A 232,641-nucleotide genomic window follows, 5' to 3' on the forward strand; every position below is an offset into this window, starting at 1 on the left:
TTCGTAAACTCCCATGTTTTTTATTGACTGCCAAATATATTGCTTTTGTGGATTTGCAGAACCTGAAGAATATGACCATAAAAGGAAATTCCACCTTCTAAGACATCATAGAGATCCAGTGTTGAATTAAAAAATAAAAATACAGAAGTAAACACTGAGTTATTTGTGTAGAGGAACAAAACAAAATACTTTTGCCCTTTTTTTTTGAGGGGGTAGGGTCTGCTGATCATCACAATTACACTGTAAACATGTCAGTGGAAAATAATTACAAATTAACGACTTTGACTAATAATGAGGTTTTTTTATTATTATTTGATGGCTTACTTTAAAAACTAATTCAGAAATGGCAGCTTTAGTCACAGATTAGAGTGAAATTAAAAGTTGTTATTACTGTAGGTAAGTGATAGTCGTGAGAGTATATCGCCTTGATGGAATGCTGTCTGATCTTTTACCTTTGACTAGGCCATTTAAAAAAGATTAGCATCTTTAAATTAACATTTTATGAATAGGACATATTTTTTATTAGTCAATTTGAAGTAAACATTCCGCAGCAAGAATTCTGACCCGCTCTAATAGGAGGACATATAACCCCTATTCTTAAAGCCCTTCATTGGCTGCCAGTTTCCTCTAGGATCAATTTTAAAATTCTGGTTTTAACTTTCAAAGCTTTGCATGGTCAGGCTCCACCTTACATCAGCGATCTGATCCAGCCCTACACCCCAGCTCGGGCTCTGAGGTCTGTGGATCAGAATCTGCTGATGGTTCCTTGTACTCGTTTCCGGACCAGAGGAGACCGATCCTTCCAGGCCGTTGCTCCCAGGCTTTGGAACGATCTTCCGCTCTCTCTGCGTTCCATGGAGTCTGTTGACTCCTTCAAAAGGTGACTTAAGACCTATTTATTTGTGCAGGCTTTTGCCTAATTGCCTTAGGGCTGTTATGACTGTCAATGTGTTGTCTTGGCCTTTTAAACTTAAATTTGTATGTATCTTTTAACTGTGTTTTGTTTTTATTGTAACTGTGAAGCGCTCTGTGACCATGGTCTGTGAAGGGCGCTGTACAAATAAAACATACTTACTTACTTACTTAAACCTGTGAGCCTGTACAGGATTAGAAAAGGGGTGGCTGGATATTTGAAATCAAAGGTTAAGGGGTTATTTCAAACTTAAATTTCAACTGGTATCTGGGGAAACTTAGCAGTACAATTATAAAATGTTTTTTTGTTTTATTCCAAAACCCCTCCGTAACCCCTGCCTCTCACCTGAAAATGGGCTGGGATAGGCTCCAGCAGACCCCCGTGACCCTGCAAATGATAAAGCGGGTATAGATAATGGATGGATGGATGGATGTTTTATTTAAAACAAAAATAATGCTAATACTCTCAGGTATTTAGTATGAGCAAGTATCTTCTTTTGGCTTTTCAGTTAATGGGGGGGGGGCTTGCTATGGCAGAAAAGCACCTTTATCATTGTTAATACTATTCAGTAAAATCTGGAAAATGACTGCGCCAAATTAAAGGCAATGTGTTATATACATCACAATATAATACTGAAATAGGGTGCTGTTATTTTAGGTGATTCTCTAGAATGTCATTTATGAGGAAGACATGGTCTTTTTTTTCTGTTTCTTATTTTTTTTTCTGCAATATGTTTTCATGACATTTTCAAAGCTTAAAAACCTTTCCTTGTTTTCCCAATTTCCATCTTCCAGCAAAATCCTTTGTTTAATTTCCCCACTTATTCTCGTGCTTTGCAGTGCACTTAGACAGGTGCGTGTTGTCCTCCAAATGTTTGCGCTGCAGGGGCTGCAGTTGCGTGGGCTTGCTGAGGATTTAACTGATGTTTGTCCGTAGCTCGGTCTCCAGGCTCCGGACTCAGGCATGCAGAAAGTCGGGCGAACAAGCTGAGAGGTGGGAGCTCATCAGGTTGAGCCGGCAGGGGAAGGATTACTGCTGGAACATTGTGCCGGATCAGACGGGGCTGAGGGAGCGTGAGAGAGACCTGCAGTCGGGCTGAGGGGCCCACAGATGGAGCCTCTGGATGAGGAGAGGCAAAGCGTGGTCAAGCTTTTCAGATGCACTTGTGAATGACTCAAAAGCCCTCAGCATGCCGTACGCCCACTCAGAGTCATGAAGCAGACCGTTCTTGTGCTCATGGTGCAGCTTGCGTGCCATGTTTACTGATGTACGTAAACAGCACACAGAAATCATAACTTTCTGACTGATTTCCTGAAGTTTTTTTTAAATTAGAACAATGATGTATGACTGTACTTTTATCTTTGAGTTTTGGATAGCAAAAAAAGAGAAATAATATTTGAAATCATATATTTCAGCTAAAATTTAGAAATAAATAAATAAGAATCCTAATAGTACAATACATTTCAAACCCAATGTTATTCTTTTACCAATCTGTGCACTGGCGTGTCAAAATGTGCGTCCTTTCCGACATTCAAAGAGGACAAATGGTTGGAGCCTTGGAAATAAAAACTGACGAGCTGTTGAGCATTGCAAGAGAAACTAAAATAAAAATAAAAAGAGAGAAAGCCTGCTGAGGGAAGAGTAGGGGTCGGGTCCCACCAGGAGGGGAAGCGTTGCTGCCAGGCTTCACTGTTGTTTTGCTCCATTCCGAGTGGACCTGAGATCCCACCAGGAGTGTTTCAAATGCAGCCTGTAAAACTGTATTTGTGATATTACAAGTTTGCCTGAAAGTTTCAAAATCACATGAGAATCGCACATACTCTTATTTCTTGCCATGTCTTGTCCTTGGTTAAAATGTCTTCTTAAAGCTTCTGAACTTTTTAACCGCGTGTTAAAATAATGTTACTGAAGTCGGAGCCCAGTTGTGGTGTTTTGTGTGAGTTAATTCCCGTGGCTTTTGCCGCAGCTAGTCGCCAAATGCGCCCATTGGGGTTCATTCTTGACATGTGAACAGAACAGATTTGTGTGTAAACTAGCTTGCAGAGTGAAATGTACACATGCTTTGACACTCATGGAAATATTAGTAATCCCAAACTTTTCATAGCTACGAATAAAATCTACTCCTGGCTTGGATGACACATAGTCTCTGTAAATGAGGAGCACAGATCAATATTGCTCATTAATCTCAGACTTAAAACGCACTCATCGTTATCTTATCTTAATAATAATAATACATTTTATTTATATAGCGCTTTTAAAAGGTATCAAAGATGCTTAAAGTGGAGTGAAAGTGGATAAACCAGTCCGGAAAGAAATCACAGTGTGGCCGGAGGGATCAAGGGCTGCTCTTCAGGACTGTCTTGCAACAACAGACTGGGACATGTTCAAGCAAGCAGCCACATATAACAACCACATAGACAATGAGGAGCTTACAGACACTGTTTTCTCCTACATCCGTAAATGCACAGCTGATGTGACCCACACCAAGACCATCACCACCCGGGCTAACAAAAAGCCTTGGCTGACAGGGGCTGTCCATCGGCTGCTGAGGGCCAGAGACAAAGCCTTCAAATCCGGGGACAAAACTGGCCTGAGAACAGCGAGAGCCAACCTGTCCCGTGGCATCAAAAAAGCAAAACTGGACTATACAAATAAGATCACCAGCCACTTCCAGGACAGCAGAGACACGCGCAGCCTGTGGCAGGGCATCCAGACCATTACGGACTACAAGCCTGCATCACAGACCTGCGACGACAACATCTCTCTGCTGAACGACCTCAACAGCTTCTTTGCACGGTTTGAAGCTACAAACAACACAACCCCACAGAAAACTCCACCCCCCCCCCACGACCAGGCACTATGCCTGTCTGCCGAAAGTGTGAAGAGAACACTCTCCACCATCAACCCCCGCAAAGCAACAGGCCCAGACAACATCCCAGGCCGTGTTCTCAGGGACTGCGCAGAGGAGCTTAAGGATATCTTCACGATCATCTTCAACACTTCTCTGAGTCAAGCTGCTGTCCCATCACATCTCAAAACCTCCATCATCATACCTGTGCCTAAGAAACCATCTCCATCCTGCTTTAATGACTACCGCCCTGTGGCACTGACCCCCATCATCATGAAGTGCTTTGAACGGCTAGTCATGACTCACATCAAATCCACCCTCCCCCCCACCCTGGACCCCTTTCAGTTTGCATACCGAGCCAAACGCTCCACAGAGGATGCAATCTGCTCTGCTCTCCACCCAGCCCTCACCCACCTGGAAAAAGCAGACTCATATGTGAGAATGCTTTTCATAGACTTTAGTTCTGCTTTTAATACAATAATCCCACAACAACTCATCTGCAAACTGGACCAGCTGGGGCTCAACACCTCCCTCTGCAACTGGATACTGGACTTCCTCAGCGAGAGACCACAAGCAGTCAGAGTCGGCAACAACACCTCAAGGAGCATCACACTCAGCACAGGGGCCCCACAAGGCTGCGTGCTCAGTCCCCTGCTCTTCACCCTGCTGACTCACGACTGCACACCAACTTTCAGCACCAATCACATGGTGAAGTTCGCGGACGACACAACTCTGGTGGGTCTCATCACCAAGAACGACGAGACCCACTACAGGAAGGAGGTCAACCTTTTGACCACGTGGTGCAGAGACAACAACCTCCTGCTGAATGTCAGCAAAACTAAGGAGATCGTGGTCGACTTCCGGAGAGGCCACACTGAACTCCCACCACTGACCATCGATGGTGCTGCTGTGGAGCGGGTCAGCGGAACCAAATTCCTGGGGGTGCACATCAGTGAGGACCTCTCCTGGGCCACCAACTCTGCATCACTGGCAAAGAAAGCCCAGCGGCGCCTTTACTTCCTCCGCAAACTCAAGAGAGCGAGAGCTCCCACACCCATCCTGAAAACCTTCTTCCAGGGCACCATTGAGAGCATCCTGTCCAGCTGCATCACTGTGTGGGGCGGTAGCTGTACTGAATACAGCAGGAAAGCACTGCAACGCATAGTGAACACAGCTGGGAAGATCATAGGTGCCCCACTCCCCTCCTTGAAGGACATTTACACCACCCGCCTCACCCGGAAAGCTATCGCGATTGCGAGCGACACCAGCCACCCCGCACACAGTCTGTTCAGCCTCCTACCCTCAGGTAGAAGGTACAGGAGCCTCCGTTGCCGCACCACCAGACTCAGTAACAGCTTTGCATACCAAGCTGTCAGGATGCTAAATTCTCTCCCCTCACTCCCCCCAGCCAGATCCTCCAGATCCTCCAGACTGGCAGGGAACTGAACTGAAATCCCCCCAAAAGCCCCCCCCCCCATGAACACTCAGGACTACAAAACAACTGCCTCTTTTAATATCACCACTGTGTCACTTTAAATTCACTGCTCACTGTTTTTAATATATATTTATAAAACTGTTTACATACTGCACAAAAAAAAAAAAAAAAAAAAAAAAAAGCCTTTTGCACTCAGTTCCAGTAAATGTCTGTGTTGTGTTGTATTTGTATTTGTATTTATTCATGTGAACTCTTTTCTAAATCTTTTTTAAATCTTTATCTTTATCTTTTTAAATTTTTATCTGTTGTGCCTGTGCCTGCGCACTTTATGTTTACCGAGGGAAGTGGGAAACGTCCTCTCGATTCTTTGTATGTCTGACATGTGAAGGAACGATAATAAAGCTACTTTGACTTTTGACTTTGACTTTGACTTAAATTGTGGTTATGGCTGCAAAATGGGGTCGCAGAAACAAAAAGTTCCCATGTCTTCTTACAACACATTCATCTTAATTAGTAGGCATTTGGCAACATTGAGCTTTAGTCTGTTTCTCAAGATGTCAATTGTTGAATAAACTGACTTGACATGCTGACAGATACCCATGCAATGACTCAGGCCTTCTACAAATCACACCAAGGGTGTCATGAATGTGAGGTGGTTGTGCTTGGATGCAAGTGGCTCCTTGCTCTATAAACCCAAGAAGATGTGCAAAATATTGGGTAGCTGTGTCCTGCACAACAGGGCTATAAAACAAGGTGTTTCACTGCCAGTGATCCCTAATCTGCCTGCAGAGCCAGTTCACGATGCATCTGATGAAGCTACTTGGACAAGCAGGCAATAATTGAATGACTCTTAATGAATTCATGGCATGAATTCAGAAGGAGGTGATTTGTGTGAAAATGTTGACACAAATGTACACAGTGGCATACAGTGGTTTCTGGGATGGCTGTAACCTGCTGGTGTTTCTGGTGGGACCACTATCATTGACTGAAATGGCCACGATCTACAAACACAGCCAGACAGCAGTGCTTGCGGGCTTGGGCTCAAGGGTAACCCACAATCAAAGGGGAAACTTAGATACAGAGACTTCACAACGTTAATACACACTGTGTCAAGAAATGGTGGAATATTTGTACTTGGTTATGCATCGAGAATAAATGATTCGGTTTCATCTTTGAAGACATGGGAACCTTTTGTTTCTGTGACCCCGTTTTCCAGCCGTAACCACGACTTTTCATTTCCATTGCAAGTGATCAGTTTTGCACCTTGAGAAGAACAGGAAGAAAAAGGGTAACACTCCCACTTAATTAGAAAAAAACGTATGACTGAAAACTGGAGAAAAGCTATGAAGATTCAGGATCTTAAGGACCACAAGCATTGGATCTAGATTATGGTTGCAGAGCAAGCTTTCTGTGGAAGCCTAATTGCCAAACTTTCTCCATCTGAAGACTTCACAGAGCAGCTCCACACAGGTGAATTCAGAACGTCAATCAAACTTAGAAATACAATTTTATTTTCATCCAAAAATAAAGTCAACCACTGAGTGCATTACAGGTAACTGGTAATCTTTATCTGACTCTTAAATAGTGAGTCCCACATGTCACTGAGAACAATAGCACATACTGTTGGTGGGTGTTTGTTAACTGCAAACAACAAGGAGTTATAATTGCTTGGGAGGTGAGAAAGCTTCACAGATATTGAGAAAAATCAAGGCACTGCTGTGATCTCTTTGCATCACGTTCTCAACAGACTGATCAGGAAATGAATTTGAACGGTTACGGGTTGGGGATTGTAAGCCATAGTTGGTTTAGGTTTTGTCAAATTTTTCTGTTTAAACATTTATTTAAAGGGGACCTATTATTGCATCTAATACCTATTTTAAACAGGCCTTGAATGTCTTAAAAACAAGCTTTTGATTGTTTTTGCTAAATAAATTAGAAAGGCCAATGGATGTAAATTGTTCCCATCGTTACGTAACGATGGGAGCAGAATCTGAACGGCTCGTAGAAGCCACATCATACTGGATGGCTCATCCGGGCGGCTGTACAGACACTGCAGAATTTGGTTGCTTTCCGCCTTCTCTGAGTTGGCAGGCTGAGGGGAGACCACTTTATATATGTTAAAGCAAGAGAAAACGTGTTTTTCATAATATGTCCCCTTTAATTTCTTGTTTCTATTAGGCTGTTTAGTCAGGGCTGCCAACTGCTCATCTTATACTAATATTTTGCTAGTTGCTGCAGCCCGATGTGCAAACTCTACTGTGAAACGGTGATTGGGAGCGGTTCTTTACAAAAACACAACCACACGTGAATAGTTTTCAAAATAAGATTAACATATAAGCTGTACTTTACAGTAATTAATTTTAGTGTTTATTGTCATTCTTTTTCCAATGTGAATATTCATAGCATTGCTTTATATTTTGCTTTGACACAAATGTAAACAAATATGTACTTAATTACTTATGTGTTCTTGCTTTGTTTGGAAACAAAGGGAAAAAGAAGGGAAAGTGCAGACTGCCAACATGTACAAGAAAGGATCAGATTTTTTTTAAATAAACTTGATAGAAAGTGATAAAAATGAACTTCCATGTATATAACAACTGAACAACCCAGCTCAGAAGCTCTGCTTTAAAGCATTTATCTCATTACGCTGTTCATGTATTCATTTTTGGAAATGGAAAACATGGTAATGTTGAGATGAAGACTGCCCTTCTTCATGCTTGGCACGCTGCTGCATTAAAGTACCTCCCAAATATAACATGTTTCTATGCCAGCATGTTTAGTTAAGGTCCCCAAGTGCTTCGGTTTCTCAGAACATTGTGAACCAGGCCTCCAGCTGCAGTTCAATCAGCATCCAGTGCTCTGTGCAGGTCATGCAAGCCGAGACTCTTCCTCCAGAAATAACCAAGAGACTGACACACCGACCTCACTCTGGTCATCTATTGTTTGTGTTTTCTTGTCCATTGTGGCCTGATGTCACGGGGTTCTGCCACTCAAACAGACACACGGAGACACTGAACCCTTTACAGGCATGTCATGCATATTTACAGAGAGAGAGCATTTGGCCCACAAATAGCAAAAAAGGCTAAATAATTTACAAAGCACTTGCTGAAAATACATAAATAAGTCTGTGCATTCATCACGGTGGTCAGATGTCCCGCGTGTAGGATCCATTGCATTTCTGAGCACATGGCTTTGTCTAAATTGATCTGGCATTGTTTTTTCTACACACAACTGTTAAGCGATAACACCAAACAAAATAGAAAATGTCCCTTTTAAAGGCAGCAAATATGAACAAAATCATCAGTCATTTACACAAATTGCGCTTAATTGCTAACAGAACATCAGTGATATCAATAAATAACTGGCATTGTGGATTTTTCGTTAAATCAGTTTAAATACAGCTGACTTTAATACATTATCCAGATGGCATTTTTCCTGTTTGTTTTACTCAATAATGTGTGATATTCGCTAAAATATTCCTACACAAGAAGAGAAAAATAAATGGCAGAGAGAAAACTGAATATACGTTTTTTCGTGTTTTAAAAGTGTTGCCATGCCTCTGTGGGTTCCTATTTAAATAACAGTTAAAAGTTTAGTCCAAAGTAGTTCAGTACTAAATAACTAAAGCCTCATCAGTTATGTTGATCAGCCAATAATATTGGCTAAAAGCAGCTCAGCAGATACTCCGGAGTGGACATGCACACTGGTCAATTACTGCTCGGAGCGGTGTCTGCAGCACATGCGTCAAAATCCACATGACACCTAAGTGGCAGTATTTGTCATTAAGTGAACACTTCCACATGACATGGTTGCCAGGGAAACCTGAGCTGCTCATGGTAAGAGCAAGTTTTTAAGTCCTGGCAGAAATGAGTATACATGTAAAAAGTTTGATTTGGCAGAGGAGTGATAGAATATAACCTGTAACTCTGTTTTCTTTTCGGCCACTTTTCTGGCTTTCTGCAGATTATTGACATCTTGTCCTTTGTTTACAGAAGAAATCAGCGTGGCACTGTCATCAAAATACCTGTTGGTTCTAAAACTACTCGTCAGTCAGATGTCACAGCATCTCATCAGTCATTGACACATCTGCATGTTTGGACTGTATTTACATTGGTGACCTTTTGATTGTGACATTGGCAATTAAAAGCATAGCTCCGTGTAATCTATGACTAAAGTAATTGTAAACAGACTGGATTTAAACCAATTTGTTTCTACTCCTACTGACCACTTGGTGGTTTAACACCACAAACCAAATTCCCCCATGCATTCACACTTTCACATAGCTTGTAGAGATCTTTTTTTTTTAAACACCAATGAACACATCACACAGCGTTCAGCATCTTTCTGAAATCAATATAATAACAGCAACAACATATCGTGCCACGAAATTTCGCGATACAAAAACGTCACGATATGTGTTGTGGAGGTGACCAACTGTAGCGCGATATTGGATTATTAATATTAATATATTGAGTTTACTTGTAACGCGCATCCTATTGGTGCAGCGGGATCACGTGACGACCGCGCCTCGATGAAAATCTTACTACGCTCAGAAGGAACTAGTACCGTTTTGCGGTCCCGATCACGGGACTCTTGCAGGGTTTTGAGCTCGGAACTTTTACTTATAAGGTGAGCATGAATCAATCTTTTTTATGAAAGATTTTTATGAGAGAACATGTGGCTGAAGCTCTTAGCTCTGTCATAAGCTAAATAACAGTCATGTTGTATTTTGAGTTTGGGACTTTTCATAGTTTATTTATTTACTTTTATTAATTTATTTAATTTTAGTTGTTACATTTCTGGAAAAGAAAAAAGTCAAGTACATACATAAGAGAAACTATTCAATTTGTGGCAAAATATTTGTACTTGTATGAAACTGAAGATGCATAATGCAAACCTGGCATTTACTTTTAGTTCAGTTTGTGGAAAATGGTTGGCCTGGCTTTCTCTTTAAAACTTAAACAGTTATATTACATTACAGATACAAGAAATTGTATTGCCTTGACTTTGTAACACCCATGACGCCCTCAGGTTCTTTGTTGCCTAAATAAAAAGAGTATAAAAAATAAAGCATTACAAACTGTTACAATAGGCAGCATTGTTTTGTATTTTGTGTCTTTCAAAAGACCATTTTTTCCAGTCATATGTTCCTCATTCAAGGGTTGTTAAAAAAATACTGCTATAACATTGTATCGTTATCGTGACTTCAATATCGTGTATCGTACCGTATCGTGAGATTAGTGTATCGTTACACCCCTAATGATAACCAACTCGTATTTAAACTGAATTTTGCTGAGATGATTACGTGACACCCAAAAAATGTCACCATGCCAACGCTCCAGATGGTCTGCTGCTGCAGTGTGGTGGAAGTGGTGGCTGCGGACATCCTGTCCCACAGCCACTTTTCATGCTCCAATCTAACACTGGAAAAAAAATGAGGAAATTCCCCCCATGCACCACACACGTGATGCAGCTGGTGTGAAGCTGGCCTCGGTGTATCCATGGATTTTCACCATCCATTCATTCTATAAAATGAATAGTATGATTGAAATGTTTCAAATGCCAGTTTTCATTTGAAGGCAAATGATACTGTGATTTCTTCTTAAAAGAGAATGTTGGGATATAGGAAAAAAAAAATCACTGATTTAATAGATTTTTATTTAAATGGAGACACTATGAACTCAACATATGCCATGTTATCTCCTCCCAGCTTTCTTTTGTTTTTTAACATCACTGGATATTTGGTATTGATGGTACCAAGTGAAAAGGAAATGTTTCGGCTTTTACTTTGTCTCAGTCTTCGTGCAGAGACATTTAAAAGCGTGCAATGGTACAAGGATCTTGTTGCATTAATCATTCATTGATTTTCCATACCTGCTTCAACGCTAGCCAGGGTCACGGAGGGCTGCTGGGGCCGATCCCCGCTGTCACTGGGTAAGAAAAGGCAGGGTAAACCTTGGTCAGGTCACCCGTCCATCACAAGGACACGCGGAGACAAATGAGACAAGCAACTTTGTATGTAGGGTCAAATTAAAATAAACAATCACAGTTTTGGACTATTGAGGGAAATCTTTATGATTGCTTTGTAAGAAATATTCTATATTTCTGGAATAGGTAATGTGCTCTGTTTTCCAGTGCTGTTGTTGCCTGTTATATCAACGTCATTGGTCCAGTAAACTAAATGAAGCAGTTTTCTTATATTTGCCTTTAAAAATTTTGCATGATGTCAAACTTTGCCTTAAAAATAATATTTCTCACTTTTAAGATGCCATAACCAAAGTTTGAGCCCAACACAGTCCAACATTTTGTAAAGGTATTTACGTTTAGAAAGATCTGATGTCACTTGCAGTAGGTTAGGTTTTAAAAACAGGTGCATGAGGACGTATGAAAAAGCTTTACTTTAGTTACTCGCGCAGAGATTCAAAACCGGGATGCTTCTGGAGTCTTCTCCTCTAACCTTTAGCATGCCACAGGCTATGAATGCTGAGTGCTGTTCTAAATTCCCACCTCTCTTACATCTGAAATTCTGAGAAAGATACATATTCATGGTGAAACTGAGAGTAAGGAGATAGTGTTGCAACACACTGGGGCCAGATGAAGTTCAAGTCTGCCTCTCATATGCGGGAAGAGAGAAAACAGGAATGGATTTTTCACCATAAATGCCTGTCCAAGAATGCAAATGCAGTCGCACCATTAAATGTCTTCCACATGGATTCCAGATCTTCTCTCACATGTACACATGTATGGATATGTGCGCGTATATAGATGCTGCACTTACGGATTCAGCTGACAGTACTGAATAATTGAGATGTTGCAATAAAAGGAATGGAGCGCATTAGTGTGAGGGATGGTTGTAAAAAAGCACAAAGTCCAGGGATTGCCTGCAGGTGAGAGGCAGCATGTGAACGAGTTCATGGACAGCAAACAAGCCAAATCAAATGGAACATATTTATCTTAAGAGCCTGTTCTCTGCAGCCGCAACTACTGAGTTATGAAACATGAAATTCTGAATTAGTATGTAACAAAACAGTGACTCAGGAAATGTGGTTTGTGATGGAAAGCTGGGAATATTGTGCAACCAAGATAATCTGACCATAACTTCCATGTTAGCTAAATGAAGCACGTAGTTTAACAAGTCGCTATTTCATGTTGTACTTTATAATTACTTACTTTAGACATTATCCACTGCATGTTGGAGTTACTTAACATATGTAAGTGATAACTGATTAAAGGGGGCTTTTGGGGAAAAAAACTTTATTCCATGCTCAATGCCCTGTATGAGAAAGTTATACATGTCTTGGGAAAACATTCTGCACTGGAATGACATATGATAGTGAATTCAGATTTGGGCTGTAGAAAAAGTGAAGTTTATTTTTTGATTTTCCTCAACTGCTGGTTTAGCAAGTTCTCATAACAAAATGTTAATAATTTTTTGCAGTTTCAGGAGTATGAGCTTTTAAATAAAAACAAGCGTATTTGTAGCATTTAGCAGCTGCTTGTTAGCTCTGAATTTCTAATGCATGTCAAATTCTTCTCTTTTTAATCATGTGTTAACTTACCGGCTTCGTATAGGAAATCTGTGCTGTTTAGGTGGCAATGATCTTCAAGCTTATAGTAGGTTAAATTCCTTCATTTTTTTCTCCTGCTCCCACCATTTGATGAATAAGAATGGGAAAACTGGACCTTTGCCTAATATGTTAGAGATATCTGATTCTGAAGGAAAATGTCAAGACATCTCACTGTGAATCTCAACAAAAAGCGGGTTATACCACATGTTGACACTTTGAAAGTCTAGAGAGGAAAAGAGCGAAAGTCCCTGAACTCCATGTGAGGAAACCCAACATCCGTCTCAAAGATGGCGTGTACAGAAGGAATGAGCTGAACCTTTTTGTTCTTTACTATGATGAGCTTGTGCACTTCTGATAAATGATGATCTGAACCTGTTAAACTAACAGTTAAAGTAAAAGTTCACTTAATTTTTTTCCACACACACATTTTTTTCCCCCTAAAACATATTTAGGGGTAGTTGGCTCAGTTGGTAGAGCGTTCGCCCTATGAACCTGAAGGTCAGTGGTTCGTGTCCTAGTTCCTCATGTGTCCACCAAAGTTTCCTTGAGCACGACACTGAATCCCCAGTTGCTCCCGGTTGTCAGGCCAGCGCCGTGTATGGCAGCTCCGCCGACAATCGGTGTGTGTGAATGTGAATGTGAATGTGTGCGTGTGTGGGTGAACGTCTACAGTGTAAAGTCCTTTGGGGCTGTAGGAGTACAGCTGGAAAGCACTATGTAAGTATAAGCCATTTACCATTTACCTTCTTAAAAAATCTAAAGGGTTCACAAGCATCAAAGTTCCTCTGATGCACTTGAGATACCTGCCTTATAGCAATCATCAGGATGAATGAGTATTCAACATAAGAGCCATGTGGGACTAGAAGGTGCCCCAAATTAATTTCAAGATAGATTTGTAAACTAATTATTTCCCCAAAGAGACATTTCAACTGACAGGGAAGAGCAAAGCATGCTGCCCAAGTGGCATATCTTTACATATTTCTCTTTTGAATAAACAAGTGTACTAGAATGATGTACATGCTAAAATTATTTGCTATGTTTGGCTGTGGAAGTTAAAAATAAAACTGTTGTTTGGAAAGGTTTTGGGTTTTTTTTTTTTACTCCCCATTTACAACCCCAATTCCGATTAAAGCTGCAATTTTCACCAATAAAGGTCAAGGACTCAAAACCGAGTCCGATGACACCACCCACGACTCTCTATATCAAACCATTCAAAAATTATGGCAGAAAATAGGGACTATCAAATATCGACCAATCAGAAGAAGGGGGGGCGCGCTTTTTGGCGTCTATCGTCGCCATGGTAACGCTTTTGAATGAGAAAAGTCATGCGCGTCGTCGCAGGATCGAGACGTACATTTTGATGTATAACACACCTGGGTGAACGTTACGGTTCGGGCGAAGAAGCGGCTGAAGAAATGGCATAAATTGCGCCAAAATTAATTCAAAATGGGCGACTTCCTGTTCGGTTTCGGCCATGGCGCCAAGAGACTTTTCTTTAAGTTGCGACATGATACAGGTGTGTACCGATTTTCATGCATGTACGTCAAACCGTATTGTGGGGCTTGAGGCACGAAGTTTTCTAGGGGGCGCTGTTGAGCCATTAGGCCACGCCCATTAATGCAAACCATTAAATATCACATTTTTTGCCAGGCCTGGTTTGCGTGCAGAATTTGGTGACTTTTGGGGCACGTTTAGGGGGGCAAAAAGGCCCTCATTTCATCGGAAAAAAAAATTCCTACAGATACAATTAAGTTGGGACACTGTAAAATGTAAATAAATAAAATGATATGCAAATATGTTTAAATCTCATAAACCCAGATTTTATTCCCAATAGAACATACATGATGTTGCTCTATAGTGTGTACCCTGTACCTACCTTCCCAATAAAGGCCACTAGCGCCACAAAAATGAATCATTTTGAATTTGGTGGCAATAACACATTCCTAAACAAATTTGGAAAAGGGACAACAAAAGGCTGGAAAGTTAATTGGCACAAATTAAAAAACAGGATGAGGAGCAACAGGTCAGTAGCATGACGAGTACAAGTATGAAGCAAGCATTTTAGAGAAGCAGGGCTTCTTAGATGTAAAGATCTGACAAATCTGACAAAAAACCTGCCAAACAATTGTAGCCTATACAAAAAGTCAGGAAATTGCTCATCGACATAATATTGTGAAGACATTGAAAATCTTACTGTCCAGAAAACGCCTCTGTCTTCTTTGGGGAAAAAGCTAATTTGAAACAGTTTGAGAGAAAAGGGAAAACTGGTCAGATAAATCAAATTCTGTTTGGAAATCATGGACGCCACATCCTGCAGTCTACATAGGGCACGGCCATCCAACTAGTTATGGGTGCCTTGTTCAAAAGCTTGTATATCTGATGTTATGTGGTTGCATTAGTGTGTGTAGGCGTGGCCAGCTGACACATCTGTAAAGGCAACAACAATTCTGAAAAGAATAAAAGAGGTTTAAGAGCAACATGAGCTCCCATCCAGACAACATTTCTTTCAGGGAAGGTCTTGCATATTCCAGCAAAACAATGCTAAAACAAAAATATACAGCATCGATCAGCATGGCTTCATGAAGGAACAGACCAGGTGATGAATTGGCCTCCCTGCAGTCCAGACCTTTCACCAATAGAAAATATTAATCACATCATAAAAACAAATGAATAAAATACCTGGCAAAAAAACACCCGGGACTATTGAGCAGCTGCAATCCTGCACAAGAATGGGACAACATCCCTCTCCTAACACTCCAACCAATGGTGTCCTTACTCCCAAGACGTTTACAGACAGTTGCTAAATGCTACGCAATAGTAAACATCAGCCTGTTCCAACAGTTTTGGGATGATTTGCTGCCATTAAATTCAAAATGCGCTAATATTTTCCAAAAAAAGTTTAAACATCTGATAAGTTGTGATGAGCATGTCCATCATAAAGGTGGTTAGGTAATATCCAGCCAGCTACATTTGTTAGCTTTGTTTGTGGCTTATGTTACAGGACAATAGATTCGTTTTGAGTTCAGCAATTGTTGTACATTATCACATTACATTGTATTCTCAGTGTTGCTTGCACATTTAGTTTACGCTGTCATGTCTAGATAAAAGGTCAATTTTCTTTTGTTTTCAGTTATTTTCAGTGGCAGTTGCACCTCTCCTCCTGTGGAGCAAGCCCAGGGACTGCCAAGTGGACCAAACCACCATCTGTGATGTCATGGGGGGAAATGAGCATGATTGTGTTAGTTTCAGTTCCTTTTCTGTGTTCCTCCCCCTCCTTGTGTTTGATGGGCTGATCAGCCAGTATTTAAGTTCCCCTTGGTCTCATTTTGGAGTTGTTTAACTTAGTCTCCTCTCATGTTACTAGTTATCTTAAGTATAGTTTTGTTGCTTTGACCTCTTTTAAGGGCCCATTTTGTTGGTTATTTGGAGTTTATACTTTGCTATTTTTTGTTATAAAATAAAAGCTTTTTTTAGCTCAACCTGTGCCTGCCTGTCCTTTGACTGCTCAGTGACTCACATGAGTTGTTTATTTTCTATTGGGGATATAATATAGATTTATGAGATGATCATTGTGTGCTGCTTATTACATTTTACACATCGTCCCAACTTCATTGCAAGTGGTGTTGTAAAACTGATGACTGTCGGACTTTGATAGTGTTTGTCATCATGAAGCTCCAATCACCATGGCAAAGTAAGCTGCAGTTTAATTATAACTTTGTTAGTTCTTCTAATTTGTTGCTGCCATGACAATAGAGTTCCAGGTTTGGTGTGCTGCTAATTATAAGCTCCCTCGGCCCTGAATAAGTAATACGATCAGAACAGCCATGCAGCAGAGGTCACTTTGGTGCTCATTTCATCAAGTTCTTCTAGATTCCACTGAAACTTATTTCAGGCAAGCTGAGTTAAATGTGGATTTAGGCCACAGATCTTTGAGGAAATGCCATTCGTGACACATGTTTTCGCCGTTTTTAATTAATGTCAGGACTCAGTCCACCTTGAAAAATAGGTTTTCAATAAGTCTGAGAAAATAACTTTTCCCTTTGCAAGTACATAATTCACAGTTTCTCCAAAAATACACATTTGACAAGTTTATATTAATTAAGGACAGATTGTACAAATGCTTAAAATAACAGATTTAATCACAAATGCATTAGTTTATCTCTGTCATGTGATGCCTTTCACTTAACATAACCTATCAAAATGTGGATAAAATGTGTGAAAATGATGTTCCTCAGTCTGGAACTGAATTTACCCTAATATCAATGTAACTCTGGCATACTGGATAAAACTTTACGGTAAAAATCATTCACTGTTGCCCATGAAGTTATTTATCCATTTTTTTTAATCCAACTTTATGGGCAACAGATAAATTGTTTGTTGATCAGTGAAATAGTGATACCGAACATGAGCATTTTGAGACATCATCTTTTTAAGACTCAAGCAACACTTCCTAACACAACTGCTCCCAAAACAATTTGATTAATGAGAAACATGACATCATTGTTTAACTGTAGCTGCTTGATAAGACATGTGCCATTAAAACCTGTGCAGGTCAGTCTTATGGTACAAATTCAGAACAAAGCAATTTTATCAATCCCACAAGGGTCAATTAGTTTGATGGAGGTTGTTCTGCTCCAGCAACAGTATTATACAAAAATGTTGAATAAAATTAAATTTGATGAAAAAAAGAAAAACCTTACCACACCTTGACAGAAGAGAAAATATTAGCCTGTTAGAACAGGGAAAACATTTGCTACTTTATGGACATTTTATTTGTTCGCAGAAGTCAGATCTTTATTTGTCACTCCGGATCTTAAAAGAGATACTATCAATACATGCTAGCTATTTCTGTCTTACACAGTGAGGTAGTGAAACCAGCAGAAGGATTCAAAGCAACAAAGGATCATCTTACTGATGGAAAAGAATTTCAGTTTGCTGGAAAGGTGAATTAGAAAGACGGTCAGTGGAAACAATCCAGCTATCGGCCTGTTTTCACACATTCAGTACGTCCTGCATTATACATGTTTTTGATTTCTGTTTGAACTAAAGTCAACAAGGATCTCTTTGGCTTTAAATACGAAGGTCAAACAGGGAATAAAATTAATGTTTCAAGAAAAGCCAATGTTTGTGTCTTCATCTGTGGCTGGAAGGCAAAATATTAGCACATTTAGTTGGGGATTGATTTTACTCAATTAATATTTTTGAGGTGTTCACAGACTATCCAGGAGACTCAGGTTACCTGTTTGTTTGTGAACATGCTAGGAGACAGACATCAGTGGAGAGTTGTACCATTCTGAGCAACAACAAAAAAATGTTTTTTTTTTAAGTGTGTGTGAACAGCAATATGATGCCACTGCTACTGACCTTTTGGCTTTTTGAGTTTTGCAGGTCAAATACAACCCTCTCACACATGTTGAATAACTGGATTATGTTGCTCTGTTGTTAAATGAAGGGCATCAGGAACTGCAGCAACTACTAGACACCATGTGTACTTTGAGAACACGTCCCTGTCCACAGCACACCTCTTCCAAGGAATTATGCACAATTATGCCCTTATGTCATAACTCTCTCTCTCTCTCTCTCTCTCTCTCTCTCCTCTCTCTCTCTCTCTCTCTCTCTCTCTCTCTCTCTCTCTCTCTCTCTCTCTCTCTCTCTGATACCCTTTTCTCCAGAACTCCCTGTTTCAACTTTTTTTAAATAAGGCCCCTAGCAAAAAAAAAAATGTTTTTAAAAAGATTGAAATATATAACGAAAAGAAGGCTTGCTTTCTTTGGTCTTCCAAGCTCCTCTCCGAGTTAAGCCCTCTGATCACAAATCCAGAGAGCTTTACTGTCTTACTGTTTCATCTCAAACATTTAGAATTTGATTTCCATTGCAGACAGACAGCAAAATAAGAAACTCCAGTTTTTAACTTGGCTCGTAGCTTCATGTATGCGATGTAATCCGTACAAAAGAACCCTAACACAGGAAGATGTGAACCGAAGGCGAGTATAATCAATAAGAGCACCAAGCTCCTGATATATGCAAAGTAGGGGGAGATACAAGACAATGAAAGATTAATGTGTAAATCTTGGCCCATGAATATTGGAGGGGGAGAGGTCTGTTTAATATACAATCAACCTTTCCAGAAAATGTCCCTTTCCTGAATGCTTTATACAATTTTTGTCAGAAGACAACCCTACAAGAATACCTACCTGTTAGCTTTTTTGACTGATTGACATGATTTGCGCCTCCTTATGATGCAAGAGGTGCATCATGAGTCAGAGTTGTACCAGTCTCTTTAAATGGAGGAAACTACAGGGACTTTGGAAGTGCTTATATATAGCTTATGCAGTCCCCTTTCAGAGTAGTGACGTCCTCCTCAGTATTACCCAGCTGTTTTTATCATGTCGTTCTGTCAGGCAGGCAACCCCCCAACTGCTGCATTATTCATCTTCTGCTAAGGAGACAGGGGAATCGGAAGTCCCGACCACCACTTTGATGACATGCAAAGTAGGGGGGAAAGACTGCACCACTTACATCTGCTGTCACCGGTGCTTTCCCAGCTGCTGTGATCGAGCTGAATGCTTGAATCACAAATGAGATTATACCAGTGCTCGCTGGAGCTGGTGCATAAGTTTTTGTGAGATTTGTTTATGGAAATGGTGCTTATATATGTGTGAAAGAGAATTCTGTGAACATTAAAGAGTGCATGTTCAACCCCCAAAACTAGTATGGAAAACACATTTTTATAAAAAAGAAATTCATGCAATTTCTTTGAATTTGTCGAAGCAGATTGTATGAACAGAAGAGACTTTGTGTTTTATCGTATGAACTTTTATTGAAGACTAAAACAAAAGGTGCAGTGAAACTTTTACAGCAGGGTAATGTTACAATTCCTGTCCAGAAAAGATATTCTGGATAGAGAGTACCAAACAACAAAGCATTTCCTTTTTAGTTTAGGACTAGAGGCAGGCCTCAGCCACCTTTGTAATATGCAGAATGTGGTTTTACATTGTCCTGTTGAAAAATTCATAGACATCCCTGAAAAAGATTTCATCATGAAGGCACGATACGGCTCTCTAAGAGTTCAGTATACCTTTCTGAATTAATGCTGCCAGCAGAATGTCCTTAGCCAAGGACACTCCCACTCCCATACCATCACAAACCCTGGCTTTTGAACTTGTTACTAAGACCAGACTGTCTTTTTAATCTTTGGTCCACAGCATGCAGCATCCACATAAAATATCTGTAATACTTATTCATCTGCCTACAATTTACATTTCCTCTGTGCCATTCAGATAAAATGTCAAGGCAGCCTCAAGCTAAAAGTAACATAAGGGTTCTATAGATAGATTTCCCTGGCTATCCTGAGATCCTGACAAGGTACCATTTGAGGGGGCTGGAGTTTCCATCAAATGGTGTTTTGGGAATGTGTGTAATTGAAATGAAAGTCTGCAATCAATTGAAATTGAAATGAAATGTTGTTCCGTGAGACTTTTTACAAGTGGAACTCTCCTACAATCTCATCCTGTGAGACTTCTTTTCAAAAGAGAAAGGAGAAGATGGACAGAAACTTCTTTGGACTAATTATTGTGACGCCACTACCACTGTTGCGAAAATAGTCAAGAGAAAACAGAGGCAGTGGGTGATCATTCAAATGACTGAGAACTTGACATCCAGTGATGCCAGAGATGTGCAAATGCAAAAAAAGATGTTTCCATTAAACTTTTAGACTAAACGGGAAATCGAAACCTCTGGAAAAACCACCATATGAAAGCATAAAAAGATTTTTGGAAAATTTGACGATTCTTTGGAATTTTAAAAGTTTCCATTGCAGGTTTTTCTTTGTGGTATTTGGGTTTTGTGCAATTCTAGTGGTAAAGGAAACTATAATCTGAAGTACAAAGAGGCACTAAAGGTTTTCCTGTCTGTTCCTGTTGGACACGCACAGCTGCGCTTGGCTCAGTTTCCCCACTGCTGCTGGAGTTTAGAGTGGTACTGCAGCTGCAGGAGGCCTGCATTCTTCCAGCTTCAGTGGGAGGAAGATGATGGCTGGCTTCAGCTGAGAGAGTCCTCCAGGTTGTCCAGCTGTTACTGCCCTTGCCTCACCGACTACTGATGGTATTTCTATTTTTATCCTTTTCGCCCACTGCATTTTAAGCTTTCACTTGTTTAGACATTCTGACCGCAGGCTTGAAGACTGCCGTCACCATCCCCATGTCTCTGTGATTCCATCATCTGTGAGGAGTTTGCACCAATACTTGCCATCTGTTACACTTTTCTGCAAAGCCAATTCACACAGGTCTCATTTTACCTCCTTTACATCACTGACTTGTTTACATGCACTCAATAACCCTTTTAGAACCCGAATATTGGCAATAACCCGAATTTGCACGGCCATGTAAACACCAATAACCCCTTTGAATAACCCGAATTTGCTCATATTCCGGTTTTTAAAAACCCGAATATGACCCCTGGGTTACTCCTTTTAAAACCCGAATATTCGGTCATATAAACGCCTAACGGAATATCCCCATCAAATGGAACAGGAATTTGTTTTCTGCACATGCTCTGTTCGCAAGGAATCCTGGTCTTTTGAGTCCAGGACGTACTTCTAAACACGGAGAAACGCAAGACCACGCCACACTTTTGGAGTGAGGAGGAGACTAATCACTTTATAAATGTAATGAAGGATATGAACATTTTGGCATTTGTAGACGGTAGAAAGTACGGGGATAGCGAGATTTACAAGAAGGTGAGAGAAAAGTTGCGCAAAGTAGCATTTGTTTTGAATTTGGATACAGGAAGAGGAAGCGGAAATGACGCTAATTGCGTCATGATGTTCTCCGCGCGTCGCTGGTTTGATCCAGATATCCCGAATGATTAATAACCATGTATACAGGGATAACCCTGTTTGCTCACGCATGTAAACGGAATATTCCAAATGTTTCAGTAACGGGAATATTAGCAGTAACCCGAATTTTGACTGCATGTAAACGTAGTCACTGTCATTGTCACTACCATATTTTTGCGACCATTAGGCGCATATAAACGTCTTTTTTTTTTTTTTTTTTGTGCCGCGCGCTCAATGACGCAATGCGCCTATTGTATTATTGTAAAGGCTGATTTATGGTTCCGCGTTACACCGATGCAGAGCCTACGGCGTAGGGCTCCGTCGTTTACTGTTGAAGGATTGTAGATGCGTGGGCTGACGTGTCTGCTGGGTTGGACTGTTGTTCGGGATTTTACAAAAGCCGGCATCATTTCCGAGGGGCCGCGCGGCAGGAAAATTACTCTGCTGCTCAGCGCGTTCAGAGAGCTGTGGGCTCTGCCCGTCCCAGCTGATCAGTTCTCCCGGTCTCAGTGCGATCAGGCTCGGATGAATGCAGAAACGGAGGATGAAGATTTCGATGGGTTTGATTAATGTAATAATTTAAATAAAGTACAATCAAACTAAGTTTTGCTCCGGCTTTATTTTTAATTTATTTATTTTTTGCTCTATTTGTGTGAGTTGTGCGCGCGCGTGTGTGTGTGTTGTAAGGCGGTGCTCCATGTGTGTAGACGGTGCCTTTTCGGTCGGTGCGCCGTGTGTGTGTTTTAAATCCAAAAATGACACAAAAAACTGAGGGTGCGCGTTTCCACACGACGCGCCGAATGGTAGTGAAAATACGGTACTTTCCAAGGTGTTATAGTGGCATAAGAGCTGTGCAACGAACTGTGGCACTGTTCATTCACCACAGCACAGCAGAGTAGAATAAAGGTGACACAGTGGCAGCACAAACTGCTTATGGTAATAGGGATATTGATACTGTTATACCAAATCAGGACTGTAATTATTTTTTTAACATCACCTTTTATAATAACAATATGTTTTATATTGCATTAATGGCCCTAAATGAGCTCTGTTATATTATTTTCCAATGTGTTACAGGTCCCAAATGCAAAAATCAATAACACATCAAATGAAGCTGATAACACAAAAGATTAAATATATTGGGCTCATATAGTCTACAATAAAATTAGATCTTTAAAAGTCCCATGACTCCTAGAAATCTGATGGGTTTTTTGTTGTTGATGTTTGTTTGGTCCAGATTTCCCATATCATTCAAACCATTACAGATTTTGGCTTGCATATTGGTACTAAATCCTTCTGTTCACATTTGTGCTGGAGATCACATTTGTTTAATGTTATTTTCTCCCACTTTTCCCAGCGCTATTGCATTTATGTAATATGTTCATTAAAGTCATACATCATGCTCACGGCCCTGGATTCACTTGTACAGGCAACAAAAAAACAACCTCTCTAGTTTTATAAATATAATTCATGATGAAACACCCCTCTAAGGCCCTGTCAGAGACAAGTCTAACCTGCAGCTCAGCTAAAATATGTCCATCTGCATTACTGGATAATTACATAATCGGTGACACGTGATGGAAAAATGAAAAACGAGTGTCGCTCATATTTCCATATTTCTCACCGACTGGGCATTGCTTACGTCTGAGAGAGAATTGACGCTGTAAGAAATAAGGCTAATCCAACATTTTTTCCCTTTTTTGAAAGCAACCACAGGTTTTTTTGCAATATCCTTGAAGATGTTTTGCTTCTCAACTGAAAGGCTCCTTCAGCCCTGACTGGCTGACAGCAACTTGACAATGACCCTCATAACCCACAGCAGGGCTGGGGTGGTGGCTGGCTCAGTATCGTTACTTCCACAGCTCAAAGCATAACGGGGTCCAACAACAGCTTCTCAGCCTGAAACTGAAATATTTCAGATGAGAGCTGAAACATCTTCTGGACCTATTTCACCAAAGCGGCTCCTGTTCTGGTTAAGAAATGATTACTAACCAAATTCTTTTCATTTTTTTTAATTCTTGACAACTAACCATTAAAAAAAACAGCTATTCAGCTGTCTGACTACTCTATCAACTGGTCCAAATCCACAGTTTTGTGTATCAACTGCAATTTCCAGAATGCAAACGCTACTAAATTACAATCAGGAAACATCAGATATTTAGGCATAAACATCTCCCGTAGGCTATCAGAGCTAACAAAACTAAATTATGTTCAGCTCTTTAAAAAAAGATGATCTTACCCGATGGAATTCTCTTCTCATTTCACTCATGAGCAGACATTTTGGCTGGAGGTATATGAAGATTTATCAACATGGCTCAATTGCAGAATTCTTGTGTGCCCCACACTATGCATATTAAGTCACCTGGGTGAGATGCAGATGAAACCTAACTTGGCTCACTTGGTTCTCACTGCCTTATGTATCGTAAAGAATACCATTCTAATGAACTAGAAACAGAAGTCTAATCTATGTATTAATCAATTTAGGAATCTTTTGTCAGTTCATATCAGTAACGAGATAATGTCTCGCAAAATAATTAAAAACCATGCTTATTAATCACAAAACACAGTTTAAACAATATGAGCAAATCCTCTACGACCCGGTGTGTCAGTGTTCACCGCAGACAGACTGCAGCTTCACCGGGACAGACGGCTCGCTGATGGTTGCTGTTGATCCGCGAACCGACCTTGTTAAGGAGCATCAAACTCACTCTTATCTATGTGGAAATAACGCCAAAATATAAAGAAGGCTTCCCAAAGTGTGATCCATGGTGAAATAGTAAACTGAAAATGTGGATGCTATATATATATATATGTAGACTATATGCACTTTGTTCCCCCTTAAGTTAAATGAAACTTATATGAATGTAGAAGGACTAACTCTATTTTATTTTATTTTATTCCATTATAGCTCTTACGGTGTGTTTGCAGTGTATTTACTGTACATCCAAGGAATAAAAACATTGTGAACCATCAGTTTGAGAGTCAACCATCATCAGTCGGGGATGCTACAATCAGATTTCAACTTAGATAAACTTTTTGCTCTCACTCTCAGCCACTGGTGACGAATGTCACCTGCAGATATGTCTTCGTTTTTAGCGATTTCGTTTTTTGTTTTTTATCAGGGCAAAACAATATTGTTGGCGCAAAAAGAGACCAATGATTCTGTGTTGAACATTTAAACCACTAAACCAAAATGAGAAAAAGAAAAAAATAATAAAAGTCTGATTCTGAGGAGAAGACTAAAAATAAATGTATTAAAACATATAAAAACGTTTTCCAGCATGGAAGTAATTGGATGGAGCAACATTTTAAATGTTTTAAAATTAGAATCTGGTTCAAGTTGGTTGAAAAGAGGTATTCGATAAAGCAGTGAGAGAATTCAAGTTGACCTTTACTCAAACACCTCAATACTATGACATGAGTGAGAATCTGCACCATGATACAGCAAAGCTGAAGGAATCATCGTTATAAATGGGCAAATACAATTATTGAACAAAGGTAAGGCTGATATCTGGGGGATAAATGCGCGTGTGAAATCCAAAAGTAAAAAAAAAAACAGGGTGCATGTTGTGCATGCTGATGTTTGATGATCTTCTTATGTTTGCATAAATGAGCAAGCCTGATTGACAGTGCAAGTTCCTGTGTTGACTCAGTGGGATTGAGCTGAAGATGTGAGTGCACTCTGCTGGTCGTGTTCTCCATTTCTCACCATCTTGAGCCACAAGATGATATGGCGGGTGGCCGTCGGACCGGAGAGCTCGTGTCTGCCTCGCTGTAATCCCACTCTTAGCATGTACAGGCACGTCTACGGCTCCCAAGAACACCCATCTCATGGAAACTAATCCATTGATCCCTTGCTGTGTGTCATTCACAAAAGCATTTAGATCTGAGAACTACAGAGCCACGCTATGTCAAGTGTGGCCTTCAGTGCCCAGGGATCGACAAGATTAAAGTAATATGGAATGCAAATGTACGGAAGACATCTTTGTGTATAAGAAGAAAAAGATGACGCATTATCAAAACGCATGACTGTGTAATTACTTTATCTAAGTATCTAAGTAATTACTTTATCTACTTTATCTCACTAAGAGTTGTACAACTAAGCAACAGTTTTTTCAGAGATCTTTGTCCTTTTTGACAGCAGGGATAGGCTCCAGCAGTTCCTCAATGTTGAACAGGATAAAGCAGACATAGAGGATGGATGGATGGATGGATGGATGGATGGATGGATGGATCAATTTTTGTCAATACTATCAAAAGGAAACACTACATATTATCTGTTTCCTGCTGTCTAAGGCCAGTGCTTCTTTTCATTTATTTGCAGCACACTATGATAGGAAATAAGACCTAAAAATAAAGTCATATAGGATGATTTATGAAAAGAGGTTCATTGGAGAGTAGAGCAATGAAAATGCCATCCGCCTGCAAATCTAATAAGCATCCTCTCTGAATCGACGAATAAGACACTTGCATGTACAGGAAGCCGTGCACAGGGTGATCGTGTATTAAACAGACTTCCCCTCCTCAAATATTCATGGGCAGAGATTTACTCATTAATCTTTCATTATCTTCTCTCTATTTTGCATATATCTGGAGCTTGTAGCTGTTATTGGTTACATTCACCATCAGTTCACACTTCCCAGCGTCAGGGTTCTTGGGTTTTGTGCTGATTAAATTGCCTACATGCAGATTATGAGTCAATTCAATATTTGAGTTTCTGATTTTGCTGTCACTTTTTTGTCTTTGCTTGAAATCAAACTCTAAATATGTGGGATGAAAGAGTCAAATAGATTTTTTTCAAGCGCTTAACTGAGAGTCGATCTTGGCGGGGGGGGATTAAGCAGCTTTTATTTGAAAGTTGTGATAAAGGCAGGCAGTGGTAGGTACCAGCCTGTCCTGCAATCTTGATTACTGAAACTTAACAGGATCTATACATATGTGCACATCTCTGTCTCACAGCAGACATACAAACAAAACTAAAATAAACACACAGTGATGCAAGAAATAGAGAAATGATTTACTGTTCCAACACCACACATCAGTATCCTCTGAAATCTCAGAGTGAAATACAGCAAGAGAGCATTAACCCTGATATATGGAAAAACAACGATAAGGAAGGATAATTGAGCAAATTAACTTAACAATTTTTCCCTTCTGTGTTGGTATTGCAACAGCCACACTGAAATACTTAAGTCCACAGCACGATCATAAAAGTCAATAAAAGAAAAAGGATTCATGTTGGCTTTAAAGTTCGCCTTACATGACCCACCAGCACCTTTTTGAAATTCACTTATTTTCAGGGGGACTGTGATGTGAACGATGCGCTCCAAATTAGACTTTTTGGATTCGGGAAAGCAAAAACTGTTACTGTGAGATGAAAGAAGTTGGTAGTTTGCAGAGGTCAGCAGTTCACCGAGTGCGATCCTGAGAACCGCCTCCATAATGATTAAGGATGTGCTGTGATGTGATCCCTCTGATTACCATAGATGACTCCACGCAGGCAAACCTGGGAGATGGTGTGTGGGACTTTGGGGGGGACACTGGTGGGCAGAGGTTTTATCGACCTGCTTCCCTGGATTCCTTTTAATAATGTACAGGGACTTGACACGCCCACACAAGTGCACAATGTGCAGACAGAACCACAGAGACAAAAGAACAAGCATGAACAAACGCGCACTGAATATATCGCACTCACACAATCAAAAGGAGACATCAGCACAAGCTGAAAACAACAAATTCCTGTTTCCTGCGTGTGTAGGAAAAAGCTGAAAATGATAACGACTTTTTTCACAGCTTCTCACCTTGTTGTTCTGCTGATTCGCTCACAACTCTACATGGCATAATTTACTAATAACAATGCAGTTAATCTGAAGCTTATGTTTCACACAGAACAGAATTTATACCTTCACTTGAAAGTTATGCACTGCCTTCACTTCAGATCAGAAGACATAAACATAACGTCCCAAGTAGGCTAAACGGCCAAGGATGATTCATGCTTTTAAACGAGACAAATCCTGATTTATAAAGTAAATGCTAAAGGGTTTTGCATTTATGTCAAGTGTTTTTAGTCTTGTTGACCATTCAAATTCATAGATACAGTTTATTAGTATACACTCCATTAGCATATGCTAATGTATCATATGCTGGTGTATTAGAATATGCTAATTTGTCATATGTTTGTTTATTCAACTATGAAACATTATACACTATATCTTCTGAGTTATACATGCGCTCACACACTGATGAACAAATTTGGGGTTCACTGACTTGCCCAAGGACAAACCACCAACCTTCTGGTTGCCAGGCAACCATTCCACATCCTGAGCCATAGACCCGCCCCCCCCCCCCAAAAAAAACCCAAAAAAGTCTGTCAAGCTCGGCAGCATCATCTTTCCCCTTTCCCCTGGGTCAGACTGGGGATGGAAGTGCCATTTGTCCTTTTCCCTTGACCTCAGGTCACATCCCCAAATTTATCCAAAGACTTTTAAGATTACGCGAGAATTACACAGTAATCTGTTCAATTATATACATATATCTTGTAATGTTTTGTCCATTCTGCTGTTATAAAAAGCATGGGTGCTTTCAAACTAACCTGACTAGTGTTTGAAATGTCTTCCGAGACCCTCTGAATGTTTTTACCTGCTGTCTCAATGGGTTGACGTAATGTTGATATATGAGATTGACTCCACTCATGGTGATTTATTTTGAACATTTATGGGACTCTCTACTATTCTTCTGTCTGACAGCCTGTCACCTCACTCTGATGTGTGTAAATTGACGGGATTCATTGCCAAAATAGACACGCAGCGTATTTGCAAAGGAGCAGAGCAGATGGTCACCTCTAAGGCATTTGTGTGCTGCACCGCAGCTCTTCTGGTGGCACCACTCCCTGACTAGAATGGCACAGATTCACAACAATTGGCACATTAAACTAGACCATGGTTTTTCCCTACACAGAGGGAACCGGGGGTTTGCCCAGTCTAATGAGGAAAAGCCTTTTATATTGGGTTTCACAAGAAGAGAAAAAAAAGAAGCATGTCCTAGGATCTGTACAGTTCATCATTACAGTGATTTTTGCAGGGCAGCAGGTCCTGGAGAGAGACCTAGAACACTGCTCTGAACTGCTGGTCAGAGGCTAAAGGTCTCCATTCTAGATTTGCACATGTCCTTTGTGCTGGTGTTTTGCCATGTCAATCAATCAATCTTTATTTGTTTAGCACTTTTAAAACAACCAGTCTTGACCAAAGTACTTCACAATTAAAATCAGATAAAAACATAGACTACAAAAATAATCATAGGACACATGGGGGGTGGTCGAGCGGGTCGTCCAGTCATTGAAAGATTGGCAGTTCGAACCCCTTTCAGACATGAGAAATTGTACTATAATCTGTCAATGTGTCCTTGGCTCCAGTGAGGGCATCGCTGGTGTGTGAATGTTGCATGAATGTTCCTGTGGTGGTCAGAGAGGCCACGTGTCCGTCAGGCCGCCCCAGGGCAGCTGTGGCTACACATGTAGTTCACCACCAAGTATGAAGGAGGAGTGAATGAATAATCGAACCACTGTGAGCGCTTTTAAGTGTCCAGAAAAGCGTGATGTAAAGGTAATCCATTATTAGAACAATAAAAACATTCAGGTAAAAAAGCCAATAAAAAAAATAAATTAAATTAAATTTTAAAAAAAACAGAATGTTAAAGACAGTGACACCAACATACAATGGATGCTTTTTTTCCCCTTGTATATTGGCTATACAAAGGCAATATTGGAATAGCAGTCCAAAATCCTGTAAGCGGACAAAAATAGTTTAAAAAAGTGTATTGGTGGTGATGGACCATAATCCAGCTCTAGGAAAATGTGATGCAAATATCTCCATGACTTAAAGGAGCTTGAGGCCGGATTGTGGCAAGATTTATGAAAAAAATCTGTATACATTTTAAGTTTTCTAGTAATAATGTCAGATGAAGCGTTCCAAACCCAAAAGAATGAGCCCTCTAGTGTATCTCTCCATTGCCTTGAACAGGCTGTGTGCTGCAAAATGTGCTGCAATTCGGTCCCGAATTTCCCGCGCTGGGCTGCGGATGTGACGTCACATGACGCTGCATGTGCGTTCTCCCCGTTCTCCCGTGCCGGCTTCACTGTTGGCTGCAGTACCCCCAACGGCCGTCGTGGTGAAGGGTGGCGCTACAGAGTCTCATTTCTTAAAAGGAGCCTCATGCTCCTTTAAAGACAGTGACACCAACATACAATGGATGCTTATTTTCCCCTTGTATATTGGCTATACAAAGGCAATATTGGAATAGCAGTCCAAAATCCTGTAAGCGGACAAAAATAGTTTAAAAAAGTGTATTGGTGGTGATAATCCAGCTCTAGGAAAATGTGATGCAAATATCTCCATGACTTAACCCTGTGGATGTGCTGATGAATGAAGAAGTAAACGAAAACAGACAACCAAACCACAGCGATTACAGCGATCAACCTCTTAGGAGATGTAACCAAAATGTGTGAACTACCAATAATCTGAGATGCAAATGTCTGTCAGAATTCAACCGTGATAGTTCATGTTGCAAAGAAAAAAAGAACAAAAGTAAATACTTTCCCATACAAAACTCTATTTTGGGAAGATTCTGCATTTTTGAAGAAAGACAGAACTTTACTGTCCCAACTAACAGGGGCCCAATTATTTGTTACTATTTCATAACTGGGGTGGGGGGGGGTAGAAAAAAAGTCTCAAGCTTTGCTACTATTTTTCCAGTCCACTGGTATGACTAATGTAATGTTGAATCAGTGTTGGGCAGCACCCAGTTCCCGCTGGTCATCCGGCTTTGAAGATATATACATGTCTGCCATCTGTTGTTGTTTGAGCACCTGCTGACACCACACAAAGACACAATGATTCATATTCATTGACAGGTTGTCAGGATTTTATTTGGCTCCTCCGGTGAAAAAATAAATCAGAGGAAAAAAAAACCCATCATAAGATATAAATAAAGTGGAGGATGATGACTCTCCATTCTGGCAGTCGGAAGTTAATTTTATCCAATGTCCTTGACCGATATAAGCCACTATTAAAGTCACTGTACTGTACATGCAGACGTCTGACTTTCTCAACATGGGATTTATGGCAAAGATCCAAAGAAATGGTCTGACCTTGAAGTTTAAGGTTTGTACACACATGTTAAACTGTGTATACATGATCTTGTTCAAGATAAAGAGATTAATTTAAGGAGCTGTTTACTTGAAGTGCAGAAAATATTTTTCTTTTCTGTGGAATGTGCAACTGGTTTACAGAAATATTTAAAGGGAAAAGGGGTTAAATTATGTTGGTTTGTTTTTTGATATTATGTTCAGGTACACTTTTCTTATTAAACAAAACTGCTGCTGACAGCAGGAAATTCCAAGTGCAAGAAACAAAGCTGATCAACACTGGGAAGAACAACAAACAGACTAGCAGGGGAAGAAGGAGAGGTAACAACACCATACCCACAAACACCCAAGGGCTAACAAGACCTGGGTGTTTACACAAACAAAAAAGCAATAAACCAGGGGAAATAATTCTCAAAATTATACAAGAAATCAAGTTTGACACAAAACAGGAGTCCAAAGCCAAAAAATGACCAGTTAGGAGTTGGAGACCAACACTTAATTAAACAGAAGCACAAATCATACATTGAACAAACCCAAAATCCAAATCCCAAAGCTATAAGTGAGTCATAACTGGCCCCTACTCAGATGAAGAAAATAAAATTTTGATAGCGCAAGACCTTGTTCCAACAATATTTAATTGGAGATTTTCTCATATACCCCCCCACCCCGCCCCCAATGGAGTAATTCTCCAGGAGGCGATATAGCACTAAGATTTACTTTCATTCAATTTTTTTTTTATTTTATCAATTATAAGATCATTAATGGCCCATGTGAAAATAAAAAAAACGTATAGGTTAAAATAACCCCTAGTTTACGGTAAAGAACGTATCTGTGCCTGAGGTGCAGGCAGGTCAAAGAGTGACCGGGGGGAAGGGGCCCGTCATGTGAAACACAAAGCTTAGTAATAAAACACATGCCTTTGACCTGACCTCAATTTGACTCCCTCGATTTGGTCCTCGATGCCAAAATTGCATTTGTCATCTTGAGCACAAATGACATATTATTCTAACCCATCACCTCCACCCCCTCAATTCTTTTCACGACAGCCAGGAAAATAAAGACCCTCCTCCCCAAAACAAAACAAACAAGCGAGAAAAAAAATAAGACTTTGAGTATTTCTGTGTGCAATGAAAATGTCAGATCACTTTCATACATCCCTGTGTGGTTTACACTGTAGCTTGACTTGTCTCTCAGTGCTCAGTCATCTGTGTTCTCTCCAACCTTCCAGACATGCTGCTTGGGGCCCGAAGTGCACTTCAAAGCCCACAATGACAGAGGACACTGAAAAAATCCCAGAAGTTTATTCGCCAGCTCCAGATGCATTCAGGCAATCACAACTTGGATGACGAAAAGTACGAGAAAGTCCTATGATTAATAGAGAAAGATAGGAATCCGATTCAAACAACATTAAAACACAACACAGCGTTGACAGTTGTACGCTGCCAGCTGAAACAGATGGGCAGATGAAACAGCTGTGCTAAATTAATAGAGTGTGCAGCACCGAGCTGACAGCCCATCTCAGTGGACAACGTGTTAGTCACTGATTGAGAATGTAATCCCATTACAAACACTTGAAAAAAATAAATGGTGTTGGGTTCGTGAAATCAAACACATTTTGGAATAATGTTGTGACCTGCTTAGACTGTGAACGTTTCTTCGTCAAGTTCAGAAATTACAAGGTTTGAGGGAGTAATATGCAAGTGAATAATGTGCAAGCACAGTCTACAGCAATACTGATAAAATTTGTATTGCTTTTGGCCAAAACATTAAAACAAGTTTACAATTTCACGCACACACACACAATGGAGGATCTTAGGAAGATTGTAGCATTCAGTTTTTTATGGTCTTGCGTCATGTTCTCCAACTCCTGACTAAATATGACTCTTCAGCTGCTGCGTTGTAATCAAAGAAGAAATATATTCCTAGTTACTTATTAGTCTTTGCAAAAAAAATTGTATTTCTTTACTTATTAAGCCCTGCCAAAAGCGATCTATTTATTTGCATTTTGGATTCTCTGTCCCACAGAAGGTGTCTGCTGGGACATGTGATTTTCAGAGATCTTTACTTATCAATACAGGAATTGTTATTTAGAACGTGCCTTAATTGTATAGCTGATTAGTTCATGGAAAACATCTGGCTTGGGTTGCAACAATGCTCTGATTTGACCATTACTTGGCCAGGGGTGGGGTCATGAGACTTTATAAGGAGAAAATGCTCCAGTAAGGTCAAGGCTGCTGTGGGGAGAGGTTGACTCAGTACCTATTGAGTTAAGCTATGTGGCAATTTGTTGTTAGTTGTTTTGTCTTTAGCATTCCAGGCCAGCAACACATTAAAACTTAAACTTTTCTTCTCTAAAAGTCTGCTTGCTGTTACATCTGTAACTTAAAGGTATTTTCTTTGACAAACAGCCTTTACACAATCCTCACTCGGTAACACTGGTAGCTCTGTAATTTGTGGCGGATACAGTTAATGTGACATTTTTCATTTTTATTCTCAGAACATATCTATCTGCATCCTGTGGAAACAGAGGTTTAGGTTTAAAACTATAGGCTGTTTTAGTTTTGTATAAAAGTTACAAGTAGGATTTGGAGCATATCTGTGGTGAGGTTGGGGGAAAGAACTGGTCGTCATCATGTATATTTCAGAAAGCATCTGTAATGCCTGTCGATTCTCATCATCGTCGTCACCACAGCATCTTCTTCGTGTTCAGGATCAGGAGCTCGGTCCATTTTAATTGCTTTTACAAAGTTCCAGCCACTATCATTAGCACCGGCTGTCATTTGGTTTGAAAGTCTGCTAATGGAAGTGTGTTTTTAAAAAAACATTCACTTATCTGCTGCAATGTTTCCAACACCTTTGACTTGACTTAATATCCCCAATAGGCTATTTTGAACCTTAATGAAGCAGAAACCACCTATTTGCTGTGTAAGAAGAAGTCTGTTTTTGTTATTTTAGCTCCTCTGTTTCATGTTGTAGTGACTGATGTGGCCACAGGTGCATCTTACTGCATGCAGGTTCAGTCCAGAGTGGGCAACGTTCCAGACTGTTCTCCACTACGACCTTCAGCTGGAAACCCTCCCACAAGGAGGATGATTGATGCTGATCTGGTTTTCCAGAGATCAAGGTTTAGGAGCTGCTGAAGTGATCAAAGGTAGGTTTCAGTTTCATGTCCATTTGTTCCTGCTCTCCTGTGACATGCAATGGTTTCTTAAGGGGGTATATAACAAAGTAGTTTTTTTCCTTTTTGTTTTTTCTTATGCTGAGTCGATATATACAATTTGAGGACAGAAAAACCGAGCTTCTCACAAATATAAAGTTTAAAATGGACAAAACAATTTAACAGATGTATCCTTATTAAAATGAGGTGCACAAAAGGGAAGCGTGGTCTTCTGCAACAAACAGAAAACGCTTTTAAGAACTATTACTTTGTATTTGCAGTCAGTATTAGTCTGAAAGAAATTCCCTAAAATAGTGTTGCTGCTCAGAAAGAGCAGGAGGTTAGATGGAGTCTATTTCTTTACTTAAAATGCGTTTCAACACTTTTACTACTGTGCTCATTATTTTACATGGTTATAAGAAGCACTGTTCTGAATAAGGACCTAAAGGAAATCAGCAGAACAGCTAGACATATTTTTCCGCTGAAACCATCAATCAAAATGTCAATTTTATGTAATCTAGTCCTTCGAAGTTTATATCTTTTGAAATCTATTGACTCATTTAAACGTCCACCGCACAGAAAAATAATTTATTTTCATGTAAAGTGGCTTTCATCACCACCATCACGATTATGGTATGCTAACGATGATATGCCTTATGTGAGACCATATTCATACACTAAACCTCTCTGTCAGTCGCTATAATCTCAGGCTGCTTTATACCAGTTGCCTGCAGCGGTGTGACCTTCCTGCCTCTGCATCTCGCCCGGAAAGTTTTTATTAGATTGCTTTCTAATAAGACTGGGAAGACTGTAAGACGCCCTATGAGCTTCACATAAAATCAATTCTATTTGAACATCTCCCTTTTTGAAATGTTCTCTCAGGCTCTTAAATGTTCGAGTTATAGGCAATATTCAGGGTGTGAAAGGAATATTAAGGAGAACAAGTTTTTGTCCTTTATTTACAAAGAGGCTCTTTACTGTTTTATCTGCAGGACATGCTTTATTCCAAAGTTTTGTTGTGGTATGAAGCCTTGCTTCACGCATTGCTGGTCTGTGAACAGGGAGGATGAGGACAGGATATGTCACCAGGTTGATGACGTGTTGCCACAGGGAAATGTCTCTGAGGACACAAACGTCTGAGATATACCGTATGGTTTTGATACCGTCTAATGGTTTCTGATGAGTGAGAAAACATCCCGAGCAAAACCTTTCCACATCTATTCTTAGGAAAGAAATAGCAAGACCCCAGTATCTCCAGTTCCAAATAAGGAGAGGAAAATCTTCAACAAAGATCCAGAAATGCTTTTTAATATTTGCTTTCATTGATAAAAACTGAACTCAAATCCGCTTGAGTCACTATGGTTGGTAACATAGGTGACATATTTTAAAACGTTTTTGGTTCACAGTAATCACTATGTACAATGTCTCATACCACAGTGGTGATTTTAGACTTTAGACCCTTTTTACAATCTGAGTTCCCCAAAATTAGAAGTGGTGGGCCTGCTATTATAACATTCCTATTGCTTTTTCCTAAAGGTGCTATATTATTCAATAGTGACCCCTATTCACATTGATCAAACACCCAAATAGGGTAATTTTACATAAATGCAACTCAAAAATCTCTGGGTATGGAGCCTACATCTTCTACTTTGTGTTTGTGAGCACCCTATTTGGCCTCCCCCTCCCGTGCTACCTCTGATGTAATGAGTTACCATCCTAAACCAATCAGATCCATTAATGCCAGTCAAACGTACCCCATGCATCTATCTTGGGAATAGATGCTTAAGCTGGGATGATCTGTGCTTGCAGTTTGGAGGGCATTTAATACTCGAATGTGCAGAAATCCTTTTAGAGGAGAGAAAAAAAAAAAGATCTCAGGGAACGCCTATTATGAGTGCCTCTTCAAAACGTAATCAATAGTAGACCGCTTAAAAATGACAGCAGAACAGCCTGAAAACTGGGTGCATTACAGTTTAAGATGTATTTGAACCTTTTGAAAGTAAGGAAAAGAAAAAAAATATATGGCCTTTTTAAAATAAGTATAAGGACTCTAATGTTCCATGTCTTTCAGAGACGAGCACCACACTGTGGCATTAAATTGTTTGATTAAACAGAGTTGAGTTGTGAAAGCAGGTATTTGTGATATTTTAAACACTCCTGCACAGCAGATGGTGCCATGCAGAGAGATGGTGCCATGCAGAGAGGTGGCAGTAGTGTGCTATGTCAGTAAAACCAAAGAAACAATTAACACAGCATGAAAGAATTTGTAAATTCCTGGTTATAATCTTGTATAATCTTATACAATCTTGTAATCTTGTATATTATAATCAAGCTAACTAGCTCAGACATAACTGACAGCTCATAGTTCTCTGTTCGAGTGCGCCTCAACAAGTGCCAGTTTAAAGACTTACACCAAAGCCTGTTTATAACTATATAGAGTGAGTCGAAAATATGGGGAGGCCCTGGGATTATCTGGCTTTCTGCATTACTTAGTCATAAAATGTGATCTGATCGGAATCTATTTGATGAAATGAGTTTGGAGGTGTGGTGTAGAGCTGCTTTGATTAATACGAGATAATCACTTTAAGTTTGCTGTTCAGAAGAAGCAGCTACTGATGTGAGCCATGACTTGGAAAAAGGAGATCTTTGAAGAGATATAATGAAGAGAAGTTGATTTGAATACGGTTGAAAAGGAGTACAGAGTGATTTCAAGGTCTCGAGATATCTAACAGCACAAGTGCTGTGGCCACTACTTCTACAATTAGGCACCCGGCTGAGATGACTCCAAAGGCACAACGTAGAATCCTCAGTGAGGTAAAGAAGGATACACTGAAGGTTTGATGACATCACTGGAACAGCAATTTAGATTTAACAAAGGAATTTCTTAAATTTTTAATTCATGTTGATTTCCATGATTAGATGTCAGGCTGTAATTTGGGAATTTTATTGATTTCATGAGTATTTTCCCCCGTTGAAGGATCAAATTCATAAAGAAAGCTTCTTATAAGGTGAGTTAGATGCCAGTCCTTTCAACTCTGTATGTTTCTACATGTTCATTTTCTGGAATCACTTTATCCTTTTCAGGGTCTCGGGCTGGCGGGAGCTGATCCTGGTTGTCACCATTTAGAGGTAGGGTAAACCGGGTCGCTGGCAAGTAGCCTAATCATGAACATTTTCAACTTATTGAGCCCAGTGAAACTACTTTTAAGACACAAATGGAGCAGTTACACACATACAGCCAATATAGACATTATGTAAGAGCATTTAAAAGTATATCATGCTTACTTCTCCGCATGTCTATATTAAAACTCTGAACCGTGACATTGCATTTTATGATTATTTCATTGTTGTTATTATTCATATCCTCCATTCCTCAAATTGATTCATGATTCATACGTAGAAAATATACCAAGAGAGGAGAGGGTTGAGGAATATTGTGTGATTATTTTTAGATGAAAGAGAAAATAACAGCTCTGTTGTGCTTTATTGAACAATGAGCACTGACACCAACAATCAGTGGCTGTTTTTCCTCTAGGTTTTTCTGTCTTATGTTTGGATCTATTTCTGAACCCACCAGGGAAAAGTTATATCAGCTCTGATCAGTGCCTCTAACTGAGGGAAGCGGCTGCAGTGCTGCAGCATCACAGGGGGTTTAACTGTTCCTGCACCAGCACTGGCCAAATCAACAAATCTCCTCCCTGATAAAAACTCGAGCGCTAAACAGTCAACATACAGAGTGATGTCAATGCCTCTATTATTACATACAGTCTTTTTTTGTTTGTTTGTGTTCTTTATTGTTATTGCTTTAAGATTGCAGTCCAGAATGATGTTATAGCCTATAGGATGGTCATCAATTGTATAGAAACAGTGTGGCTATAAAAAAAAGGTGCATCAGAAGGGAGGAGGATATTATAGTCCATACATGCATTCATTCTTGACTCACATTTAATCCTGTTCAAGCCTCGGAGGCGCTGGAGGGGATTTGTGTTGTCATCAGGTGAGAGGCAGGGCACACCCTGGGCAGGTCACCAGGCAGGAACAACCGTACATGCTCACAAAAGAACATTTAAAATGCCCTTTTAACATAACCTGAGTTCTGTAGGAGGAAGCTGGAGCACTGAAGTCACAAATACTTCACACAGAAGGACGCTAACAACCTTTACTTGAATACATGTCTCAACTATGGTTAAGTTCTGGTACTTCAAACTGTGATTTAGGGTTCTACACACATAACGTACGTATGGGGTCTACGTTGTAGTTGCCGTTTATTTTCACTACACAACCAAATGCTAGGTGGCAGTTCTTTTTTGCAGTGCCGTTACTTGTAGCTATTAGCTTCCTTTTTGTTTGTTTTTTTACTTAAAGCTTCCTTTTGTTTGCTTCCTTCATGCGGCTCATACATAGCAACAGAGTAAACAAAGGATATCTCATGGGAGTTGCAGCTGATAAATGTTGAGCGACAGTAATTTTTGTTGACATTGCGACAATCTATCTTTCTGTCCAGCTTAAAAATGATAAAGAAGAAACTGTAGTGAGAAATACCTAAAAGGAACCAATTACACTTGTTGGTCTAACTTAAGTTTCTGGAGAGTTGCACATCAGGCTGTTGCAGAGTTTATGATGTAGGATTCCCCATTAGAGGACGTACGCTGATGTTTCAACATAGAAGTATCTTTTTTTTTTCTCTTTTTGGATTATTTAATTTTTATTCTGCTAACATTTTGACAATGATAATCATTTCATATATTGTTCGGTGCAAGTTTACGCCATACAAATACCAGGCAAGCCTTTTCCTTTAGGAAGCTGGTCTTGTTTGGAAGTTAATATGACTAATGTCTAAAGGGTTGAACCGGATCGGAACCCGGGGCTGCAGCTAGGAAATGCATGCCAACAGAAATAATCAGATTACTCATGATCAATCAGTAAGTGTCCACATAAGCTCATGCTGAACGATAACTGTTCACCATGTTCAGGGTTTAAAGCCCAGTTCACACAACACTACCTGGGGAACTATGTCATTTAGAAATTAAGAAACCAAACTGTATTTTATGTAGCTTATTGACACAGGGTGAATGTGTTTTGACATTGGTCGCCAAGTTGGTCCCCAAGTGTAATATTTTATTGAAATATGATTGAATATTGAATTAAAACAAACTCTGTAGCTGGACTCCAATGACAACAGGTCACATATGAGAGGTGAAAACCTGAAAATGCTATAAATGATCATCCATGTGCTGAACTTAACAGTTACAGTTAACAGAACAGTAATTGTACATTGTGCACATTACATACAGTTTACATTGTTGTTAAAGGCTCTCGGTTCTCAGACTAGCACTTGCATTGAGTCTGGTAAAAAAACATAAGTTCCTTACTGCACAACGCTATGCATGTCATACATTTCAGCTTTGCTCCACTAATGGCTCGGGTCTTCTTTCTTTCATGGATCTCTATGTGAGGCTGAATGCTGATGAATATCTCAAATTCTCTTCCTCAATCATCACATCCACTGCATCCACCATAATTCCATAAATAGATGAATTAAAGGCTACCATGAATTACTAATATGTGGATGATTAAAATGTCCTGAGACGTATGTTTGGTAATTTACAGTGGGATGTTTTTCATACAGTGTTACATACTACAAGAATGGTGCTTTTAAACTGGATTAATATCACAGACATCTTCCACAAATGGTGCAAATTATGGAATGTTATTCTAGTTATACTAGTCTTATGGGAATGTAGCAGGAGAAATGGAAATAAAGACATGGTTGATGGAATGTTACAATTAGTTTTTCCAATAAGTTAACAGAAAACTGTATCTTTTCAGAGAAAAAACATTGTATTTCATTTAAGAGCCATGGTTTCTTTTTTACTTAAATTCTCAACACTATAAGGAATACTGCAGAACATGTGACACATTGTTTTTGACCAGTCAATGCCAACCCTAGTTTAGTTAGGGTCAAGTTTTCCAAATAAAATCATTAAAATGATCATAATCTATAGGACCTTCTATCTGACTGTATGGCTTTGTGTCGGCTTTGACCTTCCTACGCCTACTTTTCCTACTCCAACTTCCTACTCTTCCACTTGCAGACGTGGAATGCCGGAGGAAAGGAGTGCATCAATGACAAGCTCCTCACCGAATAGGATCAGTGACAAACTAGGTAGATTCCCTAGTTGATCAGATCTACCAGAAAAACTACTCTAAAACTTCACTGCGGTATAAAAGCTTGGGTTGAGTGGAGCTGAGCCACTGATGGTACGTTCAGGGTGAGAAATGTCTTCCAGCTCTCAAACCTCATGAGGAAACAATAGGGACACAACAATTCTTAAAGAGGTTAAGCTTAGCCTAATACTTTTAAAGATTTTAAATTGTGAGTTGCAATTGAACTTTTAATTAGTTGTTTTGTTCATGCTGTGTAGACAGACCTGAGGTCAATATAACACATAAATACAAATACTCCAAAAGCGTCTTTGCTAATGAGCTGAAATCACCTTTGGTTTAAATTTATTTGGAGAAAAATGCGTTATTCTAGCTGCTGCTGCTGTTTGTTTCTTGCCAGCGGTACCATTAGTCATTTCAATTCTCAGCGGTCCGCTCATCGCAGAACAAGAGTAAATCTAGCTCTGAGAACCAACATTTACCAGCCAAAATAAGAGGAAATACGACATCCTTCCATCTGAATAACAAAAGACTTCACCCTGCCTTTAATAAACCTCCGATTCCCACATCAATCTGAATTAAAGTATTTGATTACCAGTTTCCTAGCAACCCGAGACCATGGCCATCTGTTGCTTCATGCAGACAGACGAGTCTGCCTGCGCTATAGCCAGCAGGGAGGAATTCCACCACGTTTTCCATCTCTCAAGCTCACGCGGAGGTCTTTTTATTTACATCAAAAGAAAGACAATGGCCCACAAGGATAAAATTTGCTCTATCTACGAAGCTCCTCACAGAGAGAGATTTCCAGAGTGCATTCTCTTTAATAATTCAGCTGTGGACTGAAGGAAAATATGTAATATTCATACAGACAAATGTGCAACTCCATTCTCTTCAGATCCTTGGAGGGCGGAGACGTTCACACTCTTCCTCTAACACACTGGGCCATGGGACATGTAGAAATGCATATGTGAAACATCTACCACTGAAGCTACAATAAACACGTCTGAGCAGGTTATTGAAATTCTCTGTACTGAATATGGAACTGCTAAAGCAGTGTTTATTACCCACAAGATGAAAGTGAATTCTTCTGAAAACAATTCTGACACTGAACTAGACAGACTTAACCTAAAGTCTTGTTTCCACACGTGTTCGTATCCAAGCCCCCTTCAAATCTGTTCATTTCGGTGGACATCCCTGTAATCTACAATAAATTTGCAGCTTCTGTGTCTTCTTCTGTGTCGTTCCCCTCCACAATTTGGCCCATGTACAGTACGAAGACATATCTGACTCTTGCATCTTGGTTGTCTTGGAAAACACAAGAAAGGAAGTTAGAAAAAGAAAAAAAGACTAAACTAAAGTGCTGTATTTGATTCTTTTTCACACTTTGACAGTATTGACAGTCAAACTGTGCAAATGTCATCTGTATTGAAAATAAACACTGGAGCGGAAGAGTTTGTTAAATAGTGAAATATATAATATTTAAAATCAATTTGAATTAAAATAAATTGTATTTTTTAGGAAGTAATAATCTTCATATCATCATGATATGTCTACTACCGACAGCTTTTCTGTAGCCTCATTCACAGGCGGTTTCTTCCTCTTCTGTAGATATTGTGGTAGCGACTGGAATGACTTTATGACTTGGGGCACTACCTTTTCAGCGAACCCTGTTGCTGTGCTTAGAAACCTGGAGGAGTCGCCGTCTGCACTGGCCAACCTGACATCTTCCTCCTGCAGTTTCAGAAACCCTGCAAATGCCGGAACGATGAAAAAAACCTCTGCTGTGTGTGCCACCGAAACAAATAAGCACAGCAAGCAAATGAATAAAGCAGTGACCAGAGACGTTAGGAAAGTGTTGCTGGTCGTGGACCGTGATGTAGAGGAAAGGAACCTTCTAAAGATTGCTGAATGGCTTTTATGAAAGCACAAAGTTATGGTTCCTTCATTGGATTGTTATGTTGCATGTCCAGTCTTTTTGCCACAATCTCTGTGTGACCTCTAAATGCAGATCATAAACCACCACATGGCAGGCCAGTGCCTTCCACTTTAATATAGAATTACTGTATTTTCTGGACTATAAGCCGCTACTTTTTTCATAGGTTTTCAACCATGCAGCTTACGAAGGTGCTGCTATTCTGTGGATTTTTCTTCCACCGCTTGGGGCGCTCTAACCGGAATTAGAATCAAAACTAAGACAAAATAAATGCAAAGAAGAATACGCTTCTTCTTCTTTAGCAGATATATAATAGGTAGAAGCAGATTTCAAACAGACAAATAAATACTTATTTATTTTCTTTTCTCTTGGTTCTGTCCCGTTTTAATCAGCAAAGTTGCTGCCGTGTTAAAAGACACTGTTAGGAAAGGATCTATTTAGGTACAAACAGTTCAAAATCCTTCTGTACATGTAGTAAATATCTAATCTAACAACATAAATATCTGCGGCTTGCATATCTTTTTTTTTTCTTAAATAGAGCGGATGCGGCTTGTATATCTTTCTTTAATTATTTTTTTAAAAATAGAGCGGATGCGGCTTATATACAGGTGCGGCTTATAGTCCAGAAAATACGTTTTGTTTTCATTTTTCCTACTCCATGCACATATTTCCCAAAAACAGGGAGTATCTCCACTTGGTTTCTCTTGGTGGCTGCAGCATTTCCATCTATTCGTACTGAAATCAATTTCTCGATGTTGAACACCAGGGGCGCTTAACCCGTTTATCAATCAGAATTACAGGTAGAAGACATATAAATGTAGAAATGAGGAATAAAGGTATAATGTCTCCCCCACCTCTCACAGTGTACATTTTAGGTGTCAAAATGAAAAGTTGAACTCCGCCAGAGAGACTGCTGAGCCCCTGAGGAGGCAGCGATGTGCTCTAGTTATGATTGAGAAGGCCCGAGGAAGAGAAAACTTTTTCATTTTTAACACTTTTTCGAGAAAAGCTAGTCTATTAGAGATACTTTGTCACGGAAGCAAGGTTTTTGAGCAACATGCCACTCAGTTGCACTGATAATCAAAAGTCTCCCTGCAAACTTCTGCTTCATATCAAGACATTCTTGTCTAGCTGTCATCTGGAAAACTAGCAGATGGTCTTAGTGAAGTGATGAATCCAGGTATTTTTCATCATATCCCATATGCTTGATTTTTCTTTTCTATCTTTTATAACCCTCCCATCCTCCCACCAAATAGTTATCAATCCAGGTCTCTGTTGTCCAAATGTCTCAGTAAATGTCCACGTGTGAAAAAGTAACATTCATTTAGTTTTTTCCTGTGAGTTCAATTTTTCTGGGTTTTTTTTTTACCTCTACAAGAGGAACATTTTCCACCTTCAGACCTGAAACATCATGCAGCTGCAGAAATGGCATGAAATGGTTGATGTCGTTGTATAGAGATACACAACAAAAGTAGCATAAACTAAAAGTACAACGACATACAATGTATACTGATATTTAACATTAAAAGGACTGGGAGTTTTAAAAGGACAGTGTCATTTCATATTCATGTGTCAGTTCTATGATTTCTGGAGATATCTTAAAAAACAAGTGGTTAATATTCAAGTATGCCATCAGCTGATAGTCAGATTACCTAAAATAGTATAAACAATGAGATTTTCAGCTGGTTTTCTTTTAGATATAATGTACAGGGCTTAGATCTTATATCAAAATGTAGGCAACGTTTTCATCTTTCAGTGAGTGACACTGCTGTTGCAATGGTACCTGTATTTTTGACTAAATCCCCTCAAAGTACAGGGTGTGCCAGGCAAAGCTTCAGTTTATTCAGGTTAAGAACAGAAAATGAGGATGTTTTAACCATGACTTATATATAATACTCATGAGATGCATTTAATTCCAAGTTTGCGCAGATCTCTTGAGTTGTACCTTTTAAGCATCAGTATGCTATCCATAAACTGTCCTCAAGAGGTGGGAATCACCACCGCAGCCAGTCACTTGAAGTCATTTTGCTTTTCACATTACCTGATTGATTGCCAATGTAGACACACTACATCATCTGAAAGTGACTCGGTTACCAAAAGAGGTCTTTAAAACCACATTTTGTCTACAAAACCACGTACATACGTCAGCTGACAAATAACACATACGGAGAAGGTCGGATGATGCCTCAAAGATGGCTGGAGTTCACAGAATGAAAAAGGTATGAAACATATGTTCTAAAACATCAAATATCTGATGAAAAGAAAACTATAAATATCGTATTATAGAAGACAAAATGAACCTGATCAAATGCATATGTAGTTCAACCTGTTTGTGTAATGATTTTTTCTAAAGAAGCACAACATAACATAAAATAGAAAAACATGAATAAAGGAAATAATGAAAAACTAGATGCCTGCTTGTACTAGTTGTGCTGCAGTATTGCGTTGTTCGGTTTGCAGACTTGATCCTCTGAAATCCCTCCTCGACGGAGACCTCAGTCCATGTCTTTCTCTGTCATTGGCTGCAGCTTGAATAGGAAATCCACTGAAAGATATTTGGCTTGATGGATAACTAAATGGATATCTACTGGCTATAGGTAGAATAGCTTCACAATGTATCAGTGGATGTCTTTGGCGAGTCTTGGAGTTGTTCATGCATAATGATCAAGTGCTTACTCCCAGTTGTTGATGTGATTCGTTCTGCAACTGGCAAAACAGACCTGAAATTACAAAATCTGAATCACCCTTCCACATTGTTCTCATTATTACTTGCTCATTATTTATCCTATCGGGGTATTAAAAAGGTATTTTTGAGTAGGGGTGCCTATAAAAATAATCGCCGACAAATTTGATTGTCGACTCTTGTCGTCAAAAAAACAAATCCGAGTGAGGCATTGCTTTCCTTCTTATCTCTGATGAAGAACTCACTCTGTGTTCTCTGCTCCCGCCGTCCATGAACTCTGACGTGAATATCGTCAAACCGTTTCCAGTTTAGGTTCCTCCCAGGAAATTCAAACAAAAAATTTGTAGAAAAATGTTTTACTTAAATTATTAACAGTTTGTATAGTTTTGCTCTCAGTCAGAGTTTTGATTTAAAGTTCATTTTGCTTTGCTTGCATAATAAAGAAACAAAAATCCCTCCATAGATGCCAAATCAAGTTTATTCTTTCATTCTTCTATGTTTACCTTTACCATTTAATTTTTATTTGTTCACAAAAATGTATGAGTTTGATCATCAGTTTGGTTTTCCAGATCACTCCTGTGATCATATAAAGTGGAAGAGATGTAAATTTATAAACATTTTTTTTATTAATGTATTTATTTATGTAGCAACAACCCTCAACCGGTGGAAGCAATATAGCTGCCCTTCCTGAGTCTGGTTCACCAGAGGCTTCTTCCTGTTCAAGGGGGGTTTTTCCTTCCCGCAGTCGCGTGGTGCTTGCTCAGGACAGGGGACTGTATCAAAGACCGTATTGGTGCAATCTGTTGATTCCTGTAGCGAAGCAATAATTTGAGTTATTTTATTGGCTTTGTATCATTTGGACTAATTGGCAACAATTTGATCTTTATTGTTGAATTTCCTCGCAATGACATTTGTCATGATTTGGCTCTATAATAAAGTTTAATTGCACTTAATAACACAAAGCAGTATGATGATAGTAAACAGTCGTTAACGCCTGCTAATGTGCACAACACAGCTGTGCGTAATAATAGTTTGAGCTTCTACAAAGAACCTATTGGGTTGTCACTCATACAAATATGAATATTGTGCAGATTGATGTCCATTATGTTTTATGTTGCAGAGCTCAAATGACACACATACTTCTTTTTTTATGTTTTCAGATTTATGGTTATAATGATGAAAGAATTATACACTGAACAAGCTGATGATTTTCAGCTTTTATACCATCTCCAATAAACCTATAAACTATCTGCAGACAACTATGTAATTAATTTGAATCTGTCTTTGACTGTACACATTCAGAGTTTAATCTGTAAACTGTATCCTCCAGAATGCAGACATTCGGTGCGTGTCTTTCTAAATTGTTGTGAAAGGATCCTCGCACGCAGGTTAGGTGTCAATAAAGAAGCTTCTCATCACACAGTTCACACTCCCACTCATTTACATGAAATATGTGCAGCTGCAGGCAGCTTTTTTATATCGTATTTCATTTTTCCGATTTGCATCAGCAAGCAAATCAAGACATGTTCTTTTTATTTCATTTGTGTCCCTCAGAAAGTTGATGATATGCCTTTATTTTTGTCTCGTGGTGCGATTTGTTGCTAGAATCAAAGAAATATCTTCATCCAACTGACAAATAACAGTTGTCTCGCAGTGGGGCACCTAAGCTGTTGAAAAACCCTTCCTCATTCACTCCCTTCTTTCCCTCCTCTCCTTCCTCCCCTCCCTCTCCCAGCCTCACAGACAGAGTGATTTGACTCCGGGCTGTTTGGTGCCCACTGCACCGTCGCTGAGGACTTCAATAATCAACCACTAAAATTAGAAACTGTAGGTGCACACTAATTCCCCATCTTAATTCCTTTCTGGTTTGTGTTGGCTGCTCTCTCGTTTGAAGATGTGAGCTATCCTTCTCCACCATATGGCTGCCTGACGTATAAGTGAGCTCTGCAGTATTTTCAGTTTTGTAACAGCATATTCATTTCCCCCCCTGGTTATCTGAGAAAGGTGTTTCTTTAATAAAAATTAAACACCATGGATGTATTTTTAAACTTTACCAAACTTTAATGTGGCATTAGAGCTGCATTTAAAGTTGTGTATGTTTTTAAGTTCTGGGAACAAAAGTTCATAGTTGAGGTAGGAGAATGAGAATTTTAATTGCACTAAAATGTTATTAATAAGTCATAAATCAGTGCAAATCATTCTGTAGGCAAAATGCTCCCAAATGCAGGTTAATGCTGCAGAGTGATCATTTTAAGCCTGGATACTTTGAGCACAGATAAATATATAGATGTTGCTGATGAATATTTTTGTCACCTTCAGCATCAACATTCTGCAACATTCTTATAAACTGCCTGGTCATGGAAAAATAAAATAATTGACATTAAAATCACCACCCAGTTGCTACAACTGGCAACAATTTGAATGGAAGACAGATCATGTGCTCATGAAAAAGATGTTGCTCCATTTCAAGAAAAGGCACACATAACAACTAAGGAGCTACTGGGCTGCTACAGTTGGATTAAAAGTGCTATTAAATCCTTAAAATATAATGATGAACCAGCATCTTTCAGGAAGAAACCGGGTTGGAAAAAAATCTGATGGATTGCCACTGGTGCCCATTTAATCATTTGACAAAATCCATTTGAAAAAGATCAAGAATGAACACAAGATTTTAAAAATGTTTTTACATGAACTATGTGAAGAGGTATTGGGATTAAAGAGCGTTGTTGCCTTAAGAAAAGTTCTTTTTGGGAGGCCAATTGAAAACAAAAGGCCTCGGTTTGCTTAGGAGCATAACGATTGGAGTCTGGTGCAGCAGGAAAAGGTCATGTGACTGATGAGTTCAGGTTTATCCAGCTCCAGAGGGATGTGCCCATCAGGGTTAAAAGAGCAGCAGACTAAGTGACCTGCAGTGCACGGGATTCTTCTATCATCAGCACACGTAAATATTGTGACGTGGCGTAACCGTTGATATAACGGCAGAGGTGGAAAAAGTACTGAAAAATTGTAATTGAGTAAAAGTATCTTTACTTTGCTTAAATCCTACTCAAAGTAAAAGTAAAAGTACTCATCTAAAAATTTACTCGAGTAAAAGTACAAAAGTACTTGATTTAAAATGTAATTTGAGTAAAAGTTACTTTCAGTTATTTAATGCAAAAAAAGGATGAGTCACGAATCAAATCCAGCACAAGTTGTTTTAATTAACTTTGAGGCATATTAAAGTTAAACATCCACACTTGTTCGAGTAAATTTTTTTAGATGTTGATGTCTTACATGCTGAAAGCTCCGTTCTGCCGGGCAGGCACATTTTACACTGCCTTTTGTGCATTTGAACGCGAATAAGTCTTCCAAGTTTGGCCAAGGGTTTTTGTGGTTTTTGTGGCTGGTTTCTGCCCGCATTTAATTTTTTCACCATAAATTTTGTACTCAGTAACGTGAGGGGGTTCAAATGTAGCGAAGTGAAATACTTGGGTCAAAATGTACTCGAGTAAAAGTAAAAATTACATATTTCAAAAACTACTTAGAAAATTACAAATTACTCATAAAAAGTACTCAATTACAGTAACGTAAGTAAATGTAATTTGTTACTTTCCACCCCTGTATAACGGAACGGTAAAAGTGATCCAACAAAACAGTGATGTGTGTTAAGCGTAAGCGTAAGCTTTGGGGGTTTCTTTTGCTTTTTGTTGTTGTTGTAGAGTCAATAGATGTCCCCCCTCCCCCGAACTGTTTTACAACCTGTTTCTGTTTCGACTAGAAAATGTCTGTTTTTTTTTTTTTATTATTGTCTATAAACATAATTTCCCAGATAGAGGGCCGACATGAAAGCACTTCATAAACTCAAAGGGATCCACTTAGAAATCAGTGGAGAAAATCATTGTTTGCTTTGGCTTTTGTGTGTTTGCTCCGAACATCCTCCCTTTCCCCTCCCGCAGCCACCGCTTGCATCATCCGACCATTCAGCCTTGCTGCTGGTATTAACGGGAGAATTCTTTGGAATCCTTCAATGGGCATTATTAGTATTCTGCGGGGAAATAAAAGGACCCATCTGTGTAGGGGGTGATGAGGGGGTGACAGCAGGAGGAGGGAAGAAGGAAGGGGACATCCCCTGAGAGATCGAGGGATTAACTACTGACACATGGAGCCTGCTAATAAGATGATTTGGAGAAGCCCAACTATAGGGTCACTGCACGTGTTTAAATCACACACCGGGCACACACACACACACACACACACACACACACACACACACACACATGCAGTCGTACACTCATTAAGTTTCATATATGATACTACATCAGCAATGCATCTCACACACTCATAGCATCCTCTATCCCGCACCAAAGACACACACACACACACATATGCAGTTGCATCTCAATGCACTTATTAAATTTGTAGTAGGGCCACATCTGGTCACGGGCACCCCGAGAACAAAAGGAGAAGCGGGAGGTGGTGTGGAGGTGGGAGTTGGGGGGGGGGGGGGGGGGGGGGAGCAGTGTGAGATATGGAGATTTCACTCCACACGCAGAGTATTAATGTGCGTGTGCACGTGCCAAGCATCTGTCATGTATAATTGGAGGGTGTCAGGTGCAGACACGGGGCCCGATTCGGTCCACCCACAACATGAATCGTCTGCTCCTGTGACTGGTAGAATCTGCGTGTCAACATCTACATTTATTACGGGGCTGACCCGGAGGTTCGAGAGGGACGGATGCCTGATGGGGGGATGAATGGCTCTCGGGACGGTCATGAATCACATCAAGTCACCATCAGATGAGCGTCTCATCTGCAGTGGCCCGACCAACGCTACTGTTGATTTAATCAGAATTCATTGATTGTTGGGAGCTTTACTCCTGGGAGGGATTTTTCTTGGCTGAGTAAAAACGTTCCTCTCAATGCCTGTCTCCAGAAGGCGTGCTCGCTGTTGAGTTAATAGGATCTTTGTTAAAGCTGTGAAGCGGGACTTGTTTGTTTCCGACGTGTAGATTATCTCCTCACCGAGCCCAAACGCTCACTCAGGATACGTGTGGGTGAACATGTCACCGCTGCTCTCGTGAGTTCTAACTGTCACCGTTCACACTCTGCTATGACGCCCCAGTCCTGCTTGATTGGTGAAAGTGCTGAGCTCTGAGCTCCGGGAGGAAGGTTTTTTGATACTTTTCTAGTTGTTGTTTTTTTGTTTTTCTTCTCCAAAACATCCCACGTTTTCTCAATTCACAGTTTTCAATTTGCACTTTTTACGACGCTTGTTACGGATTTCAGCTGATATGAGGAAAAAAAGTGTGGCTCATTACTGTCAGGGTTCATTCATGCTAGCTAGGTAATGTGTCACACAGGTTGATGAATCTGCTTGGAGCAGGCGTTTACTCCAGGGACGAGATAATTAACGCAGATACAGAGCAGATACAAAATAACAAAGAGTTTTTGCCTCGCAGTCTCTCTGTGTGGGCTAAATTTAACTTTAACGGTGATATAGTTCTGAGTGCTTTGATAGAAATAGATCACTGGGACTGCAGGAAAGGCAAGATAATGTAATGTCATTCAGCGTAAATAAGGTCTGGTTGGCTTCCTGAGATATGCTACGTCCAAAAATAGAATTTAGCTGACAGGGGGAAGTTGTAGCAACCAAAGATCGATACACTTTCACGCTGCTCCTCTTTTAAACTGAAGGCATTCAGGTGTTGTGCTTTGTTTTCCTTTGTCTTCTCCGATTGTGCCCTGACGTTTTGACTCTATCAGAGTTGATTATTGACAAAAAGAAGGGCCTGCAGAGATCCTTAACTTTGGAATAATGCAGACTGAGGCACAGTCATTTATGAAAGAGAAGTTTAAAAATGTTTACAATCAAGAGTCTGCATGGACAAAATAACACTTTTTCTACCAAAACATCTTAAATGTGTACTGGTGTTACTTCAGTAAAAAGTGGGTCATTATCCTTATTAATCCAAGTCTTTCCATCACAGCCATGTGCAGTTACAAAGCATTAACCTTGGACCAACGTGTGGAACAAAGTTGGCTTTACTTAACCATGGCAGTTGTATAAGCTTTTCAGGAGATAAAATCTGTTCCTATGTGTGGGATGTTATCCTGATGATGATGATGACATATATAAAGGTCTGAGGATGGTTTCATTCATGTGCTTCGTTAAGTTTTGTTTATAAACCTAAAGGCTGCAGTGTTTTCTTTGTACATCAGACTTTACTGTTGTTTTCCAGTAAAAACATGAGCCACTCCTGCATGAGTCACAGCACCACCCTCTTCCTGTTGCAAGTGGTTCCAGTATGTTTTATACCAGAGGAAATAGTTGTGAATGCGAGGGGTACAACACCTATTTTAGAAGAGATCATTTTTGTGACGTGAATGGGATGGCTAGCCCAATAACCAACAACCTGTCTGAATAAAAACGTCTCCAGTTGCTTTTCAAACACTATCTGTCTGTTTTTTTATGAAGCATTTTTGCTGATATTATCAGAAATTATCTGCACACAGTGATAACAAATGATTAATTAAAGGAGCTTGAGGCCGGATTGAGGCAGGATTTATGAAAAAAATTTGTATGTTTTAAGTTTTCTAGTAATAATGTCAGATGAAGCGTTCCAAACCCAAAAGAATGAGCCCTCTAGTGTATCTCTCCTTTGCCTTGAACAGGCTGTGTGCTGCAAAATGTGCTGCAATTCGGGCCGGAATTTCCCGCGCTGTCCTGCGGATGTGACGTCACATGATGCTGCATGCGCGTTCTCCCCGTTCTCCCGTGCCAGCTTCGCTGTTGGCTGCAGTACCCCCGACGGCCGCCGTGGTGAAGGGTGGCGCTAGAGAGTCTCATTTCTTAAAAGGAGCCTCATGCTCCTTTAAGTGTCAAAACAAAAAAACAATAATCACTTATGTAGGCAACAGGGCTCCCATCAACCTTCTTGATTTCAAAATATTCCTCAAGTGGTAAAAACTGCCGGTGGATAAATCTGAAACAGTTGTTAAAAGACACATTGGTGAAATAAAACCTCCAAATATCTCAACATTTACTGGAGCCTCTTTTGAGGAATCATCTCACAGGTTAAGATGCTACTTTAAACCTTTGCTGTAGCATCACCTGCACCTCCCTAACCATGTCACGGCGACTCGAACAAGAGATTGCTCTACTTGGTGTAGCTTTCCTGATGAGAATGACCCTGTGGAATACAAATATAAAATTTAACACACTGTAACAGAATAAGACTTGCTCACAATGCCTATACAGCAACCAGAGTTACATCCAGACATCAATGATTGAGGCAACGTCAGAAACTTCCTCCAGCTGGAGCTGTGGGAGTCTGAGACTGCAGACGGACATCCATGGCACAATAGGTCACAATCTGACTTTTATATTGTGGATAACAGGACGTTATGAAGTCATGTGTTGCAAAAAAATAAAAAATAAATATTGACAACCTGAAACCACAAGTCCTGTTCTTGTGATACCTTTATGCATTTCATGTCGTCATTTTCAGAACTGTTCAATCTTAACTTAGTGGTTTGTTCATCTGGTTCTAGCTATTATTATTCCTTTAATCATGGCATACTGTATGATGATTAAAGAAGCTATCTACATCTGCTTCTGCAGTTAAAAATTGAAAATAACTTATCATTTCTTCCTGCAAATCATGGTTTAAAACTGTACGTTGACATCCTAAATAAAGACATACAAGGCATCTGTCTGGCAGCGAGCACATTTTCTACTGCATGACTCAAAAACTGATGGTTGTGCCTTTTGCCAACATGCAACAGTCAGTCTTTCCCCATATGGCTCTGAACATGCTCACAAGCTGCTGTCAGTCAGTGACGATACCTCCCACACCAAACAGCAGAAGTGATATAGGCCCGGCCGCGCCAGAAAACAGCAGCAGATGGAGAGAATTCTGGATCCGCGAGCCATTGTGACGGACACCTCCGAGGCTCGAGTGAGTGGCAGCTGTTTCTCAGCACGCGTCCAGTTACTGCGCAGTCAGCTGCACGACGGGGATGTGAGCCCGAAGGTAGATTGGCAGGGGGTTTGGCAGGAGAAGCTTAATCACAGATGTGATGTCATTAGCGCACGCCCTCAGGTGTATCATTAACTGCTTTCAGATTCAGCAAAAGTAAAGTCCTGTACCAGTACAGCATAATGTGTCACTTTAAAAAGAAAAACATCAACTATTGTTTAATGACATTTTAAAAAATCTATTCTTCAAAGAAGTAAAATAGTAATCAAAGCACGGCCTCTAAAAATAAGCTCATTAAGCTCTGCTTTGTTCTAATGCTTAATGAAACACTGATTTTCGTAATCATCTACATAATTAGATGCAGATAAAAGTAGCCTGACTTCAAGGTGTAGTCACGGTTGCCTTAGCACCTGATTTCAACTCATAGTTAATTTGATAGAGAGGACTTTTCTCTACAATTAATAATTTCTCCAACACGGCTCCACGATTTGCAACTCACAGGCCAAGCTGCGTTGGCAGGTTGAGGCATGCAGATGTTACCTGTCAAAATCTTGAGAGTGGGCCTTATTAATCACAACAAACGTCCACCTCCAGTTTTATAGCTACAAGTAATTTAGCCAAAGAAATTTGCTTTGTAAACAGACCATCTGTAAAGCCATGTGGTTTTCAATCCTGCTGAGAGACAATGAGAAAACCTCCTAGCTAGCACTCTGAACTCACTGTCAGGAGGCATTCTGCTTACCGTATTTATAGCAAGTATTTATAGTCCTTATACATTTTTCATCTCTTCTGAAGACATGAATCTTTTCCTTGATTATTTTTTTTCAAGTTTTGTCAGCTGTCAGTTCAACACATGCGTAGGATGCATGCCAAGTGGAAGAAAAATGTGTTAATGACTTGAATTTGTTATACACCATTTTAGCACTGAAAAATTAGTTATGACTTAAAATAGATACAGTGCTGTGTAACCTGCTGCATGGCAGGATGTAAATTCTGCTTCACCTACTTTTCAACTCGGTCCTGCATAAAGTAGATGTAGACCTGGTGTCACGGATTCATGAAGTTCTTGTAAGGAACTTTTAAGTGAAACATCCCTTCCATTAATGTTCATTATCTCTACCTCCGCTGCCTAACACCAATTACTAAAATAGGCTCATGGAACTATATCCCCAGCGTTTGTTTCTTTCATGAGACATATTTGGTGCTGTGTTGTCATTGCCATGTTGTTTCACTCCATTTCTCCGAAATAACTGCGTGCCAACAAGATGATTTCTCTGAACTAGCAGATACTGCCGGGCCTCCAAACAAGCATATGTGAGCCGTTGCAACAACACAACAAATGACACAGTGCTTCAGCGAGGTCATCATCACTTATTAAGTGTATTCTTTCATGTGGTGAGCTTATATAGGAAAATGCTACCACAACTCAAAAACTTCTATTTTAAACACTGTCGACCACTTTCCTGGATATACCTGTTCACCCGCTTGCTGACGCACTTATCCACTCAGACAAAGCTCAAGGCCTTAGATATATCTCCAGTTCGACCTGCTGAAGTTCAAATGGAGCATCAGTGACTGGTCTAAGTTGAGAAACTGCTGATCCACAGACATTTTCATACACAATGACCTCTGGCATTTACAGAGACTGGTTTAAGAGAGAAAAAAAAATCCAGTGAGTTGCAGTTTTCTGAGCCAAAGTGCCTTGTTGGTTCCAGAGGCCAAAGACAAGGGTCAGCCTGGTTTGAGGTGATGGAAAGACAGCAGTAACTCAAGTGACAACCCTTTGTAACTCAAATATGCAGAGGAGCAACTCTGAAATGCAGCAGCAGAAGACCACACCAGGTGCCGCTCCTGACCACTATAAGACCAAAGAACCTGAGGCTACAGTTCACAGAGGCTCATCAGTTGAGACTTGATCAACTGAATTTGGACCAAATGCTGCAACTTTGCAGCAGAAATAAAGACAGCCTCTTTGTTCTTCTTAGCAACATTTTATATCCATGACAACTGCATTGGTGAACTTTAATGTATCTAATCAGGTTAAATTATATAAAGCCACACATTTTTGCACATCTATGGCTGTTTGAGTGACACCTGGTTAGTTTAAGGATAGCTGTCATCACTTTAGCGACTTAATGACTAGCTCTGTCTTTACTTCTAAGGAGTCAACGACCTAACAGTGCATAGTTTAGTTTTTTTTAGTTTAGTTTATTTTGTTTTGGTCATTTACATTTTAAGATGTTTGCATATACACACTGTATATGTATACACACAGGTATAAATATATATATATATATATATATATGTATGTACACATTTCCTTTTTTTTTTTTTTTTGACCAAAAAGGTATAGGCTGAAGCCTCATGGCTTATTTTGCCTATCCTTTTCAACAAAAGGCAAAAAGATACTAATAAGAAAAAAACGAAACGAACGAACAAAACAAAGAAAATGAACAAAGAAAATGAACAAAGAAGAGAAGAAAATAAATTTGGTCACTCACGATTGAGGACAGCTGCAGGAGGAAAGTTGCATTATTTAGACAGTTTAATATGAAGATAATTTATATTAGTGTTCTATATTTATCTATTATTTTAGATTTATATTTTTTTTTTAATTTGTAAATTTAAAAAAATAGTCATTTTGATTTTATCCACAATAGATTTTGTTGTGTTGTTACTTTGTATTAACAGACTACTGCAACTGGCTGTAAATTGGCCAATGATAAAGCTCAGATAAGCAGCATGCAGCCTGGGCTTTGCTTTGTAACAACATATGGCGCTTTTGCATTAGTATCACCTCAGCTCGGTTCTACCCGTTTTGCGCTTTTGCATTAGGGCTGAGACGGGTAGAGCCGCTCCAAGTCGATACATTTTTCTGTAACCATTTCAGCGAGGTTTTATAGCGGGCTGAGCCGGGACTATTTCTGACGTCACCACCCTCCTCGTCACCGATTGGTCGGGGGGCGGGGACGTCAAACGTTTGAATCAGGAAGCGGGAGTCAGCGCGAGGCGACTTGCAGCTCGCGGCGATTTTATTATACAGCGCAAACGTCTGTTTGGTGATCCAACTCTGCTGTTTTTTTCAAACAAAGGTGTTTGGTGATCCAACTCTGCTGTTTTTTTCAAACAAAGGTGTTGCGCAATCGAGTACGTCACAGCAGATTCACCCCCCCCCCACCCCCCGACTTCTCCCCTGGCTGTGGAAAAACACACGGGTGGAGCCGAGCCGCGCCGAGCCGAGCCGGACGGAGCCGAGACTAGTGGAAAAGTGCCATTAGCCCACACCTCAGTTGGGACCCAGCTTGACCAGTTCTGACCAAGGTGACGCTGTCATGTGATCCCAAAAAGTAGGTATGTATGTATGACATCACAGAGGGTTTTCCAGTACTTTTTATGTAGTCATGGTGCCAATTCAGCATCATTTAAACACCACAGCCTGCTTGACACTTGATGGTTACCATTTGAATCTCATTCTTTTTTTTTTTTTCTTTTTTATCTCATTCTGGTCACAATGTCACTATAACAAGACGATGTGACGAAAGTCAAATAATGGTTCTTGAATTATCAGAGTGAGCTTGCTGTACTGTTATGGCTTCCACAGCAACCAGATCTCAGTTAACAGATATACAGACATCTGGCCACTGGCTGGTTCCAAAACCAAAACTAAAACATTATGAGTGCATGAGGAAATTTACCGAAATGTTGTGTGGAAAAAATAACAAAATATTGTTTTACTTTGGGAAAAACTTTACAGTACCCAACTGACCAGTCTACATCATATATTGTATCCCATAATGCAATGCACAGATACAGCTGTCATAGCAACAATGAAAAATGAAAGACACTGGAAATAGCATGTTCCTCCATTCTATTTGTACTTACACTTTCAAAAAACACCATAAACTGGCCACAAAACATCTGTATTGTAGCCGACATCCATCAACACCTGTAGTAAACGCCTGTCAGAACTGTGCAGCTACAATTTCAGAATACTCTGTCTGTCATTAGATATATTGATGAGCGCCAGGTTTAGGGCACGGGCTGACATGTTGCGCCATATCAGTCCATCACAGAACTAAACATAAAATGTTAACTTCGTGGACTGCTGGTTCAGGAGCATGGCTGTTTGAGCAGTGTGTCAATCACTGTAACAAGCAGCCAAGTTGAAGGGAAGCCCTCCAACTGCGAAGAAGAGAAAAACTTGATGGTGCGATTCGGATGCTGAACCCACGGGAGCACAGGATGCCGCTCGCAGGTGTGAATGAAGAGCCTGGTTGGTTGCATCACCTCACTGTGTTTCCCACTCTCATGTCTCTCCTTATCGGCTTTTTTTTTTTCCTTTTTCTTTTTTTATAGACCTGCCAGAGACAATTCCCAAAGAGTGGTGTGTTGCTCACTGACAGGCAGTTCTTTTTATTTTGAATGTGTGTAAAAAGGTGGGAAAAGCCTGTAGCTTCTTTGTGCGTCAGCTGAAAGCGAACACTTACTTTTACAGAGAAGGCTAGGGATAACGCTCCAGTATTTCTAGGATCTCTGCATGTGAATGCTTGCAAGTATTAGCGGTTCATAAGAATGAAGAAGGAGAATATGCACTTTCCAACGGTGATCATTAAAAGAAGAATCTGTTTTATGGGTAAAAGATCTTCAGATGTTGTCATGGTCTTAACTGGATTTTTGTCAGCTGTAGACCAGAATAAAAACAGCTCAAAGTCTGGATTTGTTCATGTTGAAGCAGCCCTACCTAATGTCTTTGTCTTTACCAATACTTTGATGACATTTTATGATGGCATTTCTCCCCGCACCCGTACATCCTCTCAGACACACGTGGTCAGGTTGCATTTGATTAAAAGGAGCGAGGAAAGATAACATCACCACAAACCATAAGTGAGTGTGCAAATTTGACTCACACAAGCAAATAGCAGTGAAGCCTGGACTTGACAAACATCTTTGTCTTTGCTTTCCAGTGTTTACCATTCATTAACACTCATCTCGCTCAGGGAAATTTCTCCCACCTTAGAGACATGATGGAACACAGTTTGGAAACGACTGAGAGTGAATATCGGTTTGGGGGGGAGGGGTTGCACACTCATCTGCTTCACGTACGATACATAATTGAGTGTTTGCACAACCTTGCCCAAAGCAAGATGGGCTCTGTGACTGAAGGACCTACGTAGTACTGAAGAAGGTACTAATGTAAAGTGTTTTTTCGCCTCACACTTAACTCCGTTCAGTCAACGTGACGCTCAGATTGCTGGTGTGTATGACAAACACACAAGCAAAAAGGAAATAGCTGAGATGACCACTCAATATGTTTACAGCCCCATAATGACTTCCTGGTACACCACATCCCGTAAAGCAGCAGGTTCTCCTCCTGCAGCACACCCTCACTGCCACTGTTCGCCACAGGAATATTGAAACGCATGAGGGAACCTACAGTTCTTTGTTTAAGACTTTTGGCAAAACCACGCTGAGAGAAGACAGCTTTAAAGAACTGTGTTTGATGTTAGGCAGCGCTGAGCCTGGAACTCCAGGGATTTTTCTTACCATTAACTAAGTGGAATGGAGGTACTGAGGGTAAGTCTGCTTTAGAAAATATGTGTGAACAAATTGCGCGCTGGTAGCCTCTTTTGATGAACTTCCACAGACGTGAAACGTGATGGAAATACCATTAAACTGAGGGTGTTATTAGTAAATCCTTATGAATTATCATGCCTGAGCTAATGCCTTCGACTTGGCTTTTAAGGTTGTTTTCTGAAATGTTTCCATGTATTTATGTACAAATGTATCTAACATGACTGTAGTTGAGGCCATCCACACCAGAAAACATGTTATTGGTACTAGGAACGGAAGCTACCACCCATCACCTGCTAAACGTGGCTGATTTTCTGTAGCAGCACTTCGCTGCATGAAATAATTAGTTAGGTAAATAATTATTTTGGCATTCCACACTGGAGATTTAGTCTGTTTGGTTCACCCTAACATTTCACATGAGGCACAATAAGAGGTGAAAGTAGGCCAGAACAGCCAGACGGCTTTCTGGTTAAGGACTCTGGTGGAAGGCATTCATGGTAAGCACAGAGAGCAGCTGCCTCTGTACAACCAATGCTCAAAACTGGCCAACACTTTCAACAATAAAACATGTGCCAGTTAATCCTTCTTAAAGGCAAGGCAAGGTATAGGATTTCTGGATAATGTCAAAATCTGTTGATATTTTGAATGAAGCATTAACAAAGTGTTACAGGATTCTCAGAGAAAACATGCCCACTGTCTGTTGCCCCCTAAAAGATGTGCAGAGCCAACAAAATCCAAGGAGACACGCTATAGGGCAGCATCATTTGAAGATTTTTTTTTCTTCATGAAAAGAGGGGAATGTCTAATATCACCAAATCCTGCGGCTTGTTGGGAGTACTTGAAGACCATGAGTCATCCAAATGCTATAACCTCAGGAAAATTGACCAGGAGAAAGTCAGAGCACAATGAAACGGCTGCTGTGAGGGGAGTTGGAACTCTGAAGAGTGTGTAGGTGGAGAACATGGCCGTCCTGTTAAGAGATGCCAACACACACAAACAGCGATGCGAGTACGTTTTCCTTTTTGTTATAATCTTATAAAACATAAAACATCTCATTGAGCTAATGGATTTCATTTGAATGTTAGAGCCGGTAGAAAAGTAGCTGGTAAAAACAAACAAAAAAGAGTTGCTGATAGATTTTGAAATGTATCCATCACTGTGGCAGGCGGGCAGTAATCCCGTTGGTTCATGAACTTTTTGACATAAAGGGAACCATAATTATGGTTATTAATTCTAAACCTACACATTCATCATCATGAAGAGTGAATGACTTGAAAAGACGTTGGGAAATATTGTGTGGTTTGGAGGTCAAACTTGAGGTCTGAGGTCTTCATTATTGCGTAAGGAGATATCAAACTTGTACACCCTAAGACTGCAAGCTCCATTTTTGTCATAAAACTCAGTAATTGTGCATTTTTAGAAACTTAAACTGTTGCATGTGCACCGGTGCCACTACACATTTTGTTGAGAGACGAGGTTGTGAAGTATAAGAATTCTTCAAATTATCTTTCAGTTTGATTTCTTCAACTAAAAAAACTAAAAGGTGCCTGAATCTGCAGCAGCTCTTGGCTCAATGTAACATTCCAATATTTTTACGCTAAGCTTTTTTGCTTTTACCTCCCACTGTGACATCAATATGACATTCATCAAGCAGTGAAAGTTACAGGTCATGTGACGTGTCCTGCAGCACGCAGCAAACACAGCAAGCAACAGTGCTAAACATCAGGGAAGATTAAAGAGCAAAAGAGTCTGATAATTACACTGGTGGAGACCTAAAGTAGGCCTAAATGGAGACCCCTTAGTGCACTTATGTGCAATAGATAAACAGAGTCATTAATCCAAGTGAATTGTATTATTAACCTGTATTTGTATCTTTATATATTGCGCTTTGCACAGATGCTTCAAATGTTACTAGTACTAGTCATTTCCTTTTAGATTCTTGACCTGCAGTAACATCTTTAATGTGACTTTTCCTTTATTCTTTTTACACCATTATAGTGTTCACAGTTGTTTTGTATATACTTATAAACCTTATTTTTTCCTTCTCTTCCTGAAAACATATCTTAAAGTGTGCAGCAGTGGAAGGTTGTGATTGCAGGCAAGCCACAGCAGCCTTCCTCAGGTATACCTTTAGCCCAGAATGTGTTTTTTTCTTGGAAAAATGCAGGAATCTCCTGGTAAAAGATGCTGTCTTGAAGGCAGCTAACATTTCTGTAAAATGTCAGTGTTCTCTTCTGCATTAAAGCTGCCATCACTGAGGTGAACATGACCTTTGTCAAACACACTGACAGCATGACAGAGAGCCTGGCTTCTGCACTTGTTGCTGACAACAGTGAAGGTGCTTCTCTTCACCTTTGGTCAGGATCAGACGAAATCCCTTTCTTGCAATAAAGATGTGGAATACTGATTAATCTGTACAACACATGATTCAGCTGCAAACCCTGAGATGTCAACACCTCCTCTGAACAGAAGTACCTTAGGCTTCTGAATCCAAGACGCCCGATAAAATAATATGATACGACCCCAAGAGTTATTTCAGGGAGGCAATCTCTGCAGTGCATGCGCCTGCTTATTCACCCCTCTGAATGTTTCATTCCAATTACTCAATTTGTTCTTTGGCCTATTTAAGGACCAAGGAGTATGCATTCTTGGATGTCTAACCTACCAAGCTCGCTGTCAATCCCGCCTGCACCCTGGGGTAGTCCTACACCCCTGTATTTATGTGTAAGCCTGATAAACAAGCTTGAATGGAGCATAAACGCCAAAGCCAAATATGTGTTATAATTAAAGTGTTGCAAACTTACAGCGTGAGTTGTCTGACTGAAATCACATTTCTTTTCACCTAATTACTTGACATAAACTCCCCCTCGGAAAGTTTTTCTGCAGTGTGTTACAAGCCAAAAAGGCAGTAAAAAAATGTCCTATAGCAAATGAAGCAACATTAACTAGATGAAACATCCGATATATTGGCATCTTACTGTCTGCAAAGAAACAAAATGCATACATTTAAGATTTACTGCTTTATTTCGTTTTATTCTATTTTTTATATTCACGTTCTGACTTTAACAAGTTTTTCTTATTTGAGGTTGCAATTTATTTAATGATTGTTTTTTTTCTCTGCCGTCTCAAAGGCTGATTAGAGTGAGCATTTAATTCCTCCAGTACTGATGCTTTTTACTAAATAACTGTTTTATTTGATTGTTTTCTTGCGGTATTTGTATAATTGTATAGTACAAGGTTGTTAAAAAAAAGACCATATTTTGCGATATGAAGTGTCAGAGACAGTTTTTCCAGAAATATTAGATACTTCGACTGGTCCACAGGCGGCTGGTACCAACGATAGAGAGGGGGGAAATTCACCTTCGGAAATAAAAGCAATGCTTGGTAAGCCTGTGTTATTTGTTTTAATTAAGCATGTTGCAGATAAGCTGTTGCTTAGTTTCCAGGTGATTTGTCAAACATGTTGTAAGTTTGTAAGACATCTTCCCAAATGTGAGTGGCTTTCTGGACCCAATAGTCTGGACCCATGTGGTAAATGTCATCTGCAACTTATAGTCTACCAGTCTACAGTTGGTGCGACCATGTTAAATAAGAGTTGTGACCCTAAAGTTTAAAGTACTTGCCTGAGAATTGCAAAAGTATTTTTAATAATGATGCATAATGAATATTATTGGGCCTCTTCCTACATTTGGGCTGTATAGGGTTTCCTATTTATATAAATTGAATAATGACCACCAAATCATCTCCAAAAGAAAAAAAAAGGAAAAACATGAATAAATAAAGAAATAAATCAGAACATTTAAACAGGGATTTGGATTTTGATTACCATACAACCATTTGGCCCTGCCTTGGTGCTCTCATTTTAATAGGATATATATATAATAGGATATATAATGGAATATCCAGCATTGCACTGTGGAATATTGCTACATCAACACCAAAGAGCAACATCTCGTAGAGATCAGATTTGGAAAAACAGCAATTTCTGACCTCCGTATCTAATAAATGCAAGTTATTTGTACCATCTTGTGTGATTTCTATTTCCTTTTACTACAAAATGACTTAACTTGTAGCTTGATTTTCCATTATCCTTCGCCTTGGGAGAGGCACATACAGTATATGCAATCCAGTCATGGAGAAATTTGTATTTATTCAGTGTCCTTCCAGGTTAAATATCCCCCTAAGTGAGTTGTGGCTGCCTATGATTCCTCAAGCAGCACAGGTGAAGTGTTTCCCCCTGAGCCAGAAGTATCTCACCATCAGTGGTCCATGTCAGTGGTCTGTCCACATCTGTTTTCTCCCTCCCCGTCTCTTCTCCTTCTCACTTTCCCTCTCTACCTTGTGCCATGTCTCAGAGGGGCTGCTGTTCACCGCAGAGTGGCTCCTGCTCAGATGTGACAGCCTCCTCCACGGGATGGGATTTGGAAGAGAGGGAAATTGGTAAATGGTAGCTCCATGGCTGCCATAATCAAGATTTTATTGCAGGAATATCCAGACTGCAACCTGTCCTAAACACCTCCCACCCATCCCCCAGAAAAATAAAAACTGACCATTGAATTATTCATCAGGGGAAATACAGGGGTGGGTGGAGTGGGAGGATGATTGCATCACTGTTGTGTTGTTGTGTCTGGGTCTCTGGTGAGTCCTGTATTCTTAACCCTGACAATCCAAGAGAGATTTGGGTGGAGAAGGAGGGAGCGGTGTTTAGTCTGTTGGTAAATAATCCCCTCGACCCCAGGCAATATATCCGTATTACTCATGCGTGCACACTTCTGGCTTTACATGCTCATCAAACACACGGTGACAAAGAGAGATGGGTGTGGCCGCGGCGCTGGAGGCGGATGTGGGAATCCTCACTGGAAAAGCCCTGAACCCAACCTCTCCCCTCCCCCCCTTTAACACTTCACACACGATTAAGACGTGTCTGGAGGCACAGGGAGGATTATTAAGAGCTGTGTATCACTCCAAGCTGCATCTAGAGTCAGCTAAAAGCTTGAATTTTACCCAACTCTTTCTTCTTCCAAGCAGAAACAACTCCTCCTTAAAGATCAAGATCAATTGTAAAACGTCTCGGAGAGGCTGATTGTGGAGATGAGAAGTGGAGTGATGCATGCCACAGAGGAGAGGTGATGCAGTGCTAAGTGGAGGGAGGAGGCATCTTTTATTGATTCAGACATTAATGTACGTTATGTACAAATTAGTTGAGGGTGGCCTCTCATGTGCAGTCCACTGCTGTGCAAACAAATTGGAGCATTTGTCTCAATATCCACTTGTGGGCATATGAGAGCTTGCATATGAATTCCAATTTGTTTATGAATACATTTCCTTGTTTTGTTTGGCTTTTCTGTACTTTCCACCTGGCTCAGTGGCTATACGCTCACATCCTTTGTGAAAGCAGAAATGTATGCAGTAGAAAGCTCAGAAATTGCTGCTTGTCAGGCTGAACAAGCCGGCTTTTCTTTATGACAGCTGAAGAGTGAGCTGGGGGGGTATAAATAAAGAATGGAGACAACCTATATTTCACACAGGTTGCTCAGACTCGGACAATCTGTCAGGCTTTTCATGGCAACAAAACAACTCCCATGAATCAGCATCCTCAGGGAAGAAAAAGAGATATATATGTCTGTGTGTGTGTGGGTGTGTGTGTGTGGCAATTTTTCATGGCTAATTCATTTAGTTGAATTTCATTAATCATATTTCTCACCTGTGCTCCTCTGTGCCAGTGACTGCTGGCGTTATTACAGTGGATGTGACAGACGTACAGCGTACACTTCCTCTACATTTCTTCTGTTCTGATGGCTGTGTGAACACACAAGTGGAAGGTGTGATGCTCGGCGCCATTCCAACGCACAGCTCGTCCAATCTCTGCATGTGTTGAGCACACAAATAGCCAAAAACACTCAAAAACACATTCACATTCAAAATCTCCCCACGTCGCTCCCTTGTCGCACATGCAAACACACTTGACGCACGTATACACAGCCATGTCCCTTTGTGGACCGTTGCCATGCAACATTTCTCTGATTGGGTTAGTTGAGCTCTGCTGCATGTGCACACACACACACACACACACACACACACACTCACATGCACACACATTCACACATACTTTCATGCTCATGCCCCTGCTGGCTGATGAGGATCAGATCACACACAATTCGTTGCCACACCCATCCTCCTCATCCCGCGGGACGCAGCTGCACTTCCAAGGCCGAGTGTGGAGCGAGGAGAAAAACACGCTGTTCCAGCAGGAGGGAGGCTCTCCACCAGCTCCCCTGCTCAGTCCCGACTCACAGCTTTTGTTGACGAGTTTCTTGAAGATGCTCGGTGGCTCTTGGGTGTGAATTCCAACTTTGATTATATATTAGTACTCAGTCCTTTCTTGCTTTTATGAATTACATCTAGAATTGCTTCAACATGACCAAAAGTGCAGTTCTGTTGTGGGGGTTGATCAGTAGAAAAGCCCCAGATCATCTTCTACTTTACTTTTTGCTTCTGATGGAATATAAATATTTCATTTATAGGTTAGAAAGGCCCCACCCAGTACACCAGTGATTGTTGGTCTCATTTATCGTTTTATTTGTGAAAGTCACTTAACACTAGAGATTACACTGTGATGTTACTGTGTTTGTGTTTGTTACACTCAGAGAAATATGTGGCCCCTTTGGTGATCATGAAAGCTAAACCTCTTGATTCTGTTATAATCTGAAAACAAATGATCTATGTGACTTAACACCACTTTCTTTGCTCTTTGTGTGCTCTTTTTTTTTAAATGATGTGTTTCAAAGATTAGACATTGATTGGAAAATGTTGTTGTTTACAAAAATTTATTCATACAAATCTTACAACACTTTCATGACATTGAGAAATGTAAGACCCCATATAAGGACTTCTGTGTGTATAACGACGCCACTTATACTAAGGTTCACTTTGAAAACACATTGTATTCAAATAGATAAGAGAGTACACATTGAAGTAAGGCGTTTGGCGCTTTCAGAACTCTCAACAACAGGCATTGTCTAATAACTCAACAACATTTCTGTTATGCTCTGAAACCCTTTTATTCTAGATAGTGATGCACAAATTTGTAAATAATATACGGGGGCTTTTTTTTATTATCAGTATTAATAAATTACTCACTAATGTCAAAATAATCAACAACACCTCATAGTCAACAATAACAAACACTGGTCATTGATCACAACTCTCACAGACACTGAACACCCCAAACTCATGCCCACACACACACACACACACACACACGCACACACACGCATCACCTGCTTCACCAACATATACATCCTATTCTTGTCTAGTGTCTACTCAACAAATCATGGGCCATGCTTTAAAAGAAAGCCTAATTCTACTACTCTTGGGGCGGACTACGCTGAGCGATTAAACAGAGTAAAAGGAACTTTCAATGTAAGCTAATGGACTGCAGCATTGTAGGGCCACTGAAATTTGCCATCTGTTACTTGTGGCGAATTTTTTATAATCTTTATTTAATTTTTTTTTTGTATTTTTTTTTTTCTCACGTCAAAGCAAGGCACCAAAGCCAAAAGCTGTTTCCACCTCCACGTTTTTACATTCAGCCGCTCACCCGCACGCACGGATACTGAACACACGAACACAGTTTGCAGACATCTACATCCACACGTTCACTAGAAGCCTGTGGGTTAAAGCCAGATTGAAGAAAGAGCGTATTGATAGTTTCTATGGGTGAACACAGGCTGCTGATTCAATTGCAGTGGTGCATAAAGCTGCATTTGCATAATATTGAATAAATACATAAGATATTTCTCTAATAAAAGTCAGAAGAAATATCCCTCTGGTGGAGGACAGAATTTAATTCCCCCCTCTGCTCCAGAGTGAGCGGGAAACCCATCCAGCTTCACACCTCCTACTGAAATCTTAGTGAGGGGGATTTCAACATCTGATATTCTTCTTATCAGACGAGGCAACATCAACGTGCTCTCGCCTCTTTTTTGCCTCCACACTGACTTGTGACACGCCTTCTCTGGCGAGTGGGCGTTGTAATCTGCCTCTTATGCAACAGCCAACTTAGCCCTCCTCTATCATGCTCAAACTCTCTCCTCTCCCTCTTTCTCACATCCCTGCTACACAGATCAGCTTTTAATTAACGGCTGAACCACAGTGCTATCAAATCAACAAACTCGCACGGCCACTTGGATGAAGAAAAAAGACTATCAGCCAACAAATGGGTCTGGCCTCCTAATATATCCACAGTTACAGCAGCAGGGGAGGTACAAATTCAACAAGTAAGTGCAGTACCAGTTTCTACCACTTCTGGCCCTCCTTGTTTACATTTCTGTCACAAAACATCTGAAGGGAAGTGGTGCTGAAATAGCCCACCTCACAAATGGCGAGAAATAAATTAAAAAAAAGGAGCACAATTGCATGCAGCTTGCAAGCAAAAATCTGAACGGTTTCAGCTTCACATGCGCTAGAAAGATAAACATTCCCAACTGTGACTATGATGCTATACTTTCTGCTTCATTTCCTGCTTTTTTTTTCTTTTTTTCTTGGTCCTCTGTGAGTATTTGCAGCACTGCCCAAATACAATCAACAGATGAAGCACATTATTCCAAATACCACGCACACATTCTCATTCACACATGGAGCATTCCTTACACAGCCCTGTTGAGGATGAAGGATGTCCTACTATAAATGACTTTGAGGCAAGTGAGCAAGCAGTGTTTACCGCATACTGTCAGCAACATTATCCTCAGTAAAGGCTGTGACTCCCCTGCAGGAGCCTGCAGAGGTCTTTTCTGTTCAAAAGACCTGTTCTACTTTCCCATCAGTTGTATGAATGACCAGTAAGCCAGGCAGGTATCCATCAAGGAAAAGGCTATCCAATAAGTGGCCACCTAACTTCCCCTTGGAAGGGCAACAAGCTAATCAAACCCACAGATCCCATTAAAGTAAACGTGGAAACAAGTGGATCGTTTTGAGAAAAGCCAGATATGCCTCACAGAGCATGCTCACTGCTTCTTTGGGCCTGTTTGGACATTAAAACAAAATAACGAAACAAAAAAAAAGAAACACTAAAAAAATAGAACGTTGGTTACAAAAATAAGTATAACATTCAATACTTTGATTGTCTTTTTAAAATCTATTTATTTTCTGCATATGTAGATGACTTTTTAAGATTTCAAGCGCGTAAGTTGCAGGTGCACATCTATCTTTTTTTTTTATGGTTTCTTCATTTTTTTCAATCATTTTGTTTTATTTTCAACATCTTAACATGAAAATAAATATTGGTCCACAAAGTATAACTGAGCAGTATCAAGTGCTTTTGTACAAAAAGAAAAAAAAACGATATTATTAGTAAAATATTCATTTTAATGGCTTTACTTGATACATAAATACATGTTGAAAGAACACAGGCGCAATCCACTGGTTGGTCAGATATATCTGAATGACTTTGATTTAACGACTGGATGTATTTACACAAGAGGGCAGTTTAACAACGCTACAAATAAGCAAGTCGACGTCCTTTGTTCCTAACTCTCTGTCTGTACCTTCTACCCAGAACCGCTGCCAGGTATTTCTGCACGGCCATCTGCTTTCTATAGCGGCTGTAGCTGTCAGTGAAGATCCCATCTGAATGTCTCTTGGATAAGGGCTCCGACTCTTCCTCCATGCTGTTGTCGTCGTCACTGGAGAACAAAATAAGAACAGTGGCGACAGCATTAATTTACACATCCGTTTCCTTTTTTATGTGACATCAGCTTGCAAAGTTTCCTGCCATCGCCAATAATGTGGGGTTCACGGGCCTTTCATCATTTTTCCTTTTTTTTTTTTTTTCGTTGAGTAAAAAGAGCACGGATACAAGAGGATAAAAGAAACCGTTTTGGGCATTTGAGGAAAGTTATAAATTATTCATTTATAGCCAACTGGATATTCTGACGCAGGATTCCTCGTTAGCGTGAATTCAAACAGTGAAATCATTAATTAATGGCTGCCTCGCAGCATATTTTAGTCACAGGAACTGAGCTTTATTGTGAACAGAGAGCACGACAAAAGCATTAAAACAATATATGCGATGACAAAATCAAGATTTTTTTTATGTAAAGGGGACTCAAATATAAACCAAAATAATAATTACGCACATAAAAGGACAGGAAGCAGCCTGAACATAAAGAAAAGTAATGATGAGTGCAGGTGAACGCTGAAGAGAAATGCCCTTACCCTGCACGAACAGTCAGCAGAGAATGCAGATAATGTCTCGCTGTTAACTGACCCAGGATCTCCCTCAAGGCTCTATCTAATTCTTCCTCAGCATGCCTTTCTGGTCTGAGATGATAAAACGCGAAAACACATAGATCATCAGTGACTAAAATTAAATCAAATAAAAACAAAAAAAAAGCGCGGACAAAATGGTCCAAAGTAGCCTATGATGTTGCATGCGCAGGTCCAAAATCTCTGCAGGTGCAATCAAATCGGAGCCTTTTTTTTATCTCTTTTCTTTTTTTTTCTTTTTCTTATTATATTCATTGAGTCAACATTTTAGGCTACTCCGTGATAAAATAACATAGAAGACAAATAGCATGAGGAACTCTGGGGAAAACAAAGCAAGCCAACATTATCGCAAAACAGCAAAGAAGTTGTTAAAAGGGACTGCAGCTCAGGGCGTCACGGCCGTGATGTGACACCGTACCTCTTCTCTGGCGGGTAGTACAGGCTGTAGGCGTCGTCGTTTAGGGACGCCGGGCTTCGTATAGCAATCTGGTCGCTGTCAAAGCCCATGTCGGACAGAGCATTGCCATCCTCATCGAAGGCGTTGTTTTCAAGTCTGGAAAAGAGGCAGAGAGGAGCATCCATCACAAATCTGAGCTGCGCGCGAGTGGGACGCAGCAGTGAAAGAATTCCCAAAATGTGTCTTTAAAATCAGTGGGAGGTTAAAATGCATTAGTATAAATGAAGAAATCGAAAATGAATTTTAAATAAATGCTGGGGCTGTTTTATAATAAAAATAGAAAACGAATTATTTCAATTTAAGAGAATAACAAAAATATTTATAACCTAAATATCTCAAATTCGCACACCTTTATTCTCCATTTCTTTAAATATATATTTCCCTCTATAAAATCGTTTTTTAATTCAAGTTCACTGCTCATGATCCGCAGCCAACAGTCTCATTAATAATTGAAAAATCGAAACAATGGGTGTGAAAACGACCATATTTAGTGTAGGCGTGGACTCAAATATATATCATAAAGGCTCTCTAAAATAGCTGTGATTTTTTTCCCATTCAATAAGAACCACGCCCAAATTCTTTTCGCAGAAGAAAAAAAAAGAAGAAGAAATCTTAACTATAGAGCTCTGCTATTCGCTTTGCCTCGCCTCTCTGTGACGCCAGTCCACCGTCATCCCAGGGCTATCCACTGCTGCATGCGCTCTCATTTTTAATAAGGGGAGTTCTGTGAACTGTCCCACCGGACATGTACCTCTGTGCAATTTCCATAGCCATTTTCAACACAAGACTTGCGCTTGTGCGTCTTGAAATCGGCACAAGACAATTTGATACTCTGCTATTTAAAATAGCGCGCCTATTTTGCGCGTAATTACGCAGGGGCTAGAAAGTCAGGTGTCTAGATAACAATATGATTAAATCAGATAGCAGCAACGTGTGATAGTAAGCTCATAACAATTTAAGCTATAGATGAATAAAGCACAAACGTACCTAATCTTAGGGTAACTTAGTCCGATAGGTGTGCAGAAGACGCTGTAGTGCATTAAGATTCCGTAGATGAGCAAGATTAAAGTCACTTTACTCGAACTGGCCATGCTGGAAAATGGAAAACACAGGCATTAAACGGGGTTAGTTAACTGAAACAACATAATCGTTCTTTCTTTGATCAAATTATCAAGCTGCTCCACTTCTTTATGACTTCAAACTAACTACCTGAATTGAACAAAATGTTCAAACGAGGATAGTGAGCAAAATGTTAATTTTTTTGTCAAAATTATGTTTTTTTAATCATTTTCAGCGTTTGGTAAAAGTTAATCTGCTGAAAAGACACTGAATCCTCCGAACGGAGCACCAAAGTAATTACAAATGCATACATTTACAGGAATAATAACAACAACAATTCCCTTTACTTTTTTTCGCTGTCCATTGCATTTTTCAGAGTGTAAAGAGATTGCATGGATGAAGCACGTACCTATAGCAGGAGAAGAGGGAGCTGTGGTGGGAGGAGATCCGGGCGCGGCTGCAGGGTCTCTGTATGTGTGAGTGTGGATGAGAGAGACACGGTATCTGTCTCCCGGCACTTCTTTCCTGGCTGAAGCGCCTCCGTCGTCTCCTTATGTTCCCCTCAGTACAGCCTTTCTCACTTTTAGTCACAATTAAGAGGGCTCAACCAGTCGCAGGGTGGGGGGAGCGGACAAAATCTCGGCGGGAAAGTGCGCCGTATGTTCTTCTACATAGCGCTCCCTCCAAACTTTTGTCCTGTGCTGTGAATGCCTTGGATTTTTATCCGTGCATCGCAAGCCTTGCCCCCCCCAGCCCTCCTCTTCCTCCTCCCCCTCCTCCTCCCTCCACTAAGTCACATTAAGAATGCGATAGACGTCATCAAGTCTTCATCCCGGAATATAATAGTACAGTTCCTTCCCCATCGATGCATCCGTCACTCACCCCCCCACCTCCCCTCCTAACGTGGAAGTTTATTTCCAAACTTTTTTTTTTTTTTTTTCCTTATGAGCAGCAACGTTTATGGAAGTATAAAATCACGAGCGTGCGATGCCACTTATCGGCTCTCCGGGTCTCACGTCACCAATTGGCCCAATTACGCAGTAATGATTATGGCTCCGGCTTCCGCCGGCCAAGTTCAAGGCCTCTCGGGAGTCGGAGCTGTCCGGTGCTGAAATCAATCCGCTCAAATTGCGGCTTCTAGACTTTCCAGTCACTGTGGGTTTTTTTTTATTTTTTATTTTTTTATTTGTTTTGTTTTGTTCTTATTCTTTTGTTATATTTTTACAACCATTTCCAGCAACCTATCCCTTTGATTGTTGAAATGAAGAGGCCCGTCATCTGATCTGCATTGGTGACGCAGGATTGCCGGTCCATACAGCTATCAGCCACTACCTGGCTTTACCAGCGATTCCTATATTTTTTTCCTGTATGTCTGTGCTCAAACGAGGGGAAAAAAGGAATACAAAAGAAATGTCTGATTACTGCAGTCCCATGAGTCAGCGAACTTAATCCGGCCGATGATATATTTTTGATCATTTGTTACATTTTACAGCTTAATGGTCGAACCTTCTGGGGAATATGTTTGCTAAATCTGCACTTAAACTTTTGTGTGTCAAACTTGGCATTAGTTATGGCATAAAAAGTGTGTCTTAGGTGAATGATACTTTTAATTTGAAGGGTGAAGGGTGTAGCCCTATAAATCTTTATTGGGCGTTATTATCTTCACCAGAGGAAAACAGCACATCTTTCCATTCAGCACCGTAAACCACTGAATCGCACCTATAGCTCACCAGCCAATTGAAGTGTTTGCCATTCAGAGGAGAGATTCACGTCAGTGTTTTGTTTAGGCTGACGCAAGATGACGAACAGAGCCAGTCACTGCCAGAGGGGGCCGATCCTCCACCTCTTCTCACAGGACGTGGTTCCTTTGAAGTGCACAACTTAAACACCATATGGGCTCGAGCAGACTACTAATATTAGTCCTTGTGCAGCAGGTGAAGATGCTGCTCGGTAGCCTGAGCAACAGCGCCATCTTCAGGATATAAATTAAACATGTCGAGTCACTCGGCCGACGTTCATTATCATTAACCACGCGCACAGTGAGGGGGGAAGAAAAAAGGATGAATGTTCGTGTCAAAGTTTTTCCACAGTGGTAATAGAAATGTCTAAACCATTTGCTCCGAAACTTCAATATAGACTGCACATATGTGACTCAGGTCATAAATGTGATGACGGCTGAACATACACTCAGAGGTGGGTAGAGCAGCCAAAAACTGTACTCAAGTAAAAGTACTGTTACTACAGAATAATATGACTCAAGTAGAAGTAAAAAGTAGCCATCCAAATAATTACTTGAGTAAAAGTAAAAAAGTACTTGGTGAAAAAACTACTCAAGTACTGAGTAACTGCATGTTGAGTAACGTCTGATTAATTTTTTTAACACAACCACTCAAACAGACAAAAGTACAAAATAATCATCTTCAGGCAAATTAAATCAATAAAAAAATTAAAATTAATAAAAAATAACTTAAATTAAATTAAAATAATCTTAAAGTAAATTCAAGTACTTTAATGAATAATAAAATAAATAAAAGAATAACAGAATAAAAAAATAAATTAAGCACAAGTAGCACAACATTTCAAGCCTTTGTACTTTTCTTTTTTAACCAGGCAGAACTAGAACAAACATGAACTTATATAAACTCTGTGTGTGTTTGAATCTGTGTAAATGTGACAAAACATGCAAAAACAAACATTTTTCCCAAAGAATCCCCCAGTGATGTCATGAGATTGACGCGTACGCGGATAAAAGGGATAAAAGAAAAGTAACAGCTCAACGTAGCCTAATGTAGCGGAGTAAGAGTAACAGTTTCTTCTTCACAAATCTACTCAAGTAAAAGTAAAAAGTATAGTGATTCAAAACTACTCCTAAAAGTACAAAATTTCCCAAAACTTACTCAAGTAAATGTAACGGAGTAAATGTAACTCGTTACTACCCACCTCTGCATACACTTGGTGTCCAAAAATTGTAAAAAGCAAACAAGTAATGAACAAACAGGCCAGTTCTTCACATAATTTGTGATAATACAGTCCTTATCTCAATACAATAAAAGGATATAAGTTCATACTGTCTTGTGAACTTTTGTCACAATGTTGATCCTGGCTGCTCAGTAACCATCATTTCATTTGAATGCTTTTTAGGGCAGAACAATGAAATTGCTTAAAGTAATGGAAATATTTTTCTCATTGTTTACTAAAAAAATGAAGCAATGACATTGCAAAACACCAACAGTTTATAAGCCACCAACCTTAACGCAAGTTTCAAGTAAAATAATGGTGACCAGAAATACAAACTGAATGCAATAATTTACAAATTATCTGTAGTTCATTGAAAATAGCACAAATTAAATGATAAAACAGAGAAATGTTTGAAAATAAATGTCAGCTTGCCCTCAATTTGACACTAGTAATTGGATACTTGTTGAGAAGGAAGTATTGTGGTTTCTTCGTTTGCTCTCTCTCTCTCTCTGTCGGTCTCTGTTCGAATAGTGTGAAGGAAGGATGGAAAAAGACTGCTCCAACACCAACTTTTAAATGTATGAAAAGGGTTTATTACAATAAAAGAAAACATAAAACAGACTGCAGAATCTGGGACCTTTCTGAGCCAATTGTGAAAAAATCAATGAACAAAGACAGTAAAATGTTTAGAGGGTGAGGCTGAAACCCTTCAGCAGCTGTTAGCCATAAAAGACCTTGCCAGGTCTACTACTAGTAAACTCAAGTTGTAATCTAAGGTGTATCTTTATTGTCTAAAAAAAATGTAAAGGAGAAAAAATGTCCTTAATTTCCCATAGAGGAAACCATTCACTCTAAGTTCTTCATTTGTTTAACAAGAGTTCAGACACCAGTATGAAGATGAATTGATCACTCTGTCAAAGGCTGTGTAGGCAAGTAAGACCCCAACTCATAAAAGAGATGAAATGCTATGTAAAATGTAAAAGTAAATACAAATTGTAATCCATTATTTTTGCAAGTCTCATGAAAGCCTTATTTTATTGATAAGATAACCTATAACATATACAAATTAAAATTAGACATATAACTATTTTAGTTAAAACTATTTTAATGAAATTAAAGGCTAATTTTGAGTTTGATGTTTCCTGTGCCATCATAAAAGCAATGCAAAGAAGAATCCACAAGTGAACATAGTCCAGAATTGCTGCTATCTTCTATGGGCCAAAGCTCATTTCAAATGGACTGAGACAAAATGGAAAGCTGTCCTGTGGTCAGACAAAATGAAATCTGAAAATGTTTCTGGAAACCACAGATGCCACAGCCATGGCTCGCTCAGTTCAAAATCCTTTATCTTTGATTCTAGGAGGGTGCATTAGTGCCTATTGGGTCACATGCACATCTGAAAGAGAAACACAGTATGTATTGATTTTAAAGCAAAATATGCTCCCCTCCAGATGTCTTTTTTAGGGAAGGCCTTACATCTTTCAGCAAGACAATTCTAGACAATTCTAGAATGAAAAACCTCCCCTCCCAAAACTCCAGCAACTATCCCCTTGGCTCCAAAATGTATATGGAACACAAAGGCGAAACCCATCCTGTGGACATGTGATACAAAATCTGATTTATTCTTTTTGGAAACCCTAACCTAGAGTGGGAGAGGGACGGTCCAGCTTGTTATCAGGACACAGCTAATAAGGTCAGAATACAGTTACTATTAATTATTGCAACATGGTGATACATTTGCCATTCTCGTTCATTTTCAAGAAAGTAATGCATTTCTGTTTCAGTCTTGAACGTTTGTATTTGACCAATTTTCAATTGTGTACAAAGTTCAATTAATTTGGAATTTCTAGTATCTTGTTTTACTCCAGCAACACTGTGTGCATCAACTGTTTTGGAAACGGTCACTGACGGGCCAAGTTCTACTGTTCAGTTCTACTGAAGAAGACTGAAACACAATCAAAAGCTCTGAAACCAGAGAGTTAAAGAGAAGAGGTGTTATGAGCCTTTGATTTAAGAAAATTAGATGCTCCTTTCCCTGTGTTTGCCTGTTTGGAATTGCATGTGCATTATTTAAGTTGGTGACATTGTTTAAGCAGTTCAATCAGTCAGCAGCGGTCAACAAGTTTCCTCAAAAACACAAACATGTCTCTGTATTAAGTCTCAACATATGAGCTGAATCTGCAGAGATTCAGCTTGTGTCTCTGTAGATCTTTTACTTGTAGACTTTTTTTTTTATATATTCAACAATTTAATTTAATATATTTTAACCAGTCTCCTGCATTTGTCAAAACTGGAAAACAAGTAATTTACTGGTAACAGGGTATCTATGCCAGTGTTGCTGTCACAAGAACTGTTGGGATTGGGTCTGAGTCCAACCTGTTTACGTGAAAGCAGCCTAGTTCACTCTTTGGGTTAGGGCTATTTTATAAATATGTTATTACGATGATAATAATGATGTCATATCTTTCTTTAAGCAATCACACGTCTTGAGGTTGTGCTATATCTTGAACCTGGTGAAAACTGGGATAAGCTCCAGTTGAGATTTGAGACAAATTCATTTTTCTTCCTTTGATAACTTTTGTGCATCTGGTGCTGCCACCACACAGCATTTATTACAGGCCATACTCCAGTCTGCTCCTGAGGTTGGATCAAGCACCAAAATCCCACAATCACATTCTACATGCTATCCGGGTTAGGGTTACAGTTAGGGTTAGATTACTGCATTCACTTGGATTTCCCAGAAAACTGGTACATTTAAACATAACATGTTTTTTCAGACGTGTCACCAGTTCAGCAATTGTGTAAAATTTTTGGCATTAATAGCCAACCTTTTACGATATGTGACATCAGTGATGAGTAACATCTATTGATGTATATAAAACGCTAGTATATAAAAGTAGTAAGGTGAACTCCTTTTTAAATGTTAAACCTCGACATGACCAACTGAAGCAACTCCAGGTCATGAATTTACACTGCAGACATAAGATATGATGGGGATAACTTCACTTATCATTCTTCCTTCTCCAACACCCGCATTACTCTGGACCATCAGTCTGTGCTCATCCAACCACATGACCTTTTAACATTTATCTAAGGTCCAATCTTCATGCTCGGTTTCCCCCAGTGTGCAATTATGTCATCTTTGGGTTAAAACTTCTTCCAAATTTGATGGAATCAGAGAGCTCCTGAGCTCTTGAGTTAAGAAACATGCAATACTATGGTTTGTGTGTTCACATGGACCTTTGACCACTAAAATCAAATCAGTTGTTCATCACTGCAGATGAGGAGAACTCGTGGATTAATCTGGGGGGGAAAAAATCTAAATCTGTGATTCAAAAAAAAAAAATCTATATATAAACATTAAGCACGCACTGAAGAATATGACATGGAAATGAGCCACAGTCCTGTCGTGAGACTTTCTTCATGTCCCTGAGTGGCAGCTTGCAGGAGCAGTAGGGTGCAGGGGTTAGGGTTTGCCCCAGAGGTCCACAGCACCCGTTCCAAGCCATCCAAAGGGCAGCAGAGATCTTTGTACAATTTAATGGCTCCATTGTGGGAATGACTGCAGGTTTCCTCACAGTGGGAGTGGTGGAGCCTGCTGGGCTTGGCTTTGAAAAAAAAGTGACTAAGGATTATATTCTGTCTAGTTGATCTGACAGTTTAAAATGCAGTATTTCTTAGGTGGCTGCTTATTAACAGATGAAGTAACCTGCTGAACTCCAGTTCTGTGTTAATGCATGCACCACAGTGGACCATAGTTGGGTAGTTTTACTTGAAAGCCTCAGCTAATCTTTTCAAAGGCTGACATTTTGTTCCAAAACCATCAATAAAAAGTCACTGTGGTAAACTGTGTCGTTGACATTCGCTTCACCAAGTATGTTTGTGGTCTGTTTGGTATCAAAGATAATTTATCTAGTCACGTGGCTCAAATAGGTGAATCTCATTTCAGGAGATTCTCCCACTAGAGGGCGACAAAGTTCATGTGTCAGGATGCATCCGGGATGCATAACACGCTGATAGGAGTCATGTCATGATCTTGGGATGGGTGGTAGGGACACCCTGGACACGTGACCTGACTCAGGGAAAACATGTTCACATAACAGGAAGAACCCAGTCTAGAACTTCGTAGAAACAATGTCCCAATCAGTCAAACATTCAGCTCCTCAACTCAAAAATCACCATTATTAATATAGATTTGATATGTTACCAAAATCAAGAAAACAATGGGTTAGCATGAACATTGCAAAGATTTAAAAAAAAAGTGATTCTTACATTTATTTTAACAGCCATTTCTTTGCAGACAGTATGATACCAAGATGTTTTATGTTTGATCATCATTCATCCATGGCTGATATAATCACAATCAAGTGACCACTGTGTGAAAACTTTGTTGAGGACTAATACAGTGTTACATTCACAAATGACACTTAAAATGTTACTTTAACTATTTTATAAACAGTTGAGAACATCAGTCTCAATGACATCAACTTGTGCATCTGACAAACTGTTTCCGACAGTTTTGTCTTTGTCAATGAAATGATTTTTCCCTGGATGCTGGAATTTGCACAACAACATGGGGCACTTGATTAAATTACATATGGATAAGGATGGAGAAGAATTTGAACTTTTTTAAAGCAGGGGTTGAAGTTCAGCAATACAGAAGTGAGTGGTCCATACATCCATTTAGAAGATCAGAAGAACAAACCAAAATATTAGAATAACCAATCCAATGTTGCCACAAACCTGCCAAGAAAAGGCAGAGCACCCAAAAGTCATGGACCGGATAAGAAAAGCACATATCATAGAGGTAGCGAATCGGTAAAAAGATAACCATGAAGGAGCTGTAGAGCTCCCTGGCAGAGACTGGAGAGAGAAAAACAAGATATATTCCAAGCACAGAGCGCAAAAATATGGAGATTCCCTACACAATCCACAACAAAGTGGGTTTTTGGCTGATCCCCCTGAGGAAGTCATCCCCACAATAAGGCAATATAAAAAATAAATATCTACCTTAACATCAGGTTGAATGATGCTAGTTGCCACCAAGACTTGGCTAAAAGGTCGAGATCCTATAGAGTCCATGGTACCTGGCTCTAGATCCACCATTACTGCACTTGACATAGTGTATATTTACCACCTTTGAAATAAAAACAGGCTGTACCAGGATGCCTAAGTTGAGGGGTAGGAAGAGTTTGAGGAGGATCTGCGTTGCATGTAAACAATCTTTTCTCTCGCTTCTTTTCAATGTTATTATTCTTGTATTTTCATATTGCATTCACGAATATATTGTTTTTTATTTCTACTTTTTTCATGAACTTTCCACACATTCTTGCCATGGGTTCTTTTTTCACTTTACATAAACAAACAACACCGTCCAAAGTGAAACTCATACATTTGAAAATTCGGTGACTGCTCAATAAAAAAAGGGCAAATTCGTGTCAAATGATAAATTGTTTAACGTAACCAAAGTTAATGCTCATATCCATTAAGCCAGTGTTTCTCAATCCTGGTCCTCGAGTACCACTGTCCTGCATGTTTTAGATGCTACTCTGCTTCAGCACACCGTGATAAAAGTACGTGTATCATCAACAGAGCTGTGCAGACCTTGGTGACAAGCTAATGAGGACCTTTAATTAGAATCAGGTGTGTTGGTGCAGGGAAACATCTAAAACATGCAGGACAGTGGTACTCGAGGACCAGGATTGAGAAGCACTGCATTAAGCCATTTATAAACTAGAGGGCGCCAAACACCTTCACATAGGCCTATTAAGAATGAAGTGCAAGGGTTAAAGAGCATGACACATTGTTTCTGTTTAGTTTGGTGCCCCGGCTGGACTCAGAAGCATCCGATAGTTACTGGGTTGCGTCCATTAAACATAAATAACTTTGATGATTTAGTTGGGATGTAGGCTTTTATGGTCCTCCATAGACTTTCACCCGGTGTGAATGAGAGGCAGAAAAGTCGGCCATATTGGCACGCGGGAAACCCTGAGACGGTGTGAGCTTCAAGTGCAGTCGGAAATTATGCCACTTCACGACGCTAACAGACACAAAAGTCAAGACAAAAGCAAACAAACTGCATGCAGTCTCCCACATCCAATTCAAATTTGTATTTATGAATTGTTCTTTAGTTATCTTGTAAATTGATGATTGGATATCAAAAAGTCATTGACGATTGGATACCCAGTAGGACTCCTATCATTCCCCATTCTACCATATTGAACTTGCCTACATTTTTAGACAAAGTAATTTTTTTTTCAACTGGTTATTTGATCATGAAAATACTACACTCTTTCGCTATTTTTTGACAAGATATCACTTCTATTCTTTTTTTTTAAATATTACTTTTTCTTTTTTAGTGTGACTATTTTCTGAGAAGGCTATGTCTAGGTTTTGAATTGAACTGTTGGTGAAACAGAACGTTTTCATTTAAGAATAAAAAGTTCAATGAAGGGACACCTCACCGACCCACCCGTTTGCCTTCACCTTTCCTGGCTTGGTGAATTGTTTCTGCCTCTTTTTTTGTGAGTGAAACGATTTTTTTAACTATTTGACGAACCTGAATTGAATTAGATGCATATTTTTGAATGCCATGAACACATGGAAAACAAATTATTATCCAGCAATTCACTTTAATACAAAATAACAAAATTAACTGAATACATTATCTTTCTTAAACAGAAACCTGCTTCACTTAAAATTGTATAAATTAATATAAAACAATAGAAAGACAGCAGAACATCCATTCTGTAATAGTGCAATAACAAAAGTGCAAACAGAAAGTCTGTAGAAAACGTGTAAACATATTTGTGCCTCAAAGGCCATGGCTGTAGGCTACAGTTGTAGTAAAAAAAAAAAAAATAAAATAAAAAAAAATATGTATGAACTCAACAGCTCAATGCCATTTTCCATTGGCATTTTATGACTATTTTTTGACTCTCACAGTAATACGGGACAAAGTGCGTCCCTTTTCAGCTCAATTTACTTTAGTTTATAAATACAATTCCGTTTTTCAAGGGACGGTTGGCAACCCTATTCACAGCATTGTATCACCTGCTGAACAATGTGTTTTTGAATGTATGTTTTGTAAAACTAAACAGCTGGATCATATTTATGAGAGGTATGAGGGGTTTTGCTAACGTCAAGAAATCAAAGATTTTCAGTGATTTTCAGAAGAGGCCAATGTTCCGAGTCCAATCTGTGTACGTGAACTCAGCATAATTCCTTCGGCCTCGTCGGCTGCGGCCGCTCCGGCTATTGTTGTGCGTCTCTCAGTCAGTCCTGGTCTAGCAGCAAACGGGGATTTTTGATGCGTTAATGTAATGATCTGCGGTTCCGCTGCCACATTAAACGGTGTTTGGGAGCGGGTCTTGCGTCCTCGCTACAAAGGAGTAGAAAGAAGCCTTATGAAAGACTTTGTGCTGCAGGAATAGTTAATCGGTATGGGACAGACGGAGCACTGAGATTACACGTTCGAGACTGCTTCTTTTTTTCGTGTATTTCCACTTATTTCCAATTCTCTACTGGGAATAAAAACGTGGTGCTGGGAATTTAAAAAAAAGCAAGCAAACAAACAACGACAACAACACAGGACGTATGTAGCCGAGGAAAAACTCTGCCGAGGTTGCTTTTAAGGTAAGAAATGCTCTCCTACAAAAGAAGTCACTTTTTCATGGAAGTGGGACAGAGCAAGGCCTTGTAGTGTTGACACTTTGTCAAAGTTGAAAAAGGACCCAAAGAGTTTCTTAGTCGGGTTACATTGCAATAAAACCGGGTTAAATTTCAATCTAAATCCAGAGTTTGAGGTTAAGGATCCTTTTCCTTTTTTTTTTTAATCTTTCTTTTCTTTTTGATTGGAGAACACAATGATGAGAGACTTCCAAACAACCCTGGAACAAGACTAAGGAGCTGCTTTCAGCCTTTACATTCCTAACATGATAGTAAACCCAAGCTGTAATGTGTCATTTCAGTTTTTCCTGCTTGAATGCTTCCCATAAAATAGGAGTTTAACCACCTACAATCCTGCCTCACCCATTTTCTCGCTCACACACAATCAGCTGCTGGAGGCCTCTGCTGTGGTGAAGCAGCCAATGCAACACAGAGGCTTCTGTACAAAAACGGGCTTTTAAGACTTTTTGTTGAAGTGTACGAAGCTATGTCTGCAACCTTGTATTGGGAGGGTTGCAACCAAAACCCCCAGATTTATGCAGTGTTGGTACTCGGTGTAAGAAAGTGTAAATTCCAGGTATTCTGCAGGGTTGCTTTATATTTATTGTTCCTGGGAGCATGTGTCTATTGGTGTGCTCGCATACCCCAGTGGCACAGTAATCCCCCTTTAAGGTAATCCCTCTGTTTGCACAGCCCCAGTTGGCCGGACAGTTGTGTCTCCACACAGACACACACACAGCTGGAGTGGAGGGGGGCTGTTGGCAGAGGAGTGAGGAGCACTAACAGGTGGCGTTGGTTGGGGTTCAGACTCTTGGATCTAACTGGAGGCGTTGAAGATCCTCGCATACTCCTCGGATGTCCTCATGGCTCGAATGGGGGTCGACATCATAACAGTTTGCTGACTAGAGGGTTCCAGGTTGCTTTTTGTTGAATGTAAAGGCCAAAATCACAACGCGAGAAGGGCCCATGTGCCAAAAAAACAAGCAAATAGTATGAATGTTTGAATTCATGAAGACAAAATTGTCAAATCTTGTATATTCACACTCGGCAATGTGGGAGCAAAACGAGAGCAGCTTTTCTCTTGTAGATTGAAGATGGCTTGCTCTTTCTCCCAGCCTCTTTCCAGCCTTTGACTGGCACAGCAGGTGGCCACAATGGTATGAATGGATTCGGAAGGAAGTCCCCCCCCCACCCCGCCGCCAGACCACTCCACTCACTGTGATTGGCAGAGATGGCAGGCTGCCCTGGAGATAAAATGAGTTGTGCTTTAGAGAGCGTGCCAGAATCATCTCTGCATTATATTTCAGCAATAGTCTCCTAAGCATGTCATTAAATGTAGCTTTCAGGCTTCTGCCCTGGTTTTTACCTCCACTGGCATTTATTGTGGTCTTTAAATATTGCTGCTTACCACCAGTCATGTTAAAACTCTTAAAGTTTCATACTGTAACTACTCAGGTGACTTGTATTGAGATGCTGCAGGTAGTTCAAACAAAAATGTCCCGTGAGTGTCTGGTATTGATTTGGGTGATGTGTGATGCGGTCATGAGTGGACAGCTGGGAGATTCAATCACTGAGACTAGAATTGGGGGTGGTCTTGGTTGCATACGGCCACATTCCTGTAGAAGTGTCCATGCAAATGTCCTGGGCCACTGTTAAACAAAAGCTCCTTGAGTGGTGAGTGCAAGTACAGAAGAATACCAAAGTATGATTTCCATATATGGGGAATCACCACCTGGCTGCTCAAACCAACCACTTCACACTGTCTCTAAACATTTTCCACAGATTTGCCTTGAAAGTGCATGCATCCTGCTAATTAAATGCAGCAGTGCTTTTGGTCTCTGCTAGCTGAAATCCTGTTTATTTGCATATGAAGCATGAGATCCAAAAGTAGTTAAAATTGTAAACCTGGATATCTTAAGTGTTGTTGTATTTTTCTGGTCATGCCCCCCTGTAACTTGTTGTGTACTGAAAGAGTGGCAAGAACAGTAAAAGGGTGCGAGCATCTTCGTTTCTGTCCACAACTCTATGACCTGTCAAACCCTGCTAATAATTATCGGAATTGTTACAAAAACATTGATAACCACTTAAAAGTAAACCCGGTGCATACAGAGATTTAACCATGTCTGGGTGTGAATTAGAGCAGCTCGATATTAGGGAAACATGTGACACGCAACATCTTATATGAAAAATGCAATGGGGATATGACTTGATATAAACAAATACTTTTAGTATTTCTGTTAATGTCAGTGTCAATCATCTGATTGGTCACATACATTGTTGACATTTAGAGTGCAAATGCATGAGATTTGGAAAATAACAAACCGTGGTTGTATATAATCTTTGTTTTTGCGATACTGATTTTGATATTGTGATAACGATACATTTTTGATATATTGTGCAGCCCTAGTATGAATTATGTCCTTCAAATTAATTTAATGCAGTGTAGCAACTGTTTAAAACTTAACATTACAGTAAATGTTGCATTGACTGCTCCACACCAGCGCTGATATCAGAGTTCTCTGCTACATTAGAACAATGTGTACACACTCGGCTCATAGCAGCGCAAGAAGCACTAGTAGAGGTCCGCAATCGTCAAGGGCCGAGGAACATCCCTACAATAAAAGTTCCCGTCTTGGGTAAGGTGCTTCAGCGCAGCCCCCAAACAATGGTTGGTGGGGCGGGGTGTTGATCTGCTGGTGTTTGTGTATGCTGTAGTCAGGAGATGCCATTTGTGGAGCCTAATCGATGTTAAAAACTTCTCTTCTGAGCCATCGACACCATCACTGCATCCCTAATCCTGCAGTGGTAGTGAATATGGTACACACCTTATAGCTTTCTGTGTCACTTTTGCAGTTTTTTTATGAATGAAAACATTATTTAAAAACTGACAACTGTCTGCTGGCTGCATGTCATCTTTGGATTAGGTTGATAAAGGTATTAAAGTTGTGTATCTCATGTCCGAGAAGGTCCTTTGATAGATTCCAGTAACAGCCCATTTTTGTTTCTTTGTCCAAACAAGTAGCATTTTTATCAGAATTACAACATGACTTAATGTACTATGGTAACAATGTATGCATGTCCCTTTTGTATAACTATAATAAAGTTTTTCCCAGCACAATAAAGTGTTAGGCAGACACTTCTGAATGACAACGCACAGTGCAGAGCTTTTTCCTCTCCTGAGTGTCGGTGCATGCCAGCTACAGAAAGCCTCCTGCCTGCAGCGCTGCAGCATTGTTGTTGGGCCCTGTGGGAAGTAACAGCCTGTGTCTCCTTAATCTGACACGGCATCACTGGCAGTCTGGCACACAGCTTCACATGTCCTTGGACGAGGCCTGGCTCCAGCATTTGTTTGAACAAATACTAGCGTCCTTTGTGCTCTTGGGAGTAAAGTTACCCATAAATATGAGCTGGATATGCAGTGGAATGTTTACACCTTTTTGAATTATGTCCTTTTGGTCTACAGTCATAAACTCAAATGTTTGCTCTTTAAAATTACTGATCTGAAGGCAGTTTCAATGGAAAAACAAATTCAACATACAAAATTGGAGAAACTTTCATCAACATGAAGAACAAATTCACTGCAGCCCAGCCATGTGTGTGTTGAAACTCGTATCAGAATCTAAGCAACCCCAGTTTTTGAACACCTGAGTATCACAGGTGCTTCATTGGGTTGAAAACAGTACTATTCTTATTCTAAGGTCATTTTCCTGCCTAATTGTACAATAGACTCCGTACGGCTGGGATCTCGGTTTGATTGGGATTCGTTTGAATGCTGCTCTTTTGTTTAAACAAACCCAAACCTTTTGAATAACATGTTCCCCTCCTCGCCTGTGGTGGCGCTGCACCAAGAAGTACTAGATGAAACATCAAGACAATCAACGAAGACCGGCAACTGTGATATATTTTTGTCCAGTTGCTTCTCTTAGAGCTTTTACATAGTCCTCACTCGACGTCTGACCACGAGACCTTTATTCCAGAAATCGCCTAGTGCATTTGTCTAGGTTGTGTTTAAAGTTAACTAAAGTGGTCTGGTGCGAATGCACCCTAAATGTCCCCATTAGGAATATAAATCCAAGTAATAGTAATAGTGATATGCTGAGGAAACGCTACTTCTTTCCCTTTCGGCTGTTCCCTTCAGGGGTCTCCACAGCGAATCATCCATCTCCATCTAAAGCCTGATTTATGGTTCTGCGTCAAATTGACGCCGTGCACAGCCGTCACCGTGACGCCGTCGTGAACCCTTCAGACTTCTCCGTCACTCCATTTCTCCGCGGTGCAGTACCCCCCGTGACCACTAATTCGCGATCTTTTCCTGAATGCTTTATCCGACTTTTTCCGGTCACAGTGAATCAAAAAGATAAGGACAACTATTGTGCAAAAAAACAAAACTAAAAAAATCACACATACACGAAGAAAAGCTGAAAGTTCACGATTGCTTCAAACCGGAAACCGGAAATGCGTTGCTGCCAAGCGAACCAATCACAGCCCTCTTGGTCTGCGTCGCCTCGACGCGTAGTTACAATTTTCGGGAGGTACACCTCAGTGACGGCGTGTGGTCTGCGTCGACGCGTAGCTTACGGCGTAGGCACGGCGTCGTTTTGACGCAGAACCATAACTCAGCCGTAACCCTAACCTTTGCATCCTCTTCTCTCACACCAACCAACTTCATGTTCTTTTTCACTACATCTATAAATCTTTTTGGTTTTCCTCTCCATCTCCCTCCTGGCAGTTCTAACCTCATCATCCTCCTAACGATATATTCCCTCCCCCTCCTCTGTAGATTTCCACACCATCTCAGTGTGGCCTCTGACTTCCTCTCCAAAACATCTAACGCGGGCTTTCCCTCTGATCCACTCGTTCCTGATCTTATCCATCATTGTCACTCCCAAAAAGAACCTCAACATTTTAATCTCTGTTACTGCTGAGAAACTACTGTTGGTGTTTTTCAAGACTTCTTGTTGTTGTTTTTTGAATATGTTATCAGTAAAACCTCAACAATGTCATTCAGATTGATTCAAATCAGATGCGTGACCCATATCCACGACGTAGGAGCTTGTGGCACAATTGGTGGTTCTCCCACAGAGCCGTCTGAAGAACGGCACATTGCTTTCAGCTAACCTCATTGTGTGTATGACAGCCTCATTTAGGAAGGCCAGTAGAGAGGATACAATAATCTGCCTGTAATCGAATTTGCTCTGAAGTTCATTTGAACATATCATGTACTTTACAAAGTATTCATGTGCGTAATGTGCTGACTAAACTGCCCTTCCACCCCGGCTGTGTTGGTAAATGCCTCCGTGTTAAGACATGTGTTTGTATTTTGAATATTTTATTAGAGCACTTTTGGGCTCCGCTGTAAAGACGGGGCATCTGCGCTCATTAGCATTTGTACAGCAGGGTCTGCATGTGTATGGGTGGTTGGGGGGACTGGGGGGGTGTAATGTCCCCGGTAGGGGAGCACCACAAGATACTTTCTCTTTGTCTACAACAAAAGCTGGATCGGGGGAGAGCAAAGAGGAAACCAAAAGTGTTCTTTCTGTGGTGCTCGACTGGGAAAGATGAACTTCCTTTCCATTTCTCCGTCCCCTGTTCCCAGGCAGTGGTTCGACAACAGGAGAGGATTACTGTATGGTTGTAGAAAGGAATTAATGAGAAGGACATAACCAGGCTTGGAGTAACGCTGTACATTTCAAGGGAGACTGGTTTGGAATATCAATAAAACACACTCTGGAGATGTTTTGGATGCTTTTCTGACATCTCCTTCTCATGGAAATGAAAGTGAAACATGGCTGTTGAACCAATTTGACACCTGACATGATGTGGACTTGTTCAGGCTTGTGAGCTGTTCAGTGCCATTCGGGAGGACTACACACTCGTGTTATATTTGTTCTTTAACTACATTGTGGACTTTGGGAGTCATATTTAACAGGAAAAAACAAGAACACGGAAATTCTGTGTCTCCTTATCAATTAAGTTTAATGCCTCCTGCAATCTTAACTCAGCATAAATCTGGTGTTAGATCAGTAATCTAGCCGTTTCTGCTTCTACAGAACTCAAGGAAAGCATAACAGTACACAGTAGGCCCATTTGTAAGAACTTCTTAAGACCGGTGATCTTCTTTTTTTTTTCCTCTATGTGGACACGATAACTGGTTTTGTTTCTACTCGTTGTTTCAGGTTGTCACACTTACACAATCAAAACCACCTTCACCTTCTTATCAAACTTTGTACTTTGTTTTACTCCAAACCAGCTAATGGAAACAACTGAAGCATGTCAGTGGCTCTGCAATATGACAGTATTATGGCCGGCCAGCCGGCCAGTTTTTTTTTTTTACTCTTTGATTGAGTTAGTTGTCTTGATTTCAGCCTAATTTCCAGCATGCAGAAGAAACTGCCTCTCGACGTCATTGCTGAGTCACACAAGCAAAGCAGGTGACATAGGCAGAGCGAAACCAAGACTAGTTTCAACAAAAGGGTGTGTGTGTTAGTGTGTTATTGTGTTAGTGTGTTAGTATGTCTATAAGTTCAGTTTAGTCAGATTTCAGTTTGGACTGACATGTCAAAACTACAATTTATGCGCTACTAATAAATCTTTTTTTCCCCGAACATTCAAATAAACTGGACTTTTTAATATTTTTTCACAATTGAGAGCCTTGAGCAAAAAGCTTTTTGTAATTATTTTTGCATTAAAAATGAAAGCTGTCCTTTGTCACATAAAGTATCAGTGTTTATTGATGAATGTTCTGAAGTGATTGATAAATACTCTCATTCTTAAAGTAGGACTTCAGATTTACTTCTATTGTGAAGTTTAGTTTAAGGATTTAAAGGTCCAGAAAAACTTATATAATATATCTGGATACGCCTCTTTTGTCTTTCTTTTTTCCCCTCATTTTATTTCCTTCAAAAAAAACCGTAGCCCCACCAACAGTTGCACTGCACCATCAGTGTCATCTCTCTTTGCTCAGTGAATCATATCCATTGTTGCTGTTTTTGTCTTTAAGCAGCATGTCGTTTTTAGACTCGGAGTTTATTGCAAACTTTCAAACTGACACAGAAAAACCCATTCAGAAAACAACAAAATTGTGTCCTTCTGGTGGCTGAGCTGTTTCACCAGCCTGTAATGTGATTTTTATACCAGACACATTTATTTTATCAGCAGCCAGAGCGAATTCTGCCTGTCAAAACTGTTTCACGTTTCACTGCGTATTAACATCTTTAACTAATTGCTGGGACGTGTAGTCCTGCCCCGCTCATGCAGCGCTCATTCTGTTGTCACTAGCTATTAGTGGTTGTCCTGTGGGTGGAAGTCTGGACCCGTCGGCTCAACAGCAGACATGATTCTCACTGATTATTGGTGTAATAGTCTTATTCTCGTCACACGGATGCACTATAGTAATCACTGTGACTGAAATTGAGGGATGTAAAATATAAATGACATTTAAATCTGTATATGAGAGTGATGAATACATGAAACTGATCAGACGCCAAACTGAAAGAGTAATTTTATAAGATTTTTCCATTCTGTTTCAGTATCCATGTGCTTCATGTGCTGCCCTCCTTGCTTTTATTTTATTCTATCTCTTTGTGTCGTTTATCATAATTGATCTTCATCTGTCTTCTTCTCCGCTGTTTTTATTGACTTGGCTTTCAGTCAATACTCTTTATTCATTGAGAGAAAGTTGATTGACTTCCAAATGGATCAATAATCTTGCTACTGATCCCCACCAGGTTTCGTTGAAATGCAGCCATTCACAAGCTGTGGTCTTTATTTGAAGAAAATAAATGCAGATACCACAAGCAGGGCTAACTGTTAACCAAAGATTTCTTTGAAAAGAAATGAAACATTGACCATTTTGTCATTTTGATATTTTTACAGTAGGAAATGGACTAAACAGTGTGGAAACCTGAACAACTGAAGTAATGTCGGGACGAAGCTCTGCCTTTTCATAGGATTTGCAAATTTAAGTGAACGAGAGAGAGGACGTGCAGCTTACAGATTTTAAATGTACCTCTTAAATATTAAAATGCAGTTAAGGAACTTTTAAAACATTTAGGTCAAAGTGTCCCCCTACATGTGTGGAGGATTCAAGAATAGATTTGAGAATAGATTTAAACAAGACATTTACTTTTGCCATTATTCTCTTTAGTCTCTTAAGGCCGTTCAGCTGAGATTCTTAAAAACAAAACAAAAAAAAACTTCTGGAGTTATCAGCTGCCCCAGCTCTGTTCCACATGTCCCCCGTTCTGTCAGCATCAGTGCTTCCTGTCAGATTTCTTAAAATTATTTATTTCTGTCAGATTTCTTAAAAAGTTGCAGTATGCATTCATGCCTGCAACTAAAAAACAAGTTAATATGACCTAACCACTTCATGGAAAGCTTTCCCTGGCAACTGGCCCCCTACATAAACACGGTTGACACATGTGCATCCTTCTTCTGCGCTCCAACCAACCCTGTAGCAAGTTCCTCATATTCAACATCCTGTCTGGAAGACCTTTTGAGTTGCCTCCGCCGTGACGTCCAAGCGATATGGAAGAGATGACAAGGACGGAGGGCCAGTCCCATTTTCCATGTTTTTTGCCTTGAGTAAGGATGGGAGACCACAAGACCTTGATGACACTTCCTAAAGGAAAGAAAAATCTAATATTCCATCAAATGAAATAGAAACTGATATTTTAACATGAAAAAAACCTCTTGTTGTTGCTTTAATGTGCATGACTTCTTCCAGAATCCAACAATATTGATGAGAGTTGATCATAAATCAACAAATTACAGCAAATGTATCGACAGTACATGGTATATTTCATACATAATTACAAGAATAGCCGTTTTGTATGAAATATACCACTACATTTAAATGGCACGTTGCAAACTGAAACATATTTTTCCAAAGGAGAAGTGACTCAGCAAAGGTCATGTACTCAGCTTTGTGAGTAGATGGTACTAGTTATACCTCACATCCTCCTCCTAGAATAACTTTTTTTATTTTTACAAGCAGCACAGCTACCATGGGTTGCTATTCTGGCACAAAAGACATTCCTTCCTGCATTCTGCTTGAGCAGCACACAAATAATCGTGGCCCGTCACTGACAGGCTCTTGAAATTATTAGGTGGCGTTTTTCAAATGCCAGGATGTGACTCATTAGAAGTGAGGCAGTCTGGAGGCTGATCTGTCGGGCCGTGGCACACGCAGGCCGCAGAGAAGTAGTTTGACAGAGAAGCTTAAGGTGACACGCCGATGAGTCAACTGTGCAGACTCTGCGCAGGGTGCTGGCAGCTGAAGACGCCACACACAAGCTCATACGTGGACCTACCTGGAACTGCAGGAACCGTTTTTCTGCATATGAAACGGGAGCAGTCTGCATGCAGATGGAGGACGGATGTTTAGCCCTGTGGGTGTTCTCAGTGGAGTCAGGGCTGTGCAGTCTGCACGGTTAGAGGTTTTATCATTTACTTTATAAATTGTAAGCAGCAATTATGTCGCACTCACGTTGACCATGTTCCACTTGCAGAGTGGGGGAAAAAAATCATTGTCTCCAGGAACGACACAATTCAGTTATTTAGTAAAACGTAGACCCTGAACCTTTACAAATAAGAGATTAGCCCTTTTTCAGCTACCGGTATGCTAATTCATACACAGCTCACACATGGTATTTAGAACAGAAAATCAGCGAAGTAACATGTACTCTGATTAAAAAGCAAGCAGATGACTTGTGAATAAAGTAAGACAGATGTGTGATCATCCATTCTGTGTGGATGGTTTTGTTCATGCGAGTACCAGGGGTACGTGTGGTTTTCCTGACTTTCAAAGTTGGAATTGAGAAACTACCGACTAGGAACTTGTGTGTGTAGTAGTAGTTGATAGCTATGAAAGGTTGATACCAACACAAACACACACCGCTTGCTGGCCTCCAGTCTTTAAAAAAAAAAAAAAAGTTTTTGTGCTGATTACTTTTGGGAACAGTGAACTTCAAATGCTTTAGACTCAACCGTGTTTCATCTAAATGTGATTCTCAACTTGTAGTTGGCACTAAAATACCACCACAGTGAACACATCATTGTTTCACAGATTATTCTGGCAACTTTTATTGGCTGCATTTCAGGCTTTGCTTGATTTAAATATATTTATTTGCTGAATTAAAAAAAGTAACATATCCATTATTAGAGGGGGGGATTTGTTTTTTAATGTGTTTGACAACATATATTTGGATGTCTGAGGGGACGACTGAATACAAAAACCTTGACATAAAATAGCCCTGTAATTTTTTTTTGTGGATGCTTATTTGAAAGGTATTGTGAGTATAATCAGATTAAAATTACTCTGCTGCCTGCTCACTCCTCAGGTTAAGGAGGAGACCTCCCGGGGTTGGTAGAGGGAGCAATGCCCAGGACTGTAGCTTATGGCCCTTTTCCACTAGTACCTACTCAGCGCGCCTCTACTCGCCACGCCCCCGTCTTGCGCTTTTCCACCACGGGCCGAGGCGGATAGAGCCGTGCCAAGCAGATACTTTTTCTATACCGAGGTTCTGAGCGTGCTGAGTCGGCCCTGGATCTGACGTCATCACCCTCCGCGCCACTGATTGGTCGGGGGGCCGTCAGACGTTTGAATCAGGAAGCGGGAGTCAGCGCGAGAGCGACTCGCAGCGATTTTATATCAGCGCAATACAGCGCAAACATCTGTTTGATGACCCAACTCTGAGTTGCAGATGTTCATAAACCTGGTGGCTGACGAGAGAATTAAAAAAGGGATGTAGACGGGTGATAAGGAACGATCAGATCCACAGGCTCTGTTTTCTTCTCAGCCGCTCGCGGCTCCAGCTGATTTCTCATCAGCGCAGACACGAACAAAAGGGTTGCACAATCGAGTACGTCACAGCAGCTTCACCCCAACCCGCCCACTTCTCCCCTGGCTGTGGAAAAACAAACGGGGACAAAGCGGGTGGAGCCGGGACGATGCGTGACGAGCCAGGGCGCGCTGAGTAGGTACTAGTGGAAAAGCGCCATTAGGTAGAGCACTGGGTGATGAAAATGGGGACAAAAATCGGGGATAAAAATATAAAAAAAAGATTACTCTGCTTCCTCATCGGATGTTGATAATGCAAAGAAGGAACAGATTAAAACCTTTTTTTTAAAGACAGACCCATCATAAGGGGTGGGTGGAGTTAAGTGTCTGGCCACACCCTGTTAAACTCTACAAATAAAGAAGGTGTACGGGGATGGTTAAAAAAGGTGTTGCTGTTGTGTGTTTTTGTGCTATTTTGACCGAAACATGTCAGACATTTCATTAACACATCAGACAATTATCAGCTTGTTAAAAATGGGCGGCATCTCTGCAATTAGAAATTCTCATTTGCAGCCTAAATATCTGTTTAATCACTTCAGTTAAACCTACAAGCTGAAACCTGTGTTTCTGACCTCTGATTCATTGATTAACGTTCATCACTTGTTTGAAAGCAAATACTCTTTTTGTGGTCAGATCAAAGCAGCACGTGTAGCCTCATACTTTGATTTGACCCTCAAAGTCTTTTTTCTTTCTTCCCTGCAGGCTTGACGATGGGTTGTGTCAGGAGCAAAGAGGACAAGGACCCGGGGCTGAAGTACCGATCCGACAACTCAAATGTCACGTCGTGCAACGCTCACCTGGGCCTCTATGGGCCCGACCCCACATTGCTGGGTCACTCGCCTGCTATGAAGACACCGAACCATAGCTTCAACAGTAATACTGCTGGCCTCACACCCTTTGGTGGAGCGTCTTCAGTCATGACCCCGTTTGGCGGAGCCTCCACCTCCTTCACCTCGGTGGCCGTGAGCAGCCCCTTCCCCAACGTGATCTCAGGTCAGTTTCTACAGGACATATGAGAATAAGCAGCCTGCATATTTTTTATTCAATTATATATAACTTTTATATAACTTTTCCAACTTTTTGAAACACTTGAAAGGGGTTATTTACCAATTTGCATGTTAACAAAGAAGCTGATACTTTTATCATGACTCAACTTTCCATGGTGTTGATTTTATATTCAAAATAACTTCCTGATACACTTATCTGAACATTTGTTATGCAGAGGCTGTTCTGAGCAGTGGATTTTATGCAAATTAGACATTTGAAGCGAGTCGGCCTAAACATCAATGGTCAACTGGAATGGGCTCTTGTTATGGGAGGCGGCGGATCAGGGATGACCACCGCTGAACCAAAAGAAGGGAAAAGATAATACTCGGATTAACTCTGTGCCTTCTCTCACTCACATTACAAGCTCTGCTGTCAGCAGAAGCTCGACTTTTTGATTTAATGATGCGTTGATAATTAAAATGACTCTTGGTGACATGAGGATAATTGTAGATTGGACGGGTAAATTATGCAGCACACTCTTGCTGCACAAAGTACACACTCATGCACACACTTGCTTTATCATTCTTGTGGGGACATAGCTTTGACAAATTGCATTCTCTTCACCCTCACCCTTTTTCTAATATTACAACACAATGCATATCCCTAACCCCTTACTATGATTGTAATTCTAAGCCTAAATCCCTCAGGCAGCTCTTTAAAGGTACTAGCAAATTGAAGGTGGGTTCCCATTAGCAGGGGCAAAAGAAAACCTAGGATACTGGGACTGAAAGAGCACCGGTGTCGTCTTCAACCCAGTCTGTTGTATACCGGTACATCAGTGGTCCCCAACCGGGCCGTGGGTCATTTTGTACCGGGCCGCACAGAAAGAAAAAATAATTTCTGTAGCATCCCGACTGATGGTTGACTCTCAAACTGATGGTTCAAAATGTTTTTATTCCTTGGATGTAAATACACTGCAAACACACCGTAAGAGCTTTACAGGAATAAAATAAAATAGAGTTAGTTTTTCTACATTCATATAAGTTTCATTTAACTTAAATACAGACCGACGCAGCTGCTCGCTCGTTCGGTAATAATAACTACAGCCTGATTTATGGTTCCGCATTACACCTACTATAAAAACACATTTATAGAAATACTCATATTAAAAGGTAATTTACAATTTCCATTATTTTATTTTTTCGAAAATTATGTTTTATTATTATTTATTATTACTATAGAGAAAAAATACACCAGTTTTTAATGCCGATCTTGTCATTTTATTTAGTTTTTATCAACTACACCTTTAAATGGGGGTAGGACTAAATAAGTTACACTTCTTCCTACTCCTTTTTTTGGCACATGTAAACTAAGATAGCAAGTTTTAAAGGATGAAATTCTTTGTTTTGTTTTTCTTTTCTTAAACTTCTCATGAAGTGTTGTTGTTTTTTTTTTTTTACATGTACAAAAATAAAATAAATCAAATCAAATCAAAAAGATTGGGCCATGAAAATATTGTCAGACATTAAACCGGTCCGCGGTACAGAAAAGGTTGGGGATCACTGGTATACATCACCAGGACGGACTTGGTAGGAAAGAAGTCAAAGTTACACTCCATAACAAGGCAGGGAGGAATTCCAGCCCCGTAGTAGTTCCTGGACACACTGGTCGCAGGGCCGCTCCTGATTATGGAGACGCACTTTGAGGCCCCTGTAAAACTACTCCGGACCTCCAACAATGGAACCCCGCCTACACGCCTCGCTCCTATTGTCCCCTTCTCTGGGAGGATAATGTGGCCTGAGGGGCCGCTGTTGATCCAGTCCTACATAAACATAGTCCAGCTGTCTGTCTATACTGGTTATTTTCCTCATAAAATCCATATAAAAGAGATTAAATGATCAGTTTGATTCACTGGTCTGTTGTGTTTACTACTACGTTTGAGAGCTGAGGAGTGAATATTTTTATCCCTTGACTTGTTCTTTAAAACATTAAGAAGGGGGGAAAAAACCTCCTTTTTGTCAGAAGACCAGGCTCTGAGGGAGAGGAAGTGAGAGGAAAGGAAATTTTAGTGTCGTTGTTAAGATTGTTTTGTGTTTGTTGTCCTAATTTTTTCCCAAAAATACAGTTTTACAAGATGAATAAACAAGATGAATCCGTTTTAAAGAGCTGACCGCCTTTTCGTGCCTTTACTCTTTGATGTTCATTCCTAATGTTGAGCTGTTGTTGCTTTTTAGGTGGAGTGACATTCTTTGTAGCTTTGTACGACTATGAAGCAAGGACGTCAGACGATCTGTCATTTAAAAAAGGGGATCGCTTTCAGATTATCAACAACACGTGAGTGTATTTTCTTTTTTGTTAGAAGTGTGCTGCATGGGAGTGTGTGTGTGTGTGTGTGTTTTTTTAATCCCTCATTGGATTCAGGTCTGATATTAAGGCTGAGCTCAGTCTGGGTTAATGGCTTCCTCTAATGGACCATCTGTTAAGTTGCCATCACTTCTCTACTATGCAGCTCTTTCCTCCGGTTTCAGGGATTGAACCTGGCCTGCAGTGTAAAATATACTTTGCACCACTTGCTGCTTTAGGTAACGGTCTGTTTAATTTTTGATTGTAAACATCCGTTGCATAAGTCCTAAACCCAGTCCACGTTATAGAATAATTTCAAAACATCTGTTTCTAGAACTACATTTCACTGAAGTTACTTATAGTTCTACGAATGACAAAGGCAACGGATCCTACCGAGAAACACGCTTTACCCTGCAGTTTATCTTTTTCCCACGGGTACCCAGCTGAGAAAATGGGCAGAGGTCCAAAAGCTGCAAAAATCCAACCTCCTCAGGGTTCACGTGCCACATCAGTACGACAACAGACGTTACTGCTGGGGTGATGAAAATGCCAGCTGCTAACAGAGGAAAAATAGAAAGAGGACATGCTTCATAGAGCTTTTTTTTTTTTTTTTTTTTTATTAAATGCTGCCATTTAAACAGCAGAAATTACAGCTACATGTTCAGTAGATTCATCGTGTTATTTCCTTCCTAAAATGCTCCAGTGGCGTTGTGATTTTAAAAGTTGGAAACTGCTATCGGAGAACATACATTGGGTACGGAAAGTATTCAGAGCCCTTTTAATTTTTCCCTCTTTGTTTCATTATAGCCATTTGCTAAAATAAGAAAAAGTTAATTTTATTTCTTATTAATGTACACTCAGAACCCCATCTTGACAGAAAAAAAGGGTAGAAATTTTTGCAAATTTATTAAAAAAGAAAAACTGAAATATTTCCTACCCCGTCGCCATCGTGAAATATTTGTGATGAGTTCTCATTCGGCTTTTCAGGAAGTTTCTTTTTCTTTACTTTAAGTTTTGTTTGTTTTTGAAGTCGATATAAAAACTCTGCAAAGTTACAAAACCCCTCTGGTTTGGTTTTATCATTTATTGGCACGCACGTTAAAAACTTTTACATAACACCTGTCCGGAGACTACTTTCCCTCATAGTGCCATCAGCTCCCTGGCATACCACAGTTTTTTTGTCCCTTTTCCCCCCAATAATAATACATTATTTGGCAGAAAACCATAGCAGGTTGGGTCTCTCAGGAGGAGGCCTTTTAGAGGAAGAGGTGCTGCAGGAAAGTTCACAATGAAGGAAAGGCATTATTCAGTGTGTTAACCAGTGTAAATGCCAAGCTGTTGAGGTACTTAGTCCCATAACACATGCTTGAACTTTGAAAACCAATGAACCCACCAAATTTGTACATTTTCTTTACTTTATGCGTTTTTTTTAAATAAATCATTGATTTAAACAAAGAAAAAGAAATATTCCCCACTGAATTCAAGTTTCATTGTTAATACTGTGTAAAGGAATAAATCAGGGATGTGGTATTTATCTGCAGATCAATTGCTTTTAATGCTTCAAGTCTTCTTGTGTGTTTCTGCTTGTAAGTGTGTCTTAGTTTGGCACCTTTTCACTTCTAATGTCTTTACAAATTGATGTTGCTAGATTTAGGTGAGAGAAGGATGTCATGGAAAAACTCCAGTCTGATGATTTACATTTCTGATGCAGCTGAATGACGCAGGAAATGACCTTGGTTCTTCTTACGTTCGTACACTTACAAACCAGACGTCCTCAAGCAAGAGTTGGCTGATTTTAGGTGCCCTTTCATGTGCGTATGACGTGCTTCTGATTTAGTAATGTGCTCTCCTCCTCAGGGAAGGTGACTGGTGGGAGGCACACTCCATCAACACCGGACAGAAAGGTTACATCCCCAGTAACTACGTGGCCCCAGCTGACTCCATACAGGCTGAAGAGTGAGAATTCAAATCATTATTTCCTCCAACATTCATTCCTTGTCCTCATTTCTCATCCTACAAGTTTTCCTTAGTCTTTTACTCTCATTGAATCATCTTTCACCTCTCTTCTCTCTAGTCTTTCTCTGATTTAGATGAAAACTGATGATGATGGGAGGACAGAAACTTTGACTGTCCTTTTTCAGCAACCGCTGTACTCTAAAACCCATTAATAGCTCTCAGATCAATGATGGTTTGTCTTTGCACCAAGTTGGATGGCACTCAGTGACAAATTCTTACGTAGATCCAGTGTATTGATCTGTGTCTCTGTGTGAGAGAGAGAAAAGGAATTCCCTGAGCTGCATGACATAACTTTATTGTTATCATATACGTTCTGGGCGTCTTACAGCCCCTTTCAGAAGGTGAAGACGCTTCTTTAGCTCTAAAGTTGTCCATCTGAATCCGTCCAAAGTGCTAAAGTGAACCCAGCTCACGACACCATAGCTCCTCTAGTATAATTAGCGGTAATCCTTTAAAATGTGTCAAGTCTGAGACAAAGCGGGATGTTTACCGCGTACTGAACAGATTAGCGGTGAGTTGCCTGTGTAAGCTGTGATAAACAGGTGCGATGTTCCTCGGGAACATCGCTGCAAAGCACGTAAAGGGCATGACTGAAATGATTATTGACTTGCCAACTAGTCAAAAAAGAAACATTAACAGCTTAGACGACTACCAGAAAATCACTGGTTGCCTCAGAGTCATAGATCAGATGGTACGATAATTTAGACAGCTGTGCGATGTATCGGTAACATTAATAGGAGACACACTGCGCCAGAGCAATTTCTTCTGCAGATTTGTGGCACGGATACGGTGATCCAAGCTAAAACTGCCAAAAAAAAAAAAAGAAAGGGAAGTTGCTGACATCACTGATCATCATTGCCTGAGTAGCGAGGGTTTCATGTGAGACGACAGCTGTCGGCGAGCTCCGCAGCTGCCGTGACCCGTGGGATGTGGGTCAGTCAGTGCGGCGGACTCCCACCTCACTCACACATACAAGTTAGAAGCAGCCGCAGTGTTGCGGTCCAGCGACTTTAAATGAGGTATTATCAAGTGTTAATGAAAGTTCAGCTATTCAGGCAGGGATGCAAGCTTTAGCCAATCAAATAGCTGCTACCCAAAGACACCGTACATGGCAGGCCAAGTCGAAGGATATTATGCATTAGTGAAATGGAAGGAAAGTGAATTGTTCCAGTGTGCACTGTGGCCCATCTTATATGACTCAAGACTTTGTGGTTAATTAGACTCAGAAACCAAACCTAGAGGGAAAGTGGCAGGATGGCCAGTGAACCTGGCATGGATTTAGTTGTCCAGTGGTTATCATCAGAGGAAAGCACCAGGTGGACTCCGTCTCACCCCCGCATGAATCAGAGGTGTGATGGCAGTGGGTTAATCAACAACGACCGGTCAGTCCAGTTTTGAGCAGTTTGTGTGCATACAACCAGGCATGAAGAGATGGGTGACTGGAGCAGCCAGCCGGCTTCGGAAGGAAGACGATAAATGTTCTGAAGTATCACTTTAAGTAGAAATGATTATGAATGCAGAATAGTTTTTATTAAATGGTAATAAAGGAATAAATTCCTTCTCACTATGTTGTAAACTGTAAAACGGGTTTTGTGTCCTCAAGAAGTATGATCGTACGTACTGCACAGTTCTGCAGATAAGCACATCCAGGGCTCTTCTTCTCACTGACGGGATTATCATTAGCACTTTTTCATGCATTCATTCTTTCATGCATGCATCCATGCATTTATTCATGCATGCATTCAGTCATTCAATCATTCATTTATTAATTTGTAAGTGAACGGATGTATGTTTTATTGCTGGCAGAACACAAGTTGCATACAAAACCTGCAGGTTCCTCTACACTGTCAAAAAATGCTGCAATTTGAAAAATCTACTTATTTTGCTCAATGCATTGAGGCTTTGCTAAGTAGCGTACAGCGAGTAAAGCACATGTCACATAAAAGGGCCTTAAGCTTTCATGCACACATCGTTGCTGAGTGCCAGCAGCATTCTTGATTACAGAGTTTTCTTGCGCTTTAAAGTGGAGCTAGAACCGCAGCCATAGCTCCTGTAATTGGACTAATGTCCTCGTCTCAGTACGCACTCAGTCGACAGGAGGATTGATTTATTAAATATGTCTGATTTATTTGCAGTAAGTGGTGATATCCCCTGTTTCTAAGTTGAACCATTAACTTATTCCAGTTGACGTCACAAAAACACTTAAGAACAGTTTGACTCCAAATACCTGTCTGCACTCGGGAGTAAATCTGCTAATAACTGGCTTTTCTTGTTGTTGCTCCAACTTGAAGAAATTCAGTTCAGTCAGAGTAACATGTTTACATGTACATGAATAAAGAATTGTTGTATGCTTTCAGCCTGGTTTGTCTTGACCATTAAAAATGTATTTATGTATTTCTTTACTAATGGTAGATGTTTATGGTAATCATTCAAAATGAAAAAAAAAAAACATTAAATCCAGAAATGTAACTTTTTTTTTTTTTTGCATCTAAAAGGTGTCCCTGTGATTGGCAATTTGCAGAAGGTCTGACTTTCTCTCTTTTGCAGGTGGTACTTCGGTAAAATGGGCCGCAAAGATGCTGAGCGTCTCTTATTGCTTCAAGGGAATAATCGGGGTACTTTTTTGGCAAGAGAAAGTGAGACAACCAAAGGTAAGAAAAATGATTTTAACAAGTAATATCTGCACAAACAATGTTAATATCCAAATGGGACATAGCCTAGAAGGGGGAAAAAATGTTTGAAGCCTTTGTTGTGTTTGTAAAGGGACTTCCAACTCAAAAATCTGGAGTAATGAGGGACCAGATTAGTCACTGAGTTGAGCAGGTGCACCACATACACCACATACACCACATACTGAGACTATCGTCCTCATGCAGGCAGTCCGGGTTCCACTCCCAGTCTTTACTGCAGGTCTTCCCTTTCCCTCTACCCCAAGTTCCCTGTTGCTCTACTTTCTAATAAAGCCCACTCGAGCCACAAAAATCTTCAAAAGAAAAAAAAAAAGTAATAGTCCAGAGTTTAAAGAACCCCAGGAACATTATTAGATGGTAAGGAGGCTTAAGTTTGTGTGTGGACCAAAACTGCATGACCTGAAGCAGCTTAGAATCAGACAGCATTTGCAGCAGAATGACCATTCATTTTGACACAGGGGGCAACAAGGTTATGTCAAAATAAATAGTTATTTTAAGCCTTGGACCGTTGGTAGTGACCCACTATCCACACTACCACTGAAGTGGAATGACATTTTGTATTGTTGTCAGAGGTTAAAAAAAAAAAAAAAAAGATATATATTAGCACTGTATACATTTTTTTTCCTTTTTTTTCTTAATGGGTTAAGTCCAAAACCACGTCATTAAATGAGTAATTCAGATTTGTGTCATATGGTGACTTTACAATCTGTACATTGGACGTCATCAGTCCAAAACTGTAACCCAGAAGAGGGAGTTTGGAGTGAAGTGCCTGAATCACCCCCGTAAAGCAGCTGCTGTTGACTCAGGTGTTTGGACCCCATTAAAAAATAAATAAATACAAAGCTGTTTTGAAAATACTGCACCTGTGATGTTATGACCAAAACATGCCACAGATACGACCACATGTCCTCAGTGCTTCACGTGTGCGTGGTTTATTCTAGACCCACCATAGCTGGGAACATTCTGCTGTGCACCTCCCCAGACATGAAACCACACAGCACATGTGATCGGCCTGCCATTCGGTGGCGTAATTACAGCGACACAAACCACAACGGGCAAGAATTAAACGCTATCGTAAGTGTGATTTATGGTTCCTCATAGCAACTGTGCACGCAGCCCAAGTGTGAAACAAGGACTACAAAGGCCCGCTTGAGTTCATTGAAGAGCTTTTTAGCTCTTATCTGAAAGCTCTCTGCTGGTCTGGTGGGAAGACCAGCTCCGTCTTCTCTTACAGCATTAAATGGTTCAAGTATTGTTGTTCTTATACTAGGGATGGCGGTAGACCTGCTTCAGTTGTCTAAACCAGTGGTTCCCAAACTGTGTGCCGAGGCACACGGGTGTGCCTTGAGGCAAGTCCAAGTGTGCCGTGGGATTTTGTGACAACCATAGCCTACTGCAATATAGTATACAACTAGACAAAAATAATTATTTTAATTTACTATATACTACTTTGAATGCACTCATTCCATAATACAGAGGCAAACTCTTTATCTAAAAACTATTTTAAAAAATCCTCAAAGAGGATCCCACATTTCGCTGTTCGCGCAGTTGCGCAGGTGGGAATTTTAGACTGTGACACATCAAAGGCAGTAGGTCAACACAACATTAAAACATAAACAAGAGGGAAAATGGAGCGCTTTCTCGTGTGGAGCAAACCACCAATCTGGTTGAAATGGGTGTGTTTGATGAACCCCAATTTGATAAAGTTTAAATATTTTTGTGAAGCATTTTTTTTAATAAATATTTCATGAGTAGAATAGTTGCCTTTGTCATATCTTATTTGGCATTAGTAAATGATAAACTTAACAGATAAACAGATGATATTAGTGATAACACGTGTTATAAGGCTATTTTGCACAATAGGTGTGCCTTGAAATTTTTATTTGTCCTTTGGTGTGCCTTGGGCACAGAAAGTTTGGGAACCACTGGTCTAAACATTACTACACGAGTAATGTTATGAGTCAAACGGGAAAGTGGGGAATAACGTTAAAGTAGGTGGAACTGGTTTAACCAGGATTTATTATATAAGAATTCAAATATGCACAAACAAGGACTAACTGAAACAGAAAATTGGGGGCCGGTGGTTCTAAGAAAGTAAACACAATCCATCAGCATCCGTGGTTCTAATGAACATAATAAAAACCAGGTAAGAAACGGAACTAACGGATGCAGATGAATCTGCCCCTGAACACTGATGGATAGCGGCCAATCAGATAAACGGAGCGTGTGATGTAGAGTGGCAACCAAATGAGTGTCATTAAAGGACAGTTGAACAGGAATGTCTGTTGTTGAATTTGCGTTCAAAAACCTGTTTATCAAAGGCGCTATTAGCGATTGCTCAACCATCTCTGTTGTTATGAGAATGACTCATGGACGCATCACATATAACCTTTCCCCATCCCTGCACTGATTGGTTTGATTTGTTCTGTACCGGTGGAAATGGCTGTGAAAGTAATGGCAGACCCGTATCACAAGAGAGGGCTTGGTATGGATTGCCAGGCTATTAGAAGTAGTGTAAAACTCTTAACTTCTGACCAAACCTAACCAGCGCCGCTAAGAGTGGCAGCGGAACAAGTTTGTTATATTACCGTGAAGGACAGAGTTCATAGTCCCAGCAGGGTGCAGCCGCACAGCCGAGTAACACAGATTACAAACCGCTCAGACGGAGGAGCCGATCATTAGACGTTGATTTATTTATTACAACATTTATTTGTGTACTATTTTGTAGGTGAAAGGTTTAGTCAGAAATGTCAGTTTGAGACTGTTGGTGCACTTTCATCTCAGCTGAGTGACAGATTACCACACTGTAACATGTTGTAAAAATAGACACAGGGTTTGCCTCCCCTCTTGCTTCTCTCATTCGCATCTTTCTCACGGTTTAGCTCCTCCCAAAAGGAGAGAAAAACACACGAGGACAGAGGAAGAGCCCAGCAAATGCCTATATTTCCGCTCTCTGGCTAATTCAGACCACGAGGAAGTCAGATTTGTTTCCCAGACCATGATCTTCAGGACACAGTTTCTAAACTAGTCAGTTCAGATTTGTCCCAATCAACCATTAATGTAACAAAAAAAAACATTTTCTTTCATTCCCATTTACCCATCATTGTTATTTGTCTGTACTGAAGTTTCAACTTGGAAAACTTGGAGAACTTTTGGTCTTACGCTTGCACTGCACTGTTGTGACTCTCAGAGCTGCTGCTGTGATGTCACGGTTTTTATCCTGGTAGTTGTCTTTTTCCCTGTTACTGAGCAACCTCTAACTTTCTTTCACTTGGTGTCACAGGTGCTTACTCTCTGTCCATACGTGACTGGGATGACTTAAAGGGAGACAACGTCAAACACTACAAGATCCGCAAGCTGGACAACGGCGGCTATTACATCACCACACGCGCCCAGTTTGAAACACTACAGAAGCTGGTGAAGCACTACACAGGTACGCAGCCCACTGTGTCTCCCTCTCATGCAGGTTGTTGAACAGTTGGACAGAAGGTCTGCGTGGAAGCAAGTGGGCTGTTTTTTGTTTGTTCGTTTTTTTTTGTCATATGTTCTGTAATCCGTGGCAGAGTCATCTGGACAGATGTTTTTGCAATTGTCACTCAGAAATGTGTTCTGATGGCCTTTTACATAAGACCCTTCAAGTGGAAGATTTAATGCCCACAGGGGAAAAAAATGCATAATTCAGCTGCAGATCTGTTGCTCACGTATGTATTTAAAATGTATGTGTATTACGGAGCCTTTTTTCTTTAAACAAAAAGCCAGGCAGGTCTGTCATTGACACAGTCACAGCTAAGAAATTATGAAAGATCCATAAACCAAAATAAATAAATAATACATGTTTGCTTTAATCCGTATGATACTAATAAAACAGATTTTAGTCAAAAACACCAACTAATCCCTCATATATCATCTAAGCGCCACACTGGCAAATCCATGCAGGACGAACCACAAGGCCTTTTGTACCACAATTTAAATTGCGGTCAGTATTTTTTGACTCTTCCCGCTTCATTTAAAGACACTTAATTCCCTGTCTTAGACACAATTGATGAAAAATAGATTTAAAGCTCTGCACACCTTCATATCCCACTAAATGTCATGTTTGCTCTCCAGGCAGATGTCAGTGAGTCAAACAGAAGATTGTGTCCATCGTTATATATAACAATTCTGCTCTTTATTACATCCTGTGTGCAACAGTTTAAACGGGACATTTCACAAGATGGTTCAGAGCACCATCATCTCCTGGCCTTTCATTGAAGGAGTTGCCCACAGTTCATCGTTCTAATGAGATTTCTCAAGAATATATTATTGTTAAATAGTTTGCAACCAGATTAAATGCTTCCTGTCTGTTTTGTCTGCATAGTACGCTGTTGATCTATGAGGTTAACTCTTCTGGTTTGTTTTTTTTCCCCCCCCTTTCTGTCTTGTCTTTGTCCAGAACACGCGGATGGTCTGTGCCACAAGCTGACCACCGTGTGTCCCACGGTGAAGCCGCAGACTCAGGGACTCGCTAAAGACGCCTGGGAAATCCCGCGGGACTCCCTCCGACTGGAAGTCAAACTGGGGCAGGGCTGCTTTGGGGAAGTCTGGATGGGTAAGAGGCCGCTCCTTCTTTGCACGTCCCCCGTTTTCAATTGAACTCTAGTGACAGAGGTCGTCAGGAAATGAATGTTGCAAAGGAACATTAGCAAAAAACTTGCTTCCCATTATAGTTTTTGCTCTTGGGCTTCTTTAAATGAGTTGGCCTCCCCGCTGCCTCAAGCTATAACTGTCAGTCAGTCAGTATTTGACTCAAAAGAGTGACGTGCTTTTAGTTTGTTGTTTTTTTGCAAGGATTAGGGTTTAATTTATGCTTATGATTGGCTGCATCTTCAGATCTTATCATCCGTGTCACCAGTGCTTGGCTCTGTGGAGTGGATAATCTGATACCTGCTTTTCCTTCCTCCCAATTAAATTAGATTGTGTCATTAGAAATATTGCTTTTTTCATGTGGGTTTGTTGCAGTATTTATTTTGTATGACAAACAGATGACTCCTCCTCCAGGGGGTAAATCCTTTTCTACAAAGGTGAGGGGTGTCTGCTGAGTCGACCGATCAGAGGAGTTGGTTCATTTACGGCAGCTGGTTTGTAGTACAGTAGGTGTTTTAGTCTGCAGGTATAACTGTCTTCATTCGCCTGGAACGGCTTGAATGAAGACATTTCCAAAACCTGTTGGTAGAACTTGCATAAACCTGTTGTTGCAGGTGTAGTAGAAGTGGGGGCTTCGTTTGGTGGTGGTTGTTCTGATTCTTCTCGCAGGATACATTACTCAATGTCTTGCAACAACCTTTTTTGGCTCTATGATCCCATGTCAGTAACACGTGTGCGTAAATGCACTTTGCAGCGCCGTTGCCTGCCGCTAACACTTCTGAATAAGTAAAGGATACGTGTAACTTTAGGGCTTACAAACTGAGACAAAACATCCTCTTTTAATTATTTATAACTGATGCATATTCATGATGATGCTGAAGCCGATTGTGGGGGGAGTTATGTTACGAGAGTCCAGCCTGGCCGCACTGAGAACAGTGCTCATCTAAGCGCCGCACTGGCCCACAAACGTGAATGCCGATTCCTGATTGCTGCTTGTTCTCTGAAGCACACGCAGCTCAGTAATCAGAGGGTCACCTCCTACGCTTCGTTTCCCTGGCCTGCATGTGATACGGGGGGGGGGGGGGGGGGGCTTTTGAGCGACCGCAATTCTCGTCTCTCATTGCACAGTCTTTCATTAAGTCTGGCCTGCAGCAAGCCTCGACCTGCATGCCTCCACAATTCAATCCCAGGAATCCCATTCCGTCTCTCCCTGCTCATGATACTTTCCCGCTCTGCAGCAACTTGCCACTGGAAATCTTATCTTATCTGCTCACGTGTTCTGACACATTTCCTCTTCAGACGTGAGATTTTGGGCTTCAGTCAGGTTTGCTGTGCAGTGCTTAGTTATTAGATAATTTTCCTTGGTGCACTTTGCCCCCTCAGCTTGTGTGCAGCGTTGTTTGCAGTGACTCATTCATGAAGGTCAGCCTTGTGACGGAAGCAGCGGATCTCCCGATCGGGCTCTTTGTATGCTAGCAGGGCGTGAGTAAGTGGCTCTCCACCAGGAAGTAGCTGATTATTTAAGCTGTCACGTTCCTTCTCGTCTCAGCTGCACTGTACCCATGGGAGCGCCGCAGTGGTCAGCAACAGGGTGCTAGAATTTAGGACTCTTCAAGACTTTGAATCGACTTTGAATGATGCTTGCAGCATTACAGAAGAAGTCAGAGTGGCTGACAACACTCTCAGCAGCTGGCTGTAGCGTAGAGCAGTGGTTCCCAACCTTTTTTCCTTGTTTCCCCCCTACTTGTGTCTAAGACCAGCCGGTCCCCCCGACCCGTACGTACTAGCAGCAAAATAGTCTTTCATTGAAAAAATGAACATTAATTGTGTTTTTTTGATACATCTATCTTTAGTTTACTCTGTATACATATGACTTTTTTTTCCTCCAAAGTCACCAATGTATAAAACACGCACAAAAGGACATAAAAGGACATTAAAATATTTCTGAAAGATGTCTCTTTTAATATGAGACCAACATTTTTTTTACATTTTTCCTTTAACGACCTGTCGGAGTAGATTAAATGTTGAGTAATGATATAATAATAAGGAATTAAATAATTTCCCGTGTTTGTCACCAGTGTATAAAAAACACAAAAAATATTCAAGACATTCATAAATTATTCCTAACAATGTCTTATGAATGACTCATTCGCAAATATAATTTTTACAACTGCATTTTCTCAAAGCAGACAAAGTTTCGCACCCACCCCTCCAGAGATTTCTGGTTGGGAGACACTGGTGTAGAGGACGGAGACGGGGCCAGGGTGTCCCTTCGACACTGAACCAGACAGGTTCCCATGTCCTCGTTTCCCAGTCCCTACTGGTGCCCAATCCCAGGCCTGGATAGATGGAGAGGGCTGTCTCTGGAAGGACATCTGTTTTTTTTTTGTTTTTGTTTATTCTAGTTTTTTTGTAAAAGCTATGCAGAACATAATTTTCCATTAAGTTGACACGTACAAAGGCAAAAGCTGAAAAAAAGTATGCAGAACATGATGTTCGACACACGAAGGGAAACGCTGACAGGAAACAAAAAGAGGGGTCATATTGGTGTCATTTTTTGACTTTGAAAGTCTGCTTCATTTCCCCATTAATATCTTTTAATCAGAAATGCATTTCAGCCCATAATGGCTTTAGGAAAATAAAAACTAAAACCAGAGCGTTTTCTGGAAATCCTACAGCTGTCCACTAAAAACTTTTATTCCTCAGCCCCTGGAGAAGATGCAAACACAAAATCTTGACTTTGACTGGAAATTGACATTAATGATGATCAATTCTTAGTAAAAAGACAGTGTATCTAAGTAATAGTGCCCACGCGTCATATCTGGTTATAACGAGTCCATGATTTCGCTTTTATTCTGCTTCTGCTCAGGCACGTGGAACGGTACTACTAAAGTGGCGATCAAGACCCTGAAGCCGGGCACCATGTCTCCAGAGGCTTTCCTGCAGGAGGCTCAGATCATGAAGAAACTACGACACGACAAACTGGTCCCTCTCTACGCTGTGGTGTCTGAAGAGCCCATCTACATCGTGACGGAGTTCATGGGAAAAGGTAATGATCACCCATCAGGAGGATCTGCACTCTGATAGATTTGTCATTGGTTTTACGTGTATATTCTAATCACCAGAGCTGCATGTTGTTCAAAGCATTATTCTTTCCTCCATTTTTGGAAACCAAATAAGCAGTTTAGCTGATAATGAAGTCATTTCAAAGCTGAAAAAGTCCTGGTTTGTAGTTGTTAGCATGTTCACAGTTTTGGTAAACACCAATCTGTAATAGATTGTTACTACGAGGATCAGGTGAGGTGAAGATTTTTAGGCTATTCATTTATTCACCTTGGTCAGGGCGCCATAAATTTAACATAAATGGGAACTTGATAATATATACAATTATATATAACCAGAATATGACAATTTTTCCCCAAAATAGTTCAAATTCTCTGAAAAACTTAAATCAATATTAACTTTGATTATTTACACATCATCTAAACATTACAGAAGGTTTACCTCTGTGTAGCATCATGTCTTCTCTAAACTACACTTTTTTTTAAAGACCAGTCGTCGGGTTTCAAAGCTAAGTTATCGGTCTTACTGCTTGTCAGGTGTAGTTGTGTTTTGAATCCTAATATCGGATTTCACCTGGTCAACAGTTCAGGGTTTCTTAAATGTTTTCACCGGGAGACAGCTGCTGCTTTATCCACAAAAACATGCAGAACCAGCTTCTATATTGCCAGAGAGAGCGGTGCACACACAAGTGGTGAACTTTGCTCTTTTTGTTTGCAGCTCCTGTTAACAGTTCGCCAGGTGGCTGCAGGTTGAGCCACAACTTTTTATGTCCTTTAAATCAGCACGTGTTTCAAAAAACCTAAAATTTCAGTTTCAGCATTAAATTTGAGAATATTTAACTCTTTCTATAAGGTTTGAGTCATTTGCAAATTAAAAATAAATCCATGAGCCTCAGAAACTAACATGAAACCTGAGAAGGGGAAAAAAGACAAAAGGTGTCACCGTGATCTTTGTTAACAGTCACATTGCCTGCCTGTGTTTTGTTTCCTTTTTAGCGTCTGTGATGTTTATATGTTGCCCTGATGCCTTACTTCTCCTTTTCTTTTGTTTGCCCTTCATGCACTGCAGACAGGCGTATTGAACCAGCTTGACGGTTGTCTTGTTAAACTTTGACAGGTAGTTTGCTGGACTTTTTGAAGGAGGGAGATGGGAGATACCTGAAGCTGCCGCAGCTGGTGGACATGGCCTCACAGGTAGGCTGAAAACACAGCGTCTAACACCCAACGCAGGTGCAGCAGCTCCCTCTCTTACCTCCCCCAGCTGCTCTCTATCCCCAGCTGAGGGGGAGGCTTTTCATCCGTCTACAGCCCAACAAGGAAAAATCCATGCGGGGCGTTTTAAGAGCCGTGTGTAAGGCAAATACTGTTTGTTCCCCATAGGGCTGGCATATAGGGCTGGGCGATATGGACCAAAAGTCATATCTCAATATTTTCTAGCTGAATGGCGATACTCGATATATATCTCGATATTTTTTCTGTGCCATAATTGGGGTTTCCCCCAAAGCATTATAGCATAGCATCTCTGTTAGCTTCATTTTTTTCTGAGGCAAACCCTTAAAAAAACAGTCAGTTTTAATACAAAGCCTTGTGCCAAATGTCACACAGGTACCTTTATTAACAGAGGTCTGCACAATATCAAAATGTATAAAACAAATGAAATAAAAATAAACTGCCTGCATATATAGAATAAAAATGCTTCTTGAATAAAATAAAACAAAACAAATATCCCTTTCCTGCATAACAATTAAATTAAAATACACTGTACAATTAATACAGTGTAGACAGTAACAGGCAGAGTTTTCAACTGAGGTTGATAGTTGTGCAAATAACAAAACATTTGTGCAAATCTCAAATAAAACATTTAAGTCAATTTGTCACAAAATAAGCTATATCAAAATTATTATTATTTTTTTTTTTTTTTTTTAACGATATAAACGATATTGTCTCGTACCATATCACGTTTGAAAATATATCGATATATATTAAAATCTCGATATATCGCCCAGCCCTACTGGCATAGTTGTTAAACATCTCCACCTTTCCTCGGTCCTGAGTGTCTCCCCTCGTTCTCCACCACTTAACGGCCCTTGAGTCAACACTTTTCACCAGAGAAGCTCGTGAGTTGGGTCACCTACTGTCATCTGCTCTTAATTCAGCTTTCCCAGCTCACTCGTCCCTCTACTCGGCAGAGGGGAAAAGTGTCTGGAAATCAGTCTGACACCGACTGAAAGCGGAGACGCCTCACAGGGAGTTGACAGACAGAGCGAGACGGAGCTTGATAGTTGTGTTTTAAGATTTGTCTAATTGTTCTGATTTCCGCAGCGTTCAGTCTGCATTTAAATCCAGCTCAGAGATGAGATCAGTTATCTTTCCATCCTGACGTCGCTATTCTTTGAAGTTGAGCTCATCCTCCCTCCTTGTCTGTCCTTAGATCGCAGACGGCATGGCCTTCATCGAGAGGATGAACTACATCCACCGAGACCTGAGAGCTGCCAACATCCTGGTGGCCGATAACCTGGTCTGCAAGATCGCCGACTTCGGCCTGGCGCGGCTCATCGAGGACAACGAGTACACCGCTCGACAAGGTCTGTGTGGCACCTGGTGCAGCCGGGGAAGTTTGTTGGTCTGAGCGTGTGAGGGTTTGCTCAGGCAGATGAGTTAACGCCCATTTCTGCTTCTGGACCCCAGCTTGACCTCCAGGGCTAACTTCGCTCCTGTTCAACGCATTTCTAGTTCCGTCTGCAGCTAAACTCAGAATTGAACTAGATTGTAGTGTTGCAGAATAGTTTAAGCTCATCTGCAGTTTTAACAACTGAAAACCGAAAGTATGTAACCCTACACGGCTTACATTAAATGCATGTATTTCCGTGCACATTTAATTTCACATCAAACAAACAATATTCTTTGTTCTCTGTAATGTATTCTCTATGAAGGACATCTACTGAATCTCGTCTACATTAAAAGGCGCTGATGATTTTATCTCAATCTTGGGAACAGATCGACAGAATCAGAATAAGTTTATCGCCATCATCAGTGAAACAGGATCACAGATTAGGACGTTGCTTTGATGTAATGGTGCAAACTTAACATAAAATAATGCTAAAAAATAAATAAATAATTAGGAGGGCATGCTAGTTATGGTAAATAAAATAAATATACTAAGTGTTAAAATATTTACTTGTGCAAAAAAGTATCAGGCTCACAGAGCGGCTGTGCTGCATCAAAGTGATTTGCTATTGTTCATGACTGGCTGAGGGGGAGAAGGTAGCGGGAGGTTCTGATGCAGATGGATCGTTGCCTCCTCCCTGAGGGCAGGGCGGTGAGCAGACTGTCCAGGGAGAGAAATATAGCTGGAGTTGTAAATTACAGCGATCACCACTCGGCAGCAGCAAGAATTTAAACACCTTTTGGAAGCACATGAATGTTGACAGAGAGCAGAGAGCTCAGTGACTAATGTCTGACCTGGAGAAGGTGATGCGGGAACGTTAGTGCTCCTGCTGAACCGCCCCAGTAGAAGAACAGGACGTTTGCAATCTACTTCCATCATGCCTTATCCAGTCAGGAATTAATAATCATTTCTGTCTGCTCGCACATGTATGTTTCCACTCTGTGGAATGATCCTGATGAGTAATGAATAAAGTATTTATTTATTTATTGTTGGTCTTAAGCCTAAATCGGGGTTTGCGTGTATCAAAGAAACAACCTATACCTTTGTTTCCTGTATCAGCATTTGAATTTAGGCAAAACCGCAGCTGCAGCCGTAAATGACTGGAATCGGATTTATGAGGTCAAGTGACTGTTTTACTTCACACGTGGGTTTAACGCGGGTTAAACTCTAAACCTCAGCGATGGAAGTTGCCGTGCTACTCGACCTGTGGCTTTTCAGGAGGAAAAAAAAAAAATTTCAGTAAATGCTGTTTACAAAAGAAAACAACATGGCATTAAAAAAAGAAATGTAAAAAACACATTTCATAGCAGCCACAGTTCCTGAGAGAAGCGCAGCATTTTACAAAACGGCATTCAGAAAACATACTAAAATGGGGTTTCTGGTTGTTGTTTTCTTTTTGAAATGTTTTTCTTATATTTTGTCACGAGTAAAAAAAGAAACAGATCTTTACTCGAGCTTGCATTGAGGAAAACGGTTTATTTAACCGTCAAATTCGTTAAAGAATGTGTTTTCACGTCCACAGACTCCCTTTGACATCTTCATGTTGTAACTATTAACTGAACAAAGCTGATCGTTAATGATGGAATCAACTGATGGCTGTAAACCCAAACTGGTTTCATAGCTTTTCTCTTTTTATAACTCTTTCTTCCCAGGTGCTAAATTCCCCATCAAGTGGACCGCCCCTGAAGCTGCGTTATACGGCCGCTTTACTATCAAATCGGACGTTTGGTCGTTCGGTATACTGCTGACAGAGCTGGTGACAAAGGGCAGAGTACCGTACCCAGGTAAGGATGACGCATCACTGAACATGTGTAAAACCAGACCATCGTAAACCATTCAGTCGCCTCGGGAGCATTCTAACATGCTATTTTCATCATCTGTCACACAAATCTTTTCATTTCTCGCGCACACGTGGATCAGGGATGGATTTAAACGGTGTAGGTCAATGCTGGTGTTCAGTAACTTGAGTGTGACACCTCATGTCTGCCCCCTGCTGGAGCAGAGAAGGACTGCAGCAGGTCTTTGACAGGTTCCACCTGCTCAAAACGCAGCCTGATGTGGTTGACTTGAACATCTGAGTAGATGTTTTTGTGGTTTCAGTGTCATTAATTCACCTCAGACGTGCAGCGTTTCAGTTCTGTAGTCATATTATAGTCATAGTAATCAATTATAAAGCCTTTAGCAGGTATACCAAGCACCTGCATGGAATCGCATTTGGTTTTTTGTTCTTTTTTTTTAATTTGGATGTACACAAATAGCTGTGTGCACTCAGGCATCAAACATGCGTTTAATTAGAGCTCAGACTTTCAAATGCAGGAATAAATCACGCAAACGTCTCAGCATCCGACATACCGCCGTGCCGCCGTGTCCCGGTCTCAGCAGCTGCTTTCTGGCCTTGCCTCTCCGAGTGTGAGATAATCTGATCCCCGCTCTCCCACAGAGATGACTCATAACCTCTTTTAGCTGCAGTTGAGCTCCCCACGGAGCTGTTTCTGTGTCGTGTCACTGGGTTCAGGATCACTGTATTCCTTTCCTGGGAAGAAACCCACGACTCTTGATTCTCCAGTAGAGTTAAAGGAGTCTCAGAAATGAAGCCGATCTGATTGGTTTTTCTATTTGAAGTCGGCGTCACTGGTGCCAAACGGGCTTATATTACCTGATCTCTTCTGTTCCAATACTTTGGTATCTCCTTTTTCACATCTAACGGTGTAATTACTCGCTATGAGTTGCAGCTTGTTGGAGAAGAAATGGCAACCCGACATCCAGCTAAGCAGTTAAGGGTTTTGTGGGATTATCTTTTCTGCAACGCAGTAGTTAACGTTGATGTTTTCTCCTACTGTCAGCCGGTGACATCAGTGTTTTCCACATTTTCAGGCAGCAGTTACTTTCTTATCAAAAAACTGATTTTCTTGACTTTAAAACCTTCTGTAGTTTCCTCTTGAAATCTGGTCCGATGAATCTGCACTGACCCGTCGAGGGCAGTGATTATTCATGTGAGCGTTATATATCAGCCAACATCTCTGTTCCAATTTCCTGTCCAAATTGTTTTTGTCAGGCTCCTCTCACTAAGTAGCCTTGTTGGTTGTTAATGCAGCTGTGTGTCATTAAACTAATGTAAAATGTAATATCAGAATGTAAAAATAATGTAAAATCAGAAGTTAACACAATTTCCAGCATGCTCCACCTTAAAACTGGCTTCTGTAATACTAATACTATTTCAGGACTGTCTCAGAAAATTAGAATATTGTGATTTTCTGTAATGCAATTAAAAAACCAAAAATGTCATACATTCTGGATTCATTACAAATCAACTGAAATATTGCAAGCCTTTTATTATTTTAATATTGCTGATCATGGCTTACAGCTTAAGAAAACTCAAAATCTCAAAAAATTTGAATATTCATGGAATCTTAATCTTAAACTGTAAGCCATAATCAGCAATATTAAAATAATAAAAGGCTTGCAATATTTCAGTTTATTTGTAATGAATCCAGAATGTATGACATTTTTGTTTTTTTTTAATTGCATTACCGAAAATAAAGAACTTTATCACAATATTCTAATTTTCTGAGACAGTCCTGTATATCAGCCAACACCTCTGTTCCAATTTCCTGTCCAAATTGTTTTTGTCAGGCTCCTCTCACTAAGTAGCCTTGCTGGTTTGTCATTAAACTAATGTAAAAATGTAATATCAGAATGTAAAAATAATGTAAAATCAGAAGTTAACACATTCCAGCATTCTCCACCTTAAAACTGGCTTCTGTAATACTAATACTATTATACTGGAGTACACCGACTCATTCCAGGATTCTTTGTCTTAATTGGATGAAATTAAGGGGCCAGTTACTGAGGAGAGCTACTGAACCCAGCCAATCGAATGGAACTTATTTATATATTTCTCTATTATTTTCTGTTTGTTTGTCCAGGTATGGTGAACCGAGAGGTGCTTGAGCAGGTGGAACGAGGTTACCGAATGCCGTGCCCCCAAGGCTGCCCCGAGTCTCTCAATGAGATGATGATGCAGTGCTGGAAGAAGGAGCCAGACGAGAGGCCGACCTTTGAATACATCCAGTCCTTCCTGGAAGACTACTTCACAGCCACAGAGCCACAGTACCAGCCTGGAGACAATCTGTAGTCCGCGCGACTGAGGTACATCGTTGGAGGTCACGCGACACAAGTTCAACAAGGCTGCAAGGAAAGGGTTTTTCTTACAAACTAGTCTGCAGTGACACTGGCAAACCTGAAAATGAAGCGTGGAAATGGGTGTCTTATGCTCTGGGAACTCTGCTGATCCGAATAATCCACGTGGGCCGGCCACAACACTGTGATCTAAACCAGGGGGATTTCAAATGAATGAGTACATTCAGATGCAGAGGGGTTTGGGGGGGGTTTTGTTTTTTTTGTTTTTTTTTTTAATATAAATAAATTCCCCCACTTTTTATTTTCATTTATACAACTCTTTTAATATTTGTGCCCGGAACTTTTGTATGTGCAAGAGATTGATGTGAACATGTAGGTTGGTAAGGATGTTTTTTTTTTAAAGTGACCAATAACTGTGGTTGAATCGTGGAGTATGTGCTGCGACTGTGAAGCTTTGACCTAAAAGCTTGGAAGAGATGTAAATGAAAAAGGTCTGCTGTAAGGATGCAAGAATGTACCGAGAGTAGTAGAGTAAATGTACTGTACATACAGTATGTATAAAAAGATGTATTTGTGGCAGGTGTGATCAGGTGGACAATAGAGAAAGACATTTCTTGTATGTTTTTTTTTTTTTAACACACTTGAATGGCTAATTTTACATCAGTTTATTTTGCTTTTACCTTTTTTGTTTTTAAAACTGGGACTTGGAATTATGAAAGCGTATTTTGATGATTTACAGCAGTTTTTTTTAATTAACATTTTTATAAATGTCTAGTAAGAAAAAAACATTTCAGCTGCGAGAAATCTTTTTTGGTCCACGGTTCAGATTATTAAAAAAGACTAAAATTTCCTTTTCTATCATTCATATTTAAGCAGTTAAAGTTACCTTGTGTAGCCATACCACTTCTGACCACATGGCGGAAGCACATTGCAGGAAAGTTCGTGTCCGTTTCTCAATTGCAGGTTTGGACTTGTGAGCTTGGTAGTTCGTATTTAGCAAGTACAACTCAATTGGAGCAACAATGTATCTGTGTACTTGAAAACATAAACCAGACTCAGAATGGACCATGGACTTGTCTGGCAAAAGTGTTTTTAACCGTTACTTTATGTGATATTTTTAATGGGTAATACGCTTTTGTACTTCTGCCGTGTTATAAAGTTCAGTGGAAGCAAAAAGAAAATGTCGGAGGAAATAAAAAATTAGGCTATCCTGATGATTTAACCACAAATATGAAGTGAGAAAAGCTATATTCCTGTACGGTAACATCTTAAAACTTCGTTCAGTTAGACTAAACCAGGGTTGTAAATTCATTTTTTTTTTCTTTTTTTTTTTTCCTTGTCATTACGTCGGGTTTTTCATGGGCAATGCAGTCGGAAGTCTACACAAATCTCCCCTGGATGCATCCTGGATCAAACGGGTGGTGGAACAGCACTGCCTGGGATTTGGACCGTACTTCTCGATGCAGATTTTGACTTGGAGCAGTACTTAAGCTGCGTCTGTTTCACGAGTACAGACAAGTACACATATTGAGAACCCGCTCATGTGTCCGCCCCTGCTGCGGTGGTGCGTTCGAATGCACGCGGAACTGTGGGAAAAAATTACCTCCGTCTAGGAAAAGTGCAATAGAGCAGCCACTCAATTGGACTGGATTTCAGCTCAAAAACTCCCATGTAGAACAATGCTAGTGAGATAACGTCACCTGAACCCGGTGGTGCACACGCTTGAGGTTTTGATTGTTCAACTGTTTCATTTTCAGTCTTCAGTCTCCATTGGTTGTAAATTGATTGTATAGACTAGTGGTTCTCAACTGGTCCGGCTTCGGGACCCAACATCACCCGTAAATGATGAGCTTTGACCCAAATCGAGGGAGATTTTCGACCTCTCAAATTTGTTTCATGTAACAATGGTGCAGTTTAATCCTCAAGTTGCATAGAATTAGCTGTGATTTTATGCACAAACTTGAAAACAACTAAAAAGTAGTTCCAAAAAGAGTCAAATATTTAGTATGTAGCCTACCTTTATTATCTGACCCACTGAAAACGGACCCAGTTGAGAATCACTGGTGTAGACCAACATTACATTGTGCCTTTATCATTTCATAATTAATTGAGGAGATATTTAGGAATAGAGACGCTGGCTCTCCAGTAGATACTGGACTTTGATATTTACTTAACTTGTGTTCTATTTTTCCTCTGTCATGGTGTTGACACATCAAATAGGTCTTCAGTACATTCTTCTGCTGTTTGAGGGCAACTCAGGCAGACATCATCTTCCTGTGGGAATGTATTTATCTTTCGAAAGCAAGTGTGTCAGAAGTTGTATTGTCGACTTTGGACTTAAACGCAGCGTAAGATGGAGTGAAGGGCACCTCTCGTGGGACAGAGTGATATTACGAGACCATCCAGACCTTCCCCACTCATTGACTCAGTATTGTTTCTTTGGCTCTGTTTTCAGCACGGCCAGGCTGTAGGCCCCCATGTGGTCAGAAGTGGTATTACCAGAGTGGCTTTATAACCCCTTGATCCATGGTACGAGACTGAGATTTACATCACATATGACGCTGTAACCTTTTTTTTCTTCTTTTTGGTAAAATGATACCAGGTTATTGCTAAACAATCCTGCAGTGTTTTTAGTTCTAGTGTGGGTCATTTTTAAACATTTCTAAATGCATTCATACAGAAATTGTCCACTGCCGAAACATCTTAAACGGTATTGGGGTTTGTGTCTCCCCTCGATGGTTTCCTGGTTATTCCCTCCCACCAGTTTCTGGTAGGGCTTTGGTGCTTTTAGAGATATTCAAAATTTTTAAGTTCAATAACAAATTCTGAGCGGTACTTCCACATCCATTACACACACTAATGTTTGTTTGTGAGAAATAATGAAACAGAATGAAAGATGTGAACTTTTTTTTTTTTTTTTGTGGGTCATTCAAATAAGCAATTGTTCCTGAAAATGAGGACTCAAACTAGTGGGATAAAAGTAATAAAATTAATGAGGATGGTAACTAATATGATTTTGTACAGAGCAAAATAAAAATATCAAGCGGAAGTTTTCTTGGTGAGTTTTCATGTTTTTGAGAAAAATGTCCCTGGAATCTCTGGAAAGTTCAGACAACACTGTCATGTTTCACTCTGGCGACAGCTTGTCCACTTTTTATTTATTTACACCATTTAACAGATGAGAAGTACTATCACTTCTTAGTAGCTTCAATCCATGGCAGTAATTATACCTGCAGTGTACTTGTATTTCATCAACATGATTTCTACTACATGATATCTACAACCTACTTCTGCTCAAAAATAAAGTGCTGAAGGTAAAGATGCCGTCGATTCACTCATCTTCAGTCCTGCAAATAAAAAACAGGATGCATTATTTCTGTTGATTAAGGAAAGTTACATGTAGTTTGCATTAAACTCTTCCCATAGCAACAAACACGTCTTTGATGAAGGAAATGGACCTTGTGGTATGAGATGTGTACCCTGCAAAGACTTGACGCAGTAATAGTCTCACCTGACCATCTCCTTGTACATTTCCAAGGCCTCCTGGGCCACGTACTGGATGAAAGCTGGGTCGTGCATCTCCAGCTCCCCGGGAACGGTGAGGATGATGGGGGCAGAGTTCAGGACATTAACCTCCACCTTGGTGTCAGTGGTGGCCATGTTCTCCTTTTCATGGCTCTCTGGTGCCACCTGGAGAGTGGAAGGATGCATATCATACACCAAACACTCCTGGCAATAAGAATTAGACCTTTTTTTATTAGGGCCCGAGCACTGACAGTGCGAAGGCCTTATTGTATCTGTAGATGTTCTAGTTTTTTTTATTTTTCGCGTTTTTATTTTTCCGACGAAATGAGGGCCTTTTTGCCCCCCTAAACGTGCCCCAAAAGTCACCAAATTTTGCACGCAAGCCAGGCCTGGCGAAGATTTGATATTTAATGGTTTGCATTAATGGGCGTGGCCTAATGGCTCAACAGCGCCCCCTAGAAAACTTTGTGCCTCAAGCCCCACAATACGGTTTGACGTACATGCATGAAAATCGGTACACACCTGTATCATGTCGCAACTTAAAGAAAAGTCTCTTGGCGCCATGGCCGAAACCGAACAGGAAGTCAGCCATTTTGAATTAATCGTGTAATTTTGGCACAATTTATGCCATTTCTCCGGCCATTAATGCGGCCCGAACTGTAACGTGCACCCATGTGTGTTATATCAAAATGTGCGTCTCCATCCTGCGACGATGGGCATTACTTTTCTCAGTCAAAAGCGTTACCGTGGCAACGATAGATGGCAAAAAGCACGCCCCCCTTCATCTGATTGGTCCATATTTGATAGATCCTACTTTCTGCAATAACTTCTGAATGGTTTGACATAAAGAGTCATGGGTGGTGTCATTGGACATGGTTTTGAGTCCTTGACCTTTATTGTTGAAAATTGTACGTGTGAGGGCCCGTTAATCGCTGCTTGCAGCTTTAATTGAATCTAGTATCTATACCCACTTTTTCCTATTGAGGGTCTGCTGGAGCCTAGATTAACTCTTTGGGTGAAAGGTGGGGTACAAGCATTTCCAAATCTGTATTTTCTCCCACTTTGCTTACTTTCCTCACAGATAGGATACATTTGGGATCTCATCAAACTGTCCTCCCCGTTCCTTGTCCGTCCTCTCCCTCCCCTCTGCCAGTCCCTGCTCACCATGGTGATGTGGAAGATGTTCAGCGGAGTGCTGCCGTTGTTCACGGCCTTCGCCACCCAGCTGAACTCTGCTGCCATGTCGCCGAGCCAGTTCACCGTTTCATCGGTGTGGCGTTGGACGATAGACAAGATCTCCTCGTATTGCTCTCTGGAGACGTCCAGCAGCTGGGAAACCTCATCCAGCTCCACGTGCAGCTCCCGGACACTGGGACACTCTGGAGACACAGACAAGGTGAGCTGCAGCGTCCCGAGGCGTGTGGGCTGAACTCAACACGAGGTGGTGGTGCGTCACCTGTGAGCAGGGCTCCTTGGCAGGCCTCACACTTGCTCTGAAGTTGCCAACACTCTGATGTCTGCTTGCGGAGGTCTTTGCACAACTTCCTGTTCTGCAAAAGACTAGGGAACCTTTCCCTCTCTGGTTAAAAGAAAAAAAGAAAGAAAGAAAAAATCTCAGTCAAAATTTGCACCAAGAATGGTAATAGTAGTATCATTTATTAACGTAAAACAGTGCTCTAAAAAGGTTAATCCTGCTGGTTCTAAAGGGGCCACATTATAAAAATACAGGGCTTTTTATAAATGTGTTGACGCTGTATATTTGGGTGTCTAACTGGAAAATAAAAATTGCCGACATAACACAACTCTCTGTCACTTAGTTTTGAGCATCCTGAACCTCAAATATGTTATTTCGGGATCCATTTCGAACCTTTTAATCCTCTTGAGGTCTTTTTTTATTTTTATTTGCAGGTTCTGTGACATCACAGACCCAGCTCAGGTTAGAATTATGCAGGCTCTGCATTTTTTCATTCATTCAATTTCACAGCATGCTGCATTCATGCTGAAGTGGGTAGTATAAGGCTGTAACACCAATTTCAAATGATGTACAACATGCAGAAGAGAGGGGTGGAGTCGAGATGAAAGGCTGATTCCACCCCCTTAAGTGAGCAGCAGTGAAGAGAGAGTAAAACCATCTTGAAAAGGGTGTCTCTGGAACTTTGACCAAAACATGTTACAGATTTTTTGGTCAAAGTTACATAAAAAAAAGATCTTAATATGCCTCGTTTAAGAGTATAACTGCATTAACCCAGTATTTCCTGAGCATGTCCTTTGATGTTAAATAGTGTATAGATTGCTCTTAGAATAAACTCACTCATCCCACACACTTCTTTCTTTTTGTCGACTCATTCATCCAAAGTGGATCGTCAGTGAGGACTGTACTACCTTTCTTTTTCTCCTCTTCCACTGCCTGCTGGAGGTCATCAAACACCTGGGTGACCACAGCTCCAAATTCCTCCACCACACTTTTGCCGAAGTCAAAGAAGGATTCCAGCACCTCCTCCAGGCCCACGCCCTGCAGGAAGCCCGAGTCTCGGCCAGGATAGAAAGGTTCGAGGACGGCGTCTTCCGTCAGGACGTCTGTGTTGTTCAGGAAGGCTCTCTGGAGAACTTTGTCCAGCCTGCTGCTAATCCTGGAGACCAGCGTCACGCTGCAGTTCACCACGGTGCCCACCTTGCTCATCACACGGTTGAAGGAATCCTCAATTTGGACAACATCTTTGTCTTCTGAGTCGTCAGGGTCTTGGTTCACCAAGATGTCCCCTTTTTCCGCGGGTCTCTTACTAGACCCAAAGCGCCTGGACACTCTCTGGAAGAAGTTTCCCACCTACAGTAAACCAAAGTTATAGAGGTTATTGTAGCTTGCTGTCATCTATTGTGATTTCACACATCAGGGCCACAGCATGATTACTACGGGTATGGATCAGTTTCTGACTATTTAACCCTGGGACCAAAAGTCAAAGTCAATGGGGCACACATGTTGTCATAGAAACACTGTAAATATAGAAAAGAGAGAGGAAAAAAGCCCAAAATTGGATGTTGAAAAGATGAAAAATAACCAAAAAAAGAGCATATTGGCTGCAAGAGATGCCAAATGATGCAAACGTGACACAAAATGACAAAAAGACCAGAATGGGTATTAAAATGGATCAGTTTCTGACTATTTAACCCTGGGACCAAAAGTTAAGGAGTCAATGGGGCACACATGTTGTCATAGAAACACTATGCTGTAATTATAGAAAAGAGAGAGGAAAAAAGCCCAAAATTGGATGTTGAAAAGATGAAAAATAACCAAAAAAAGAGCATAATGGCTGCAAGAGATGCCAAATGCTGCAAACGTGAAACAAAATGACAAAAAGACCGGAACAGGTATTAAAATGTAAAAAAAATGATGCAAAACACAAATAGATACAAAAAGTGGCCACTGTGATATTCTAAAATAGCCATGAAAATGTTCAGCTATAACAAAGCAAAACTAACATGATTAAAAAACTACATTTTCCAAACCAAAGGTCATTCATAAAATAACCTTATTTGAAGAATCAGATGGGTATGTTTATAACTTGTCTGCAACTGAAGGTCCAAACTTCTGTATAGCAATACCATCTCTTCCCACATGGGGGCAGCATATTACAAGAATGTTCTCGTTCAGCCACAGAGGGAAGATGTATAACATTGCACCTCTAATGGGACAAATTGGTAATAAAACATGTGCTGGACCATCTCTTTTGTCAACACAGAAGATCTGTTGGCCACCGTGTGGTCATATATGGAATTTCTACATTGAGTGACTTTGAATATTTCGATAGTTGCACCTTTTTTGGCAAACAATTATTCAAGCAGAAAAACTTAGAAAAAAATATAGTAGGTACTCAGTGTTTATAACTGGACAAATAGGCCTGTGAATAAAAATATGTTTATAAATGTTGGCTTTCCTAAATGTGTCATCATCATATTATTGTATATCATGCTCTGCATTATTGTGAGAGGGTTTCAACCTGACAAAAGGATATTCACATTTGTGGAAACCCTGTTATGAGAGTTTTCATACCTTGGCATGGAAAGCAGCAAAGCCCCTGCGGCACGTGGTGGTATAAAAGGTCTTGCATGCATCTTCCAGGCAGGGTCTGCACTCCTCCCACTCAGACTGCAGGGAGTCTTTGCACTGCTCCTCTGCCTCCACCAGCTTCTCCGTCACCTCCTTGGCCAGTTGGGCTGCGCCCTGGAAATGGAAACGGTGAACATATGTGAAAATATGTTTAATTCTCTTTTCCCCTAGCTCAGGGGAGTCTGGGTTTGTCTTACCTTCTTCTTGTCACTGCTGTGTTTCAAAGATTTCATGAGGTGCTCGTGCTTTTGCTCATTCCTCCACAACACCTCCCTCATCTGTTTCACCCCATACAAGGCCCTCCTAATCTCCTCATCCACCAGTTTCTCACCGCTTTCAGACAATTCTGAAAATACAAAGTGAGCAAATATGAACATTTCACAAGATTTATAACTCCTATTCCAGAAAGGTGAAGACACTGTAAAATGGAAATCCATAAATATATAATTCAATTTATTTTATCCACAATAATAAAATAAAACAAAAACAAGAATATTAGTTTATGCATTTCAGCGTTGGCCCAGAAAAAACAGCAGTGCTTCCAGACTATTTTCACATTTGGACATTTGGCTTATTTGAACTTTAAGCTGAAACGGAGGGAACTGCATCCAGATGTCAGGAAGTGTTCCTGAGCCTTTTTAATTGATTTCATTCACAGAATCATGACTGTTTTTAACACCTGAGGGCTCAAAGATCACTGGCATTTAAAACTGATTTTGTCCTTTTGTACATGTTTCTCTTAACTCTCTGAGTCCCCTAATGATATTATGATCTGTAGATGATGACATAGTCTTTTCCCCAGAGGAATGTTATTCTGAAACTGTTTCACTATTTGTTGACTAATTTCTTTCTCAAGTCGTAAACCTTTGTCCATCTTTTCTTCTAAGAGATTCCGCCTATTGATTTTTTTTTATTTCCAGGCCTGTCACTGATCTGATTAACTTAATTAGCTGCAACATGTTCCATCAGGTGATTTTGATTTGTGCCAGTTAGCTTTCCAACCGTCTGTTCCTCCCAGTTTAAGATGTGCTGCTGCTATCAAATTCAATATATGTATCTGTCTCACTTTCAACATTTGATGTCTTTTCTGTGTTCTACTATGAGATTATAAAATCATTTACATTTTCATTTTATTTATAACTTTTTTTTGAAGCTGAGGTCAGTTGGACTAAACATGAGTGACTGAAACGATCAGAATAGTCCTGCCTAATGTGGAAAAGCTGTGACGGGGGAAGATTTGGGTTTTCCAGCTCACCTTTCAACGTGTCCTCAGAGACCTCTTCGGTTTGGTCCGCCAGAGCGGAGTTGAGGACACTCAGTGTCGCCACAGACAGCACCAAACCCAGGAGGAGCTTCATTCTGCAGCCCTGTTGCAGTGTTTGATGGAAGAAATGTCTAAAAGGATATGACAGGTGTCCTCCAGGGGTTAAGTACGACAGTGACGCAGTGATGCAGAATCGTATTTGTATAGAGACAGATCCTAAATCACAATATCAACTTCACAAGTTTAATAAAAATCAAAGAATTTACATTTGAGGCATATTCTTAATTAAATGTGTGCACATTTTTTTGAACATGCATCAGAGAGAACGTGGGTGGTTATACAAAGGTCCAGCACTTGGTGGTGCTACACATGTACGCACAAAACTACAGCGATCAGTCCCACTTGGAAATCAAATAAGTGGAAGCCTAAAAGCTATTGGTTTTTGCTTTAAAGGCAAAAAAAAAAAATCAATCTCATTGAAGTCTTTAGATGTGTACGTAGAGCTTGCAGTCACACTACTACAAGCAGAGCTTTGATCAAAATCAAAGTGCTTGGGAAACTTTGAATTACACACACATTTACTTCTGACAAACAAAGTTTATGGCCTGAATTATAATTAAGTCGATGCTGCACATTTAAAAGAAGCCGTCCTTCTCATGTGTCTTCACATTTATCTAGCTGGCTTTTGTTTTTAAGTGTGACCCATCCCAGAAAGAGAGCCGCCGCAGAACGAGACCGCTTATTAAATCACGTCACGGGGTTCACCTTTGCTGGGAAACTTTCCAACTTGTGGGCTCCTGAGCCATCTGGTGTGCCAGGAGACCAGGACCAATCAGATCACAAAATCACTTTACAAGAAAAATTAAAATCCTCAAGTTTCTGAATTTAGTCTACATGAGTTGGGTTCCCCCTCGCATCTTACCTGCCTGCCCTTTACTGGAGGCCCCGCTCCGGATCAGCCATGCCAGGATTTATGCAAGTCAGCGTCCAGCAGGGATTTAAAGTAAATGGGGATCTACCCACTTGACTTATTTCCTCATGGGTTTAAGCTGCTTATAAAAGCTGTTTTAATATATCCTTGCAGCTGCATACATAGCCTTTGTTTTTTAAGTACATTTTAGTACTGAGACATAATGTTAAAAATGGTCAAACTAGTGCAAAATATATACATTCAAATAATAATAATAATAATAATAATAATAATAATAATAATAATAATAATAAATCATTGGCAACAGGGCACTAAATCAGATTGTAAAGTACCTGAGACCATGTTGACCGTGATATTTTAAAACGTAGACTCTTGCACTCTGGACTCTCGGAGCGTTCAACTGGTTCACCAATTACCTCAGCAATAGGACTCAGTGCATCAAACACTATGGCCTGTGTTCTGATTTTCTTACTGTCCACAAGGGGGTGCCACAAGGCTCTGTTTTAGGCCCACTTTTATTTATTATTTATATCAATGACTTGGTTCTAAATTTGACAGATGCTAATTTACATTTCTATGCTGATGACACAATTATTTATTGCTTTGAATCTACTCTGCTTAAGGCCATTAAGCAGAGCAAGAAGCAAGAACCGACTTGTTGCTGCTACCTTTTTACCAGTACTAGATTATGGAGATATTTTGTGAATGCTTCTGCTGAATGTCTTCATACGATTGATACTGCATATTCTGCTTCCCTGAGGTTCATTTGAAATTGTAAACCATTGACACATCACTGTGAGTTCTACTCTCGGGTTGGATGGTCTTCTCTGGCCCTGAAGGCTCAGTCATTGCTATAATTTTATATATAAGGCAATGCTTGGTCTGCTGCCTTCTTACATCTGCTCCTTGATTGTACAGGGAAGTCCTGGTTCTTACTCGTTCCGTTCACAAGACTACCTGTTACTTTCTGTTCCTTTTGCCCGTACTGAACTGGGTAAAAGAGCCTTTGTTTATTCTGCTCCTTCAGCCTGGAACACATTACAAAATGACTGGAGGCTAACAGGGTTAATTTCTTTGAGTACTCTCAATCTAAATTGAAAATACTTGAGGCCGACTCCATTACATGTACCTTTTTTTGTGATTTGCTTGCTTTTTAAAAAATGTATTTTAATTGTATTTTATCTGTTGGTGTTTTATCTGTCATTTGTAACTCTGTGTAACTATGTGTTGTAATTGCTGCTGCCTATCTTCGCCAGGTCTCCCTTGGAAAAGAGGTTTTTAATCTCAATGGGATCTTCCTGGTTAAATAAAGGTTAAATAAAAAATAAAAAAGACACAGATACAAGGCTAACAAAACATCAACTAATGTTTGACAAACTAAGAGTGATCACTAATGAAAGGAATAAAAGAAAAAGACCCAACAGATCTGAAGCAACTTACCAGCTGAGGACCGAAGATGCCTCTCCACATACAGACGTAAACAAAGTGCTCTGCCGGGATGGAAGTCGCCAGGAAACCCGACCTGATCAAGTCTATTTGTGCTCATTCCGCTTGAGCTTTATCCTATTACTGTCTTTACCTGACGGTGACATCCATTAATCCAGTGTTTGGCGTGCCGAGGGACAGGTTGGCTTTGCTTACATACTGTTGCTCTTAAGGTCAGTTAATGTTTATGTGGCCCAGCATGGGACCAATCCGGAGGCCAAATCATTTTATTAGTTAAGACAAAGCACATAAAAGGCATCAATATATGTTGAAACTAAGAGGTTCAGCTGTAGATGTGAGGAGGGAAGTTTAGTTTGTCCTATTGCGTCAACAAATCGCTTGTGCACATGCAGTGTCTTTTTTTCTTTTTCCTGCCCTAAGTGTTGCCGTTAAATATTAGAGGAATACTTGACATCATTTTCTAGAAAAAGAATAATCTGTCCATCTATTGCCTATACTTGCTTAATCAAATGCGGGGTCACGAGATCTGAGGAAAAGAAGAGTGAATTACAAATGTTCTTGAATTTGGTAACACTGGTGTTTGTTTCACTCAAATCTGGCAAACGCAATTTGACCGCTCTGACATCAGCTCTTGAATTATCCGTTCACATGCACGGAGGTCATTTCCTGACCATGAGCTCTACATCCTTGATTGAATGATGGGTGGTTTGTGTGGCGTTGATGTGGTGAACTCCACACGAGGATGCGAACAGATCCCACCATCAACTGGACCAGAGCCAGATGGATCTCAGTATTGTGTGAGTTGTAACTGCTGCAGAGCTGCAGGGGTACAAAATGTTCACACATCCTGATGACATTTTGAGGTTGTTTTTAAGCATAAAGACAGAATTAAAAACAACATGAACATCCGATCTGTTAGATCTTTACTGCAAAATTCCAATAGAAAACCACAGGGGGTAAAAAAACAACAAAAAAATATTGGAAAAATTATTTAAAAAACAAAAAACAACCACAGCTTACTTGTATAAGTATGAACACCCCTCCTAAGTAATACTTTATAGAAGCATGTTGTGCCTTTATTACAGTATGAGATCTTAGTAAACAAGACTATATTATTATCACACATCTTTGGATTTAATTTCAATCTTCTTTGCAAAAGAGAGAAATTTAAAGTTCCTTTAAATTGTGAGGAAAGCTCCCGTGTAGCTTTTTTTGTTTTGTTTTTTAAAACTGGTTTCCAATGGGATTGAGCCTGGCCAGTACTAGACTTTGGTTTTCCTTCTCTGAAGCCATGTCCTGGTTGATTTTGACATATTTGACATATTTTTAAATCTCTGATCTTAAATCTTTTAAGCACTGTTTGGATCTGTTTTAATTGATTTTATTGTTACATTATATATTAATTGTAACTTAATATTTGTTTAATTGACTGTTCTTTTGTTGTTTTGTTTTTGTTTTTTTGTTTTTTACTTTTGTATTTGCTCGACGTCATTGTAAATGAGGGCTCGCCCTCAATGATTTTCGAGTTTAAATAAAGATATATATGCTTTAGGAAGGTCCCCTTTATTTTAAGCTTATTTTGCACGTTTGTGCACCAAATTATCTAGGTATTTGGAGCCATTCATTTTGCCAGGTATCTTGACAAGCCACAGCACAGCACCGTGCCTCACTGTTGATATTGGATGATTTTCTGTAGTGGCTTTGCACCAAACATAACTTTGTAAAATTAAGGCCAAAAATTTCAGCCGTTTACTCATCAGACCATATTTTCTTACATGGTTTGAGGTGAATGAATACATTTTGGTATCATTCAGGTGGGCTGGCACACTCTTTTTTTTTCAATAACAAGCAGCGTCTGTCTAGCCACCCTGTGGGAGATAGTCTCATGTAAACAGTGATCAGTACCTTCTAGAAATTCCTGTAGTTCCACTTAATAAGCTCTTTTTTCCCCTCATCATCTCATCAACTTTGGGCGGTCCACCCTGATCTTTGCAATGTTTCTGTGACGCCACATTTCTCCTCTTATTGATGGTGATTTTGATAGTGTTCCTGGTGCATTCACTGCCTTTGGTATTCTTTTTTATCCCTCTCCAGATTGGTACTGCAAATAACCCCGTCAGGAAATAAAGGTTTTACTTGCTCTGTTTTTAAAACATCCACCAGTTATTCTTTAACTATATGTGAACCTGGTGTATTTTTAGTGAAAGGAACCATAGGAAAGTGTTTAGTATTTCAGAACTCCAGTTGTGAGAGTCTCTCTATCCCCAGCTCTTTGTTGGTGCCCCATTTCCCTCAAAAATGTGCCCTCTTTGCATTCTGTGACCCAGAAAATAGAGTCCTTACTGGGTAATAATCCAAACCAGTCAGAGCCTCAGCCCCTCTGACACCTTCAGCACCTGGTTCCCATAACGCTGCAGGGAGAAATGTTTCCCCCACGATTTCCCACAGTAGATCCAAACATAAAACAGTTGACAGTGAAGAGGGTTTATGGTTGAGTAAGTCTGCCAGTACGCCAACTTTCGCACGAGCGTCAGTACAAATCAACACAGAATGAAATTTAAAAAATGATCCCAGATTTTTGTTTCGTTTGGATTCTGTTTTTTTGATGCTTCTCTGCAAGTGCGTCCAGACTTTGGGACATCAAAAAAACTCTTCAAAGTGCTGCAGCAAGTTCTTACAATAGCCCCACCATGTGGTCCTGTGCTAAGGTTTGTGGTGTTGATTAAAGCACGGAGTCCTGGTCTGAGGAAAGTAAACACATGGGGAGTCAAACAGCTCCACAAAGAAGAGAGGTATGAAGAATGCAACAGTGAAACACAGGTCTTGTTAGAGGTAACACAACTGCTGTAAACTGTCCTTCTGTGAACCTTCAGTTGGGCAGGACACGGTCTCCACTGCAACTCCTGACTATGTTAAGGGTGTGCACTGACTGGAGGGAACTTTCTAATTTTTTTTTTTAAGCAATCGATGCCAGAAGATTAAATATGAAGAACAAGGACTTAAGTGGTGCCAATCACTGATCATCAGTTAGTGTAATAATCTCTGTAAAAACAGGTTTTGTCAGATCGCTGGTTTGGACCAAACAGGTATGTGTTAACACAGTTAATGCGAATGCCAATGCGTTAGGACATCAGCTGTTAGATAAGTAATTGTTGCTGAAAATCAATTAGCGAAGGTTTATAAGATAATTTCCAAACAATATAGAGTCTAGAGTCTAGAGACACACAACGTGTTTGGAAAAAAACTAACTCAGCTATTAGCATAAACCCTCATACCAACCATCAAGCACGGACTTGAAGGACTTCAGCTACAGGACCTGGGCTCCTTGCTGGCACTAAGTAGACTCTGAACTCCTCTTTTTACAAAAGGTTTCTACAGACACTGCAAGAAGTAGAGAGCACTTCTTAAAGACAATCAAATATTCCCTCAAATGAGTTGAAACAATGTTTTTAACATGTAAAAAAATCTTTATTGTCACTTTAAAAAGGAGACCAAAACATGCTCAGCCCTTCGTTTTCTATTTTAAACATTTATTCCAGGACAGACCCAAATTTCAATTTCATCCTTTGCTATAAATAGAAACAGCGTCATATCTCCTCATGCGGGCCCGAGCACTTACAGTGCGAAGGCCCTATTGTATCTGTAGGAAATGTTTGTGTTTTTCTCGTTTTTCTTTCGAATGAGGGCCTTTTTGCCCCCCTAAACGTGCCCCAAAAGTCACCAAGTTTTGCATGCAAGCCAGGCCTGGCGAAAAATTAGATATTTAATGGTTTGCATTAATGGGCATGGCCTAATGGCTCAACAGCACCCCCTAGAAAATTTTCATGCACGAAAATCGGTACACACCTGTATCATGTTGCAAATTAAAGAAAACTCTCTTGGCACCATGGCCGAAACCAAACAGGAAGTCGGTCATTTTGAATTAATCGTGTAATTTTGGCGTAATTTATGCCATTTTTTCGGCCGTTAATGCGGCCCGAACCGTAACGTGCACCCAGGTGTGTTATACATCAAAATGTGTGTCTCGATCCTGCGACGATGGGCATTACTTTTCTCAGTCAAAAGCGTTACCGTGGCGACGATACACGCCAAAAAGCGCGCCCCCCCCCCCTTCATCTGATTGGTCCATATTTGATAGTTCCTATTTTCTGCCATAACTTTTGAATGGTTTGACATAAAGACTCATGGGTGGTGTCATCGGACTCGGTTTTGAGTCCTTGAACATAATTGGCATGAATTAGCCCCGCCCCTTCTTCTGATTGGTCGATATGTGATAATTCCTATTTTCTGCAATAACTTTTGAATGGTTTGACATAGAGAGTCGTGGATGGTGTCATTTCTGATATGCTTTTGACGATAAGTTGAGTTTTATGTGAACAGCAAAGGCACTTTTTAAAGCTGCTTGCAGCTTTAAATCAGCATTTACAACTTTTACACCAAATTACTTGAAAATGTAGTTTGCTGCAATGAAAACGTTTTGTAACTTAGGTCCAAACAACCTGCTGCTCTACAGTGGGTGTTGTTACCTGCCCCTAGGATAACTGCAGCGGTTAGGCAGAGCAGAGCTGTGGAGGAGCGTGCAGCTGCAGACTGCTGCACACAGATGTGGGGAGCACGTGGTTTCTGGTAGCAGCCCTACGGGTGCTCCACTTCCCCTCACGTTTGGATTCCTTCACTTGTTGAGCGTCTCCTGTTGCTGCTGCTGCGGGTACCAAGGATCCACCCTCTTTCCCAGCATCTCCCCGAGACAAAACAAGGAGAAGTCGTCTGGGAGAAGTTTGCATCCACAAGTCCTCAGCAACAGTCCACTGGCAGCAGCAGCAGCAGCAGCAGCAGAATAAGAAGTTACCTGGGCCGAAGGAGGTGGACCCCAGCGTGAAAAAGTCACGGATGGAGCTCTGATTTTTATTCCACCACCTTCTCTCCTGTCAACAACCCCGGGGACACTGGGATACCTGCGGATTGGAGGTGCTGTGGAGTTCCAGTGCGATGCTGTGGATGTGACTTCAGGCAGCAGCCCATCAACGACAGACCCCCTAAATCACAATGAAAGGTATGCTCAGTTAGAGGTTAAATAATCCCCAAATTAAGTGTTTCTGCAAGACATCAACGCCACGTGTCACTGTTGACAAGGTGATGCGTTTTTGTGCTCACGCAACCCCCCGTGGGTCTCTCTTTGTCGCTCCGCTGGTTCTGGTGCGGGACCTGAGGAATGCGTGGGCTACAACTCAAGGCTGATTTATGGTTCCGCGTTACACTAACGCGGAGCCTACGGCGTAGGGTACGCGGCACACGCACCGTACGCTGCGCGTCTCCGCGTACACTACGCCGTAGTCTACGGCGTAGACTCTGCGTCGATTTAACGCGGAACCATAATTTAGGCTTCACATCTGCTTTCAATAACGGGGCTCTGTTTTGGGGATTGTTTTGCATCTGTCCTGTGATGCACATCAGAGGGTAACCGACTAAAAAAAAGAGAGAAAATATTCCACATACATACAAAAAAAAACCAAAAGCGTCATCCGGAGGCTATATGCCGCGTTCCATTTGTCCTCGGAAGTGGGAATTTCCAAGTTCCCAGTCGGATTTTTCAACTGGAACGCCCCTCGAAGTGGGATTTCCCACTGGGAAAGTGGGAGAGTCTTCACCACCCCCGAGTTCATATTCCGAGATGGCTGCCCCGGTTGTAAACAGTAGAAGAGAGCTTCGTAGCACTTCATTCTAGTTTTGGTCACACTAAATCAGTCATATACAAGTATTGTTTGGCATATATATGCTGCTATAGTGTAATTTACATTTTTCATGTGGTATATGCGACCTACAAACTTGTTCACCTACTTTGTAACTGGAACGCTGATAACTCGGCTATGACGTCATTCCCATTTCCGAGTTCCGACTTCCGAGGTAAATGGAACGCAGCTTTTATTCACTTTTTTTGTTTTGATTATCGATTATCGATCCCCTTGAATATCAGGTATTTAGTCACATGTGTGCGACTTGCTTTACTTTAAAGTTTTAAATATAACTGGGATGTATTGAAAGAAGTATTGAGCGAGACTTTCTGTTACACAGTAAAGCTTTTATATGACTTATATCCAGCCTGCTTTCCAACACCGGCTGCAAAACACAGCAGAGGAAACGGCATGGATCATGCTCGTCAGTGGCTTTATATTTATGGGTCTCTGATCTGCCTGGATCAGAGACCCATGTGGTTCTCTGAAGTTTTGCACGTTGCTAAATTAATATCTTGGTTTGTCATTCTTAACCTCAAAGGCCACACTTGTTAGACCTGTTGCGTTGATTGTCGCCCCACTGCTGCCCCCTGACGGCCAGTCTCGGGAAACAGAGGTTTAACTGAATCATACAGCAGGCTGCATCCTGGATGTTATTGGCGTGCTAGACGACTACAGGTCATGTTATTGCATTGTGAAGCAGTGGGGTTTATTTGGAAAGTACATTCTGTTTCAGTCCAACAGAACGCAGGTCTTAACTACTAATGGTTCCATTTGAATCCATGTGAAAAGACCTGAGCAGGAGCAACAATCCTCTTGTTAATCTCATTTTATGACAATAGTGTTTCATGAATCATCTTTTACACTTTATATTTTTCCTCATAGACATAGACATGGTATCAGTAATGTCATTCTTAAAGAGACAGCGAGGAAAATGTGTATAATGCTCTAAAACCCAAGGTATTGAATGCATATTTACAACAGTACAGGTATGTTATTTCTCTGAACGTATCCCTGGATTGCTTATGTCATTTGAAAGGTCTGTAGAGGATTGATGCCACAAAACACAATTGAAAGCAAAACCTAGTTGTTGAGCAGGTAAAACCTCGAAACTCTAGATTTTGACTCAGGAGTCAGTTGTTCATGGCTTGTCCAAAACTATTACCGTATATTCTTAGATTTGTGTTTGTTTTCTTCCTAGTTTGTTATTGTTTTGTGTTTTTTTTTTTTTAGACGTGAGTCCCTGGAGAAAAAAAAAACTGTTACATTTCTCAGAGACCACACATACACTGGATCTGAATGTTTGTCAGTCAAATAACCACGTATCTCAAACACTTCGTCTTGTTCTTCACTCGGGTGGTATTCTACACCAAACTGTGGACATTCTCTAATAAATAAATAAGAATGAAAAGGAAACCTTTCGGTCCAAATATTAGTATAAAATAAGGACATAAAAATACAAAAATATGTTGACAACCTGTTCAAAAGTTGGAAGTGCACGAGAGAGAGTCATAGTCGAGCTGTCAAGAGATCATCCTCGCTGCATTGGGTTGATGTGCTTGTAACCTAGCAACAACTGGATTGATGACATCACTCGCAGCAATGACAGGTAACACAGGTGAGGTGAGACAAGATGGACAAAAACTCACAGCCAGTTGTTCAGTAACATGTTCACGATTACGGCATCTGTTGCTTATCTGCATTTACTCTTAATGCTCCATCTGCAGTCTTGCAGATACACTCCGAAATCCATCTAAATATTGTAATGGAGTCTGAAATATAGGTTTGTGCAGCATTGATTCGCTGTGAACTCATTAGTGTCTAAATGCTAAATTTTATCAGTGAGATCCCATCCCTACAATGGTCAAGGATCAAAGGAAGTTATTGTTTCAACTTCCTTATTGCTGTCAGTTCTGCTCTTTCCCTAATTTCAAAAGATCTTCTTTTCAGTCTACCTGGATTTGAAGTCTTTTGTAGGGATTACTTGAATTTGGCAAGCTCATTACCTGCTTCATATGTAAACAACTTGCAGGAGAGCCCTTTTCCATACTTTCTTAATAACTGCAGGCAAGTCCATTGCATGGCGTCACATATTGACGAACAACCATCACAAGAAGATGAAAACCCCACACAGAACGACTCCGTCTGGGCCCAGGAGTTGAGCCAGGAACCTTTTTGCTGTGAGTCAACAGTGCTAACCACTTATCCTCCCAAGAATATGTAACATGTGGAAACGCAGTCCTTTGAGTGTTTTAAATAACATTGTAGAACCGATCATATAACTTTTACATCTGCTCTACGCCAACATTCAACTTTTGAATGAAAGCTAAAGCGTCTTGTGTTGTGGTCCTCACCAAACCAGCGCTCGCTTGGATCTACAGCCAATGTAACATTACCATGTCATTAGCATCATTACCCTCCCCACCACAGATCCAAACAACTATCAGTTGGCCTCACACATGTCAAGTCAGCCATATGAAAGTACATGTAGTGACTGAATCTTGAGCAGCCAAACAAACATCTGTTAACGCAACCCGGTGATTTGCAACAATCATGTGGAAACAGTTGCTATGAGATGCCAGAAAAGTCACATTCCTTCAGCAAGATGACTTTTCAGATTCCTTACGACAACTTGAATTTTCTTTGTCAGGTCTGGTTCAAAGGTCACTACTACTGCTCTGGAGACTGTAACCCAGACCACATTTCTACAGTCCTACACCTGACTTTAAAGAAGAACTTTAAAGTTGAAAGGTCCTTTTTAGACTTGAGATCTTTGGGACTTGTGTGTGTCTTTACTTAAAGGGGACCTATTATGGCATCTAATACCTATTTTAAACAGGCCTTAAATGACTTAAAAACAAGCTTTTGATTGTTTTTGCTAAATAAATTAGAAATTCAGCCTCTGAGCCATGTCTTTATCTTCCCATTCTCTAACCTCATTATCTATGAGGGATTCTGAGTGGGCGGGGCTATGATAATGAGGCACTGTGCTGATTGGCTGCCTGAATGACGCGATACACCGCTACGAAAAAATGGTGGAAGCTCCGGCCAGCGGAGTTAGTTGTGGGCGTGTTTTCACGCATCGGAGGCCAACCGGTGTAAATTGTATTTTGGTTACATAACGAAAGGGAGCAGAATCTGAACGGCTCGTAGATCCACATCACACTGGATGGCTCATCCGGGCGGCTGTACAGACACTGCAGAATTTGGTTGATTTCCTCCTTCTCTGAGTTGTCACCATGAGGGGAGACCACTTTATATATGTTAAAGCAAGAGAAAACGTGTTTTTCATAATAGGTCCCCTTTAAAGTGGCTATAAGGACAAAGATGAGATAAATATCACTATCAAAGTGCTCTGCCGCAGATGAGGGACAGACTTGAAAGAAGACAAGTGTCTTCCAGGCTGTGGGAGACAGAATAATCTCACGGTGTGAAAGAATAATGGAGCATTTATCCAAAAGAGCTGGGATATCCCAACTTAACGAGTATTTGTAATGGCTCGCTAAATTGATTCAGCGATCTGTGGGTACACATATCAGAGGTTCACATCTGATTTTGTTTATTTCTCTGTTCCTTCTCAGACGACTTTGCTGATGAGGACGACGTGCAGTCCTTCGGATATAAGAGGTTTGGTAAGTGACTTCTTGACTTCCATCTGTGTCCACCTGTAAAAGTTCCTATTCTTAATAACTCATCATTGATGTCAGAGGGAATGATTTCCCATCAGGAATACAGAATTTTGGTTGGCTCTCTCCCAGCGGCAATATTTGTTGAGGTTGAGTAGAAGCCCGCACATAATTTCCCAGAAGCAGCCTTGTTTTTGGCTGCAGTCTTCATCCTTTTTTCTTTCTCTTATAACAGCAGTGGGTGCAGTTGAAATGAAACCGCAGCCTCCTGGGTGTTGCTGACTGGTTGACGACTTGCATCGTTATCAGCATACCGTTGTGCTTTTGCTGCACTCGGCATAAAAAAAGTCTAAAACCAGAAACTTCATTAGAATTTTCTGTTTATTTTCCTTGTGTGTATCGAGGTCTCAGAGTTAAATTTTCGGGACAGGCTGTGGTTTTTTTAGTGGTCACAACAAAAACAATACGCTTAATGTGACACACAAAAAAGGGTAATTTCCCATGTCAGAAAAAGAAGAAAAAGACGCCCGTTAAATGTCCACAGTGCTGCTGAGGGGGGCAGGTAAACCGCTGGCATCACTCAGAGTTCGTTTTTCTTTCCAAACCAGATCAGCTCAGGGATACTTATAGGATATCTGGTGTGAGAAAATCTCTCTTGAGGTCGTATCGCCTGCATTTTTATGGGCTTAAGGTCTGGGCTCTGACTGGGCTGCTCCAAAAGGTGAATTATTTCTTTTTCTAAAGCGGTTCTGTGGTAAATTTGTTGTTATGCTTGCGGGGTCATTGCTCCTATCACCCAGTTTCTGAGAAGCGTCAGTTGCTGGACAACCAGCTTGATATTATCCTCTAGGATATTTTGGTAAACTCTGAATTCATTTTTACCTTCAATGTTTTTAAGTGGTCAATGACCTGAGGAAGCAAAGCAGCACCAAATCATGCCATGCCTCATTGTGATGATATTTTTTCCTTTTTCACAAATAACAGAACCTTTTCCCCTGCAGACATACAATTAAAAAGTGCATTTTAGACCAACATTAATACAGAGAGCAACATTAATTATTAAAAGACACTTCCCCTTCTTTTACAACAACCCATTTCCATCAGTATCCAAATACGATACAACATCTCCATCTTTGGTGAAAAGTGTCCATTTTCATTTGTAGCCTTGCGGTCATCTGTTCCACGATGTAAACCTGCTTCAGTCTCTGCTTCCACTGTGTTATCATCGGTGATTTAGTGCCCTTCCAATTGACAGTAATCATTTTTTTGGCAATCAGTAACAAAATCTGCAGTATGCATCTCTGTTCTGCGTTATATGTTTCCTTTGTTACAACTCCCAACAAGTACACCGCAGGGTCCAGAGGAACATTTACTTTGACAATATTTTTAATTTCTACTTTGACATTTTTCCAAAACACTTGAATTGATGGACAGTCCCAAAAGATATGTGTGTAATCCCCAAATCCCCAATTGTGATGATGTTTGGATGTTGGTGAGCTGTGCTTAGGAGTCTTCTTGACTGGGTGTCCACTTTAGGAAGAGTAGGCCCAGTACTAAACGTCTCCATGTTTCTTTTTTTTCTTTTTTCTTTTTTTATTTATTAACATACAGTGCAAACAACGACAAAAGACGACATCTGTGTGTGTGTGTGTGTGTGTGTGTGTGTGTGTGTGTGTGTGTGTGTGTGTGTGTGTGTGTGTGTGTGTGTGTGTGTGTGTGTGTGTGTGTGTAAATAAGATGATGAAAGTAGTACATAAATTGAGAATATTAATTCGAGAGTAAATAAGTTAAACAAATAAATAATTATCATATAGAGTGGTGTAGCACGATATAATATAAATATAGCCTAATAATATATTAATATCCTAATATATAACAATTTTTATAAAATATTATAACATATAACCAAATTATATCACCACGTCTCCATGTTTCTAACTGTTGAAGCTTAAAGTCTTTGAACAGTTTTTTGGATCCCTTTCCAGCCTTGGGTAGATGAACTACTCTTGATCATGTGATTTCTGGGATCTTTTGGGCGGGTGTAGTTTATATCAGCAGATGTTTCTTATGAACAGCAAAGCTAAAGTCTTTTAGCTTCAAACCACATCCCCAAACTCATTGAGCCAATTGGACTCCGGTGTGTAGCGTGATGACGCCATTGAGCTTTATTTGAAGTAAGTGGACGTTTGTGGGTGCATTCGCTCACTTTTCCCTCCACAACTGCGTTGTCTTAAGCCTATTATTGTGACTTGTATGAAGCTGAAATGACATTTTAAAGAAGATTAAATTAGAGCCGGCGCAGCAGCCTAAACTGTCCCCGTAACCCAAACCAGGATAAGTGGAAGTTAATGTTTACATGGATACAGCAGATAACCAGTTAAGTTAACAAATTAAAATTACAATGGTTGAAAACATGGCTGCGGGTTGTCTTATAATCCAATATATTTAGCGTGGTTAAAAGTGCATGCTTAAGTGTCCTGGACTGATGACAACTTCATTCTCAAAACAATGTAGCAAACATGCGTTTGGCTCCAACCACCAGTGCTACGAGCTGGGTTAGCTGTGCCAAAGGTTGTAGTTGTTGCACTCCTCCAGTAACGCTGTTCAGGTGTGTATTAGTAGTGTATTAGTGTATTAGTAGACACATTGTAAATAAGCATTCTCGTTGTTGTTTTCCATTTACTTTGGTGGGATTTTGTGAAATGGACTTGCACAGTTTAGGCTAATATATACTGTATGTTACGGTAAATGTAGAAAAACGGCTTTTTTGCAAAATAGCCGGCAGGGCGGTGAATATGTAAAATAGCCGGCCAAACGGCTATTTTGCAAAATAGCCGTTAATATGCAAAATAACCGTCAGTGCGGCTAATGTAGAAAAACGGCAGTAGCCGGTTAATGCTGTGGATGTGTCAGACCCAACACTTTTTCGGGGAGTGTAACGTTAGGCTTCTTCAACAGCCATAAACAGCCTTGTCAACAACAAGCATGTGCAGCATATGGGCTTCTTCCATTGGCTGCTACGCACCAACTGCACTGATTGGCGACTGTAAGTGACTGGTTTGAAGCGCAAATTTCATCCATTCAACTGAACTGTAGGCTATTCTGTAGTGTAGTAACTGGACTCTATCTACCAAATGAATTACGTTTGCTTAGTTTGTTTTGGTTTAATCAATTTGTGCAAATGGAGGAGGAGGAGAGGCCTCATCTCATCATGCGCTTCGGGTTTGCGCGATTCGGGTTTAGGAGCGCACCTTCCATGAGAGAGACGCAACAACTGTTCGTCTGTTTTGGAGGTGCAAAGAGAAGGTGGGAATAGATCTTTCCTCACAAAGACTGTCACACTGGGTATTTGCGAGTACATTTCCCAGACCTATAAGGCTGGTAGAGGTGAGTGCACTCCACTGCGCTTTGCCACCTCGGTGGCAACGCTCTATTCTGGGGTGCCAATGACGTGATCTGTAGTTTGCATTATTCGTTTTGGAATAGGCTCAATTTAGGAATATACTGCATGGGATTTGAACTCAGAATAATTGCTATAATTGCCACGGCATGCCACATCGAGCATCGAGACTGGAGATGATTAAAAATGTGATGTCCGCGCACCATGAGCTTAAAAATGTATGTACTTTGCAAAATAGCCGTTTTTCAACATTAGCCGCCCTGACGTTTATTTTGCACATTCACCGTTTGGCCGGCTATTTTACATATTCACCGCCCTGCCGGTTATTTTGCACATTAGCCGGTTATTTTGCAAAAGAGCCGTTTTTCTACATTAACCGTAACATATATACAACAAAAAGCTCTGTATTTTTAAACCATATTGACATGACAAAACACATATTTGGGATTTGGTGGGACAGTGTTGGACGGTGTTTCCTCACTCATTGTTATTGGCTCTACGCTGAAGGCTACGGACTGCCTGTGTTTTCCTCTCCCACTCGTATCCATGTCTCTGAAACAAAGCAAAAGCACATTCCAAAATGCTGGACAAGTCTTTTAAATCATCTTCCTCACATACTCATGTACTGACAGAAAAGTATGTCGTCCTGCTGTTTGTGTCTTTATTGAGGGGAAGAATCAGGTCCGCTCTGACATCTGCTTTCCACAAGAGGTCTGTTATCCCACTGGGATCTGCTTCCCGTGTCCATACTGGAAGTTTATTCAGTGCAAAGCTACGTACTGGGAGAGCGGGAGAGGTGGAGGATGCAGTATGGTGTTTTCACCATCCAGGTCTGCACTGTGCTGTGTCAGCAAAGTGCCAAGTAAGGAGAGGGAGGAGGGGGGTGGAAAAAAATATCTATTTCCCCCGAAAAATCAGTTTTTCTCAGCTCTACTTCTTCTTTCTCATTCTTAACATGTCTCAGTGTCTTTTGATAGTTTTTTTTCCTTTTCTTTCGGTAATCCTCTTTTATTTTTATCTGATTCAAGGGGGAGACATATGTCAGCGGTTTTATTTTGAGCTGAGGAGTCGCATTCCTTGCCCGACTTATTTTTGGGAGCAAAACAGCAAGTGGTTTTAATTTACGGGGACTTTATGACCAGAGAAGAATGCTCTCGGAACACGTCTGTTACTTACACCCCCCTCCAGGGCATGCATGCCGTTTCTGCTCTGTTATTCTAATGAAAGATTACTCGCTCGTGTTTTCAATAAGGACCAGAGGGGGTTAAGACGAGGAGAGAGGGAGAAGACATTAAGGGATTTTGGAGAAGTTGGAGAATAAAATGAACAACAGGGGATGGAAGTGGGAGCCCGTAACAGATAGAACAACACAGACCACTGCTGGAGAGGAGGGACATGTTCTCCATCTCATCTGGATTAGTAGTCTGTGACTGGTCGCGTATGGAGGGTCAGTCCCAGACGTAGGTCAGCTGCAGGTTAGCTGCATGGGTTCCTGCGCTCAACAGCCTCTCAATGAAGTCCTGGCTTCATTCGCGTAAATATGGCTGACACGCAAAAAAGCTTGCAGCTCATCTCAGCAGTCAGCAGAGCCACATGTTCGTTCAGCGCCAGCTGTCGTCAGCTGGCAAAGAAAAGTGTGTTTACAGATACCATGAGGATTATGAGTTTTGTAACTTATGTGAGTTTAGAAAAAAATCCAAATGGAAATACTAACTAGGGTGGAAAAATATCTTGCAGCTACACTTTTCTGAAATGCTCTCAGAATTAGACATAGTTTATGTGTGAAGTGTTGCTCTTATTTATGATCTCGTTGTCTTTGAACAGTACGCTTTAGCTGGAAAAAAGGTATTTTTCTGACTTATTGACATTGTTTTTTTTAAGCTGAATCCTTTATTATCCATCCATCCATCCGTCCGTCCGTCCGTCCGTCCGTCCGTCCGTCCGTCCGTCCGTCCGTCCGTCCATCCATCCATCCGTCCGTCCATCCATCCATCCATCCATCCATCCATCCATCCATCTACACAGTGGGAAAGTAGGACCCACCCATCCCTAAGTAAAAATGATAAACATTTATATAACAACTGCATTTTGATAAAGATTTTTCAGGGTTTTAAAAGAAAGTCGTAGATTGGATTTTGCCGTCATTCAGGGACCAATCAGAAGGCTGACCAAGGGTCAATTGATTACAGCAGAGATTGCGGTCTATGGGCCTGATTTACTAAAGGTTTGCGTGCGTAAAAACGTGTGCAAACTTGACAGCACCCGCAAACCAATGTGCCAGCTGATCTACTAACAGCGTGCAAAGAGGACTGCGCCTCTCAAATGCGCAAAATAGCACACGCTATTCATTTAGTACTTTTGCCCTGATGAATAATCAATATGGGGCGTACCCGCCAGAAATCGCTAAATACTGGGAGGGGAAGATGCAAATTGGTCCATTTACCACGCGCAATGAGATTTACCAAGCCTGAACGTTTTTGCGGGGATTGTGATTGCGTCTGTATTTAATACGTTCGAAAGGAAGGTGCTAATCTCCACATGCAAAAGGAGAAATATTTTATTTGAATGTTAAATCGAGTATTATTCAGCAAAAGGTTGCCACAGGAGGCACATTCATTTTTTTATTTGTGATAATAAATAAATCACGTGTTTTCATGGAGAAAAAAGTGTTTCTTATTGTGCGCCTGTTCTGCAGTTGTCATACCCCGGTGTTGTGCCGTATTCAGCACCCCTGCTGTGAAAAGCACCCCCTCGTCTGACAAAAATGATATTCTCATTCCGTGTCACGTTCTGTTTAGCGTCCAGTTTTGTGTTAATGATTCATGTTTAAATGCGCTCATGGATTCCACAATAGTCATACTTTCCCACAATCACAGTCACAGATAACAAAAATCGGGTAAATGGTTATTGATGTCATTAATTAATAGCCTGATAACTGTGTTGTCTTCCATAATATTTGTAAATATATATAATATAAACTCCTAAGTATGTGTTTGTGTGAGTGTGTATATATAAATATATTGAAGTGTCAGTGTGTTGTTTTTTTTCTTGGTCTACTTACCATTGAATATACGAGGGGGTGCTTTTCACGGCAGGGGTGCTGAATACTGCACAACAATTTGCCTCTTCCACTAATATCTCTAACCCAACTCGTCAAATTTCATTTTGCGCTTGCGACTATATCCTGCTTTCCATCCAGACTCTCCATGGCGCAAAGTTTGCGCCGCAAACCGTAAGACGCGCAACACCTCATTTAAATACTGCGGTTTGCACCTGTTATCAATTGCGCACGCAATCTTAGTTGATCACCCGCAAAACACACAACAACAGCACGTGCAAACTTTTTCAGTGTACACGCAATTTAGTACTCTTTATTTAGGATCTTAGTAAATCGGGCCCTATGTCCGCTGTGGACTAAATATGTTTCTCTGTGGTGACGGATCAGAAATGCAGCAGTTATGTGGTGGCAGAATCCCTTTTCCCCACTGGAAATTAAATAGTTTGGATAAGAAATAACTTTTTCTCCAAGTCTTGAGTCACTGCCGTTATGTTTGTTAAGTCGAGTAAATATTGTTGTGTTCGCAGAGAACACCAAAACAGTTTTCAACCAAATATGCTACCCGTGGCATGAACCTGTACGTTACATTCAAAGTAAAATACAAATGAATATATGCTAGCATCCGGGATCCAAAAACCAACAGTAGTATTGAATTAAAACCTGTCAGCGTAGCTTATCAGATGGAGCAAGCCTTTATCTGGCAGTGTATTTCTGAACAAATGGTGGCTAGAATCAGCTTGTAAACTGAGTCCATGTTTTAATTAACTTGTCCAATGTGTGGTCCTTTGTGTGAGTTAACAGTGGGAGTATGGCCTTAAGAGAAATAAAAGGTTTCCCACCTGTGGTGCACCCCCGACAGGTCACCCTTCTATCACAGGTTAGATACAATTAAGATGTAATTATAAAAACCTGCTGTATGTTGTTTGCCAGTGGAAAAACAGACTTAGTTCTTTTTTACAGACTAATAAATAATGTTGGGTTTTCTCTGCCTGAAACATATAAACAAACATGAACACATGGTAAGTCAATCAAACAGGGAGGCTACGTGTGCATTTGTCAGAAGAAGCAAAATGCCCTGCTGAACATTTCCGTATGCAAATATGAGAGGAATTTAGTGCTATGAAATGCTTTGCGTGAGAAATCAGGCATGGGCATGTACACCTGGATGCTACATGGCATTACCGTTCCTGTCTGAACTCTCACAAGGTTCAGTTTATTTTCAAGCATGCTGTAAAAATGCATCCCAGCTGCTTTGACTTCCGTCTCAACTATATTGCTGGAACTTGGAATACACTCATTACTGTTCAGAACATCGGAAGAGGAGTTCCCTCAAACTCAAAGATTGATCTCAGGCATAAAATATGACTCTTGTGGAGGAGTCAGAGTAGCTTCTGTCTTTAAGTGGTTTTAGATATATATATATATAGCTGTGGTTGTTCTGACTGAAATAGGTTCAACCGCCTCATCAAACTTCTTCACACCAGTCTCCGCTGGATCCCTCGGGATGCATTGACCAATGTTGTTGACACGCCTGCAACCGACTGTCATCTGATAGGTTCTCTTCTCTCACATAATGGATGTTTTTCAAGCTCAGCGTTCACAGCTGGTTTTGGCCCCGTTACAAAAACAACACATACGATCCTGGAAGTGTCTTAACTCCATCTTCAGCCGACAATAGGCAAGGCAAGTTTATTTATGTAGCACAATTCAACACAAGGTAATTCAAAGTGCTTTACATCAACATTAAAAGCGGCAAGACACAATTAAACAGTAAATAACAAATAAAATGAAACAAAATTATGAGAAAAGAAGGTCAAATAATAAAAAGCACAAGTTGCTGAAAACTAAGGGCAGTAGAGTAACGCAGGTACACATCTCATTCACGGTTTTCAGAAAGTATTTAATTTAAGAGTATGCTTAAAGTGCATGTGCATGTGTCTCAGCATCAGTGTAAAACTTGATGGAAACCTTTTGTTCCCGAGGCGGGGCCAAAATCAACCTCGCTGCTTCCTCTGTTTGAAAACCTGCAGAAAGTTGAAATGAAAAATATGCATTTGTCTTTGTTTTGCTGTGAGTGCGAGTGCTGCCCCACTCTCAGACCTGGCTGTGGGGCTTTTGTTCCCCCTGGCAGGGTTTCAGTTGGCCAGCAAACAGCACAGGGATGTTCTTGTTTATGCATTAGTACGTGTATTTTTTTTTGTATGTGCCTTTACTCAGTTTTCAAGGGTTTTAAAATATCTATCCAAACGTCTGTTTTCTCTATTAACATCTGCATGGCTGCAGCAAAGGTAAATATCTGAACCGCTGAGTCAGCCAGACCGTACCTACACCGATGTTTATGATTGTAGGATTGACTCCACAGTGCAGCAGCATTTCAGCGTTAGTTCACCCACATCACTGACAATCAGTTATTTTTTAAGCTTAAAAACTTCAAAAACATTTCAAAAATGCAAAACCTCCCTTTGCTCTTCAAGTTTGACCTGATCTGTCCTGTACTTCTGAAACCTGATCCCAGTGAAGTAACTGTGTGTCTTCTGTTGGGCTCAAGGGCTCAGTTTTAGCTTCTGTCTCTTTTCAAAAGGCCTCGATTCAATCTGGTCGTATGTTACTGCATTTTTGCCATTAGATCATCATAACACTGGAACTTTAAGCTGATATCTTTTAAACCCTGTTTCAATGGGTATCTTGTTGTTATTCAGTTTCCAAATTGCTCTTCAGCCAGCGGTGGTAAAAGGTGACTGGGAGTGGTTGTGAGGTTTATGCTAGCCTGGCCAACCTTTCAGGTTCATTTCCTCTACAAAGAATTGGTCTGGTTCTTCTGAATTAGACTTCAATTTCTATGGAGCAGTACTAACGATTCAGAAGAAGCTCTCCGTGGACAACAGTGGATAGACATACAACCAATCAGAGAAAAGACACATGACTAAGCATCAACCAGACTAGTATAAACAAAAAAACATCAATGACAGTGAACAGCTGTCAGTTTTGCAGTAAAAGTGTGTTGATCCAAGGTTTTAGTACTAATTATCCCTATCTTGGTTGCTTTGAGAAGTTGCTCTTAAAGGGGACATATTATGGCATTTAATGTATATTTTAAACAGGCCTTGAATGTCTTAAAAAATGTCCTAAAGCTTGTTTTTTCTACATAAATCAGAAATTCAGCCTGTGGGCCATGTCACTAGTTTTACCGCTTCTAATAAAGCCTTTTTCTGTGCTTCATTCTGAGGGGAGGCGAGGCTATGATAATGAGGCTCTGTGCTGATTGGCTGCTTGAATGACGTGTAGGAGGGGAGGAGACAAAGCGTCGTTCCGGGGAGAAGAGCAGCGGCTGCGTAGCAAAGCGTGTCCACGGTTCTGCGTTAAATAGACACTTACCCCTATGCCGTAGGCTCTGCGTTGGTGTAACGCGGAACCATAAATCAGCCTTTAGTCACCTCGTCTTCACACAGGAAGATTGAATTTAATTCTAAACAGGTACACCACAGTTATTTACTCCAATTCCTCATCATTTCACTTCTTATGTTACAAGACAAATGAATCATGTTAACTGTAAAGAAATCACAACACTGAATTTTCACAAATGGCAACTTTATTGTTAAAATATATAAATATATATATGAACAGCTCCAGGTGCATTGATTTGAAAATCTGAAACCACAGAAGAAAAATGTATTACGGTACTGAGCCGCCGGCTCCCCCGGAGCCCCCGGGTTCGGAGCTCCGGGTTCGGAGCAGCTCCGTTGCTCCGGAGCTAAGCTAAATACTTAGCCCATGCAAAGATCATACAAATATAAATAACATTAAAAAAAACGTAACTTACCGCTGACTCGTGTGCAGTTACCGGGTCCGTGCTGTTGGAACTGATCCTTTTATGAGGGTAAATGTCGATGCAAAACCTCATTTTAACTCTCCCTCGCTGTTGAAACCGGTGGAAAACAGTCACCGCTGCCAGAGCCGGATTAAATAAATGGACTACACTAGGCAGACTGTGATTTTTGGGCCCCCCTCCATCGATGTTATTTATGAAATCTTAAACTTACCAAAGTTACTAATAAAACTTAATTCACATTTTACATAGCATAGTCATAGTCAAGTTGGTTCTTTGTATTCCAAAATAAGTCATGTGTTGTATATTAAACAGTCTATCAGACTATTTTTAGATTTTTATTATTTATACGTTATTACAATGCTCTATTAAATGCTATTAAATTATCCTTATCTTATCGATTTTGAGCATTTTGCAGAAAATCTTGATTAAATGTGTTGATTAAATTGAATAGTTAAATAAGAAGTCAAATCTACAAAGACCAATACAATTTGCAGTAAGACAAAGTGGGCTGTAGTATGTATGTCTGTATGTGTATATGTATGTATGTGTATGCGTATGCAGAGCCGTTGGGGAGATTTGCGAGGCCCTGTGTGAAATAGCCAGGGGGGCCCTTGAAATTTTGGGGTTTTTCGGGTCGGATCGGGTGTCTATATGCGCAATTTTAACTCTCCAATTAGCAAAATACTGGATACCTTCCCCTGCCTCATCATCATCTGGGCTTGCCTCGACGCGGGGCCCCATGGCTGCTTGAGACCCGGGCGGATCGGTGATTTTTGTAACAAATTTATCAAACGTGCCTTTCAGAGAGGCATTAAACACTTCCATTTTCTTTTGTTTTTTTCTTTTTTCATCCCCTGATGGAAATTTCCTGAATCTGTCTCGTTCTCTCGACATTGTGTGACAGTTTGTTCCAACTCCACCGTCTGGATGAGACTAGCTTGTGTCCGCGCTTGGTCTGACGCAGTTGTATTGAACAACAGACACGCGTCATCATTGCACATATATTTATTGATATGCACAGACTAGTACACATTTAGGTCTGTAATGGAACGTGACGTGTTGATATTTATAAGGAAAAAAAAAAACGGCCCATAGCGCCAGGCCCCTTGGGGCGCCAGGCCCCTTGGGGCGCCAGGCCCCTTGGGGCGGCAGGCCCCGTGCGGTTGCACGGTTCGCACATCCCTTGCGGCGGCCCTGTGCGTATGTATGCGTATATATATATGTATGTATACTAAATATAGTAATAATGCACATATATATATGCCTTAGGTTTTTACCGGCATGTTATCAACCATTAATTTGTGTGCAGACAAAAAAAAAAAAAAATAAAATTTTTTTTTTTTTTTTTTTTTTTGTCCCTCTGTCTGGGCCCCCCCCCTGTCGGGCCCTAGGCACTTGCCTAGTCTGCCTTTGCGTTAATCCGGCTCTGACCGCTGCTGAACAATGGCGGAGCTCCAGCCGGCGGAGAGAGCTGGTTGTGGGCGTGGTTTCAGCAGCGGAGGCTGAACCTATGGAAATCTGCTCCCGTCGTGACTCACGACGGGAGCAGATTCTAAACGGCGCAAAAAAATCACGTGACACTGGGGGATTCGGTCGGGCGGGGGTCACAGACCTTGCAGAAATTCATGGGATTTCATCTCCCCTCTGCTGGCAGGGCGAGGGGAGACCACTTTATATATGTTAAAACAAGAAAAAACGTGTTTTTCATAATAGGTCCCCTTTAAGCCCCCCCCCCCCACCCCTTAGGGGTTTGGCTCGGTATGTTCTGTACCAGGTTTGATGGGTCAGACTTTTTTCAAAGTGACTAAATATGCCTAACCAGCCGTCTGTTACACACAGTAAATCTCTGGATGAGGCATCAGTCACATGGAAGCTTGTAATTTAGTTGTGTGGAGTGTGGAGAAAAACCGGAGACTTAAATGCAGGATTCAGCTCAAAAAAGCACAGGCCTCGAAGGCCTGATTTATTTCAAAAATAAATTCAAAACACACTCAGAGTGGGTCTCTGGAATGACTAAGAAAAGGTATCCGGAAAGCAGCAGCGTTGACGGAAAATGACCGTAGGATGTCCCAGCAGCCCAACCGGCTGCCAGAGAGACCTGCAGGTACTGCCTCGTAAAAATATTAATGTCCGCGCTACACTACCACGCAAAGGGCCGAAATGGACTATTCCTTGTGGTTGTTCTCTGCTTTTTCCTTGCCTTCTTCTCATAGTGAAAGTTTTCGGTGGGAAGAGTGGAACACGTCCTCACAGCCAACTGAACATAATACATGCGCAAGTCAAAAGTACTCAGACTTCCATTATTTTGGGTGTAAATATGAGAACTTTGTGTCAGACAGGGTTATATGGGTTTTAACTATAAAACACATATGTAAATGCGCTGAATAGTTCGGGGATAGCATTTATTTTTGTAGCCGCTGGTTTGCAGTAAAGCAGGCACTCAGACACCATGTTCTCTGTGGTCATCTTTTCCTCACGAGAAGCGAGAGCTGAGAGGACGTTTGGCTCGATCCACCGTGTGGTTATTATTGGCCCTGTTGTGCCGTGAAGTTTTAGAGCAGTGTGTGGCGATGGGACGGAGCACACCACAAACTGTTTGCACTTCAGGCTGGGTCCGTTGTTGCTGATTCAGTATTGCAAGTGCTTCTGCCGCGGGCCACCCAGCCAGCAAGCGTTACCACAAAAATATCCCCCAAAACCCGCTAGCACAGATGGTCCATGGAGCTAACTCCAGTGTTCAAGCCTCCGCGTCGTGGTTTTGGTCTTACATGAGAGTGCAATGAATATTTTCACCCTACGTGACAGAATATGTCTCGTTTTATTAGTGTTTATGTTGTAGTGGTGAGGTTTAGATTAGCAGGGCTCTGATTTTTAAATGTCTTCCAGGACACACAAGGCTTCACCCTGGGATCAATTAGAAATGCTATAATGTCCTTTTTCCAGACTAACTGGGTTATACCGGGCTGCACAGAGCTACGTTTGGGTTTCACTGAAAAAATATACATACTTTTACAAGGCTGAATGGATCGTGCAAGAAGGGATAGTGAAGCAAATGACTTATACAGGAAACAGAAACTGTGTGATTTAGTTTTATTAACTGTATCAACCATCTCCTGTAAAATAAACCAAGTTAAAATAACAAGTACTGGACCTATGTAAGAGAAAATTAGCTACGAAACATCTCACAATGAGCAGTTTGAGTCGGATGTTGTGTTACTATAGCAACCCGCAGAGATGCAGATTCAGAGACATTCAGGATGGAAACGGATGTGGTTACTGTGACATTTATTGCTAGTTTAAAGACTCCTGTTTTGACACTTTGAGTTCAGCGTTAATCCATCATATTCAGATGAGTGGGTGGAGCAGGAATGTGGAACAACAAAGCTTATTAGCCACATTGCACAATTCTTCTTCCTTTTCTTTTCCTCTGTGGGAGATGGTAGTAAATGTATCAGTGCAGAATAATTATAAATCCAGATTTTTACCATTTCATGAGTCACAATGAAGAAACAGTAAGCAGTGATCATGTTTTTGAACTGGACATTTTTCACTGTGAGTAAAGAATACCAAAAGACGTCAGTTTGTAGTTTGGACATTTTGTAAAGTAAAACATCCTGTTGATGAGGCTAAGAGGATATAAAGTAAAGATAGTAGATACTTAGTCAGTAGCCTCTGTTGTTTTCACTGGTTGATGCAGTTCATCATTCTTTCTTTAAAAGAAAATTGTGATTGGCAAAAAAAAAAAGGATCTGGCAAGTTAAAGCTTTGAAAACCTCAAAAATTGGATTTGGCTGGGTAAATTGTAACCATTACTTTTAATAGTTAAATGGGAAGTCTTTTAGAAGAGGGGGGCTTTTATTTACTCATTTATTGGAAATATTAAATGACTGCATATTTCCAGTGAAGTCCTGGAGTGGTGCAATCCCAATTCCTGGACTCATTGCAAAATATCTGCAGCCGTTTGGACACCGTTACACACTCCCTCCGTGAGTCTTCACATCTGCAGGCTTTCCTGAGGTTTGCTGCACAGTTCATTTCAAACTAGTAACGTAAATATGCCACCATAAAATGTAAAGAGAGCAGGCTTAGTCTGTGTAGGGAAGCCCTGAAGTTTATCTGTAAATGACAGCGTCTGGATACTCGCATTGTGGTTATTTATTGCCCTTTTGTATCACCGGCTGTAATTTCAGCTGAACACTTACCAAAGATCTACACGAGTTCTTGACTTAGTAAGTGTTAAACGAGGACGCCAACTGGGGCCTCATCACATCTTTCAAACACACACAATACACTTGGGTTGGATTGTTTTTTCTGTCCCCCCGGAGCTGCAGACCGCTCAGCTCCCTGCTGATGTCGTGTATACATTTGAGGGTTTTCTTGCATGTTAACTAGATCAATCACCGCAATGTTTTTCCAGTGGTGACTTAATGTTGATTTTTCACCGATGTCACAATGTTTTTTCCTGTCCTGTGGGGCAATGGCACTCTTGTAGCAGCTATTTAAATCACAGTTCCAGACAGAGGCAGACAATCTGCCATTAAAACATAAGTATATTGATTAAAAACACGTGTAAGACTGTAGTGGAATACGCAGATACATCCAGGGACATGTTTCTGGATGATTATCTAGACATAACATATACTTAACCCTTATATACTGTTAACCAGCAGCAGTAAAATTATCCAAAACAACATTTTTGTAGCCTGAATTCTTGAAACACTGAAATAAAAAAACAACATAGGAGTCATCATGCATAATTGTCCATAAGGGACAGAAGTCGTCCAGAGGTCAGAAAAGGAAAGATATGCACCTAAACATTCCCTATCAGGAAATCTTTGGTCTGAGTTAACATTATCTGGAACCATACCGTGAGGATATAACATTCTAACAGTGTGTTTGAGTTATTTTTTGTTAATGTTTGAAGAAAAAGTAACTCATGAGTAAAAAGTTATCTTACGAGATTTCCTCTCTGAGATGTGATGTTATGAGCTGGTGAAAGAACACTTTGTTTTTGATTCGGTTACAACTAAAAACCGCAAGACTTCTTGTTTATTAATGACATAATGAACAATTTGTTGACAAAGAAACCAGAAGGGACCACTAAAAACAGCAGTACGCTTACACAAGCAGACCAAACTGCTAACTTGGCATTACGTTTCCTGACTGAAAGTTTAAGTTATAAAATGAATCAATGAGGAATGGAAAGCCTCCAAGTTGATTATTCAAGTCATTTGATGACAAATCCTATTAGGTTTGATGAGCTTCTCAGCAGCACTTTTTGTTACCATTACTTCATCATTTTCTGATACACCATCAATGTCAGCAGATTTTTGTGTTGTCTCTTTCACTGTTCACCTTCTTCATGGTTTACTTTGCATGTGTTGGTGGTGAGCGCGGGGGAACATGTGCGTTGCATTTTAAATAGTCATTAATCAAAGCCCCGAGTATGGAAGCCCACTTGGTTGAAGTAGTTGTGAGTAGATAACCGACGACACTCTGCACTCTGAGGTTCACATGTTCCCGTTTTACACAAAGTGACCTCATCGTAACATGCCACACTGGGACACGAGCGGGAGAAGCCAGGGGGTCTTCTGTGCTCCTTCAGGCCTATAAAGTTCAGTTATGGCTTCCATGTTTTTCTAGATGCATGCATATAAAAATGTCTCTTTTTAAACAGATGCATATTTTTATATGTAAACCTTGTACTCTTTAGTTAGAAAACCTCCTGCTTAGTGTGTGAGAGTTGTAGGAATGAAAGCAAGCGGGAATACTGAAGCCTGTCCAAGGTACCTCGTCCTGATTTACCTGATTTCTGCTGGGAAAGTCTCCAGGCCCCCCTGTAACCCCGAGCAGGATGAAGCAGGTGTAGAAAATCATGTTTTTTCCAAAAAGAAAAATCCTATTAAATGCTGTTGATACAGGCGCCTTTTGAGTTGGATTTTAAAGCTTTCTCTGGGAATATGAACTCTCGCGTACACTGATACGTCCTGCCTGCCAACACTGCCTCTGCTTGCCAGCTCACTGTGAACTTATGGTACATCACAAGTTGTATTTCATCACATAGTTGGTATTTGCTCAGCTGAACTGCAGCTGCGACTCCAACCATACTGTATATATTATATTATCTTCATGCTCCAAGATACCAGCAGAGGTAAGGCTGAATTTTAAAGGAAACTGCTGACTAGAACAAAAAAGACAAAAGAAATGAAGGTGTTTGATGACCAGTCCTGCATCATGAAGTGTCACCCACACAATGGCCCAGCGTTGGTCATGAGGCACACTTGCGTGCTTCAGTCTGTCTCTAAGGATAATGATGAATGACCTATTTGTGACAGTCTGCACTTCTCTAACCAAGCACAGATGACGATTACAAAATGAAAATCTAATCAACTCCACGTTGACTAGTTCACTGGATCTGAAGCTGTGTTTTAATGGGAAATCTGTTTTTTTGGACCAATTAGACCATATTTCTTTTAACAATGCAGCACAAGGAACTTGCCCCAAAAATTAACTTCAACCAGCTTCAAGTTTTGAGTTTATTTAATAATAGGAGACTTTAAATGTAAAGTAAAATACACTTCTGATACTTTTGAGCATATAAAGGGCTAAGGGACATGCTTTTGTGTGAATTAGAAGCAGAATATCAAGCTTGTGGTTACATTGAAATATTCTGAAATCAACAAATGCATGTAAATATATTCAAACAGATATGTTTTGATACCGTATAAACGCATAGATGTCCCGTGTCAATGAACGAGCCACTGAAAATTCTGTGCTAATGAGTGCAAAACTTTGTCCCTCCAAAGGTTACATTAATCACTGTCTCCAGTCTCCCTTTAGACAGATAAAGACTTCATCATATCAATCATGTTGGTGTATTATTTTCCAAATGTGACGAAACCTAACTGGCCGAGACACCACTTTAGATGTTAAGTTACTTGGAGGGTGTTGTGAGGATTGTTATGACGGAAGTGAAAAACGATGCACAGAGAAGAAATGGGCGACGAAATCAGGGTTCAGTTTTAGCTGCAAAAAATAAAGACATTGGCTCCAAACACTAAAGTTTTGGTTTACATATTGCATAATACATTTTTTTCACTATATCAGGCATCTCTAGTTTGGAGACCAGTTGGTTGGCAGAGTAGGAGTCAAATCTTGTAGTGTGTAACCCCTATGTCAGGTTTCTAGAGGAAGAAGCCACAAGCACTACAATATAAATATAATAAAGGGGCCCAATGAAAACGACTATTGTGAACACAGAATATGACTAGTGGAGTGATGTTTGGGGCACTTTGGGCCAATCCCAATACACCCCCTACTTTCTTCCACTAGCCCTCCCTCACTACCACTACCCCTAAAAAAGAAGGGACAGATTTTAGGGCACTTGAAATCTTCCCAGGTCTGTCCCAATACTCCCCCTACCCCTACTTTCAGCACCACCACTAATCAGGAAGCTGAGAGCCAAAAGCTGTTTTAATTTCAGCTGTAGCGCTGTTAATATGCCACTTTATTAAGTTTTAATATTTTTTCCAGGCGTAAAAGTAACCGTTAAGATCCCCAACCTGGGCTCAGTTTATCCAAATAACGCCTGTTAAGAAATTTGACCCGATGTTTTTGGCGATGATGATAAGAGCCGCCGGTCCGGGGCGCAGCAGCAGCAGCAGCAGTCGGAGTACAGACGTGATTGCCCGGTCAACCTGCGCCGTCGTCCCGGGGAGAAACCTGCAGCTCTGTGGAGGATTACCGCTGGCTGAAATAAATCATTTATTTCTGGATTTCTGCCTGCCGGCTCGGGAGCTGATTTATGGTTACGCGTTAAATCGAACACAGAGCCTACGGCGTAGGGTACGGCGTACGGCGCACGTCGCCGCATAACCTATGCCGTAGGCTCTGCATTGGTGTAACGCGGAACCATACATCAGCCTTTATTCTGGCGAGGTTTGAAAAAGACTTCGCAACAATGGGCAAACGAGTGATTATGTACATTCACTGAGTGAATATTATGAAAGTAAAATATATATTTCTTCTCGCTAGAAATGTAATCAAAACGCATTTTTTTGCAGAAACTAAATCAATATATTGATTTTATTCACTAAAAAATAAGAAATTTCCGCCATGGTTTTTTTTTTTTTGATTAAGTCCGCAAATGACGACGAAAAACATTCTGGGAAATCTTTCTGGCCCTAGTTCACCTAGTGAGCATCCGAAAACCCTCGATCCGTAGGGACAGATTCATAGCCACTACACTAGTTTTCTTCACTACCCCTAGGTGAAAAGAGGAATTGGGACACCACTACCCTCACAGGAATGCACAAAATTTAGGGGTAGGGCTGAAAACTAGGGGTAGTGGTAGTATTGGGACAGGGCCTTTGTATCTTAAGCCAGGGGCCGACTCATAAACCAGCTGGAGATATGCTGCCCCCAGGTGGCCAGGAGTGGTGTGCTCACATTCAGTGCCTTTAGTACACATTGTTTTTTTTTTTACCTCTTAATCCAAATATGTGAGGAAAATGTGTACATTGAAAAAATAAAGAAAGGCACAAACGTGACCTTTTTGGTACGGAATAATACCTGAGAGATGATGGTTTGCATGGCAAGACATCCATCAATACATCTCAGGATAATGTTGTTTTAATGGTCTATAGTTAAAGCCTTAAAGTAAATAAATACATCCCCTCTTCAAACATGCAAATATCCATATATCATTGCTCTGTAAACATCTTACCAGCATGAAAAGGAACCGCATGTATCATGGAGGAGGTGGGGGAGCTCATAAAAACATGTAAAATACCCCTACTGAAAGCAGAGTTAAAACTTATCTCTTCCTTCTTATGGTGCCTGCAATGAATGTTTGCACGCGTCCTTTGATTTGGCTCCAGTGTAACAAGTCCCAGATGTGCCTGGAGACTGGAGCCATAAGAAGAGAAAAAAAAAGTTAATCTGTTAGCGAAGGGGGGGGTTCAGGTATGCCAGGCTGGCTCAGCAATTTAAGGAATCTAATCTCTTAATAATTTGTGTCCGTGGTAACCTCTCCTGTTGAATGGTGCCCGACTGTGAAGCGTAATAGCTAGAGGGGGGACACTAAAACCTTGGCGCACCGTGTGAACCCAGTAACAGGTTTAGTACGGTCCCAAGAATGGATCAGTGGCACCGCTGCTTAGTTTGTTAAGCTCAAGGTTTACAAGGCCACCCAAATAAGTCCAAATTCATTTCCTAAAAGCAAAAGTGAGATGATGGACTGGTGATGGAAAGGGAGGATTATTTTTACCTGTTTGTGACGGCTTTGGACACAACTTTGATCCTCAGTGAAGTAGTCCAGCAGACCCCCCGTGACCCTGCAAAGGATAAACGGGTATAGAAAATGGATTGATGGCTGAATGAAGTAGTCCAACATGTAATGTACAGTTTTCCATATGGACTTCTGACTAATTGTGTTTACTTTGGTGGTCTCGACTTTTCCTTGACAGCTACTGTAAGGCAAGGCAAGGCAAGGGAAGTTTATTCAACAACAAGGTGATTCAGAGTGCTTTACAAAGACATTAAAACATAAATAAAAATGAACTGATTTGAAATTTAAATAAAAAAGAAAGAAATAAGAACAACAGTAGTTAAAATATGATTTAGTTTTGTAACTGCAGATTTAGAGCTTTATTCAAAGGCAGCTGAAAATAGGTGTGTCTTCAAGTGTTCCAGCTGATCTGAGGCTTTCTGGGAGTGTGCTATTACTGCGAGGTAATAGTTTTTTATTGTTTGCCATCATCAGGTCAGAATATGTGTGTCTTCACGCAGTTTAGTTCAGTGTGTGCTTATTCCTCCTTGTTACTTGCCAACAGTTTTTTTTAGAGCAACTTTAATGAACCCCAGAGAAAATGTGTTTTGTAAGAGTTACTCATTGTTTAAAAAAAGACCCAATCTCACAAAAAGCGTACTACAAACGCAGAGTCTGGAGTCCCGTGGCCACAGGGTGGATGACATCATACAATGTTTTCTGGGTTTGTGGAGGCAGAGAAGTAAACAAGTGGTTAGTGTTTGAAAACTGCCTGTTTGCTGCGTGGATGCAGCTCCCATTACTGAGAGTTCAAACATTCAGATCATTTCTTCTCTCTAACGCCACCAGGATGGCACTGTCGTGCACACATTCCTCACCAGAGATGATGCCTTTTATGCTTCCATCTTTTTCCCCTTGTTCTTCCCGTTCCTTTCATGCATCTTTGGGAATCGTCATTTCTTTGGCGATGATTTAAAAAACTTTGATGGAAAAAAAGGCAAAGAAAACAAAACGATGAAAACACTTGTAAATGATGGATGTTGACTTGACACATCTGCTCACATATTTATACATCTGCATGTTTGTTTTTGTGTACTTTGAGTGTTCCGGTTTACTGAAGTAATTTTTAAACCAAATTGCTTCGGTACGACACGAATCAGGGAAATTACAAAAACCACAATTAGATGCAATTATAGTTTTGAAGTGTGCAGTTGGGTACCGCTCAGTATTAACCACTTAAAAGACTAATCTTTTTCCGTCCCTCTGTGGAAATGTGATGCAAAAATGCAGCTTTGGCAGAGGTGTGACATGGCTTTAGGAGACGCAGACAATCGTGGCCTATCCGCGTGACTTCTGGTTTTTCTCTCTTAACCATGTTCAGCTTTCATATGAGGCAAAATGGAAGGCTGTGAAGTCAAAAAAAATTCCTGCGGTACCCACCGCGTTACTGAATATGACATAGTATTAACACCCTGAACTGAGACTCTTCACACAAAAAGACTCCAGTCTTTAAAGGCTTTCTTTGTGTTGCCATGGAAATTTCCACTGCCGGCCGGGAGAGAGACAGCGCGTGCAGCCAAGTCTAATGGCAGGTTCACGGAATGAGGGGGGTGGGGGGGTATTTTCCTTTTTTTTCCCCTTTAAGTCAGTCCAAATGAAATACAGCTGCTTTACAGACACCACACTGGAAGGCCGTGGCTTTTCTCCCTGTGCTTTCTTTTTTTCTTTCTCCTGATCGTTTGCTTCTGTCTTTCTTCACTTTCATGACAGCAACTTCAATAACAACAACAACAGCCTTTGTTGATCCACGACTGAAACCGAGCATGCCGTCCTCTCAGTTTTAGTACGAGTAAAAATCACCCCAGAAGTGCTGGAACCAAGATTTGGACAAGTTGTTTGATAACTTACATAAGAAGCAATTTAAATGTCAACATACATGATAGATTCCAGTCTGCTGTTGGCATACTTATATTTGAAAATAAGTACGACCCTGAAAATGCACCTGGTTCATGTGACTAACATTGCTTTACTATGAATTTGGTATTAAACTGAAATATTGGATGACAATGTTACCAAACCAAATGTCGGCTGGGTCCAGTCAGCAGCTGTTGAGTCATTTTCCTTTTTTACACAAAACCTCAAATTCCAAACTCACAGGAGTTGCAGGAAACCTCAGTTTGATTCATTGTTTTGACAGCTTCAATGTCAGAACTGTTAAAACAAAACAAAAAAATGTTGATTTCAGTTTGCCTGCTTAAGAATAAAGATATAAAAAGAAACAGTCGGCACACCTCGGTTCTTTAAAAGGCTTTTCCGGCTTTTAGTTTCCCATCAGGGGAGTATATGAGTTCAGAGTGTTGATTTTGATGTCTTGGCCGCCTCACAGCTTCCCAGCTCCCAACGGGCTCACTGCTTCCATGCTCTACCTCCGGAGTTGTGTTTTCAGTCAGTCTGTTATATGTCATGGACTGACAGTTTATGTGTGCAGAAGCTGCAGTAGTACTACGAAACCCTTGCTGAATGACGGGAACGTCCTGCTGGGGGCTGTCAGGGAAATTCAGAAAACAGTGCTTGTGCAGATTTAAGGCTGGATTTGAGTTTACCTTTACAAGAAATTCACCGTGAAAAGACTCCACCGAGGTCCGCTTTGGTAATTATTATCAGGATTAAAGGAAACTCAGTTGGAGCTATTTGATGGTATTCTCCCTCCGCATACCTTAACTTCCTGTGTGGATTTAAAACAAGCCACAAATGTTTACAAGAACTCGTTGGCCCTCATTGAACTCACATCTAGAAGATTTTATTTTCTTTCTGGAGTATATGGAAGTTCATTGGAAGGGTTGACTCGTCATTCTTACTCTGTACACCACAAGGGCAGATTTAATGTCAAACAACACTAAATCCTCTGGTGAGAAACAGAAAACAGTGCTGAAATAAAGAGAAGGAAAATGTTATAACCCTGAAAGGAATTTGCACCCACTGTCCAAACCTAATTTCCACTCTGGTTCAAGAACATGGCAAGGTGGTTTCGTGACCTGTTTCTGCGAGGTTATGTAACATATTACGTGCACTCATAAAAAATAGATTTTAAATCTGATATCTTTTTATTGTTGTTAGATAAATTATATAAATCTACCTGACAGTGACCATGTCAACGTTTTCAGAAAGGATACAGTTAACATTTGTTTTGTTTTGTTTTCTTTAAATAAGATTTTGTTCAAGTAATCGTAGACATTTCGTAACCTTGTTCTTAGGCCAGAATCCCACATGTGACTGAGCGTTTTCCACAGCTGCCCCCTCACTGTGGAGCAGTTGGAAGAGAAATGACAGCTTCCTTTTCATTCTCTAATATCAAACATTGCAAACAGTAGTATTTAAAGCTCTTTAACAGTTAGTGCTGTCAAACGAGAGACATTTCCAAGACATCATTAACACAATCTCACTTTACTTTCATATTGAATCTAAAAAGCAATAAACCATGGGTAAAAGTAGGCCGGAACGTTCCAGCAATACGTTTCGGTAAAAGTTCTGGTAAGAGAAGAGAACAGCTTTCCCTCTCACATCTGCTAATATCGTAGCATACACTGCACATTGTCAGTTTGTTACTTGATTCCAGGTTGGATGTGAGGTGGGGGGGGGTGCACTCTGGAACCCATTCACCTCTATGTGTAGGTGTGGGACGACAGCACCTTGGCACTTAGCTGAACTTGTGCACAGCACAAAGATTCACATGCAGTTCCTGTGTACTGTGCTGAAGCTAGAAAGGTGTTTACTGTGGGCATGGCACTTTGGGACAACACCTCGTCCAACATAAGCTGACAAAGAACAAAGTACCGTGTTTACGTTTGACCCAATGTAACGTCGCGCCTCCTTGGGACCTCACAACACTAACAGTTGTCATAATGCACAAAATGGTCAGTGCTGTCAACGTTTTCAAATTCTGGTCACTTAACAGCACCGCCTCAGTAGCCCAATAACCCAACAGGTTCATTATTCTAATGTTTTCCATCAACTATACCTCCTGACTTCATTCAGTGCGGTTACATGCACATCTAAATCAAGCTTGTCAACAATGTAGCTAAGGATTAAACTGGAGTTTCCGAGAAATCCAAGTATATATGCACAAGAACACAATCGATTATTGAGTGATGTGCGTTCGACTCTGCGATGCTAAGGTGGCGTCACACACACTTTTGTGTTGGCGTTCTTCCGGTTCCTTCTTTGTTGTTCGTCTTCTTCTCCTGCTTTTGTGGTGTCGTCCCTTCCGGAAAGGGGAGTCCTGAAATAGGCTAAGCGTGGGTTGCACATACATGCCGGAATAACTTGGATTAAATGGTAAATGGTTTACACCAGGGGTAGGCAATTCCGGTCCTCGAGGGCCGGTGTCCTGCATGTTTTAGATGTTTCCCTGCTTTAACACACCTGATTCTAATTAATCATCGTCATCAGCTTGTCATCCAGGGCTGCACAATTCTGTTAATGACACAGGTACTTTTATCACGGTGTGCTGAAGCAGGGTAACATCTAAGACATGCAGGACACCGGCCCTCGAGGACCGGAATTGCCTACCCCTGGTTTACACTTATATAGCGCTTTCCAGCTGTACTCCTACAGCCCCAAAGCGCTTTACACTGTAGACACTCACCCACACAGGAGGAACTAGGGTTCGAACCACTGACCTTCAGGTTCATGGGCGAACGCTCTACCAACTGAGCCAGCTTCCCCGGATTATGACTGCATTATCTGGCACTAACAGCTAGATCTCAAGAGCTTCAGTTCAGTTTGACTACAGCCCAGCTAAGGTGTATACATGGCTTTTAAAAATTCGATATTGGTTGGATTAAGGCAACAATTCGACTTTCTGTTAGTGCATGTAAACGTACTGAGTGTGTCTGAAATACATCTTCAGCTGGTACGCTACGTGCACTTCCACACTTAAAGAACATTTAGACTGAAGTCATTCTGAAACTTGGCCCCATCTGGATGCTCAATGGCCGATTATGAGTATTATTTTTTTTTTCTTCAATATTTTTACCACCCCGTGCTCCTACCTAAGTCAGTCCTGGGCATTGCCATCCTACTCGCGATTATGGGTAATTTAACCACCTGTGTCTGTGCGCTTTCCTCAGCTGTGTCCAACCTCCGAAAACAGCTTACAATCACAATTTCCCAAAGTGTAAGTGTCACTTGGTAGGCTAATAGTCGCTTTGAGTGATTATTTTTGCATAAAACAGCTCATTTGAATAGATAACATAAATAAATACATTTACAGTTCAATTTGATTTAATTCCAACCGACTACAAAGAGTTATGTAATTAACAGTGAGTAAAGCTTTTAAAACTCCACACTTCAAAGAGGAAAAGTGCTTTTTAGATCTGCCGCAGGATTCCTTAAAGTCATTAAACTGATTTTATTGGGCTGTTTGCGATATAGTCAAGTGGGACAGTTGATCAAGAGCCCACTTTTTGGTTATTTCAGTTATTTATCTGTTTTGTTTTGTTCATAACACGATTCTCGTTTTGAATGTTAATAAAATAGACTTTTAGTAAGACTAAAAACTCATTACAAGACTAATAACACACCCATTTAATCAACAAAGCTATGTGGGAACATTGTACCGTGAGGAATTTACTAATTAAAACTTAGAGTTATGAAAAAATTAATTATTAATCCAAATTCCCTGAAAACTGCTCTTTGAAAAGAAGAATTGTCAGTGGGAAATATGTGAGATTCAGTGACCCTGGAAGCATTAGGAGCTGCAGTCCAGCTCAAAGTCTAACAAACGGGGAAACGTGTGCCCCGTCCCACTGCTGATGCCGAACCTGCAGCCGCTCAGCTGCTTGTTTACACAATGTTATGATGTCCTTTCAGCAGAAGGTCGTCAGCAGGGGATTCTCTGATCAAGCTCTCCATATTCAGTACACATAAAGACGACAGAGGCCCACATATCCATTTCTAGGTCCACAGACGGGCCCCTCTGAGATGGTCAGATGTGATGTTTGCACAGATGTGTGGGTCCAAAGCCGGTGGTCTCTGCCCACCCCTCTCTGGAAAGAATGGAGCCTCTTTTGCCTACATTCAGTCCCATCATGGTTGATGTGACTTAAAGGGACAGAACTGGGCCTCTGGTGATGTTTGAGAGAGGAAGTCATGTGAAGATGCAATTTCAGCTGAGCAATGCTTTCCCCAGTGAAAACAGTTGACCTACCCACAATGCCAGGGGGCAATGGATATTCAACCAAAAGGCACTATCTATCTACTCGTTTAAAATTACTTCATTATTATTATGACATAGGTTTTATTAACAAGCTACTGCAATTATATTTTTTTTATTACCTAAGATGTCACATTATTGCTTCAAAACCAGGGTAAAGAAACAAGAGCCCAGGCTTGTCTAATGTAGTAAAACCCCACCCCAGTCTGGCCTTCGGCAGGAGGGTCCCCCCTTATGAGCCTGGTCCAGACAAGGTGTTACAGGAATGAAATGTTTAACTAGTTGATTATAAAATGAAATATTTAATATAACACTGGTATTGGATCAGTTCTTAGTATCAGCCAAAACCAAAGGCCCAGGTATCGGAAACAGAATCACACAGAAAAAGATGGTATTGCAATATTTGTAGTTATGCATATAAAGACTTGTTTACAAACTGTGATAGTCTTACTTTCTCAGCCAATCGCAGCTTTTATAAGATCCCAAAGACCCCATTAAGCTGAGGAATAGGCAGCAGCAGACCCTTATTAGTATTAAGGGGTTAACATACTGTAGGTTGTATCCTGTTTTTTTGCCCAGTGACAGCTTGGATAGCAGACCACTGTGACCCGGTAAATGATTGAAGCAGGTGTAGATAGGGGATGGATGGTTTGATGGGAATAAGACATTATTTTGACTTTGGTCAAAGGTTTAAGGAGTCATATTATGAAAATGTCTGTGCTTCAGAACTTTTGTTTCAGTATTTGAAGTCACTACTAACTCAAAGACCTGGACATATTACAACCATAACACTTAGCTTAGGGTTTCCTAGCTCTGAAAACATGTAATTCAATTAAGCATCTAGATTTGTAGGTTTCTGTGGAATCACATACTGAAGTCAGAGTAGAATTATTCAGCATGCTACATGTATTGCTACTTGTTTATAGCACAAAGCTCTAAGACTGATCTCAGAAGAGGCACAGTCTGTAAAGGAAGGGGGCGGGGTTTCGTGGCTGACCCCGCCCTAATATCAGCCACTCTGACAGTAGTACAGACATTGAAAGTACGCTTTGTCTGCATCAGTTTGTTATTTTTACTAAAGCATGCCACAGATGTTTTGTTTATATTTCAGACAACTGTTTTTTTAAAAGAATTTCATAAAATGTCTCCTGTATGTTAAACAGTATACTCATGCTCATGCTAAACATATTTACTTTTCAGCTTTTTTTGTGTTATAAATTGCCAGACATTTCTAGAAATTCTGTTCTCATTCAATTCTCATTTAAAATGTCTTCCATAAGATGTTAACTGTCTGTTATGAATATAGACCAGCTGCCCTCTTACTCTGATTGCCAGAAGCTGCTTAGCTCTACTGAACCCAAGTAAACATCCTGCTTGATGTTTAGTGTTGTATCACTTGGAGCAGATGATTATGAGGACGTATTGGTGAAAATCTGTGACATAAAAGACCAAAACTGTCACTGCCGACTTGTTATACGTCGGATGGGAACGAGGAATGGCAAAGGGGTGTAGGGAGGGGGGGCATAGTCATATGGATAACTTGCAGTTTCATAGTGAGTCATCTTTCCTGTACATGAAGCCAAATATTTTCATTGGACAGTTGACTGACAAAAGGTAGAGTGTGTCCCACTGTTCATGTGCCGGCTGAACTTAGCTATGGAGAGGAAACAAAACCCTATTTGCTCTCACTTTTGAATAAGATGATGTTTGGTTCATTTATTTTTGTTTTACTCTAAATAATCCACAATATATGAGGTACCGCTGCTTCCAAGCAGTTTGGTCCTTTAACCTGATTCAACGCCGTGCTGTAGAATGGTGTGTGACGAGACCCTGTTGTATGTTGCAGGAATTCAGGAAGGTACAGAGTGCACCAAGTGTAAAAATGACTGGGCGTTAAGGGTGGCCATTGCTCTCCTCTATGTGCTCTGTGCTCTGCTTACCATAGCAGTGGCAGTCCTCGGATACAAAGGTAAGTCAAACTAAACTGAAAAGTAGTTTCTATGCAGGAGATGTACACCTCAAGATCCTTGTGTCACGTAAACGTGTAATTATGCATGCAATTACAAATTCAGTGCAGATTTTGCAATAACTAGAGGGAACTCATAATACAATTCACAAGTATCCAAATAAACTAGGAGTGGATCACATTTAGGGGGTTCTTCAGGAAGAAATGCATTGCAATTATCTATGTTTTAAATAGTATGGAAATCAATGAAAAAGTATTGTGTTTTCATTTCCAGTGAAGGGGTGACTTCTGCACGTCACCCTCCTGGTTCCACTGTCATGTTGCACTGATATTTTAATTCAATTCAATTTTATTTGTATAGCGTCTAATACAACAAAAGTTGTCTCTAGGCGCTTTCCAGAGACCCAGAATATGACCCCCGAGCAATTATTACATAAACAATGGCAGGTAAAAACTCCCCTAGTGGGAGAAAAGCCTTAAGCCAAATAGTGGCAAGGAAAAACTCCCCTTTAGGAGGGAAGAAACCTTGAGCAGGACCTGGATCATAAGGGGGGACCCTCCTGCCGAAGGCCAGACTGGGGTGGGGTTTTACTACATTAGCCCGAAAGGGACAAATTAAACACCAGCTCTGGAGCGGACACTGCATTTTTCCTGTTTGTTCACAGCAGGCAGATAGGCAGGGTGATCTGTCTGCATCCTACACCTCGTAAGAAGTTTGAAAATCATTAGTTACACATGTTCCAGATTGTAGAGAATTGTCAGGTATCATGAAAGTAAACGGACCCTATCTAAATAGTGATTTTCTAGTGTAAATTGACCGTTGAAAGCACTTTTTCTGTTCTAACCATTTTGCATGCATGCTAACATTCCAGTATCCCCCTTTTAGTGTGTCACGATCTACAGTTATATGTTTCCTATTGAGTTTATGCAGTGCATTATGTGTGTCAGGGACAACAGCAACTGGCATTTTAATAATGTGTATACATACACTGATCAAAATACAATTTATTTGACTATTTCAATGTCAAAACCTAAATTTTTATGGCACCATGGTTCCTCCAACAAAGGCTAAGGCCTTAATTAGCTCATCTGCTCAGGCTACATGATAAACGGTCCAATATATGTGACACCTCTTCATCTTTTGTAGACAATCACTCAAACTGGTGAGCGACATCCACCGCCAACATCAGCTGTTGTTGGCAGACATTTGTTTCAAATTGTCCTTGTTATGGAATGAGTAGTCTTTTTTTCTTCTCCTTTTTCTGACAACACTTTATTTTGATACCTCAAATTTTAATCTGGAATTGTGCGTGCAAACATTAGTTTCTGCATGCAACAGTGTGGATCGGCCGGAAATCTATTCATTTTTATTGCTATGCTTGCTGTAAAGAGGGTTTGATGTTTACTTTTTAATAACATATATCACAGAGGACATATGTGGACTCCACATTCCTGCCTCCCATGCGTTCTATCTCACTCCTTGCCTTCGTCTTTGTGCATGAAGTTTGATAACTTTCAAATGTTTGTGTCAGCGACAACTGCCAAGTCAGAGTTCAGTTCAAGATTTACCACTTGAAAAGACTATTTCCACAGAATTCATTGTTTACTTTCCAACTAACTGATATCTTTAGGAGGTCGTTTGCAGCAGGAAACACATTGTGCAACATTGACCCTCACTGGAATCCATTTTTGTGGTTTGAACCAAAGCACTGATGTTAAATAGAAACAGAGAGAAATTCTTGTTGTCTTATGCACTGTTGGAAGGTATTAAACTGGGTATTTCCAATTTTACACATATTTTTCTTGGCCTAAATCAATTATAGAAATCCTTCCAAAACATCCTTCAGCAAGAGTATTATCAAAAGACCTTGCAAAAGTAGTATCTGCTCCACAAGTAATGGAAAACTCGCTCTGCCAGTAGGAAATGACTTTAATAAAGAATCTAAAAGATCAAAATCATAATTACGCCTTTAAGTGTCGTTGAGATGGTTTTGGTCTCCAGCTTTGGGTCTGTATTTGGTGTGTAGCACATGTGATTTTGATGATTTGGCCATAATGTCTACCAGATGACCGTGGACAAACTTCCCTCACTTAACAACCCAGCGGAGAGTTTATGGCTCTGTAGCAATTTGTTGTCTCGTGAACCACAGGTCGACTCACAAACGATTACGAGTGTCCAAAACAGTTTGAGTTTGCAAGAAATCAGTGCAGGCTGGATTTGTGTTTGGATTTTGCCTCCTCCATCCTTCTTTGGCCCTCAGATGACCTTGTCTGTTAGACCACTGTTTGTCTTTCCTGCTGTGTCACTGAGTCGCTGCACCAGCTCCTGCATCGATCACCAGTAACCTGCTGCGACTCCGATCGGGTGGCTCTCTAACGCGCTTGTCACAATAAGCCAAACTTAGGTTTTCAGTTATAAATAAATGATACCACTTTGCCGATGCAGGAATGGGGATTATTTAGTCTGTTTGAGGGAAGAAAAACAAAAGTCAGGGCCAGTTGCAGTTGTAGAATTTAATACAAGCACAAATATGAAGAAATCAAACTGTTTCAAACATAGCTGCATCTTTCTCAGCCGTGTCTCTCCAAAGGTTGGATGCTGATGATATTATGATTTAGATTAGATTCATATTCAAAAATCTAACTTTATTTGTATAGCAATTTTCATACAACTTATGCAACACAAAGTGTTTTACATAACTAAAACAAACATTGTTTTCTTTAATGTAACAGTCACATTACTTGAAAAATGTTCTCATATTCCAGTTGAGTTATTTTTTCAAATAGCTGTTTTTATGAGGATTTCTCGGGGAGTAAGATATTTATTTATAAAGCAGACAATGTTTATTTGATGTTATCAACAGGGTTACAACTATAGTGGCCCAATAAAAATGTAATAAAGCTAATCTAGGATTAGAACGAGTCGTCCAGATGCTGAAGATAAGTACCTTCCCAAGATAGTGGTGGGATTGACTCAGTCAGACTGGAATGTGGCATTTAGTGTTAGAAATGTACGGTTTTCAGACACCAATACCCTCCTGCTCCAAAAACACCTGGAGCAGGACCCTTCCAGAGCTCCGGCCAAGTAATGCCGGCGTTACCATGGCGGTCAGGTCAGATGCCTCGGCCTGCTGCTGGCAGCAGCTGCAGTCAGACAACAGTCCTGACCTTCTCAGGTTAGCCTGGAAGAGCAAAGGTGGGTCGGCTGGAACAGGGAGGGAGCTCAGCCAAGGGGTCAACTGTTCAGACTGCTGCAGGCAGGCTCAGACCTGCTCTGGCGAGTGGCCTTTGACCAACTCCACCCGGAAACCCTTCCAGGCCAACCCAGATCCATTTTCAGCCGTTAGTTTCCACAACGAGCCCTGTTATCTTTGAAATTATAAAATGGGACCCTAAATATGCCTACATTTAATGTTTCATACAATCTTAACCTATGAGGTACAAGGCTGTGCATTTTAATATGGGGGTCAATCAAAATCAACTCATTATGAGAGCGCACCCCTAGTGGTCATTTGAGGAACTGTACTTCCTCACTGGCTTCAAAGACAAAAACCAGAGGTCACTCCTTGGTTTTCTTGTGTTAATAAATTCAGTAGTCTGGATTGTATAAACTCAGAAATTTTAAAATGTATGAACGTAGAAATTATAAGATTTTAATAATATAAAAAATGTTCATTTTGCAATACTTTTCCTCTAATAGTGCCAAAAGAGGATGGACTTACAGAGGGAAATATGCTCATTCAAGAAGAAAGGGGAAAATGATATTGTGGCCAGTCTTTTGATGTCATCGTTGTTTGCAGTATCTCATGACCTTCAAAATGAAACATGAATCAATATCTTGGAGGGAACAAAAACGAAAGGGAACTCAGGCCGAAAGCACTCCTCAGTTGGATCCATGAAACCGGTCGCTTGTGTTTTTGTTTGTCTCAAGTGCATGTTATCGTTACTTGTTTTTGCCACTCCTGGAATGATAACAGTCAGAGCTAGGTCAAGTCTTTTAGACGGCCACCAACGGACAGAAAAACAAACCGGGGGGAGAGGAGATGGACTCTTATAGCAGATGTAAGCTGAGAGAAGATGGAGCCAGGGTTGGAGTGTGCTCGTGTGGTATTTTGTATGTTTTTCAGATTTGTTTGTGTTCAGGAAGTAGGATTTGTGAAAGTGGTCTGATTTGTAATCAACACACACACAGTTGCCTGGTTACAATATAATCTCAGGAACCTTTTACAGCATCATGTGCTCAAGACTGATGTTTGACGTTCCAGTCATTCAGCATAGAGACCTGACTACAGCAGCACCCTCTGCTGGTTTAAATAAATCCTGCTCAGCAAAGAGATCTACCCTCTACAACAGTAACAAGCGGCTTGATTCAGAACCCAATCTTTTTCTCTTAGTGGTTCAGCGGATGGACGGTGTCACAGAAGGCATGCAGAGTTACGGAGGAAAGATTAATGCTGTGGAGAAAGACTTAAAGAAACTAGGTATGGCTCTTTAATGTAATATTGTATTGCAGTTGTGAATAAATGTGTTTTTCTGACAAATATTTTTTGCATTTTCAGATGATGAGGCAGGGGAGAAGTCGGTCAATGCCACCAGTGATATTAAGACTTTCAAGTCAGATCTGGAATCATTACAAAGCCAAATGAATGATGTTTCCGTCAGGACCAGCGGCAACAGTGACCGACTGAAAGAACTTCTGACGACAGGAGATGACATGCAAAATGGCCATGTGTCCTTGCAGGGGTTCCTGGAGGGCAACAGAGCCTCATTGCACGGGGTGAACCAGACGTTGGCCTCCTACAATGGAATAATCAATGACCTCCAGACAGACACTGCACGACTCCAGTCTGAGATACAGGACCAGGTGAATGTGCAGAGCCGGACCCAGGTCAATATCAGTGCACTTAATATCACCCAGGCCCAACAGCGCAACCTGCTCAGCACTCTGCAGAAAACGGTCGAGGACACAGGCCAGGCAGTTCAGAAGCTGAAAAACGACTATCAGGTTCTGCAGCAGACTGCCAGGCAGACACATTCTGACACAGAGTGGCTAAAAGAAAAGGTGCAGAACCTTCAGGTCTTGGCAGCCAACAACTCAGTCTTGGCCAGGTCAAACGGAGACGTCATAGATGACTTAGGGGCTCAGCTCAGCAATCTAGCCAGTCAAATCCAGAACACGTCTGCCCTTACCGAGGGGCACGACCAGAGCTTGCGGGAGCTGATGGACAAGCAGAGGGACCACGATAATGCCACCTCGTCAAAGTTTGATGAGATGGAAGTCCGACTGGACAGACATGAGAATGATATTGACCGCGTGACGGGCAACGTGAGCTTTGCGGCGCAGATCCTTGGTGTCATCAGTGGCGACTTAAACAACCTGAGGTCCTGTGCTGAGACAGTGATGAGACATTCAGAAATGTTGGTGGCACTTAATGATAGCATGGAAGATGCCACGTCGGACGGCAAAGAGCTGCGTGCCCAGCAGGGTGAGATGGCGTCCAAGCTGGACCAAGAAGTCAAGAGCCTGGGTATGCTGATGGAGGAGATGAAGCTGGTGGACAGCAAGCACTCGCAGCTGATCACCAACTTCACTATCCTACAGGGTAAGAACAGAGGAACTACTTAATGAAAATGCTTCACATTGTCAGGTGATTGCACGTGGTTATGTCAAAATTTTACATACTTCCATTATTAATGAAAGCTGTGACAAGAAGATGTAGCTATACGTTGTAGGTACAAAATTATAGGTATACTCATCATTCCTGCCCTTGTCATCTCCTTTAAGGAAAGCTTCTGAGTACCTCAGATCATCAGAATCAGGTTTATTTGGCCAAGTCAGGTCAAACAAGACAGGGAATTTGACTCGGTTATTTCGCTCACTGTACAGTAAGGCCGGCTCTTATTAACATATATACAAATAAAAAAAAGGGAAAGGTGCAGCAGTATAAGGTAGTCATGGTTATTGAAAGGTGCATTGTTACAGCATATGATTGTGGTTATTATTATTATTATTATTATTATTATTATTATTAGGGCCCGAGCACTTGCAGTGCGAAGGCCCTATTGTATCTGTAGGAATTCTTCTTCTTCTTCTTCTTATTGTTCTGACAAAAGGAAGGCCTTTTTGCCCCCCTAAACGTGCCCAAAAAGTCCCCATGCATGCAAGTCAGGCATGGCGAAAAATTTGATATTTAATGGTTTGCATTATTGTGTATTGTGAATTAATTGTGTAATTTTGCCGCAATTTATGCCATTCCTTCGGCAATTAATACGGCCCGAACCGTAACGTGCACCCAGGTGTGTTATACATCAAAATGTGCGTCTCCATCTTGCGACTACGCGCATTACTTTTCTCTTTCAAAGTGTTACCGTGGCGACGCTAGACGCCAAAAAGCGCGCCTCCCCTTCATCTGATTGGTCCATATTGATAGTTCTCCAAAAGTCACCAAATTTGGCATGCAAGCCAGGCCTGGCGATAAATTTGATATTTCATGGTTTGCATTAATGGGCGTGGCCTAACGGCTCAACAGCGCCCCCTAGAATACTTTTCTCTGCCATAACTTTTGAATGGTTTGACATAAAAAGTCATGGGTGGTGTCATGGGACTCGGTATTGAGTCCTTGACCATAATTGGTGAAAATTAGCCCCGCCCCTTCTTCTGATTGGTTGTCCCTATTTCCTGCTATAACATTTGAATGTTTTGACATAGAGAGTTGTGGGTGGTGTCATGGGACTCTGTAATGAGTCCTTGAGCTTCTTTGGCCTTAATTAGCCCCGCCCCTTCTTCTGATTGGTTGTCCCTTTTTTCTGCTATAACTTTTGAATGGTTTGACATAGGAAGTCGTGGGTGGTGTCGTTTCTGACATGCTTATGGGGGGCGGTGGCCTTGAGTGCGAGGGCCCGTTCATCGCTGCTTGCAGCTTTAATTATTATTATTATTATTATTATTATTATTATTGCATATTAGTTGATTACTCTGAGACTCTATGGCTACGTTCACACTGCAGTTCCCAAGTGACCCAAATCCGATTTTTTGCTCATATGTGACTCAGATCCGATTTGTTTATGACAGTGTGAACAGCACAAGTCACATGGAATCTGATCTTTTCAAATCAGATTCAGGTCGCTTCCATATGTGGTTCTAAATCGGATACAGGTCTGATGTTTTGCAATGCGACCTCAGTGTGAACGGCCAGGTCGGAATTAATGCGACTTTGACACGCAGAGCCCCGAGCCGCGGGGGAGAGACACGGGAGACGGCGGGGGTCCCTCCGGGTCTCCTCCGGGCCGCCTCCGCCTCTCCTCTTCCCCTCCCCACCGCTCACCTCTTTTTCATCTACGACCTCAGATCAGACGAGACAACCCGCTGAAATTAAGCATATTACTAAATAAAGAAGCTAAGGATTCAAATCAGCGAAGCGGTCGTGGTCGCATAACCTGCCCGTTTTACAACGAGCTGGACCGTGTGTTAGGTGATAAACCCAGCTGAACGCCGGAGAGCAGAGCTGACACTCCGGGGAGCGGAGCTAGAGCCCTGCTATAGTGGGACTGTTTTCTTCATCCCGCTCCCGCTGCATTTCTGACCATTACCGCCCGCTCCCGCAACGTGTGTGTTATACTCCCGCCCGCGCCCGCAGTGTTTACATCCACTCCCGCCCGCTCCCGCAAAACTCTGAGAATTCATGCCCGCACAATGATAAAGATGCAAGAGAAACGTCGTCCTTGACAAATCTATCTGATTTAATGTTAACATGATAATTGTGGAGCTTGATGGATAATTGGCAGTTCATAGGCACCTGACCGAAAGTTGGATGCAAATCCATCATTGTCATCATCACACGCCTCTGCGCATGCGGGTCAGTTCAGGGCCGCGATGCGTTCACACTCGAGTTGGATATAGGACACGTTTTAAAAGATAATGTGAACAGCCACACAAAAAAATCGGATATGGGAAAAAATCGGAATTGAGCATTAAGGACTGCAGTGTGAACGTAGCCTATGAGTGATGAGAGTTCATCAGAGCAACAGTTTGGGGGAAGAAACTGTCTCTGAGTCTGGAGGTTTTGGCTACAGAGCTCTGTAGCGCCGTCCAGAGGGGAGGAGTTCAAACAGACTGTGTCCTGGGAAATTCCAGCGTCTGGCCCCTCCACATTTACATTAAAAAAGACCCACATCTACACAATCTGAATGATTTTTGAAAATAACTCATAAATCCCTCCCCTGGTATCCTGTTTACTTTTATTCAGCTCAGCAGTAATGTTGTTTTCTTTGTGACAGTGCATAAACTTGTTAATGACCCAAAGAGTTTCTCACAGATATTTCATTCATCTCTTCCTTTTATGGTTTAGGACCACCAGGTCCAAAGGGCTCAAGGGGTGACAGAGGTCCCCAAGGCCCAGTGGGTCAGTCGGGCCAAAAGGGTGACAAAGGAGACAAAGGGGTGCCAGGAAATGTGGGACCTAAAGGAGAAAGTGGTGCTGCCGGACCGATAGGCGTGACAGGTCCTAAAGGTTCGGCCGGGGCGCGGGGATTTCCAGGTGCTAAAGGGTCCAGAGGGCCTGGAGGTCGAGCTGGAAACCCTGGTGACAAAGGAGACACTGGGGCTCCTGGGCTTCTCGGCAGGGATGGACAAACTGGACTTCCAGGACCACAAGGGCCACAGGGGCCCAGAGGAGCAGCAGGACCTGCAGGTTTAGACGGGCCTCGTGGGCCGGTTGGACCTATTGGCCCTCCCGGTCCTCCCGGCCTTCCAGGGCTGCCCGGATCTCCCGTAGTGGTAAAGTCCGCTCAGGCCCCTCAGGTTGTCAAACTCTCTCTACCGACATTAGCTCCTGTAACTGCTGGGGTACCACAAAGCTCTGTGTCCAGGGGGGTCCAGGCTCCACCTGTCGCCACCACCCCAGCATCTGGTGAGTTCAAAGACTACACAACTGCTGGAAATGTGTAAATATTTTACTAAAATGGTGTATTTACAAATATTGATAGCTCAAACTGCTTCTCCAGTTTCTTTTAATGCAAAAGTCTGATATTTACTTTTTTCAGGTTGCCCACCTGAGTTCAAAAGATTTAGGAAAAGCTGCTACTACTTCTCTGACACACAGAGACTCAACTTTGATGAGGCAAAGCTGTTTTGTACTAACGTGTCCTCCCATATGCTCATAATTAATGACAATGAGGAGCAGGTAAATGTTATTATTGATTCAAAATGATTAAAACAATAACCTGTGTCCTCATTATCCTACAAACATGTCTCAATTTTATTTTTAGGAATACGTTAGAAAAGCAATTACAGGAAAAGGCTATTTCTGGCTGGGACTGACTGACAGGGAGAAGGAAAACATCTGGAAGTGGGTGGATGGAACCATACCAACTTTCAAGTGAGTTATGAATTTATGAATGTCTTTTATTGATCCATGACTTTTTCTTGTCTTTAGATTTTTGCAGTTCAGCTAGTTTGTGTGACTGTAACTAGTTGTCCTTGTGGGTTTTATCAGGAAATGGAAGCCCGGCCAGCCTGACAATTGGACTCACGGTCACCAGGATGGCGAGGATTGCGCCGGGCTCATCCATAATGCCAGCTGGAATGATTTCTACTGCACTGACCGCATCGGTTTCATCTGTGAACATTCTCTGACTGTCAGTACCTTATTTATATCAACGAAAAAAATCTTGTATGTTGTATCTTGGCAGCCTTCTTTTAAATGATTTTACTTTTTTTATAATTTAACCCCAAAGACAAAAACCAAAAGTGTTTTTCTCAATCTTTCAACATTCTGACGCTTCAAAAGTTTAAGGACAGGGTTAGTTGGAACTGATCCTTAAACATCCATCTTTGGAAAAGGGTCAAAGCAGCTTATGAACCTTTTTTTAAATTTTCTGTTTCAGCATGAAAATTACCTAAAACATTATTAAACTTTCACAAGTCCTGATAAAAGATAAAGGTGAAGTCCAAAACAAATTAGGCAAAAGGTTATACTTTCATCTCTGATATTTACTGAGGAAAATGATCCATTATCACATAACTCAGAATCAAATTCTAAATTTCATTACTTGCATACAAAGCCCAAATTACTATTGCATTACATTACTATGGAAGCAACTTCCAATCTGGGTTAAGGAAGCTGACACTACCTCCACTTTTAAAACCAAACTTAAAACGTTTCTGTTTAGTAAAGCCTATAGTTAGTGTAAACTCTAGTGTGTTAGGGCCAGTAGTCATAGCTGCAGCTACAGGACAGGACTAGAGCAGCTCGTCTCAAACAGAGCTCCGTCCTAGATATGCTGCTATAGGCCTACGCTGCAGGGCAACACCAACATGATCCACTGCGCGGTGCCCATCACCCCTCTTTCTCTTTCCTTCCTCAGATATTAATAATAAGTATCTCATAACCATAATTGTTCTTGTAGTTTGTTATGCTGGTCTTTTTCTCTTTTTTTTCTTTTTCTCTTCTGTGCATGTTTGCAGGCCAGAGCCTAAGGAGCTGCATCCTGACTTGCAGTCCCACCCTCTGACCACCTCAGTGTCTGCTTTCTAAATCTGTTTATATAGTCATCCCTGTAGTGCAGTTAGCCATTGTGTCTGTGTCTCTCCTTTCTCTGTTCTTCATTCTCTGTCTGATCTCTCTTTTCCTGCTCTGCCCAGCTGGCCTTCAGCAGGAGGGTCCCCCCCTTATGATCCAGGTCCTGCTCAAAGTTTCTTTCCTCCTAAGGACGAGTTTTTTCCTTGCCACTGTTTGGCTTAAGGCTTTTCTCCCACTAGGGGAGTTTTTTACCTGCCATTGTTTATGTTTATGTAATAATTACTCGGGGGTCATGTTAGAAGTCTCTGTAAAGCGCCTAGAGACAACTTCTGTTGTAATAAATACAATTGAATTGAATATCTTTAATTGGTCGAAAGCATGTGAACTTCTGGGATTACCGGTAACTGTCATTTTTGACAGCAAATCGTAATCAGGTATTCTCAATAAATGTGAAGACAGTCAGGTGTGAATGATCACCATGTTTTAGAAATAGAACAGGTATCTTTCAAAGGCGCATCGTGACAACATGTGTTGGTATATTATAAAACAAAGGAGTTCTTGACATGCCACAAAGTCACCCGGAACATAAGTTGGGTGATACAGTAAGACACTTGCCTGAAGCAGACTGATCATTCTACAAAACAAAGGTTAATGGACAATTAAGTGCGTATTTTGGAGTGGCAAAGTTAAAGTTCTGACTATGAATAAAAATAATTTTAATTAATTTCCATCAGATTCAATCTTGATTAGAATACATCTAGCTCATGTCAGGGAAAAGTCACTTCCATGAAAAAAAAACTAGAATTTTTGCTGTAACTGTAATCATGCTAAATGATAAGTTATGTAAAGTGTGCCGTATGTGACATGCTGCTGTTGATCTCTTCACAGTGAAAGCTCCAGTTTTAGAGCATCCATCTGAGATGGCGTGAGCGACCTGAGGGAAGGGAGGCTGGAGTTGAAGCTGAAGACGCCATACCAAAGACAAAGGACATGGAAGGACTCAAATAAAGTCGGCCCAGGGAGCCATCACTGATACTATGACTGATGTTTGTCTTTTGAGGCACCTTAAAAGACAATGTTGTGCCAAAGACAGAGAAAGCACAGAGCCATCCCAACATTGGGCAATGTAGATTTGGTACTGAAGTTACATGAGATTGTAGTAATATAGGCTCCTTATTTGGTGCAGCTCCTTTTGTATATGTGTATGTAAATAGTACTGCACAAAGGCACATTTTATGTTTTTAGAATTTTATACTGATGATTCTTTTTTTTTGTACTCATACTCATATTTTCAAAAATAACACTATTGACCATCAAAAAAAAGTAGTCTTTTAATAAATTGAAGCATTTCACAGAAAACAAACTACTTCCACAGTCAAAGCTGTGATTACATATAGTATAAGCTCCTACAAGTAAAGTTGAGCACCCATTCACCATCATCAAATGACTGCAAACTCAAGTAAGAAAAGAAGGACCGCTAGTTTGTAAATATCACCTTTTTTCTAAAATAGAAATATCACTGAAGAGATGCTCAGTGTGAGCAGTATTACTGTGTTATGAGGGAAGGTACTTCTTAGACATTATTCTGCCAGTATAAGTTTTACATATAGTACACGTAAACAATATGTAAATGTTTGTAATGTAGCCATTATAAGATTAATTATCTCATATGTCACATGTTTATAATTAGTGTTATTAGTTATTGTTGTATTGTTGACCTTTGGTATGTTACGAGTTGCTTGGAACTGATTTAACTCAGCAAGCTCCTATGAATCAGGTCAGACATTAAGACAATACATTGTGAAAGATGCTCTGTGGGGAGTCCTTGATTTTTGTCCATTACAAAAGGAACAGTGCATTTACATGGTGCAACACTAACATATATTTGATTGAAACCACAAGCACAATTCTCCATTATGTTTTTCCTTGCCACTGTTTGGCTTAAGGCCTTTCTCCCACTACGGGAGTTTTTACCTGCCATTGTTTATGTAATAATTGCTCGGGGTTCATGTTCTGGGTCTCTGGAAAGCGTCTAGAGACAACTTTTGTTGTATTAGACGCTATACAAATAAAATTGAATTGAATTGAATATATCATGTGTTGGTATGTTATTTGTCTGACCAGCAGTCTGAAATCCAAAATGCATCCATAAGCATAAAATGAAGAAAGGTGGAATAGCACTATTTGCATGCATATAAAAACAATCAACAGTCAGCCTGCGAAATTCAGTATTCTCAGAATAATTTCTTCTTCTTTTAAACTGACAACAGAAGATGAACAATTCAGAGTGCAAAGTGCTCCTTTTAAAGGCAGAAGAAAGAAAAAGAAACGGAATTCAACAAGTTGGAGGACTGAATGAAAATACATTTATTTTTTCCCCGTTTTTTCCTTTTTTTTAGTTATTTAAAGCCAACTGATTTACTGTAATATGTCACGTTGACATATTCATCGTTATCAAACCGATCAAGTCACAACTACATAATTGAATGAATACACGTTATTTCCCTGCTGATTCTAACTACAATCTGACAAATCCCGCTTTACTAAGTCAAACAGAGACAAACTAGCAACACGCCAAATAAAACATGTTATTATTATTCATTGTCACGGCGAAGCCGTGGTCACGTGACAGCCGTCACCTGACAATGAGAGTTCTTTTTTTTTTTCTTATTTATTTTCAGCAAGGTAAATGTATATTTTATTAATAATTTTCTCTTATATATGAGCCATAAAAGAGATATTGACAATCGTCTGATCGTAGGTTTTAGACTGATAGCGTCGGCAGGCGTTTGTTGTCACCAAGACAGTTGGCTCCAGTTAAGGCCGATTTATGGTTCCGCGTTACACCAACGCAGTACGGTGCGCGTCGCCGCATACCCTACGCCGTAGGCTACGCCGTCGATTTAACGCGGCACCATTAATTCAGGCTTTACCCAGCATGCCTTGCGTGTTGCCGTCTCGCAGACAGCGGTGACTGTGTAGAAAGCATCAGCTACTCACACTAACACCCATCAAGTTGCCGTTACTATGTATTTTAGTTTGATGAAATAAGAATAAGAGGGAAAAGGAACTTGTTTTCGACACACCAGCGATGCCTCTCTTCACGACCAACCCCTTTGACCAAGATGTTGGTGAGTAATCCCAACTAAGTGGGCTAGCCTCAGTAGCTGATGGGCAGCTTTGTTTATTTTTCTCAGCCCTCCTTTTGAGCATCATGTATTTACCTCCAGTATGACAGAATAACTACACGAGCTTTGACATGTGCACACGATCTCGTTAAGAGTCAGTGAGTAGTCGCGGATGCTGCCGTCAGCTAACTTTAGCAGCTTTAGCTTTTATCCCTGCATCCCATCATCATGGTGATGAGCATCTCCAGACCGGTGGGAGAGACAGGATGTGGTTACAACCACAACCTGCTCATCCTCTGTGTGTGTCTGGCTGTGAAAGTACACCAACATCACCACTCAGAGCCAGCCGAGCCAGCATTTACTGCTAATCTGGGGAAGCTCCTGATGGGCATGTTTGGACTCTCAGCGAGTCACAGCTGTGGACCAGAGGTGTCAAAGTATTCACATTCATTACTCAGGTAGAAGTATAGATACTAGAGTTTAAAAATACTCCTGTACAAGTTGAAGTATCAACTCAAGTTTTTTACTCAAGTAAAAGTATAAAAGTACTGGTTTCAAAACTACTTAAAGTGTAAAAGTAAAAGTAATGTAAGGGGGGGAAAAGCCATTAAGGACAAAAGCCATTGAAAATAAATGCATCTTAGTATAATGCAAATATATTAAAGAACCATATATGTGTACTATTGAGCATTAACATGTGTTTCAGAGAGCAGGAGATATGATGACTAGTTGCCTATAAGTATTGTAGTGGTGCAAAAAGTCAAACTTCAGAGGCATGTTATCATTTATCCTAACATTTATTGGAATGTACATCCAAGTTTAGTTGCAGGAATCTGAGGGAACGGATGTAAGAACAAAACTGGACAAGAACATCTGAAACAACCAAATTCACTGTATCCGGATGGAGCAATTTAACTGGATAGTTTTTTTTTAAAGGCCGAATTGTGATAGAGTAACGAGGCTGTTTTTAAAATGTAAGGAGTAAAAAGTACAGATAATTGCATGAAAATGTAAGGAGTAAAAGTAAAAAGTCATCTGAAAAATAATTATTCCGGTGAAGTATAGATAACCAAAATTTCTACTTAAGTAAGGTAACAAAGTATTTGTACTTCATTACTTGACACCTCTGGCTGTGGGTCAAGTCGCAAGGCAAGTTTATTTGAACAGCACAATTCAACACAAGGTAATTCAAAGTGCTTTACATCAACATTAAAAGCGGCAAAACACAATTAAACAGTAAATAACAACAGATAAAATGATGAGAAAAGAGGTACAATAATAAAAAGCACAAGTTTTTAAAAAGTAAGGGCAGTAGAGTACAGCAGGTAAGTCTTTAATTTAAGAGTACTTTTCAGTAAACAGTAATGTTTTTAGGCCTGATTTAAAGGAGCTGACAGTTGGAGCAGACCTCAGGTCTACAGGAAGTTTGTTCCACCGGTGAGGAGCAGAATAACTGAACGCTGCCTCACCTTGCTTGGTTCTGGTTCTGGAACCACAACAATCCAGGTGAACTCAGGCAGGGGTCCCCAAACCTTTTCCAGTGAGGGCCACATAACTTTTCCCTTCTCTGATGGGGGGCCAGGGTTAGTTTCTAACAGAAAAGGTGTGACAATCGCAGCCTAAATGTAATCATTTATTGTTTTACAGAAAACATGCTGACACTCCAGTGCACCACACATATCCAAATATTAATAACTTAATAATTTCTGAGATCAAATAACCTTCTCTGGGTTCTTCACAGAATAAAAAAAAAGCAGAAAATATATAGGCTAATAACACTATTTATGAAGTCAATAAAAATCAAATAACCCTCTCTGGGTTTTTCACAGAAAGAAAGTTATGTTGTGCCGTGCACAATCCTGTGCAGGCATGAATTCTTAGAGTTTTGCGGGTGCGGGCGGGAGTGGATGAAGAAAACAGTCCCGGGCAGGTCTTTAGACTGGGGTATGGGTGGCCATAAGGGTAAAAAATGTGCTGGGGCAAAGTGAGGTCGTAGTAGCATTATTTTTTTTTATCTGTCTCTGGTATTGTTCAGGGGGCCAAATGTGGAGGCGGGCCTTGTGCGACCCGTGGGCCGTAGTTTGGGGACCACTAACCTAAGGGGTCTGGGAGCTTCATAGGGAACTAACAGATCAAGCATGTATTTTGGTCCAAGACCATTCAGGTCTTTGTAGACCAGCAGTAATATTTTAAACTCTATCCTTTGACTCACTGGAAGCCAGTGTAGTGATTTCATGACTGGTGTAATGTGGTCCAGTTTTCTAGTGTTTGTAAGGACTCTGGCGGCAGGGTTCTGGATCAGCTGCAGCTGCCTGTAAAGATGCCGTTACAATAATCCAACCTACTGAAAATGAATGCCTGAATACGGTTTTCCATGTCTTGTATAGACAGAAACCCCTGTGTAAGGTGAATCTTGGACAATAGTTGTGACAGTCTACTACTCTAGTCAATCCTCCATCTGTTTTTTGTTACCACTTGCCTTCTCCATCGTTTCATATCTCAACATAATAAAACAACACAGATGGCAGTCTTTGGTCCGTGGTCCATATCCTTTACAAAGCTATGCAATATGGTACAATGTAAATTGCACATACATCACATTTAGCTGTGTGTGGGGGGAGGGGGTGTCATATCAATGCCTTGATCTTTCCTTGAGATGCTCCTCATCAGTTTTTACATTCCACTAAATGCTAATTGGGTGACAAGAGCATGACCCTTATGTATGTCAGGACATAAGGATTTCCAGTAGAACCGTGGGCTCTAATACGATAATACAAGTAATTTACTTTACTTGTCAATGGGTTGAATGATGCAGCTGATTATGTTTTTATATTGCAAGAATAGTTAATCCAATTTATGTCATGATTATTTTTATACTTTTTCTATGGTCCTTCAAAGCAGCTGATGCACCGCTGTGTAGATGTCCTGCTCACTGCTCAAGCTTCTGGTCTATTTAGCACTTTATCATGAAGTCGTTTTCTGGGAATATAGAAATATCGATCAAACTGTGATGTTTAACAATGACAGGGAAACCCAGCTGATAAAGAGGAACTATTACATGTTCTTACATGTTACATGTTACAACCTTACATGTTCTAATATTGTCAAGCTCTAGTCTTAAATTAACTTGAGATTAGACTGTTAAACACCACATGTGCCATTAGTACAGTATTTGAAAGAGACTTTGATAAGTTGCAAGCTCTGTTCATAATCTTTTTTGTTCACAGTTTTGTTCATAATCAAACTTACATAAGACACCTTTTGTTTACAGGGATGAGTATGAAGCAGAATTTGTTTCTACCTAAATAGAATTGCAAAAAGAGGAACTGCACAGACATCTTGCTACTGAACTTTATTTTTGGAATTATTTACATTATTGTTGTTATTGCTTTGAGAATTTTTTTTTTTTAATTATTTTTTGTAAAAGATCCTCTCCATTTTACCAATTTTGAAACGCATTTAGTCAGAAAAATGACTTCAGCTATCTGTACGATTTCTGCTCATGTTAGTTGTTGTGCTTCTTCCCTGCAGAGAAAGCAACCAGTGAGATGAACACAGCCGAGGACTGGGGCCTCATTCTGGACATATGTGATAAGATAGGGCAGTCGCGCACAGGGTAACTTCTCTTCCTTCGTTCTGAGTCATACAGACACATTAATGGCTGTCTGGAGTTATTCTTTTTCTTTTTGCCAGTTGTAGACTATGTATTCACCAGTGGTGTGTGATTGATTTCAGGGAAATAACTAATGATGCTGTTCATCAGAAAAGCTGAATGCAAAATAGGCTTGAATCAAAAGCACATTTTTATCTTTCAGGTCGACATGATTAGATGCCTGTACCCTACCCTCCTGATACGATTTCTGTTTAGTCAATTTTGCTCTCCCATGACATAATACTGGCATTTGGGCTATAAATGTGTGAACCGAGGTGGTATACCTCCAGTAATTCTCATGGTTTTGGTGCTTGTTCATGTTTGTAGCCGACCAAGTGGCTGCAAAGAAAGAAATTGCCCTTCATTGCCCTTGACTCTGATATGTAGCTTGATTGTTTTATAGACTTCAGTGAGTGTCTTCAGACTTTTTTCAGATGTACTTTTCTGTCGCAGGCCCAAAGAATGTCTTCGATCTATTATGAGAAGAGTGAACCACAAGGATCCCCATGTCGCCATGCAGGCTCTGACCGTAAGTCAACTGTAAATAAGCAGCCATGTTTTGTACACAGTTGGGTCTGGAAATATTTGGACATTGACACAATGTTTGCTATTTCAGCTTATACCAAAACATATCAGAAGATTAAGTTGTATGATACAAATAGTCTTAAACAACAAGCTCTAAATTTCAGGGTATTCCCACCAAGACAATAGGAGGCGCTTTGGAATTGTAGCTGTAATACACAGCGATGCAGATTATGGAGTTGACTCCAGTTATGCTGTTTGGAAACTGCTGCTGTGAACCCAAAAAAGCAGATCAGAGAGAAAGTAGGAACATTAACTGTGGGCAGAACAATAGTCGAGTGCACTATGGAAAAGGTAAAAAAATAAATATTAGTGTTGTTATAATTATTATAATAATAATATGTGTATACACACACACACACACACACACACACACACATACCTGTGTATGTGTGTGTGTGTATATGTATGTATATATATATATATATATATATATATATGTATATGTATGTGTGTATATGTATAGTGGAAACCCAAGGATAACTCTAGGAGGGGGTTCAGAACAAGGTGCAGCCCCTTCAAAATGAACAAAAGAGAGAGAGAAAAAAACACAACTCTTGAAAATAGCAGGATTTAAAAAAAAAAAGAGAATGTTTTCAAAAGTTCCTGAACTGAAGCATGTAGCATCAGGGGTGGGAGTGTATTGACTGATTTTAGGTCTTTAGTGTTTATAGACAATGTGAGAGATTAAAAAAAAAACAAGACAGCTGGATTCATCCTAAAGTGCACTTATTCTTTTTAATGCAACAAATGTGATTGAATGACCTTTATTGGAATATTCTGCAATGGTCAAATCAATCACCTGATCTCATCCCGATGAAACTAAAGACAGAAACACAATAAAGAGAAAAATAAAAAGACTACAACAAGCTGCAGGAAACTCCTGACAAATAATCAAAGAGCAGGAAGCCCCCTTATGGAGATGTAGACGTTTTTGACTTAAGGTAGTCATTGCTTGTAAAAACTAAACATCATATCCTTGTTAATTTTCTAGTTGTTAAAATATATCATGTTCCAGTTGCGTCCAGTTTCAAAATTCTTATAATTAATTAAAAAACAGGCTAGCTAAGGGCCCCAACAGATAGCACTGAATCTTTAATCCTCCATCCTGAGGAAACAGGAGATGAGAGTGAAGAGAAAAGGATAATTAACAAGGAGTTACAAAAAAAAAAAATCTTTATATATTCCCTTAGGGGATGATGGGAAAGAGATCTTCAAACTCAGACAGATTAGTCCAAAGATTTCCTGCTACAAGACACAAAAGATTACCATGTTAGTTCCAATAATAATGGCATATAGATACAAGAAGAGTATAGAGAGCAGAGTGATGAAGAAGTCTCATATGTCATGGAAGGTCCCCCAGCATCGTAGGCCTCTACATGATGACAAAGATGGTTCAGGACACCCGAGCCAGCCCAAACTATTCGCTTTACCCAAAATAATGAAGCCCAATTTTGAAGGTAGATGCGGTGTCTGCGTCTCCAATTTGCATTGAAAACTCTTAAAATGTAAGTAGTCATCATTAGATGAAACAAGCCAATCATTTTTCATTTTGACGCAGTTAAAGGCGGTCAGTTATTTCAGAACTGATATACTGCTGAGAAAAACCAGCAAAAATAATGGGACAACATAACAGTTATCACACAATTTGCTGCAACTGCTCTAATCTTTAATGCTCAGCCTTTGGGGGGGAAAAAAATACAAAAACAACCCTGCATGATATAGAGAGTTTCTGTTTTAAGCATGTGCTCATTATATGTCCACAACTTTGCTGTGATTAAGTGTTTGGGCATAGTGCCGTGAGAGAAGAGACTAACCAAATCAAGACTGTAACATCCAGATATTAGCTGCAAATGTTATTTACGGTTCCCTTTTTCTCCGCAGCTGCTCGGTGCTTGTGTCTCAAACTGTGGGAAAATATTCCACTTGGAAGTTTGCTCCAGAGAGTTTGCCAGTGAAGTCAGTAACGTCTTAAACAAGGTATGTGGCCATCTTCTCTCTCTGGGTATTAATCCTCATACGCCACATTATTTGCAATTACTCTGTATACTTACATTTTTTCACACTGACACCACCCAGTACAATCAGAAAAGCTGGCTTTGAAATCAATACGTTATTTTATTTTATTTTATTTTTAATTTAAGGAAATTCTGTATTTAGATAGGCTTTTGTATCTAGCTTACAAAAATATTAAAAAAATGTGCCTCCAGGGTCACCCAAAGGTGTGTGAGAAGCTGAAGGCCCTGATGGTGGAGTGGGCGGAGGACTTCCGCAACGATCCACAGCTCAGTCTGATCTCAGCGATGATCAAGAATCTACGTGAACAGGGGGTCACTTTTCCCATTGTAGGTTCCCAGGTCAGTCTTTCTGTAGTAGAATGGTTAATCTTTTTTTTTGACTCCAGCCCTCTTACAATCTAAGTTTCTCCCAGAAGTTATCTTAATAGACAATGTTGTAATTAAATTGTAAATTTGGCCCATATCCACCCATTTCCTCCCTCCAAGTCATGCATCAGAGCCATGATTTGCCTAATGCATCATTATCTTTTCACAGGCTGCAGAGCAAGCGAAAGCAAGCCCAGCATTAGTGGCGAAGGATCCCTCAACCTCAACAAACAAGAAAGAAGAAGAAGACTTGGCTAAAGGTAAAGAGTAGGGCAGGAAAGATTAACCAATATGGATCAACGCCCAGTTTTAACATTAAACGTATGATTGCATCAACTCACTGATTCTTGGCTCAAATAAAATGTGCCATAAATTAGTCAGTGGCCCGATTCTATGTCTAGAAACATTTAAAATTGTTGCAGATCGTACACTGTCGATGCCAGATTTAGTCTACACCATTATGAAGTCAGCAGTGCATGAAGAAAGTGGATTTTAAACACTATTTAAGCAGTGTGTCCTTAGGTCCATCCTCCAGGTGCTCCCTGTTATTGTGCGCCATGTAAACACAAATGCAAACTGTTCCACGGCCAGTGCTGAAATTGGTTACAATTAGGGATGCCCCGATACCATTTTTTTCACACCGAGTACGAGTATTTGCTCCGCCGCCAGGCTGCACACTCACCCGGGGAGCGGGGCGGCTCAACATCTCCCTCTAGAGTCACTAACCAGTAACTACAACAACAATGAAGTGGTATCGGTGCGTGATATCGGAGAATTTTTGCGAGTACGAGTATATGAGAGCAGTATCGGCCCTGATACCAGTATCGGTATCGGGGCATCCCTAGTTACAATACATTTCATATTCTTTATAGATGCAACTTCATCATTCATTTCAAACATGCAAACTTAAATCCATGTAATATTTCCTTATAAGCATTGCATAGTTTCCAGTTTCCTTAATGATTTACAGATGGTTAAGAATCTCAAGGTGAAACGGGCACTAAGTCATATTTGTCCCTCTTGCGTGCAGCTATTGAGTTGTCGCTGAAGGAGCAACGTCAGCAGCCACAGACCTCCTTGTCGAGCCTTTATCCCAACACCTCCAGCCTCTTGTCCACACACAAGTCCGACGGCAGGAAAGTCCGCGCCATCTATGACTTTGAGGCTGCAGAGGACAATGAGCTCACCTTTAAGTCGGGAGAAATCATCACTATCCTAGATGACAGGTGGCTGTTCTTCATGAAATTTCTGCAGTGTTGAAATTTGAAGTATCTGCCAACTGAGGAGCAAAAGAGGAGCATGACTAGTTGAATGAACTACCAGTTACAATATAATTAAAATCACTTAAAATACTTTTCAGCACTTAACAACATGTTGTTAAATCTGTTGATCCAAAGTGTTACATCTTGAACAAGACATTTTGTCTGCAGCTTGTTGAGTTGACAGCCTGAGCTTGTGTTTTAGTGACCCCAACTGGTGGAAAGGAGAAACTTACCAGGGAATCGGGTTGTTCCCCTCCAACTTTGTCACAGCTGACCTCACAGCAGAGCCTGAGATGAGTGAGTGTATAAATACACACAGAAAAAACTGTACATCCTCTCTTCACTTAAATCATTGCTAATTTTTTTGAAAGTCCATTTGGCCCTGAGCAATATAGCTCTCTATATCTTGGAAGTGGAAGATACTTTACCACTTATACAACGCAGTGCAGTTACAACGAAAACATAGACAAGATATTAACGATGGTAAGAGAAGATTTGGTTCTCACATGCATTAAACAGTACAGCTGTACAGGAAACCACTCCAAAGGGTCTGATAGCATTCAGAAGAATTTCCTTCTCCTTCAAAGCGCTTCATAAGAATCTTTTTCATATAAAGTCGAACAAAAGGAATTATTTTACTTGTCGTGCTGGTTTAGCAGTATGTGTTACATCTTTATGTTCAAATTATATAAGTGTATATATTTATATATCTACACTACCATTCAAAAGTTGGAACACATTTTCCTATACGAATAAATATCTTATGGGATACAGTTAGATTGGAGAGTTGGATACTGAAAATATTTCTTAAAGCAGGTTTAGTATAGTTTTTATTCTTTTGCATGCTGTGTAATGTGCAATTGTTTGCATAGAACATACTGCATTTGGTAAATACCAACACCTGCCAATAGTATAGTAGACAGTTTTGAAAACACAAACCCTGTTTTGCTCTCTGGTATGAGAGAAAGACCGTGTAGCACCAACACAAGCCAACAAGTTAATGCACAGCTGTATGTGCAGCTTTTTCTTTTCATTAGTGTAAACTCCTTCATCCGTGTTTTGTTTTTTATTGTGCTATTTTTTCTTTGTCAGCAGATAACACAAACTTTACAATCAAGCAATCTGAGAACTTTTAGTCATTAGTATCAGGATGTCCGGACCAGTGGGTTGTGCTTCTTTTTTTTTTTTTTTTCTTGCTTTCTTTTGAAGATTATGGAGTCGGTTTAATCTTAACCTCTTGCATATTTGTTGCTGATCTCTTGATCTTTCTCGTTGTTTTTCTGCTGTCTCGTCCCATGGACATTTACAGTGAAGACGGAGAAGAAGACAGTCCAGTTCAGTGAGGACATCCAAGTGGAAACCATTGAGCCTGAGCAGGAGCCTGTTTTTATCGACGAGGTCAGTTTCTTTCTCTGGGCACTTTCTTACTATTTAGTATTTGTTTACTAGTGATATCACAGCATTATTGATAAATTAAGACCGTTGTTCTGGTAGAATATTTCAAAGTTATTGCCTCATGACTAGGGGTGGGTATTGCCAAGGACCTCAGGATATGATACACATCACGATACTTGAGTCACGATATGATATTGCGATATACACATTTTGCAATATATTGACTTGTTATACATAGTTTGCTGAAAACTGTAAAAGGCATTATGCATCTCAAAATCTGAGTTGCACGTACATCAGATTAAAGTGATCATTCATGGAATAAAAACAATGTAATTCAAATCATCCATGCCATTTTATTTTAACTGTACAAGCTAAAGTTACAACATATTTGCATACGTTTTTCATATTATTTACATAATATGAAATTAACATTAACAATATTATTTAAGCCCATGTATACAATAAAGTTGTACTGGATTTACAACCCGTCTGAAATATGATTTTATTATTTGAAAAAAAAAATTAAATCGATATTCAAATTTCGAGTATCGACATTGTATCGGACGGCAAAGTAACGCGATATATGGCTATATCGATATTTTCCCCCAACCCTACTTAAACATATCAACATATCAAATACAAGCAAACATAAATGGACAAATCATCTCTTTGTAAAATGAGCCCATCACTTGTAACTTAGCTTTGCTTAAACCTTTTTAGGACAAAATGGACCAGCTATTGCAAATGATTCAAAGTGCAGATCCAACAGACAACCAGTCAGACAGCGTTGAGTTACTACAGCTGGAAGGTAAGCTGATTTAATACACAAATGTAAATGAAAGTAACACAATCTAGCATGTTTTTAAAGGAAAAAGGGCCAGACATAAAACCAAAAAACACATATTCTTTTTCTTCAGGTGCCTGTAATCAAATGGGACCCCTCATTGACCAGAAGCTGGAGGATATCGACAGGTGCATTGCGTAGATGTGATAGGTTTTTGCTCATAGAAAACCACATTTTGCTCGAAGCAGTGAAAAGATCAAGAATTTACAAAAGCCATTGCCAATAATTTGTTGAATATTTATCGAGGAGACTAACATTTTGAGTATTTGGTGTGTTTATCATCAGGAAACACTCTGAACTGTCAGAGCTGAACGTGAAGGTGATGGAGGCGTTGTCTTTGTATGCAAAGCTGATGAATGAAGATCCGGTCTATGCTATGTATGCCAAGCTGCAGAGCCAGCAGTACTACATGCAGCAGCCTGCCAGCGCCGCACAGCAGGTGAGGGACACTCGTCAGGAATGTGACTTTGAAATGTGGAAGTCGATGACTTAAAATCCATAATTGGGAATGTGACTGCCACCAGCCAAATTACACGGATGCCATCTGTACTGATTTCAATTGCAGCTTTTATTTCCCTTACAAGCTTTCTGACACTATTGTTGAATCTTTATCTTCTGAAGTTGGAGTGTATAGAGTAAATATAAATATATATAAAAAGTAAATATAAAGTAATAAAGTCTGCCTGCATAACTTGACATAAAATAAATTGTTTTTTGTGCTATGTATGTGACAAATCAGTGTTTTTGTGTGAACTGAAGTTAGAAGATAATAGTTTTTAATGATATGTGGGCATATTGACATTTGACATCAGTATTAGGAAAAAAAAAAAAAAAAAAAAAAGTGAATCCTGGACTTTCTGGAGTAAATCAGAAGACTCAACAGCTCATGAAATCTCTGATTATGACTGCAGGTGTACCCTGGTCCGCCTGCGTCAGGTTCATACGCCATGGGCAGTCCCGGGGTGCAAGGTTATACTGTTCCTATGGAGCAGCTCCCTGCTGGAGCCCCTATTCCTGGTCAGCCAGCTCCCAGGTGAGTTTCACATATCAAATACCAGTTTCTTACGCTTACTGCACTCACACTTGCCAAGTTGTACCGCACTGTGCCCTGCCAGAGCGCCATCAACCCTCCTACTTGATCCCCCCCCCAGTGACCCGTATTTGCATAACTCCACGCTCAATCTTGCTCTCGGCACGACTGCAGATTGTACATACGTCAGCGTGCTGTTATATTTATATATTGTGGCATTTTTGCTAAATCACTGAATCTTAGAGAATCAGCACAATGGAGAAAAAAATATTATTTTAGTACAGCTTTATTGAATGAACATAATGTTATTCATAATAGTTTTGGTGGTCAGATACAGCCTTCTCAGATGTTTGAATTTCTGGATTTACAGTTATTTTTTTTAAATAATTTACATGAGGAACACACTCCTTCACATACATGTTCAGCTGCCCGGTGCCCATTAGCTATTCTTCCCACTGTACCAGCGACCAGGAGCTTGAGCACAGAACAGATCACTCACACCAGCCAAACGAGCCAGACTTTAGCAGTCTCTCTCGCACAGTACGGTACAGATATCCCAGTGTGACCGCATCAACACTTATTATCATACTCAACATTCTCCTTAACTTCGGTTTTTGCTTAACACAGTGCCACTAGTTGGGGTGGGGTGTATGGGGTTGGGGTGTATACAATGAAACGTATTTACACAACAGTGACCTTAGTTTGAGTGAAAGAACACTGTCGCTTTAAGAGACTGATGAAATCACCACTGTCTGAAAAGAGCTTTGTGAATAAAAACTGTGTTTTTGTCGTTTCAACCGGCTATAGTTAAAGATTCTTTTTCCTCCACTTTCTGCGCAGCGACGTCCACATGTACATGGGTCAGCAGCCAGTTTACAGCGCAGCTCCAGGTGGTATGGCCCCGCCAGATGTTCAGTCCTACCCAAACCCAGCCAGCGCCACGGGCCCCGCACCATGCACCAATCTCGCAGGGATGACGCACACGGCAAACTACAGCAACCCCTCCGGCACGAGCATAGCACCTCCCTCAGACCCCCAACATGCTCCCTACTCAGAAAAGGCCTTGTTATAGGGCTCCTCTAACTCACAGTTGTCCTCATGCGTACAGTATTATAGTATACAAACATCCATTAGAACTGATTTACAAAGTTCTTGTAGATTTTTTTTTTTTTTTCTCTCTTCATGGGACACCAGATGGTTGAAGAACACATACAGCATTAGTAGAGCAACACTGGTATTTGCTGCACTTTGCATTTTATTTGATAGATATACACCAATAAAGCCATAACATTAAATCACAGAGAGCAGCCTCCTCCAGCAGAAAGGCAGTGGATCTGCCAAAAACCGATGGGAGGGCTTCAAAGAGCAGGACCCGGAGTCCGAGGTGTTCAGCAGGCCTCCGAACTCCACACATACAAATCTGATGACATCTGTGGGAAGCAAGACGGATCCACAGAGACCCCATCCACAACTAGGGGGTGTCTAGTTCCACGCCTCAAGGGCACCTCAAGCTTTTCCTGCATGTTTTAGATCCTTCCCCGCTTCAACTCCTGGCTCACTTTAGTGGACCACTGAGAGACTTGTTCAGACCTCCATGATCAGCTGATGATGATCCAATCAGGTGTTTGGGCGGGGAAACATCTCAGCATGCAGGACGGCGGCCCTCAAGGACCAGAATTGGACACCCCTTGGCCTAAAGGATCTATTTCCAACGACACCTTTTTAGATTAGTTTTCTTTTTGGTAACACCCTGACAAGTCAGTACTGTTTTGGCCGCAGGAGTCGGACCTACTCAACATTAGCCTGATGGTTCAATGTTATGGCTGATTGGTGCAAATTTGATATATTTAATCTAGAATTACATCTCACTTCAATGTTAGATGTGTTCATGAGCGTATGATTTCAAGACATGACACATGAATCTTAAAATATAAAATAACACATTTGATAATAATGTTGCATTTTCACTCTTCTCATACATTTCTTTATTTGCTCCGATTTTTAAATACAGACTTACTTTTATTTGGACCAATTCAAGTTTTAGTTAACAATCAAGCCTGGCCACTTGCAAACCTAGATCTGCCAACAATATATATCCAATCCGTTTTTGTTGACTAAATCTGACATTTTTTAATTATGTTTTTGTTGTATTGAGAAAAAAACTTGATCTGTTATTTTATTTTATCATTTTTCCAGACATTTTCTTGAAAATCTTAAGGAAAGAGCTCTGTGATTTGGCACCAAATGAAGTTCTCAACATCACTTTTTTCCCGCCGTACAGAAACAACATGTAACCATGTTTCAAACTCTGGAGTTCATTTAACTGCATCTGCAGTCTTTGATTATTCAGATTGGTACCAAATCTCATAGTTCTGACCAGTAACGTCCGTGAAAATGATTTAGAAATGTCGGGTCTGTTTAAAAAAGGCTTTACCAAATGGCTTTGAGTGAACAAGTGTAACTATAGCTACTACATAATGCATATTTAATTAGTATTTGATCAAGTGTGAAATAGACAGAGGCGTTTCTACACATCGCTCCAGAGCTACACAGATAATACACACTACAGGCAAGTGGGCAGCAGCGGACACACACACACGCTGCTAAACTACTTGCTTCACACCTCCTCAGTGGTGCAATTCAATCTACACATTAATTAACCCACTTTGCCTCAACTCTCATCGACTAAAATCAAACGCGTCGCTTTAAGTGGCACACGAAGAAGGTGTTCACTTACAATTGTTCTTTTTTTTATATATATATATATTTAAGTAAAAATGAGGACTTTTAGCTGAGCTGAACATATTGCTACTGCTTCGTTGTTAATTTTTAGATGTACTGAAAACTGCAGCCACTTTGATTTTCTGGAGGGAAAAGAACCAAGACGAACTGAAGCATGCACATCACTCTTGTATATACTGTAAGGAAGTTGGGAGTGAAGCCACATGACGACCTCATGAGGTGGGCTGCACGGGGCTGGGCGTTTCTGTCAGCCTTAAAGCTGAACTCTGCAGTCGCTTCTCCGGTGAATTCAAAAGCGAAGAAACTGAACAGGTTGGGCAAAACGCTCTGTTTCCATCTGAGCTGTCCGTACTGACGTACTCGGACCACCGACTTGGCCACGAAGGGGAAAACTTTCTGAATCCTGGTGTCTTTGAAATATCTCTCTAGTCAGCGTTGAAAAATGAATTCTATATTTTTCTTTTGTTTGTTTTTGGTAGTGCATTATAATTTATATTTTGATTATTGTTATGATGTTTAAAATGGAGAAGCTTTCCAGGATGTATGTATTCAGAGAATAGAGCAGGGTTTGTGATATTCTCCTTAAACTTAGTTGTTAGTATTCAAATCACTCACATGAGAAGGATGACATTTCTCTCCGTGTTTGATACATGCTTATTGTACTGTAACGTGAGAACTGACAGAACCCCTTCACCTCACACATCTTAATCCTGTCCTTTTCCCAGAGCTGTCAACACTAAGACAAGTTATACCTGCAGCAGAACTGAATAATGTTTGGGATGATTGTGGGAAGTTAAAGTCAGGATTTGCAAACAATTCTTAACTCTTAACAACGCTGCCATGCTACACTTTATATGGGGGAGAGTTGCTCTTTTCAAAAACTGACTGCATCACAAGAAGCTGATGAAACGGCTAAATAAGTCAAGTATAATATTGAATGATTCTACATGAAGGATTTTTTTAAAGTTTTAACACTGCTGAAGAATAATTTGCAGGTGGGGGCAAATTTCTGTGGCCATCTGGTAAATCTGTGTCCGTTAAATTTCTCTTCAGATTTCTTGTTTTCAAATGTGCTACTTTCTTGCTGCCTTAAGAAAAATCAAACAACCCCTCAACTTGAGCATGGTACTTGCGAGCCTAAATCCTTCAGAACTTGATTAAAGCAGCAGTGGACTCTTGAGATGACGAATCAAGTTGTTGCTGCCTTGAGTTAAAAGAGAGCAAAATAATCCTAATCGGTTCATTCGGAGAGGTTTAGAAGCGTTAAACTAGCAGCTGTTCTGGGACGGTGGCTCATTATTACACGTGATCCAAACAGAGTGTCATGTTTCACCACCATGTAGGACTGCAGCCCTGTTGTAAATCTTTTCTTTTTGTACAGGATCAAGATGCTGCTGCTTCTTATCAGTTTTTGAACCGATGTTCTTGTAAAGGCTCTGTCTGAACTTGTACCCTGCTGTTTCTATGTGTTATTTTAACCATACTTATTAATTGGTAATCACAATAAAACCAGGCCAAATGTACAGATGAATATGCTTGGCTTCACTCTGCTTCATTGTTCACTTTCATGCTTGGTTAGTCAAATCAGAGAGCAACTGTTGTTAAGTGCAGTATGAAAAAAGAAATATGATAAAGGAGGCCAAACACATCCTGACTTTTTTTTTTTTTTTACACTTATATGCAATCTATATTATTCATGTACCTTTAAAACTGATTATCTAATTTGTTTCTGTTCATGAGAATTCCTAAATTAGCAACATTGACATAATTCAAGTTTCACATTATGCTGGGTTGCTACAAATGAACTCAAACTTCAGATTGGAAGCAGGAACAGTGTTTTATGTATTTGTATATATATATATATATATATATATGTGTGTGTGTGTTCCAAATTTAGCAATAAAATGTGCCAGTTTCCAAGTATTATATATATATATATATATATATATATATATATATATATATATATATATATATATATGTGTGTGTGTGTATATATGTATGTATATATATATATATATATATATGTATGTATATATATATATATATATATATATATATATATATATATATATATAATGTGTGTGTGTGTGTAATCCAAATTTAGCAATAAAATGTGCCAGTTTCCAAGTATTACATGTTATTGTTTTGATATCAGAGAGATTTCAGGAGTTTTAAAGCTCCTCCTATTGTGCAAACATATTCACAATAGGTGGCGTTATAAGAATTTGTCTTATTTTTCTGCAGTTTTAACATTAGCATACATTCATACAAAAGATTTTTATAGTGCTAATGTATATTGTTGCTCATATGTACAACAAACATGCAGTGGTGGACAGTAACGGAGTAAATTTACTTGAGTACTGTACTTAAGTACATATCCAGAGGATTTGTACTTGAGTATTAGATTTCTTTGGTACTTATTACTCTTACTTGAATACATTTCAAAGACAAATATTTTTACTTTTACTCAAGTAAATTTCTAGGAAGGCAGAAAAGTACTCGTTACTTTCAGGTCTGCTTTTTTTTCTTCTTCCCTAAAATCCTATTGGACACAAGCTGTTTTTGTCAAAGGAGGAGACCTATCACAGTGCACACTCTCCACTGGGATGTACGTAAAGCGGAAATACGTCAAGCCTCCTCAGAACGATACCGCCAAAGTAGCCTGCGTTTGTCAAGACAGAGCCGCAACAAGTCAAGACAGAGCCGCAACAATGGCTACGCCTGCGTCAGGAGAAGAAAGACAATCCGCTGAGTCGTCTGAGTCTGATAATGAGCCGGACTCGGAGCAGGGACTTTCACAAAATCCTTGGCCGTATCTTAACTCAATGTTTGAGTTCGACCGAGTAAAAAACGAGGGCACAGACAAACCACAGACAAAATAAATACATTTAATTAAATTAAAATTAAATTAAAATTAAAAAATATAGTCATTTACTGATGTGGAAAATAAGAAATTTACTCTTACTCTTACTTAAAGTAAATTTAAAAGCATTTACTTTTGGATACTTAAGTACCTTTAAAAGCAAGTACTTTTCTACTCTTACTCGAGTAATATTTTGACTGAGCTACTTTTACTTGTAACAGAGTAAATTTTGACCAGTAGTATTTGTACTCTTACTCAAGTACTGGGGTCGAGTACTCTGTCCACCTCTGCAAACATGTTCTGAGCATAAATGGCCATTTTCCACACATGCGCTCCTTCCTTTGTGTTATTTTCTTAAAAATATTGGATGCCATTCCTCTTCTGCCTGTGGCCATAAAAAGCCGAGCATGACCACGTCATTACCTCAGCAATAAAAGAAAACAGCCTCCGGTGCAGAGTAAGCAGTGTCAGTGTGCAGAGTCCAGCGGCCCCACTGCTCCGCAGCTCCGAGCAGCAGCAGCAGCCTCCCGTGTGCAGTGACCATGATCTCAGGGAAGACGGTCAAATTAATCGTGTATGAGGTGCTGCAGTTTGCAGCTCTCATCGTCCCCGTCATTGTCATCATGGAGAGATTTGCCCGCGTCATAAGTCGCGTGAATGGACAGGATGCAACAGCTTACTGGCTGGTGGTGGCCGTCTCCATCGCCTACGTAACCTCTGTGACCCTGCTGGTGTGGGTTCCGCTCAAGGTTGTGATCCTGAAGCAGCGGAGGTTCATCACAGAGATCACACAGTGGTGAGTTCAGTGTCATGTGTCACGCAATGTTACATTCAATATCAGATGGGGCAATCTGTGATCAACTTTATTCCTGCGGAAATCTAAGAATATTACGAAGTCAAGTCATTCAAACGTAGCTAAACATTTGATATTTTCTGAACATTCAGCACATTTTAAGAGTGAACATGTTTGTGCTTTATTTGACAAGACACTTGTATGTATAGATAGGATGATGAATGAGGTGGAGTTCAAAGTGTAATATTTGCCTCTGCAGTACTGTGACATAATTAAGTACTTTAATGATCTCAATTTCTCAAAATTTCTCTTAAAAGCTTGATAATGACCCTATAAAAGCTAAGAAAAGCATCAGTGTTTCTTCCAAAGGAGACTAAATGATGATAAAGAGATGAACGTCTCCATTTTTCAGGAGGCCGACAGCGCTGGCGTATCTCATCCTGTGTACGTTACCGTGTTTTGTCATTATAATGACCAGCTCCAAGGTAAGGCCATCAAGACTGATTGATCCTGTCACCGAGTCGCACCTGTTGACGTTTCGGTTTGTCATGCTCCAGCGGGGTCCTTCGACACGCACAAATTTGTCCGAAAAGCCCATTTGTGGCACAAGTTCTCTTTACAACCCCCTTGTGTGAGAGAAAGAGTTTAAGGTGCCATAATTATTTACTGAGTGACAGTCGACAAGGCACAGCGAACGACAGAGAAAGAAAAACACCGCTGCCAGCTTCCCCAGGTTCACTGAACTCTTAAGTATTCGGACCTTTTACTTTCAAATAAACACTGATACATAAATGACAAGTAAAAGTTTCAAATGTTTCAGCATTTAAAATGACTTAAAATTCCCAAAATTGTAGTTTCAAGGAAATTCTCAGTTACTAAGATGATTAATAGGAAACGTTTAACTAAGCTTGGACGTATCAGTCTGTCTAAGTCCATTTAACCTTAGTGAAATATTGAATAATGTTTTTTCTCTCCGCCTAAGCCAACACCTTCTGGACACCTGACATGGAGCTTGTATTTTGTTACCAGATGTGGTTAACAGATGAAAATATTTGCAGCCACTTATGCGTGTTAAATCTAAAATGATGTGGAAATCAGTAAGTCATTATAGCAATTAGACAAAATGCACAAAGGACATGATATTTGTCTATGGATTGTATAATAACTTGTCACGTGGAAGCCTTTTGAAATTCACACTTACGTGTTGTAAAGTACAAGGACTTCGATACCATCTCAATTAAAAAAAGACGCCAGAAAAAAGGCTGTCACGAGACTCCGCTAGCTGTTCAGGGTATTCAGTAACCGGCGCTAAGCAAAACAGATTGGCCATTAACCCAAGGTTTTTACTCTGTGACGAGCAGGAGCATTAAAAAACAGTGTTTGAGCTCAACGATTTGTGGCAGGAAAAGTGCCAAGAGAAGGCATGTGAACCTGTGGGATAAACTAGTTTTATGTGGTAATTTGCATTAAATTGAGATCTGATCTTTATCAAAGTCTGGTCTTTAGGCTGACAATTATAAATTCTCAAGTGCTAATTAAACATATTAAACATTCACAAGGAAAAGGTGAGTGAACCCTTGTAAAGTAAAGTAGAGTTAAAGATGGCTGGTCAAATCTCCTTTAGAACAGGGACTTCTGTAAGGAGCTCTGGATCAGACCTGCATGATATTCCGGAGGAATTTCTGGTCGATCCTCTCTACAGAACTACCTCAGCTCAATCATTTGCAGGATTTCTTGTGTGCATGGCCATCTTGAGGTCAGACTGGGACACTCTTAAAGGCACAGGTTCAGGTTCATGTTCTGAGGACATTCTGACATCATGCTGGAGGCATCAACCTGCCTCTGACGTCATCCTGTGGAGCATTCAACCCAAACTCTCTTCATTGCGTATTCCTCTTATAAATCTAGCTCTAAACCACACCCCCAAACTCTTTTCATTATTCGGTCAAAAGATATGCAGGCTACTACTTCTGATTAGATGTCATTGAAGTAACTGGTCTATGGATTGACTTACTTTTGTGAATGTTTAATGGATGTGTTCAACAAAAATTCAGTTCAGTTTTATTTATATAGCGTCTAATACAACACAAGCTGTCTCTAGGTGCCTTCCAGAGACCCAGAACATGATTCCAAGAGGCTCACATACTTTTTCCTACCACAGTTTATAACCGTGTATACATTTTATTTCAGTCAGAAGCCTCTCAGGGTTGTAAAATCATATTTCTAAAACCTGGAACGCAGGACCCCCTCCTTCTCAGTCCAGCTGAAAGTCACAGTTCAGAGTTTCAGTTTAGTTTTTCTCCTGCTTCATCCTTTTTTTTTTTTTTTTTTTTCCCCCAAGTCATTTTGTTCTGTTTGTTCTGAATTAAACAGAACGACCTTGGGCTCCTCCAATAAGAGGATTTTGGGCGTATCTGGTAGAGTTGGTTGCCCTCCATCTGGAAGGTCACCACACAGATTTCCAGTACGGTCGCATGCTGAAGTGTCCTTGGGTAGGACGCTGCCTGCGTTTCTCCAACAACCAAGGCGCCACAAGCCCCCTAACCTCTACAAAATCAATATGCAGAACGTGATGATTACCATGGTGACCCCTAAAAGAGAAAAGCTGAAGTAGCTTTCAACTTCTTTCCAGTCCAGGGGTCTGATCATAAACAAAAGAAATCCACCAAAACCAAACTGTAATTTATAGCCTAAATTACTCGTAGCAAAATGTTGTTGGTTCACCGATGTGAATAAAACTGATCTAAAACTTTCATGAGTAGGTTTGTCAGTTTCCTGCAGCAGGGCCACTTGGTGGCGCAGTGGGTTAAGCAGCAGGCCATATACTGAGGCTACAGTCCTCCTCCTGCAGCGGTCGCGGGTTCGAATCCAGCCCGCGCACCTTTGCTGCGCGTCTTCCCCGTTCTCTCTCTACCCCTTTCCAGTCTGCATCTCAATAAAGGGCCACTAGAGCCCAAAAAAACCTTTTAAAAATAAAAATTTCCTGCAGCATGCAGAAATGATAACGGAGGCATCTCTGCATTATCGTTGCATCTTCAGTGAATGTGCAATTCTTGGAGACAATCGTGACATTAACATCTCGTCCTTGTATTGCTGCCGTTCTGTAATTCCAGGTGGACTTCGAACCAACATACGACCATTTCGGTGAGTTGCCTGTTTCCTTGGTGCTTTTCTCCCTCATCTGTGTGGACATCATAGAGAGGATACGACCCAGCAAGCTCAAAGGAAAATGTAAGGCTTGAACTTTCCCAGACTATTGATTATTTAATAAATACATGCACTGTGGGAGTAATTAAAACAAATTCCCACATTGAACTTACTGTCAACCCCATAATCCTATTATTGATACTTTATATTACATGTCAGGGACTTTTTAAGCATTTTTTTTACAATAGCATAAAAGGTTCCTATGAAGAAATAAACAAAAAACACAGACACACTGCTAGACAGGAATAGACTTTTCCAGTTGTGATTTTTTATCTTTATTTAAAAAAAAAAAAACAGATTTTAGGATTTTCTTTAAATCAGTGTTTCATTTATTATTGGAAACTCAGTTTATGTCCATTAATATCATCACCTGCAGACAAATTCATATAACTGACCTTAGTTTGAGTAACTTGACTACTGTGTACACTTATTTTAAACCTCACGCCAGCAACACACTCAGAAAAATATCGACCAGCGTGGAAACAAAAGGATAGTTGAACAGCATTTTTGTATCTATAGATGCGTCCTGAAACATCTATAGATGGGGTTTTCTGTTTAAGACCTCGAATTTTGATAGTGAATCCAGAAAAAGGAAAGACAAAGGAAAAAAAAAAGAAATTTCTACAGGACTGTCTCAGAAAATTAGAATATTGTGATAAAGTTCTTTATTTTCTCTAATGCAATTAAAAAAAACAAAAATGTCATACATTCTGGATTCATTACAAATCAACTGAAATATTGCGAGCCTTTTATTATTTTAATATTGCTGATTATGGTTTACAGTTTAAGATTAAGATTCCCAGAATATTCTAATTTTTTGAGATAGGATATTTGAGTTTTCTTTAGCTGTAAGCCATGATCAGCAATATTAAAATAATAAAAGGCTTGCAATATTTCAATTGATTTGTAATGAATCCAGAATGTATGACATTTTTGCATTACAGAAAATAAAGGACTTTATCACAATATGCTAATTTTCTGAGACAGTCCTGTATATGGGAGGAAAATGGCATTTGCTTTTCTTGTGAAAACTTAGAGAAACACAAACAAGTCTGTGCAGAATTTGTTGTCTTACCTGTTCCTCTATTTAATTTCTTTTTCGTTATAGCGGAAAAAGACCTCATTTTTATTCATTAGCATCGCAGTATTGCATACAGTTTTCCTAACATCTGGTCCCATCATTCACAGTCACCAACCGGGACTATGACTTGGACATGTCAGGCCCCGTCCTCACCAACCTGGAACAGGTGACCACGGTATCAGCCCAGCTGCACACTTCATCCCACGAAGGCCTGAACGGTTCAACCCAAGACCAGCCAGAGGCCAGAAACGGCAGCGTGTACAACGCACGGCAGGACCTTGCTGACTCACCCAGGCTTCCACCTCCGAGCCCCCGAACTCCCAACACTGCCTACCTGTACTATAACTCCCGTCCCCTGACCTACTCAGGGCCCCTGCACATCCTTTGGAAGAAAGATGGAAGGTCAGAAGTGTTTGTGGAGAGTTTTCTGTTCTGGTTAGACACTGTGGAGATGCTGAGAGTGGCAGGAGACCCAGAAGTCTTCAGCTCCCCCTGGATGCTCCCCGTCTACATCTTCACCTTCCTCTCCACCTTCCGTTTCATCATAACTCCTCACAGTTCTCTGTTGTCTTTTGCTGGAGTTGCTCTGCAGGATTTTCCTTTCTGTGTCATCCGGATTGGTCTGATTGCCAAGTTTGGCTTTGTGACACCTTTGTTGTATCCACTGAAAAATCTTCTGGTGAGCCTGACTTTTATCTACTTCACATTTCTCACAAAGCTGAAGATTTTCAGCAGCCAGAGCATGTTTTGAGGAGGAGTGGTGCCGCCTGTCGTTGATGAAGGAGCCGCTTGCTTTGTGGATGTGAGAACAGTTGGTATCAGGACCAAAGAAACTCTTACAGCGTGTTTTTGAATTCTGCTGGCTTGTAATATAATGAACATCAAGAGTATTCAGTTTTAAAAAACATAGTTGCTGGACTTTTCATTTCATTTTTCTGACTTATCTGAATCCAGATGTATTTATTGATACTGAAGTTGCTGTTTATTTGCCACATTTTATTTTTCTTTAATAAATCTTTATTACCACAGTGCAAAAAAAGAAAAATGATCTATCTTGAATAAAAGCACTTTATTTCAACACTTGTTTAAATATTTTGATGCTGTTTGTATTTTCACTATTTTGCAAAATGGCCAATTTGAAGGCAGCTACCATGCGGCTGATCGCTCAACTGTGCAATCAATCTCAGTTGAGTCAACCAGAACTTTCCTATTTTTATTGAATCTGTCCATGTTTATGTCTGGAGAGACGAGGATAGACAGACTGCAGGTTACCTCCTACCGAAGGGCCTGCGGTCTGAAGGTTTTCTCTTCAATATCAAACAAAGCGGACAAAGTGGTATTACAGTCGTGCCAGCCCATCACCGCTCAGGACAGTTTTGTCAGTGGCTCTTTTGTCAGCACAGCAGACCTGTGGTCAGAAGTGATGGTTGTACATAGAGTACCTTTGACAGTAGGATTTTTTCATTTGTATATATATCATCATCAACAACCATTTTGGTTTTATCCCTCTGAGCAGAGGCATAGCCACAGAGGATCACAGTCTGCACATCAATTTGGTCCAATTTGTATACCAGATGCCCTTCCTGACGCAACCCCGCGTACACAGGCAGAGACAAGAAACCATTCATGCTCACACATACAGTACACCTGCGGGCCTGCGGGACAATGCTCTTACTTGCCACAGGAAACCCACTATCTCCCAAAAGAAAGAAACCTGGTGGTGGGTAAAAGGCTTGCTTAAAAATTGGGGCATGGGAAAGGACAAGTGCATCATGCCAATTAATCGTGCATCATGCTGGCATTGCCAATTAAAACATCCCAAATAATCCCCTTTGCATCACTAATACCCTGCGATAAAATTGAGGAGAAAGGTTTTCTGTTTAAATAGGATTTCCTCTTTGGTTCTGCAGGAGGAAGAATCCTGATGCAGAAAGCTTTATGGCCGGCATGCAAAGCCAGCCCCCATGTTCTCCAGTTCTTCAGCCTTGGGAAAGTGGATGACTCAATGAAGGATGGTCATTATCTCCTTAACAACCATATCTGCAGTTGCCCTGCAGGCCAGCCAGTAGATGGTCACCAACACCTCGACCTCATGGCTCCATCCATGGCACTTTTTGTGGGGCAGCATTTGTATCTGCATGTTTATGCTTGGCTTTGAAAGATGAAATGCTGGTTTCGTGTCAGCATCGCTAAAAAATATGGCCAGGATGGGCACCTTATAATTCACATACACGTGAAATTCTGTCTTTTTTAAGAGATTAAATATTTCCCTAGTCATGCCTGTCATTTTAATCAAAAGTATTTATTATATTACCACACAATATTCTATAGTATTTGTGGCGTACTGTAGTTGTGGTAATGTTTGAGTTCAATGTGGATTCATCTTCATTTCAGACAATTGAGAAAATAAAAGTTGTTGCCTGGATTCATTTAAACATTTTGTAGTTTATTGTTCCTGAAGAAATTACCTTTTCCAATAGCATAGTGTCAAGTGTCAAGCACGTTCTTGTGTGCTTTGAAATCCATTCTTGGCAAGAAGCTACGCATTGGAAGAACACAAGTCTTCTGTTCTTGGGAATTGAGAAATGGCTTGGGTATAGCAGTGAGGTAGTGCACTTCTGCTAAAATGTCCCAACCCATAACCCTAACACAAATCCTAATCTCAACCTTAACTTTTTTCCTATTTCTAATCTTGAATATAACACTACTTATTGGGCATTAATAATGACGTGAGGTTAAAAATTTAATATGATAAAAATGTATAGATACTGAGGTGACATAAATTTCATAAACCATTACACCATTACTACCATTAAAATAAATTGGGCGAATTAAAAGATGATTGGAAATAGAATGTTATTATAAATAGCACATTTAGGTATTTTAAAAAGCAAAATTAAAATGTCCATATTTTTTTAAAAGTTAAAATCTGGAGGTATAAGTTGACTTTTGTTAAAAATTAATAGGCGATTGCCATTGTATACGGAATTCCGGTTGGAAAAGACAGAAAGAAAGGGCCAATCCCAATGTTCACCCTACTCACTACCACTAGCCCTCACCCACTACCACTTCACCCTCAAAATGAAGCCACAAGGGGTAGAGCCTTGTCATCTTCCCTAGGGATTGGGACACCACTTGCTACGTCACTGCGTGGTTTACGTTCGGGTACGTAAGCGACTGCGTAGTTACGTTTGCACATACGTCACACCATATCAGGAAGCCGAGAACTAAAAACTGTTTTAATTTCCGCTGTAGCTTTTTTAATATGCCACTTTATCAAGTTTTAATATTTTTTCAGGCGTAAAAGTAACCGTTAAGATCCCCAACCTGGGCTCAGTTTAGCCAAATAACGGCTGTTAAGAAATTTGCTCCGATGTTTTCGGGGATGAGAAGAGCCGCCGGCTCGGGAGCAGATCGACGCAGAGCCTACAGCGTAGGTTACGGCGTAGGTTACGGCGTAGGTTACGGCGTAGGTTACGGCGTAGGTTACGGCGTAGGTTACGGCGTAGGTTACGGCGTAGGTTACGCCGCAACGCGCACCGTACGGCGCGCGTCGCCGCGTAACCTACGCCATAGGCTCTGCGTTGGTATAACGCTGAACCATAAATCAGCTTTTATTCTGGCGAGATCTGAAAAAACAACACAACAACGAGGAAGCGAGTGATTATGTACATTCACTGAGTGAATATTATGAAAGTAAAATATATATTTCTTGCTAGAAATGTAATCAAAACGCATTTTTATGCAGAAACTAACTCAAAATATTGATTTTATTCACTAAAAATGAGAAATGTCCGCCATGTTTTTTTGTTTGATTCAGTCTGCAAATGATGACGTAAAGCATTCTGGGAAATTTTCTCTAGCCCTCCGTCGCGAAGTCAGCATCTGACCTTGCTCTGAAGGGCTAGATTCATACCCCCTACCCCTCGTTATGCACACTACCCCTACATGCAAAGAGGAATTGGGACACCACTACACTCACAGGAACGCGCAAAATTTAGGGGTAGGGCTGAAAAGTAGGGCTAGGGGGTGTATTGGGACTGGCCCAAAGTAGTTGCGCAAGGGCAGGGCATAAATAGAGCAAGAGCAGGAGCTCTCTCTTTCTGCCCTTGTTCCTCGGAGGGTGCAGATTTGTGGGCAGTGTTGCCAGTTTACCGACTTTGTACCTATATTTACTTATTATACTTTTCATACCTTTCAGTTTTATTTCCAAAAAAGCAACTAGTGACTTTTTCAGGTCTTATTTGAAATGTTTGGTGACTAGTGTAAAGACATTATCATTTTTACTTGTTCCTTAGCTAAACAAGCTGGTCTGTCCGTGGGCCCCTCTCCTGTACCAAAGCACTATCAAAGCAGCCCAGCGCTCGCACAGCAACCCATCCCTGCTCCAGGCAGAGCTGGAGACATTCAGCCCACCGTAGAGCCGCCAGATGCTCATCCAGTTTAAGATTAAGATTCCCAGAATATTCAAATTTTTTGAGATAGGATATTTGAGTTTTCTTAAGGTGTAAGCCATGATCAGCAATATTAAAATAATAAAAGGCTTGCATTTCAGTTGATTTGTAATGAATCCAGAATGTATGCCATTTTTGCATTACAGAAAATAAAGGACTTTATCCCAATATTCTAATTTTCTGAGACAGTCCTGTATACAAACAACCAGACACACTCACACTCACACCTACTACGGGTAAGAATCATCAATTAACCTAGTATGCATGTTGTTGGACTGTGGGAGGAAGCCGGAGTAACCGGAGGGAACCCACACAAGCACGGGGAGAACATGCAAACTCCACACAGAAAGACCCCTGCCGGGCCAGGGAGTCAAACCAGGAATCTTCTTGCTGTGAGGCAACAGTGCTGCCGCCAGATTGTACAGAGAGCCCGAGACTATCGTATTTCCGCTAAAGTTATTACATACGCTACAACAATGGCAGATGAGAAACAAGTTTACTTTGCTGATGGCGAGGGGCTAAGGAGTGTCTGTGTGAGGGGTGTATATATGTATATGTATATACATGTACTGAAATATACAACGCACACACAGATTTGATGAGATATAACTATATTTATATTACCGGTATATATTTATAATTATGCTTTTTATAATGTTTGTATAATATGTGACATGTTTTTTTTTTATTGATACCGTTTATTTAGAAACATAAGCAATGATTAAAACAGAACAATAAATCAATAAAATAAAAAAGAACAATAATAATAGCTAAATAATAAATGTACCATTGTAAACAAAGTAGATATAAATATATTAGCAAATGTGTCATGCTCAAAAAAGGAGTAGGAAGAAGTAAAAAAGACTTATGAACTCCTACTATACCCCTTGAACTCAATACTATTTTTTTCAGTTGGACTCATTATTAAATATATTTATACAACCTATCATTATATCCCATTGGAAAGCCTGTTTATTTCTCTAAATGGTAACACGTTTGTAAGGAACTTGTAATTGTGGGATGAGTAGCAGAGCTGACTATGTGGGTTGTGCCCATGAAAGATTTAATGCCAATGCCCAACGGCTTACTTTGCTGTTGCTATTGATTTGTGTCTTAAGCTTCTGGTACCTCCAATTGCTGCCAGTCAGGTGTCAATCAAGCACACCTGATTTTTGAATTATTGGTATCTTACCAAACTATTATGGTTTGGGGTTTCTGTAGGGTTTTGAATTTAATTTGTGGAGTTTTACTTGGTTGTTTAGTTTTGATCTTCTGTTTGACTTATTTCCTGTTTTATTCTGATAGTATGTGTCCTGGTGTTTAGCTTAGTTTGACTTCCCTTGTGCCCATCTGCTCTGAGTGTTTGCACCTGTGTCTTGTCATCCCCCGTCTATATATTGTCTTGTCCTTCCAGTCTTCCCTGCTGGGTACTACCGTATACCTGTGGTTTTTTTTTTTTATATATGTCTGTGGTTTCTTCCTGTCCATGTGGTTCCTTGCCTGATTGGTGTTTGAGGTTTTCTTTGTTGTTAAAGTCAAGGATATTTTTGTTTGTTTTGCGTTCATGCAGGGCCTTTTGTTTAATTAACCACTTTTGTTTGGAACTCCTGCATCTTTCAACTCACAAAACTAACGCACACTCAAAATTAGACCTGCATTATGATGGGTAGATGAGGCCTTGTGAAGCGTTGCGGCACATTACCCAAACGGTATTTATACCCTGTCGGTACTGTGTCACTCAATATGGACACCTGCTTGAGCGAAAACATTATTGCAGACAACCCAGTTAAGAGACTCCGCTGACATACTGATGAAATTAACTAGTGTATGCACAATAATTGTCATTGTATATGTTATGCCATACAGTATCTTAATCTAAGTGAAAACTCTCTGTGATATCGGGGATATCATATAAAATGTACAGTGAATAAATAACGTGTGTTATAATGTGACAATCCAATGAAACTATTTCTGATACCAATTTTATGAAATTAATTGAAATTTATTAAATTAATTAATTAATGTAAAAAAAAAATTCACATTACCATACTAGGCTACTAATGTTGACTTTTTTTCTTTTTTTTCCAGCTTTGGTAATTTAACTTGTAAGAAGTTTCAAACAAATAAATAATTTTAGTGCAAACAAACAGTTGCAAACGGTATCAAAAAAATATTTTTTTGTGAAAAAGAACTTTATCAAACAAGTAACAGCAGTATTGCCCAATAGTTGACCACAATTTAACAAACATCTGTTTGTCATTAAGTAATCAGCTTTTGATTTAGCAAGACAGCAATACAATGATTTTACGCAACGATATAATCTTCAGTTAATGTTACATTGTTTACATCTCAAGTCACCATGGTGTTTTTTTTTTTTTTTTCAATTCTTTTTCTTAAACTTTATTCTTTTCACAGTTGGCAGCTATATTGGAGGAACCAGACCTGATACGTTCTCAGTGTTTGAGTACATCTGGGTCCCAGCAATGTCCGAGCCGTTCTCTCCACTTCGCCACGGTATTTTTCAGCGAGCCCTGTAGCCCTGAGCTCTTTGAGCTTCTTATCTGATTTCACCATACATCTCTGGTGGGGCTCTTCAATCAGCTGATATGCCTCCTTGAATGTTTCTCCATGTTTAGCGATAGCTGAGTTCTCACGTTTCTTCATCTGCTGGCAGATGGCCTGTGTGTGATGCTGCATTTTCTGATGCTGTCACTCTTCTTCCTTCTGCTTGGCAATTCTTCCTGTTGTACCTTCAGCACCCTCTCATCTTCAGCGTTGTTCTGGCCGGCTGCCATGAAGAGATGACTCTTTTTTTGTTGAACCTGCTCCAAGTGAGCTGCCCTCAGCATTGCATCATGTCCCCTTTTTGCTGCCAGCTCTCTTTTCTTCATCTTCCATTCTTTCTCTATCATTTCTTGGTTCCTCTGAGCACAGAGCTCATCCTGCTCTGTCTTCAAGTGTTGTGCTTTGTCATCTTGGGCCCTCAGCCTCGCAATCTCAAGCTCCTTCTCCTGGACTCATCTCAGCTCCTTCGTAGTCTGTCACTGCTTCCTTCTCTGCAATTCCATCACTCTGATGATAATCCATGATGTCGGCCAGCTTGTCCTCTTCCATCTGCTGCAGCATTGATGCACATGATTTCTTCCTGCACAATTTTTTTGCTCCAACCTTGTCCTCTCCAGGGCCTGGAGATCTCCCGGAATCATTCTCTCCTAGGTCCAACCTGTCAAACACCATTCTGAGTATGTGGATGTGTTCTGGGAACGTGACTGTAAAAATGACCAAGTCATCTAAATACGCATTACAGTTAGGAACACCAGACAACACTGTGTTAACTAACCTCTGAAAGGTAGCTGGAGCATTTCGCATCCCAAAAGCTAACACATTATATTGAAGAAAATCATCAGGAGTGGCGAACGCAGAGATCTCAGAAGCACGGGATGTTAGGGGGACCTGCCAATAACCTTTTAGTAGATCAAGTTTTCTCACAAACTGAGCTGAGCCAACATTATCAATACAATCTTCCATCCGTGGAAGTGGAAAGGAGTCAGGTACTGTAACTGCATTGACCTTTCGAAAGTCAGTACAAAACCTTGGACTACCATCCGACTTCGGCACCAATAAGCAGGGTGAACAACAAGGGCTGGAGCTTGGTCTAGCCAAGTTATTATCCAACAGATACTATACTTCCTTTTTCATCGTTGCCCGCTTAGCCGCGTTGGCACGATATGGATGCTGCCGGATGGGTGTAGGATTACTCACAACTACTGTATATCATGCTCAATCACTGAAGTACAGGTGGGAGTGTCATTGAAGAGCATTGGATACTCTGAAATCAACTGGCTAATATCAGCACACTGTTCTACAGACAAGTGGGCCAGGTGAGAAGACACAATTTGCTCTTTCAGGACCCGGAGTGGTCCTTTCACCGTGTGACCGAAAATCAGCTCAGAGGGACTGAATCCCAGTGACTCCTGAACAGCTTCTCTCAGTGCAAACAAGAGAAAAGGCAGTCCCTCATTCAAGCTATTTTTCCTATACCAAACAATATTTTCTCAGTACTGACTTGAGTGTCCGATGCCAACGTTCAAGGGCTCCTTATGACTCAGGGTGATAGGCCGAAGATACTCTATGGAGGACCTGTTCGAACACACGAGACAGGAAGTTAGTACCCTGGTCCTATTGAACCACCTTGGCAAATCCAAAAGTAGAGAAAAACGTTGTCATGGCTTTCACCACTGCCTTTGCAGTAATAACCTTATTAATAACCTCCGGAGGCCGAGTGGCAGCACACGTTAGAGTAAGAAGATACTGGTTACCATTTCGGGTCTTGGGCAGTGGTCCAACACAATCAACGATGACATGACTGAACGGTTCACCCATCACCGGGATAGGATGGAGAGGAGCTGCAGGATTGGCCTGGTTAGGTTTTCCTGTGATCTGACAGTGATGACAGGTTTTGCAAAACTGGGCAACAGAAGATCGTGACTTAGGCCAAAAGAAATGCTGCAGTACCCTGTTGTAAGTGACCAGACCAAGGGGTCTTGTTAGCCAACAGCAGCACCTGGTGGCCAAAGGGGAGAGTTAGCAAGTCATTTTCCACAAAATAAGCTATTGGTTCGTCCCTTGCAGCCGCAGGGGAAACAGCCAATTCAAAGCAATGAGCTAAAGAGGGGTTTTCTGGGCAGCAATTATCTGGTTACGAGTAACTGGAAGTTTAATGGAAGGCATATGGACTGGCTGTGATTTTACCTTTACTTGGCCAGTTGAATGCTGGGGAAAAACACCAGTAGCAAGTGGAGTGGCCAAAATGGAGTCTGACAAGTTAACCGCCCCACTTTTAACAGCAGAAATCAGTCTCAAAAATAGATATTATTCTGCATAATAGCAAATCTTACTATTATCACTTACAGAATAACAATTGAAGGTGTAGTTCGGCTCTGGCTCTGTCAAACAGCCATTGTGACCAGGATTTGTGAAAAACAACACAAACAACTTCTCATTAAAAATCAATCAGAATGTATTTACATACGGGTACCAAAGCAGATGTAAATAAATACCTAAATAAATCCTGATGGCACACTACGATAAACATAAAACCATGAACTAACAAGAAAAACAACAACAATACAAATAGAAATGAAAGTTAAATGCATGGAATGTAAAATAAATCAAAACAATAATAAACACAATCCAACGGTCATGTACGGTTCAAACATTTAAAGATGGCGGGGCTCTTTGGTATTTTAAAGATATTGGCGCCCTAACCACGCCACGTGCAATTAGACTGGATGGCAAACGCGGCGTCTTAAAACGTTAGTAACTGGCGGAAAATGTTGCCACAAAATAACGAACACAACAATGATAATGTACAGCAATACGCATACAGTAATCTCATTAAACATAAATTCAGCTCTAAACCGCTCTAAGTGAACTAATCGCCCAAACACAGCCTCACGCGTCCTGGGAATCGGGATCTGGGCTGCGGGCTCTGCCGGTGGTGATCAGGTTCCTGCCGGGGGTTCCCGATGTCAGAGAGTTTTGGTTCAGCTTTTACCCCACCGCCGATCGCTTCTGGCGGGGCCCCTCGGTAGCGAGCGGCCCCTCAGTCTCTCTCCTGCTCCTAACTTCAAAAAGAAAAGTGAACAGTTGCTGCATCGGCACCTCACGCCGGCTCTCTCTGTGTCCTGACCGCGGCTTCAACGGTCGCAAGGCGTTCAAAAGTATGAAAAAAAGCATCCACTTCCGTTTCCAGGAAGGGAGGAAGTTCTATGTGCCGAAATAAGTCATATTTACCAGGTGGCGTTGGCGAGGCAGTGGAGGCGAGTGGACCATGGGTGGCAATTGAAGAGGCAGGAGGAAGTGGACGGAGGAACGAAGGCGGAGAAGGTGGACGGTGCCACAGGTCGGGGAGAGGACTCCAGTTCCAACTTACGCAGCCTTATGGCTGTCTCTAGCTGGAATTCCAGCTGTAGCATGTTCAACTCTCTGAGCTCTTTCTGCAGCTTCCCTAAGTTCCCTCTCCCTTTTCTCCTCCCGCTCTCTGTCAAGCGAGCCAAACGTAACGTGAGCTTAGTGCCATCCAGTTGGGGATGGTGAGTAAGCGTTAAGGTCCCCCTTTGGCAAGGTTGGTGGCGACCCCCCCCCTCTCCACTGTTTCAGGGGAGGCTGCACCAACCAGCCCAGGCTCCAGAGGACCACCCAGAACACCCTTGTCCACTAACCCCTCCAGCACCACTGGCTTTAACTCCCTTTTAAGGGCCCCACTGTCAGTCACAATACCATAATGTTTGGCCACCGAAATCAAGTCAGCCTTGCAACACTTTTCAAGTGAATCACGGGAAGGGTTTGCAACGAACTGGTTTAAATCAAAACCGGATGCCATGGTACAAAAATGCACAAAGGCCAACTACCACCTCAAGTCTAGAGAACCAAGTATTTGCACCCCCAAATGCTCAGAGTTTCCCGGACGAGCCCCCAATTTCATGTTACGAAACCCTTGGTTAGGCCATGTACAGGAGTTGAAATCAAGGGTCACATAGCATGATATTTAAGATAAAGGGATCGCGAACATTAAAAGATGCAAATGACTGAATCAACACAGGGTTTTTAAATAGTGTGCTTGGTTTACTGTCAATCCAGCAGGACATTTACAATATTTACAATTTTAGCAAAGTACCAAAACAAAAGTATGCCACTGCCAGGGGACGCGGATGTTGCCAAAATAACAAGCTAAGCAGCTAAGGAAAAACACAGTTCTGTCTAACTGTCTAATAAGAAAACAAAAGCCTGTCTGCCTAACTACACTAACCAGTGGGGTAAAATACAGTAGTGGCAACCATCCCTTACCTAGTGTGACTTAACATAGATTCTACCTACGTGATGCGTATGTATAGGGGCCCCCGTCTTACCTGTCCCAAGTTAGGGCATATACACCAGACTAAGTAGAAGAACAGCAATAACAGCAGGGTGTGCTCTTGACTCTGAGTAAGCAGCCGTCAACTTGGTGTGAGAGAGCCAGAGAGAACTGGCAAACAGCCCTTTTATAGGGCACAGGTAGAGATGATTGGTGGAGGGCGGAGACAGGGAATCAGAGGCTGGCGAATGAGAGATGGGTGGTTAATGGCTGGTGGTTAATGGACCTCAGACTCGCAGAGAATGAGGGGTGAGAAAGGGAGGAGAAGTTGGAAGAGAAATACAGAGACACAGAGAACCCTACCTATGTGGCACATAACACCTTGTGGCACCTCCTTTAGCTCATCAGTGCCTGGTTCTTCTTGAGAGAGAGGTCTGTCTCCTGGATTTGACATTTCCTGTCCTCACCAGTTTTCATCTTGTCCTCTTTCTCTCTCACCATTTACGCCCTGCCTGATCTCAAGCCTATGCTCCTATATAGCATTTTCCCCCTGTACCAGGGGCTCCATGGTATAACGAGTTAAACACTCGATTCAAGGTTTCCCTCTTTTCCTTGATGAGTTTTGGATGCTGAGTTAATCCGCTCAAACTTGGCTCGGGGAGGAATAATACCATGTCTTGCAGGATCTATCCGTGGGACCCTGTGGATCAAATCTCTGGTGATCACTTGCAGTCTGTTTTTCTTTTCTGTTCTTCTCAGACAAATCCTTTACCTTCAGAAATGAGATCTCCTGTTTGCCCAACGGTTCTAGGCTCCTCTGAAAAGGCCTTCATCCACCTGGGACCTTGGGGTCAGTTTGCGGTACCTGCCAAAATAAGTTACCTTTGTTGATGAGGTGGACCCGGACTCCAGTCTCAGGACCCACGGTTATTGTTGTTTGCTGTAATCAACAGTGAACTGGGGCAAAGAATTTAACGTAAGGTTTAGTTTGGCCCCTGACTATTTTAAAATTCTAATACCTTGTTTACTTTGAGAGTAGGCTTCAGTTCAGAAACATTGACAATCTGAGTGGGAGTGGTAAGCAAGATCCCTTTCTCCAGCCGGAGACGAGAGGAGCACAAGTTCCATCGCCTCATACGTCCAGTCCGGTTGCTTTATTGTGCTTTTTATAATTGGGCTGAATGAAATTAACTTAAAATTAAATATGAGTTGAATTAAAAAAGAATATTAAAACTTTTTTCTGTTTTTGTTTTGTTTTCAAATAAAATAAAACAAACAAGAAAAACTAAAAAAGGGCCAAAACAACAAGTGTGCCCAGGCGACGTTTCGACCCATGTGGGATTTCTTCAGGCCATGAACACCAAAGGAAAAAAGGGAGTTTTGCCGCCGGCTGACGAAGCAGGTGTGTGTGTGTGTGTGTGTGTGTGTGTGTGTGTGTGTGTGTGTGTGTGTGTGTGTGTGTGTGTGTGTGTGTGTGTGTGTGTGTGTGTGTGTGTGTGTGTGTGTGTGTGTGTGTGTGTGTGTGTGTGTGTGTGTGTTGTCATTCATTCATTACCTTGCGCTTTGCCTCAATGTCTGACTCTGGGATGAAGTGCAGGTCAATTGAACAGTTTTCTTGGCCTATTAGTTTCTCATACAAGGTTTGTGCATTTGGAATGTCTTCTCCATGGGCGACAATTTTGTTAGCTGCTCTCTTGAGGGCCCCCCTACCCATCTGGAGCCCCCTTCCCATGGCTGTCTTCAAAAAAAATGCCAGGAAATTTGCTTGAATCTATACTTGAAGGGTTTGGTAGACAGGAGGAAAAAATTCCCCTTTTGATGGTACTGTGTTGCTGGTGCATCACTAAAAAAATGGAGTGTCCCGATATCAGGGGTGTTGCTCGAGATGCTCGAGATGGGCCCAGATGGCCACTGGGTCATGTCTCCTGGAGGGTGAGATGGAACAAAAGGTCTGTGGTGCTTGTTCACCCTTCTAAGCATAACACTCCAGTGTGCAGACTAGCCTGTTGGTGTGAGCCACCAAAATGCACAGATTTCCTTGCTGTACTTGCATGTGTAATTTTCACTGAAGTCAACATGCAAAAGACACTCAGTGCTCCTGAGGTTGTTTCTGATCCTCCGATAAATATCATACTGCCATTTGATGTTAAAAATGTGGCGTCTGAAATGGAAAAGGCTGTTGTGGAACTGCTGGCTTAGCTCGTCCTTTCCAACTCCTTCTTAACTGTGATAGTTGAGGTCTTGTCATCTCTCTGTTGTCCACTGGCAAAAACTTACTCCATCTTGTCCTGGAGAGCTAAGCATTGGCTGACATGTACTGTATAAAGGCCTTCCCTGCACCCCCATATGCACAGACCTTTTCTTGGGAATTACACATTTGCCGAGCGAGTTCTTCAATATCTCGGTGAGACAGAAACCCAAAGCCATGTAAAGCATTTGTCATGAATAGCAGGTGCTCATGTTTCTTGCATAAACATGACTGCCGATCAGAGGGTGAAGGGCTAACTACCCAAATGGTTTGTAGCGGCAAAATGTGGTGTAAGACACATTTCCGAGGTTCTCAGACAAAAATTTCTGGTACAATTTTTTTCTTCAGTCAGTTAACAACCTCTTCTGCGTCTTTTTCTTTCACAGTGTAATGGTTTGCTTGCAACCAGTTGTCACTCACGTCATCTCGCAGGTAAAAAGTTGTAATTTTATTTCTAATCTGCATTTGATGGACACTTCTTCTTCTACCACTGTAGGTGAGATCGTCAGAAGGATGTATGGCTCTCTTCTTTGAGTACCCAAATGCAGACATGACATATTTTTGGAGCTTTTACTTTTTCGCGATTTTTCCAGTAACAACTTTAGCGATCAGCTGTTTCTCCTTGTTTGCAGTTGATTTTTTGTATTTGGATCTGATGTATTCCACTCCATTGAAGAGTAGAGCCTTTTTGACAGGAAACTTCACCCTCTGACAGCCCGACAATGCTTTTACAGCTGTACGTGGTGAATTGGAAGCACATTGTTTCTTGGCCCTCTGGAACCTTTTTTTTTAAATATTTCTGTGCTTTAGCTCTCTCTTTTGCCAGGCTTGCCTCCAATTCAGCTATCTTATTTTTCAGTTTCTTCTTTTCACTCTTTCGAATACTTTCCCCTTTTCTCCTTTGTCTGGAAAACAAGATAATTATAAGGATTTTCTTAAGACATATATTATGTTTATATATGTTTATATCATGAATTTCCCTTTCTATATGTACTGTTCTCCCTTTTATAGTTTAACTTTTATTGCCTGTTTTCATTTCATTACTTTTCATTTCATTTTACCCCAATCCCCCAATCTGTTACTAACTTAACTTCTAACCTGGAGGGCTGTGGCTCGGGCTGAGCATAGCGCTGGCCCTGGACTTTGCTCTGGCTGCTTTTTTTGCCTCTCTCCACTTCTTTCTTTTTGCCCTCTTCTCTCGCTCGCTCAGCTCATCAATGCCCTTTTTCTTTCCAGTGTCTTTGTCCTTCCACCTGGCCCTCTCTTTCTCAAGATACTGTCTTCATCTGTCAGGGTCAGCATTATGGTGCTCCCGGTGGCGTTTTCTGTTTCCGCTCCTCTTTGACTCATAACTACAACAGATGCAAGACTCCTTTAAACCAGCAGTCTGACTTCAATTGTCATTGTTAAGAATAGCCTTGTAAAATGTTGTTATTCATTATGTTATTATTGTCAATAAACTACCATCTGTTCCCCCTGTCATGCACCATGTCCACCCTATCAGGGAAGTATCAATAACAGGGTGGACTAAGATAGGGTGGACATTTTTAGCTAACATTAGCAATTGATGAGCAAATGGTGGGCTCTCAGCTAGCAGAGTTAGCAGTTAGTGAAGGTGACCTCAAAATATATATGACAACATTTACAATTTCTGAACAATAATGTGTTTTTAATATTTCCCCATGAAAGGGTGGACATGTTAAGCTTGACACCTTGCAACAAGTAAGACAATATGAAGAAAATTATTAAATTAACGTGTAAATACTCACTGATAAGGAGTCAAATGTGTCAACCATCACTGAAGAGTTTCAAAATGGTGGTCATGATGTCACCAATGACATCAGCTATCGAATTTAAGGGACAGTTACAGTATAATGACAGGGTGGACACTGACTTCAGGGACATGTATTAAATATTTAATATTTATATTAAATAACTGTTGAAACCACAAGAATTACCCATTTAAGAAAGCTCTTCTTTATAATAATAACACCATGACAAAATGGTCAAAGTGGCTTAATTTGTAGGAGGCAGACTCAGGAAACATTATCCAGTATCCAAAAGTGATCATTTATTTACAGTGCCACAAAAAGATATTTACAAAAAAAAACAGTTAACCTGGCTTAACTGTATATTCTTTGCTTTACACAAGGTCCAAACTAGCTTTGAATAACTGTCATAGTTTCTCAGTTTGATTTGTTTTTTACTTGTTAACTCACTCTCCTGTCATTCCAGACCCTGCCACCCTCATCAGCCAGAAATCCACTCATTCCCTTCACCTGTGCTTCCCCTGCCCAGCTCCACACCTGGTTTCCCTCATCAGCAGTTCCCCTCATATACCGGCCCATTTCCACCTTCTAGTTTGCCAGATTGTCGAGTGTTTGTGCCTCACTTTCCAGCGTTCCCGATTTTTGATCAGTTTTCTGCCTGCCTGCCTGTCTGCGACCCTGCCTGATTCCGGTTTTTGGATTTTTGCCTACCCCCTTGGATTGTTTGCCTGATCTGCCTGACTACCCGGTTTTGACCCCTGCCTGCCTTTGACCCTGATTAAAGCCTCTTGGACTCTGATTGTGTTTGGTGTCATGCATTTGGGTTCTCTGTCTTTGAGCCGTGACAGTACAATCTGGCCAAAAGCATGAACCCAGCCGACCCAAATCCAGATCCAGTACAGCACGCGCTGTCTTCTCAGGCTGCTGCTATTCAGCGTCATGAGGAGGAACTCTCCAATGTTGCCGGAGGACTTCAGGAGTTTGCCGCTCGTCAGGACCGGTGTTTAGACGCCATCCGGGAGCAGATGAACCAGCTTTTCTTTTCGACCCGACCTCCAGCACCTGAGGCTCGGCTTTCGCCTCCAGAGCGGTACTCCGGTGAGCCACGAACATGCCGGCCGTTCCTCACTCAATGCTCTCTCCTCTTCGAGCTCCAGCCGTCTTCCTATCCGTCGGAGAGGGCCCGGGTGGCCTTCATCATTTCCCAGCTCACAGGGAGAGCCAGGGACTGGGGAACTGCGGAGTGGGAGAGGCAATCCCCGATCTGTTCCTCAGTGAAACTTTTTTCAGACGAGCTGAAGAAGGTTTTTGATCACGTTACACCGGGGAGAGAGGCGGCTCGTGGTCTCCTCACCCTGGCTCAGGGGGGACGAAGTGTGGCCGATTATTCCATTGAGTTTCGCACGGTGGCAGCTGAAAGTAAGTGGAATGCTGATTCACTCTATGATGCGTTTTATCATGGTCTCTCTGATTCAATTAAAGATGAGCTGGCAGCCAGAGATCCGCCCATCGGCCTGGATGCCCTGATCGCTCTCGCCATTCGGGTGGATGGACGCCTCAGAGAGAGGAAGAGGGAGAGAGCCCAGTCCGTCGTACTCCGGGGGTTCCCTCACCTACCGGCCGCGGTTCCTGTCTCAGCTCCCCCGTCCGCTTCTAATGATTATCCGGAGCCCATGCAGTTGGGGCGGACTCATCTCTCCTTGGCAGAACGCCAGCGCCGCCTGCGGGAAAACAGGTGCATGTACTGTGGCCAGGTTGGACATTTTGTGGCTTCCTGCCAGGTAAAAGGGCAGGCTCACCAGTAATTCCGGGGGTGCTGGTGAGCCGGATCTTTGAGTCAGAAATGCCCTCTCGCCCTTTGGTCTTTGGAAGATTGACTGTAACTGGTCAGACTCATGTGGTGACGGTCTTCATCGACTCTGGTGCCGACGCCAATTTTATGGATAGTTCCTTGGCAGCCCAATTGGGAATCAAGCGGGAGCTCCTATCCAAGCCTGTCCCGGCCAACGCTATTGATGGGCGTCGGCTCTGCTCCGTAACTCACCGCACGGCTCCGGTTCACCTTGGCATGTCAGGTAACCATCATGAAACACTTACATTTCACTTAATTCATGCACCCAGTTTACCTGTCATATTGGGTTATCCCTGGCTGAAACAACACAACCCTCACATAAACTGGTCTTCAGGGATCATTTCTCAGTGGAGCTCTCATTGCCATGCTGTCTGCCTCAGATCTGCTCTGCCTGTCACTCCCTGTAATTCCCCTTCATCTGAGTTTCCAGATTTGTCTGAGGTTCCTCCAGAGTACATGGACCTCAAGGAGGTGTTTAACAAGGCTCGTGCCTCCTCCTTGCCCCCGCATCGGCCCTACGATTGCGCAATCGACCTCCTGCCTGGCACTTCTCCACCCAGGGGCCGTATCTTCTCCCTGTCCACTCCAGAAACCAGGGCCATGGAGAAGTACATCAATGACTCGTTGGCAGCAGGCCTCATCCGTCCATCTTCATCTCCTGCTGGGGCCGGATTCTTCTTTGTGGATAAGAAGGACAGGACGCTGCGCCCCTGCATTGATTATCGTGGTCTGAACAACATTACTGTGAAGAACAGGTACCCCCTCCCACTCATCTCCTCTGCTTTTGAGCTGTTGCAGGGTGCCACGGTGTTTACCAAGCTGGACCTCAGGAATGCGTATCACCTGGTACGCATTAGGGAGGGTGACGAGTGGAAGACGGCGTTCAACACTCCCCAGGGCCACTACGAGTATTTAGTCATGCCATTCGGGCTCACTAATGCTCCTGCGGTTTTTCAGGCTCTGGTTAACGACGTCCTCAGGGACTTGCTCAATACCTGTGTTTTTGTTTATCTGGATGATATCCTCGTCTTTTCCAAGTCCAGGGAGGAGCATGTTCAGCATGTGCGAGGTGTCCTCCGCAGGCTCCTGGAGAATCACCTGTTCGTGAAAGCCGAAAAGTGCAAGTTTCACGCATCGGAGGTTTCATTCCTGGGCTCCATTATCAAGGAGGGGGGCCTCCAGATGGATCCTGCCAAGGTAAAGGCTGTTCGGGATTGGGCCTCTCCTTCCTCCCGGAAGGAACTGCAACGCTTCTTGGGCTTCGCCAATTTTTACCGGCGGTTCATAAGAAATTACAGCGCTGTGGCAGCCCCCCTCACAGCTCTCACTTCCATCAACTCCCCTTTTGTGTGGTCCCCCGAGGCGGAGAGGTCATTCGGTGAGTTGAACGTTTTGTTCACCTCTGCTCCTATACTCACCCTCCCGGATCCCTCACTTCAGTTTCTGGTAGAAGTGGATGCATCTGATTCTGGTGTGGGGGCTGTCCTCTCTCAGCGGTCTGCTAGGGATCATAAACTTCACCCTTGTGCCTTTTTTTCACGCAAGTTGTCTTCCGCAGAGAGGAATTACGACATCGGCAACCGTGAGTTACTAGCCGTCAAGCTGGCTTTGGAGGAGTGGCGGCATTGGCTGGAGGGGGCGGAGCTGCCGTTTGTCGTATGGACCGACCACAAAAACTTAGAGTACCTCCGTTCTGCCAAGAGACTGAACTCCCGCCAGGCCAGGTGGGCGTTGTTTTTCAATCGGTTCAATTTCACTCTCTCTTACCGCCCAGGGTCCAAGAACACAAAGGCCGATGCCCTGTCCCGCCAGTTCCAGGTCATGGAGCCCCAGGCCGCACCTGAGGGGATCCTTCCGTCTGCCTGCGTGGTTGGTGCCATTACTTGGCCTGTGGAGGACAAGGTCAAACAGGCAAGCTCTCAGTTTCCTGCCCCCAGTAATTGCCCCAATAACCTCCTCTTTGTGCCTGCCAGCCTTCGCTCTGAGGTTCTTCAGTGGGGCCATTCTTCACCCCTGGCCTGTCACCCCGGTGTCGCCCGCACCCTGGTGTTCCTTAAGCAACGGTTCTGGTGGGCTTCCATGGAGAAGGATACCAGAGAGTTTGTCGCTGCCTGTCAGGTCTGCTCCCAGAATAAGAGTCTTCGGCAGGCTCCTGCCGGCCTCTTACTTCCTCTACAAGTTCCTCATCGGCCTTGGTCCCACATCTCCCTGGATTTTGTCACCGGGCTTCCTCCCTCAGATGGTAACACTGTAATACTCACTGTGGTTGACCGTTTCTCCAAAACTGCTCACTTCATTCCATTACCCAAGCTACCATCTGCCAAACAAACTGCTGAACTGATGCTTCATCATGTGTTCCGTCTTCATGGCCTCCCCAGGGACATTGTCTCTGACCGGGGGCCCCAATTTACCTCTTGTTTTTGGCGTGAGTTTTGCAGGCTCTTGGGTGCCTCCGTCAGCCTCTCTTCAGGCTTCCACCCTCAGTCCAATGGCCAGACGGAGAGGATGAATCAGGAGATGGAGACGGCCCTGCGTTGCCTCACGTCCCGCAACCCCTCATCCTGGTCCAAGCAGCTGTTGTGGGTGGAATACGCCCACAATACCCTTCCCAGCACTGCTACTGGACTCTCACCTTTCCAGTGTTCCCGGGGATATCAGCCTCCGCTTTTCCCGACTCAGGAGGGAGAAATCACAGTCCCATCTGTCCAGGCCTTTATTCGCAGGTGTCGGCGAACCTGGCTGCAGGCCCGCTCCACACTGCTTCGCACCTCTGACCGGTACCGTAAGGATGCTAACCGGCGTCGCGTCCCAGCCCCCCAGTACGCCCCTGGTCAGAAGGTCTGGCTTTCTACCCGGGACTTGCCATTAAGGGTGGAATCCAAAAAGCTAGCGCCCCGCTTTGTGGGTCCCTTCCCCATATCAAAGGTTATCAACCCAGCAGCCGTTCGACTACGCCTCCCTCGTTCCATGAGGGTTCATCCCACATTCCACGTTTCTCGCCTCAAGCCTGTCAAGGAGAGTCCCCTTCAACCCGCCTCCAGGCCCCCGCCGCCCCCCCGGCTCATTGGGGGTGGTCCTGTTTACACGGTGCGGCGCCTCCTTCGGTCCCGTCGCCGTGGGAGGGGCTATCAGTATCTGGTGGACTGGGAGGGCTACGGCCCTGAGGAGCGCTGCTGGGTTCCTACACAGAGGATCTTGGATCCCACTCTCATCCGGGACTTCCGCCGTGCTCATCCCGACCAGCCTGGTGGGACGTCGGGAGCCGTCCCTTGAGGGGGAGGTTCTGTCATAGTTTCTCAGTTTGATTTGTTTTTTACTTGTTAACTCACTCTCCTGTCATTCCAGACCCTGCCACCCTCATCAGCCAGAAATCCACTCATTCCCTTCACCTGTGCTTCCCCTGCCCAGCTCCACACCTGGTTTCCCTCATCAGCAGTTCCCCTCATATACCGGCCCATTTCCACCTTCTAGTTTGCCAGATTGTCGAGTGTTTGTGCCTCACTTTCCAGCGTTCCCGATTTTTGATCAGTTTTCTGCCTGCCTGCCTGTCTGCGACCCTGCCTGATTCCGGTTTTTGGATTTTTGCCTACCCCCTTGGATTGTTTGCCTGATCTGCCTGACTACCCGGTTTTGACCCCTGCCTGCCTTTGACCCTGATTAAAGCCTCTTGGACTCTGATTGTGTTTGGTGTCGTGCATTTGGGTTCTCTGTCTTTGAGCCGTGACAATAACACACCAGAACATCCTGTGCTCACATCGACACAAAGACCCTCTTTTTTTCCCTTGTACTCCTTGTATTCATAGATGCTCCCTCAATTGTATGAGGGACAAGACAAAATCGTCTATGTGCACTTTAACAAAGTGATACAAAATTAATAAAAAAATAAGTCCAAGATGGTAAATATAGTATATGTGCATGTCTTAATGATTAAACATTTGTAATGAAAGCTCAAAATATAATTATTTTACATTAAATCGAAAATAAATGTGGGAATCTGACAGGGACCTTCAAAGGCACTTTATAGTGATATTGACCCGCCTAGTGGTCAGTTGAGGAACTGTACATAATTCCATTTCTGTGTTGGTGTCAGTTTAGAATCAGAATCAGAATCATGTTTATTTGGCCAAGTCAGGTCAAACAAGACATGGAATTTGACTCGGTTATTTTCCCTCACTGTACAGTAAATAGGCAAATGACAGCTCTTTATTAACATATATACAATTTAAAAAAAGTGAAAGGTGCAGCAGTATGAGGTAGACATGGTTATTGATGTGGTTTAGTAAACTACTGTAGATGTAGTCCTTTGGTCTAAAATTTTTTTGTCTTTATTTATTTGTGCGTGCGAGCGTGCGTGTATGTATGTATGTACTGGTTCTAAAGGAAAAAGTTGTCCTTTTTTTCTAATTCAGCAGGTTCAATAGAAACAACAGGAAAAGTTATGTATTTATTTCATATATATATATGAGTTGCCACTCCTTAGTCCCTGCTGTGTCCTTGGGTACTGCAAATTACTACCTTGCCTTTGTCTTTTGTCTGTAACCGTGGTGTTTTATGTGACTCTTTTGACGTATAACTCACTGCACTGTAACCTTGTTATATGTGTGTTTGTATCGGTGCAGAATGCTACAGTGACACCACAGAGAGATGCTGTAATCTGCAATCCTCCTCCAGGACAAGTCTGACAGAATTATATCCACTGTGCACTTGGTCTTTGTTGGCATGATGGATGAGCTGTGGCTGCAGAACAAATAGTCCAATACTCAAATCCAGTTTCTTATCAAAAATAATGGAATAAATGAGGAGAAAACATGAAAAATAATGGAAGGAAAACTGTAATACATTATATATAACTAGATTCCTGGTTATCCATTTAATGAAACCCACACAGAAATGTACGTCAGAAATCGGTTTGCACATTGAGAGAAAACAAGTTTGTCAAAGAAAGAAAAAAACTGTGCAGTATTATCAACTTGTTGCATGTATGCCAAGAACGATGACTGACAGATCTCAGGACAGTACAAACAAACAGAGCTGGGCTGATTTCAAATGAACCAAACTCTTTAGGCTTCAAATCATAAACATTGACTAAAGATATTACACGTTTTGGTTACCTCCCTCCCTGGACTAATTAGGACCTGAGCACTGACAGTGCGAAGGCCCTATTGTATCTGTAGGGATTTTTTTTCTCGTTTTTCTCATTTCTTTTTTTATTTTTATTTTTCTGACGAAATGAGGGTCTTTTTGCCCCCCTAAACGTGCCCCAAAAGTCACCAAATTTTGCACACAAACCAGGCCTGGCTAAAAATTTGATATACGGTTTGACGTACATGCACGAAAATCGGTACACACCTGTATCGTGTCGCAACTTAAAGAAAAGTCTCTTGGCGCCATGGCCGAAACCGAACAGGAAGTCGTCTATTTTGAATTAATCATGTCATTTTGGCGCAATTTATGTCATTTCTTTGGCCGCTTCTTCATTTTTGATAGTCCCTATTTTCTGCTATAACTTTTGATTGGTTTGATATAGAGAGTCGTGGGTGGTGTCATCGGACTCAGTTTTGAGTCCTTGACCATAATTGGTGCAAATTAGCCCCGCCCCTTCATCTGATTGCTCGATATCTGATAGTTCCTACTTTCTGCCATAACTTTTGAATGGTTTGATATAGAGAGTCGTGGCATCCGCTAAATGTCATCTACATGCAAGTCATACAAGCACTTCCACTGCAGCACGCCTGAACGAGCACAAGGGTGCGAGGACCCTTTCATCGCTGCTTGCAGCTTTAATTGTAATTTGTTTCTTCTGTTGTCACCCGTGAAAGTTTGTAAAAGTATAGTACCAGCTGAAACTTGAAGAAGGCATTGGGATTGACCCTCTGTCTTGTATAACATTGTGTGAAATTGTTTACTTGATGTTTCCATCCAGCAAGCATAAACATGATCCCCTGAGCTGGTGTGCTACTGTTCAACATCTGTTGTGCCACATTCACTCACCACACAAATGATTATGTTCTTCCATTTTCTCATTATCCCTCTGCAATTTCAATAGGAAGCTTACGTTCTGCAAACTCTGGCAACAAAGGAAGATGCATTTCTGTGATGAACGGCGTGCTAAGGAGCTATTATCCAACAGATATGACACGTTTCCATGCAAATCTCTCTGCTTTACTGTGACTAATGATGCGAGTGACAGAAAACCAGACAAGCAGCTATAACCCGCAGTGAAGGCTCGAAGCTGCCCTGCTTTCATTTACTGGTGTGAAAACTAAAATTAACTTCTTCTAATTTCCCTACAGCCATGATCATCCTATTGCTGAATGATTTATGCTGTAATCTGCAGGAAGGTATTAGCGCACCCTTGGCTATTTTGCAGTGTAGCATGCTGGTGTGATGAAGAAGACTTTTTCATTCTCCTGTCACAAACTGGTTGCTCTAAATGATCAAAGCACAACACAACATTCTGAATTCATTTGTCTTTATGCCAAACACTCTAAGATCCACGTTAAACAGCAGAGATTTCTTGGGGGGGGTCGATTTACTTATTTTTTAATTTTTATCTTCAAAGGAACCGTTCATGCATGCTGACAGAAGCTTTGCATTAATTCATGCACATTCAAATTCATAGTCAGCATTTTCACTGCTAATCTTTCTTTTCATTGTGTGATTCTTGACTGCATCTGAAGATTTAGGGTTTGTGAGGATCTCTGCAACCTCAAAACAGAATTAACAGTGCCACTTTCCTCTTCCGGTACTGACAGGACACTCGTGGGCCAACACCCAACTTTTAGATGGATTGACGAGCAGTAGTAGGTGTGCATTGGTGTTCGATGGATGATGAATTGATGAACGCACTGGTTTTGATTATCCTTCTGCTTTTATTCTGATGCTACAAAGAGACTTAAGTTTTCTCCTGTTTGCGAGGTTAACGGGAGCAGTGACTGGACAGAAATGTTTACACAAATTCATTGTTTCCAGAAGACTTACCTAAGGGGTTTTCTAACGTCACTGGAAGATACAGTTACAACAAACAGACAGATTGTCGTGGGAATTTTTGAATCTACATATTGCAGTAGTCACAAAATCAACACTTCTTATATGAAAGGACAAGAATCTTTTGTGTGTGTGAATGTCAGTGTGGCCCTTAAATCAATATGTTGATGCAGCTGGAAGTACCCTTTGTGTCTGAAATCTCACTGTTGTGGTGCATGCTGTTTGGTTTTCTTCCTGGTGGGATGCTATGCTCAGTTCAGATGGTATTACCTGGTATGACATGGGGGACCAGCAGTAATTAGTAGTAGTTGCAGATGATTTCTGTGATAATAATCCAGTTGGAATTAACATTACAGCCTGTAATGTGTAATGTGCAAATTCCTTGTCATAGTTCAGCAAACAAAGTCCTGAGCTCATTTTAATCCAGAGGAAACACATTTTAGTAATTCAGCGATTTGGGAGCAGGAGTCATTTCTTTGATAGGTTGATGTAATGACTTCAGCATACATACAGTATAGTACTGTATAAGCTGAAGAGGCATGTGAGGAAAGAAGCCCATGCAGGACCACGATGAGATGGGTAATACACAGCAACATGTAGTGAGGAACATTTGTGAGGCCCCATAATGTAAACTCTATCCTTTAATGATACCATGGCAACTTCAGCAGTCACACATCCTGTTCTGGTGCTTCAATTACTAAAACCCTTTCTCAGATACTTTCATTTTAATAGTACAACATATCTGGGCATTAAAGTTGGTCAATTCCAGTAAAACAGACCTTTTTAAAAAAAAATCTTGTCCATATACAAAACACAAATGTTGTTCCATGTGTTTTTCTGTTTCAATCCTTGTTTCTCTTATTGCTACTAGTGTCTTGTTAATCGCGTGAGTAGAAGTCGGGACTGGTCTGATATGAGGGGGTGGTGTGGGTGTCTGACCCAAAATCCAGGAGGCTGGATGCCAACATGCCCCAAAAAAATAGAGAAACAAAGAAACAACACTGGAAAGACGGAACAGACGGACCAGCAGGAGGATAGAGGAAAAAAGGCGGGACAATAATTACTCACAGTCGCTGATGAGACACCGGACGTAACGATGGAGATAGACAGGCAAACATATACAGAAAAAACTGGAAAAACATGCCTCATCATGTATCCAATGTTTTATTTATTTTCAGCCGCTCAACCTTTCCATCAAACTGAAAAGGAAGATTGCTCTTCCAACCTAAGTGGCTAAGCTCCATCCTTTCGCTTTTATAAAGGACTGGTGTCTCAACTTAATCACATGTCCAAAAAAAAAGAAAAGTAAGGTATCCCACGGAGGACATCAGCCTCAGTGGTGATCTTTGTAACACTTCACAATAAAACACTTATATAACTTGTTATTTCAATATACACCAATAGGAATTATCTAATTGATCCGGGGGTTCTTTAACCTGGCATACTAGGGAACCTCAAAGCATATTTGGTTACTTTTTTTGTAAATCATTATAAGAAGAAGAATTATAATGACTTGGATCTCATAATAAAAAAAACCCCAATCCTTTCGTGTATTTAAAGCTGAAATGAAATAGAACCAATTTCCATTCTTGAACATTTAGTCACAGTTCTTCTAAAGCAACTGTCATCCAGTAAGATTAAATATTGAGCATTAACAGTCTTAACATTTTCAAGCAGTTGTACGTGAGTGGAAGGTGATTCCTACTGTAGCTTTGCCAGCTTGTTGAAAGAAACATAACAGCTGAGTTTAAATGAGTGTAAATGTTCCTTCTGTCCTTGAATTTTCTTTTTCTTTTTTTTTCATGTATCAAGAGGCTTGTGGCTCAATTATAAATGAGCATGCCTTTCAAAAACTTTTATTTTTTTCCTCACCATTTAATGCTCGCATACTAATGCAGAGTTCTTACTCAGCTCCCCCAAAAAAGAAAGAGAGCATGGCAACAGGGAGGGGGGGAAAAAGACACAAAAGGAAGCAACAGCAGAGGCACTTAGCGGACAAAGATGAGGAGAATGAGATAGAGGGAAAGAAAAAAAAGAGAGGACAGATAAAGGAATGACATAGGCGAAGGAAGAGGAGAGGTATGGGGGGGCTTTAGGGAGGGGTGGAGGCTTTGTAAATCTGAGGGGCTGGAGGCGCATTTGAATTCAGGCTGTGTGTCTCCTGCGCTAGCCGAATGTTACCGGCTCTAGCATGGCAACAGAGAGGGGGGAAAGCTTCAGCTGCAACCTGCACACACACAAGTGCACACACAGCCCCGACAGGGGTGTAAGGAGTGACTCAGGTAAGCAGGAGCGTCACTGATGAGATCGGAGCCTTCAGAGGGGGAAACGGCATGTGCAGTGAGAGGGAGAGATAGTGAAGGAGGAGGAGGAGGAGCCAAAGGACTGGGATTTTTGAGAAGGAAGAAAAAAAAGGAATTACACTGAACCTGAAATTTTCTGGTTCCTGACTCCCAGGGTGGGCTCACGAGGGGAGGGATGGACAGGAAAACAAGCGAGACGGATGTGGAGTGATGAGAGAGATCTGACTGGACAGATGTGAGAGACTACAAAGGACTGGGAGACTCACAAGCAAGGGAATGACATTTAGTTTAAACTGCAAGACTATTTCAGCACCTGGACAGAGGGAGGGCTAAGCTGTGGTCATGGAGGGGTAGATCAAACTAAATTAGGGATGAACTACTTGTCCTTTTTAAAGATGAGGTGAGCATACACACATTATCACCAGTAGACACACAGATCTTGCACACTCTGTTTAGTCTTCCGTCCAGGCAGTGGATACACCAGATCCCGACTCCCAACTGTGTGTACGATTTTGAGGTGCTGTGAGTCTCCTCTTCAGAATCCCCTGGACCTATAGTCCAGAGAAGAAAGAGCCACCAGGTGACACAGCCTTCTGCTACAACCTGCGGACATCATAAATTGGAGTCATCATCTTCTGCAAGGTCCTCAAACTCCCTGCCGAGCTCGCCACAAGGTGGATCACCTGTGCCATGGGGAGCCCGTATGTGAGCCTGTCTTGAAGTGAGACCCCCCCAGAGCCCCTGCCGGCTTGTCCCCTCTCCTTCCGCCAACTTGATGTCTTGATGTATTGCTGTGGGCTGGGACACTGGCGGAGAGTGCAGTCCACCTATGTAAGTGACCATCACAGCATCACTTGCAGCATCCATCCGCATCTTTTTTTGATCCCATAGCAACAGCAGAGTTCTTCTGTGAGGGGTGGTGGGGGCAACATAGCAGGCTCGCTGTACTCGCCATACTTCCACACTAATAACCAGGCATCACTTTTATCAGTATGTAACTACCGGTATGTGTGTCTTGAGTCTTACCTTTGCAACCTCTTATTTTCTGCTACGGTGTCTGCAACTCAGTGACTGTTGAGTTTTCAGCTGAGCTGCAGTTTATCACAACAGATGGTGAAGCTGTCAAACACCTCAGCGTCTTGATTGCAGTGCAGGACATCAAAATACATCCCTCAAAAGGTGATGGCACTTAATGGATGTCTCCCTGTCAGCCTCTATTTGTTCAACGCACAAATAAAGTCAGCACGTTATGGAAATTAGATTTGTTTTTGTTTTTTTGGAAACCAAAGATGATTAACAGGCTGTTTTCCCCACATCTTGTGTTTTGGCTGAAGGAGTAAAGGAGTGAGGGAGGACAGAGAACAGACAGATGCACATTTGCTGTCCTTTCAATGACAGCGATGATGAGTCTTGATGTCTTATTTGCCTCCCCCACCTGTTTCTTTTTCTTCTTGTATGTCCTTTAACCCCCCTCTCTCCCCTTCTTTCTCTTTTATTGCTTCATCACCGTATTCCCCTCTTGGCTCTTTGGACTTGCGTCTGTACACGTCTTCTTTTAAGCCCCCGTTGTGGCTGCTACGCTGCTGTTAAAGCTGTGCATTGTGTATTGGTGCTGACTGCATAGGACATTATCGTAGTCATATTCCCACATGAAATAGGCTTACTGTCAGCCTGGGAGCTTTGCAGATCAACACCCCGTGTACTGCTACACACCTCAGCAACAAGCCAGAGAAGGAGCTTAGAGAAGCATGAGGGCTGGAAGTAGTGAGACATCAAGAAGTGGGACCTGGTGCTCACATTCACTGTTATACCAGTGTGTGTGTGTGTGTGTGTGTGTGTGTGTGTGTGTGTGTGTGTGTGTGTGTGTGTGTGTGTGTGTGTGTGTGTGTGTGGTTTTGGCTCCAGTGAAAACTTTGTGCTGACTATAAAAATAAACCCCTCAAAATATCATGTTATGTTGCACTGCTTCAGCACAAAGTGCTTCGGTTACATTACTCATCTACAATTTTTCACTTGACTGGTAACAAGTAGCAGATATTAAAAAAAGAAATACACAGAGCTGTGAGATCCAGCCTGGAAGCTGGAAGACCTCTAAAGTGTGGATGAACTTTTTCACCAAACCAAAACTAAGAGGGCAGCAAAGGCTTGTTGTCTGCACACAAAATTCCCATATTTTTCACAAAATGCAGAGGAAAGCAAAGCAGGAACAGAACCTCACTCGGCATGGGGATAAAATACGTACACATGCACTGACGGGAACAAGGATCTGGTACTGAACAAACCTGCTACACTACGAACGGAGGAAAGGATGACTAATACAATGCAGGTGTGGCAATCAATAACGAAAATGTCATGTGAAACAAGAGCAGGAAGCAAAACTCACATAACTGTGACATAATGTTTAAACTAGAACATGAAAAATGGAAATGCAAAGGTAGGGAGTCAAAGAACAAAAAAGTAAAAGCCATAAACCATTGCTGCATCGTGCATGGTATTAAGAGTGGATTGGTAAATGTGAAGGTCAACGATGCTGTGAGCATTAGTGCACTTACGCTGGTCATTCAGCGACGTGCTGGCAACAGCTGGATGGGATCTGGTCTTTTCGCCCAGGGGATGCAGCGTTACTCATTTCCTAAAACAATTAAACATTTTCAGTTGTCAGACCTCAGAACAGTTTTCCCCTTTTCTTGATCTCCCTGTTCATGGTTCTGTTGTAAGTAATTTGTTTATCGAGATAATAGAACTTTCATGCTGCAGTTTCCACTCTAGCATCATGTCTGTTTGTACTGTAGCACCACTTGAGATCTTGAAGATTACAAACAATTAATGTTAGTTTCTGCTTAGTCTCATGTGCACAGCAATGCCTCATGGATTCTCAAAATATTTTATCACATGCACTTTAGATGATAAAATAGCCAAATTAATTGTAATTTTACCTTCAGACAAACAAATTCTTGTCATCTTAGAATACACTTTGGCCATCAGAGGAGACAAAAGTATATCTATACTGATAGACGGTGCTCATTCAGTGTATACAGGTAGTCAGTCTGCCTCACTTTTTGGGTGTGTGACATTGCTGAACTCTGACCTGACCAAGTGAGACAACTCCAGATCATGACACATTTACATTACCGTGACTTGTGCTGCTGGTTTTCTTCTAATTTTCAAATATTCAAATGGTCTCACTATCATTCAAGACTTTTTTTGTAACAACACTCTGCAAAGATGATGGTTTACCACCATCCTTCCAGACCTCAATCACTCAGTTCCAAACGCAGTCTGATAGTTCATAGTAATAACTTTTCTATGCAGGTTGTGCCTTCTGGCATGACTGTTGAAAGACTTAGACTCTGTTCAATACCTCAGTTAGGGTTAAATAACTCATTGCAAGTTAAAATACATTAATCACTGTTAAGTGCTATTGATAACCCAAATGTTCCAAAAGGAGGCACATGTCTGTTTGCATAGTCATTTTCCATTTACAATCTGACTTTATACGAATTAACTATATTAGCTGTAAGGAGTTTCTGTATCTCTTTTTGTTTGATAATCAAGGAGATCTTCCAGTTTTTCAATGCCACTGCACTACAACATCTAGTGTTACATTGCAATAACAAACCCTCTTGTAATAAGCCTGATATTCTTAAATTTAATCAAGACTGACCGTCTTATTTTTAGGCAAAATATCTCTGTCAATGGGCTAAAAGAATTTCCTTGGCTATAATTCTTAAATTTAGCAAAATAGGTTAAGCTAATCTTCTAATTTTCTTAAAACAAGGTGTTTGAAATTTCTCAAAAATGAGTTCCTGCGTTGTATAAATCTAATTATTATGTACTGTATGCTGCTCCAGGTGTGTTCCTTGCTGGCAGAAAGCAGAGCTGGATTTCTTTAAACGACATCAAAGTGTATTCTGCTTAGTCGCTGCTGTTTTCATAATGCTGAGTGTCAGGCCAGCTCAGCTGACAGGTGAAATGCAGGGCTCAGTTGTCCACATTATGCAATTGTGATAAGACCCTTTAAAAAATAGAAAAGTTCTTAGACATTTGCAGTTAATCTCGCATGCCTTTCCATTTAAAATCATTGGAAAGCAAATCCATCCATTTAAAAGCATTTTTTCTGTTTGTATCCCTGCACACACACACACACACACACACACACACACACACACACACACACACACACACACACACACACACACACACACACACACACACACACACACACACATATAGTTGTCTAATCCAAACCAGATATTTACTTTTTATTCAGCTACAGCCACCTTTACTGGAAAATATCGACAAATACCCTTAATTATTAACAGAAACTATAAATAAATGAACAATGTACATGTACTGTACATCTGCTATATTATACACTTTAATTTGAATGTGAAGGTTAAAGGACTTCACATTGGTTGTTTGACCTTTGATCTTTTCCCAGGGGTGGTAGTTGCTCAGTGGTCTAGATTGAAAAAGTATTTTGCAATGTTATGACTTGCATGGCCCTGTGACTCTGTGACCCTGTGCAGGATGAAACGGGTATAGAAAATGGATGGATGGATGGATGACTCACATGGCTGATACTTGTGAGGAGGAGTTTCAAACCAGTTTGAAAGTACCAGAGTTATAGCTGCACCTCCTTGTCTGAATTCTCCAATTTAAAAAAATCATCACTTAATGTTAAAAGTATCTACTCTTTAGTCAAAGTCGTAGCTTTATTGTCGTTTCTTCACATGTCAGACATACAAGGAATCGAGGGGACGTTTCCCACTTCCCTCTGTGAAACATACAGTCTCTGTAGATTTGTGTTAAGGTGCCCATATCGAACTCACCACTGCTCCATGTATCATTCATTAAACTGGTTACCCCTCAGCTCAAGAAGACAATACCACTGGCTCCAACTCATATTCAAATGTATACACTTTAGTTATCCATCTTACTTAAAACAATATCTGATTCCATATACATCCTCATATTCTCTTAGAAACACTCAGCAACCCTTCTTTTTTGTTCCTTTAACTTTTTTTTTTTTTTTTGGGCTCTAGTGGCCCTTTATTGGAGATACAGACTGGAAAGGGGTAGAGAGAGAGAACGGGGAAGACACGCAGCAAAGGTGCGCGGGCTGGATTCGAACCCGCGACCGCTGCAGGAGGATTGTAGCCTCAGTATATGGCCCGCTGCTTAACCCACTGCGCCACCGAGCGGCCCGTTCCTTTAACTTTTAAAGAAATTGGCAGACGTGCTTTTAAGTTCAAAGCCCCATCAGATTGGAACAACTTACCCATTAACATAAGAAAACTTAATTCATTACACCTCTTTAAAAACTCTCTATATTCCAACCTCAATAAACCATGTACCGTAGTTGTTTCTAATGGTATTGCCTTCTCATTTTATTTTTATTTTTTTATTTCATATATAATGTATATATATATCTTCATATATTGTATAATAATGATGATGACAATGACTACCATTAATATTAATATTGTTGTTGTTGTTGCTATTACTGCATCATATGCAGTGTTTACCTGTGTTCAGGTGTGGTAGGTCTTGGGGACTGGTGTGTGGGCAGGTTTGTGTGTGAGAGCCTTATGTATTATGTATTATGTATGTTGTATGTAACTGTTTTGTATTGTGTTGTATGTTTTTTGTCGGACCCCCTCGAAAACGAGATGATTCATCTCAAGGGGCTATCCATTAATAAATTTACTTTAAAGTGCGCAGGCACAGGTACAACATTCTGACACTTCACAGGAGCAGTCGTGTTTACCTTGATTCTAGTGCTGATTCTTATACTGATTCATTTTTGCCTTCAGGTTTCGTTATTGTCTTGGATTTTCACACCACAAAGATGCAGCTATAAGGCCACAGACCTGTATCGTTCCAGGGTGGACATTGATTATTACGCTTGATCTCAGTGTTGTGCGTTTGGTGAGCATGCTGTATGCAGTAGTGGGTATTGACTAAGTTGCTATTTCCTACTTCACCAGAGGCAAAGGGGCGAGAATGTGTGCCTCTATAGGAAAAAACAAAAAAATAAAACTGAATACTGATCTACACTCTACAGTGGTTCACTACCAATTTCTTTTCATACGGCTCAGCACATACCTCCACCTTGAAAAATAATAACAAACCAAGACAGGTTTAGCTAAATATACTGATTTGCTGACTACTGCACAGCTTGGTAAGCATGTAGTTCATTTGTGCTAAAAGTGCCTGCCAAAAACTGTGCTTAGGTGCATCTTATATTCTTGTTCATGAAGGTGAATTTAAAGCTTACAATTCAATGTTTTATTTACAACAGCAAATATAAAACTTTTACATTCACAAGATTTCACTATCTTCTTCCTTCTGGAAACAGCAGTGCAGACTCATGGCTATTAAGTTAGTAACCCCATTTCTCGTCCTCTGACCTCCTACCGAGGTGTTTCCCTGTTCCTGTGCACCTGATCCTAATTAGTGGGCCATTAACAGAAACTTTGATGAGAGGCTGGTGGTGAACCATCATTTAAATCAGGTGTGTCAATTTGTTTGTGTCAGTTTACTTTAGAGTAGTGATCAACATATTAACCGCCTGGTTAAAAAAAAAACACTTTGGTCCCATTATGCACGCATTATTTGATTTCACACCCATGACAACTCTGAGGAGGGTGATTTTTTTGAGTTTAGATCAAGCAATAAAATTCTTTCAAATATGATTTATTGACACATACAAATACAAATTGTACAAATATTTTTACAAGTTTTCTACAGACTTTCTGTTTGCACTTTTGCTATTGCACTAAAAACGTGCACTATTACAGAATGGATGTTCTGCTTTCTTTCTATTGTTTTATATAGACAAATTGTTAATTTATACAATTTGAAGTTAAGCAGGACAGGTTTCTGTTTAAGAAAGATACTTATTTTATTCAGTTAATTTTGTTATTTTGTATTAAAGTGATTGCTGGATAATAATTTGTTTTCCATGTGTTCATGGCATTCAAAAATATCCATCTAATTCAAATTAGGTTCGAGTCAAATGGTTAAAAAATCGTTTCACTCACAAAAGAAGGGGCTAAAAAAATTCCCCACGCCAGGAAGGGTGAAGGCAATCGGGTCGGTGAGGTGTCCCTTATTTATTGTTCAGGAAGTTGGCAACCCTAACTCAGACACTGGCTAAACCTTATCACCTCCGTAGGCTAATTGTCATGCTACCGCTATTAGAGTCCACGGTGACAACCTAATTATACATTTTGAGTAACAGATTTTTAGGGGTTAGGACAGGATGCTGATTGATTATGTTTTTTTTTATTTGTGATCCATAAATCTAGTTTGGAGGCTGATCTGGGGACTTTCTTGTAAATTTTACACAAAATCCAGCTGCTTTGCAAGGTGGCTGTGTATGTTCATGTAGTCACAGCCTGCTCAGATACTACTGGTTACTACTGCATTGACTGCTTCAGAAAAGGGTGTCTTTTTATATGCTTTTTTAAAGTTACATCAACTATGATCCAAAAAATTTAATTCTATTGAAATCATTGCAGCACCTCCCTGAATACAAGAGCCATGACTCTACAACAATAACACCACTTTCTCTTTTCTACAAAGGTAACTGCAGGGCTTTGGACATTAATTCTGTCTTTTAATCCAAACGTGTTTACCCGCAGGTTACTGTAATGAAATTTAATTTGCAACTTGTAATTTTCTGCTGTAGCTTGGCTTCTCCGATATATTTATTGTTCTCGTCTTTTGTCTTCTTAAGCCTCTTCTGTGCTCTTTATGCTTTTGAAGGATTATTTCTTTTTGAAAATGAATTCCTTCAAATTCTTTTGTTTTACTTTTTTAAGGGGTGCGAATGGAACTGAGCTGTTTGTGCCAGCATAATGTAAATTACCTTGAATTTAAAGCAGATTTGCTTCTTTAAATGCTTAAAATGTTGATTGCGTTGTGCAACAAATACACTTCAACACCTGAAGTCTGAATATTGAGTCCACTGTCACTGCAAAAGTGCAATATCAAACAGTTTATAATGTAAGAGGGTGTTGGCAAAGATGATTTTCAGGACTATTTTACAATATGTCGCTATTAAAAGAAAACCCATGCTTTTAATATTCCAGACCCTTCAAAATGTAGCCATTGTATAACGTTTCGACCTTTTATGGACAAAGTGCAGCAACTTGTGCTGTGGAGCTGCACTTTTCCCATAGATATTAGAGTGACATCAGCCATCTGGGATAACAGAGAGTGCAGACAGAAACAGCAGTAAGACTGAAGAAGAATGATGGTGGTGCTTTCTCACAAGATTCTGAATCCTGAACATGTGCCCTGGATATTTAACTGTAGGCTGGGAGCTT

The 232,641-nt window shown here is 40.9% G+C and overlaps 5 protein-coding genes and 1 pseudogene across 8 annotated transcripts; 3 read left to right on the forward strand and 3 right to left on the reverse strand.

Moving 5' to 3' along the window:
• Positions 1–66,160: 66,160 nt before the first annotated feature.
• Positions 66,161–70,681, reverse strand: adcyap1b (adenylate cyclase activating polypeptide 1b). 2 transcript variants are annotated; one of them, XM_061732560.1, is made up of 5 exons: positions 70,401–70,681; positions 69,920–70,024; positions 68,894–69,028; positions 68,425–68,529; positions 66,161–67,892 (listed from the first exon to the last, which is right to left on the reverse strand). In XM_061732560.1, the coding sequence occupies exons 2-5, from the start codon at positions 70,021–70,023 to the stop codon at positions 67,706–67,708; spliced, it is 531 nt and encodes a 176-aa protein (XP_061588544.1). In that variant the 5' UTR covers position 70,024; positions 70,401–70,681; the 3' UTR covers positions 66,161–67,705. The 2 variants fall into 2 exon arrangements, with proteins under 2 accessions (XP_061588544.1, XP_061588545.1); XM_061732561.1 differs by lacking the exon at positions 68,425–68,529.
• Positions 70,682–80,187: 9,506 nt separating this feature from the next.
• On the forward strand, positions 80,188–117,035 carry yes1 (YES proto-oncogene 1, Src family tyrosine kinase). The gene is made up of 12 exons (XM_061732562.1): positions 80,188–80,584; positions 92,160–92,450; positions 94,679–94,778; positions 96,645–96,743; positions 99,351–99,454; positions 102,777–102,926; positions 103,926–104,081; positions 106,986–107,165; positions 108,296–108,372; positions 109,610–109,763; positions 111,499–111,630; positions 113,773–117,035. The coding sequence occupies exons 2-12, from the start codon at positions 92,168–92,170 to the stop codon at positions 113,979–113,981; spliced, it is 1,644 nt and encodes a 547-aa protein (XP_061588546.1). The 5' UTR covers positions 80,188–80,584; positions 92,160–92,167; the 3' UTR covers positions 113,982–117,035.
• A 48-nt stretch (positions 117,036–117,083) lies between these two features.
• On the reverse strand, positions 117,084–125,370 carry clul1 (clusterin-like 1 (retinal)). 2 transcript variants are annotated; one of them, XM_061732564.1, is made up of 9 exons: positions 125,252–125,370; positions 122,872–123,011; positions 121,814–121,962; positions 121,560–121,730; positions 119,894–120,335; positions 118,968–119,090; positions 118,676–118,890; positions 117,498–117,676; positions 117,084–117,333 (listed from the first exon to the last, which is right to left on the reverse strand). In XM_061732564.1, the coding sequence occupies exons 2-9, from the start codon at positions 122,972–122,974 to the stop codon at positions 117,318–117,320; spliced, it is 1,398 nt and encodes a 465-aa protein (XP_061588548.1). In that variant the 5' UTR covers positions 122,975–123,011; positions 125,252–125,370; the 3' UTR covers positions 117,084–117,317. The 2 variants fall into 2 exon arrangements, with proteins under 2 accessions (XP_061588548.1, XP_061588547.1); XM_061732563.1 differs by having other exon boundaries at positions 122,872–122,983; positions 125,252–125,299.
• Positions 125,371–129,907: 4,537 nt separating this feature from the next.
• Positions 129,908–191,420, forward strand: LOC133452225 (collectin-12-like). Its single transcript, XM_061731445.1, has 23 exons — positions 129,908–130,310; positions 134,571–134,621; positions 162,231–162,353; positions 166,745–166,831; positions 166,910–167,953; positions 170,699–171,259; positions 171,393–171,532; positions 171,618–171,727; positions 171,845–171,986; positions 175,923–176,001; positions 179,530–179,614; positions 180,104–180,179; positions 182,117–182,212; positions 182,443–182,589; positions 182,786–182,876; positions 183,647–183,842; positions 184,081–184,175; positions 185,188–185,276; positions 185,994–186,081; positions 186,191–186,245; positions 186,403–186,556; positions 187,029–187,150; positions 187,988–191,420. Exons 1-23 carry the CDS (start codon positions 130,304–130,306, stop codon positions 188,217–188,219), a joined length of 3,870 nt encoding a protein of 1,289 aa, XP_061587429.1. The 5' UTR covers positions 129,908–130,303; the 3' UTR covers positions 188,220–191,420.
• Positions 191,421–193,228: 1,808 nt separating this feature from the next.
• Positions 193,229–199,484, forward strand: tmem236 (transmembrane protein 236). Of its 2 annotated transcripts, none has more exons than XM_061732565.1 (4): positions 193,229–193,551; positions 193,961–194,033; positions 196,662–196,779; positions 197,944–199,484. In XM_061732565.1, exons 1-4 carry the CDS (start codon positions 193,298–193,300, stop codon positions 198,585–198,587), a joined length of 1,089 nt encoding a protein of 362 aa, XP_061588549.1. In that variant the 5' UTR covers positions 193,229–193,297; the 3' UTR covers positions 198,588–199,484. The 2 variants fall into 2 exon arrangements, with proteins under 2 accessions (XP_061588549.1, XP_061588550.1); XM_061732566.1 differs by having other exon boundaries at positions 196,662–196,692.
• A 5,215-nt stretch (positions 199,485–204,699) lies between these two features.
• LOC133452226 (cilia- and flagella-associated protein 45-like) lies at positions 204,700–205,496 on the reverse strand (annotated as a pseudogene).
• Between the last annotated feature and the right edge of the window lie 27,145 nt (positions 205,497–232,641).

Source organism: Cololabis saira, chromosome 10 (assembly GCF_033807715.1).
Source record: "Cololabis saira isolate AMF1-May2022 chromosome 10, fColSai1.1, whole genome shotgun sequence".
Taxonomy (NCBI): domain Eukaryota; kingdom Metazoa; phylum Chordata; class Actinopteri; order Beloniformes; family Belonidae; genus Cololabis; species Cololabis saira.

Excerpts from the sequence above, each read along its gene's own strand:
- adcyap1b (XM_061732560.1), bottom strand. The coding sequence starts at position 70,023 with ATGGCCAGTTCGAGTAAAGTGACTTTAATCTTGCTCATCTACGGAATC. Across the intron at positions 69,029-69,919 it reads CTAAGTTACCCTAAGATTAG|ACTTGAAAACAACGCCTTCG; the intron begins GTACGTTTGTGC and ends CCTCTTTTCCAG. Across the intron at positions 68,530-68,893 it reads TACTACCCGCCAGAGAAGAG|ACCAGAAAGGCATGCTGAGG; the intron begins GTACGGTGTCAC and ends TTATCATCTCAG.
- yes1 (XM_061732562.1), top strand. The coding sequence starts at position 92,168 with ATGGGTTGTGTCAGGAGCAAAGAGGACAAGGACCCGGGGCTGAAGTAC. Across the intron at positions 96,744-99,350 it reads GACTCCATACAGGCTGAAGA|GTGGTACTTCGGTAAAATGG; the intron begins GTGAGAATTCAA and ends TCTCTTTTGCAG. Across the intron at positions 104,082-106,985 it reads CTTTGGGGAAGTCTGGATGG|GCACGTGGAACGGTACTACT; the intron begins GTAAGAGGCCGC and ends GCTTCTGCTCAG.
- clul1 (XM_061732563.1), bottom strand. The coding sequence starts at position 125,281 with ATGTGGAGAGGCATCTTCGGTCCTCAGCTG. Across the intron at positions 119,091-119,893 it reads GGAAGAGGAGAAAAAGAAAG|AGAGGGAAAGGTTCCCTAGT; the intron begins GTAGTACAGTCC and ends TCTTTTAACCAG. Across the intron at positions 117,677-118,675 it reads ACATCTTCCACATCACCATG|GTGGCACCAGAGAGCCATGA; the intron begins GTGAGCAGGGAC and ends TCCACTCTCCAG.
- LOC133452225 (XM_061731445.1), top strand. Across the intron at positions 166,832-166,909 it reads GAAAGACTTAAAGAAACTAG|ATGATGAGGCAGGGGAGAAG; the intron begins GTATGGCTCTTT and ends TTGCATTTTCAG. Across the intron at positions 176,002-179,529 it reads CCCCTTTGACCAAGATGTTG|AGAAAGCAACCAGTGAGATG; the intron begins GTGAGTAATCCC and ends TCTTCCCTGCAG.
- tmem236 (XM_061732565.1), top strand. The coding sequence starts at position 193,298 with ATGATCTCAGGGAAGACGGTCAAATTAATCGTGTATGAGGTGCTGCAG. Across the intron at positions 193,552-193,960 it reads ATCACAGAGATCACACAGTG|GAGGCCGACAGCGCTGGCGT; the intron begins GTGAGTTCAGTG and ends TCCATTTTTCAG. Across the intron at positions 196,780-197,943 it reads CAGCAAGCTCAAAGGAAAAT|TCACCAACCGGGACTATGAC; the intron begins GTAAGGCTTGAA and ends CATCATTCACAG.